Source organism: Pseudorasbora parva, chromosome 19, assembly GCF_024679245.1.
Source record: "Pseudorasbora parva isolate DD20220531a chromosome 19, ASM2467924v1, whole genome shotgun sequence".
Taxonomy (NCBI): domain Eukaryota; kingdom Metazoa; phylum Chordata; class Actinopteri; order Cypriniformes; family Gobionidae; genus Pseudorasbora; species Pseudorasbora parva.
In genome coordinates, this window is record NC_090190.1 from 24,982,262 (window position 1) to 25,270,619 (window position 288,358).

Genomic DNA, 288,358 nt, shown 5'->3' on the forward strand with positions numbered 1-288,358 from the left:
CCATCTTTCAAAGGCTTCTCCAAGGTTTACACGTCTCTTGCTTCTTCTACTGTCCCAAAATCTTCTCGGGTCATTTTTTTCACCCGTACGTTTGCGCTTTGTTGAGCTGGCAAAACGTACAGGCAAAGAGTAGTCATGATCCATTATCATACAGACTTTTTTATACGGGTGTTCCCCTTATACTGTCTGTCAGTGTTCCTCTTTGAGTTTGGCGGTTCCGCCCATAGATATCTATGGTTCCGCCGAGTTCCGCAGGAAGCAAGACGCAAACGTGGATATGACGTGAAAGACTGGCGACATAACGGAAATAAAGACACGGTCCGTGTCTTCGAATTAAAATATTAATTTCTCTGGATTTAGAAGTTAATTGGAACTGTCGGGATAATGTAAACACACAACTTTAAAAAATATATAACATAGATATAGTGATCTTTTATATTTTTAATGCTGAAACATTACATATTGTGCCTTTAAGCAGTGAAACTATCCATCCCATGTGGTTACAAATTCTGATGAGTGGGTTTTGAAATCATTTTGAGAATGCAGTGTGGTCCACTCAAAGGCACATTGATTCAGGGCCAAGTGTCCAGAATCATCAAACTTTACATACGTGTCTTTTTTGGCAGCAACTCGACAGGACATTGCAATTCTTTACAGTACAACTGACAGCCTGTCATGCTGCAGCGAGCATATTGTACATTTATCTCTGTGTGCAGTCATTAGGGAACATTGTTTTGTGTACAGATAAGGTTTTTTTTTTATTTATTTTTTTACAGTCATTATTTCTATTTTTCTTTAATTATTATTATTTTAATTATATTAGCACCCGTTTTTTTTTTTTTTTTCAAGACAAGGTAATATGATCGCCTTTAGCTTTGATCTGTAAGTCAATTTTTTGTCAATCTGTAAGTCAATGAAACTAATCCTGACTTTGTAATATACCTCTCAAATATTGCTGGATTACCCTTTTTACAAGGGAACGTTATCTTTGGCTGATTTATGATCAATTTCTTAAAAAGGCTTCAGGTCTGGCTGATTTATGATCCATTTCTTATAAAGGCTTCAGGTCTGGCTGTGTGATCGATGCAAATCAGTTTGTCTGCATAAAGACATTTTAGTCTTTAAACACTTATTGCATTAACTGCCCCCCTGAGAGGACCAGGAGACAGATGTCATATTTTTCATGAAGTTGTCTTTTTTTTCTCTTACTTTGTATGAGTGGATCATTTTGTGTAATGGTGTGAAGTCTAACATGAAACTTTACTGTAATACTTTATCTAATCATTTATTACCACAGCTGGATAGGGGTCACTAAGTCTTTGTTTACTAAAAGGGATGGTTCATCAAAACAATCTGCCATTTACTTACCCTTGCATAATTTCAAGCCTAAACAACTCCCAGCTTCTTTTGTGTTCCATGGAGGAAAAGGAAAAAGTCATATGGAAAGACATGAGATTTGTTTCTTTCTTAAAGGGATAGTTCACCCAAAAAATAAATTAACCCATTTTTTACTATTATTTACTAAAGTTAGATATTTTACTTTATAACGTGTTAAATATGGATATTTTCTTACAAAAATGAATTGATAACTCCCTGGAGCCATGTGGATTACTTTTATAATGGATGGCTGCACTTTTTGGTCTTCAAATTTTGGGCTGCCAGGACATATTTTAATTTAACTTTGTGTTAGTCTGAAAGAAAAACGTCATGTACACATAATGGCTTGAGGGTGAGTAATTCATGGGCAAGTCAATCTAAAATATCCCTTTAAATTTTAAATAGGAAAATTATGGCATAATTTCATGTTTGGGGCAAACTAGCCATTTATAAACACGTTCTCCTATTGTATCATCTCACTGCACATCTGCTTATATCGTAAGGGAGAAAACAGACTCACTCATTTGAATGTAAATAAGGAATTACAAACTCTAGACTATATGCAGTATTTATCTTTGTTTTAATTTTTGTATCTACAACATTTAAAAAATAGCTTTTGCTCCACATAAAAAACAACAACCTTGCTTTGTTTTTGTTGGAAAAGCATGTCTTTAAAGTTAACAAATTAAACAGCTCACAAATGTCTTTACAGAAAACCCACGCCACCCACAATTGTCCCACACATCTACAATCCTTGCTCATTAAAACTTTGTAAACTATGAAAGCTGGATCCTTTGAATTGCATACCTTTTATGCTTTGTTACACTGAAAAAAAAGAGGAATGTTTTTTTTTCTTCCTAGCTAGTATTTTTTTCTAGTTGACATTGAATTTGACTGAGTAAGCATATATCTAACTATCATAAGTAAATGTTGCATGATATTTTTAGAATCCACGTTCAAAACTTACTAGGAAAAATCTCATTCTGTAACAAGAGTTATCTCGTCTCCTTAATCGTCATGAAAAAAAATTGCCTTGCATGGGCTGGCTCAACTGCTGAGAGTCCAGGCGTCTCATCTGGATTGTTCAATGCTTTACTCTGAATGTGATATCGTACGTTAAGTGTGCTATTTCTTCAATATCAGGAAACATAATTTTGCTATTGTCATACTGTATGCCGACAGTTGCATTGGTTTCCTGGTCTCTGTACAAAAAAAAAACTACTTTATCACTTCCATAGTTTTTTTATCAGATAAGAGCAGATAGAGATAAAAACAGATCACCTAACATTTGTAGAACATGTTGGTTTTGATCTTGTAGAATTCTCATTAAAAGGCAGTCAACTGTCAAACACAAAGTTGGCCCAAATTTAGCCTATGAAGGTAACCTATGGATGAAATTAATAAATAACAGTTTGTTTAAACCTTGTGAAAGAAGATTAGATAATGACAAATCAAGAATATGTTTCATCAGAATTCTGGGTATTTGTATCCAAATGTTAAAGGGTGAATTCCCTTCTCTATTTTTTTTTTTTTTGGACATTTACAGTTCATATTTACCATTGCCTTTACCATGAACCATTAATAATATATTTATTTTAAAATGTTTGGAAGTGCTTGGATGTACGTGTTGTTGTTGTTTTTTCTTCATACAATGCTAAATGTTGTGCTGTAATAGTTGTCAAAATCCTTGTTTTTGCACCCTTGGATTACTTTTCTATGCAGATCAACTTCTGGTTCTGTCACCTTGTCTTTAAAAACTGCAGGATGATTCATTTCTGTGGTAACAAACAGCATGTCAGATAGACAGAGTTAAACAACTCTATTGACCCCTTCAACATCTTGCATTGTCTACAACAATGACAGTATCACTGAAATGCTGCAAAATCTCAGAGACCAACTAATAATTTACATTTCATGTTTATTTCCAAGTCATCTCAAAAAGGTAAGTCATCTCTAACGTTGAATCATTAAAGGTGCTAAAGCACAGCGGTCTAAATCTCTAAAAGCTGCTCAAGACAATACAATTCAATGATAAAAAACAACATTGTCAATGTATCATAACAATAATAATAATAATATAGCAATAACAATAAAAAGAGTAAAACAGCTAGACAGTAGAAATAATTCAACATCACAATTAAAAAACAAAAACAAAATGGAGGGTAAAATGTACAAAATTCTGCTGGGCAGAAGACAGAAAACCTGTTTTACAACACTTCAACAAGCATTTTTCTGGACTGTGTGTGCGTGAATGTTTTTTCTAGTCAAACATGTCATCGTCATCATCATCATCATTATCAGATTCTGCAAAATATTTAACTTCTTTCTTGGTTCGACCGGATCGATCTCTGCCTGAGTCCAGACGGCTGAAGCTGTTCACACCTGCGTCATCATCTTCTTCATCCTCAGATGCTGGCTTCTTTGGTTTCTACATGCCAACACACACAACATTGATAAGACACTGTACTATTCCTCATGGGTAACTGCAAGATCCAGTAAAAAAAATAAAAATAAAAATAAATATATATATATATATATATATATATATATATATATATATATATATATATATATATATATATATATATATATATATATATATATATTGCAAAACTAGACTTATCTGGAAGCATCTGACACCTGAGTTCAGCTTGAGTACAGTGTGCAAAATGATACCACTGTGCATCACAGTTCTGTTATTTAGAAAATATTGCAGTTCTGCCATTATTTTAATGCTTTAACTGGAAGTTTTGAGCTCAAGCCTGGATTTACAATTTCCAGACCATTGGCACCCCCTGCAGGCTAAAACATTCCAGTTGTTACACATATGCTATAACACTAGTTATTGCTTACACACAATTTCTCAAACTATGGCTCCTTTTCTGTTCAATCTACAGAAACTGAAACAGTGTTTGGCATTATGCATTGCATAGCCTACATTTGTTTTATAATTACAAACTGGGCATAATGCAAATAATTTGCTTGCAGTTTTACAGACTTTTACAGACAGTCTGAAGTTTATGTACATGAGTGAAAAAAAGAAACAAAAGAACCCTGTAATCTGCATCTGTAGATGTACATTACAGCTTTATTACAACATAATTGTTCAGATAAACAGTATATAAACTTTTTTGACCCAATCACCATGGCCATATCAACAGTCTTTACAGACTGATCTCATGAAATGGCATATGTATGATACGCCAATTCGTATGCCATTTTGGCGTGCTATCAAGACGCATAGTTTTTTAGCGTGTTTATCAACGCCATTTCATTCTATCCCTCCTACACTGCCCGTACCCAACACTCACACACTCACAGTTGCTAATTTTTAATTATTGGTAAAAAAAAAACACAAACAAAAACTCCACAAGTAATAACCTAGAATACTGTCCTAAAGCCCTATTCGGACGGGATTAACATTAACATGGGGACGTGGGGGTAAAGTAATTTTACCCCAGGACGTCTGTAATATTAATGGCCAATTTGTACGGGATAAGACATCTCAGTAAAACTAGCAGAAGTGGGAGGAGTAACTCGCTTTACGCACCACGGTAACCTCCATGTCGTCATGTGCGTGTGACGTTGCTGTTATCACGTGAGCAAACACACAACATGCACCAATCTGAACTCCGTCTCCTGTGTGTTTTAATAAACAGTTAGATCCAGTCTAACGATTCTGATTGGATTGTGTTGGTAATAGACACTTTCCTAGAGCTAAAATAAGTGTTGTGCCTCTAATTATCTAATAAGTGCTTTGATCTTCTTTTCGCTTTAAATGATATGCGGAAAATACTGGACGTTTGCCACAGAGTTATCCCACCACCTACAACACAACCGAATGGGTCAAGCGCCTCCAAGCTCGCAAAATGCGCTTTTTTTACTTTTAACCTCTTACCTGTCATCTCCCGATCTGGCAAATTAAGCATTTAGACATGCTCATAGTATAAAGACAGCTGCTCGTACGGTATTCTGAATATACACATTACCAATATATATTTAGAAAGCCAACACTTGAGAGTTTACAGCTGAATACTCAGAATTACTCAGACAGTTATTAATATAGACATATATAGGCTGAAACATAAAAATTAAAAAATTAAATATTTTAAATATTTTTCTTCATGTATAAAAATATTATGTGAATGTAGTATAGTGACATATAACTACAACTAAATTGAAGGCACAAGTGTGTTGAATGAGTATGAATGTTATGAAACATTTTCTAAGACCATGTCTTGTCTAATGTCTGGCGAGGTTGAACAGCTCAATTAATTCTACAATGTGCTCACTAAGCGATCGTTTAACACTTTTGAATGTCTGAGACGTAATCCTCATTATTGTTTTGTTATGAATCTTTTGTTTTGTAACAGCCATTATTCAAAACCATTATAACATGTATGCCTTCCTAAATGGCCCATTATCAGCTGAGATCATCCAGTAAGCTACAAATATCTAGAGTCTTTCTAAAAGAACATAAAAACAAAATTGAAAGCACATTCTGTGAATTATTGTAACATAAATAGACACAGCTCTTATTGCAACAGGTGCATTAGAGCTTCAGTTAGCATCAAGCTACATAACACAATTTAAAACATTAAAATTTTAAACATAGCCAGCAGCCATATCACCCTGTAGCCCAAGACTGATTTCCCACTGAAGCTAAGCAGGGTTGAGCCTGGTCAGTACCTCGATGGGAGACCAACTGGGAAAACGTCTCGGTTTATGAATATAACCCATGTTCCCTGAGAGGGAACGAGACACTGCGTCATCGTAGATGACACATCGGGGAACGCCCTCGGCGTGACGCTGCTGAGTTCATATCAAAAAAGTCCTATCTTGATTGGTGTTGCGTGATGACATAACGAGTGACGGCATACCCGGAGGTATAAAGGGATGCCGGCACAAGCAAACGCAGCTTACTGCTATGAAGCGGGACGCTCTGTAGATAGGCGGGGCTACGAGATGCAGTGTCTCGTTCCCTCTCAGGGAACATGGGTTATATTCATAACCCGAGACGTTCCCTTTATTGAGGGAACTCACACTGCGTCATCGTAGATGACACATTGGGGAACGAGTACCCACTAGTCCTTGCCTATCTTGGGCCCCCTGATATGGACCGGAGTGCATACTCAGGGGGCGAGCACCCTAGCGCCTGGCATCGCCGGGAGTTGCAGACTGTAATATTTCACGAAAGTATGCGGTGTGGCCCACCTGGCCGCCTCACAGATATCCTGCAAAGAAGCTCTGGAAAGGAGGGCTACCGAGGAGGCCATGCCCCTGGTAGAATGAGCCCTCACGGCTATAGGTGAAGGCAAGTTGCGCACCTGATAGGCCGTGGCTATTGCCTGGACAACCCAGTTACTAATGGTCTGTTTTGCCGCAGGCAGCCCTTTCCTAGGTGGACCAAAGCACACTAACAACTGGTCTGACTTCCTCCACTGGGCAGACCTCTCCAAATAAATCCTCAATGCCCGCACCGGGCAGAGGAGGTGAAGCCTGCCCTCATCTGCCGTCACATGAGGTGGGGGATGAAAAGCCTGGAGAACCACCAACCGTAGCGCATTAGATGGTACCTTGGGAATGTATCCCGGGATCGGCCGCAAGATAGCCTTTACTCCGCCTGGGGCAAATATGAAAAGTGCGATAATTACTTGATAACTGCTCTGTCAAGCCCTCATCGTCAGTGCATAAACCCGTCTCAGGCATGAAGACTCCGATCCTTGTGTAATCGACGCATCACCCGCTGAATCTGCAGCGCGATCTCTGTATGCGAGTGACGTGTGTGTGTGTATGATGCACACTTCATAATGAAAGCGGCTCATACAGAATGGTATTTTAACTTGGAATTACCTCTGCTATTGTACACCTTCCCAATCAGAATTGAATATTCAGACAGACCATGACATAAATTACTTTAGTTATTGCTAAACTAAATGTTTTATTGGCTAGGCCTATAACAATTTTTTTTTAAAAAAAGATTTCCAGTGAAAACACTAGTAACCTTATGTCAGTAGATTTACACTTTGAAAGAAATATTATCTTATCATTGACATTAGCTCATTGGAAATGGATAAAAAATGCCTTTAATTTTATTTGCAATAATAAATGCCGCTGCCTACCAGCTGCAATAACCAATAAAATTTTGTTCCATATTTTTTTTGCTATATCGTCATAAATATCGTTAACGCAAATATTCCTGAAATATCGTGATATAATTTTGAGGCTATATCGCCCACCCTTAGTTGCCAGAATAATAATTATACACTGTTTGTTAATAGGCCGGGGGATAACTGGCACCCCGACTGAGCCTGGTTTCTACCAAGGTTTATTTTACTCCATCATGCCCTGATGGAGTTTTGGTTTCTTGCCACTATCACCTTTGGCTTGGCTTGCTCAGTTGGGGACACTAAAATTTGGATCTAAGTTATTAAACTAAATTTCCAGAGTTCCAGAGTCTGGGGGCTGCTACTGCAAAGCACTTCCAACAGCAAAAGGTCAGGTCTGTAGTGCTCTGGAGGAGATGTGGTGGTGGAGAAGATCAGATCAGGGGCCACACCATGGAGGGATTTATAGACTGTGAGTAGCAGTTTAAAATCAATGCGGTAGCGGATGGGGAGCCAGTAGAGCAAAGCGAGGGCCGGGGTGATATGTTCTTGCTTTTTTGTACAAGTAAGGAGTCGACCGGCTGAGTTCTGAACCAACTGCAGGCGGCGAAGCTGGGAAAGGTCAATGCCAGTGTATAGAGCGTCAACACCTTGTTAGCCCTGTGTATTTAGTTCTCAGGTTCCCCTCAGTGTTTGTCCGTCGATGTTCATGTATTGTAGTGTTTTGGATGTTCCTGAGTTGTTTCTATTAAAAGTTTCCTGTTCCAAGTTCTCCTTCACCTTTGTGAGTTGAAAATACACACCACTTTTGTAACAGATCAACGGACCAGCCATCCACCACCGACCACGACCGGCATGATGGGAGTGCCTGAGCCCACCGCAGACCGTGGAGACCGGCCTGCAATGATCGACTGGCCCAAACCCAGGCAGAGGTTGAGAGGAGTCATTCCCCCGGAGCCCGGACCACTGCAAGGGTCTGACCAGGTGCGTGAGCCAACAAAATCATCCGTTGTGGAGGGAGTCCTCGTGGAGCTTGAGGGTTGAGCCCCACCCATCAGCCCGCCGCGGTGGATGCGACGAGGATCTCTGGCGGCTATCTATAGGAACTGCGCACCATCTCTGAGGTGAAGTTAATTTAATGGTATTTGGAAGTTTCTCCCACAACCCCTGTCTCTCCAGTAACCCAAGTTTCTCCTGCGCCCTTAGAACTCCCACCCACACTCCCTCTACTTCCACATCTGTCAACCAGCTCTTCATCCTCGGCCACACCGCTGTCCATCATCCTCTCTGCTCCTCCCACATGCAGTGTGGATACGCCTTGAGAACTCAGTCCAGCAGTGCCGTCTCACCCAGAGGATCCCCTATCATCACTGCCGGTCTCTTCACCCTACACTCCACCACGGCCCGTCGACACATCGGCTACGCCCTGGCTCCTCCCGCCCTTGGCTACACCGGACACCTTCTGCCAGACGGCTTCTCCGGGCACCCTCGTCTCTCCGGCTCCGCCTTGGTCAGTCATCGTCCTTCCTGCACCTTCGGCTTTGTCTTGTGGTTGTCCGGCTCCACCTCGGTTGCTCATCACCGCGGCTCCACCTCGGTCTCCTGGGCCTCCAGTCTCGTGTGGGCTCATCGACCCAGCCGCTCCTCCAGGGTCTCCATCAGTGTCTGCTTCCTCGTTGGTCGTCCCCAGGATGTCTCCCACCGAGTCATCGACTCCATGGATTTTCCCTCCTCCGACTCCGCCGTGGGGCCTCATCTTGGCTAGTTTCTGGACCATCTGGCTCCTGCTCCAGGCTCCCCACTGGCTCCTCCCTCCTTCAAGATGGACTCCCCTTTTCTGTTGGACCGGTTTTCTGTGTGTTGGACTCCCCGTTTCCTCCCTGTTGTTCCCTCACCCTCTTCCAGAGCCCCCTCCCACCCTCCTCTGATGTTACTGTTATGGCGCGAGGACGCGCCTTTTTCAGAGGGGGCATAATGTTACATGTATACCCTGTCTGCTGTGTACTTTGTGTTTTGAGTTCAGCCCCCGTGACCTAGTTTCTCCCCAGTCTGTCTAATTAGTTATGCCCATCACCTGTGTCTTGTCAATCACCTTGATAGCCCTGTGTATTTAGTTCTCAGTTTCCCCTCAGTGTTTGTCCGTCGACGTTCAGGTATTGTAGTGTGTTTTGGATGTTCCTGAGTTGTTTCTATTAAAAGTTTCCTGTTCCAAGTTCTCCTTCGCCTTCATGAGTTTGACCTACACACCACTTTTGTAACATATATATATGTGTGTGTTTGGTGAAGTTAATTTAATTAAGTTTTTTTTTATTACAATTAAAAACTTTTTTCCATTTTACTATATATATCCAAAGATCATTACTCAATTAGTTGGCACTTAGTTTCAAAAAGGCTTTTCGTTTTATTATATTTATAAAAGAAAGATAAGCTGTACCGAGAATTTTTTCCGAAAAAAAACCCGAGCGGCTGGAGGCGTATCGTGTGGGCGGAGCTAAAGAATGACGAGCATGCTGCTACTGCACGAGAGCGTTAAGCATGGAAAAGAAAACGTTACCCTAAATAAACCATGGCTATCAATCAGATTCAACTAATACATATATGATCCAGAATCGGATCCGGAGGCTAAAATAAACTGAGCAGGAGAAGCAGCTACATCAGGACGTCCGTCTCAGTGGTATGTAACATTACTGTATTTAGTGGCTTGCCAACATTTGCGTTTGTTTACTTGTGGATTGTGAGGACATAATTTGGTTTATGGACTATTGTATGCGACTAAACCTTAGCAATCGCAAGCAAAATGGTTTTGCACGTTAGACTACTAGTGTTACATAGAAAAACAATGGAGTAGTGCATTTGAATGTGCTTTGTGTGAACAAACTAAGTTTAACGTTATGTTTGGGGTGGTTTTACAATAAACAAACACATATAGTGGTCAGCTAAACAAATGTATTTAAAGACACGCCATACATCGCATGCTTCATTGATAAATTAACTATACAATCGTGTTGTTTACTGATGTTTACTCACATGACGATATCCAACTACACACCGACATTTGAAGTAGGACTGCACGATATTGGAAAAAAATTACATTGCAATATTTTTTCCCCCAACGATATATATTGTGATATTGAGAGCCATCAATCCAGGCTAAAGTCAATAATTACCATTCCATGATATTAATAATTTCAGTAATAAGCAAGCTTCATTACAAGTGACAAAAAGAAATGTTGGAAAGTTTGTGTAAACATGAAACTAAACCTCCAGTAGGTGGCAGCAGGTGACCGTCTCAATGAGTGAGTCACTGAGTCGTTCATTCAAACGATTCATTCAAATGCTGAATCGTTAACGCTTGTTATTATGAGTGAGACGTGCTACGGGTCTGCTGTGAACGATTTTAACTGCTAAAATAGAACAAAAACACTAAATATTGCATCTAAACTGTAAGTGACTTTAAGTGAATATTAAAGGGGTACTTCAGCGCTGGGAGGATGAATCTGTATTTAAACTGGGTCATCAATGCAGTAGAAATGTGAAATTATTTTTGAATTTGGTGCCTTCTAGACTGAGAAAAGACAGAAAATGTATTTTTGTCCCATGGGGATGAAAGACTACAATTCCCAGAATGCTTCGCTGCCCTGTGAGGCCATTCCCAACACCACCAACTTGATTACTGTGACTGAGCTGAAGACACTACAATTAAAAACTGAACGTGTCTGTTCAATATAATGAGTGAGTCACCGCGAGAGTATCACAGCACTGAGCACTAACTGCAGGAGTGATGAGAGCTGAGGTAATCGCGACTACACTCGCGGCATACATTCACAACGCGAGTTCAGTCTGGCGCGTTTCAGTTCATGCCTTTGCAAGCTTAACTTTCATAGAAATTAATTTGAGAAGTTAAAAGACTTACATTGCTCACATAGCTCCGTTTAAATGAGTGCCTGTAGCTGCCAGCTGAACTCTCCCTGCCAGCTGAGTAATCTCCCATCCCCCATGCGCAGGTTCAAAACATGCGGAAATAGCTCCCTCTGCTGGCTGTAGTCTTTAGCCTTTGGGCCAACATTACTCCTATGATGCAAAAATCGTCAATTTGCATCATAGGAGGAATTTTTCCAGAAATAAAATGCATAAATCTCTTGTCTCAGGGGGATATGAGGGGGGAAAGCACAATCATTTGAATATACTCCAGGGTTTCTACTGATACAAAGCCATATGCTAATCGCTGAAGTAACCCTTTAATTAGTTGTTTATGGAACTGTTATATGAAATCAGTGTCATTTACAGTCGTGATGGTATTCAGGAAAACGCTCATGTGTTGTAATTTCTCCTCGAGAGGATGCACGAGCGTCAACAGCGCAACCTTATTATCGTCAGTTCATTATATATTATCCACTATTGATCGCCACTTACACTAAATTAATGCACAAACATTCTTGCATTTTGGTGATTCGCTAGTTATTTTTTGTTTTAATCCGGCTCTTGTCAGTCAGGCAAGTAAAATTCTCTTTCACTTGTCCCTTCAAAACATCCACATGTCCTGGAAAAGCGTTTATGTCGAGCCCTGCTTTGTATTCGTCGTAAAGATCTTTGTGGTGCCGTTTTAAGTGATCAGACAAATTGGTGGTGTTTTCTTGTTTTGTGGCCACAAGACACTCCATGCAAAGTACCTCTTTTTGTTCAACATCCTCCTTTATGTAGTCGAAATAGTCCCAAAAAGATGATTTCCGGTACAAATCTTTTTTTCCTCCTCTTCGGATCCTCTTCGTCACGGATTTTAGCAGTTAATTGGCTCAGCGAACCAATCACTGTGCAGGCACGCGGAACGTGCATGTCACTCCAGCAACAAACTCGTGTTTACTGTGTGCTACCGCTCTCTTAATACACCATGGGCTACTACCGTTCACATTGCATGTTCCGGCGATGTGACTATCGCACAAACGCACATCGCAATGTCAATGTTAAAACAGAATATTGTTCAGCCCTAATTTGAAGCAGTTTTACTCACCGCCTGCTTCCAAAGCACAATTGTGAAATTTTATCGTCACCGCTCCATCAAAAACACACTTCTTTGGTGACGTTGTTGGTTTGATGAAGTCCTGAGACAGTGAGTGCAGTGTTTATGGGCGGCATGTATTTGCTCTCTCGCTGACTCGCTCTAATCCGGTCGGTCTCGCGCACACCCTTCCGGGAGAAGAGCCCGTACGGCCCATACAAGGATATTCCGACCCGTTGACGTCATACTAAAAAAAAAACTCTCCGAAACTTGTGAGAAACCGGAAGGAGTATTTTTGACACAGAAATATTTCATTAAACGTCCAACTTATTTTTTTAAATCTTTGTCCATGTTTAGGATAGTAATCCAAGTCTTTAACAGTGTAAAAAGCTCAGTATGCATGAAACAGCATTTCACCCCCCCCCCCCTTAAGATGTTATAAAAACTAAAAAGATGAAAAGATGTTATATAAAGCATAAAAATGTTCTAACACTACTTTGAAACAATGTGTATTGTGACACAAACAAATTTGACTTTATATAATAACTGCTTTATAATATTTGTTTTATATAATTGATGGAGCTTGCAACGTCCAGCACGTTATGCCCATCAACCCCTCCAAAGAAGAGGACACTGAGTTGAGCACGGCTGGATACATGCAGACCATCAGTCAGACACTCTCTCTCGCTTTGCACAGAAATAAATGTGTTATTTTCCCACTCCTAATTTTTTAATAAACAGATAATATAATGGATTTTTAAAATGCATTATATTATCTGCATTGAAAAACTGTTCAGATCTAGACATAGTTTATGGGATTATTAGTAGAGGATATATCCCTCACCCTGCTTGTGGCAGTCTTTCCAGTCTTCTTCACAGGGTTATAATTATCCTCCTCTGAGCTCGACTGCTTCCTCTTCCTGCCTCTGCCTTTCCCACCCCCTTTTGGTGTTGCTGGTGCTTTTTTAGTGACTGTGTCAGAGTCGGAGTCCCAGATGCATGTATCAGGCTTCTTGGCTTTTACTGGAGCTTTCTTCTGTTTAGGTGCCGTGTCTGTAGGTTTCTTAGCTAGAGTAACAGAACAAAATAATTTTAACAGACTGGAAATTGGCAATTCACATTTACTAGTTAAGATTATTATAACTGCGCTGAACTGGTATGCTACATGAACACTATAAACACATGCTAATAAACACATTTTTATCAGAAATTATTGCATTTTGATGAAATACTGTTAGTACAATTTTGTTTTTGTAATAGCATGCACTCATGAATCATTCACAATAAGAGGAGAAACAAACATGAAGTAAAAAGTAGGTTATGCAATATGCAATTGATATCCGATATACGATACAATAATATTTAATTGCGTAAAATCTATTTAAATTACATTTAAATATATTTACAAATGGAAAATCGCATAACCAATTATTCCTGTGATGGAAAGCTGAATTGAACATTCTTTCTGGGAAAAGAAAGCATTGCTACAATGTAAGAACATTTACATTTTAAATTAAAAGCAGACACTTTTATCCAAAGAAACTTATAAAAAGAGTAAAGAAGCAAATTTCTAATAGGAAAAATACAAATACAACAGTAGTACAACAGCATTCACATAAGAAACAATACAGAAACCTAAATAATCAAATGTAAAAATAAAACTGCATAGTCTAATCACGTGCTGATTTATATTAAAGCTACAAAAGTTATTCAGTCAAGGAGTAGTACGTGATTTTCTCTTTTTCTTTTGTTGCTTGACAGCAGCAGGTTTACTGTATTAGGCTGCAGTCACTTTAAGACTTAATGCACAGATCCTATCGACACACATCCGATTTACTTTACAGCTGTTTAGGTTCACATAACCGACTGTGTTTAAATGAATACTCGACAAGGCAGGCCTTTTGACACTGTATTTGACACAAATGTGTGTTTTTGAATGTTCAAGTGCAATAAGTCACAAAAGGGTGTAGGTGTGAGTCAGTGTGAGTACCGATATCGCAAGCCATTGTGAAATGCATATTGCGTTTTGTAGATTTGCGATATACCGAGCAGCCCTAGTAAAAAGGGTCAGTTTCGAGTTAATTTTGACATTTATACATGATCCTTCATCACAGCAGGGTATCACCAAGTCAAATTTAAGACTTTTTAAGACCTTTTTAAGACCATTATGAATTCATTTTAAGACCTATATCACACAATAAAAAACATGCAAAGGAAATGCAGAATGACTAAATAACTTGCAAAGCAATTTAATTTATTTAAATTGAACAAAGTTTTAGTAAACTTAATTAGTAAAATTATTTATAGCTCAATCCCATTTTATTTTTATTTTTATTTTGAGGTGGTCACTTCCATAAATTAGCAAAAATTGTTATTATTATTTTCATAATTAGGATGCCACATTAGCCATATTATGTTAGATGCACAATAGTCACACATGGCAATAAAACAAACAAAATACATGAATCTTGTTTGGTATTACAAAAAAAAGTCTGGTCCAGTGGTGTGCTATCTATCTGTAATAACACGATTGTTTGGGGTGGGAAATATGACTAAAATCTTACAAGTAAACCACAGCAATAACTAAGCAATTGCTTAATATAAGTAATAAAGTTTTCAAGCAAGTAATCAAGTAAATGGTCAGTAATAAAAAATATACTTAATAATACTTATAAACAAATGATAATAGGACAAATAAATACAACATAAAGATACATATCTACAAACAGTGCTTTAAGTGCTATTTTCCCTGTTTGTGTTGTTGTTAAGCTGTATTAGTTTGCTTTCCCATTGAGAACTTACTAATGCACAGATCCAGTGCTTACTGACACGTCCCAAACTTTTTTACTCACGTCAGGATATAGACATATGCATTTGATTGTTCAAGAGTATTGAGCCTAGAAATAACACATTCAATCCACTCGCGTGAGCGCTGACAGGCAGCAAACACACAAAGTCTGACATCGGAGTTCGGGGTTTACATGACTGTTATAAACTCTTTTTAGTGCAATTGGGTGTATTATACTTTTATTTGGTAATTTTGTGAGATGGTGAGAAAGATTTGCCTTCGCTTTCACGATTGCAGAACTAGAAAAACCGTCAGCTGAAGAATAAAATCAGTTTTCTGTGTCTGTGGGGTACAAACAGAAAGAGGCTCGTGCCTGAAAGCTGATTGGCTGCAATACAAGATGCATGTTGGTCTAATTTGTAGTTGTAATACAGCGAACAATAATTGGACTAGCGAAAGAAAGAACTACAACACCACGGAATAAACGTGCGCTGTTGGAGCCGGGAGCATTTCAATGAGGTAGCGTTACATGGACGTAGGAAAATTAAGACCTTTTTAACATTATTTAAGACCTAGAACGCAATGCTTTCGCGAATTTAAGACTTTTTAAGGCCTTACATTTAGATTTTGAAATGTAAGACTTTTTAAGACGCTGCAGGGACCCTGACAGGTTGGTTGCTGGTCAGGTACCTTTTTTAGCTGGAGGTTTGTCAAAAGCAGAACTGCTGGAATATGATGAGAACACTTGACCCCTGTCATCATCACTGTCTGACTTCACATCTGAAGAATAAATAAACATTATTAACACATACACATTATTAATATGATAAACCACAACTGAACACAAACACACCGTCATCGCTGCTCTTGTCAACATATGCTGTTTTAGATGACAATACAGGCTCTGGGTCCCTTTTTTTCGCTGGTGAAGTAGGCCTGAAAAATATTGAATTAAAATTTAAAAAGAGTTGGCATCCATATTTGATTGTCACTTTGGGAATAATAGTAACTACATAGTTTAATTAAATGAGTGGACCTCACAAAAAACATAAGATGTCATTATTTTGAGTTTTTTTGGGGGTTATTTTGTTCCCTGTTATATTAAAATAATTACTCTAATACAATTAAATTTAAATCACCGTAAGTGCAGAACTAAGGAAAAAGGATGCTCTGTATATTGTTTACAATTCAAATAGTAGTAATAGTAAACAATTTACTTAGTAATGAGCAGTGCAGTCTTTTTGTTTTGCTTTTTTACATTACATTATATATAATTGTGTATAATTGTAATTAAAATAAAACAGCAAAACCTATTAAAAAAATTCTGAAATAAGAACTTAAAACTTAAAATGCTTGTGACAGTTTTTGTGAGATTCACCCAATTTTTTTTATATACAAATACAAATACATACAAAGTAAATGTTGTTTTTGGAGGAAAAATGTCATAATTTTCATCATCATTATGCTGCTCTGTGTTTTTATAGGAGTGAACTGGTGATGCATCATTCCCCTGTTCTTCGTCACCATCATCCTCTTCCTCCTCCTCAGAGAAGTCAAACGTGTACTTGGCCTTCACAGCTGTGAAACAACAACACGATAGAAAATTTCAGGCTATGTCTAAAATGTCAGGTTTTTATATGGCTGTTTTAACACAGTATTAATATGCTACTTTATGTTAGAAATTCAACCAAAAATGTTTCACATATGCATTACCACCCCTGCAGTATTTTTCAATAATTCAAGGTCTACTTGTCAATTATTTCGTCCATAGATATATGGATATATAGTAAAATGTTTGTTCATCACACTTGTGTGGTGTAAATAACAAACAGCAGTCCTGTCTACTCATTGGTGATATAAAATGTACAGCCTGATGTATCACTCAGGCCTGGTTTAAATTATTAAAATAATAACACTTTACAGTAATAACTTTACTTGTACAGTAATATTAATGAAAGCACACACACCTGAGGCTCTCCTGGATGTGGTGTCTCTGGGAATAACAGGTTCATTTTCATCCAGCTCATTGTCAGAACGATCATCATCACCTTCATCATCTGACCATGGATTCCTTTTCTTTACTTTCTTAGCTGGACCTTTAGCACCTGCTGGCTTCCTCTGTTTTGGAGTACCTGAAAATTATATTAAAAACAAAATAAAAAATATAAACAAACAAATAAACAAACCACTTTAAATACAGTGCCAATATTTATTGTTACCAGGTTCTTTCTTCTCTCGCTTGACCCGTGGAGCTTTGGGTTTGGCTCCAGGGTTGGGAAGGCCAGATGGAGAAATGAGGGAATTCTCTCCTCCATTGGAGCCCAGCACGCTGTCCTCATCAAACTCCAACTTTACAGCTGCATCTACCTCACCCTGACACAAACACAGACATCATTAGGCCATGCTTTGTACAGAAACTGTCAAATTAAATTCCAGAACTTGAGGACTTTTCAAGCACTACTTTTTTGGTTTTTAAGGACTACAATCAGATATCTCACTTATCAAACAATATCTTTATTTTCTTTCAAAATCTAAAAAAGGTAAACAGATAAATACAAAATAAACTAATACAAAAAAGGTGCAAATAAAGTGCAGCACAATGACTGGTAACTTTAACCACTTACTATATACTAATACTAATACAAAGATATAAAGACAAAGATATTTATATTTCCTCATGAATTTCCACAGTATATGATACAGCTTTCTATCTTCAGGTCAAGCATATGATTATATATATATATATATATATATGAGCAAAATCACGCTCAAAATCATGCGAAATGGCTGATATCTATATAAGATTGGCTGCAGCATTTAATTGTGCATGAAAATATTGTTTTTCTCACATATATGTGTGAAATTATTGTTTTGTCTTTCAATAATTTAAGCACTTTTCAAGTACCTTTTCATAAATACGGCTGTCTTCAAGGGTTTTTCAGGACTTTGGAAAGTTACATTTCAAAAAGTCAAATTCAAGTACTTCAAGCACTTAAAGCACCTTGTACGAACCCTGTTAGACAAAAGCCACGTTTACCTTTTACTTAGAGGGGTGATGAATTGAGATATCAACTTTCCCTTGAGCTTTTGATATATAAAATAGATATATAAGAATATCCTCTAAGTTTCAGAGTTGAAAATTTCCTTGTTAGTCAAAGAAAAGCTTTTAAAGACACCAGGCCCAGAAAATAATATTGTGCTTCATTCTTATGTAATAGCACTACAAAACACACCTCTACAGAAAGTGTAATTCAGTAGCCCCACCCACCGACTGATGTCAGCTTGCGCTAGCCAACAACAATTAACATGCCAAGGAAGATAGCAAGATATTGCGCTATTCCTGGTTGTGGAAGAACACAGTCACTGCATAAGCTTCCTTCGGATCCTAATATTAAGAATGTGTGGTTGAACTTTATTTTTAATGAAGTTTCAGCTCACGTGGGAAAGACATGTTCACTTCATTTCACTGCGGGATCGTTTGTAAACAAATCTCCGGTCGATGCTGGATTTGGATCCGACAGCAAGGGTGCTTATGTTTACTCACTTATGTGTTATAAAACATGTATTTATATGTAATAGTATTGCTTTGTTATAGATTGTTTTGCTTATGTTTACGTGTCTAACAGAAACATACCTTTAGCATGCTGGACTCAGACATGTATGGGCGAGGGCTCACAAAGCCCGGTAGGCCGATGAATCTCATAATATTCTGTTCTTGATCTATGCTGTTGTCTCTCTCGACTTGACATTTGAAGGGCGGCGTGCACGCACGTGTGCGCACGGTTTGCGGTTATATCGACTGATCGTGAGGGCTATGTGTAATATAATAATATTAGTCCAATCAATCGTGGGTGGATGAGAAATAAATCATTGTGTTTGTTTGATAAAGACGTTTACGAGCCCTGTAATCGAGAAAATCATTCCGGTTGTCGCTTTCAAAACAATCTATCTTCTCCCTCATGTGAACTGACAGGGGAGTTTAAGCTCATTTAATATGCAATTCTTATCTAATCCTAGCCATGGGCGTTTACTTCCAAGTCTCCAGTGCATCATGCCCATCAAAACCCAGCGTTTTGGAGAGAGCCTCAAAACCAGTGTAGAAAATAGCCTATTTCTTATTGGTTATGATGTTTTTTTGAATGTAAAAACCACACAAACATCATTAGTTGACCTCAGACAACAGTATAAAAAAATAAAAGCCTGACCCTCAAAGACCTGTTAGTCTGCCTTTAAAATGTCCACCTCCACTCCATTTATTTTCCTAAATTAGATGCACCTGTTTGAGGTCCTGTTTTTTTATTTTTTAGATTATGTCTCTCCCAGTGGACATGCACCTACGATGACAATTACAGACCCTTCCATGATTTCTAAGTGGGGGAACTTGCAAAATAGCAGGGTGTTCAAATACTTATTTTCCTCACTGTATATTTAAAAAGTCCTGGCTAATCTAAGCTTTTTAATGACAGTAGATGTAGCTCTGTTTTTGAAGTCCATAAAAAATGCATCTGTCCATCAAATAACATGCTCCACGCGGCTCCAGGGATTTAATAAAGGCATTTCGTCCGATTACATTATGTAGTCAACTTATGGGAAAAGTGTTGAACGTGTCCCCGCAGTTCAAAAGGCTGTACATATCTTGAATTGCAAGAAATCACTTTCAACTCTTTTTCCACGGAAGGCAATCAAAGTTAAAGTTTTAAATATCGTCATTTTTCTTACATAATCTCAGCGATTGGCTTCAGAAGTCCCCAGAGCTGTGTGGAGCGCGTTATTTGACAGACAGATGCATTTTTATGGACTCCTAAAACAGAGATACAACTTCTGCCAAAGCTTGGATTAGCCAGGACTTTTTAAATATAACTCCGATTTTAATCATCTGAAAGAAGAATGTACACCTTGACTTGAGGGTGAGTAAATCATGGGCTAATTTTTATTTATGGGGGAACTATGCCTTTCAGCTTTAATTCTAACATATAAGGTAAAAAACAAAACAAATCTTTTCAGCAATAGATAAAGGCTTGAAACAGTTTGGAACTGTTTTTCTTTGCGGAAGCTTTGCGTAAGAGCTAATAAAATATTTAAACTCAAGACAATATTTTTTTCTAGTTTACTTGAGACAAGTAACTGTTAGCTGTGTAATAAGCGGGATAATGTACACCCAGCCGGTTGTTATCACAGAATAAACCCCTTCAGAGTGATGCAAGACCCCTCCACTTCATGTCGTGGTCCTGATCGCTCTGTATGGGTTTATTCTACGATAACAGTCAGCTGAGTGTACATTATCCCTTATTTATTTGGTTCGCCTGACCCGCGGATATAATAGCGATCTGCTCATCACACACACACACACACACACACACACACACACACACACACACACACACACAACACACACACAACACACACACAACACACACACACACACACACACACACACACACACACATCTTCTTTCAGATCGTGAAAGCTCTTTCGCGTCTTGCTCTTGAATGTTTACAAGGAAAGGCTTAAATAAGTATAAATAGCAACATGTGGTGTTCAGGTCTCACCTGTACAGGGTCGAGCATACAGCACTCGCATACAAGAGTGACTGTTTTGTCCAAGCATCTTGATCATCACAGTTGTAATGAATTGGGAAGCCAGAATGTGTATCCATTGACAGAAACATACATTAGGCTAACTTTGTCTGTGTATTTTATGCGTTTTTGTCTGTCTATTTTATGAGTTTTTTATTTCCTGGTGCAAGTGCATGACGAAACAGTGGTGAAGAACCATAACGGTAAAAAAAATTACAGAGAATCGTTACACCCCTTTTATTCACGTAAACACAGTCCACATAAGCACCGTGTTGTTTTTCACTCACTCACTGACTCACACACACGCACACACACACAGAAGAGGATTTATACTCCTCAACCTCACAGTGAAAAGCCCTGCACAATTAATAAAAAAAACCTATTAAAATAATTGTCTTTGGATCTAGTAAAGCTACCATTATTGAAATAAGTCATTAATAGAAACATAATTGTACTTCACTCGTTAAAATCCACCACTGTTCTTCCAAAGTATCATACATTTGTAGATCATGGTAACTACGAGTAAAATCATGCATGGCTCTGCACTGATACCTTTAGCAGAAATAGCTTTATAATAAAAATCCCTGTTAATTGTATTCCCATAAAATATTTAAAACATGATATATTAATGTAATAACATTCAGAGTAAATATAACATATTTTAGCCTCACACACACACTCCTTCTTACCTTCTTCTTTTTGGTGAGTTTCTTGGAGGCATCAGCCTTCATAGCCAGTGTGACCTGTGGCTCTATCCTGCGACCGAAGGGAGAGGGCAGAGTTTCCTCCAGGTGCATCTTCTTCACTTTAGGTTTGCCCACCTTACCTTTCACCAGCTTCGTGGCCTTCCCAGAGTTCACACTCTCCCTCTCCTGCTCCTCTATACGCTGGAAGAAAGACACAGACAATACTCTGACATACTTAATCACATGCAACACGAGTCAGCTTAGGGCTGGGCGATAAAACGATAACGATAATTATCACGATATAATTTTCCTCGATAAGACGATAACAACAGTTCGATAAATTCTCAATATAATTCTTACGCTCTATGTGTAATGCTGTGCATGCGTATTGCAGACCAGGCTTCTGGGTGCTGCACATGGGGTTGTTTACAGTCAGTGGCTGACAGGCTTGGAGGATCGGAGTGAAGTGGAGTGAGAAAAATGAGCAATAGTGAAGAAAATTCAGCACTCACGACCAGCTCGGAGCACATAGATATCGTTGATAAGTAAGTTCGCTCAACTTCAGTGGTTTGGAGATATTTTGGCTATCCCATTCAACATAAAACGGAGCGACGTACGTGGACTGCTTATCATAAGTTCACCACACGTAATTTCATTATTAAATTATTGTGCTTCTTCGAAGTTCTTCCATTTAACATTGAGCCCAACACAGCGGTAAATCTACATAAACTACATTTACGCTCAGGTTTATCACCTTGTTAGTTGTAGTGGGTGACTAAGCTAACATTACCAAACTATTATCACTAAAACATCGGATTATTTGTCTTTGGTGATGTATTAATGACTCAGCGTCACCTGTATCAAAAGATAAATAATTGAATCTGATGTTTAAAATAAATAAAATAGACTGCCCTTCCTGGAGTTCCAAAACTACTGAACTTTTCTCTTTCCCTCCTCTCCCGACCAGCCCACTGTCGGTGAGGTCAGGTGTGTGTGTCGGTGAGATGCGTCCGTGTGTGTGTGTGTGTGTGTGTGTGTGTGTGTGTGTGTGAGATGCACGGTGGACCAATCCACTGTGGAGCAAGAGAGGGGGGATTCAAAATGTTTCTCAACTTAAACACTATATATATATATATATATATATATATATATATATATATATATATATATTAGGCATATGCGGATATCAATTTTTCATGTTGCGATTAATTGCTGAAGTTTTATCACGATATACGATATTATCACGATATTGAACAGCATAACAGCTTTAAGAACTATTTTTGTAATAACAAAAATAACTGAATGTTTAAATACAATAATGCACCAAACATATATACAGCTCTGGAAAAAAAATTAAGAGACCACTTAACATTGAGAAATCAATGAGAAATCAATGTTAATTGGTCTCTTGATTTTTTTTTTCCAGAGCTGTAAAAAAAAATTCAAACAGATTAAAGTGCAAAAGAATTAGGCTATAAAGAACAACAGGTAACAAATGAATATAAGGTCTTATTACTTAATGCATTCATTAAGATTGAGCAATAGCTACATTTGGTACAGAAAGTATAATGTTTTTGTTAATGTTAGTTAAGAAATACTGATCATTGTTAGTTTTATCTTAGGTCCATTAGAAAAGTTATTTTGATTTTGATTTTAATGTTATTAAACAGTAACCAAGAAATTAATATTACTTAGAATGATTAATTCTTTATAAATGTTTTTCATTGTTAGTTTGGTAATAATGAATTAACATGTTAACTAATGTAGTCGTATGTCTCAAAGTTTTACTAAACAATAAATAATTAGAACAGTTCTAATCATTAGGGCATGTTGTAGTCCAGATTAAAACATAAAAATGTTTAATTTTGAAAATAAATAGCATAAAATAAAGAAATAAAATTTAAAAATCTGAATAAATAAAAAACTAAAACTAAACGAAACTAACTACTCTTACTAAAAAACTAACTGAAATAAAATAATAATTAGCAAAAATAAATATTCGTTTTCGTTGTTAATAAGCTCTCTTTAATGTGGTGGAAAATCTGACTGTGGCGGTTGAGGGAGTGTCTATTGCGCAACTGCGCGTGAAGTGAGCTGAGGAGATTAACCGCTGTCCTGTGAAGGACGCGTGCAGACAGGCAACACATCGCCAGTCCTAAACGGGAGTTCACAAAGAATCAATGCGTCCGTGGCAGTGAAATGGGAAATAACACAAGGTAATGAGATGCACGTTGAACTTCTTTTAAGCTCACTGTTTTAGAATGCCGTTTCTTACGTGACGAGAGACGCAGGCGCAAAAGTCAGCAACTATATTAGCAAATAACGTTACTAGCCTACTGTGCGTTTGAGATTTCATGTTTGCATAATATTGACAGGCTCAAAGGTGTTATCATAATCATTTACTACTAATAATATTATTATCTGTGTGGAGACATATCCCCACAAAGTAGGGAATGCCAGGACACACACACACACACACAGGTTTGTTTCACTATATAAGTGAGGACATTGCATGGACTTCCATTGATTTTATATCAGGTCAATTATATTTTATATCTCCTAACTCAATTCCTATCCCTAAACCTACCCATCCCAAGAACGTGCAAAACAATAGATTTAAATAAAAACATGTTTTGGCCGATTTATAAGCCTTTTTAACTAGTGAGGACCAGTCAAATGTCCTTACTAGTCAGTTATCATAATATTTTACTAGTTAAGTGAGGACATTGGTCCCCTTTACAATTATAGCACAACAAACACACACACACACATGCACACACACATGTCTGGTGCGCTATCTTTGTGGGGACTTGCCATATAGACGGTTTTTATACCATACAAACCATATATTCTATCCCCCTACACTGCCCCTGCCCCTAAACCTACCCATCACAGGAAACTTTCTACATTTTTACATTTTCAAAAGAACTCATTATGTATGATTTATAAGCTTTTGTACCCATAGGGACCTCAATTTAGGTCCCCACGGTGACACGAGTCCCCATGAGTCTGTGTGCATTCAGTTTGAAGTCCTCACCAGGCTAGAAAAACATGTACACACACACACACACACACACACACACACACACACACGAACACACACACACACACACACACACACACACACACACACACACACACACACACACACACACACACACACACACACACACACACACACACACACACACACACACACACACACACAGAGAGAGCAAAACTGTGTAGTGTGTAAAAACAGTGTGTAGACACTACACTGCCTACATTGCCTACATTGTACTACTGAAGAAATTAAAATAAGCTTTTAATTGTTTAACAGTATTTCATCTGTTATGAGTGAGTTTGTCTGGAATTTATAATTTTTACTTTTATATTTTACGTTGCATCTATTTTGTTCTTTAAGATAGATCCTGTATAGGTCATAGTTTGACTCAAGCTTTTTTGCTCAAAGGTGAAGACCCAACTTTATGCATGTTTTGTAAGACCGTCCTGGGTTTAAACAATAATGCTCGTTTATCAAGTGATTTCACTTAAGGATGTTTAGTAAGATTAAACTCTAATCTGTTAATTAAACTTTGCTGAAATTAAAAACCTTGATTTGGTCTCTACACTTCATTATGGTAACTCTGCTAAACTATAATTACTAAAACTAAAACTGAAACTAAATAAATAAAAACTAAATAGAAATGTATTTGCAAAATAAAAACTAAACTAAAACTAGCAAAACCATTTGTAAAACTAACTAAAACTAAACTGAAATTTGTAGCAAAATTGAAAACGATAATAAAATAAAAACTAATTTAAAAAAGCAAAACTATAATAACCTTGAGCCGCGCGAGACGAACGCTGTGAGACTCGTTCTCCGCTGCATATTTTACAACATGCTGTTTGTGTTTTGCAGAATAAGATTTTCTTTATGGGGGCATTTTGTTTGTGTTCAGTCTTTCTAAGTTGTTGTCTATAAGTAAATATTAGGCTACAGGAGCAGCATAGAGCGCATTCTCGCGGCTATATGTTTATTCTTGTCAGTCAGTATGAATTAAATTTGATATATAAGTCGCACCTGACTATAAGTCGCAGGACCAGCCAAACTATGAAAAAAAGTGCGACTTATAGTCCGGAAAATACGGTATATATATATATATATATATATATATTAGGGCTGTAACGATACACCAAACCCACGATTCGGTTCGTATCACGATTTTTGACCCACGGTACGATACAAACCTCGATATGGTGGGGACAAAACAGTTTTATTCTGTACAGTATTCTGTAGCCTATTTTGCCGTCAATACCATATATCTGTATGGTCAATAGGCTACTGCCGACGTTTTCTTTGCGGTACCAATAGGCAATATATATTTAACATGAAGTATAGGGCCTCCTGTACATCAATACCAACAGAAGCACCGCGTCAGACACGCTTCTGGTGTGCAAAGAAAGAGAAAACGCCACACAGCCGCCCCGCGGATGACACGCAAAAGAAACGCCACGCTCACACCACTTTGCCAGCCGGTTGGGGAAGCTTCTTGAAACATTTACGGCAAATTGTGTGGGTCTTGTCAACTACACGATAGCCATCCTTGTTCTCCACCGGGTAGCTGAAATGTTGCCATACTGCTGACTTAAAAGTTGGACCTGGACAGGAAGGATAATTCTGGGAGGTGGAAGGGGTGTGTCGCGATTCTGCCTTCTCAGATCGCGATACAGGTTCGTGGACCTGCGTATTGCGATTTCGATTTCATATCGCATATCGTTACAGCCCTAATATATATATATATATATATATATATATATATATATATACTGTAGAGTAAAAAAATGCTGACCACGGTTAAGATTTTAATAAATAAATCTACCTCAGTTTTAATAAATTGTTCAACTCTTTGGGAAGTTTCTGTCATGTTTTGACAATAAAGGATAGTTTAAAACCACAGTTAACTGTCTGTTTTCTACATCTTTCACTCAGGAGCAAAAATATGCTTTTAAACTTTAAAGAAAACAAAGATTTTACATTTATTGTGATATTTATCAATATTGACTGATATGGAAAATTATATTGTGATAATTTTTTTGGGCCATATCGCCCAGCCCTAATTCAACTCAATCCTAAAGCTAACATCTATAAATGAGACTCACGTCAAGCTCCTCAATGAATACGGCCAGATCTTCCCTCCACAGATCTTCTGAATTTTTCCTCTGGAGTTCATTCAGCTCTGCTTTCTATATAACAAATTAAAGAGAACACACACACGGTTAACACAAACAGTTTCAACCTGCTGCTGTTATTAGTCAAATGAATAGTTTACCCTATACCCGATTTTTTGTGAATAACAACATTTAGTCTTTTCCTCACGAAGCTATTATATAAATGTAGATGACCTGGAATAGAGGTAAACGATATACCAGTAAACCGAAATTTGGCAACCGTTATAAATGTTGGGTGTTAACCTCAAATCCTTTAGATTTTTGCAAAAACACAGAAAAATACTTTGCATAAAAATCAAGTCTTCAGGTTTACAACTGAAATGAATCAAGTGATGAACAATGATGATATTTTCAGACTGGTCAAAGATTAGATGAATCAATATGCAGAGCCTGATTCACAGTGATGGGGAGTCGACTCCAAAAGAGTCGATTCCTCGACTCTGAATAGCCCCAGATTCGGGGTCAACTCCAGTACAGGAATCGACTCTTGGTGTCGACTGTTTCTGTGTCCGAAATCGCTCTATTTTACTGAATCTCTCATCTAAAGTGCATGGGAGTTGAGTGCATTATAAGCAAGGAGTGAGTGAAATGAAGAAAGCCGCATGGTAATACACTGACGCAGTGTAACGTTACACCGGAAAATAATGGAAGTCTCCAGACCTAAACCCAATAGAGAATCTTTGGAGGGAGCTCAAACTCTGTGTTTCTCAGCGAAAGGCCAGAAACCTGACTAATCTAGAGAAGATCTGTGGTGGATGGAGTGGGTCAAAATCCCTCCTGCAGTGTGTCTCTCACAGTGGACATGCACATGAGAACTTGCAAAATAGCAGGGTGTTCAAATATTTATTTTCCTCACTGTATTATTAAGTGCTGGGCAACGATTAAAATGTTTAATCGCATGATTTTCTGTGATTAATCGTGATTAATCGCAGTATGCGCAAAATCCAATAATGAATACAAAAGTGCTGCTAAATGAACAAAAGTGCAATAACATATGGTTTGCAAACACTTTAAACAAATAAGGTGTTTTTTACAGCAGTTAAGTTAGTAACAGTTACAATATATCTTGTAAATATCAACTTAAACATTAATTTAATAAAAATAAATTAAATTGGTGGTATACATATATTGATTCTGTGTTCTGTCAGCTTTTACATAGGCCAACTTAAATCTGCATATTTGTGATATTCACCCCAGGGCGTTATTTAAGTAAGTGAGTCCTTGAGTCGTTTATTCAAATGATTCATTCAAAACGCTGAATCATTTAGTCACAAAATACGGCGCCGAGTGTTGCTTTGCTCTGGAACTATTTTCGTCTGTGAAATCATGGGTAAAATGGAACAAAAAAGGTTGTTTGGATCTAAAATGTAAGTAACTTCATATTAATTAGGCTACTGTTTATTGAACTAGGCTTCACCATTCATGCAACACAATTCACGATTGCAAAGTCGACTTGTGTTAATAACAATATCATAAATATCAACAACTACAAAAAACTCAATTTTACCCCAGTATGTATCTTCTGTGAGTTTATTTTGCTGCTCAATTGTTTTGATTTCTCCACGAATGTCTCTCACAAAGAGACAGGCAACGCGAGCCTCAACGCGACTTGTTAACGTACCAGAGGCAGAGATGCACTCATCAATTGCTGTTTACATTGAATATAATAATAATAATAAAAAAATATCTGAATCATTCTCGCGTTTCTGGTTATTTTAAAGAGGGGGGAGACACTCAGTTTCAGTCAATCTTGAGTACCTATAGAGTAGTATTGCATCCTTCATATCTCTGAAAAGTCTTTAGTTTTATTATATTTATAAAAGAAATATAGGCTGTACCGAGTCTTTGGAGGCGTATCGTGTGGGCGGAGCTAAAGAATGACGAGCGCACACAAAGCGGTGACATCCTCAAGCATGGAGAAGAAAACTCTACCCATATTCAACTAATACGGATATGCTCAGTGGTTCATGTAGGTTGTCTACAAACCGAAAGGTAGGTGGTTCAATCCCCGGTTCCACCTGACCAAGTGTCGAAGTGTCCATGAGCAAGACACCTAACCCCAGCTGCTCCCGACGAGCTGGATGGTGCCTTACATGGCTGACATCGCCGTCGGTGTATGAATGGGTGAATGTGAGGCAAAATGTAAAGCGCTTTGGATGCCCATAGGGTCTGTTAAAATAGCGCTATATAAATGCAGTCCAACAACAGCAAGATGTATGTACTGTATTTAGTGGCCTGTCAACATTTGTGTGTGTTTACTCGCAGTTTATGAGGACATGATTTGGTTTATTGACTATTGTATTCGACTAAACATTAGCAGTAGCAAGCAAAATGGTTTTGCACGTCAGACTAGTGTAACGTTATACATAGAACAACAATGGAGTAACCGTTAGTGCAATTGAATGAAGAAGCACGCTTTGTGAGAACCTCCCCTAGGTTTGCTTTTGGGTGGTTTTACAATAAACAAACTGACACCTATAGTGGTCAGCTAAACAAATGTACTTAAACACACACCATAGATCGCATGCTCCATTGATAAATTAACTAACGTTATACACGATCGTGTTGTTAACTGATGTTTACTTATGCGACGATAGCCAACAACACAGACATTTGAAGCAGTTTTACTCACCGCGCACGACAGTGAACCTTTATCGCTGGGACCGCTCCGTCAAAAACACTTCTTTGGTAAATGGTGATTTTGTGAAGTCCTGTGACAGCAGTGACCATGGAGATCCACTTTTGCGATGCGACTGAAGCGTGATGTGACGCTTCTAGTCATTTCTGCGTTCAAAACGGTTCAAATGCAGCACTGCCTTACCGGAATGCTGTGCTGAAGCGTCACTTGATGTCAACCATAGGAATAAAGTGGAGCGCGGCGCCACAGAAGTGTTGCTCAGACGAGTGGATCTGCACCTGAGAGAGTGTTTATGGGTGTGAATTTCCTCGCTCGCTTCTGGTCACGCACGCGCGCACCCTTCCGGGAGAAGAGCCCCTACGGCCCATATAAGGACCTTCCGCTCTGTCGACGTAAAGCGGATCCATACTCGAAAAAAAACTCTCCGAAACTTGTGAGAAACCAGGAGGAGTATTTTTGACACAGAAATACTCCATCAAACACCCAACATTAGTTTTTGAAACTTTGTCTATATTTAGGATGGAAATCCAAGTCTTTAACAGTGTAAAAAGCTCAGTATGCAGGAAACAGCATTGTGGTTCCCTTTCGGGGAACTCGAGCTGCGTCGAAACGCTGTGAGAACGCCTCTGCGTGAATGCGTTGTGAAGCGCGTGTAGAACCAATCCATCGGGAGATCGATCGTCGCCGACGTGATGACGTCATCGACCGGAGACTATAAAGCGTCCGCAAACACAAACAGGAACTAGCTTCTGTGCCTTCAGTAAGCGATCTGTGTGAACCTGTCTGTCTATTTGGTGTTTTTGTCTGTCTATTAGAGATAATTTTCCACCTTTGTTAAATATATCTGATATATATTTTATAACATAAAGAGAAAAAGGAGATTATGGCGAGTGATCAGCATTTCACAGTGTGTTCATCCCTGCCTTCGAAAAAATATATTGCGTGTGGGAAACACTCATTGTGTATGGCTGTTTGGGAGCGCAGCACGCTCAGGCAGCCCTCGAGGGGGCTGCTTGCGAGCATTTTTGAGCGGCTAAAAGAAATCCGTTAAAGGGTCATGAAACCCCCCTGCTGCAGCGGTGTTTTTTCACACCTTCGATTTGAAAAAGCTTGTTAAAAGGGGAGTGATCGACTGTGAAAAGCTGGGATGGTATTGTGTGGAAAGAGGGAATGGTTTGCATAAATAGGGGAGTGTCAGTAGGTGCATTAAGATTAGCGATACCAACAGCAGCAGTTACAGCGGTTCTGAGACATGTTCTTGGTTCCCGTTGGCATTGTTTACCACAGTGAGATTAAATGAGCGACGAGTACAGCGAATGAGAGAGCTATGAGTGGCGTGCAGCAGAGATCGCAAATCATTCAGCTCTTCAAAGTTCAAACCAGCATAATTCAGTGAGAAATGAAAATAAATGTTATTCTGCATGACGAAATATTTTGCAAACGTGATAAAACTATATTTGTCCAAATATGCACGCTGTTTGGCAAGATGAACAACGCGCCGACGTGATAAGAGAACGTGAACCACCCAACATGCGATGCGACAGAGATGTGTAATTCTAGATCAGGGTAAAAGCGAAGGGGTTTGAGGCTTCATAGTCTCGACCGTGCATCTGAAGCACAGAGCGACGCGCGCTGGGTTGCCGTGACGATCCGCGCTGTCTATGATCGGCAGCTAAATCTATATTTGTCCAAATATGCACACTGTTTCACTAAGAGCCCGAACACATGCGGTTTAGTGCATGGCTGTGACCACAAATAAAACGGAGAGGACGTGGCTTTTGTTCATTAGCCTACAGATTACAGATTGGTTATTTTGCACTCCTGACATAGATAGTCAACGCTTGGAGGTTCGGCGTGCGATTCCTCAGGTGAATTTTACTTTACCGAGCCTTTGTAGCAAAGGCTTCCACAGACGGCGCCGGTTACAGCTCGCTCAGCGCCCTTTACGTTATTTCGTATCAGCACAACGCCTAGCTTTCCTCCGTGACTTTTCCGCACGCTGCTTCCAAAACTTCCCCACCATATCTCTACAATAATGATGGAAGACGAGCCTGACAGAAGTGACTGTCTCATGTATATTAACTAAATTATCTTGTATGCATACTACAGCGCAGGGATTGGACTGAATGAGCTTTATGTCATGAATATATATCGAGAATCGCTCGGAGCGGTCGACGTCAGCATGTGCCCAGCAGCCCATACTTGGGCCGAAAAGGCCGCGCTGACGTCAGCATTTGTGACGTTGCTCCGACTAAGCTTTTCAAACCGGAAGACAGAAATCGCTCTGAAAAATGCAAAAATAACTATTTTCACATATGAATACCATTAATGAGTACCCTTAGTGTTTTCAATGATGTGCAGCCTATACATATCTGTTTACATCTCAAAAAAAGTGTTTTGGGGTTTCATGACCCTTTAAGAATGCTGCACTCCCGCCGGGCACTCTTCGAGGAGGGTGCTTCGGCTCGTGTTCCCCGCGGCTCGGTCCCGCTGCTGCCGAGGCAGAGCGGTGGCTTCAGTCGTGGGGTTCACACATGGACCTTACAGAGGGGTTTGAGACGGGCCCAGCCTTATCTCAGCCCTCACCTGTACCGTCCAGTGCCTCGTCTCGGGGTTTGGAAGCCCGCTCTGCGGTCTCTTCCTCCCTGGGCGGGGCACCGGTGCTCCAACTATCCAGCTCTGAGGAGGTGGACGTTGAGAGCATCGCGACTGAAGACTCACTACTTCAGTCACTCGCGAGTGAGCATTGAGGTTATTACGAGAGCTGTGGCCAGGTTAAATATAAAAATAAAAAACGACTGGCTGGCGGAAAGATCGGAATTCCATCGAAATCAGAGAAAAAGAAATTAGATGAGCGATTCCTGCCCTCTCGTGCAGAGCCTCAACGTCCTGCCGTTCTTCCCCGACCTGCACACCGAGGTGTCTAGGTCATGGAGGAAACTGGTATCATATAGAGTGTTCAGCCCACAAATATCTGCATTATAGTAATATATTAGGGCTGAGACACTATGGTCCTGACGCCAGACGGGTCAGGACGACAAGGGGTTCCCCTCCGAAGGAAGTCGGTGCTTACCTCAGGACATGGTACCCGTCTTCCTTCGGTACCCTCAGGGGGCCGCGCTGCCAACCCCGCCGCAATGTCGGGGCGCAGAAGGTCTCCGCGGGCCACCTGAGGGTGGTCCACCCCCTCCTCGGAGGGCAGGAAAAACAAAAGGAAATCCTGACGCCAGAAGTGTCAGGACGCTGAGGGTAGTCCCCTCCGCAGGAAAAGGGTGTTTACCTCTGCCTACGGTACCCGTTGTCCTGCGGCGCCCTCTGGGGGCTGCACTACCAACCCCGCCGCAATGCCGGGGCGCAGACGGTCCCTGCGGGCACCTCGAGGGTGGTCCGCTCCCCCTTCGGGGGGCTCCCGAGCAGTCAAGTTAGTCGTTCCCTGCCGGTCCGCCGCTTCAGGGCACTGTGCTTGCTGTTCAAAGTACACCAGAGGCCAGCCTTGAGAGGCTGGTTCCCTTAGTAGATTTTCTAGACGAATGGAAACGTCTATCGAATATATCTCATTGGGTCCTACAGATAATAGAAGGGGGGTACGCCATTCAATTCAAAAGGCAGCCACCTCTCTTCAACGGTGTCCTACCCACAGAGGTGGGCCCGGAGCAGGCTCTGGTAATGGCACAGGAAGTAGAGACACTCCTGCGAAAGGGGGCTATAGAAAGGGTTCCTTCTCCCGGTAGGGAGTCAGGGTTTTACAGCCGTTACTTCATCGTGCCCAAGAAGGATGGGGGGTTGCGCCCGATATTAGATCTGCGAAGAAAAAAGTATCCCAGATCAAGTCGGAGGATTGGTTTGTCACCATAGACCTCAAAGATGCGTATTTCCATATCTCCATCCTTCCACATTACAGGAAGTAGACTCTGAGGTTTGCCTTCAGGGGAGAGGCATACCAATATCGAGTACTTCCCTTCGGTCTAGCACTGTCACCCCGCACATTCACCAAGTGTGTGGATACAGCTCTGGCAACGTTGCGTCTGCAGGGCATCCGCATACCAAATTTTCTGCCCGACCTCAGGGGCCATCATGTATTAGTCAGGACAGACAACACATTGGTGGTCGCCAATTTAAATCACCAGGGGGGTCTGAGGACCCGTCCCTTATACAAACTGTCACGTCAGATCCTCCTGTGGGCCCAAGGGAAGCTGCTGTCCATCAGAGCAGTTTACATCCCAGGGGTCCTAAATCAGGAAGCGGACATCCTGTCGAGGCAGGGGCCGTGGCCCGGGGAATGGAGACTCCACCCCGAGGTGGTGGAGCTCCTATGGCAAAGATATGGAAAAGCAGAGATAGACCTGTTTGCTTCGGCAGAGAATTCTCACTGTCCTCAGTGGTTCTCTATGTCACATCCTGGAGTTCCTGCAGGCAAGGTTCTCGGCAGGGTTGACCCCCTCCACAATAAAGGTGTACGTGGCGGCCTTAGCTGCCTTCCACGTCCCTTTGGGTGGAGTGTCTTTGGGAAGACACCCTTTAATTACACGTTTCCTCCGTGGTACCTTAAGGTTGAGGCCGGTTGTGTACTCGAGGGTCCCGGCATGGGACTTGGCCATGGTGTTACGGGGCTTATCTGAGCCTCCGTTCGAACCCTTAGAGGAGGTTTCAGAGAAGTTCCTCACCTTAAAAACCATCTCTCTTTTGGCCATTTCATCTCTCAAAAGATTAGGAGATATTCAGTCCTTGTCAGTAGGGCCCTCATGTTTAGAGTTTGTGCCTGGTATGGTAAAGGCTTTCCTGCATCCCAGACCAGGTTACATCCCCAAGGTTCCTACAAGCCCATTACTCTACAAGCCCTCTGTCCTCCTCCATTTTTGACGTCAGACCAGGAAAGATTAAATCTGCTGTGCCCGGTTAGGGCGTTAGACGCATATGTCCACAGAGCTGCCCTGTGGAGAAAGACTGATCAACTTTTTGTCTGTTTCGGGCCCCGAAAAAGGGGGGCTCCAGTGTCTAAGCAGATAATGAACAAGTGGGTGGTCGAGGCCATCTCACTTGCTTATGAGGCGGTCGGGCAGACGTCTCCACTGGCTGTCCGGGCGCACTCTACCAGGGGTATGGCTGCTTCTAAAGCACTTTTGGCGGGGGCTTCCCTCCAAGATATTTGTAATGCGGCAAGCTGGTCTTCGCCGCTGACGTTTCTCAGATTCTACGATTTAGATTTGGCATCTACTGTTGGGGCGCAGGTGCTTTCGTAGTCGTGTGCGCTACGGCTTCACACATACGAGGCACTTGGTCCTATGGCGATGTGGGTATAACCGTTCTCCCAGCGTTTTGACGCAGCTCGAGTTCCCCGAAAGGGAACGTCTCGGTTACATATGTAACCCTAGTTCCCTGAGGGAACGAGACGCTGCGTCGCACGGCCATACTCCCGGCATGCCTGTGATCACTTACTTCAGGCTGTTCCAGAAGCTAGTTCCTGTTTGTGTTCGCGGACGCTTTATAGTCTCCGGTCGATGACGTCATCACGTCGGCGACGTTCGATCTCCCGATGGATTGGTTCTACACGCGCTTCACGACGCATTCACGCAGAGGCGTTCTCACAGCGTTTCGACGCAGCGTCTCGTTCCCTCAGGGAACTAGGGTTACATACGTAACCGAGACATTTTGGCCTATAAGGCTAATTTTGACCTTCATGACAACTGTGAGGGGGGTGAATTTTTTTATATAACTCATTCGTTTATGTTATATAAACCTTAAAGTTCTGCATAATTAAAGGTGTGGTTACAGGTGGATAGCCATTTATCTGCCGTCTATAGTCATTGTGTCACCACATCCCGCCTTTTGCCCATTTTGTGTTATCCGGGAGTGACACGCGATGACTTGCTCGCAAGATGGCAACACCCAGCTCGCCCCTACTTTAAGCTTCAGAACGGTGACGTTGACGTTTGCTAGAAGGATCGAGTGAACAATCTGTAAGCAACGTATCTACGTTTGTATTTTGTAATACAAAATAATATTAACCTTTGTCATTATACACACTATTTAGTTTTGTATGGTACTTGGAGTTTCCTATTGTTTCTGTACTAGCATCTTGTGTCATCTAGACAATGCGGTCTCTCTAACTTTCAATTTAATCAGAAATTGTTTAAAAAGCTAGTCAATAAGTGGATAAATCACTACTTACTGCTTGCAGGAATACAGTTGCCCTTTTCTTAAGTTTAAGATGCTGAGTGAAAATGGGCCGAACAAACAAATGATTTTGAAATAAATTGTTTTGGTATTCCATTATAATAAACCTCAACCATGACTGTTGACATAAAGTCCTCACGTCTCCTGCACAGCCTGAACATGTGCAATGCAGTCCTGATGATTCGGTTGCGTCAGTTCCGCCTGACAATGCACATGTTTGGACAGGTGCAAATGTTGGGGGCGAGCATATAAATGATTCTCAACACTTGCATCACGGTTGGGAAAACAAGAGCATTTATCATTCAGACACAATTTTTCCTTGTTGTTGTTGTTTTTTATTCAGCTGGAAAAATAAATATGAAAGCTACTTATTTGCTGATCTACGTTTAATCTACGTTAAATTTCAAAGCCATATTTCTAAAGCGCTTGTTAAACACTAAATAAATATAATTGCAATTCACAAAACCTTTTTTTGCTCTTTGGGGTTGGTAAGCGAATGATAATGATATTTCAACTGTTCATTCAAATCAAAGCTGCAAATCAAAAACACAAAACAAGCTGCTGTGCAAGTCCGTTGAAAAGAAGAGACAGAGCAACAGCTTATGGAAGTGTGGCAACAATACAACTGCCTGTATCCTGTATAATTGGCTTGCTCAGTTGGGGACTTAATATTAAACTATATAAATGATTTTCCCGCATTTGACACTATATGATAATTGAACTGAGCTGGATGACATACTTTTCTCCAGAGTGGCTGTGCAGTCGAATCTGTTGCATTATTTGCACTGTGAAGCTGCTTTGGAACAATTTACATTGTAAAAAGCGTTATATAAATAAAGCTGACTTGACTAATGTACCTTCAAAAACATACCACAACTGTACAGAGAATGGATAGGGGGGCAATGGCCCAAAAAAGGTTGAGAATCACTGGTTTAAACATACTTTCCAGCATTTCTTATTTGTCTATTCAAAACTACAAATCTCAAAACATTATTTAATGCAGTTGTAATTTTTCAATGTAAATTATTTAATTTGATTGGTAATAGCCCTTATAGAGTCTTATTTTAATTTAATGTATTGATCAAATTTAACAATATAAAATGAAAGCTGAAGAATAGGCTATATTTAATAAGATTACGGGAAAAAGGGCCCTTTATAAAAGGAAAAATAACACTAATATGCAGATTTTAATATGTCAAAGCTGATTGAACACTGGTAAGAGATCACACTCACAGCACAGCTTACAGCTGCAGGCATTAATGTAAACTGATCCTAAGCAATGCAAGTGTTTTAAATTCTCAAATTAATTTCTATGAAAGTTAAGCTTCCAAAGGTATGAACTGAAAACGCGCCAGACTGAACACCCATTGTGAATGTATGCCGCGAATGTGGTCGCGATTTCCTCAGCTCTCATCACGGAGCTCATTAGCTCATTTATGAAGTTAAATGTAATCTGACTCCTAATCAGAGTTAGTGCTGTGAGACTCACGTGGCAACTCGATCGTTATATTGAACAAACACATTCAGTATTTAATTGTAGTGTCTGTTCTCTAACTCAGTCACTGTAATCCAGTAGTTGTGGCTTTGGGAATGGCCTCACAGGGCAGCGAAGCATTTAGGGAATTGTAGTCTTTCATCCCCATGAGACAAAAATACATTTTCGGTCTTTGCTCAGTCTAGAAGGCACCAAATTCAAAAATAATTTCAAATTTCTACTACATTAATGACCCATTTTAAACACAGATTCATCTTTCCAGCGCTTAAGTACCCCTTTAATGTCAAGCCCTGCATCATACATATTATATAGTAAAAAAGTTCAGTCATATCAATAAAGTGAAAAAAATACCCGAATAATTGAATGTAACACTGATGACTGTAAGAGTGATAGATCCCAGTACCTTCAGGTCTTTCTGCTTGAGGAGTTCCTCAACCTTCTCCTTGGTCAGACACCACAGAGGCATGTTCAGAATGTAGTTAAAATTTGGCCCAGAGGAGGAGCCAGAGTCCACTGAGCTGTCACTGTCATTACCATCACCATCCTCATCCTCTAAAGACTACCATCATCGTCATTGACCAAAACACAAGAGAAAAAATGTGATATGAACAGTGAGTAAAGAGTCTACCGAATTGTAAAAAAAATAATAATAAAAAATAGCTGGCACATGAGCAAAAGAGGTGTAAATAAATTACTTTGCACCTGCAAACAGATCTACATTTTGAGGTAGTAACTTATTTTAACACAGCTTGTTTTATTCAGTTAGGGGCTATAAATACTATTAAATTGATAGAATTGAGCTGTGCAAGTTGATGAAAGTATGTAACTCTGACAAATCAAAACCGTGCTGTTTGATATTTTGTATTTTAAATCTGGATGATCATGACTACGAGTACACAAGTACTTTCACAACAGCAATGAGAGACAAGTCAAGAAAACAGATGTGAATGAGAGAAGATTCGAAATGGTAACCACAAAACAAGCTGCTGTGCAAGTCTGTTGAAAAGAAGAGACAGAGCAACAGCTTATGGAAGTGTGGCAACAATACAACTGCCTGTATCCTGTATAATTGGCTTGCTCAGTTGGGGACTTAATATTAAACTATATAAATGATTTTCCCGCATTGACACTATATGATAATTGAACTGAGCTGGATGACATACTTTTCTCCAGAGTGGCTGTACAGTCGAATCAAAATCTGTTGCATTATTTGCACTGTGAAGCTGCTCTGGAACAATTGACATTGTAAAAAGCGTTATATAAATAAAGCTGACTTGACTAATGTACCTTCAAAAACATACCACAACTGTATAGAGCTGGGAAGAATTCACCACAGTTATGAATGTACTGGGTGTATGCAGAAAGCTGCTCGCTAACAAGTTGATGATGTTGCCAATCAACTGTAAAAATGTTAGTCCTTTAGCCTAGAGGCTAATGTTAGCTAGCATAGTACTGTTAACAGAGTTCTCGCTGAAGAACAGACACTATCAATTTCGTTTACATCCGCTTACGAATATGATAATGCAAGGTGCTCCCTCTGGTGTAATGATCTTAATAATCTTTTGTAGTGTGTATGCATGTTTGACATTTGAGAGAAGATAATCAGATTCCTGTTATGTGTGTGATGGAACCAGATTCATAATTGGTTAGGATATTAAAAACTCATGTAATCTAAAGCATAAAGGTAAGGCTCATGACAATTTCCTAGTCTATGGTGTTTGCATTGAGTTCTGATTTGAACAAAATATTTATTTTTAATTTTTACATTTAAAATAATATTACACATACATTACAGATTACAGGTGCATATATTCAAATAGTTGTCTAATATCTATCATCTATGTTTCCTCACATACCTTCTCTTGGGCTTTGTTCCAGGCTGCCACAGGGTCAGATTCATATCCTTTTTGAACCAGCATTCGGATCAAATCTCTTTTTGACTTGTTCTCTGGTAAAATAATGAGCACATAATATTAATTTTTCATTTTTAATGTAAAATGTAAATTTAAAGGGTGCTTCCTTCATTTGTCCTCTGCAGTAAAGCTGTAATTACTATTTACACTGAAGCGGAAATTCAAACTTACAAACTAGAAAGACAGGAAAAATATATATATATTTCAGAAGATGCAGGCCAAAAAGGATCATAAAATATCTCACCGATTGATAGTTTCCCCTCAATCTTCTCCAGAACAAATCGTGCCTGGTTGGAGAGTTTGGCTGACTCAGCGCCCAAACTGCCCACCAGCCAGTCCTTCCTCAGTTTATAATAGTGCAAGCGCAGCTCAAAGAACTCTTTCAGGATCTCCTGCACAGACTCATAGCGCTTCATACAGCCCATGTGATCAAATAACACCTACAGACCAGAGACAAAGAAGCATGAGGCAAATACAAATCATATGGTACACCAGTTTCACAATATCACAAACCACTGTAAAATTCTAGTTGGTTAGAGTTACAGTTTCACATTTTAATGATCATTAAAATAGTATTAGATTACTAGGGTTTAAAAAGCTCACAGACAAAAACTGTCAAAATACAGTTAATTACAAGAAAATGAGAACAGTACACATTACAATAATAGTACAAACTTGTAAATTCTGTGCTTTAGTTGCCCATATTTAAGTGCACTGTTATAAGCTAGAGCTAATATTATACATTCTGGCTAGTGCAGAACAGATGCACACCAAAGCATACAGCCAGGTGCAGACCAGAGCGTACAGCCACAAACATGAAAGCGTACACAGAGAGAACACGTTTCAGATAGCATGCGAACATCTATTTGATTCCTGTGTATTATATTGGATCTGTTCATTAGGTTTTAAAGAGACAGCAGCATATACAGTGGGTACGGAAAGTATTCAGACCCCCTTAAATGTTTCACTCTTTGTTATATTGCAGCCAAAACCAGCTAAAATAATTTAAGTTAATTTTTCACATTAATGTACATACATCACCCCATATTGACATAGAAAAACTGAAATATCACATGGTTCTAAGTATTCAGACCCTTTGCAGTGACACTCATATATTTAACTCAGGTTCTGTCCATTTCTTCTGGTCATCCTTGAGATGGTTCTACACCTTCATTTGAGTCCAGCTGTGTTTGATTATACTGATTGGACTTGATTAGGAAAGTCACACACCTGTCTATATACAAACTTACAGCTCACAGTGCATGTCAGAGTCAATGAGAATCATGAGGTCAAATGAACTGCATGAAGAGCTCAGAGACAGAATTGTGGCAAGGGACATATCTGACCAAGGTTACAAAAACATTTCTGCTGCACTTAAGGTTCCTAAGAGCACAGTGGCCTCAAAATCACATAATCCTTAAATGGAAGACATTTGGGAAAACCAGAACTATTCCTAGAGCTGGCTGTCTGGGCAAACTGAGCTATCGGGGAGAAGAGCCATGGTGAGAAAGGTAAAGAAGAATCCAAAGATCACTGTGGCTGAGCTCCAGAGATGCAGTCGGGTAGTGTTAATTTCATCAGACAACACGAGACTAAATATGTTCATCAACAATCGTTTTTTTTTCCATGACTAAAAAAAAAAGGGGGGGGGGGGGATGGGGGGGGGGGGGGGGGGGGGGTTGGGAGGGGTCATTTTTCAGTGTGACTTAAAGAGAAATTACAAATTTCATATATGCCATATATTTTGCATGACACAAATAAAAAAGACTGACAGACATGAAAAACATTTATTTATTTTTTATCTTAGCTTGGATGAGTGTTTCACAAGCCCTCTTGCACTTGGCTGCATGTCGCCTTCTGGCTTGCACCTCCCTGCTAAGTCTAGCTGTGCTATATATATATATATATATATATATATATATATATATATATATATATATATATATATATATATATATATATATATATATATATATATATATATATATATATATATATATATATATATATATGTATGCTGCATTTATTTAATTAAAAATGGAGTAAAAAACATAATACAGTGAAATATTATTCGGATGTACATCATCTGTTCGCTACGTGAATATACAGTAAAGTGTCATTTATTTCTGTGATCAAAGCTGAATTTATCACCATAACTCCAGTCTTCAGTGTCACTAATCATTCTCATATTAGCATTTGATGCTCAACAAACATTTATGATTATTATCAGTGTTGAAAACAGTTTTGTTGCTTCATTTTTGTGGAAACCACCATACCATTCAAACATTTGTGGTAAAATGAAAAAAGAGAGAAATTAATACTTTTGTTGATCAGACATAGGCTACATTAAATTGATCACAAGTGATATTTTTAATATTACAAAAGATAATAATTTATTTAATAAATGCAAATAAATGCTGTCCATTGAACTTTCTATCATCAAAGAATCCTGAAAAATAAAATGTATCATGGTTTCCACAACATTTTTAAGCAGCACAACTGTTTTCAACACAGATAATAATCATAAATGTCTCTTGAGCATCAAATCCTCATATGAGAATGATTAGTGAAGGATCATGTGACACTGAAGACTGGAGTAATGATGATACATTCAGCTTTGATCACAGGAATAAATTACACTTTACTGTATTCACATAGAAAATTTGTTTTCATTTGTAAACAAGTTGTTTCAGTTTTCATTTGTAATTGTATTTTACAATATTACTGTTTTAACTGTATTTTTGATTAAATAAATGCAGCTTTGGTGAGCAGAAGATAAACATTTAAAAAGCTGTCAGTTAGCACTGCATTATTTATATGATATAGGCCTACTTTGTTGTCAATAAATAGCTTACATTGAGATGGCTTGAAAAACACACATAAAGCATATATTGTCGCAATCGTCTGATTGTCGTCATCACGTTTCAGGGTGATAGTGTAAAATACAAGGTAATGGAGCCTTTTATACATTGTCGTGTTTCTTTAGAAATAAACAATGGAAAAATGGAGTCTTTAAACGCCTCAGATGTAAAGTCATTCGCTGTTAAAGTGTAGGGATGGGACGAAATATCGTTTGACAAAATATCGCGATACAAAACGTGACGAAACGCATCGAGGTCGAAAAAAATTGATCGCGAAATAAAGATAGATGGCACTGCTTGCATGATTTGCGTAGTATATAAATAATTTAGTGTATTATGTGTGTGTGTGTATATGGGGCAGACATAACAAAACGCAGCGCGCATTTTCTGTTTGATCTGAGGCATAGCCCGTAACGTTAGTTGGAAAAAGTGAGAGCAGTCAAAGGATGTAGCAGAAAACATTAATAGGGAAAGAAAATGGTTGACATTAGCATTAATATTCTAAACCAAAAATGCAGTTATTGCCGACATAAACTACCATATTTTCTGTTGAACTTTTATTAGACTCCAGAAAGAAAAGGGCGTTTTTTCACTGAGCACATTCTCTGCAGTCTGAGCGCGATGCACTGCAGCTCACTCTCGCTCATGTCTGAGGTAAATCATTATCACCATCACCGCTTACAGTACACCTGTTTTATTGAACTAAATACATTAATAGCGGCTAAAACGAATGCACAGGTTACTTTCCTGAACAAGCGCGCTCCCGAGTCGTCCGCGTTCTTCACACTGTCCACGTGAATCGCGGACCAGTTCGGCGCGCACACGCAAAATACCGGCAGTTCAATAGGGAATGCGGATCTCTTAAAGGGGCCGCACTATATTCCTACTCGTGTAATATGGACCTCCTCCAGGTATGGTGTGGTTCTGGTTCGCTCACTGGTACACATTAACAATTTTTTATACAAACTTTACCCTGTTCTGAATTAAACTGCCAGTGTAAAAACTCCCTTTATATTGTTAAAATGAGAGAAATCACTACTTACTCATATTATTTTTAATTTTAGGCTTAAAATACATGAACAATTTCTTAGATAAACATATCTATGACCTTTGATATGTCTAGTCTTCATGCTGTATTGATTATTATTGAATAAGTATGGTTTCACTAATAATAAATGTACATTTGCATAAAGCATGCATATTTGTCCATACCTATGTTGGTTAGAGTATTAAAAACTTAATTTAAACTTAATTTAAGATACATTTACAATTGCAATTAAATTGCAATTAATTGCGAGTTAACTCATTAAAATCATGCAGTTAATCGCGATTCAATATTTTAATCGATTGACATCCCTACAGTGCCCTCCACAATTATTGGCACCCCTGTTTAAGATGTGGCTTCTAAAAATTCTCCTTTTTTTTAAAAAACAACATAGAACCAAAATACAAAAAAAGAGAAAAATCCTACCTTTCGTTTAAGGACATTACTTAGGTGGTAAAAAAAAAAAAATCACAGATTTGAAAAGAAAAAAAAATTATTTTGATATCGTATCGTGATGTGTCGTATCGTAACCCTGGCATATCGAGGTGCATCGTATCGTGAGTTTAAGTGTATCGTCCCATCCCTATTAAAGTGACGCCAAAATGATTGGGGTCAATGGGATGCTAACAGCAGGTGATGGCTTGGTTAGCAATGGCCGCCCCTATGGGTGGTAAGCTTTCCGGGGTTTGGATTACCCCCCCTTGATTTATACACTGGTGACCAGCACCAATTAACGCAAAAAAGGGGAAAACATACAAAAATAATTGCCAAATTATTACACAAAATAAACATATATAACAGCATCATATACACACATAAACAAACACCGAAAAATAACACTTTGTCAAATGACTTCACTTTATAAATTAGCTTCTGATGTATAAAAATAAAAGAAATAGTCTTTGGAGCCCCACCCCGGGCTGAACAAGAAATGGTTGCGGCTAGATCCTGGGCCGGAACAGTATAGGTCCAACGTTTCTGCCCGAACCCCTTTTGATGGTGCAACAGCTCACGGGACTCAGCCATAACAAACAGACGAACAAAGGAATGGTAAGAATAAACTCAAAATATTTGTTAAAGAGTGAGCGAAAGTTTTTTTTTAAAAAAGTACACAAAACCCAAAATAATGTTGTTGTGAGTTTTTTTCTTTTCTTACTGCAAACAAAATTTACATTAAATACCTGAATAAACTAACCTGACTGAGGCTCGGCCAACGTCCGTCAAAGCGTGACGTTAAACCTAACCAGTGGTGCCACCACAGACATCATATAGGTGAATATAATGTCTGTGGGTGCCACTATCATTTTGAGCTGAGTTTTCAATGGCTCAGTATGATTGACTCTATGATGCCATAGTTCAGGTCAAGAAAAATATTCATGACACTGTTTTAAAATAATTTGACAGAGTAATGACACTTAATGACATAAAAAAATGACAAATTCAACTTGTACCACTGTAGTTTAGGTCAAGAAAAATATTCATGACAATGTTATAAAATAATTTGACAGAGTATTGACACTTAATTACATGTTAATCACAAATTCAACTTGTACCACTGTAGTTTAGGTCAAGAAAAATATTCATGACAGTGTTATGAAATAATTTGACAGAGTATTGTCACTTAATGACATGTTAATGACAAATTCAACTTGTATCACTGTAGTTTAGGTCAGCATATACATTCAGGACACCGTTATACAATGATTTGATAGAGTATTGACACTTAATGACATGTTAATGACAAATTCAACTTGTCTAACTGTAGTTTAGGTCAATATATACATTCAGGACACCGTTATACAATAATTTGATAGAGTATTAACACTTAATGACATGTTAATGACAAATTAAATTTATTTAAAAAAATCATGACATTATAATGGCCTCATGACAGCCAACGTCAAAACCAACCACATGCCAGTTTAATGTAATGTTAGCCCATAAAGCTAAGTAGTTTAAGTTTGATCATTAATCTGCTATGTCATGTTTATGACAGGTTATGTTGTCTTGGTAATGTCAAGTTGTCATGACAGACACTGACAGGTTATGATGTATTGGTTTATGTCAAGTTGTCATATCAAAGACATCTCAAATAATGTCATCTTTGCATTAAAAATGACATAACTGAGCGAATGACAGTTGTCATAAACAAGCATAAAAACTCCTTCGTATTCATGACATGTCATGTCACGGTTATGAAGGTGTCATGTCAGTCTTATGCACACCCCTTCAAGTAAAGTGTTACCGTAAAAAACTATTTGTGCAATAATTATAGTCCATTAATGAGCACTTGAAATATTTATATTCTAATATTTTTATTATTTATATTACTATTAGTGTGATTAAGGTTAAAATAGAGAATTCCAATGCAAAAAGGCAAATTTAGAGTAATTTTGTGGCTGGAAATATAATTATTTTCATTTGAAATCCCATGGTTTACCCACTAGGTGCCTGTATGGCTCTTTAATAAATAAATAAATATACGTGTATCTATAGTCTAATTGCTCAAAGTATTACAGATCATAACTGCTTACTTATTTTTAGGTTTTGCATTTCAATAAATATTTAGACATTATGAAACACTAGATTTCTTTTAATGTGATGTTTTAAAACGTTAATAACTTGCATCCTAATATTTGTAACAATACTTATATACTTATAGCAGCGTTGACGGGCCCATCACTTTGTCTGATGGCGCGCGTTCGTCTCAGCCATCTCACGTTCAATGTCCGTAATAGGACATTGTACATGTCCTAATAATATTATACATTGTCATTTTAAATCTAGCTTTACAAGCTTTCTGAATATGCCAGTGCTCTTTTCTGTCGTTGTTAATTACCTCTTTAGTAAACCTATACATAACCAGCAAAAGCCGCACAGCTTGAATCTCTTCCATACTCGTTATTAATTTTTTTTACAGTCTATTTTTCACCATGTAAACGACCTGACCGATTACTTTTAAGTGTGCGTCCTTACATGACGTGACAGCGCGCGCCGCATTTATGTTGACAAGAGAGGAAAAATCATTTTTCTGAGGGGTAAACTTTTTATTTCGTAAGTTATGAAGATAATGTTGGAATAATGACACAGCATATATTGCCCCAGGCAGTTTTTACTTGAACTGTGCCTAACAGAAGAATTAATTTTTACACAACATATAACAAACAAATAAATAGCTTATATAATACTGTATTAGTCCTGGTGGCTGTTAAGAGTTGCTATGGCTACTGTTAACACATTCCAGCTGGTGGAGAAAACAGCGTTGACATTTTTGATGCGGCAGACAAACTGCATGTCACAAAATGATTGCGATTGAAAGTCATCATATGTAAACACCAGATCGGTTTAGATAACGTCTCATGTAAACAGTCCACTAAATCTTTCAATCGGAATGACAAAAAAAGTGTGCTTGTAAACGTGGCTAGTGTCGCGCAAAAATGATTACTGTCTGTCACTGACTTGGAGGAGCAGTCGCGCGCAGTCCTACATCACCCGACTAATTTGCCTAATCTTCACGGAACTTTAGATCGCGGTGGAAACACAGACAGTTGCAGGTCTGGGGGGAGAAAAGTTCCTGTAAAAAAAGTTCCTGGTACAAATTGTTCTGGGTAATTTTGGTGGAAACAGGGCTTAAGATACCTTCCGTTGTCTTTTGACTAAAATCAGTCAACAGTTTTGACTAAAATGACGATTATCATATGGCTTTGTATCAGTAGAAACCTTAGAGCAGAGATGCCCAAACTAGGGCCGCGGGCCAAAGTTGGCCCATACCGTCCGAGGAGAGGGAGAGAGAGAGAGAGAGAGAGAGAGAGAGAGAGAGAGAGAGAGAGAGAGAGAGAGAGAGAGAGAGACCCTCAATATTCCCGGAACATTGCCGGGTCGCCTTCTGTGTGAAAGCAACCACGTCCCGGAATTGATTAACGAATTGAACCCGGGTCGGGGACCTAGTAACATTGCGGGATACAACCCTGGACGAGCGCTGTGTGAACAAAAGCTGAAACTAATGCCGCAACGTGTACGTAGTTATACAACCCTGCATTGCCAGAAGCAGTGGCGAGGCCAGAAATTTTTAACTGAGTGGACCTTGGTGGAATAGGGTGGACCTCAATGACTACTCTCAAATTACACAAATTTACCAATATGGGACAAAATCACTTGACAGTAAATATAAGCTATATATGATTTATTTTTTGCCAACAAATTCATATAATTCATATATACAAAATTAATTTATAACAAGCAGCTACAAAGCCTATTGCAAGGAAGACAAATATAGATATTGTGCTGCTATATGACCACTGTAACAAGACATAAGTGTGTAGTAATTGGGTTAATTTTAAAATGGAATAACCAGTTCTTGTCACTTATGCAACTCAGTATAACTGTTGTCAAACATGTATTTGCAGCTTAACCTGTGAGAATTTCGTCTTGTGTTATGCACCGTGGCCAGTGTTAAAAGTTTATTTCACTAGCAGACGTAAACTCATCTTCCCATCCCCTCAACAATACGTGATTGGCTAAACATTACTACTAAGCTTATTGATTGGCTGTTGCAATAAGGCAGTTATATGAAAATGTTTTCGCTCTACCGTAATTATTTTTTAATAGGGCTGTCAATCGATTAAAATATTTAATCGCAATTTAATCGCACATTTTTAGCAATTGTAAATCTAAAATTAAGTTTTTAATACTCTAATCAACATGAGTATGGACAAATATGCATGCTTTATGCAAACGTACATTTATTATTAGTGAAACCATACTTATTCAATAATAATCAATACAGCATGAAGATTAGACGTATCAAAGGTCATAGATGTTTATCTAAGAAATGGTTTGTTGAAATGTCTCTTAAGCCTAAATTAAAAAATTAAGTGTAAGTAGTGATTTCTCTCATTTTAAGAATATAAAGGGAGTTTTTACACTGGAAGTTTAATTCAGAGCAGGGCAAAGTTCGTATGAAAAATTGGTAATGTGTACCAGTGAGCGCACCAGAACCACACCACACCCGGAGGAGGTCCATATTCGACGAGTAGGAATATAGTGCGGCCCCTTTAAGAGACGCGCGCTCCCTATTGAACTGCCGGTATTTTGCATGTGCGCACCGAACTGGGCTGCGATTCACGTGGACAGTGTGAAGAACATGGACTCGGGAGCGCGCTTGTTCAGGAAAGTAACCTGTGCATTCGTTTTAGCCGTTTGTAATGTATTTAGTTCAATAAAACAGGTGTACTGTAATCGGTGATAATGATTTACCTCAGACATGAGCGAGAGTGAGCTGCAGTGCATCGCGCTCAGACTGCAGAGAATGCGCTCTGTGAAAAAAACCGCACTTTTCTTTCTGAAGTCTAATAAAAGTTAAACAAAAAATGTGGTAGCTTATGCGGTAGCTTATGTTGGCAATAACTGCACTTTTGGTTTAGAATATTAATGTCAACCCTTTACTTTCCCTATTAATGTTTGGTGCTGCATCCTTTGCGTCTGACTGCTCTCACTTTTTCCAACTACGGGCTATGCCACAGATCAAACAGAAAATGCGCGCTGCGTTAATAAATTTAGTGCTGTTAAAATGAATTTGCGTTAACGCGTTATTAACATATTTGACAGCCCTATTTTTTAATGAAACTTTTTGTACGTGTTTAAGTGATTTGTGTTGTCACATAGGCATATTCTTTCTGCTATCCCAATTTTTTTTTTTTTTTTTTTTTTTTTTGTCTGTTCTGATTGGGTGGGCCAGCCGTCAATCTGAGTGGGCCAGTGCCACCCTGGCCCTTATGTAGCCTCGCCCCTGGCCAGAAGAGCTAGTCGGTGTTTTAAACGCAGAGTGTTCGTATACAAAAGAAACTAAAATTAAACAAGTAGAAATGTGCACAAACTGGACACAAGTCGAGACCACGGAGCTCCTTACTATCCGCGCTGAAGCTGAGATCGCTCGCCATTATACGTCACATCAGGATGTCACGTATCAACTCGTTCTGAAACCGTTCCGGGTTGTGTGTGAAAGCACACATATTACGGTATTTCTCTGGCAGTGTGAATGGACCAAATCTAGCGGCCCGGGAACAAATGCCGGGTCGCATTATCCGTGTATTTGCCGGAATCGTAGTGTGAAAGGGGCGAGAGAGAGAGAGAGAGAGAGAGAGAGAGAGAGAGAGAGAGAGAGAGACCTTCATTTCTAATTTGACATAATTTTGTTTGTTTTATTGTTAAACTACAACAGAGAATGAAATTTTACAACATCTAACTGAAATTAAATGTAAATTAATTTACAAATATATTGTAAATGCGCAATTCAAGGTGCAGCACCACTGCATGCTTTGCGACACGCGACAATAAACGTCAACAAATTAAATGCAATAATGGAGAAATCAAGGCAGTGGCACACAGACGAGATACATTTTTAAAAAGCTTCGTAAGTTCGAGTTTTTATTCACAGAATTCCAATCCAGGCATATGCGCTTGTCCAAAAGGCAGTATTCACAGAAGTCTTTCATCCCCATGAGACAAAAATACATTTTCTATCTTTTCTCAGTCTAGAAAGCACCAAATAAATTTTTTTTCCCATTTCTACTACATTAATGACCCATTTTAAATACAGATTCGTCTTCCCAGCGCTGAAGTACCCCTTTAATTCTAAGCGGTATGTGTGGGGAAAAATATCACCTGTCCATACAGTCCCAACAGTGAAGCATGGTGGTGACAGCATCATGCTGTCGGGATGTTTTTCAACTTGCAGGGACAGGACGACTGGTTGCAATCGAGGGAAAGTTGAATGCGGCCAAGTACAGAGATATCCTGGCCGAAAACCTTCTCCAGAGTGCTCAAGACCTCAGACTGGGCCAAAGGTTCACGTTCCAACAAGACAATGACCTTAAGCACACAGCTAAAATAACGAAGGAGTGGCTTCACAACAACTCCGTGACTATTCTTTAATGGCCCAGCCCGAGCCCTAACTTACACCCAATTGAGCATCTCTGGAGAGACCTAAAAATGGCTGTCCACCAACATTTACCATCCAACCTGACAGAACTGATCCGACTTTTTCAGTCCTGATACCGATGCCTGGGCTTTGTGTATCTGTCGATACCCGATACCGATCCGATACTATTATTAAATTAATAATAAACTGTATACCTTCCTTGAAGAGACTAAAGGCACCAGACTTTACTAAATAAAGATAATAAGACAAAATAACAGATCTATGCAGTGTTGAATTCTTATTTATTTAAAAAACAATTGTGCATTCAAATCTAAAATATAATTTAGGCCTCAACATTAAGCATGCCCATGTCTCTTCTTTTGGATAAGTAAAACGGTCATTCACTTGTCCGAGTAAAAAATGTGCTTGTCCGGAAAAAAAGTTCGATTTGTGTGTGTGTTGTAAATATAACATTTTCTGAAGCAATATTCTCAGTGTTCAATCAGCTTTGACATATTTTAAATCTGCATATTTGTGATATTTTACCTTTATAAAGGGCATCCCTAATCTTATTAAATATAAGCTATGCTTCAGGTTTCATATTATATTCTTAAATTTGATCTATACATTACATTAAAATAAGACACTATAGGGATGTTACCAATCCAATTAAATTATTTACCCAGAAAAATTACTACTGCATTAAATAATGTTATGATTTATATTTTTGAATAAACAAAATAAATGTTGAAAAATATAGGAAACTAAACCACCAGTAGATGGCAGTAGGTGAGTCTTAATGAGTGAGTCATTGAGTCATTAATTCAAACGATTCATTCAAACGACTGATTCCTTTAAGAATGAGTCAGTCGTTTACGAACAGGTTATTGAATCTTTGATTCAACCACTGAATCATTCAGAACACGTGAGACGCGTTATGGTTCTGCTTTTTGGAACTTTGTTGCTTGGAATCTTTGTTTGGAACTATTTTGCAGCTGAAATGGAACAAAAACACTCCATATTGCATCTAAAATGTAAGTAAATAATGTTAATGATTGTTTATAGAGCTGTCATAGGAAATCACTGACATTTTCAATCGTGATGGTATTCAGGAAAACAGCACATTTTGTTGTGTGATGTTGTTTAACTGTATCATATGTTATAAAGATAAAAACATAACATTTTGAATGTTTACCGCAATTACTGTGTGAGCGGCGCTTTTTTTGATTTCTCCTCAAGATGCGCGAGTGTCAACAGCGTGTTGTTACCATCAGTTCATTACATTAGCCTTTATCCATATCCACTATGGGTCACCACTTACACTAAATTAATCCTTTGCATCCTGCAAAGTTAGTTGCTGGGCTGTATTGTCCACTCCTTTAGTTTTGCTGAGCTGAAGGAATGCAGCGTGTTCCTTAACATGGTGTTTCTGGATTAAATTGGTAGTATTGCCGACAGACGAACTAGTTGGCGTGGCAAGCATAAAAAATCTCTACACATCGACTCTCTGGCTTGCTCCATGTTGCTTCGAGCATGTGACACACGTGCAGCTGACGAATGACATAGGGTTCTGCTGTGATTAAAAAAACAACAACAACACCCGGATCAGCCTGTGGATCTGTTCATTTTTTCTGATCCCTAATCCAGCTTTGTTGTCAGTATCACGGCCGATATCCGATCCTAATATCGGATCGGTGGACCCTTGTTTTTTTGCCACACTTTTTCCTTCCCACAGACTTCCCACTGAGGTGCCTTGATACAGAACTCTGGGAACAGCCTATTTGTTCAGAAATTTCTTTCTGTGCCTTACCATCTCGCTTGAGGGTGTCAATGATGACCTTCTGGACAGGGTTGGGTCGGCAGTCTTACCCATGATTGCGGTTTTGAGTAATGAACCAGGCTGTGAGTTTTTAAAAGCCTCAGGAATCTTTTGCAGGTGTTTAGAGTTAATTAGTTGATTCAGATGATTAGGTCAATAGCTCGTTTAGAGAACCTTTTCATGATATGCTAATTTTTTGAGACAGGAATTTGGGGTTTTCATGAGCTGTATGCCAAAATCATCAGTATTAAAGCAATAAAAGACCTGAAATATTTCAGTTGGTATGCAATGAATCTAAAATATATGAAAGTTTAATTTTTATCATTACATTATAAAAAATAATGAACTTTATCACAATATGCTAATTTTTGAGAAGGACCTATGTATGTGTATATATATAAGCACTCGTGAAATCAGTCCAATAGCGGGAAGATACGTCATAGGCGGGTGACGTCATCGACCAGGAAGCTATAAAGCACACCCGGACCAAACAGTCATTAGCTTCTAAAAAAGCCAAACAAATCGATCACAGGCATGCCGGGAGTATGGCATAACGACGCAGCGTCTCGTTCCCTCTCAGGGAACCATGATTACATACGTAACCTGAGATGTTCCCTATCTCGAGGGAACTTCGAGCTGCGTCGAAACGCTAGGGGAAGTCAATACCCACGTCGTCAGAGTCCCAAATGTCTGTATGTGTGAATTTAACCCAGAAACACCCGGGACCCCGGGGTACAGGCTACATCTAGATTATAGAACCTCACAAATGTATGCGGAGAGGACCACCCAGCCGCAATCACATACCTCTAACAATGAAACTCCCGAAAAATAAGAGCCATAGAGGCAGCCATACTCCTGGTGGAGTGGGCGCGGACCCTCATTGGTGAAGGCTGTCCGGACGACTCGTAAGCGAGCGAAATAGCCTCGACTATCCACTTGCTAAGCGTCTGGTTTGAAGCCGGTTTTGCCTTACTTAGGAACCCAAAACACACGAACAACTGTTCTGACTTTCGCCACAGGGTAGCTCTGTGGACATATGCATCTAGGGCCCTGACCGGACACAGCAGATTTAGCTTCTCTTTGTCTCTTGTTTTGTGAAAGGAGGCGGACAGAAAGCCTGCAGCATTACTGGTCCTGGCACATTAGTCGGGACCTTGGGAACATATCCTTCCCTCGGGATAAGAAATGCTTTTACCATTCCTGGTGCAAACTCAAGGCAAGAGGGTGCCACTGACAGAGCCTGTAGGTCTCCTACTCTTTTCAGCGATGAAATTGCTAGAAGGAATACCGTCTTTAGTGTGAGGAATTTTTCGGACACTTCGTCTAATGGCTCGAAAGGGGCCCACATAAAACTATGGCCAGGTCCCAGGGCGGCACGCAGGTCTGAGCCTCAAAGTACCACGAAGGAAACACGTGACCCAAGGGTTTTTCCCTAATGATGCATTATCTAATGGAATATGATAAGCAGATATCGCCGACACATACACTTTCAATGTCGAAGAAACCCTGCGGAGAATTTTTCTTGTAGGAACTTAGGTACTGAACTGACCGGGCAGTTAACAGGGTCCAAAGCCTGGCCCCTACACCAGGCGACAAAAACTCTCCATTTGAGTGCGTAAAGTCTCCTTGTGGATGGTGCTCTGGAGTGCAACATGGTCTCTATCACCTCGGTAGATAGATGCGTGTTTATGAACTGGGCCCCCTCAGGGGCCAAGCCCACAGTTTCCACAGCTCCGGACAGGGGTGCAGTACTGACCCCCCGGCCTGCGAGAGAAGATCCCTCCTGACTGGTATTTCCCAGGGAGGACCTTCGAGGAGAGACATAATGTCGGCTAGCCATACTCGGCCCGGCCAGAGCGGGGCTATCAATAAGAGCTGAGCCCCATCCCGGCGGACTCTCTCCAGCACTCCTGGGAGCAACCCCAGAGGGGGAAATCGTACAGACACAGCCTCGGCCACGTCTGTACCATTGCGTCCAGCCCCAGCGGGATGTGTGAGGGAGAAAAATGCTGGAGAGTGTGTTGTCTCTCGAGACGCAAACAGATCCACCTGGGCTCGCCCAAAGCGGATCCATAGTTCCTCCACCACCTCGGGGTGGAGTCTCCATTCTCCCGGCACCACTCCCTGCCTCGACAGGGAGTCGTGCCGGGAGAATGGAGACTCCACCCCGAGGTGGTGACGGATGCCTCGACAGGGAGTCTGCAGCTACATTCAGGACCCCCGGGATGTACATCGCCCTGAGCGAGAGCATCTTGCCTTGGGCCCATGTTAGCATATGATGCGTCCGCTTCCACAACCGACGCGATCTCAACCCCCCCCTGGTGATTTATGTACCGAACTAACACATGGCGGCCCCGCAGGTCTGGGAGAAAGTGTTTGAGTGATTGGAACACAGCCATCAGCTCCAGCTGGTTTATGTGCTAGGAGAGCTGACGGCCGCTCCACAGACCTTGGGCCGAGCGGCCACTCATGATCGCTCCCCAGCCAGTTAGGGAGGCATCCGTCATTAGCGTTACACGACGACAAGGAGCCCCCAGAACTGGACCTTGGGACAGGAACCAAGGATCTTTCCACTTCACTAAGGCACGTAGGCAGCGCCGCGTGACCTTGATCAAGCGAAAAGGGTTTCCCCTCGGGGAGAAACTTGGTCCTGAGCCACCACTGTAAGGGTCTCATGTACTGCAGGCCAAAAGGTATCACATTGGACGCTGCTGCCATCAGACCCAACACTTAAATAAATAAATGCTTTATTTTTTATCTTGCACCTCTTAACATCAACAGCGTCATGAATGGGCTAATGAAAGAGGCTCTGCCTTTAAAGACTCGTCAAAAATTTCATACTCCACTCATCAACTTTACTTTTACTCAGGGCCAGCCCTGGCCAATTTGCTGCCCTAGGCAAGATTTTACTTGGTGCCCCTTGTATCAAGGTTTTTATATGTTTGTTGTGTTTTTATAATTTTTAAAATAAAAATGAACACACACACACACACACACACACACACACACACACACACACACACACACACACACACACACACACACACACACACACACACACACACACACACACACGTCTGGATCACTATCTTTGTGGGGACTCTCCATAGACATAATGTTTTTTATACCGTACAAAACGTATTTTCTATTCCCCTACACTGCCCCTAAACCTAAACCTACCCATCACAGGAAACATTCTGCATTTTTACTTTCTCAAAAAAAAAAAAACGTATCCTGTATGATTTATTAGCATTTTGAAAAGTGAGGACCGGCTCACTTTTCAATGAGCCGGTTGAAAAGTGACTACTATCAGCTATTACTATCACTATCACATATTGCTATTACAATTGCACAACTGAGTAAAAACATTAGGCTATTAAATAAATATATATATGTTTATAAACAATTGACATGATTTTTTACAGATTCTGATCACCCAGAACAGTTGCTTACATAAAGTTTAAGATAAAAATAACTGGAATTAATTAGCAAACATTCATATTTAGATAATGCATTTAGATAAACTGTTCATTCATTTCATCACTTTACCTCTGTCTTTATCCATTTATTCCTTTATATTCCTGTATCAGAGGGCTTCTGTCTTTTTGACACATTGGCCATCCATCATAAATAATTAGGCAACTTTCAAACTTTCACTGGCGCGAGCAAACAAGCACATTCCTATCTGTTAGATGCGCGAGAGGCGACGCAACAACAAATTAAATTTTCCCAACGTTAAACTGATTGCGCGTTCAATATTAGACACTAAAGCACCCGCTGGGCAGGAGGAGATTGATGCAGTGGTCTGGGAAGAGTCTGGGGATTTGTTTAAGGTTTTTTTTGTGGTAATATTTAGAATTAAAAAAAAATCACTCATTTTGGCGCCCCTATGGACGAGTGGCACTGCCTAGCATTTGCCTATTCCGCCATTGCCTATTACTCACCTTCTGTAACACATATACATACAAGCTCCCATATATACTGTACCAGCTCATAATTATTTTTTTAAAGGCCTAAAGTAAACGTTATAATTCCAGGTCATTCCAGCATCTTACATTACCCTGTCAGGCTTGCAACTGGGACTGGGGAGCTCAAATCCTTTAAAAAGAACTGTTTTGCACAGCTTCTTGCATTTGCTTCCACTCTGTAACTCCAGGGTAATTAATTTTGCGATGTGGTGCAGCCTTACTTTGTGAAATACAGACACCACAAATGACACAAGCATGAAATGATAATGATGTATAAATTGTAGATTAACCTAAATTATTGTTCAATCTTACTTGTGAAATGTAATCCTATGCGATCTGGTATCAATACTGCGTTATTGCAACCGTAAGCTGCACAAAATACAGGCATAATTGCTCGCTCTCCGTTGACTCCGATTGACTCTGAATGCTAGCATTGAGTGGAGAGACCCAACCAATATGGCGGCGACGCTGGATCACGTTCCAGCACGTCATGAGGCGTCTACGTATATTATGTCTATGGTTCCATCCATAGGAGCGGCCATTGCTAACCAAGCCATCACCTGCTGTTAGCATCCCATTGACTCCCATTCATTTTTGAGTCACTTTGGCAGTGAATAACTTTACATCTGAGTCGTTTAAAGACTCCATTTGTCCATTGTTCATTTCTAAAGAAACAAGACAATGCATAAAAGACTCCATTACCTTGTATCTTACACTATCACCCTGTAGAAGCTGTTTTTGTAAAAATAGGCTAACGATTGCGCCATAACCAACGCGACTCTGTCGCACAGTTGAGAAATTGCCATATAGACAGGAGGAGACGCTCGCAGGCAATCTTTACTGTCTATCAGACAGTCGGGGGGGACGCAGAGACATAAAGTCTGATAAAGTCAAGGGAGAAGAATGGGGAGAAGCCCATAGTGAGCCAAAAGCAACGGAACAAAACATTTAAACAACGTGATTCAGATTTTACTTTCCACACCTACTAGAAGACCTACAACTGTCAGACAGGAGCCTCACGTCACATCTACATCCTCAAGCTCAGTCTGAGTCTGCTCAGTTCGCTCAGCCATCAGGAAATGAGTGCTTCTAATTGAACTCACTTTCTGCCGTTAAAGTCTATGGGAACGCTCTGTCCATTTCTTTTACTGTCTATGTTTTTTAGGTAAAGGTACCGCCTTTTTCGTCTACGATTGACAAGAAGGGCTCTCCTCCGATTGGTTATCTCACGTTCAGGGCAGGCTGTCAGCTAGTCTGTTTTGATCATCTTTACAACAGAAGTAAACAAAGTCAATCCAACATACTAAGAAAAGCGCTATATGTGTCTTCAGATTTATATTTCAAGTTCACAATTTCATAGCAGAGACCAATTTTATAGAAGAGACATTGCATAAAGGTGCTAGTAATAGACAATTTTAGTGCATGGTAAACATACTAGTAATTGTGTTATGCTGGATTGACTTTGTTTACTTCTGATGTAAAGACGATCAGAACAGACAAAACAGACTAGTTTACAGCCTGCCATGGAGATGAGATATAACCAATCGTCAGAGAGTCCTTCATATTTCAATAGCACTCATTTGTGGTACACTAGTCCATATTTGATTAAGTGTACAGCTCTACCCATCATTTAGTCATCCAAAATGATGCCAAATTCCTTGACATTCCACATTATATTTAATTTTTATGACTGGATCCATCGATTATGTTCACATTTATACATTGCGAAAATCCTAGGGCCTTATTCTATGCAAGTACATGAAGACATCAGAAATAGATTTCAATTGCCATTTAAAGCTACAATATATTAGCCTAGAAATCTAGACGCACCCTAGCGGCAGCAAATCTAATCTGCCCGTGAGTGTCATCTAGCAACTCTCAATACCCATCTGAGCTGTAATTGCCATGCTCTTGATGGTCCAATCACATTGTGCATAGAGTCGGTGGGCAGGGCTTAACACAGAAGCTGGCGAACGCCGGTCATTCGAATCAGCTTTGACCGCGACTCTGGAAGACTTGGAGTTAAGCTTTCCTCTTAGAAAACAACAAAGAACACCACTGAAGTCATTATTAAGAAGGAAGGATGTTTTCGGAGATTTACAGACCGGATATACGGCGAATGTTTAATCTATCAACGAGCTCCGTTTCACCTTCGTTGCTCTGGTTGTTTGCAGCGCTATTCTATCGCGTGCAGAGGGAGTTTGAAAGACAACTGTTTATCCCGCCCCTCGGATTGAGCCCTGTCAATGGTGAGTTTCCAGACCAAACATCTTGATGTGGGTCTGGCTTGTCAGGCTAACAATATATAATTTTTGGCTCTCTATCGTTTTAAAAAACTGCAGTAGCGTGACAGTAGTCTTGCTAGTCTGATAACGTTACATATTGAGCTCAAGCTACTATTAGAAAGCTACATGGCTATCTTATCATAACATCTCTGTTCAATAAAATGTCTTACTTTTTGAGTAAGAAAAAAGCCAACACTGGGTTACTTTTAAATCTTAGTTCTTTAGTTATTTCCACCTCTGAAGAGCCACGGCAATGTTGGTTCATGTTTTATTACAGATTCTGTCACTTTCCCTTTTAGCTTGTAGATGCTATGCTTATCTGATGTTTATTTATTTTTTCATTGTGACAATTAACTTTTAACTTCCACAGAACTCAGAGCACAGAAAAATATAAACCAGCACAGAGTATGTTTCTAATCTAAAAATTAATCAAGGTATGAAATCGTGTTTGCTCAATTCAAGAGCTTCAGGGGGGGGAGGTACATACCATGGAGTTGCAGGTGAGGGACGACTGCAATTTGAAGACCTTGTGAAGGCCAGCTGCCTCTGCTTGTGCCAGCTTTTCCTCTGTCATACGCACCACAAACTTCACTGTGGTGTCAGTGTGGTATTCCTTATAGTCGCTGATCAGAGGAGGAGTTTTATCTGTTCCTTGAAGCATAGGCTCCAGAACTGACTCCTTATATGCCTGAGCGAGAGAAAAAAAGATGTAATTTCTGATATCACTTGCACACTGGTATTATAATAAATAGAATAAAACTAGACTGCTACCAGTGAACTTACCTGAGTCCAGGTGCGAACAGGAAGTTCAATAATCTCAATGGTATTTTTATCCAGGACGGACACTTCTCCACTGACCAAATATTGGTTCTGCCCCAACTCATGAATGATACCTTTAAAGTTCTTGTAGCTGGGCAGCTAGGAAAAGTATAAAGAGAGGCACAGGATGAGTAATCTTATCTGAACCTGAATTTGATGATCCCTTCATCTTTCTAAAGAGATACGGTATATGGTGTTGTATGGCTGTATAAGCTAGTGTCATCTGTTTAAAACTCTAGCTAGATAAGGTCTCAAGACACAAACATGCTACAAATGGAAAACGTAACATGAACAAAATGGCACTTTCAGTTCACCTATGCAAATTAGGCCAAATTTGTATATTAAGTAGCATAATAAACTAATCTAAGTTTATAATAAGTTCATAATAAACAGTTTCTGTACAACTAAAATAACTAAAAGCAGCTAGGGGTGTGCACGAATATTCGAATAGTCGAATATTCGATCTGTAATTAACATTCGAAAACTAAAAATGCTATTCAAATTTTATTGCGTTGATTTGCTGGCTGTATTATGCAGTAAATTCATGAGAAATCCCTCTAAATGTCGCAGTTATAACTAAATCCACTAGGTGGAGGAGGTTAATAAGTTAAGTTCATTTGATCACAATGTCATTGTCTGCCTCGCAATGTTTGGAATTACTTCGATGAAAATTGAAAATTATGTTACAAAATGGAGTTACTTTCGATGAAATCAATTACTGAAACTGAGTTATCATAATAACACCACCACAAACAAGAATCGCATGAAATCCAAACACAAGTGGAATGAGCAATCACTGCGTTCAGGAGTGCAGGTAAGCCCATCTGTACCCAGAGTGAGAGCACGATAACTTATGATAGCAAAATAATCTTGAGACAAATGCTTCCTTTAAAGTTCTTTGAGGATTTGTGAACAGAAAACATAAAGTGTTTCGCTCAAACTTCACTTAACCAATATCTTTGTCTCATCAACGCCTATCAGTGGTACATTTTCTCACCCGGGGCAGAGAATAATATCATAATCCAATAATATTATAGTTTCTCTCTACATGAAAATGTGAAACAATACAAAGTAAACACGTCAGCCATATCAAACACACACACACACACACACACACGTCGGTAGGCTATAGCCTACCAACGTTTGTGTGTGAGTGTGTGTGTGTGTGTACATTCTGCATGCTAACTGACGCGCTCTGCTTTATAAGTGTTTCTTTCCGCTCGCGCTCCTTGAGCTTAAATGCTTTTGTTCTTTAGGCATATTTTACACACTGTTTAATGTTTTAAAAACCTTAAGATATAACGTAAGCGTGTTGTATACATTGCCTAATCATAAGCTTGTTCAGAAATGGTGACGACATCTTAAGAAAAAAAAAACAAAGAAACATCTCTCTCATTTTCTCAAAATATTTGATTTTTATGAGCCCAAATATTCTAATACAATATTTTGATTTTGGGAAAATGCCCATCCCTAAAAGCAGCAGATCCCAGCAGCCTTACACATACAAAAGTTGCAAATGGTCACACCTGCTCTTAACTTAAAAATATAGATGATACTGTTATACAATTTTCAGCGATTATCATTATATGAAAATTTGATACTGTCGCATTTATATTAAACATGCAAATAAGTAAAAGAGTGAGGATGGAGGTGTTACCATGGGTAGAGGGTCCTGGTGGTTGAGCATACGGTTGATGTTGTTGACAATCTCTCGTGGATCATAGTTGGGGATCTTGCAGGCCCAGCCAGTCCCGATACCCTCAGCTCCGTTTACCAGTACCATGGGAATTATGGGTATGTACCACTCAGGCTCCACTTTCTGGTTGTCATCATACAAAAACTTGAGCAGGCTGGAGTCCACAGCAGGAAACAGCAGTTTGGCCAATGGACTGTGAGAAAAGAGAAAAATTCATTGTACAAAATTTGTGTGTGTATTTGAAGATTTATATAGTTATTAACCAAAATATGTCAAACTATGTGATAATGAATAAATAAAATGAAATGAAAGAAATGAAATGAAATGAAAGAAATGAAACGAAACATAATACAGGGCTGCCACAACTAATCCATTCTTTGCGTTCTTAGAATTGAGAAACAGCAATTGTGTTTTATTTAATGTTGGTTACTAATCTGTTGTGCACCGCATGGAAACACACGTTTTTTCAATTTTTTTTTTTTTTATTTGCTTCACATTTGGATGGAAACCCAGTTACTGGGTCAGCTTCGAGTGACCGAATAATGGATTTAAAATGTTCCATAGACACTAAGGTTTGTAATTTAAATTTCGATTGGAGTACATTCCAGTCTGATGGAGCTGCATACATAAAAGCTCTTTTCCCAGTTAAGTTCGGACAATATGAACAAAGAGTATAACAATTTGGAGAACAGAGGGAATATTTCCTAACAACAGAGATATGAAGAAAACTATCCCGAAATAATTGTATGAAAAAATAAATATCAATGCATTTTTCTAATAGACAGAGAAGGCGAAGAACTACTACTCTACTATAGAAAGTGCAATGATGAGTAGAAAGATTTATCAGAATTCAAAGCAAGTTTTAGAGTATGCAGCTGTGACTGAAAGCTTTGAAGCTTATGCAGGGCTTGCTGTTTGGACGACACATTACAGTACATGACAGTGTTATCTGCATAAAAGTGAAAATTAGCATCCTGATTTATAATCAATACTATTTATGTAAATAGTAAAATAAAAGGGGCCTGTTGGAAACTCAGAAGTGAAGACCAGGAGAACTTGGATATATCTTCAAGCAGATGTTACTCTTTATTGAGAACAGGTGCTGTCGGTAGCTGCAGTCATCATGTCTAATTCAAAACAGTAAAAACTGTAATTTATCCACATTTCAGGGGGAGGGATTAAGATAGTAGAGAAGGAGACAATCTAAACAAAAAAATGCAAATATTGTATATGTAAAGAGACCTATTCAAGACTCCAATCCTAATCCTAAACCTAATGATAACAGGGGCTCTGAGAGCCATAAAAGACAAAAGGTGAGAATTTCTGTAATCTGGCTCATTTGATTTACAATAAAGGGAACAGGAACTGGCCAGGAAACTTTGCATACCAGAATAATTCATCTGATGTCATCATCTTTACCTTAAATGCTAAACACAATGGCCCCCATTTATCAATCTTGCGTAGAAACATACGATTGATAAATGGATATGTTGGCGTAAGATTATGCTTACACTCCTCTCACCACCTGATTTATGAAGCTGTGCGCACCTCTGCAATCCAGGTGAACGGAATACTTGCCCTTGATACCCGTGGTCAAAATTGTTGGTACCCCTGGTAAATATGATCAAATATGGCTGTAAAAATTAAATCTGCATTGTTTATCCTTTTGATCTTTTTTTTTTTTTTAAATCACAAAAATCTAACCTTTTCATTAAAATAAAATAATTGAAAATGAGGGGTAAATCACATTAAACATGAAATTAATGCTTTTCTCCAAAACACATTGGCCACAATTGTTGGTACCCTTTTATCCTGTTTGCCTGCTGCTGTTTCTCTTATTGCTCCTGTCTGCCTGCTGCTGCTGCCCACCTGCCTGCCTCAGCGTTTGTAGCTCTGTATAGCTGCATTTGTATCTCTATTTTATATATTTTCTTTGTTATCTACACTGCTAAATATAACTTACTCATCAACATATAGTGTTTAATATAGCCTATCAAGTTAAATTTGACATATCCTGTTTTAACTAATGATTTATGAAACATGACTACGTGTTCATTAATGATTAATGAGTGATTTGTTAATTATTTTACATATATTTAGTAGATTCAGTTAAGTAATTTACAATTTATTAGTTAATAATGAACTAGTGATTTACAAAACATGACAATGCATTTCATAATTGTTACTAAATTGTTACTTTTTTGTACATTTTGTAGATTCAGTTATACATTATTTATAAGTTATTATTATTACTATTAAAGTTATAATGATAAACTAACCATTTACAAATCATGACTATACATTCATAAATGATTAAGTATAATATGCTAACAATTTGCAAATCTGTAAGTTATCTTTAAAAAAATAGCATATCATAAAATAACCAAACAGATCCTTAGTAAATGATTAAATTACTAGTTAATATATTATTAATCACTGAAATGTCAGTGTACCATTATCTCAATATACAATTGTTAATCGTGAACAAATGATGATCAAACCATTAGTAAATTAGTAAAAATTGGTTATTGATGCATCATTAAATTTTTAAGCTGGTCTGTTAAAACCCACAAAATGCATTTATGCTAAAGATATATTTTTTAAGAATGGTAAATTACTAGTTGTCAAATTAATAAACATTTTAGGATGACAGAAAGTCAGGGGATTGCAGTGCGGTAAGTTAAATCCTTTCACTCAATGGTGCAGACTTGTGAGAGGTCTAGTGATAATGTGAACTGCTTTTACCCTCCAGTGAAGCATCAGGTGCACATGTCAGAGAAGACGGCTTTGTCTATACCCTCACCAGTCAGCATTTACATTACATCACCTGTTAGAGATAATGTTGTAAACGCATGAATAAATCATTTACAAATCTTTATCACCCGTTACAAATGATCTGTACATGTATACAAAGCATTTACAATGCTTTCTGCAGTCCCTAATCTAAAGTGTAGACTATTCAACACTTGTAAATGTTTTACACATAATTCGTAGATATTTCTTACCCGTTACAAATTATCTGTACACGTATACAAGGCATTTACATCGCTTTTAGCGTCCCCTAATCTAAAGTGTAGACTATTCATCACTTGTAAATGTTTTACACATCTTTTGTAGATATTTCCTACCCGTTACAAATTATCTGTACATGTATACAAAGCATTTACAATGCTTTCTGTGTCCCCTAATCTAAAGTGTAGACTATTCATTACTTGTAAATGTTTTACACGTCATTTGTAGATATTTCTCACTCGTTACAAATGCATTAATTGATTGCTACAGCAAATATAACATTAATGTGAAAATTAAATTCTGCTATTCCTCACCTGTTGCAATAGAAATGTGTAAATAGGTAATTCATCTAAATACTGAAAGTATTTAACTCCTATTCGTCACATAACCAATCCCTTCCCTAAACCTACCCGTTTGTGTTTTATATATAAAAAAACAGGCAGATACGACTGCAGGAACAATTTTTCAAAAAGTACAAAAATTCCAAGTGTCCCGAGGCCAAACGATTGTATCGTATAACTTCAGAAAACTTTGAATACAACATGAGCTAATACTTTTATACTGTTTTTGGTCAGTTTTTGCAATAAAATCATGTCTACCTTTACAAATGCAAAGAATTAAATGCGTCTTGATCTGATGCATTGGGATATGCATCAATACATTATATAGGCTACTCATCATTTACTAATTGTTTGATCATCATTTGTTCATGATCAACAAATTATTGAGATAATGGTATATTGACATTTAGGTGATTAATAATATATTAACTAGTAGTGTTGCAGTCAAGACCACCTTAACCGAGACCAAGACAAGACCAAGACTTTGAAGGGCCGAGACCAAGACAAGACCAAGACTTTGAAGGGCCGAGACCGAGTCAAGACCAAGACCAAGATAGGCCGAGACCGAGTCAAGACCAAGACTTATGATAAAATGTGGAATATGCATATGATTGGCACTTCTCTCGTATGTGTGGGTGTGTAAGTGTACCATGAGAGAAGTTTTGATCAAATAATCAAAAGGCATTGCAGCTTTGTGGGAATTAATCTTTTTCTTCTATAAGCAAATAACACTTAACTTTTCGTCAATGGGAGTCACTGAAGACGACATGTCCATATTGTTTACGGTCTATGGTGGACATAAACACCAAACTGACACTGACAGAGTTTTGAGTTTTGTTTTGTGAAAAGCGCTCAATCCCATTTTAAAACTCAAAGTTCCCTAAGAATGCTAATCTGGATGAGGTATTAATCTCAGACACAGTCCATTATGCCTTAAATTAATGTGAATAACAGGAGGTGGAATATGTATCATACAGATATGCATTAGTATGCTGCTTAAGCAAATTATTGTAAATATTTTTCATTTACAATTTGAAAATGTTATTGTGCAGCTTTATTGTGCAACAACAAGGAAAAGAAACCCTGTACTTGCATTTTTTGATTAACTACAGTTTGATTTAACAAATATCTCACATGTGCAGGGTTTTTCCTGGGTCAAAAATGGTATTTGGTGGTGGCTAACACACACACACGCACACGCACACACACACGCACACGCACACACACACACACACACACACACGCATACGCACACGCACACACACACACACACACACACACACTTTTTTTAAATGCAATAAAACAATCATTTTTTATTATCTTATGTTTATATCTCATATTATGTATGATCTCTTATCTTGATTTTTTTTTTTTTTTTTGTTCCAACAGGTTGAATTGTTTTGGTATATAATTGTGGTGTGGCAAGCAGCGGGGCGAGGGACCGCGAGAGCGGGCCGGTGATTAACGTTCACGAGTGCCAGCTGCGTGGCACTGGCACACCGGTCTCGTCTCGCGGCCATGTGACGGGAGCATATAAGGAGGAGCAAGAGCTGCGGAAGAGGAGAGAGGACCAGGCCTGGAATTTTATGTTATGTTTTATTTTGTGTGTTTGCGGGCAGTCGTCCGTGAGGGGCTGCCCGCGGTTTTACTTTCATTTTGTTTATTTATTTTGAGTTAATAAATGTTTGAAACGTTCGCCGGTTCCCGCCTCCTTCCTTCCCATGAACGAACGTCATTACAATAATCATATCAATATTAGAAATAGCATTAACAGTTAACAAATAGCCAAATTTTCTGCCATTTACAATTTAATAAAATGATCAGCTAGCTAACAAACAACTTTGTTCTGTTTTCACCTCACTCCAGTCTAAACTAAATGATTTTAGAATATTTATTTTACTACACATTCAACATACATAAGCTGAAATACTGTGGATAGTTGGATAATTCTTACTCTCTCCACTCTTGCTAAATTGGGTAAGCACACTTGCGTTCTCATTTCTGAGGTGTTCTGAGTAAATGATTAAACTGATTCGTTCAGTTCATTGTTGAACAGATCAGTTCTTATTACCGTCGTTAAAATGATTCAGTTCAAATGAGTCATTTGGTCGTGAATCGGACATTAGCAGACCCGTTGTGTGTGAATCACGGCTGTTAGAACATCGCGGAAGAAGGTTTGTCACACAGAAAACACTTCATAACTGGATAGAAATTGTTTCCTGTATGTATGATTTATGTCAGCTGTTTAGCTGGTCAAACGTTTTTTTGAGCGCAATTCACACCGAGCGGTACTTCAAAACAGTTGTCCGAACGTGCAGCGTTCAACATGGATTCGGTTTTCTGAACTTTTGATTTAGATTAATATGTGAAGTATGAGAGCGAGCTTATGTGCTTATTTTGAAGACAGAGAGAGTGCGCGCAGGGTGGAGTTCTCTGCTCTTTATATGCCTTCAGCTGTGGTCTTGACCGGTCTTGAGACAAAATCCCGAGTCATCTTCACCCGAGACGAGACCGAGTAAAAATGCGGTCGATACCGAGACGAGACCAAGACCTTTAAAAAGTGGTCTCGAGACCGGTCTCGAGACCAAGACCGATCTCGAGTACTACAACACTATTAACTAGTAACTAAACCATTTACTAAGAATCGTCTCGGTTACGTATGTAACCCTCGTTCCCTGAAGGAGGGAACGGAGATGCCATGTCGGAGTACCGACGAATAGGAATCTCGCTTGCGAGAGCCAATCTACTTCGAGTCTAACTAAACGAGCCAATGCACATTGGCATGCAATGATTGCACCAGGTGCTCATGCCACGCCACGCGGGTATAAATGAGACACAGGTGATTGCATCAAATTATCTTTTTTGCTGAGGAGCCGAGTAGGTAGACTGGCGCCCCGGCAGGGACAGAGGACATGGCGATGGGACGTGGCGTCTCCGTTCCCTCCTTCAGGGAACGAGGGTTACATACGTAACCGAGACGTTCCCATTCAGTCGGTCACTCTCGACGCCACGTCGGAGTACCGTCGAAAAGGAATCCCTACCAAAGCGCCATGGACTCTGCCCCTTCCAGTGCCCTGTGTGAGCCTCCTGAGCTCTCTTACCTGATGAGACGGGGCTCACACAGAGAAGTCCATCACTGCTGTTCCGCATGACCTGCTCAGTGACTATTGGATAACACTGGGAAAGCGTGCCCAATGGGGGGCCGCTGCGGAACCACATCATACCACGGGAGTTATGTGGGGACCGAGCTGAGCGGTAGCCCGCCGCCGTGAGGGGGGCTCCATCCCTAAAACGGAGGGCTCTCCCAAGGGAAAGACACGGGCTTCCGAGAGGAGTAACCGTGGAAGAAGTGTGGGATCCCCGTAGGGTCACTCACATGGCCCCAGCCAATTACCGGTTCTCCAGGATTCAACGGTAAGGGGTCTGATGCCGGACGCTCCGCCACGCCCGGCACTGAGGGCGGTGGAGGACTCACAGAGTTTTCTTCTGGAGAATTAAGCGCCGAGGCGCAGCAAGCCGACAAGAGCCGGGCCTCTCAGTGCTTCTACCCGTTTGAGGTGAGAACACAGGAGGAGACCGGCTCTACACGTACGGTATAAAACCTAGTGAACGTGTTGGGTGTCGCCCAGCCCGCAGCTCTATAGATGTCTGACAGCGAGGCGCCACGTGCCAGCGCCCAGGAGGATGCAACACTTCTAGTAGAGTTGGCTCGCAGCCTGAGCAGGCAGGGCACACCTTGTGCCTGATAAGCCAAGGTGATGGCATCCACTATCCAGTGGGCCATCCTCTGCTTGGAGACAGCCTTTCCCTTCTGCTGGCCTCCATGACAGACAAAGAGCTGATCTTAGGTCCTGAAGCTTTGGGTTCTGTCCACGTAGATCCGCAGAGCGCGGACGGGACAGAGCAAAGCTAGGGCTGGGTCTGCCTCCTCCAGGGGCAGCGTTTGCAGGTTCACCACCTGGTCCCTGAAGGGAGTGGTGGGAACCTTTGGCACGTAGCCAGGCCGGGGTCTCAGTACCACGTGGGTGTCACCCGGCCCGAACTCCAGGCACGATTCGTCGACCGAAAATGCCTGCAGGTCCCCTACCCTCTTGATGGAGACCAATGCAGCCAACAGCAAAGTTTTCATGGACAGAATCTTCAGCTCTGCTGACTGCGAAGGCTCAAATGGGGCATTCTGCAGTGCTCGGAGTACCAGAGCAAGATCCCAAGAGGGTATGGAGGGAGGACGAGGACGATTTAATCGCCCCCCTAAGGAAACTGCCGACCAGGTCGTGCTTCCCCACAGACTTGCCCTCTACATGGTCGTGATGGGCAGAAATAGCAGCAACGTAAACCTTGAGGGTGGAGGGCGACAGCCTACGCTCCAACCCTACTGCAGGAAGGAAAGCACTGACGCGATCAAACATCTTCGGGGTCTTCTCGGCGGGAAGAACACCAATCGACGAACAGGTTCCACTTCAAGGCATAGGCCTGTCTCGTTGACGGTGCTCTAGCTGAAGTGATGGTTTTAACTACCTCTTGGGGTAAGTCACCTAGAACCTCCGCGTCCCGTCCAGGGACCAGACATGAAGTTTCCAGAGGTCTGGACGTGGGTGCCAGAGGTTGCCCCGTCTCTGAGTTAGAAGATCCTTCCTCAGAGGAATCAGCCAAGGAGGGGCTGTCATGAGGAGCATGAGTTCTGGGATTCAAGTCCGGTGGGGCCAATACGGGGCCACCAACAGGACCTGCTCTTCGTCCTCCCTGACCTTGCACAGTGTCTGTGCAAGTAGGCTCACTGGGGGAAACGCATATTTGCGTAGGCCCTGGGGCCAGCTGTGCGCAAGTGCATCCGTGCCGAGTGTGCCCTCGGTCAGCGAATAAAACCACTGGCAGTGGGACGTTTCTGGGGAGGCAAACAGGTCGACCTGTGCCACCCCGAACCGAACCCAGATCAGCTGGACCACCTGGGGGTGGAGCCGCCATTCTCTCGGAAGCGCAGCAGGAACCGGGGTGGGGCGCTGAGAACCAGCATGGGCCACCCCGAGAAACCAATTGTCCAACCTCGACGGCTCGGGACACGGTGGAGGGTTCCACACGAGCCCGACCCTCTCGGCGGCCGGGGAAAGCATGGCCATCATCTCCGGTACGGTATCGGTCACAGCGGGTCTTTCCGAAGGAGCCCCCTGCGCCGACACATCATCTCCAGACAACTCTGACCCTCCCTCCGATGCAGCGATGGTCATTTCTTCATCGCAGGGAGCCCCGCAGGATACAGGTGGTGCGCATCTCGAGGACGGCCCACCTCGTTCCAACGGCAGCTCTACTGGCTGCGGAGCGCGGGAGGAGTGAGGATTCCCCGCGGGTAGGTTCCCTGGAGGAAGCGCGCTCACCGTCACCCTCAAATCGGCCGCGCTACTACCGGAAGTAACCCTCTGTGGAGGGTTAGATCACGGCAGAGGCACGGGGACTCCTCCTTTTGCAAGACGGAGCCGCGACCGCAACTCCGAGATGGTCATGTTCCCGCAGTAAGAACATGAGTCATCCATCAGCGCTGCCTCAGCGTGCTGCACGCCCAAACACGAGATACAGTGCTGATGACCATCCCGCGGTGAAATGAAACCACCGCACCCAGAAACACACAGATAGAATGTCATCTTTAAAAAGACGCAAGCTCTATCTGTGTTGCTCTTTTAGAATGATGCTCTCCTTGGTGCTGAAACACGCAGGGGGTGGGGCCGCGGCGACACAGACAGGAATGTAGTGCAGCCTGTCGTGCGCGCTCTCTCTCACAGGGCGCCTTCAACAGCCGTGAGAACGGCTTTTTAGCGCTCTCCACCTAGCGCACCGAACCAGCTGTGAAAACAGCCCTTGTGGTTGCTCTTATAGACAACGAAGAGAGAAGATCCGAAGAACACACGACCCGCTGCTGTGTTGTCACACCAACATCGACCGAAGAGATTTCTTCCAAAAGGCAGGCTCTTTCTCAGTTGAACTGCGAAGTGAGGAGTGATATCTGGCATAAATCTATACCACTCGGCTCCGAAGCAAATGGATAATTTGATGCAATCACCTGTGTCTCATTTCACCTCATCACCTGGTGCAATCATTGCATGCCAATGTGCATTGGCTCGTTTAGTTAGACTCGAAGTAGATTGGCTCTTGCAAGCGAGATTTCTATTCGTCGGTACTCCGATGTGGCGTCGAGAGTGACCGACTGAATGGGAACTGTTTATTTTATGAAATGGTATTTTTTTTAAAGATAGGCCTAACTTATGACAGATTTGCAAATCGTTAGCATATTAATAATTTATGAATGCATAATTATGATTTGTAAATTTTTAATTTATCATTATCTAATAACTTGTAAATAATTAATAACTGAATCTACAAAACATACAAAAAAGTAACATTTATAAAATGCATTGTCATGTTTTGTAAATCATTAGTTCATTATTAACTAATCAATTGTAAATGACTTAAAACTGAATCTATTAAATATAAGTAAAATAACTAACAAATCACTCATTAATCATTAATGAACACGTAATCATGTTTCATAAATCATTAGGTAATTATTTACTAATCACTTGTAAATGACTTGTAACAGAATTTACAAAACATTCATAAAATGTTTGCATATCACATATAATCATTTATGAATGTTTTGTAAATGATTAGTTCATCATTAACTAACCACTTATAAATGACTTACAACTGAACATTATTATAAAGTGTTACGGGGGGGGGGTTGCTGTAATTTATAATAATATCTTCAGTATTACTCAGAAGTCTAGTTTCAAATATAATTCCTTTGTAGTTTTGGTGCTTTATGTAACGTTGTGTAGTGTAAATGTTAAATCCCGTTTGACATTTGGGTTGTCTACTCTATATAGGCCACCAGGGCACAATACAGACTTTGTCAAAGAATTTGCTGGTTTTCTATCAGAGTTAGTACTGGCTGCAGATAAATTACTAATTGTTGGTGATTTTAATATGCATGTTGACAATGAAAAAGACGCATTAGTATTGGCATTTAGAGACATTCTAAACTCTATTGGAGTTAGACAACACGTATCAGGACCCACTCATCACCTTAATCATACTTTAGATCTAATAATGTCACATGGAATAAATGTTGATACCATTGAAATTCTGCAGCTGAGTAATGACATCTCAGATCATTACCTAATATCATGTATACTTAATTTACCTAAGGCTGCAAAACCATCCCCTCGCTTCAAATTTGGCAGGACTATAACCGCTGCGACTAAAGATTGCTTTGTGCTAGGGCTGCACAATTAATCGAAACCGAACCGCAATGGCGATTTGGCTTGTGTGCGATTATGAGAGCTCAAAGGCTGCGATTTTAATTAAATAAATAAATGCCCAGTGTGTTAGAGAAGAGCAGCTCTGTGATAAACGCTGCTCCGTCTGAAAGACTGCAAGTTTGAGTCCCTTATAACGTGCGTTTAAAAAAGCAACACGAGTCAAACATCTTCACAAACTAGTGAAGCGTTCATAAACCTGTTCAACAAAAGACAACGTTTAATAACATGCTTTACCTCACTTCATATCGTCAGTCGAGTGTTTGTGAGCTGATATCAGCTGTGATGTGGCTTCTCATCAGAGTGAGGCAGACAATGCGTTATTTTATAGCATTCTATGTCAATCAGCACTGCATTATAATACACTTTATTATTATGAAAATACTCTTGAGGGCTTGAAGAACTCAAATACACCATATTTTGCTGCAGTCGTGTTTATTGTCGTCATGTTTAATCAAAGCGTCTCTATCTTCTGTTTAAACCGCGTTAGCTTCACATCATGGATTTCCTGAAAACTAATGTCAATTACTTCTCTGGGGCAAATGTGGCGGTTTCCGCCACATTTGATATAATAATAATAATAATTATTATTATTATTAGTCAAATTATTATAAAAACACAAAATGTTATATACACACACTTTTCTTGTGTAAAAAAAATTATAATAACAATAATCGCATTTTAAATCACAATCGCAATTTTACCCAGAATAATCGCAATTATATATTTTCACCAAATCGTGCAGCCCTACTTTGTGCATAATCTTCCTCATCAGTTCCATCTCCTCAGCATTTCAGATAGCCAAGAGGAACTTGATGTTGCAACAGAAACTATTGACTCTCTCTTTACTAGCACTTTAGACACAGTTGCTCCCCGGCGCTTAAAGAAGATTAAAGCAAATAATCCAACGCCGTGGTACAACGAGCACACTCGGGCCCTTAAAACAGCAGCCAGAAAAATGGAGCACAGCTGGAAGAAAACAAAACTGGAGGTTTTTCACAATTTGTGGAAAGAGAGCATGATTGCATACAGAAAGGCCATAAAAACTGCCAGATCTGCTTATTTCTCAACTCTTTTAGAAGAAAACAAACACAACCCTAGGTATTTATTCGATACAGTGGCTAAATTATCAAAAAATAAAGCTTCAGCTTCTGACGTTTGTAAACAGCACAGCAGTAATGACTTTATGAACTTCTTTACTAGGAAGATTGATAATATTAGGAATAAAATTGTAACCATGCTGCCGTCTACTACATTATCACTTCAGACAGAGCATTGTAGTGTCAATGAGGAAAAATTACACTCATTCACTGCTATAGGAGGAGAAGAATTGGCTAAACTTATTAAATCATCAAAATAAACAACATGTATGCTTGACCCTATACCGACTAAGCTACTAAAAGAGGTGCTTTCAGAGGTCATAGATCCTCTGCTTATTATTATTAATTCATCCTTGACATTAGGATATGTACCAAAAACGTTTAAGTTGGCTATAATTAAACCACTTATTAAAAAAAACGGAACTCAATCCTAAAGAATTAGTCAATTACAGGCCAATCTCGAATCCACCGTTTCTATCAAAAATACTAGAAAAGGCAGTGTCTTCACAATTATGTTCCTTTTTAGAAAGAAATGGTATATGTGAATATTTCTAGTCAGGATTTAGACCGTATCATACTACTGAGACGGCTCTCATTTGAGTTACAAATGATTTACTCCTATCATCTGATCGTGGTTGTATCTCTCTAATAATATTACTCGATCTTAGCGCTGCATTCGATACTATCGATCACAATATTCTTTTGAGTAGACTCGAAAATTATGTTGGCATTAGTGGAATTGCATTGGCATGGTTTAAATCATACTTATCTGACCGTTATCAGTTTGTAGCAGTAAATGAAGAGATGTCACACCGATCACAAGTTCAGTATGGAGTACCACAAGGCTCAGTGTTAGGACTGTTGCTTTTCACCCTGTATATGCTACCACTGTGAGATATCATTAGGAAGCATGGCGTTAGTTTTCATTGTTATGCATATGCTGTTATGCTGTTATACTCAGCTCTATAGTTCTTCACGCCCTGACGAAACTTACCAATTCACAAGATTAACAGAATGCATAGCTGATATAAAAAATTGGATGAATAGTATTTTCCTGCAACTTAATTCAGATAAAACTGAATTTTTAATTATTGGACAGAAAAGCTCCAAAAGTAGTAACCTAGAATATTGTCTAACACTTGCCCTGTCGAGGAACCTGGGTGTGCTCTTTGATACCAATCTCTCATTTGAAAGCCACGTTTCTAGCATCTGTAAAACTGCATTCTACCATCTTAAAAATATCTAAATTACGGCACATGCTTTCAGTGCAAAATGCTGAACAGTTAATACATGCGTTCATGAGCTCAAGGCTAGATTATTGTAATGCTCTACTGGGTGGTTGCCCTGCTCGCTTAATAAACAAACTCCAACTGGTCCAAAACGCAGCAGCTCGAGTTACTTACTAGAACCAGGAAGTACGATCATATTAGTCCAGTTCTGTCAACACTGCACTGGTTGCCTATTAACCATCGCATACATTTTAAAATCTTGCTTATTACTTACAAAGCACTAAATGGTTTAGCTCCCCAGTACTTAAGTGAGCTCTTAACACATTATACTCCATCACGTCTATTGCGGTCTCAAAACTCTGGCCAGTTGATAATACCTAGAATATCTAAATCAACTGCAGGCGGTCAATCCTTTTCCTACTTAGCACCTAAACCCTGGAAAAGTCTTCCTAGTATTGTTCGGAAAGCAGACACACTCTATCAGTTTAAATCTAGACTAAAAACGCATTCTTTACAATACGCATACACAATCCAGACACATTGATTGTTCTAGGGGTACCAACACAAAATTCTAGGGGTACCAACAATGTGTTTTAGAGAAAAGCATTTATTTCATAATGTGATTTACCCCCCCATTGTCAATTATTTTACTTAAATGAAAGGTTGGATTTTTGTGATTTTTTAAAATAAAAGATCATAAGGATAAACAATGCAGATTATTTTTTTACAGCCATATTTGGTCATATTTACCAGGGGTACCAACAATTTTGACCACTACTGTAAATGCAGCGGCTCAAAACGATCATCATTAGAATAACATGCCCCTATATATTGAAGTCTCTGCCTCCCCCACGCCCTCATTTTACGCCATGGACACACGGAAGACGGCAAAAAAGCGAAACTTTTCCAATGAGACCATCACCAGGTGGAAAAAAAAAAATGTTTTATTTGGGAGTTTAAAGAGTGGGATTAAAGGCTCCCACAAAAATAAAATATGGACCAAAATTATGAGTACTGTTAACAGTTTTGGGGGTTGAGAAGCGCACTCAAGCAGTTTAAATATCTGTTTGGATGAAAAATTACCTATCACAATGCATTATTTTACAGCACACATTTTGAAACAATTAGCATTTAATTTCGTATTACGGCATATGTATTGCGTGTACAATAGTGATGATGTTATGTGGAGTAACATTCATTCACATTAATAATTGCATGACCATTTGTAAGATTCTTATTATTATGATTTTTATTATTAATGATGCGTATTGCTATTTAGAAGAAGAATGTTGTTATTATTTATTTATTTTATTATTATTATTATTTAAAAGAAGAAGAATGTCATTTTTATTATTTTGTCAATTATTTTCAGTCCCAGTCCATGCGCAGCTGCCGGGCCTAACCCTGAAATGTCAGGTAAAGCGCACAGGCTCGCAACTGGAGGAATACATATGCCTACAAATCAAATGTTTTGGTAAAGTCACACAAAATAAACATTGAAGTCCATGTTGCACAAAAATAAACACTGACGTTTATAATTACTATGTTGTTGTTGTTTTTTTACAGTGGGTCATAATATAGCATATCTTTGTCAGTGCGTTTTGTGGTGTTAGGAATTTAGTTTTTCTGCGCATTTTCGCACTAAATCAAAACGTACTTACATCACCTGCTGAGCTGGCTTAGGATTTGAACACACTCTATCAGTACACCAACCTCCATATTGATAAATCTCAAAATCACTGTGGTTTTGGGTGTGCGTAAGGTGTACGCTGGAAATTTGGTGTACGCACTTTTGATCATTGGAAAACACCTTCTCCAAGAGAAAATAATCTTCAGTACTCCAGATTGTTTACCTTTAGCCTGTACACTGTTCTTCCGCCTAAATACTTTTTAAACCAGAAAATAACATGATTTGATAAGCCAACACTCTTTAATATATGCAGCAATATTTCATGACCCACGGATATGGTCGTAAGCCTCGATAGTGATAACTGATTTGATTATTGATTAATTGCACAAGCACCCTGTGCAAAATAAATAAATAAATAAAAACATACACCAGTCATATTACTTTACAGAGGTAAATAACATTTCTATAAAGGAAATGCATCTGAAATATAGTGGAGGTCCCAAAAGTGAGCTGCAGCAATACCACAGTTGTTCTAAACATGATAATGCTTTATTTTAAGGACTTCAAACTAAATCCAATAATTTGACGTGGCTTGTCCTTTTTAGTGCATGACATTCAAATAGGGGTGTGTGATATCAAGACATTAGATTGTGAACAATTAAAATTTTGATCTGTTAAAAAACGATCAACGACCTGAATTAAAAAAACGATCTGTCAGTGAGATATCGTAGTATTGTGCTACAGTTCATTTTATCAATTGCAGTTCTGGTGCCCCTATCCCAAAAGACTCAAAGAACTCTGTACTGGAGCAAGAGTCCCCTCTGCCACACCCCGATCTGACGTCTCCGCGAGAGGCGGCCCTTTAGCTGGTGGCCGGGTGACGGAGTGGAATACAGCTCCGACACTCATGCCTCGGCCCACAACCCCCTAGTCCAGCTGATTGGTTTGCAGCGAAATCCCCCTGGCCGACCCCTCTGAGACAGGACCTCCTCTTTCAGAGACGGGGCACCCTTTGGTACCCGCGTCCCAATCTTCGGAACCTCCATGTGGAGCCTCCTGTGGTGGCTACCATCACTTCTGCTAGGGCAGAGTCAACTTAACACACCTATGCGTTGAAGTGGAACCTCTTCATCACCTGGTGTTCTTCTCGCAAAAAAAGACCCCTGAAAATGCCCGATCGGGTCTGTGCTCTCGTTCCCCCAGGAAGGGTTGGATCGAATCTCCTTCCACCCTCAAAGTGTATGTGGCCGCAATATCTGCCTACAACGACTTCTTGGAGAACAAACCGGTAAGTCAGCACGACCTGATCATCAGGTTTGTGAGGGGAGCGAGGAGACTGCATCCTCCTTGCGCTCCCCTCGTGCCCTCTTTTGCACCTCTCAGTAGTTTTAGAGGCTCTGCAGAGGGCTCCCTTTGAGTCTTTCCAGTCAGTAGATCTTAAATTCTTGTCTATGAAGATAGTGCTCCTGACCCCATTGCCCTCCATCAAGAGGGTAGGGGACCTGCAGGCCTTTTCAGTTGACGAAGCGCGCCTGGAATTTCGGGCCGGGCAATTCTCACGTGCACCTACAAGCGCTGCCCTTGGAGGAGGCAGACCCAGCCTTGGCATTGCTCTGTCCAGTACATGCCCTCCGCTCTTACGTAGACAGGACGCAGTGTTTCAGGACCTCAGACCAGCTCTTTGTCTGCACCTTCGGCTGGTTCCCCAGTGTTTTCCATATGCAGTCCATATGTGTATTTTCTAAGTCCTCCCTACGGGTAGGCGTCTTGGTGCATATCTCCACCTAGAATATGCTTCCCAGTGTACCTTGGTATTCCTGTGATATGTGGGAGTCCTTTATCTGTACTGGTCTCACGACAGGGCACTCACCCTTATGCAGGGCACTGGAAGACAGCCGAGTAGCGTGATTAAATTGGAACCCCCATTTGTCAGTCACTGACGTTACTCGGAATGACTGAACGAAAGGGATCATCCCAGCGTACTCCCTTACGTACAGGGTTCCTACTGATTTCTTCAAATTAAAAGTCTTTTTAAGACCATTTATATAAAAAACGTATACCTATTTCACGTCCCTACCAGCAAAGAAAAACAAAAACATTTTGCGCTCCTCCTATGCTTGTTGCAGACCTGCAAACTCTTCAGAGTAGAAAAGGTGACAGTATTGGTGGGTGTGTCAGTGTGTGTGTGTGTGGGGGGGGGGGCAACACGCTCGCCAGATTAACACAGTTGCCAAATTGCTTTATGTTACAGTTACTCTCGCATCAGTAAACAGTAGGGTTGGGTATTATTCACATTTTAATTGGTACCGGTACCTGCAATTTGGTACTGGTACCCAATGGTACATTTTTGTGGATACTTAAAGGGATAGTTCCATAGGACTTCCATAGCAGGAAAAAAAAATAGTATGGAAGTCAATGGCTCCTGTTTGAAACGGTTTGATTACTGACATTCTTCAAAATATCTTCCCTTGTGTTCAGCTGAAAAAATAAATTCATACAGGTTTGAAACAACTTGAGGGTGAGGAAAGCATGACAGAATTTTATTTTTAAAGTGAACAATCCCTTTAAGAGATACATCAATAACTGTACAGAAACTGTAAGTTATTTATAGAAGTGTTACTGACATTATGCCAGAGTTACCTTGATCTGTGATTGTCTGTGATGTTTGTGTACTGTAATATTTACCAGTAAATATAGGCTATAGCTACTAAATTGAATTCATAAAAACAACCATTATTTTTCTTTTCTTTTTAATCCAATTTCTATGAGAAGATTTCCCACAAATTCTGTGTTGTGTATTTTCTGGTAATCAAATGAAGATAATATTAATTTATACTTAATGAAACTTTTTTTTGTCAAAGCTGCACAACTGAGCTTTATAGGCCTACTGTTAAAATTAAAACAAAGAAGTTTTTTTTTTTTTTTTATTTTTTAAGTTTTGATAGTTTATAATTATTACATTAGTGTTTGTATTATTATTACACTGAGACGTCTCTAAACTCTTCTGTACAACAGTGATACATTTCTCAAGTTAAACCAAACTTTAATGTTAAAAGTTTTATGTTCAAGTTAAACTACTGTTTTAGTCTGAAAACCAAACTGCAAAAAATGCACGAACTGGTTGCTTGTGTGATGAGATGTACTAATATCCGTCTGCTCGGGCAGATTCAGCTCAAAGTCGTGCATTTTCGGATCCAGAGGTGCGTATGCACTGTTGCAATGACGTAATTTTTGCTGCGCGCACCTTCGCGAAGGCTGCGCTGTGTTCTCAATTTCTTACTTTTTATAGCCTAGAAATCTAGACGCACCCTAGCGGCAGCAAATTTAATCTGCCCCCGAGTGTCGTCTAGCAACTCTCAATAATCTTCTTCTAAGCTGTATTCGCCTAACTCTTGCCGGGCCAATCACATCGTGTATAGAGTCGGTGGGCGGGGCCTAATGACGACAGCCGAGTTGCGTTTGCGTGCTTCTAGTAAACACAGAAACTGGCGAACGGCGGTCTTTCGAATCTGCTTTGACCGCGACTCTGGAAGACTTGGAGTTAAGCTTTTCTCTGAGAAAAGAACAGCACTGAAGTCATTCTTAAGAAGGAAAGATGTGTTCAGAGTTTTGCTGACCGGATACAGCGAATGTTTAATCTATCAATAAGCTCTGTTTCACCTTCGTTGCTCTGGTTGGTTGTAGCGCTATCCTATCGCGTGCAGAGGGAGTTTGAAAGGCAACCGTTTATCCCGCCCCTCGGATTGAGCCCTGTCAATGGTGAGTTTCCAGACCAAACATCTTGATGTGGGTCTGGCTTGTCAGGCTAGTCTTTTTAAGGTATTATTTCCAAATTAATAAATTCAATGTTTTTAAGCCTTTTTAAGTCCCCTCGGGAACCCTATATGAACCCACGACGGTAGGCAGAGTTACGCATGCAAATTCCGCATGCCCATGGCATTGGCACTGCCATTGGGCGTTTTCTAAGATCTCAAAGATGATAGGCCTCTAAGCGAAACCCCCCATTTGCCAGTCACTGACGTTACGTCTTCGTTCCCTCCTCAGGGAACGAGGGTTACATACGTAACCAAGACGTAGGGCTGCACTATTAATCATATTTTAATCATGATAACAATATCTGCTTTTGTCGATTGCTTTCAAATAATCGTCACGATATTGGCTCGCTCTTTATTTATCCTTAAAATTTGTTTTTTTTTTTTTTTTGGTGTTTGGGTAGATAAGGAGCCTCCACTAGCAGTCCTGTTTATGGTTGCCAGGAGCAAAGAGCTTAAATCCCGCAAATAGAGCTTTTCTCCTTAAAAGGATATACTTCCTTCCCGGGGTTTTACTTAACATGTGCAATCTGGCAACCCTCTGCACGCGCTCCTTCTAAACACGGAAGAAGCGCTGATAAAAAAAAAGGGGAAAAAAAGCGCTGATTATCTGATATCAAACATGCGCTGGAGTTTAACAATCTCCACAGCGAAATCCTGCTTCAGTAAAAGTGTCATACAGCCAGTCTTTGTTTATTCACAAGACACTATTGCTATTAGTGTGACTAAATCTGCCATTATCTAACCTTCAGTGACGAATTTCAACAGATGCATGTCCTAAATGTTTTAGCAGTTTTCATAATGTGAATCAGTTGAAAATGATATCACCACTGGGATGTTCTCAAACGCTTAACATGAAATGTGAAAAAAGCTTAACGTGGCTTAATTAATAAAAACCACACGTAGTGAACACCATATTAATAAAGCATACTATGTAGATGAGCCCTGAATAGGAACGCAATGCGTTTAACTGGCATTTTCCTCCCATAAAGAAAATGCACAACGTGGCTTAATGTAGGCTACAATGACATTAAAAGACCAAACTTAGTAAACCTTAAATATTAATAAAGCATACTATACAGGAAAATTGTTTTGTGCAGAATTTGATCTTTTAATATCACTTGTAGGCTACATTAAGCTTTTTCTTTATAACAGTTTTCTATGGGAGGAAAACACAATGTGTAATTAAACCCGTTGTGTTCATATTCTGGGCTCAACTGTTTTGCTGTACAGTAGCCAATGGTTTATGATTTTTTTCAGAGTTTGGTCTTTTAATATCACCATCAGTGCATTAAGCCACATTAAGCATTTTTCATGTTAAGCGTTTTTCAATGTCCCTAGCCACAAAAAATATTTTTTTTATGTCATTGTTCTTTGCTTTAAAGGGGGGGTGAAACACTCAGTTTCAGTCAATCTCATGTCAATCTTGAGTACCTATAGAGTAGTATTGCATCCTTCATATCTCCGAAAAGTCTTTTGTTTTATTATATTTGTAAAAGAAATATGGGCTGTACCGAGTCTTTCCGGAAAAAACCGAGCGCCTGGAGGCGTATCGTGTGGGCGGAGCTAAAGAATGCGAATGCGCAAAGCGGTGACATCCTCAAGCGTGGAGAAACCCATCGCTATCTCAGCTAACGTTAATAGATATTATCCAGAATCTAATTCGGAGGCTGAAATAGAAACAGCAACAGCAGGACGTCCGTCTCTGTGGTATGTACTGTATTTAGAGGCCTGTCAACATGACTTGATTTGGTTTATGGACTATTGTATGCGACCAAACCTTAGTAGCAAGCAAAACGGTTTTGCACGTCAGACCAGTGTAACGTTATAAGTTACAGAGAACAGCAATGAAGTCCGTTAGCGCCTTTGAATGACGAAGCACGCGATCGTGCCGTTTACTGATGTTTACATATGCGACGATAAGCAACAGCACAGACATTTGAAGCAGTTTTACTTACCGGCTGCTTCCAAAGCAGGACCGAACCTTTATCGCTGGGGCGGCTCCGTCAAAAACACACGTCTTGGAGTGTGGAGATCCACTTTGCGATGCGACTGAAGCATTTCTGCGTTCAAATCGGTTCAAATGCAGCGCTGCCTTCCCGGAATGCTGTGCTGAAGTGTTGAAGTCGCTTAATGTCAAAGTGTAGGAATGAAGTGGAGCGGACTATAACCGACATTAGTGTTCACGGACGGCTGGATCTGCACCTGAGAGAGTGTTTACGGCCGTGCATTTCCTCTCTCTCCCTCTAGTGACGCGCGCGCGCACCCTACCGGGAGAAGAGCCCGTACGGCCCATACAAGGACCTTCCGTTTTATTAACGTCAAGTAGACCCATACTCGAAAAAAACTCTCCGAAACTTGTGAGAAACTGGAAGGAGTATTTTTGACACAGAAATACTCTATCAAACGTCCAACATTAGTTTTTGAAACTTTGACTATGTTTAGGATGGGAATCCAAGTCTATAACAGTGTAAAAAGCTCAGTATGCATGAAACAGCATTTCACCCCCCCTTTAAGAATTTGCTGGGTAATCTGAATCTGTGGTTTGTCTCATTTGCAAATGAATTGTGTTGCTTTAAAAATCTAATGTGAATACAGATTACAAAGCGTTCACCAAAACCATATGTTTTGTATTGATTTACCATCTAACGAAATTATCATAGTTGGTTAAATGAAGTCGGCGTGCCACCTACAAGCCTTTTGGGTGAAGTGTAGGTTGGTAAACAACATGTAAAATGGCCGTAACTACATTACCCTTTTTGACAGAATAATCATGATCAATAATTGTGATTATGCTTTTGAGCAAAATAATTGTGATTATCATTTTAACCATTATCGTGAAGCCCTCCCGAGACTTAAAGATTACATTACAAGCATTACTTACTGTCCCCATGAATTTGTGAGTAAGGTTCAGAGGCAGAAATGCACCATTATATCAAATAAAAATTTACCTAAGCATAGTGAAGATGTAACGAGGGCTGGCAGCATCTTTCCCACCGTTGATACGGGTACCAAACTGGCCAAGAGGCTGAAGGATGTTGACATTGTTGCTGCCCACAAAGTTCTGGGCCAAATTCACGATAGTCATCATCAGGGCTTGCTGCAGAAAAGACAACATTTATTGTAAAAAGTCTTTAAATCCGTTCAATTTCATATTTATTCAAATAAATAATGTACATTTGATCCCTTGTCATTTTCAACATTATAATATCTAGATTTGTTTTAAATAAGCAACTCACAGTTTAAAGGGGACATATCATTAATCTAACTTTTTCCATGTTTAAGTGCTATAATCAGGTCCCTGGGGCATCTACCAACCCAGAAAACGTGAAACAGGACAACCCAAAAACTTTGTTTTAGTCTTTCTCTACAAGCATGTGAAAAAAGGAGCTGCTCAGATTTCTCTCCACTTCTGACGTAGGAAGGTTGGATCTATTATAATATTACCGCCGCTTAATCTGCACGTTTCCACCATAGACTGTAAAAAAAATTCTTGATATTAGGTATGGAATTTTTACTAGTAACAATGTCTTTTTGATATCACTGATTACATGTTCACTTGTACAAAAGTAAATTCTTGATATCAACAATGTCTACGTTTACATGGACAACAATACTCCGATATTAATCTGATTAAGACAATACTCTGATTAAGAGGCTACCATGTAGACAGCAATTTCTAATTACCTTAATCTGATTAAAGTCATAATCTAACTAAACATAAATCGGATTAAGACATGTGGATTATGCCTATTTTAGTCACATTATCGGAGACATGTACACAACTTAATCTAACTATTAATGTCATGTCGGAGATTTCGCCGCATTTTGTGACAGGATCACGTTACGCACAACAGGGAAGTGCAGAGGGGGAGGCTTTGTGGGTTTGAGCCCCTGCCCGTTTTGAAAATTAATCAAAAGTGCCCCTTTCAACAATCATTGATAATATTGTGGCCAATAAAACAGAATTGGATGTATAATTAATATAACAACGTCTACAAACCAGTAACAAATGGCGGAAAAGTCCCGTTTATCTTGTACGTATCTGTCAGTCTGAAATTTCATTGCCATAACGCGTTACTATCTGCGGTGTGTGTTTTACTTGACTTTTCATTCTGAACACTGCGTCCTTTTTTTCCAAATATTTTTATTTTTGTTGTAATTATTATGCTCATTGTAAAAGTAAAATACAATAAGTTTGCATCTGTAATCGCAAACCAGATGGGTCATTCAGTGAACGCCTGTGGCTCGACGGCAGGAAAAACAATCCAAAGAGTCATGATTTTTAAACCTTTTTCATCATTAATCAAAGCTATTATTCTAAATGTAGGCTGTCAATAAGGAGGAAAGAGGGGCAGTCTCTTCAAAAAAACAGAAAGAGGCAATACATAATATTACAAAAATAAATCAACGTAAATGTAGCTATATAAAACATTATAAAAACGCATGTTCCCATTCGGGGAACTCGAGCTGCGCCGAAACGCTGTGAGAACGCCTCTGCGTTAATGCGTCGTGAAGCGCTTGTAGAACCATTCCATCGGAAAAAAGATCGATCGTCGGCGTGATGACGTCATCGACCGGAAGCTATAAAGCATCCGCGAAAACAAACAGGAACTAGCTTCTGAGCCTTCAGCAAGCGATCTGAGTGAACCTGTCTGTCTATTTGGTGTTTTTGTCTGTCTATTGCAAGAGATTTTCCACCCTTTTGTTAAATATCCCATATATTTACAAAAAAAGAGAAAATAAAATAGATAGAATATGGCGAGTGAAAGCAGCAATTTCAGGAAGTGTGTTCATCCCTGCCCACGCTACATCACGGGTGGGGATACACACTCTCTCTGTGTTGCCTGCTTGGGAGCGCAGCATGCCCAGGCAGCCCTCGAGGGGGCTGCTTGTGAGCATTGCGAGAAGTTACCTTTGAGAACGCTGCGCTCCCGCCGGGCACTCTTCGAGGAGGGTGCCTCGGCTCGTGTTCCCCGCGGCTCTGGTCCCGCCGAGGCGGAGCGGAGGCTGCAGTCGTGGGGATCACAATTGGATGTTGCAGAGGGGTTAGAGACGGGCGCTGCCTTATCTCTGCCCTTACCTGCACCATCCAGCGGCTCTTCTCGGGGCATAAAAGCACGCATGGCGGTTTCTTCCCCCCCGAGAGAGTCGCCGGTGCTTCAACTGTCCAGCTCCGAGGAGGTGGACGTTGAAAGCATCGAGACTGAAGACTCGCCACTTCAGTCCCCTGCATGCGAGGAGCTCGTTGAGGTTCTGACGCGAGCTGTGGCCAGGCTTAACATCGACTGGCCAGCCGAGAGATATGAGGCAGGAAGAAAGCGTACAAGTAAATTAGACGAAAGATTCCTGCCTTCTCGCGCCTCAGAACCTCAGCAACGGGGCTTGCCGTTCTTTCATGACTTGCACACTGAGGTGGCAAGGTCATGGAAGAGACCGGCATCTTATCGTGTTTTCAGCCCACAGACTTCGGTCTACAGTAACATCGCTGGGCTGAAACAGTATGGTTATGGGGCGATGCCAAAGGTCGAGGAGACGCTCGCGAGCCATCTCTCGCCTTCCTCGGCATCGTCCCTTAAAGCCCCGACTTTGCCCACCAGACCTTTAAAAACAACGTCGGCGCTGGTGGGCAAAGCGTACTCGGCAGCGGGTCAGGCGGCTGCATGCCTGCACACGATGGCAATCGTGCAGGCATACCAGGCTGACCTGCTGAGGGATCTGGACAGTAGTGATGTCGTGGGGGGAGATATAATTACAGAGTTGCGTTCCTCCGCTGATCTAGCTCTCCGGGCCACCAAGGAGATGGCCAGATGTGTGGGCCGCTCTATGGCAGCCCTGGTGGCCACGGAGAGGCATCTCTGGTTAAACCCCACAGACATCAAGGAGAGGGAGAAAGCCTTTCTGCTTGATGCGCCGCTTTCTCCTGGAGGCCTCTTCGGTGACGCAGTCCATACTGTCACCGAGAGGTTCCAGGAGTCGAAAAAGCAAGCTGCAGCGCTCAAGCAGTTCCTCCCTCTCCGGGTCCAGGTCCCTGGGGCTGCTGCTGACATCAAGCAGCCCAAGCCGAGTACGAGCGCCTCGCACAGGGCAAAGCAAAAGCAGAGCGTCGCCACCCGAACTCCCCCTCAGCGCGGGGACGAGGGGCGGCGCTCTCAGACGAGGCCTTCGAGGGGCAGGGCTGATCTGAGGACAGTCCTGATCGCCAAGAAGGCCTCGTCGAAGCGTTCCTGACGCCAGAAGCATCAGGACACTGAGGGTGGTTCCCCCCGTAGGGAAACGGTGTTTACCCCTGCCAACGGTACCCGTTTCCCTGCGGCACCCTCTGGGGGCTGTGCAGCCAACCCCGCCGCAATGCCGGGGCGCAGTCGGTCTCCGCGGGCCACCCGAGGGTGGTCCGCGCCCCCCTCGGGGGGCCCCCGAGCAGTCAAGTCAGTCGTTCCCTGCCGGTCCGCCGCTTCAGGGCACTGTGCTTGTTGCTCAAAGTACACCAGAGGCCAGCCTCGAGAGGCTGGTTCCCTTAGTAGATTTTCTAGACGAGTGGAAACGTCTATCGAACATATCTTGTTGGGTCCTGCAGATAATCGAAAGGGGGTACGCCATTCAATTCAAAAGGCGGCCACCTCCTTTCAGCGGTGTCCTACCTACAGAGGTGGGCCCGGAGCAGGCTCTGGTAATGGCACAGGAAGTAGAGACACTCCTGCAAAAGGGGGCTATAGAAAGGGTTCCTCCTCCCGGCAGGGAGTCTGGGTTTTACAGCCGTTACTTCATCGTGCCAAAGAAGGATGGGGGCTTACGCCCGATATAAGATCTGCGTCTATTAAATCGCTCAGTGGCCAAGCTCAAGTTCAAGATGCTCACACTCAGACAGATTGTGTCGCAGATCAAACTGGAGGATTGGTTTGTCACCATAGACCTCAAAGATGCGTATTTTCATGTCTCCATCCTTCCACATCACAGGAAGTTCCTCAGGTTTGCCTTCGGGGGAGAGGCATACCAATATCGAGTACTTCCTTTCGGTCTAGCACTTTCACCCCGCACATTCACCAAATTCACCATACTGAATTATATCGACGACTGGCTGATTCTAGCGAATACAGAGCAGATGGCGGTTCAGCATCGAGATGCTGTTCTCGCGCACATGTCGAAGTTGGGGTTGAGGCTGAACGCCAAGAAGAGTGTGCTTTCTCCGGCTCAGAGAACCACTTTTCTAGGTGTGAACTGGGATTCGGTAATTATGCGGGCGCAATTATCGCCAACACGCATAGCATCGATCCTGGCAGCAGTCAAAGAACAGAAGCTAGACCGGGCCGTCACTGTGAAACAGTTCCAGAAACTGTTAGGTCTCATGGCAGCAGCATCCAACGTAATACCTCTTGGCCTACTGTACATGAGGCCACTGCAGTGGTGGCTCAAAACAAAGGGATTCTCCCCGAGGGGAAATCCGCTCCACACGATCAAAGTCACGCGGCGATGCCTACGTGCTCTGGTCATGTGGAAAAACCCGGGGTTTCTATCTCAGGGTCCCGTGTTAGGGGCTCATGTTAGTCGCGTAACGCTAACGAAAGATGCCTCTCTCACGGGCTGGGGGGCGACCATGAGTGGTCGCTCATCCCAGGGTCTATGGCAGGAACATCAGCGGCACTGGCACATAAATCGGCTAGAGATGCTCGCAGTGTTTCTTGCATTGAAACAGTTTCTGCCCGACCTCAGGGGCCACCATGTGTTAGTCAGGTCAGACAACACATCGGTGGTCACCTATATAAATCATCAGGGGGGTCTGAGGTCCCGTCCGCTGGACAAATTGGCGCATCGGATCCTCCTGTGGGCCCAAGGGAAATTGCTGTCAATCAGGGCAGTATATATCCCGGGGGTCCTGAATCAGGAAGCAGACAGCCTGTCGAGGCAGGGGCCGAGGCCCGGGGAATGGAGACTCCACCCAGAGGTGGTGGAGCTCCTATGGAAGGTATATGGGAAGGCAGAGATAGATCTTTTTGCTTCGGCGGAGAATTCCCACTGCCCGCAGTGGTTTTCTCTGTCCCATCCAGCCCCGCTAGGGTTGGATGCCATGGTACAGGAGTGGCCGAGGCTACCCCTGTACGCCTTCCCCCCGATTGTCTTGCTTCCAGGAGTTCTGGAGAGGGTACGCCGGGACGGGGCCCAAGTACTTCTGGTGGCTCCGTACTGGCCGACCAGAGTATGGTTTTCGGACCTGGTATCTCTCCTGGAAGGCTCTCCGATGGAGATTCCGACCAGGAGGGATCTACTCTCTCAGGCGGGCGGGAGATTCCTGCACCCACGCCCGGATATGTGGAAACTATGGGCTTGGCCTCTGAGGGGGCCAGGCTCATAGAGGAGGGTCTCTCGGCCGAGGTCGTTGAGACCATCCTTCACTCCAGAGCTCCGTCCACGAGGAAGCTGTACGCTTTGAAATGGAAACTTTTCTCAGCATTGTGCAGAGAACGCCAGTGGGACCCAGTTAACTGCCCGGTTGGTACAGTGCTGGAGTTTCTGCAGGCTAGGTTCTCGGCAGGGTTGACCCCTTCCACAATAAAGGTGTACGTGGCGGCCTTGGGTGCCTTCCACCCCTTTGGGTGGAGTGTCTTTGGGAAGACACCCTCTGATTACACGTTTCCTCCGAGGTACTTTAAGGTTGAGGCCGGCTATGCACTCGAGGGTCCCAGCATGGGACTTGGCCATTGTTTTGAGGGGCTTGTCCGGGCCGCCGTTCGAACCCTTAGAAGAGGTTTCGGACAAGTTCCTCACCCTAAAAACTATCTTTCTTTTGGCCATCTCGTCTCTAAAAAGAATAGGAGATATTCAGTCCCTGTCAGTAGGGCCCTCATGTCTAGAGTTTGCCGGGGATGGTGAAGGCCTTTCTACATCCCAGGTCGGGTTACGTCCCCAAGGTTCCTACGAGCCCACGGGGCCCCATTACTCTCCAAGCCTTCTGTCCTCCTCCGTTCACGACGTCAGACCAGGAAAGATTAAATCTGCTGTGCCCTGTTAGGGCGTTAGATACATATGTCCACAGAGCTGCCCTGTGGAGAAAGACCGATCAGTTATTCATCTGTTTCGGAGCCCCTAAGAAAGCAGAGCAGAGAATGAGCAAGTGGGGGGTCGAGGCCATCTCACTTGCTTATGAGGCGGCCGGGCAGCCGTCTCCACTAGCTGTCCGGGCGCATTCTACCAAGGGTATGGCTGCTTCTAAAGCACTTTTGTCGGAGGCTTCCCTCCATGATATCTGCAATGCGGCCGGCTGGTCGTCTCCGCTAACCTTCGTCAGGTTCTACGAGTTAGATCTGGCATCTACTGTTGGGGCGCAGGTACTCTCGTAACCGTGTGTGCTTCGGCTTCACACATACGAGACACTTGGTCCTATGGCGATGTGGGTATAAGTGTTCTCACAGCGTTTCGACGCAGCTCGAGTTCACATCCACATCCAGCCTCAGCCAGTACTAGCACAGACCCAGATGATCCACATCCAGCCTCAGCCACTACTAGCACAGACCCAGATGATCCACATCCAGCCTCAGCCACTACTAGCACAGACCCAGTACAGCCAGATTTTACCAACAGTAAGGCCGTCTTCAGCAAGTACTATCTTAAGATTCTATAGAAAATACTCTTCAATAAATATTGTTTGTTTGAACCTCATTCTTTGACAGTTTTGTTCAAAGGAGGGAGGGTTGTATTGGGAGCACTAAGGTGTCAGGTGTAACTGCATGGCAATGACAAATGGTTTAAATAGCTTACGGGTCAGGTAGGAGGGCCCCTTAGCAGATTTTTGCTTAGGGCCCCAGGGAGTTCAGGATCGGCTCTGGTTACATGCCAATCAAATACTAAAGATGTGACACAAATAACATGTTTTAAGGCGAGACACGGCAGGTGAAAACATCGTTTTTTCATGCAGTGGTCAATTTTGAGATTTTGGGCCAGTTTGCTCTCTTAACATGTAAGCTTTCATGTCAAAATAAAAAATATGTCGACATTACACATTAATGTGGTTAATTCACTATATTTTGTGAACTTGCGCCTTTAGAGTTCTACCCGAAATCATCAAAAGTTATTCTAACGCGAGCTCCCATGCCGTCTCCATTCACAGAAACATGTCATGCCTGGTATCATTCTAAATCTCTTAGTGCTGTGTATGAGACTATCTAATCCAAATATGGGCATTTCCTTTGTAGAACTAACCAACCGCGAAAGTTTGCAGCCGAAAATCACATCTGATTTGCCGATGTGAATTTCACACTACGTCATACGTGCCACCGCTTCCTTGTGTATTCTCCGCCTGAGAGAAAATGCAGACAACGCTGAAATAATAATAATAATAATAATAATAATAATAATAATAATAATAATATATTTTATTTGTAAAGCCCTCATTATAAATAAATAAATTATAAATAATAATTTAATAATAATAATAGTTTATAAATAAGCTCATAAACGTTCACAGAAAGGATAAAGTAGCAAGAGATGATAAAAAGAAAGTAAACAACAACAGATTAGATGACGAAACCCTGTCAGAATTAGATTCAAATAGTTATAGATGGACATACAGCAAACAGCGACAGTTTTTTTTTTGTGTTTTTGTGACTGTTATGATGTGTGTTTGTTAAGGTATTTCTCTTCAGCTTAAGGCTTTTGGTATTAATAATTTATTAATTTATTAATTAACATATGTTTTAAATGTTATACTCTGCTGATATAAATTAAGTGAATGTATATTTTGTTTTTAGGTTGGGGGAAATGTATGCAATTATACCATACAAAACTTTAAAGGCCGTTTTCTCAAAATGAGTTTTTTTCTCACTCAGAGTTAGATATTTCCACTTCAGTAGCATCTACAAGCACCAGCTTTTCCAGCCTTATACTCAACTATATTGTGAAGGCTTTTACAAAGGGATTTGTTGATATATAATTCCTATCTTGCGTTATAGATCTTTTAACTCCAAAAAATATCAAGTACACCTGGCTGCAGCCTGCAGATCGAGGCAGGGCTGCATGTGGGGGCGGGGCTGCACGTGTCGCCCCGCCCACAACTCTTCTCATTGGTTAGTGCCAAAGTATGACGTCGATTGAGGCGGGGTTGCACCTGGAGCGGGACTGCACGACTCGTCCCGCCCGCAACTCTTCTCATTGGTTAGTGGTGTCAAGTCTGAGGACGACGTTACGGCAAACAGGAAATACAGTTAATAACGACGTCTTGAGGCATTATATGTTCAAGACAGCATGTTTTTAGGAGACATTGATATTCTGAAACACAGTTGCACTAATTAACATATTAGGGATATTATAACAGGTGAAACAGCTACTCATAAAAGTTTATCGTGGAACAGTGTATTTAGAAATATAAACTGGAATAAAGCTTGGTGTATTTGTGAAGCATACTGCTTAAGTAATAAAGTAAAAGAAGTTACATTTAAATTTTTACATAGTATATATCCAGCTAAAAGTGTGATAGAGAGGTTTAATTTAGATATTGATTATTCATGTGATTTTTGTTCAATTGAAAGATTATATATTATTCATCTATTTTGTTATTGTATATACACAAAGATTTGGACGTGGAAAATTTCATTAGAAGGAAAACAAATGTTATATTTAAATTAAATAATATTGATATATGTATATTATTCCAATGAATGTAATAATAATAATAATAATAATAATAATAATAATAATAATAATAATAATTTTACCTTTATTGTACAACTTTTTATTATTTTGGGAACAAAAAAAGAAATGGTCAAGATCCAAGCCCCATTTTATTAATTTTCTTCAGGAGACTAAGGACTATTGCACCAGTTTGAATAATATTGTGAATAAAAAAGAAAGAAAGACTTGTTATATTCTTAAAGGGTTACTTCAGCGATTAGCATATGGCTTTGTATCAGTAGAAACCCTGGAGAATATTCAAATTATTGTGCTTTCCCCCCTCATATCCCCCTGAGACAAGAGATTTATGCATTTTATTTCTGGAAAAATTCCTCCTATGATGCAAAATGACGATTTTTGCATCATAGGAGGAATGTTTGCCCAGAGGCTAAAGACTACAGCCAGCAGAGGGAGCCATTTCCACATGTTTTGAATCTGCGCATGGGGGATGGGAGATTACACTCAGCTGGCAGGGAGAGCTCAGCTTGCAGACAGGATCATTTAAACGGAGCTATGGTGAGCAATGTAAGTCTTTTAACTTCTCAAATTCATTTCTATGAAAGTTAAGCTTGCAAAGGCATTAACTGAAACGCGTGCCAGACTGAACTCCTGTGTGAATGTATGCTGCGAATGTAGTCGCGATTACCTCAGCTCTCATCACTCCTGCAGTTAGTGCTCAGTGCTGTGATACTCGCGCGGTGACTCACTCATTATATTGAACACACACGTTCAGTTTTTAATTGTAGTGTCTTCTCTAACTCAGTCACAGTAATGACGGCGTTGGGAATGGCCTCACAGGGCAGCGAAGCATTCTGGGAATTGTAGTCTTTCATCCCCATGGGACAAAAATACATTTTCTGTCTTTTCTCAGTCTAGAAGACACCAAATTCAAAAATAATTTCACATTTCTACTGCATTGATGACCCAGTTTAAATACAGATTCATCTTCCCAGCGCTGAAGTGCCCCTTTAATGAATATACTTTTTTTTAAATTAATTTATCAATGTTTGTACACTCTGGCATTTTTTTGTTTCATTGTTCTTTTTTTATTTTATTTTGTTGTATATATGTATTAATATGATTTCTTTGTTGTATATTACATGTTTTTTCTCGCAATAAAAAAACACAAAAAAAACATATGTTAATAACAATGTTTATAGTTTCTTATACTTATGAAGTACTATCATGTATAAAACAAAAATGTGCATCCGTTAATTACTTATAACTGGTGATAATATAGTATCAAACACAACACATTTTAAATTGGTTAATTTTTGGAAAACGTTTTATGTATGTAGACTACTTTCCTAAGAAGGTTAGTTTACTGCCTTTGACTTTTCACATCGCAATGTTACAATGCAATAGTTTTAAATTATTTTTGTTAATGTATATTGTTTATAACAACATACATTAACTTATTAACTTATTTGTAAGTTATTTCTATTGTTATTTCCATCTTATTTGGTTATTTATATTGTTATTTTATATAAATCTTTTATCGTACACGCATCATTAGCATTTAAATAAAAGTTTAATATTCTCAGCAAGTCTTAGGATGTTATTAAAATAAATAGATTATGGATTTACTTAATAATGAAAAGGGTTCAAAACCAGCATGGTTTGTATAGACCCTTTTACAGCCCACGTGGTCAAAGAGTTGCGCGCGCATTTTGGCAACGGAAGTGGTGTTGTTCCCTATTGGTTCTAACGTGTTAGCAACTCCGAAAGTTTATCAAAACGGTTTCCCAGCATCAAAATGTCTGGCTGTTGCGATTTCGGTTGCACTAATCGCTATTCCACCAATGGCCTTAAGTTTTATAGGATTCCGACAGGATCACGGCCGTTTCAGAAGAACCGGCGGTACCGGTGGCTGCAGGCGATTAAATGCATTGATTGGAACGAGGACATAAAAATGCTTGCATAAAAAAATTACATTTGTAAAACATTTACTGCACTTGAAACGTAATGCTTTATAATAAACCTCCCAACACTGGCTGCCACTGGTGTGTATAATGTACCCCCCACCCCCAGATTATCATATCAATAATCACAGTACTTATCAATTTCATTTGTAATGATTTTATTAATAGTTTAATTGCAAAATAACCATCTGAGAAATGTATGCAAGCAACATAGTTGCTATTAAAGTACTATAGCATTACAAAATTAAACTTTAAACAAAAGTTTGTCGACACATACGAATCAATAACAACATAAAATGTAAGGAAAAGGATAAATGTATGTCTGTGTAAAGAATAAGAATAAATGTAGAAAATTTTATTGGACATTCTGTACATGCCCACAGACAACGTATTCATAAGCATCCGGTGATTTATATGCTTGTCTCGGGTGTACACGCTCGGTTTCTCAACTAAATACATATTTATCCGACCGACCACTGTATATCTGGCCATCTGCTAACGTCTTCTATCCACTCCACTATAGTACACGGATCTGGTAGCCGAATACCATTTGATAAAGTCAACTTTTTAAAAAAACTTTCTCGGTTTGTGTTGCTTAATCCGCTCACGTAGCTTGACATGCTGCTGATTCTCGCCACAGTTTGTTGCCAAAATGCGCGCGCATACGTTGCTACGTCATCATTGTATACAAACAGTAAAAGGGTCTATAACAACATGCCAAGACAAATATTTCATTGCACACACACACACACACACACACACACACACACACACACACACACACACACACACACACACACACACACACACACACACACAGCTTCTCTATAATTCAATTCAAGAAGCTTTTGGTATGACAAAAAAATACATCTTGTATTGCCAAGGCATTGAAACGTGTGTAATGTATGTATTGCGTCTGAACTCAGTGTGTTTCTCTACTGTCCACCACAGTAACCTCAGCTCAGTGTGTGTGTGTGTGTGTGTTTGTGTATGTATATTATGATTAATGTTCATATATGTATTATTATTTATGTTCATAAATTCCTAGCTTTGGCAATATTATATGATTTAATTACATTCATGCCAATAAAACAAATCTGAAACTGATCTATATCTGAAAGATATAGAGAAATAGAGAGATATTATATATCATGCATATAATGTGTTCAGTAGTTACATGATTTCTGTATTACATGTTTTATTTATTGTTATAATTATTTATTTATTTTATCATTAATATTTTATTAAAATGTATTATTTTGCTATGTCTAGCCATCTGCACATAGCCTACTATGTATGTCTTTTTATTTTAGTTCTATTATTATTACTAATATCTCTAAATATATTCAGATGTTACAAATAATTTTCTATTGTTTGAATGCCTTGGCAATACAAAATGTATTTTTTTGTCATGCCAATAAAGCTTCTTGAATTGAATTATAGAGAAGGTGTGTGTGTGTGTGTGTGTGTGTGTGTGTGTGTGTGTGTGTGTGTGGTGTGTGTGTGTGTGTGTGTGTGTGTGTGTGTGTGTGTGTGTAGTTGTATATACAAATTCCACCTTCGTTATTAGAATTAATTAAACGGTTTCATATCTCAATAACATTTAACTATTTGTCTTGGCATGTTATTCATATACAAACCATGCTGGTATTTTTACCCTAACCCTTTCCATTATCAAGTAAACCCATAATCTATTCATTTTAATAACATCATAAGACTTGACATTCTTGCTGAGAATATTAAACATTTATGTTAATGCATGCGTGTAACCATAAAGAATATACTAAAATAAGAATATAAACAACCAAATAAGACATATAACTTACAAATAAGTTATAAATAAATAATATACAGTTTACAAATAATTTAAAACTAATGCATTGTAACATTGCAATTGCGATGTGAAAAGTCAAAAGCAGTAACCTAACCTTGTTAGGAAAGTAGTCTACATACATAAAACGTTTTCCAAAAATTAACCAATTTACAATGTGTTTGATACTATATAGATTATCACCAGGTATAAGTAATTAACGGCTTCACCGTTTTGTTTTTTATGCATGCTAGTACATCATAAGTATAAGAAACAATATTATTAACCGCATTTCCTGTTTGCCGTAACGTCGTCGTTAGACTTGACGCCACTAACCAATGAGAAGAGTTGCGGGTGGGACGAGTCGTGCAGTCCCGCTCTAGGTGCAACCCCGCCTCAATCGACGTCATACTTTAGCACTAACCAATGAGAAGCGTTGTGGGCGGGGCGACACGTGCAGCCCCGCCCCCACATGCAGCCCCGCCTCGATCTGCAGGCTGCAGCCAGGTGCTTCTCAATAATATGGCGAAAATTGATTTTTCAAGGCTATTGTCAGTATTCTATAATTTACTAAAAAACTAAATAAGATATCCAGAATCCCCTCTGTAAAAGCCCTCTCATCTAATATGTTAACAAATAGAATCAAGAATTTTGAACCTGGTCCTTTCCTATTTCCAGATTTAGTTTTTTTTTTTAAATATATGCAAATGAGCGTATATTTAAGTATACAAGGCCTCGTTTGCATATTAAAACATTATTTTATACAAAACTTGCAATACAAGTACAAATTTTCTTATGTTTATGCCAATAATAAACTGGAAAAGTTGCATAGTGATATCTTGTAATTAAAAAAAAATCCCTATTCACCTGTAGTGTCTCGCCTTAAAAAAATATTACTGACTTTAATGCATTTTATTGATATCTAAAATACAACAAAATTAGGCTATTTATTTAGGATTTTGTATCACGTCAGTATAGGTGCTTGAGTCTGTCAGTTTAGGTGTCACGACCATCATAGAATGAAAAAACCTACGGCACACGGCGACATGTTCCGCAACTCGGTGTCACGGAAAAAGGACCACGGAAGAAATTCCGTCATTTCCTGTTTAAAAAAGCGCATTTTACGAGCTTGGAGGCTCTTGAAGCATTCGGTTGCGTTGTAGGTGGTGGGACAAATCTGTGGCAAACGTCCAGTATTTTCAGCATTTCATTTAAAGCAAAAAGAAGATCAAAAGCACTTATTAGAGGCACAACACTTATTTTAGCTCTAGGAAGGTGTCTATTACCAACACAATCCAATCAGAATCGTTAGACTGGACCTAACTGTTTATTAAAACACATATTATATAGGAGACAGAGTTCAGACTGGTGCTTATGTTGTGTTTGTTCACGTGATAACAGCAACGTCATACGCACATGAGGACACGGAGGTTACCGTGGTGCGTAAAGCGAGTTACTCCTCCCACTTCTGATAGTTTTACTGACATGTCTTATCCCGTGCGAATTGGTCATTAATATTACAGACGTCCTGAGGTAAAATTACTTTACCCCCACGTCCCCATGTTAATCTAATCCCGTGTGAATAGGGCTTTATACTGTGAAACTGATACAATTTAGAAAAATACAGTGATATACATTTTTGGTCATACCGCCTCTTTTGCTCCCCTTTAAAATACGTATTTCAATCATTCTGCATTTTAATCAATGTATCAAGAAAACCAGGGGGCGTATTACAGAAAGATCTTAACTTTAGGATCCTGTCTTATCTTTCTGGTAACCATGGCAATTTCAGTTAGGACCACATTTAGGACAAAGGCTATTACAGAATTACATTTCTTAAATGCACTTTTATCTTAACTATGGTTAGGAGATTGGTATTACAGAAACATCCTAACTCGACAGAAAAGCTGTCTTAACTTTAAGACAACCTCACTGGTGTCCTAACTTCAAACCTTTTTGAAATCCAGAGGTAAAAGTCACAGTAACAAAGTCATTTTTCGAGACAGCACTACATTTATTATTTATATAACATGAAGAGCAATGACGTTTTGATGGTGAAGACTTTGAGGAATCGGAGGATGTGCTGTACTTTGATAGTAAAATGCTTGTAAATAATTACAGACTCCTAGGACGCCAACGAGCCGTCACGGAGCATTAGCAGTTGTTCTTCACTGGCATAAATTTGCTTTGACGCTGGGCGTTTGATATCCGCAAATTTTAGTGCCGTCTCTAAAGTTACATACAACATTGGTATACCTACACATTCTAACTTCAATAGCATTTGAATGGAATACGTCTCGGTTACGTATGTAACCCTCGTTCCCTGAAGAAGGGAACGGAGACGTACGTCGGAACTGAACCGACGAATTGGGATCTGAACTCAGAGACATATCCACTTCGAGTTTAAAAAAATGAGCCAATCGGAGATAGGCATGTGATCCGCACATTCCACGGTCCGCCCCGCAGCGCGGGTATAAATAGGAAGTGGAATGGCAGATCAATGCTTTTTTTCAACTGAGGAGCCGAATACGTGACTGGGCTCCTAGCTGAAGCACAGCACCTGGCGACGGGAAATACGTCTCCGTTCCCTTCTTATGGGAACGAGGGTTACATACGTAACCAAGACGTTCCCCTTCAGTCGGTCACGTTCGACGTACGTCGGAACTGAACCGACGAATTGGGATCCCTTTGGAAAACACCAGGATGCTGACCCTTCCAGTGTCCTGCTTAAGCACACTGGACCGTCTAGTATGGTACGGAAGTCAGGGCTCCAAGCAGGGAGGTCAGTCACTGCTGTTTCTGCAAGACCCACTTAGAGTGACCATAGACCGCTGGGAAGCGTGCTCTCTCGGAAGAGGTACGCTGCGGGGCCACGTCCTTCAGGGAAGGAATGGTGACGGAAACACATAAGGACTAACCTGGCAGGGTAGTGCAACATATGGCAGTCTCTGGGGTGGTTCCAGCCTAATTGTAGGGGGGAAGAACACGCCCAGAGACGACAGAGCGGGCTCTGTCAAGGGAAAGACACAGGGCTAGCCCGAAGGGTAGCTGGTACCGTGGAGGAATACACATATGGGGTTACCGTGAGGGAACCGCTACATATGGAACCCAGCCTACAACCACGTTCCACAAGCATACGGGTGCAGGCCTAGCGTCAGACGGTCCGCAACGTCTGACACCGCATGGAGGAGCTCGACAGGGTTAGCCGGTTTCCCTGGGAACACAACTGGAGACAATAAACGCACGTATCCGGCCCAGAGGGCGGGAGTGGCGTTGCAAGCCGACACTTAGAACGGGCACTTAGTGCTCCTGGCCACCAGGGGCGAGGATGCGGGAAGATACCGGCTCTACACGTAGACTATAAAATCTAGCGAACGTGTTAGGTGTCGCCCAGCCCGCAGCTCTACAAATGTCTGTCAGCGAGGCGCCTTGAGCCAGCGCCCAGGAGGATGCTACACTCCTAGTGGAGTGAGCTCGCAACCCGAACGGGCAAGGCACGTCTTGGGACTGGTAAGCCAAGACTATAGCATCCACTATCCAGTGGGCTAACCTCTGCTTGGAGACAGCCTTTCCCTTCTGCTGGCCTCCGTAACAGACGAAGAGTTGCTCTAAGGTCCGAAAGCTTTAGGTCCGGTCAATGTAAGCGCGAAGAGCATGGACCGGACACAGCAAAGCCAGGGCTGGGTCTGCCTCCTCCGAAGGCAGCCCTTGCAGGTTCACCACCTGGTCCCGAAAGGGAGTGGTAGGAACCTTGGGCACGTATCCGGGCCTGGGTCTCAGGATAACGTGAGAGTTACCAGGCCCGAACTCTAGGCACGATTTGCTGACCGAAAGTGCGTGCAGGTCCCCTACCCTCTTGATAGAGGCCAATGCAGTCAGGAGCACTGTCTTCATTGACAAGATCTTAAGCTCAATTGACTCCAAAGGCTCGAAGGGAGGGCTCTGAAGTGCTCTGAGCACTAGAGCTAAGTCCCAAGAGGGTATCGAGGATGGACGAGGAGGATTTAGTCTCCTCGCACCTCTGAGGAACCTGACGATTAGGTCGTGCTTTCCTACGGACTTACCTTCAACTGCGTCGTGGTACGCCGCTATTGCGGCGACGTACACTTTGAGGGTGGAGGGAGACAGCCTTCGCTCCAACCCGTCTTGCAGGAAGGAAAGCACTACACCAATCGAACACCTTCGGGGGTCTTCCTGGCGGGAAGAGCACCACTCAACGAACAGGTTCCACTTCAGTACATAGAGGCGCCTCGTAGAGGCGGCTCCGAACTGGTCCCATATCAGCTGGACCGCCTGGGGGTGGAGTCGCCACTCTCCCGAAGATGCTGGCTACCGAGAGAGCTCGTCGGCTGTCTGGTTGAACGCACCAGGGACATGAATGGCCCGAAGCGACCTCAGCTGCTTCTGACTCCACAGGAGCAGGTGGCGGGCGAGTTTTAACATGCGACGGGAGTGTAGACCACCCTGACGGTTGATGTACGCAACGAACGCCATGCTGTCCGTACGGACCACTACATGCTTGCCACGTAGCAGCCCCTTGAGGCGGCATAGTGCCAAGTGTACTGCTAGCAACTCGAGGCAATTGATATGCCAATGCAATTGCGGTTCTGTCCACAGAGCAGCAACTGCATGCCCGTTGTACGTGGCCCCCCAGCCCGTAGATGAGGCATCCGTGAACAGCACAGCATGCCTGGACACTTGTTCTAAGGGCAGAAACGTCGTGTCTGACCAAGGACTGAAAGTTTGGCGGCAGTACGGAGTCACTGAGACCGCCATGAAGCCAGTGTTGGAGCGGTCTCATATGAAGCAATCCGAGCGGCGTGACCGCGGCTGCAGATGCCATATGCCCCAGGAGCCTCTGAAAAAATTTCAGTGGAACCGCTGTTCTGCCTTTGAACATATTCAAGCAGTTCAACACCGACCTGACTCGCTCCTCCGTGAGGCGCGCAGTCTGGTTGACCGAATCCAGCTCCATACCGAGGTAAGAAATTCTCTGAGTAGGACAGAGCTTGCTCTTCTCTCGGTTGACCCGAAGGCCCAACAGGCTGAGGTGACTGAGCACCATGTCCCTGTGTTCGCACAACTGCTCCCGAGACTGGGCGAGAATGAGCCAGTCGTCGAGATAGTTGAGAATGCGAACGCCGCGTTCTCGGAGTGGAACAATGGCTGCCTCCGCGATCTTCATAAAGACGCGGGTGACAGGGACAGCCCGAAGGGCAGGACCTTGTACTGGTATGCCCTTCCCTCGAACGCAAAGCGTAGGAACGGTCTGTGTCGAGGGAGAATAGAGACATGGAAGTACGCGTCCTTCAGGTCGATCGCTGCGAACCAATCCTGGGGACGGATGCATTGAAAAATGCGTTTCTGCGTTAACATCCGGAACGGGAGCTTGTGCAGGGCCCGATTCAGGACGCGCAGGTCCAGGATTGGCCGTAGCCCACCCCCTTTCTTGGGCACGATGAAGTAGGGACTGTAGAACCCTGTCTTCATCTTGGCTGGAGGAACCGGCTCGATCGCGTCCTTCGCCAGTACGACCTCGATCTCTGACCGCAAGACTTGGGCATCGCTGCTTCGCACTGAAGTGAAGAGGATGCCTTTGTACTTAGGTGGCCGGCGCGCGAACTGAATCGCGTTGCCGAGTCTGATGGTACGGATGAGCCAACGGGACGGTCGAGGGAGCTGTAGCCACGCTCCCAGGGACCGTACCAGCGGGATCAACGGCACCACAGACATGCCCGGGGTAGGGCAGCGCAACGGAGTACTCTGGCTCGACTCGGGAGGCCCGGAGGCGGCCCGGAGTGTCGCGCGAGCACTCCTAGTGCGGGCAGGGAGCGGGTGAGAAGGCCCGGAGGCGTCCTCAGAGCCCGCTCGGCTGCTCGCTGCCCGGAGGCAGAGAGGTGAGATGCTCAGACTCGACTCGGGAGGCCCGTGGGCGGCCCGGAGTGTTGTCTGAGTATTCCCGGGAGGGGCAGAGAGTGGGTGAGAAGGCCCGGAGGCATCCTGGAAGCCCACTCTGCTGCCCCCTGGCGAGGGGAGGCGAAGGAGGGAGAGACAAAGCCCGGAGGCGTCGTGAACTGCCACTCTGACCCTCTTGGGGCCCAGGGGGATAGGAAACTGCTCTTTCTGTGAAAATGTGGGTACCGCCGAGCTCCGGAGAGCTGGTGGCAGATGAAATGTACCAGTCGGGGCTCCCCGGTCCTCCTCCGGGGGGTGGGGGAGGGATGCGGACATCATCTCCCGAAGAGCAGCTCCTGTCCTCCCTGGGCTGCCTGTCTCAGGGCCGCTTCCCCTTGCGCTTGCGGGCAGGCTTAGCGGTCTGGACAGGTTGGGCGCCACCCTTGCGCCCGGCACACTGATTGGCCGGTGGAGGCTGTTGCTTTGGCTTGGCAGGGGCGGAGGTGGACGCCGGGGGACGCCCTCGGCGACGAGCAGGCGGGGGAGCTGCGGCCGGCGACTGGGTGGAGGCAGCAGCGGGTCGCCGGGGCAGGATGTTTCTGATAGCCTCCGTCTGCTTCTGGGCCACCGAGAACTGCTGGGCAAAGTCCTCGATGGCGTCGCCGAAGAGGCCGGCCTGGCAGATAGGGGCGTTCAGGAATCGCACCTTGTCCGCATCATGCATATCTGCCAGGTTCAGCCCCAGGTGGCGTTCCTGGACCACCAGCGTGGCCATCGCCCGACCCAGGGAGCGTGCAGTGACTTTTGTCGCTCAGAGAGCGAGGTCCGTCGCCGCACGCAGTCCCTGCAAAACGCCCTGGTCGGAACTTCCCTTGTGCAATTCCATGAGCGCTTTGGCCTGGTAGACCTGCAGGAGCGCCATGGCATGCAATGCAGATGCGGCTTCTCCACAGGCTGTGTAAGCCTTGCCGGTTAGCCCGGACGAGAACTTACACGCCTGGAAGGGGAGGCGCGGGGCACCACGCCAGTCCGCAGCGGTCTTGGGACACAGGTGCATCGCCACCGACCGCTCGACTGGAGGGATTCCCACATAACCCTTCACCGCACCGCCATCGAGGGAAGTGAGGACGGAGGAGTCCGTCGATCGCACACGAACGCTATACGCCGCTGCCCACGACTTCGAGATCTCCTGATGCACTTCCGGGAAGAAAGGCACCGGGGCGCTGAGAACCAGCACGGGCCGTCCCGAGAAGCCATTCGTCCAACCGCGAAGGTTCGGGACACGGTGGAGGGTTCCACTTGAGCCCTACGCTTGCGGCGGCCCGGGAAAGCATAGCCATAAGCTCTGGGTCAGACTCGGGCAACGCTGTCACACCCGAAGGGGGCAGCGCAGCCGAATCCTCATCCTCAGAGCCCATTAGCTCGTCCCCCGATGCTGCGACCGACATCCTGTCTTCCGCCGGACCCCCCGAAGGAAACGGCTGGCACTCCGCGCGAGAGGCCAGCACGCTCTTCCGGGAACTCCACCGGCACAGCGGAGGGGGGAGGGGCCCGAGGAGCCATTTGACCCGTCGGGTTTACCCTGACCGTCACCCTCAGGTCCCCACCCAAGTCATCAGCCAGAGTAGCAGCCCTCTGCTGAGGCGCAGAAGGACCGCTAGACCGGGGGATGCGCGAGGGTGCTCCACCTGCTTTGAGGTATTGGAGTCTGGACCTAAGCACTGCGATGGTCATGTTCCCGCAGTGGGAACATGACTCATTCACGAACGCAGCCTCAGTGTGCTGAAAGCTCAAACACGTGAGACAACAAACGTGACCGTCAAGCGGGGACAGAAAGCGACCGCACCCAGAAACACGCGGTTTGAATGACATCTTGAAAAAGACGCAGGGTCAAACCGTGTTGCTCTTTTAGGATGGAAACTGCTCTTTTAGTTTGTGCTGAAGCACTCAGGGAGATGACCGCGGTCAGCACGCAGTCCACAGTGCAAGCCTGCGTGTGACACTCAAAGGAAACGCCCACCGAACCAACAACAAAAGCTCTTTTTGTGAATGGTGCTTGAATGCAAACGATTGCAAAAAAGGATCGGTCTCTCGCTGAAGTGCCGTTACACCCGCACTGGCAGTTCCTTCCTCTCACAAAAGACTCAATCTTTAGACACTCTTCGTGGCAACAGCAATAGTACTGTTCGGCTCCGAAGTTGAAAGCATTGATCTGCCATTCCACTTCCTATTTATACCCGCGCTGCGGGGCGGAGCGTGGAATGTGCGGATCACATGCGAATCGGAGATTGGCTTGTTTTTGAGTTCAGATCCCAATTTGTCGGTTCAGTTCCGACGTACGTCGAACGTGACCGACTGAAGGGGAATGTCTGTTTTTTTGTTGTTGTTTTTTGTTTTTGTTTTACAGTTAGTTTGGATACTGTCATTCCGTTGTCTTTTTTCTTTTCTTTTTTGTAAAAGGCAATTTTTTTAAACAGACTTTTCAACAGAGCTTATCAAAATATCAATTTCTGCCGCACTACAATTAAAAGCATGCTATACGGCATTTCAGAATGTTTGTAAACAATCGGCACCAAGATACTTCCGGGTGGCAGAACGCAAGGGGCTTCTACTGACAAACTGAAGAGATCAGCCGGCTACTGTAAACAGCTACATAGTTAAGAACATTTTTGTTGATTAAAGTTGAAACTATGACAAAAACGTGTTGTGTTTGGGGCTGCGCCGTCAGATATACAGCAAAAGGTGTAGGACTGTATCGATTTCCTTCAGAAAAAAGTATATCCAGCTAAACCTGTGGGTGAGGAGGCTAAAGAGAGTGGACGTCGTCAAAAGTGGCGCAACAGAGAAGTATTCTCAAAATGGTTAATCTACAAAATCATAGCAGAGCATAATTATCTTTAGCTGGGGAAATTCAAGACTAATATTAGTAAACTTTAGATCTCTTTTAAAGATCGAACTCATTGCCAGTCACTGCCTGAAGTAAAAGTAGGAAGAGACCAAACTTGTTGTTGGTTGAAGAGACCAAACTGAAGTAAAAGTAGGAAGAGACCAAACTTGTTGTTGTTTGAAGAGACCAAACTTGTTGTTGTTGACCAAGCAAGTTGTTGGTTGCTTGGTAACAGATCTGACAGTTGATTACTGAACTCGATTGAGCGGTTTAAAATTTCTTAACTACAGATAAGATGAGATTTTGTAAGATAGGATAAGAATCCTAAATCAAGTTAAGATTTGCTTCACGAAATTGTGAAAAATCCTTAATTAATCGATCTTACGATAAGACCTAAGATAGAAGGCTTCTGTAATAGGCCCCCAGTAAATCATTAATAATGCACTAATAATGACCAAGAACATTTGATACCAACCTCGCCGTGATGGTATGCAGACATCTCAGCCACAGATCCAGCCAGCTGGGCCACCTTAACTTCCCTTTTATCATTTCTCTTCAAGCAAGTGAACAACACCTTCCTCTGACCTGGCTTCAGACCTGCATACAACAGATAAAAGTAGACTTGAAGTTTAGATGCCCACTAAAATTACAGGGAAGCAGCATTTGATAATTTCACAACTACATAATTTATCACTTCGGTCAAACATAATCAAAACAGCAATTATTCCACACACAAAAAACATTTACTCAGCTAAGAAAAGATTTCATAAAGAGTTTAACATGTAAAAACATAAATAAAGATACACACCATCAACAAGCGATGGAATCGAACGCTCATTGTCAGAATTGGAGAAGAGGATGAGTTCTTTATTAATGAAGTCATTGTAGGACAGGTGCCGTGTTGTTGTGCCGTACAGGTATTGCTGTGATGAGAAAACAAAGATGTGCACAAAGAAATGATCAGAAAATGTTTTCATTTTCCAACAGTAGTAACAGCAAGAAGTCTTGACACTTTAAAGGGGTACTTCAGCGCTGGGAAGATTAATCTGTATTTAAACTTGGTCATTAATGTAGTAGAAATGTGAAATTATTTTTGAATTTGGTGCTTTCTAGACTGAGAAAAGACAGAAAATGTATTTTTGTCTCATGGTGATGAAAGACTACAATTCCCAGAATGCTTCACTGCCCTGTGAGGCCACTCCCAAAGCCACTGAATCACTATTACTTTCCCACCACCGAGCCTGACCTACGTATATAACCGCAATCCACTCATCACAAACACACTCAAACACATATACACACACACACATACATGGGCTAAACTTCACAGTGGAAATCAGCATGATCAAAAACATTCGTGATCATGTTTTTTCCAGAGAAGAGTGCCAACAATGCAAAGCAAAAAAGGAATTTTGTTCACGATTTAAAATAGTCCATCAGGGAGGGCTGTGGTATGTTTTGGTTGCCCGGCTGGAAGATACAATTAGTTGGTGCCCACACAGCTCTCATGTTTATCTGTTGTAAAATAGAGACTGCCATCCTGCACTTTTACAGTAATAGGATGTTCACTAACACATCTCCGTCGTTTTCTATCTCTCTCATGCTGGCACAGTCGTCAGTGTTGTTGCTCGATAGAGATGAGGGCTTTGAAAAAGTCTGATATTTTCTGTTTTGACATCCGTTTCTGACGCATATTTTGTTTTCTCCACTGTAATTTTGCTGCGCATCATTTCATTTTATTACATTTTGTTACAACACAACAAAAGATGTGATGAGCTACTCATCACAGAAACGTGCTGGTAAAAAGCCACACAATTGTGATCTCAAAAAAATATCACTCACAAATTAATATTTTTGGTCGCAAATGTTAGTCGAGTCTGGAGCCCTGAAATGTTTACTTTTAAGAGTAGAAGAGTTTACTTTTAAATATGGAAACTTTAACTTTAACTCGAGTACATTTCAAATTTAAAAAAACAATAATTCCCTACCAGTCAGTCACGTTCAACATTAATGTCAGTGACTGACATATTTTCACCTTCCTAAAACAATTGGCCAAGTAATTTTTTCAGGTTTCTCAAAAAACACAAAAAATAAAATCAAAATATGCCATAGGCAATTATTTTAGGATGGTGACGATATTCATGAACCACCCCCCGCACTGCAGGTATCTAAGGAAGTGTGCGGCACTCACTCATTAAGCTTTTGCTTCAGAGCCAATCGTTTCAAAACTGATTCTGTCACCTTCCTAAGAGAGTGTTGTGCACAATGTGCAGCCTTTCTAAAAGAGCATTTTGCACCTTGTGTGCTTCAGTAATGAAAGAGCTTTTCCCTTAAAAGAACAAACAAACAGCGAGCATCTTTTTAAAGGCGCTTCTTTGTCTTCGATTTTCTGAATGTGGTAATTTCCTGTCCTCATCTGACAGCTATGATCGCTGTCTCAAATGCCTAGGCATTAGCATGCTGATACGGCATTCGTGGGTGGCTCATGTACTCGCATAAGAATATGACCATGTCAGTGTGCTAGTCAAGATCCATCTTTCTCACAAAAACTCCACACAAAAGCTTCTTTGTTGCTGCCCAACTGCTGCTTGTTGTTAAAGCACAGCCTGCTCAACACTTTGGGAGACCAAGTGTTACATCGAGAGCTTTTCCACCAGAACTACCCCCCGCACTCTGCATGTTGTGTGCTGTCAAGCTACTGGCTGACATTGCGGTTTGTCACGGCAACCCAGCAAGTGAACAGGTGTGAATGGGTCGTAATACTTTGTTTCACTACTTCTATATAAAGAGTTTTATGTTTTTTGAGTTTTATGTTCATGATAGATATTTTTCTCCATCATGCCCTGATGGAGTTTTGGTTCCTTGCCACTGTCGCCTTTGGCTTGGCTTGCTCAGTTGGGGACACTAAAATTAAGATCTGAGTTATTCAACTAAATATACAAATTAAATGTATTAATTAGGTCATATTTAATTCTATAAACTAACCAAATCAAATTTTGTTGCAATATTGTCCTGTTTAACACTGTGAGCTGCTTTGAAACAATCGTCATTGTAAAAGCGCTATATAAATAAAGTTGATTGATTGATTGATTTTAGTGTGTAAATGACAGCTGTACCTCAGGCAGCCCATGCATCCTCCTCTGCCGTCTGTCCTCCATGAAATTAGTCAGCCACTCTTTCCTGTCATCGGTTTTCTTTTTACTGAAGGCCTGAGCAGAGTTCACAGACAATGTTAACCATTATGTTAAAGTAATATGCAATTAATATCTGAATAACTATAATGTTGCACCAAACACAGAACAAACTAGATCTAGCATTATGAACAGTAGTGAATAAACTAACCAGTGTAATGGCTGCATCATCTTCGGTGCCATTGTACTTGAACATAATTCGATGTCTTTCCATGTCAGCAAAATATTCCTTTGCTTCTTTGCTTGTGCTGGTACCCAAACCTAACAAATTTCCAGTTAACTTTTTTTTTCTTTATGCCAACTTTTTCAAATAAGTATGAAACAGAAAACAAACCTTTATAGTACTTTATGTGCCAAGTTTTAAAATTGTCTGTGTGCTTCTTCCATTCTTCAAATTCTGGGATGCTGTAGAATGATACTGCCTGTTTGTTCTTATTGGCCTAAAGAGAATGTTTTAGAAACAAGTATAAAAAAACTGTTAAACAAAACTTTTTTTGTTGTTTCTGTTGTTGGATGGTTATCATACCTTCACAATGGGTGTGATGAACTCCTCCAGAAAGGTGTGCTTCAGCAGAGAAGGCCAGTTGTGATGGAAGAAGTTTATGAGAAGACCCTTGATGTGAGAGCCATCTTGATCCTGAATGTAAATGTAACAGAAATTAGACAACTCATGCATCTCTGCTTGCATTCTGAATAGAAAAGACATGTTCTCTTAATATTTAATCAGGTTAAGACTAAAGCACATAATCACACCTGATCAGTCATGATCATAATCTTTCCATAGCGTAAGCTCTTCAGGGACTCTGGGTCATCATAGCTCTTTTTGTACTGAAGACCCACAATTTTAATGATGTTGTTGATTTCTGCATTCTCCATTATCTACAATCAAAGAAAACTTTCAGTTAAAAAAAATAAATTTAAAAAATCACAGCCAAAACAAAAGCAGATATGTAAAGAGGAATTTTGGACCAATGAGATTCAACTAGGCTGGAGATATCCAACCAAAACAATTTAGTAGAAAAACAACTTCTGACTAATGAAATATTTTAGAGCAGAGCATAACTAGAGAATCTATGAGTATAGCACACATAAAATTGATGTTTTGTTTTGGTACATCAGGGTGAAAAAACAAAACTTTTTTTTTTTTTTTTTTTACATGAAAAAACTATGACACCATGAAAAATATGTGTCAATACTGCTGCAATGGCTGCAAAACACTCTTCATACTGCTGTGTATGGTGCTGTTGTAAATGAGGATAAGTTTGGATATAAACACGGACATTAGCGAGCAAATCACCTTTTAAATCTAACTTGGCGCTTCAAATGGTTGTTTGTCAACACACATCATATGTATCTGCGTCCACTAATCTTCCACACTGACTAGTGCTGGCTATTTGACAATTCATAATTATTTTGAGCAATAGGATTAAAGAAAATATATAATGTAAAATTTAATAATATAAGTAGCCTATATAAAATTACAAAATAAACATTCATTAATCAGAACTTTGTACTTAAGTACATTCAAAACCAAGTACTTTTGTACTTTTAATCAAATAAACTGAAATGGAGTATGGCAGGGGCTCAGTGGTTAATGTAGGTTGTCTATAAACCAGAAGGTTGGTGGTTCGATCCCCAGTTCCACCTGACCAAGTGTCGAGGTGTCCTTGAGCAAGACACCTAAAGCCTAGTTCAGACTGCACGATTTTCAAACTCATCAGGTCACTGCTCTTTTCACACTGCATGACTATCTGGGGTATCATTCAGTCACTGATGTGTTCACACTGCACGATGGTTTGAGGACAGAGGATTTCACACTGCATGACTGAACAAGAGGAAGAACAGCCGACAACTCTCTCTCTGGTGCACAAACTATGTTTCCCATACACACGTGCGATGTGACAAGTAAACAACGCGAGATCACACGTGCGTCAGACCGGAGTTCTCGCGTGAGACTTAGAATTGTTATTAAAATTGAGAAACTGCATAAAGTTTGCTTCAAATTGTATGTGCGCGGGTTTCTGGAGAAAAAGAAAAAAGATTATGGCGGAAGAAATTGTTGTAGAGACAGAGGGAGCCAGGATTGTGTTCTGCAAAGACAGTTTGAGGTAAATAAACAATTTTCTAATGTGCTGCTGCGGCTGTATGTGCAAATGTTTGGCCTTTGTTTCTGTTTGATAGAATTGTAAATATATCTATTAAAATACTGAAATTCTACTTTATAACTCCTCCCTGAACCTCCTGCTGCCCTGTATCTCACTCTCTCATTGGCTGTCGGTGTAATTTTCAGTCAGAACGCAGTTCACACAGCAGGAGTTTCAATCGCCGACAGGTTCAGATATTTAGCATGCCAAATATCTCACCGGCGTCAGCGACTCGTCGGCGATTCTCTCTGATCGCGTCTTTGATTATTCACACAGCGTGATTGTCACTCGCGTGCACGAGCAATGATTTGCCTGTGATCTCGGGCATTTGACGGCGATTTCACAAAACCTGTCGGCGACTCAAAATCGGGGCAAAAATCGGGCAGTGTGAACTAGGCTTAACCCCAGCTGCTCGACGAGCTGGATGGTGCCTTACATGGCTGACATCATCGTAGGTGTATGAATAGGTGAATGTGAGGCAAAAATGTAAAGCGCTTTGGATGGCCATACGGTCTGTTAAAAGCACTATATAAATGCAGGGCAGTCCATTAACTCAATACTTTTACTGGAGTAATATTTTATTATATGTATCTCTACTTTTACTCAAGTAGTTGATTTGTGTGCTTCATCCTAAAACAACTGTGGATCATACATGTAATGACACAGTATTTAGAATCAAGGGTTCATAATCTTTTGAATTTTTATAAATTCACCAATTTTTTCGTCTTGTGGTCTATTTTCCCACAGTAGCTGTGTCTGCTATTGAGTTTCACTTGGTTAGCCCAAACATTATGTTTATAGTAACACATTCTTTAACAAGGACACTTATTTAAAATCTTGTCAATATTGTACTTCATCTTAACATTCTCTGCTGTTATTTTCTAGTATGGTTTGTCTGTATGTGTCAAGATTCCTGCAGCTTACCTGTTTGTGTGTGGCCTCCCTCACGTTGAGGATCTTTCCCCTGAGCGGAAACACTCCATATCGATCTCGCCCGATCACTCCTAAACCGGACACAGCCAGAGATTTGGCTGAATCTCCCTCAGTAAGGATCAGAGTGCACTCAGAAGAGTGTTTCCCCCCTACATGATGGTGCAAGACACAGAAGAATCAACTATTTTAAACACCACTTTCATATTTACAGTACTTTAAGAAGTAATTTGCCGAACAAAGAAGCTGCTACATTATACAATGTACTGAGCAAAACTGCAATTACCAAATGAAATATCAGTCAAAAAGTACTTTTTCTCTTTTTTTTTATTATAACATTATTTTTGACTATTAAACACATTTTCTGCACTACTTCAATCAAATACTACAATACAAATTACAAAAAACATTACTTTTTAACAGGAAGTGAGTGTTTCCACAAATAAGGCCTGGAGACATCAACACAGATGTTTTGTTGAAATCTGCAAGCGAGTTGTGTGTTTAGACCAAAGCCATATCAATGGCAGATATTTTTATGTATTTAATTAGCCACATCTGTTATTTTCTATAACTGATATCTGCAGCAACTTTCCATTTCTGACACTCACAAAGAAGAAAGGAAGTTGAACAGTATTTACATGTTTTCATTGTATTGTAATAGAAAAAATCTTAGAACACCTCTCCAGTCATCACAATAAAAGCTGATGGCATGTGAATGTTCATGTCCTCCTGCATTTTTGGAACTGTTTCCACCTGGTCACTTCCTGCGTTTTTACTGATTAGATAGCTATCTGATTTGTTTACACTGTTCCATTGTACACATGCCCAAATAAATGTGTCTCTGTAAAGGGAATATACACCCAATCCGCTTTATGCTAATTTGACAAATTTGAAATTTCACATCAACAAATGTAACAGATATTATCTGCATTTTATTTATCATCAGCTAATGTCAGGATCAAAGACAGCAATAGGAGAAGGAGCAGCATCGTCACTGGTAAGTTAATTTAGTCTCACTACTTTTATTGAAGATGATTATGTTTTGAGCTTCAGTATTCAACAGCAAACTTTTAGTTTTACCATTTTTGGAACCACCTCCTGAAGCAGTTTAAGTTATCAGATTTGAGTCTTGAAAGTGGTTAAGAGAGCATTTGCAGTTTAACTTATCAGAGAAAATATGACTGGGTGTAAACTAACCCTTTAACATTCTTTTCAAATTCGGATTAAAAAGAGTGTAGAACATAAGTATTGCTCCCAACATTCGTCTTTGTGAAAACATGCCTATAGGCTTAATTTCCTTCATGCTAAATATTATTTAGTTTCTTTTGATTTTGGAGTAAACATTTTAGTTTAGAATGAACTTTCCACAAAATTCTCACAAAAATATTTAAATAATACTGACATACATTAAGAATATTTAAGTAAAAGCATTCAATTAATGGATTTATCAAAGAAATAATCAACGGATTATTTAGTTATCAAAATAAACATTTGTTGCAGCCATAGTTCAATAACTGAATTATGATTATTCAGATTTAATGATGCAGATGAGCACCAAAACCATTTGATCTGTAGGGAATACAATAAACAGGAAGTGGAAGTACTTCAAAATATCTTCCAAAATTTACAACAGCACCATAAACTACAGTACAGAGAACGTTTTAAACTAGCTGATGTAATGTAAAGCCTTTAAAGCGCAAATAGCCTTTTGCCCTGAAACAAAGTGCTTTGCAAGGTTCATTTACCCATTGAGTGCCTTATAAACTAAAAACTGAACTTTTAGCTAAATTCATAGACAATACTAAGATTATATATATATATATATATATATTTATATATTTATATATATATAAATTATTGATTTTTGGTCCAAACTGCCATGTCCTAATGAGCATGATCTTTAAAAACTGCTGATATGGCTGTGGACAGCAGAAGAGAGTAAAGGGGTTTATCCATCATGAACTCACCAGCATCATTGGCGTCGTCTAGTTTGGGAATTCCTTTAATCTTGCTGTGTTTGACAGAGGAGCATTTCTTGTTCAGCTGTGTCTGAGCCTTAAACTTCACCCAGTTCAGAATGCTTTCCACAATACCACAGTTTGTGGCCTATGATGAAACAAATAACTAAGATATTACCACAACTCCATGGTTATTGAAGTTGGCATTAAATCAAAATATTTTTCTTAATACATGTTGCGCGCTGTCTTGTGCACAACTCATTGGTCAAAACTTCAGTTTCAAGCTGACTTTAATACATACAATAATTTTTGTTATGTCCAGAAGTTTTTGATAATGAAAGATAGTCTAAAATAAAAATGTAAACATTAAGTGTAACGTTTTACAGTTACAGTAAGTGCAAAATTTCGTATAAACTGTGAAACTGAAGCGATAGAGATAATCACACACTTACAGCTCTGATGAACTTCTCAGAGAGAGCACATTTGGAGCCAAAGCTTTTGGTCTGTAGAGTCATGTTCTCCTTGGTTTGGGAATCAAAGGTTGGGTTCTCAATAAGGGCATTAACAAATACCCACACATGGTTTTTAACCTGAAATATAAAAATATTTTCTTAGAACAGTTTAAACAGGTAAATCTTAGGAGATTCAGCATTTTAAAGGTGCACTATGCATTTTTTCCATCTGCAAGAGGGTGCCTATTCAAAACAAAGGCATAGTTTGATGACGACAAGTTTGAGTGCAGCATCTTAGGACGTGGTCTTCACCTCACTGCCGGTGGAAAAGAATCGGGATGTAACTCTGGCAAAAATCATGTTGATGGATGCGGTTATTAATGTTACTGTAGTATGAAGCAGAGCAGGACAGAGTGAGCAAGGCTGCATGAGCAATTGTTTAAAGAGATGGACAAAACACAACTCGCAAGCAGCAGGACTTTTATTATGACGGGACATTTCTACTTTTCTGGCCATGAGTTTGAGTTAACGTAGCTCTGTTTATAATATTAGATACATTTGAGTGTGTTGAAAATGATGTTATGACGTTACGCTGTGCATTATCATCTGCAGCTGCTATGACACTTGTTGGACACTGCTAAATGCTTCTGCCAAAAAAAACAAGGAAAACAGAGGGTAACGCAGATATTATGCAACTGACAGGCGACTCCCTCAGATACTATGCTCAGACGTCCCGACTCCTTTGTTAAAATAGCAATTTTCTCACAATTTACAAATAGTTGGAAACATTTTGGATATTGTAAGTACTCAACTGAACAAAATATATAACAATGGCCAAGTGGTTTTTGAATATTTTGCTGCAAAAATACTACATAGTGCACCTTTAAGAGACTGAAGCACATTTCCAAGTGTCTAAATAGATATTATATCATGTGAGTGTGTTGAGCATATATACCTGGAATGGTTTCACGGAGACTCCAGCTTTGTTCTTCTTCTTCACCACTTCAATCAGTTTCGCCACTATTTGGTCCACAACATAGTCAACATGTCTTCCTCCCTAAGATGTGACATAGCTCATGAGTTTTGCATAAGAACCATCTAAACAATAAAGGAATACTAGAAAACGCTTCGGTTACTTATGTAACCTCGGTTCCCTGAGAAGAGGGAACGAGTATTGCATTTATTCTAAACGCTATGGAGGATTTCCTTTCCTCGAGATTTTGAAGCACATTTTTATCTTAAAAATACCATGTAAAACGCAGTGCAGCTGCACAGCTCTCAGCAGGAGGCAGCTGCATGCTGATTGGCTGGTGTACTGCAACTGCAAGGAACCTATGGCAAAACAAGTACCAATCAGGTCCATCTAATAATCCCACCACAGGGGGCAGCAGAATTAGCATAGCCAGAGTTATAAAAAGGCCCTGTCTCACCAGGTTCGTCAGGTTAATCGACAGAAGCGACTCCCTGAGCAATAAAAGCACGGCAAGCAAACGCAATACTCGTCCCCTCTTTTCAGGGAACCGAGGTCACGTAAGTAAACAGAGCGTTCCCTTTCGAGAGTTCTCTCGTATTGCGTTTATGCTAAACGCTATGGGGGACCAATGCAAAACGCCGTGCTCACTTAACGGCTCGCTTGATAGCCTGGAGACACCATACCCAGGCCGTCCTGATTGGAGATATATATATATATTCTTCTCAGGTCCTATACAGGTCCTTCTCAAAAAAAATAGCATATTATGATAAAGTTCATTATTTTCCATAATCTAATGATAAAAATGAAACTTTCATATATTTTAGATTCATTGCACACCAACTGAAATATTTCAGGTCTTTTATTGTTTCAATACTAATGATTTTGGCATACAGCTCATGAAAACCCAAAATTCCTATCTCAAAAAATTAGCATATTTCATCCGACTAACAAAAGAAAAGTGTTTTTAATATAAAAAAAGTCAACCTTCAAATAATTATGTACAGTTATACACTCAATGGAAGCATGAAGTGCTCCAAAATCTCCTGATAGCTAGCTGCATTGAGCCTGCCCTTGATAAAACATGCTGACATGGCACCCTAGACCATCACTGACTGTGTGTACTTGAGACTGGACTTCAGGCATTTTGGCATTTCCTTCTCCCCAGTCTTCCTCCAGACTCTGGCACCTTGATTTCCGAATGACATGCAAAATTTGCTTTCATCTGAAAAAAGTACTTTGGACCACTGAGCAACAGTCCAGTGCTGCTTCTCTGTAGCCCAAAAGTGGCTTTACCTGGGGAATGCAGCATCTGTAGCCCATTTCCTGCACACGCCTGTGCACGGTGGCTCTGGATGTTTCTACTCCAGACTCAGTCCACTGCTTCTGCAGGTCCCCCAATGTCTGGAATCGGTCCTTCTCCGCAATCTTCCTCAGGTTCCGGTCACCTCTTCTCATTGTGCAGCGTTTTTTGCCACACTTTTTCCTTCACACAGACTTCCCACTGAGGTGCCTTGATACAGCACTCTGGGAACAGCCTATTCGTTCAGAAATATCTTTCTGTGTCTTACCCTCTCGCTTGAGGATGTCAATGATGGCCTTCTGGACAGCAGTCAGGTCGGCAGTCTTACCCATGATCGCGGTTTTGAGTAATGAACCAGGCTGGGAGTTTTTAAAAGCCTCAGGAATCTTTTGCAGGTCTTTAGAGTTAATTAAGCCCCTTTCACACTGCACGTCGGACCCGCAATATTCCCGGAACATTGCCGGGTCGCCTTCTGTGTGAAAGTAACCACGTCCCGGAATTGATTACCGAAATGAACCTGGGTCAGGGACCTAGTAACATTGCGGGATTCGACCCAGGACGAGCGCTGTGTGAACAAAATTCAAAACTAATGCCGCAACGTGTACGTAGTTATCGTGCGACTCCTAGAGCTTGTTTTTTCAATAATACAACCCTGCAGTGCCAGAAGAACTAGTCTGTAGAACTTTTAAACGCAGAGAGTGTTCGTATACAAAAGAAACTAAAATTAAACAAGCAGAAATGTTCACAAACTGGACACAAGTCGAGACCACGGAGCTCCTTACTATCCACGCTGAAGCTGAGATCGCTTGCCATTATATGTCACATCCGGATGTCACGTGTCAACTCGATCCGGGACCGTTACGGGTTGTGTGTGAAAGCGCACATATTACGATATTTCGCTGGCAGTGTGAATGGACCAAATCTAGCGGCCCGGTAACAAATGCCGGGTCGCATTAACTGTGTATTTGCCGGAATCGCAGTGTGAAAGGGGCTTTAGTTGATTCAGGTGATTAGGTTTATTGCTCGTTTAAAGAACCTTTTCATAATATGCTAATTTTTTGAGATAGGAATTTTAGGTTTTCATGAGCTGTATGCCAAAATCATCAGTATTAAAACAATAAAAGACTTGAAATATTTCAGTTGGAGTGCAATGAATCTAAAATATATCAAAGTTACATTTTTATCATTACATTATGGAAAATAATGAACCTTATCACAATATGCTACTTTTTTGAGAAGGACCTGTATTTAGGCCAGACAAAGTCGGGCCAAAGAATATTGAAAGACCAGATAGTTGAGTCATTTAAGGGATGTGTTTATGACTTATGTAATTATTTAACCCAGACCGGGTTATCGGGCCATAAGGGGTTAATATGTATTACAAAGCGAGAAGTCCAGCCTGTAAAACCTACAGGATAAAACCTGATAAAAGTGGACAGAGAGGGCCAGCCTGCCGCTGCACAGATATCATCCAGTGAAATGCCAGTAGACCAAGCTCACGACAAGGCCATGCCTCTAGTAGAATGGGCTTTGATGCCTATAGGGCAGCTGAGATCTTTAGACTCATAAGCCAGTGAGATAGCATCCACTATCCATCGTGATAAAGTCTGCTTTGTAACCGTGCACCTGCGGGTGCGGCCGCCAAAGCGCACAAAGAGCTGTTCAGTTAGCCTGAAAGCAGCGGAACTATGTATATTCAGCGCTCTATGTATATTCTCAGTGCTCTGGCAGAACAAAGCAAGTTAGCATCTTCCTCATCCAACGATGATGATAGTGTTGAAAGTGAAATTACCTGTACTCTGAACGGAGATGAGAGCACCTTAGGTACATATCCATGTCTTGGTTTGAGGATGACTTTAGAGTTGTTTGGCCCAAATTCCAGACAAGAGGCGTTCACTGAGAGTCATGCAGGTCGCCCGCCCACTTGATTAACTGATATAATCGCTAGCAGAAAAGCTGTCGAGTGATAGTAGCTTTAAGCTCACCGATTCAGAATGCCTGGCACATGAGTCGCTCTCAGCAAACTCAACCTGAGTATGTGCTCCGCCCATATTAGGACTTTTTCACCATCGCATGCAGACCAACGGATCTTAAGCTGCCCTGGCGATTTATATAGGCTACCACTGACCTGCTGTCTGTTCGGATCAGGACATGGTGGTGCTTTATAACTTCATAACAGTGCCCAAACTCACGCCCGTCTGATACCAGGTGGGATTTTTCCAAGGCGTCAGAGCCAAAACACAGCTGTGGTCTACCATGATTTGTAATCGGCACGAGAGCCATGCGTGAGCTGCCTGGAACACGGCAATACAGCCAGCGTTGGAGAGGGCGCATGTGTAACAGACCTAGTCTGAGGACTGGCACCGCCGAGGCCATGAGTCTCAACAGCCTCTGAAAGTGTTTGAGAAGAGTGTATACACCGGACCTGAGGAAAACCGCTCGGTTCCGAACAGAGAGCGTGCGCTGTGACGTCAGCCACATGTTCATCTGTAGTGAGTCTAACACTGTTCCCAGAAATGGAACATTCTGTGTGGTAGACAATGGGCTCTTTTCCACATTGATTCTGAGGCCCATTTCAAATGGTTGAGAAGCCAAGATTTGTGGTTCAATAACTGTATCTCTGATTGAGTTAATACATGCCAGTTATCTAGATAGTTTAGAATTCTCATTCTCTGAATTCTCAGTGGGGTTAACGCCACTTCCATGCACTTCGTAAACGTGCGGGGAGCCAGAGATAGATCAAAGGGTATATCTCAGATATTGGTAATTTTTGTAATTGGTAATGTATTGGTAATTGGTAACTTTCGAATTGGTAATTGGCGAACCTCAAGAATGGCCTGTGGTGGGGGGCTATTTGTATGTGGAAATAGGCATTCTCTAGATCTACAGTGAAGAACCAATCTCCCGGGCGAATGTGCGTGAGGATTTGTTTCATTTTCAACATTTTGAATGGGTGCTTCATAAGGGCCTTGTTCAGTTGTCTGAGATCTAGAATGGGCCTGAGACCACCGTCTTTTTTCGGGAAGTAGCGAATGTAAAAGCCTGACTCGCTTTGTGAGGGGTTTACAGCTTCCACCACCCCTTTCGATATTTCGGTTCGAACCACACTTGTGCCGCTTCTCACCGTTGTCTCTACCACAGGACAAAAGCACGGTGGTCTGCGAGCAAACTGTAGCGAGTAACCTTGTTCTATTATGTTCAACACCCATTTTGAAATGCCGGGAATGGCCTGCCAGGCCTCGACCTTCAAAGCCAGGGGCTGAATTAATTTGTGGGGCGAGTCGCTGGGTAACACTGGCCCGACAGTGTTGTGTTAAAGTGGCGCTTATCGGAGCGTGTTTGTTCATGGGCTCTGTGACTGCGAGAGAAGTGTTTACGGGAAATAGAATATTGGTGCTTGTGTACAGGCAAGCGCGTTTGTGTATGTGCTCATTGACTGTGACGATAATGTTTCCAGGCACCTGAGTGCAGGGGGCTGGGAAACATAGGGGTGTGATTGAGTGTGGCGGTACATGCTTTAATGCTGGCACACTGCCTACAGAGAAAAGACCCTTCTTGTGATTCATATGGGTCGCTGTGTAAACGTTTGTATACAGGTGAGCACGTTTGTTCACGGGCTCGTTGGCTATGTATGTATGCCCAGCCACCTGGTTGAAGAGAACTGGGGAACGTGTCAGAAGAGAGCATGGTGGTAAACCGGCCGAAGCAGGTATTATCCACCTTCTCTTTGTGCATCTGGCTAGGATGGCTTCGGCGGCTCGGGATTCGACACATTGCTGGGTCGAGGACCTTGACGCTGCGACGGTCCGAAGAACTCTTCACGAGGCGCGGGAACTAGACATTTGCAACAATGTCTCGGCTCTTTTGTGAGTGTGTAGCAACGGCAAAAACACGGATTGGAATAAATACATTATGCCGGATGGCTCAGCTGGAATACAGGCTGAAGGCAGAGAGTCCGCCGTCCTCAAGCTGCGGAGTTCCGCTGGGTGAGTGTCGATGTTAAAAGGGAGGTGAGTCTCTAAAGAAGAAATAATCTTACGAACCTGGTGAGACTGGTGGGTCTTTTATACCCCTGGCTATGCTAATTCTGCTGCCCCCTGTGGCGGGATTATTAGATGGACCTGATTGGTCCTTCCTGCCCAGCGGTCTCGCCATAGGTTCCCTGCAGTTGCAGCAACACAGCCAATCAGCACGCAGCTGCTTCCTGCTGAGAGCCGTGCAGCTGCACTGCATTTTACATGGTATAGGATATTAAAGGATATTCCCCATAGTGTTTAGCATAAATGCAAAACGAGAGAACTCTCGAAAGGGAACCCCCATTATAGCAAAGGTACTGAGCAGAGTATATAAACACAGAGTAGTGTTAATTGTGTCACATATTTTTAATTTAGTCTTAGTCTTGTGCTAAATGTTCTTGTTAGATTTAGTCATATTTAGTCATTCACATATTTTTTAGTTAGTCAATAGGGGTGTAACGGTACACAAATTCGTACAGAACCATTTCGGTACAGGGCTTTTGGTTCTGTGGACGTGTGTCCTCTAAAAGTTGCAACAAATTTCTTCCCCACTGCTATACTAAAACTGTGCGATTGGGGTCTGACATACCTGACATTAGATATAATTATACAAAGGTTTCAGTTAACTATTCATTTAGACAGCCAAATGGCAATTCTGAAAAATATGTGATCTCTAGTTTCAGGAATAAGTGTGTTTCAGAAACCTTGGTGGTGGCAATGCTGTTGACGAAGCTGATTTGCTGGAAGCCCTTTTCACTCATGGTAAGACAAACTTCCCAGCGCTCATTCACTGTCTCATTCACCACCTTTAGAGCGACTCCCGTCTCATCCAGTTTATCCTTCACATACAGATCCACATAACTGCGGAAACCATTCACCTGCAGCACGAAACACAAATACATGTCCATGAGAGACGATTAAAAATGTCTAGAAGCGTTTGTAAAAAGAAATGACAGGCCACTTACGGGTAGCTTCTTTCCATTGAGCATGACTTTAATACCCCTACAAGAGCCGGCCACATCATACGCCCTGCGTGTTAGCAGAGCCACAATGTCCTTGTCCAATTTCTCCATCTTGAATTTGGCCAGATCAGGCTGGAAGGTGACACATGTAAAGTCTTCCCCTTCAAAGTGTTTTATTTTCGCCTCACTGGTCTTTCCCATGTTCTCCTGCCATGTCTTTGGGAGAGATGGGAGGAGAAAAACTTTATGTAAATGTGTAAAACTTCAAGATAGCTGCTGTTTTATCACAACTGCAACATATTTCTCATATTCCAAATCACACTTCAGTAAAAAGGCTGTACCTGTTTGAAGCTGCGTTTGTACTCTTTGCAGGCTGTCTCCACTGTAAACTTTAGGCTGAATATGTTACACAGTTTAGCACCATATCCATTTCTGCCACCTGAAGAACATAAGATTGATGAGATACAATCAGCTGAAGACTCATCCTTAACCTGAACAAACAGCATTACTGCATCTAATTTGCATAAGACTACATGGTAATGACAAAAATCAAGTGTTGATTATTTCTCATGATAATATAATAGGGGTTATTCATAGCAACTAATGGAATTTATCGCATCAAAACAACAGAGCTATACTCACCACAAGCTTAGGGGGATTTATGACAATGATCTTTCGCCACTTTATGTGGTAATAATTGTATCTAGCACCAACTTTCACTAAAACGCTGAAGAAAATGAGAATGCAGCAACGTTGACAACCTGTTGCCCAAACCAAGAAAAATGTTTATTCAGCTACAGTGGGGCAAAAAAATGTATTTAGTCAGCCACTAATTGTGCATATGAGAGGCCTGTTATTTTCATCATATGTACACTTACTATGAGAGACAGAATGAGAAAAAAAATCCAGAAAATCACATTGTCTGAATTTTTTTTTATTCCACCCCATGCTTCACAGTAGGTGAACACTCCTCCAAACACAAGTTTATTTTGGTTTCATCTGACCATATGACATTCTCCCAATCCACTTCTGGATCATCTAAATGCTCTCTAGCAAACTTCAGATGGGCCCGGATATGTACTGGGTTAAGCACGGGGGCACGTCTGGTACTGCAGGATTTGAGTCCCTGGTGGCGTAGTGTAGGGTGGCTAACTGATGGTAGCATTTGTTACTTTGGTCCCAGCTCTCTGCAGGTCATTCACTAGGTCCCCCCCGTTTGCTTCTGGGATTTCTGCTCACAGTTCTTGTGATCATTTTGACACCATGGGGTGAGATCTTGCGTGGAGATCAAGAAAGATTATCAGTGGTCTTGTATGTCTTCCATTTTCTAATAATTGCTCCCACAGTAAATTTCTTCATACTAAGCTGCTTAAATATTGCAGATTCAGTCTTCCCAGCCTGGTGCAGGTCTACAATTTTGTATCTGGTGTCCTTTGAGTTGGAGTCTGACTGTTTGAGGTTGTGGTCAAGTGTCTTTTATACTGATAACAAGTTCAAACAGGTGCCATTAATATAGGTAACAAGTGGAGGACAGAGAAGCCTCTTAAAGTAGAAGTTACAGGTCTGTGAGAGCCAGAAATCTAGCTTTTTTTGTAGGTGGCCAAATACTTATTTTCCACCATAACTTGCAAATAAATTCTTTAAAAATCAGACAATGTGACTTTCTCATTCTGTCTCATGTTGAAGTGTGTTCATACCTATGATGAAAATTACACGCCTCTCTCATCTTTTTAAGTGGGAAAACTTCCACAATTGGAGGCTGACTAAATACTTTTTTGCCCCACTGTACCTAATTAGGGACATTCCATAGATTTCTATTCCTTTTATATACAGCTAGTTATAAATACTATAACTAAACTCGAACCCTGGCAGTTTTTTGTTTTTATATATATATAGTAGGTTTTTATTTTATTTTATTTTTTATGAATGGGAACTTGTCACGGTTCACGGGTTCATTGACTCGCCCTCGTGTGTTTGTTGTGAGGCGTGGTTAGGTTGAGCGCTTAGCATTATCTGCGTCAGCTGTGTGTCATTAGCGCTCTATTTAACGTGTGTGTTTGCGTGTCCTGTTTGTCAGTTCGTTGCAGCCGCTGGCCCGTTCTGGTCTCCGACTCTCTGCTCTCCAGCTTCCTAGCCAGTGTCCCCGAGGTTTCCGTATCTGCTCTAGGAGGATTGTTCTCTGCCTTCCCCTGCCCACTGTGGTCCCTGCTTTGCCAGCCTGCCTGTGCCTGTTTCAGTCTTCGCCGGCAGGCGAACCGACCTGCCCGAGTCTATCATATTCATCGGTGCGCTTGTCACCTGTTGTCACCAGTTATTCGCCGGTGCGCGAATCGAGACGGACTGTGATTGTATCTATTGAGATTGAGTTCGACTTTGCCGCATAGTGCTGGAGGTTCCTGAGTATCTACCTAATAAACTTCTTTGCACTTGCACTTGGGTCTTCTGCCTTTCTTCCAGGTTACCGAGCCTACTACCCAGATTCAACATCTCTCTGCACCCACTGCGCCACCCACACCGCCTGTCCCTCACCAACAACCATCCACGGGCGATCGACATGAGCCACGGATACCCACACCTGAAAGATACTCTGGTGAGCCTAATCTCTGTCGTGCATTTCTCACTAAGTGTGGCATATTTTTCTCGTTGCAACCTGTGACTTTTGGTTCAGAGGCGTCTGAAGTGGCCTTGGTCATGACGCTGCTATCCGGACGAGCGGCGTTGTGGGGGACAGCGGTGTGGGAGAACCGCCATCCCTGTTGTTCCACGTTCGCCAACCTATCCACCGAAATGAAGCAAGTATTCGACCGGGCAGTGGCGGGACGTGAAGCGGCCCGCCACCTCGCTGACCTACGCCAGGGGAAGAAACCTGTTTCTGATTACGTCATCGAATTCCACACCTTAGCGGCTGAGTGCAGCTGGAACGAGGAGGCGCAGTGGGACATGTTCCTGCATGGGCTGGCTGACCGCGTTCAGAAGAAGATATATACGCTGGAATTACCTAACAAGCTTGACAGGCTGATCGAGTTAGCACTACGAGTTGACGCTCGTTTACTACGACGGAGAGACCTGACACACCCTGTCCCAAGTTTTGAGTTCCGGGGATTTCCCAGCGGAGGAGAAGAGAATGCGGTCAGCCACACCTTCGATCACGAGCCCATGCAGGTGGGTAGGGCTCGGCTTTCCCGAGAGGAGAGACAACATCGGCGGGAGAGAGGATTGTGCATGTACTGTGGAGGATCGGAGCATTACCTAAAATCATGCCCAGTAAAAGACAGAGCCCGACAGTAGGAAGGAGGTTACTGTCGGGCGGGATGTCTTTGGACAAATCCTCATCAGCCACTCTCCTCTCGGTAAGACTGCAGTGGGCAGCGGGCGATCACAGCTGTCAGGCACTTGTCGACTCTGGGGCTGAGGGAAACATTTTGGACTATTCTGTGGCCAAGAAATTTAAGATTCCCATGTTTCCCCTGGAACGGACCATTGCTGTGCACTCTCTCGGCGGACAAAGCCTACCCGACATCACCCACAAGACGGGTATGCTCACCCTCATCACTTCCGGTAACCACGCCGAACAGACTTTTTTTTTTATTTCCAGATCCCCACTGGTTCCAGTTGTGTTGGGTCATCCCTGGCTAACCAAACACAGACCTAGGATTGAATGGGGACGAGGAACGGTTACGGAGTGGAGCAGAGAGTGTCATGCTGATTGTTTAGTGTCTGCTTGTCCGTCTGTTTCTTGTTCTGTGTTACAGGAGGAGACGGTGAACCTGTCTAACGTGCCAGAGGAATATCTCGACCTGAGGAGAGTGTTCAGTAAGTCCCGGGCTGCTTCTCTTCCTCCGCATCGTCCCTATGACTGTGCGATAGAGTTATTGCCAGGAACTTCTCCGCCCAAAGGCAGGTTATACTCTCTTTCCAACCCGGAGAGGGAGGTCATGGAGAAATATATTTCGGATTCTTTGGCGGCCGGGCTCATTCGCGCTTCCTCGTCCCCTGCCGGCGCCGGATTTTTTTCCGTGGGTAAGAAGGATGGCTCTCTGCGACCGTGTATTGACTACCGAGGGTTGAACAACATCACGGTAAAGAATACTTATCCTTTACCGCTGATGTCTTCAGCCTTCGAGCGGTTGCAGGGAGCATCCATATTCACGAAACTAGATCTGCGCAACGCTTATCATTTGGTCCGCATACGAGAGGGGGATGAGTGGAAAAAGGCTTTTAACACCCCCAGGGGACACTTTGAATATTTGGTCATGCCGTTCGGCCTGTCCAACTCCCCAGCCGTTTTTCAAGCACTCGTCAATGACGTGTTGAGAGACATGGTCGATCAGTTCATATATGTCTACCTGGACGATATATTGATATTTTCTTCTTCTCTCCAGGAACATGTTCAACACGTCAGACGAGTGCTCCAGAGGTTGCTTCAGAATGGACTTTTTGTCAAGGCGGAGAAGTGCTCGTTTCACGCACAGTCAGTTCCTTTTCTGGGTTACATCGTGTCGTCTGAGGGGCTGCGCATGGATCCTGACAAGATTAAGGCTGTGGTGGATTGGCCAATCCCAGATTCTCGTAAGGCCCTGCAGAGATTTCTGGGATTTGCTAATTTTTACCGGCGTTTTATTCGCAATTACAGCCAACTGGCCGCGCCTCTGATTGCCTTAACCTCCACCAAGACTGCGTTCAGGTGGTCTAATGCAGCCGAAACTGCATTTTCTAACCTGAAGAGCCGCTTTGTTTCGGCTCCCATCCTTGTAGCCCCTGATCCTTCACGTCAGTTTGTGGTGGAGGTTGACGCATCAGAGGTGGGGGTAGGTGCAGTGCTCTCCCAGCGCACCGCCGCGGACGATAAGATGCACCCATGCGCGTTTTTTTCTCATCGATTATCGACGGCCGAACGCAATTATGATATTGGTAACAGAGAGTTGTTGGCTGTAAAACTAGCATTGGAAGAATGGCGTCATTGGTTAGAGGGGTCGGGGGTACCTTTTATCATCTGGACCGATCATAAGAATCTGGAATACATCAGATCCGCCAAACGTTTGAACTCCAGGCAGGCTCGGTGGGCTCTTTTTTTCGGTCGTTTCGATTTTTCCCTTTCCTACCGTCCGGGTTCTAAGAACATCAAACCCGACGCGTTATCTCGTATCTTTGATTTTTCCGAAAGCCCGTCTACTCCCGAGTGCATTTTACCAGAGAGACTTGTTCTCTCTTCACTCACATGGGAGATCGAGTCGAAGGTCCGCACGGCCTTAGATGGGGTAACGCCTCCGCCCGGAGGTCCACCGAGCCGATTATTTGTACCGGAGGGATTACGGTCAGACGTTATTCGGTAGGGGAAACGATTCTGGTGGCCCCGTATGGCTCGTGACGTCCGAGATTTTGTCTTGGCTTGCTCGGTTTGCACTAGTGGTAAGACTTCCAATCGCCCCCCTGAAGGTCTTCTTCAACCGCTGCCTGTCCCTTCGAGACCCTGGTCCCACATTTCGCTAGATTTCGTCACTGGTCTCCCGCCATCTCAGGGCAATACGGTGGTTTTAACCGTAGTGGACCAATTCTCGAAGGCGGCACACTTTATTCCCTTGCCCAAATTACCGTCAGCCAAGGAGACAGCGGTTGCTGTCGTAGATCACGTCTTTCGTATCCATGGCCTCCCGATTGACGTGGTTTCCGACAGGGGATCTCAGTTTACTTCTAAATTTTGGAAGGAGTTTTGTAAATTATTGGGAGCGACTGTAAGCCTGTCATCTGTTTCATCCCCAGACTAACGGTCAGAGCGAGAGAGCCAATCAGGACCTTGAGAGAATGTTACGATGTAGAGTTACTCAGAATCCTTCCTCCTAGAGCCAACAACTTTCATGGGTTGAGTACGCGCATAACTCGTTACCAGTATCTTCCACAGGTCTTTCGCCTTTTGAGTGTAGTATAGGTTACCAACCACCATTATTTCCCAGTCTGGAATCCGAAGTCGCGGTTCCCTCCGCTCACGCCTTCATCCAGAGGTGTCGTCACACATGGAGAAGAGCCCGTGAGACTCTTCTTCAGGTGGGAGCGCGCACCAAGGCTCAGGCCGACCACCACCGGCTGAAACCTCCTGTATACGTTGTCGGTCAAAAAGTGTGGCTTTCTTCTAAGAACATTCCGCTCCGATCCGTCTGTAATAAGTTGGCACCCAAATTTATTGGCCCGTTTCCTGTCACTAAGATCCTTAGTCCAGTGACAGTTCGCCTCAAATTCCCTCCGGCGTACAGGAGAATTCATCCCGTTTCATGTGTCCAAAATCAAACACGTTATTCATTCTCAGACAAATTCCCCCCCCCCCCCCCCCCCCCCCCCCCCCCCCACGCGTCTTATAAATGGGGAACCAGCTTATTCGGTTCATCGTATTTTGGATGCTAGGCGGAGGGGACGAGGATTCCAGTACTTGGTGGATTGGGAGGGTTACGGTCCGGAGGAGAGAAGTTGCGTTCCTGCCAGGGACATCCTAGATCACTCCCTGATAGATGATTACAATCTACAGGTAGGTTCCTCTGGGGACGCCAGGAGGTGTCCGTAGGGGAGGGGGTACTGTCATGGTTCACGGGTTCATTGACTCGCCCTCGTGTGTTTGTTGTGAGGCGTGGTTAGGTTGAGCGCTGAGCATTATCAGCGTCAGCTGTGTGTCATTAGCGCTCTATTTAACGTGTGTGTTTGCGTGTCCTGTTTGTCAGTTCGTTGCAGGCGCTGGCCCGTTCTGGTCTCCGACTCTCTGCTCTCCGGCTTCCTAGCCAGTGTCCCCGAGGTTTCCGTATCTGCTCTAGGAGGATTGTTCTCTGCCTTCCCCTGCCCACTGTGGTCCCTGCTTTGCCAGCCTGCCTGTGCCTGTTTCAGTCTTCGCCGGCGCGCGAACTGACCTGCCCGAATCAATCATATTCACCGGTGCCCTTGTCACCTGTTGTCACCAGTTATTCGTCGGTGCGCGAATCGAGACGGACTGTGATTGTATCTATTGAGATTTAGTTCGACTTTGCCGCATAGTGCTGGAGGTTCCTGAGTATCTACCTAATAAACTTCTTTGCACTTGCACTTGGGTCTTCTGCCTTTCTTCCAGGTTTCCCTGACAGAACTTCCCAAAAGGGAGGTTTAGTCACTTCCACATTCAGATGTGTCTCCAAAATATGGTTAAGTAGGTACACATAGCATAGATACAAATAAATTCTATAAAATTCTAGTTAAATGCTACTTGAGGGTGTCAAAGTAACTGGATGATGATCCTGTAACTTTTTCTGTCACAAATATAATATTAATAAAAGCAGACTGCAGAACCTTTTACGGTCTTCACTTTATTCGGAATAGCTGTTGTTATATTAACATGACACACCATTTAAAGATTATTCCATTTAATTAATAATTTGTCACATAAGTCAAGTCAACTTTATTTATATAGCTGTGGCAAGGGGGGCGTGGTTCAGCGAGGTCTGCAGCGGGAGAGAGAGTCGCGGGACGAGCGGTAAGTGAGTGGGTTGGACGCAGATTAATAACACCTGTCTCTCGTTCCAGTAATGAGCGCGGAGAGGGTATAAGACATCGGTGGAACCGGAGACCGAGGAGAGAGAGAGGGACTGCTGACGCGACACACACACACACACACACACGGACATTGAGTTGTGAGACACGATGACCCGGAAGCGGAACGTTTCAACCGGAACCCAGAAGTGACTGAGAGAAATACACACTGGAAAAGAAGTGTGCAGAGTTTTTGTTATCAAATAAAGAGTGTCAGCAGTCAAGCCGACCCCCCTTGTCCTCTTCCTTCCTCACAAAACGAACTTTATCACAATAGCGCTTTCACAATGGCAATTGTTTCGTTTTTTTACGAAACATTACTAAAATCAAAATAACTTATTTAATGGACATAAGATAAAACTAACAATGATATGTTGTATTTCTTAAATAACATTAACAAAAACATAATACTTTCTGTAACAAATATAGCTAGCTAGCTAAATCTTAGTTAATGCACTATATAATGAGACCTTATTGTAATGTGTTACCTGTTGTTTTGTTATAGCCTAATTATTTTGCATTGTAATCTGTTTGAAAATGTTACTTTTATATGTTTGGTGTGTGTGTGTGTGTGTGTGTGTGTGTGTGTGTGTGTGTGTGTGTGTGTGTGTGTGTGTGTGTGTGTGTGTGTGTGTGTGTGTGTGTGTGTGTGTGTGTGTGTGTGTGTGTGTGTGTGTGTGTGTGTGTGTGTGTGTGTGTGTGTGTGAGAGAGAGAGAGAGAGAGAGAGAGAGAGAGAGAGATTTCTTTTGGAATAAACCTTTTGCTGCATCTGGATTCTCACTTATCATCCTTCCTGCATGTATGTAGCACTTAGAATATAACGTAATCTTCCAGAGTGAGTCAGCTTCTTTTCAGTATTTTGTACTGCTTCCTATCTGTAGTGCAAAAGATCATGTTGATAAATAGGTTTATAATGCATTTTTGTCTCACACTGTGTTCAGCATCTGTTCAGCTTGAGCCACACTGCAAAAATCACCCTTGCCTGAGTGAGGAAATGTCAAGAATTAACAAGGTCTAATTAAAGCCAGATTAAGGTATAAACACCAATCTATTTTGTCTATCTATCCACCAATCTATTCTGATAAAAAAAAATGTTGCGTGTAAACCAATACAGCTAGCCTGACGTGGTCATACTCAATTCTAGTCAGAATATGAGTCTGAAACTGCTCCATTGGGCTGTGATTAGGGCTGGGACAACACGTCGACGCAAAAAATACATTGACGCAAAATATGCGCGTCAATTTGTCAGACTCAAAATAAAGATGGCGGTGCCGGAGAGTAGTAGCAACCATAGATATACATAATAAAGTATATTATCTAATTAATATAAGTATATTATTTATTATGTATATCTATGGTAGCAACACGAGTGGCTCCTCAGACTTCAAGAAGTGCAAGGCTTGCGGGTTGGCACGCGGCGTGCACGGAGCAAGCGCTCTTAACACGGGCGCGCATGCAAGCGTTTTGTTGTCACGACTACATAAACAAATTTCTTTACACAGGAAGACAGATGTTTTGGTAATACTTGATGTATTTTAATCACAAAAACGTTTGCATCAAGTGAAAGCATAGGGCACATTGGCTACCTACATAATAAGCTGTTTTAAAATCTAAAATGTTCAATGTCTTATCGCGCTGATGTGACCGAGGGTATCCATCCTCTAAGTGAGCACTAGGGATGTCAACGATTAATCGATGATCGATTAAATGTCGATAAGACATTTGATCGATAAGACTTATCGATCATCGATTAAGCAGGGTCATGCGCGCGCGTGCGTGCGGCTCAACCGCAAAACGGGAGGAAAAATGATGCGAGCGTGCCCGAGTTCTATTTGAGACCATTTTACAGCTGGAGTTACACCTTCATCAGGACTGCAAGTTTGCATGTGCAATCGCAGCCTTTTGTTTTGTGCAAATGTAAGTTGTAATATTGTGTTCATTTTGTGCAGGCCTATCTATAGCTGATTTATCTCATAAGGATGCATTTGGTTAACAATTAACGTTAGAGGCGAGCGGTAGTCAAAGCGTGGCGGTGATCAGCTTCAGCTTTAGCTCCAACAGCAATGCACAGCTAATAATGACTATGATTGGGACTGTCATATTACACAACATTAATGAAACACTATTGTAATAAAACATTGTGATTGTTAAGTATTTGGGTTTATTTGTTAAGTATTTGGGTTTATTTGCCGTATGTTTCATTGCGTTGATCCAGGAAGAGCGCGTGCACAACACGAGTCATGCATTCTGACTCACGCATGTAACTTAGTTCAAGTTCACTTCTGCATTCGCATCAGATTGTGCAGAAGTAATTTAATATTACATTTATTTTGTAACGTTATATATGTGATCAATCATAAAGGATGCATTTATTTTAGTGAAATAAAACGCACTAACAAATGGCTTCAGTCAGTGATGGCTACCGGTTTTCATTCAGTGCTTTGGCTTTAGCGCATACAGAGCAATGCATAATAACGATGATTGGGACGATCATATTATATACCAGAAATGAGAACAGTATTTTAATAAATGGTTGTAAAGTCATTGGGTTTAGGTGCCTTGTTCAGAGCGTTGTTCCAGGACAAGCGCGTGTACGCGTCTCCCATTCTGAATTTGAATATCAGCAACTCAATTGAAGTTCACTTGTGCATTCGCATCATTTTGTGAAGATATATAATTTGTAATATTTAGTTAACTTTATAAAAATCGGATTAATCTCATATATAGGAAGCTTTTTGTTGAGTTAAATAATGCGCTAGCAAAGAGCTTCAGTGTAACTTACCGGTGTTTATTCAGCGCTTCAGCTTCAGCTCGCGCAGTTCAAACAGCAACGCGCAACTAATAATAACTATGATTGGGACTGTCACAGTACATAACATTAATGAAAACAATATTTTAATTAATCCTTTTGAATTAATTGGGTTTAGGTGACGTTTCAGCACGTTGTTCTTGGAAGTGCGTCCACAAATTCTGAATAACAGATCTGAGGCGGCGTTCGTGTTGTATTACATGTTATATTTGGTTATTAAATAAGTAATTTAATTACATTTTAAATAACATCGACTAATTTTACAATCCCATAGCCCCTTGTTTAGATAAAAAAAATCCTTCTCATTCATTTGGTGAAGAACATGGCGTTTTGAGCAGCATTGCACATAGGCCTACTGTCATGCTGTCGCCTATAAGCCACTGCTAGACGCATATTTTAGTATTATTTATGGTTAACGATTAATCGATTAATTGATCGTTAATTTAAACGACGATCGATCATGGGAATTTGTGAAAATTGACATCCCTAGTGAGCACAGTTTCATCCCAGGACTATTCTGGTTTTAAACGGAATATTGACGCCCGTAATGCACTCCACATGCAACTGTTTTCACCTTCATGCCTCGGATGCGCATGGCGTTTCTGTTATGTGTCATCCACGGGACGACTGCGTGGCGTTTTCTCTGCCTCTGCACACTAGAAGCGTGTCTGACGCAGCGCTACTGCTGCTATGGATGTGGAGGGAAGCCCTATACTTAATGTTAAACATAAATAGCCTACTGATACAGCAAAGACAACGTCGGCAGTAGCCTATTGACCACATATCTATGGTACTGATGGCAAAATAGGCTACAGAATATTTCGTTCTGTATTGACAGTTGCAATATTTCAAAATCGATAATTGTCGTTTTTTTATTATTACAATTAGGCCTATATCTGCATTTATGTTAACCTAGAGACTTTCAAACATGAAAATGTCATTTATTAATATGTATTCGTGTCAAAATTATATATAAACATCTTTTCCTATTTTGCCTGGAGACGCTTCCAACACGCTCGCGTGTGGCGTGAAAAATAGGCGCTCTTCTATTTCTAACATGCACGTTTTCCGCGCGTCACGCAGGCAGTGTGCAAACTCCAACCTGTTAACATGGGAGCCGAAACAAAAACGGACACGCCACGCAGCCGAGACGCTCACAGCATGCTTCAGTGTGTCCCCGGATTTGATTAGCCAACTTGTTGATATTTAATCAATGGGCATAGCCTGTAGGCTGAGTTGCATACATAGAAAAATAGTATATTGTCTTACTTTGTTGTTGGTTTATACTTATTTATTTGTGTGTGTGTGTGTGTGTGTGTGTGTGTGCGTGCGTGCGTGCGTGCGTGCGTGCGTGCGTGCGTGCGTGAGTGCGTGCGTGCGTGTGTGTGTGTGTACTTATGTTTTCAAGGTTTTATTGAATATTTTGCTCTTGTATAGTCTTTTACTTTGGAATTTTAAGAGCAATAAACATATATTGCAATGTTGAGGAATTTGTTTTTTCATTCAGATAATTTAATCAACATGTATAAATGGCTATTAGGCAATTAATGGGGAGATAATCGAATCGGAAAGGGAAAATGAATCGTTAGATTAATCGATGCATGGGGAAAAAATAATCGCTAGATTAATCGTTTAAAAAATAATCGTTTATCCCAGCCCTAGCTGTGATTATGGGGCGTGTTTCAACCGAACCAGAAAAGACCTCAATTGGATAGACCTACAACCAATCAGAGCAACGAAGCGACGTCAACAGAGCTCAACTGCACTGTGTTGCCAAGTCCGCGTTTTTTTCCGTGGGTTGTTTTATATGTCCGTGGGTTGAAGCGACTATTATGTGATATATAGACCCATAAGTGTGAATTTTAGCAGGCAACCTTGCCAAAATAACACATATTTTACCCCCCAAACACCCTTTTTTCCCCGGAGAACCCCCCGAGAAGCTATTGTTTAGGGCTAGTAGTTGGTGGGTTTTGTTGTAAAAACTTGGCAACCCTGTCTGCACGCACGCTGGAATAAACGATCTTTGCATGTGTTGTAAAAAAATAAAAGAATTGAATGATACACAGAGTACTTACCCAACATGATCATCATTTTTGAGAGAAAATTTTGTGAAGGTGAATGCATATCCAAACAAGCTCTCCGTTTAAGATTTGAACAAATATAATCCAAGCCCCTTTGATAGCGTGCATGATTACGTTACTGTTTATCATCTGTCCATCATCGCCTAAAGCCCGCCCTGATGATTTCATTCGTCCGAACAGTTTCTGTTCGGAGATAATTACTCCTCTATGGAGCGGGGCCAGACCGGGGCCCGACCTAAAACAATTGTGGGCTGGGCTAAGTTCGGCTGGCGTCCAGGCTACAATACAGCACTATTTTTTTTATAAAATTTAGAATTTACAATTCATTGTGTTAAATATGATTAATTGCGCAACACTGGTCAATCCGCTAGATTGCTTGACCAATTTGTGAACAAACAACAAGTTCAATAACCAAAAGAACATGACAAAAACACTACCAACAAAAACAAAACTCCCCCACAGAGGAGTTTTGGAAGATGCACCATTGCATAATTGCAGTAAATAGTGTGTGCTTGTATTACCTGTGACTTTTTTCTCATTGTCATCATAGTTGCTAGAAGTGAGGAGGTGTCCAAAGATAAGTGCAGGCACATACATCTTCTCATCTTTGTGTTCAACAACAGGAATTCCCTTTCCATTATTCCACACAGCAATGGTGTTGGACTCTCTTTTAGAAACAGAAGGACAAGATATTACAACGCAAAGAAACAGAATACAATTATGTTTTTCAAGCAGTTCCTAAAATATTATTCAAATATATTCAAATTAAAATTCTCTTAAAATGAGAAGTGTAATATTTATCTCTGTATTTAAAAAAAAGGAAAGTATTAGGGATACACTGATACCATTTTTCCAGAACCGATCCGATCCGATATTAAAAATGTTGAGTATCGGTCGATACCGATACTAAACCGATCCGATACCAATGCAGTTTTGTCTATGTAGAATTTCTAAGCCGTAGTGTGTAGAATTGAATAAATTAGATTAGTGAATAATACAGCAGCAAACGTTATAAAATCACGAGTGCACAATAATTGCATAAAATCTAAACATTTAGTTGGGAAAAAATAAAGGAAACCACAAAAGTGAATAACTGTAGCTGTAAATCTGGTAAAATATGTTACACAAAATATATTCATGAAAAATAAGTAAATATATTTATAGAAATAGGGCCTATATACTAAGAAATTGCATTTATTTTAAATGTATAGTGCATATTTTTAATGAGGCAGCAACATATATAGAGCAGAACAAGAAAGGCTATTAATAAGGCTTTCATAGCGCAACAGTAGCATAATACAGAGCGGCACAAAGCGCTTATGCGCATCCCGTGCGCAGGATGATGCGCTTGAAGCAACACGGAGTCACATGCTCACAGCCACAGTCATAGACGCTCACAGCGCACCGCGCCCCGTCCGCATCGAGAAGTTTAAAACAAGATATAGACGCGTAGTATATCTATGCAGTATTCTTATAAGCCGTTTATTTTAACAGTTTAACATTTCAGTTACTGTTTGTGAAAAACAATATAATAACTAGTCCAGTGTTGTGATCTCACTGACACCCGGTAGAAAGTAACACGGTTTACAGCAATAAACGCCAGCAGATAGCCATTTTTTTGAGAAACCATAACGTTAGAGCGTTATCTACAGATCAAGCATAATAACAGAAACAATAAATAATCTAGGAAAGTTCCATCGTGTTGAGTGTCGTAACCGAACGCGACAGTTTAAAGCTGAATGGAGAGTGACTGACAGCCGCAGTGGAGGGAAGCATTGACGTGAACTAATCTGTACTCACATTAAACGATGGAATGGCTTCAGAACACTTATAATATAGTGCACGAATCGTTGATGCTTTATACGGTTTTTGTGCCTTTTGTGGGGCGCTGGGGCTTAACAATAACAGAGAATATTATGCGCACAGTATCGAATTTGGATCGGTCCTGTCTGTCCGATACCCGATCCGGCAAATAATGGCAGATTGGAGCCGATACCGATCCCGAGTATTGGATCGGTGCATCCCTAGAAAGTATATACATCTCTAGCCTAAGACATAAAGCAGTAGCATTATACAAATATTTATCCACAGAAAGTGAATAAATCTGCAAGGGTATCTATCTAAGACCCCCTGTGGTGAAAATCAAGTTTTTAATGTTATTCTATGTAGTGTTTTTAATATGCTTTAAGACAAACAATGTGCATATTCATGAGTCAACACCATTCCTGAGTATTTTCTCTTTAAAACTGCATTGAAAAAAGACACTGTTTGAAATCTACGGTCTATTTAATGTCACAAACTACCTTGTAACCAATCACATCAATGTGCGCATGTGGGCAGACTTTATCATCATTATTATGCTGCAAATGAAGCAGGGATGTCTCAAGAGAAGCCAGGTTCCCCCTGAATATTTTTTCTATGAAAAATCAGTACATTTAGCAAGTGACTTATGTATATAATTTATATTACAATGTTATGGTTAACTATATTCCTTAGTTTCTTCACTGACGTTCTAAGTTGTTGACGTTCAAAGCATTTCTAATGATTTTTAGAAGGTAGCTGTCTAACTCTGAGATGGTGAACGGGAACATGGTTTGTGTAGCATTAGCAACACATTCTCCAGTAGCAGTATTAACATTAAGTGACATGGCATCTGACGCACAGAAGCTAATGGCACATGTCACTATGCCTTTTGGCACATCCGGTGGCACATTCGGTCTTCATTGGCATGTGCCAGTGGATAGTGGCATGTGTCACTGACATTATCGTGACACACTGTGACACTAACATGACAACTGACTGACGGCGAGTCGGTCACGGAACATGTCGCCGTGTGTGGTGACACCTCCAGTAGTTACTGACAGATTACTCGAGCACCTGTACTGAAGTAATTTTGACACAAAATCCTAAATAAAAAGCCTAATTGTGTAATATTTTAAATATCAATAAAACGCATTAAAATCATCAATATTTTTTCAAACGTGTTATTTGTGTCACGTCTGTGTTTGATTGGCATGTGCCACTGAATGTTTTGTAATACGTCACAAACTGTCCATTCTAGGAAAGACACAAAATAAATATATCATGGTTCACTACGAATAACGCATTAACAGTTGCATCCGTTACTGTAAACCTTTATTTTTGCGTGATGCTGCACGGACACTGCTGCACGGACTGCACGGAATGAACTGTTACATAATCCACACTATACTCAGGCAGACAGCTACAGGTGTCACTCCTGGAGGTGCCACAACATAAAGAGATGTTGGCCAACTGGCATGTGCCAGTGGATAGCATCATGTGCAAACCAATTGCATAACATTTACATTTACATTTAATCATTTAGCAGACGCTTTTATCCAAAGCGACTTACAAAAAGAGGAGAGCAATAGAAGCAACAAGAGCAATAGAGCAATAGAAGCATAACAATTTGCTTTATGATGTAAAACATATGAAAGAAAGTTCCTTTTTAGAAAGAAATGGTATATGTGAGGATTTCCAGTCAGGATTTAGGCCGTATCATAGCACTGAGACTGCTCTAATTAGAGTTACAAATGATTTACTCTTATCATCTGATCGTGGTTGTATCTCTCTATTAGTGTTACTCGATCTTAGCGCTGCATTCGATACTATCGATCACAATATTCTTCTGAATAGAATCGAAAATTATGTTGGCGTTAGTGGAACTGCTTTGGCATGGTTTAAATTAGGGCTGGGCGATCAAACGATAACGATAATTATCACGATATAATTTTCCTCGATAAAACGATAACAACAGGTCGATAAATTCTCGATATAATGCTTACGCGCTATGCGTAATGCTGCGCATGCGTATTGCAGACCGGGCGTCTGCGTGCTGCACGCGGTAATGTTTACAGTCTGTGGCTGACCATATGGCTGACAGGCTTGGAGGATCGGAGATAAGTGGAGCGATAAAAATGAGCAATAGTGAAGAAAATTCAGCGCTCACGGCCAGCTCGGGGGACACAGATATCGTTGACAAGTTAGTTCGCTCAACTTGAGTGGTTTGGAGATATTTTAGCGATCCCATCCGACATATAACAGAGCGACGTGCGTGGACTGCTTATCATAGGTTCACGTTCACCACAGGAATTTAATTATTAAATGATCGTGTTTCTTCAAAGTCCTTCCATATAACATGCAGCCCAACACAGAATCTACATTAACTACATTCACACACCGGCTTATTACCTTGTTAGCTGTAGTGGGTGACTTATTTACAACAGGCTAACGTTTCCAAACTATAATCACTAAAACATCGGACTTGTACATCGCTATCATAATTGTTTGTCTTTGGTGATGTATTAATGACTCCGCATCGCCTGTATCAAAAGAGAAATAATGTCATCTGGTGTTTAAAATTAATAAAATAGACTAGACAGCCCTTACTGGAGATCCACAAATACTGAACTTTTCTCTCTCCCGACCAGCCCACTGTCGGTGAGGTGTGTTTGTGTGTGTGTGTCGGTGAGATGCACGGTGGACCAATCCACTGTGAGGCAAGAGAAGGGGCCTCAAAATGTTTCTTAAAACGCTTTTTTTTTTTTGACCGTTTGCGTTTTTAGTGTTTACTTACACAATTAAATATATATGATGCAATATTGAGCGTTTTTGTTCTATTTAAGCTGCGAAAATCGTTCACAGCAGAACCGCAACGCGTCTCACAACAACCTGTGTAAATGAACGATTCATTGTTTGAATGAATCGTTTGAATGAACGACTCAATGACTCGCTCATTAAGACGGCCACCTGCTGCCACCTACTGGTGGTTTAATTTGATCTTTAAACATACTTTCCAACATGTCTTATTTGTCTATTCAAAACTACAAATCTCAAAACATTATTTAATGCTGTTGTAATTTTTCAGTGTAAATTATTTAATTTGAATGGTAACAGCCCTTATAGTGTTTTATTTTAATTAAATGTATTGATCAAAATTACAAATATAAAATGAAACATGAAGCTTAGCCTATATTTAATAAGATTAAGGGAAAATGCCCTTTATAAAAGGTGAAAATATCACATATTTCAAATGATGCAGATTTAAATATGTCAAAGCTGATTAAACACTGGTGAGAATATTGCTTCAGAATAAATTATATTTACAACACACAAACACACACACACACTTTTCCGGACAAGCTAATCTTTTACTTGGACAAGCTTGAACGATGTACTTGTTCGAAGGACAAGCACATGAACATGCTTAATGTCAAGCCCTGTATAATGATATATTATTGATATATAGTGTTGAGTAAAAAAATGCTGACCACAGTTAAGATTTTAATAAATAAATCTACCTCAGTTTAAATAAATTGTTCATTTGTTTGGGAAGTGTTTATCATGTTTTGACAATAAAGGATAGTTTAAAACCACAGCTAACTGTTTGTTTTCTACATATTTCACTCAGGAGCAAAAATATGCCTTTAAACTTTAAAGAAATAAACATTTTACATTTATCGTGATATTTATCGATATCGACTGATATGCTAAATTATATCGTGATAATTTTTTTGGGCCATATCGCCCAGCCCTAGTTTAAATCATACTTATCTGACCGTTATCAGTTTGTAGCAGTAAATGAAGAGATGTCACACCAATCACAAGTTCAGTATGGGGTACCGCAAGGCTCAGTGTTAGGACCGTTGCTTTTCACCCTGTATCTGCTACCACTGGGAGATATCATTAGGAAACATGGCGTTAGTTTTCATTGTTATGCTGACGATACTCAGCTCTATATTTCCTCACGCCCCGACGAAACCTACCAATTCACAAGATTAACGTAATGCATAGCTGATATAAAAAATTGGATGAATAGTAATTTCCTGCAACTTAATTCAGATAAAACTGAATTTTTAATTATTGGACAGAAAAGTTCCACAAGTAGTAACCGAGAATACTGTCTAACACTTGATGACTGCTCTGTCAAGCCCTCGTCGTCAGTGAGGAACCTGGGTGTGCTCTTTGATACCAATCTTTCATTTGAAAGCCACGTTTCTAGCATCTGTAAAACCGCATTCTATCATCTTAAAAATATATCTAAATTACGGCACATGCTTTCAATGCAAAATGCTGAAAAGTTAGTACATGCGTTCATGAGCTCAAGGCTAGATTATTGTAATGCTCTACTGGGTGGTTGCCCTGCTCGCTTAATAAACAAACTCCAGCTAGTCCAAAATGCAGCAGCTAGAGTTCTTACTAGAACCAGGAAGTATGATCATATTAGTCCAGTTCTGTCAACATTGCACTGGCTCCCTATTAAACATTGCATACATTTTAAAATCTTGCTTATTACTTACAAAGCACTAAATAGTTTAGCTCCCCGGTACTTAAGCGAGCTCTTAACGCATTATACTCCATCACGTCTATTGCGGTCTCAAAACTCTGGCCAGTTGATAATACCTAGAATATCTAAATCAACTGCAGGCGGTCAATCATTTTCCTATTTAGCTCCTAAACTGTGGAATAGTCTTCCTAGCATTGTTCGGGAAGCAGACACAATCTGTCAGTTTAAATCTAGACTAAAAACACATCTCTTTACTATGGCATACACATAGAACATTTTTAACTTTCATTATTCAATTCAATTGACTGATTGTTAGGCTGCATTAACTAGGTCAGCCGGAACCGGGAACACTTCCCATAACACCTGATGTACTCGTTACATCATAAAAAGAGTGGCATCTACGCTAATGTTGTCTCTCTGTTTATCCCGAGGTTTATCCCGGATCTGGGCCCTGTCCGGATCGGATGGTGGACCTGCCTGGACATGACCAGCTCATCCTGGAGTGTCTGCTGAGCCGTGTCAAATGGTGTCTCCTCCGAATTTGCCTCACTGGCACGACATGCTCAAAACCCGTCTTCTGCGCAATAATTCCGATCTTTCATGTATTCATACTCTTGTGTAATCGACGCGCCATCCCATAATTTATTTCCAAATAAATCCGTCTCTTCCGTGATACCCTGAAATTTTAAATATTCCAATCTAATATGATTTCTGACCTGTAAGGTTGCCAGAATAATAATCTTACACGGTGTGTTAATAGGCCAGAGGAGAACTGGCACCCCGACTGAGTCTGGTTTCTCCCAAGGTTTATTTTTCTCCATCATGCCCTGATGGAGTTTTGGTTCCTTGCCACTGTCGCCTTTGGCTTGGCTTGCTCAGTTGGGGACGCTAAAAATATGATTAAAGTTATTCAACTTATTATACAAATAAAATGTATGAATTAGGTCTTATTTAATTCTATAAACTTAAATACTGATCTGCCAACATTGTTGCTTTATGATAAATTAAAATAAGCTGATAACATCACTGTTTTCTCCAGTACGACTGTACAGCCAAATCTAATTTTGTCGCAATATTATCCTGTTTGACACTGTGAAGCTGCTTTGACACAATCGTGATTGTAAAAGCGCTATATAAATAAAGTTGATTGATTGATTGATTGATATAGCTAAATAATAATAATAATAATAATTCATTACATTTATATATCGCTTTTCTAGGCACTCAAAGTGCTTTACATAGAAGGGTGAATCTCCTCAACCACCACCAATGTGCAGCATCCACCTGGATGATGCGACGGCAGCCATATTGCGCCAGAACGCTCACCACACACCAGCTGATTGGTGGAGAGGAGACTCGAATGGTCCAGAGGAGAGTGATTAAGCCAATCATTATATGGGGATTATTAGGAGGCCATGGTGGACAGGGGCCAATGGGCAAATTTGGGATTTTTAACGACCACAGAGAGTCGGGACCTCGGTTTAACGTCTCATCCGAAAGATGGTGCTCTTTTTACAGTACAGTGTCCCCATCACTATACTGGGGTGTTAGGACCCACACAGACCACAGGGTGAGCACCCCCTGCTGGCCTCACTAACACCTACCAGCAGCTACCTGGTTTTCCCAGTTGGTCTCCCATCCAGGTACTGACCAGGCTCAGCCCTGCTTATCTTCAGGGTGATATGGCTGCTGATTACATAATTCAATAAAATTATTTTTTAAATATTAAAGCCACTGTTGAGAATATTGCACTGGCCAGTGTTACACTCACTTAAACTGACACCTACTGGTGTGTGTCCGTACAGCATCACACAAAAATAAAGGTTTACAGTAACGGATTCGACTGTTATTGCGTTATTCGTAGTGACCCATGATAGATTTATTTTGTGTCTTTCCATGGACAGTTTGTGACGTATTACAAAACATTGTCAATCAAACACAGACGTGCGTGACACAAATAACACGTTTAAAAAAAATGCTGACTTTAATGCGTTTTATTGATATTAAATATTACACAATTAGGCTATTTATTTAGGATTTTGTGTCACAATTACATCAGTACAGGTGCTCGAGTAATTTGTCAGTCACACACGAGGTGTCATGGTGTTATACATGTTCCGCGACAGACTCGACGTAATTTCAGTGTGTCACGATAATGTCAGTGACACATGCCACCATCCACTGACACATGTCAATGAAGACCGGATGTGCCAATAGGCATAGTCACATGTGCCACTGGCTTCTGTGCGTCAGATGCCATGTCACAATGTTAATACTGTCTCTCACATTATTAGCTTTTTGATAGCGTAGTAAAGCAAAAAGCTAATCATATTAATTACCGTTATGCGTCCAATGTTGTACAAAGCAACATAAAAAGGCATGGATTAGAATTCTGATACATCGACTTGTATACACAGAGTGTGTGTGTGTGCTTGTGTACATGGTTTATGAGGAAAAAATTGTATACAGTGACAATGGTATTACAATGTTAACACTTCCTGTGTCCCGATAAACAGACATAAAAAAACATCATTAATCAAATTATCATTATGTCTAAATCCAATTTGCAAGTGAAGATTCAACCCTCTGCAAAATGGTGTTTATTTATATTCAAAAACACCACAAGGTTTCTGTAAGGGTTATGTTTAGGGGTCAGTTTAGGGTTAGGGATTGAAAATATGATAAGTTCAGTATAAAACCCATTATGTCTATGGAGTGTCCCCATAAACCACATATGCAGGTGTGTGTGTGTGTGTGCGTGCGTGCGTGCGTGCGTGCGTGCGTGCGTGCGTGCGTGCGTGTGTGTGTCTGTCAACTGCCAGCACCAACATTACATAATACAAGATAATTTAGTGTCAGAGCCTTTAATCAGAGCAAATGTAAATGAAACTGTTAAAGCTGCACTCACGGGTCAATGGTGATTTTGATGGTGGTCATGTTCTTGTCTCTCTGTTTGTTATCAGCTGCATTAACTGATAATAAAGAAAATCATTGGTTACAGCATGAAAGATCACAGACTTATCATCTAGATATATTTGGTTGGAAAATAACATATTACCTATAAATAATCATAATAGTGATAATATCTATATTTTTACTACTAGTGATAGAATTAATAAGAAAAATAATGCATTTCAAAATCAAAAGAAAAAACATTTTATACTGCAAAATGTTAACATAAACTACAGATACATTCAGCATGATCTTAAATGTTGTCAACTAAATACATCAAATACAGAAAATAGTATAGTACTTAAACTTATTTAGTACAGCAATATTTACTTTACTGCATATAATATAACTAAAAGATTTTAATATATGTATTAAAGTTGCAAGCAGCGATGAAAGGGCCCTCGCACCTGGGACCACTGCCACCCGGTGGCCTTAGGAAAACAATGAATAGTGGACAACTTGCATTTAAGTGGGTAAATATAGGATAAATATGGCAAAGTTACTACAATGTGCCACATTTCCTGCTGTCAGAAGGTGGTTCTTTGACTATAACTGAATATATTGCCATGTAGATGTCTTCAGGCCAGGACTATTATCAAAAGTGAAGTTTAGGCCAGATCGGCCATTGTATGCATGAGTTACAACAACTTCCTGTTTTGTGGCTGTAATCGTATACGTTACCACTTACTTAGCCACGTTTTGCATGATTTAATATGTTTCTAGTATGTTTGGTACTTCATGGCTGTGGCAAGCAGCGGGGAGTGAGGATCAGGCCTGGATTTAGGTTGTTTTGTTTACGTTTTATTATTTGTGTGTGGGCAGTCTTCCGGGAGGGGCTGCCGGCGGTTTACTTTCGTTTTGTTTATTTAATAAAAGTTGTTAAACGTTCGCCGGTTCCTGCCTCCTTCCTTCCAATCTACGAACTTTTTTACAATGGCATATTTAAATTAGTTTCTGGAAGTGAATTACAGTGTAACACATGCCATTTCCTGCTGCCAGCCGGTGGCGCTATGACTAACTGAATATTGGCATGTAGATGTCTTCAGGCTAGGACTATTATCAAACATATGAAGTTTGGGCCAGATCTGACATTGTATGCCTGAGTTACAACAGCTTCCTCTTTCATGGCAAAACATCAGATTTTGTCACACCGCCACGGACACGCCCTCCAGGGAAAACTATAGATCTTCACAATTTAACATCATCAAGGCCTTAAAGAGTTAGTTCACCCAAAAATGAAATTTATGTCATTAATGACTCACCCTAATGTCGTTCCACACCCGTAAGACCTCCGTTCATCTTCGAGACACAGTTAAAGATATTTTATACTTAGTCCAACAGCGTATCCTAGTGTATGCACACTATACTGTCTATATCCAGAAAGGGAATAAAAACATCATCAAAGTAGCCCATATGTGACATCAGTCATTTAATTAGAATCTCTTGAAGCATCGAAAATACATTTTGGTCCAAATATAGCAAAAACTAAGACTTTATTTAGCATTGTCTTCTCTTCTGCGTTTTTTTCTCTCACCTCAAATAAAGATTCAAACGATCATGAATCAGCGTATTGATTCATGATTTGGATCGCCAATGTCACATGATTTCAGCAGTTTGGCAGTTTCACACGCAATCCGAATCATGCATCAATCCGCTGATTCATGACTGTTTGAATCTTTATTTAAGGTTTGAAAACATAGTGGAAGAGAAGGCAATGCCGAATAAAGTCGTAGTTTTTGTTATTTTTCGACCAAAATGTATTTTCGATGCTTCAAGAGATTCTAATTTGCCACATATGGACTACTTGGATGGTGTTTTTATTCCCTTTCTGGACATGGAAAGTATAGTGTGCATACACTTGGATATACACTCTCGGACTAAATATAAAATATCTTAAACTGTGTTCTGAAGATGAATGGAGGTCTTACGTGTGTGGAACAACATTAGGGTGAGTCGTTAATTATATAAATTTTATTTTGGGGTGAACTAACCCTTTAAGATTAGACTGACCAAATATGATGATGATCTGGTTAAATCTCAATGAAGATTTAAAGGGGTAGTACTTAAGCGCTGGGAAGATGAATCTGTATTTAAACTGGGTCATTAATGTAGTAGAAATGTGAAATTATTTTTTTTTAATTTGGTGCTTTCTAGACTGAGAAAAGACAGAAAATGTATTTTTGTCTCATGGGGAAGCCAAAAATTCTCAGAATGCTTCGCTGCCCTATGAGACCACACCCAAAGCCACCTAACACGAACGCAGATAGAATTTCTATCAGAATAGGACACCTGATAGTGTGAAAAAAATAATACCTAATTTGGAAAAAAATAATACCTCTGAGACCACATTTAACACTTTTAATGGCCTTAAATTTGACAATTTGGATTTATCACTTTTTAATACTTTTTAAAACTCCGCGGACACCCTGTAATGTTTTAGCACTTTGAGATTTTGTTTAATATAAAGTGCATTACAAATAAAATGTACTATTATTATTATTATTATTATTATTATTATTAATGTCAGTCTCTGTTTATCCAGAGGTTTGCTGCTGGCTAGAGGAGAACTGGCACCTGACTGAGCCTGGATTCTCCCAAGGTTTTTTTTCTCCATTGTGGCCCTAAAGGAGTTTTGGTTCCTTGCCACCTGTGCCTTTTGGCTTGCTCAGTTGGGGAAACCTAAATTTCAACTATATTACCGATCTACCCACATTGACACTAGAGCTGTCACTTTTTATTCGATATTCGAATATGCATTCGAACATGATGTGAAATATCCGTAACCGGACTATAAATATAATATCCGGTTTTTAAAGCGCCATGTATAGCGCATTTTTTTACAGTCTATAGGTGATTTTATGGAGCACTGTAATTTTCCAAATGAAAATACTTCTTATAAACACCTCAATCGAAATAAAATGCCCAAACTGAATGAAATTGTAATCGGTTTGAGAGGAGTGGGATAAACCTTTTCATGAACCGATCAAATGAAAAATTTCACCATGTTAACGACCTGACCAGATTACTCGCGTCCTTATATGACGTGATATAGCATGTGCCTCTACCGCTGTTCACCGTGTACACCCTCGCATCTTGACAGAGTTTGTTCAAGTCACTTTTTACTTCAACTGCGCCTGACAGAAGAATTTGTTATTCTGAGATGATTATTACACTTTACAACAAATAAATAGCTTTTATAAAACCGTATAAGTCCTGGTGGGCGTTGAGAGTTGCTATGGCATCCGTGAACACATTCCAGCTGACTTCTGATGCGGTTGTTAAACTGTGTGCGCATGTCACAAAATCATTCGGATTGAAAGTCAGCACATGTAAACCCCAGATCGGTTTAGATAACGTCTCATGTAAACAGTCCACTGAATCTTTAAATCGCAATCATTTTAATCGGAATGACAAAAGAGTGTGCATGTAAACATGACTTATGATTAGACAGTTTTTTATTTTATTGTTTGCCATCTCATCCAATAAAGGGCGTTCTAAACGTTGTAGCTGGATAACATTACCGTTTTTCACCAGAGCGGCTGTGCAGCCAAATCAAATTTTGTTGCATTATCTTCCTGTTAAAGGAACACTCCACTTTTTTTGAAAATAGGCTCATTTTCCAAGTCCCTTAGAGATAAACAGTTGAGTTTTACCGTTTTTGAATCCATTCAGCCTATCTCTGTATCTGGTGGTAGCATTTTTAGCATACATCATTGAATCGTATTAGTCCATTAGCATCGCTCTCAAAAATGACCAAAGACTTTATTTTTTCAACGGTAATATTTTCCTATTTAAAACTTTACATTGTGTACTAAGACCAACGGAAAATAAAAAGTTTCGATTTTTATACCGATATAGAGAGGAACTATTTTCTGATTTCTGCATAGTAATCATGGAACTTTGCGGTCGAACCATGGGCTCAGCGGTGCAATGATATTCAAAGACTTCCAATGCGACCGGCAAAAAGTTTGTCGTTGCAGATAATGATGAGTTGCAGCCAGCAAATTATGTAGTGGATTTACTGAGCGATTAGCCATGGTTCTGTGTGTTGTAAAGAGCTGTGATCGTGAGTCCAAGGTGTATTCTACCATCATGTTTCACAGAATTCCCATGAAAATTAAGTGGTTGACTGCTCTGAACCATAGATATCAAAACACCAGTAGATTCAAACAAGAAACTGCGTGTTTGCTCAAAGCATTTGGGACCAGATGACTATTTGGAAAACATGGGCACTGTTACTACGGTATGGTGTCTAAAGGATATGGCCAGACAGGGCGAAGTGTATTATCCAGGGATGGAAATTAACTTTTTTGTTCACCAGCCACTGTGGCTGGTGGATTTCAAAATCTACCAGCCACTCAATGTTTTTACCAGCCACTTTCTTGTTTTTAACCGACAATGTGTAACTGCACGTGAAAATTAATACTACAAGTTCTACAATACTTAAGGAGTTTATTTAATCTCAAGTCTCAATGAAATGCTGACATTTTCTCTTATACACACACAAACCATGAACTGATATACATTTCATTAAATGAGTAGGGGTCTGTGCACACTTTGTTTTTTTACCTGGATGTGGCATTTGGATGTTTTGTGGTCTTTTATGGCTTCCAGTTTTTTAGTCCCAACAATGAAACTATTCGTTTTGACGGCATCTGAAGCGTGTTGATGACATATCGAGCAGAACATTGTCAGTAGGGATGCACCGAAATCAAAATTCTTGGCCAAAACCGAAAGAGAGGATACCAAGGCCAAAAACCGAAACGCCAAAAGAAATTATGCCAATTATTAGTACCATTGCATTTATGGCTAATGCTATGACTGTGTAACTTTAGTAAAAATCAAGGCATTGCAATTGCATAAATTAATATAAAAGTTTCAAATAATAAATAAATTACAAGTTATGCAAATATTTATTTAGCACATTGCAACAATACACAGTATAAAATAAAATTCAAAATAAAATGTTTAACTTGACCTCACTCGTGTACATTTAATAATAATGTACAGGCCTACTGGCCTGCAGAAAGGTACAGAAATTGAATAAAGTAATCAAATGTAAAATAACTGTTTCAATTAAAGAGTAATCCATATTAAACTTACAAAAGCTATTCAATCAAGAGCAGTGAGTGATGTCCTTATCTTTTGTTTGACATTAAACAGAGCAGTAAAGGCTACTGCCTCTTTAAGACCTAATGAACGATATGCATCATCTTTCGAGACTTTCTCGACTGGATACAGTTCACTTAAGGCATATACAGACTATGTCTGCTTGGATACTCATCAAGATGGACATGTTGACATACTTTTTGTGGGAGTTTGTCCGTTCAAGCGCAAGACTTGAAAGAGAACTCAATATTTGCGTGCTGAGACGAGAGCGCGCTTTCGGATGATGCACAGAGATACCCTGCGTCTCAATCAGCTCCCTAGTTCACTAGTCAGAGCACTGATCAGGACATAAGTCAATGGGCTTAGCACTGATCAGTGCCCTGACAACTAAACTAGGGAGCTGATTGAGACGCACCCACAGAATCTTCTCTCAGCACACGCGAGTCCTCCTCATTTGCGTCTTCTGGCTATAACGTTACACACACCTGGGTGATGATGACGGCGAAAACGACACTGTCGCACTGTGCAATTTTCGTCCGATTTCGAGCCGAATTCTGACTTGTGCGACTCTTTTTTGGGTCGGGCCGATTTTCAGGTTTATCATGCGTCATTTGTCCGTCTAGGTGCGTCGAGATGTTCGTGCAGTGTACAGGGGAAACGAGAGGCGACAAACCTCTCACAATCGGGAATCGGATGGTCGGATGAATTTCTGACGTGTCAGAAATTCTGCTCGCCCCTCGTGAGGTTATCGCACAGTTGAAGCAAAGCCACGAACTGATTACCCTATTTCCCCTCACTGCGCCTGCGTGAAAGTTCAACCATTTAATTTTTAAAAGCATTAAGGAAGAAAACGAAAAGAGGGAGATCTTTAATTATGTAGGCAGCTATCAAATAGCAGAAATTAAGTAAACTGTTCTGCCTCCATTTTGTGTTGTATATATCCAGTGCATATTATTCATTTAGCTAGTTGATCATTAATTTACTTGTTTTACTTTCACATTTTATTTTTATTTTTATTTTTTTTATATTAATTAATATTTAACCTTGTCCATCTTGACACAATGTCATGTTGCAATGTGTTCAATTTCCTTATGAACGCGAGTCAGTGGATATCACGCAATGCACAGTTTAAACGCAGTCTAAAACCCACCCAGATAGCCTGGTGACATTGATTCAATGTTGAAATTCCATCAGAATCATCATTTTGGTTGAGGTTGAAACTTCAATGCTAAGTAATATTGGATCAATGTTGAAAATTCAATACTAACACCATACTGGACAAATGTTGAAAATTCACTGCTAAATAATATTGGATCAATGTTGATAATTCCATGCTTTTCAGTGTTGAAAAGACAAACATTGAATCAATGCTGATGTTTGGTCATCTTAATTCTCCACCGGTGAGGCTTACGGTCAATCTATCTGTCCCATTATTCAACATGTTAAGGCAAGTCCAAATCAATTGGCTACATTTGTGTGAATGTTAGCACATTTATTATCCTCAAAGGATACGATGAGTACACCAACGAGTATGTGGATTCACAAAGAATACATAAATGTAAATTTTGTAATTGTAAGCCTTTCTTTACATTTTTCTGGAAGAGTTAAAATTGTATGCGTGTTTGATTTCTGACTCTTCCAATAAGAAAGCTGTAAAAACTATCAATCTTTTTAAGAGGTATATTATTTTCCTGCTTACTGGCATGTAATGTTGTCATTCTGTGTTTCATGTTATTATAATAAAAAAACAAAGAACTTAGAATTCTACCATAAATTTAGTCTATCAGTTTTAAATAAATAAAAATGTAGCCTATTATTATTATTTAAATCATGTAGAATGTACATGTATTTCATTATTTATCTAAAGAATACAGAGTTAATAAAGAATTTAGAACATGTGTCCCTATCGAATGCGCCACAATTCAATCCAGCAGGTGGCGGTAATGCACCTTCAAGACATCCACCAATCAACCAAAGCAAGCGCAGCTGAACAGACTTCAATCGCGAAAAAGGGACAGAGGACAACGGCCATGTTTTTTTAGAGGTAAGTGGCCTACAAAAATATAATTATAAAAATCATCTCAATTTTAATTTAGTGTTTTTATTCATCTTTATGTTTTACAACTTGTGTGCTTCTCCTCAGCGAGTTAGAGTGAACTGCAATGTTAATAATAGTCACATGAGCGCCCTCGTAAGTTACACAACCAACGGCCAGGATAATCTTAATACATTGAGTTTCAGTTTGTTTTTCACCAAACCATATCATATTTGTATTCATTTTTTTTTCTTAAGATTGGCATATATACTGTGAATTGCGTCCGAATTCTGACTCGTGCAACTCATGCAGTCATTGACTTGTGAGTAGATCCTATTTGATTCATTTGGATTTTGAGGCCATATAGGATCGACTCACAAGTCAATGAATGCGCGGCGCGGATCCACAAACGTATCTTACTCGTTGCACACACAGATGAATCATTTTGAATCATCCTATATTCGTCCAGTGTATAAACGAGAGGCGATCGGAAGGTTAGATGAATTTCTGGCTTAATTGTCAGTTATTGTGTTCGCCACTCGTGAGAGTATCTCACAGCTGAAGCAAAACTAGAACTGATTGACCTGTTAGCGCGGTGAGGGGAAATACAATTAGTTCAGCTCTGCTTCACCTGTACGATATCATCACGAGAGCAGATCACAATTACATCATTACAGTTTAATCTTTAATGCAGCAAGAAAAGAGTGAGATCTTTAAGTTCTTTAGGCAGCTATATCAAACTACAGAAATTTAGTAAACTGTTGTGCCTCCAGTTCGTGTTGTAAATGGAAAAAAAATCTCTTCCAAACCACCATGTAGCCTATACAGCTCCTCTTTTATTTTCTTATTTTAGCTATTTGGTCATTCATTTACTTGTTTCATTTTCACACTTTATTTATTTACTAATAAATACAATAATATTATTAGATAAAACACCGGATATAGTCACTTTGCTTTTTCATTCATTGTGTGACTGCTGGTCCTTTAAAGTCTATTTTAAAATGCATTAAATAGTCCTGAATTTAATGTTACCGTTTTAACTGGGATATCAAGATTTTGATAAAATTTCAAGTTTCACTTCATTTTGTAGTACGCTATATTTGTAATGTATAATTAATCACATTTCCAAATATTTACTAACTTCTTGTTGTTTTAGATGCTGTGAATGCTGATAATAAGAGGCATCAGAGTTTATCTTTGCTAGGACGGTGCAAAACTGTCTCCATTACAACCTGAAAGGCTTCGGGGCATTGCTCATGGTGGAAACCCCTGAGTTTGGAGTATTATTCTTTCTTCTACCTTCTTTCTTTCAGTAGTACTGTGTCATTTCTGTATTTACTGGCAAGTTTACATTTGTATTTACTTCCATTCTGCAGATGCACGTTGTCATGTTTTTCCAGGCTCTTCTCATTTGTGTTATAAATTCAGATGTAATTGTTTCAAGTCAATGTGAGATTTCCTGTTGTAACTGTGGGGGCATAAATAAATACATTTGCATGTAAACTGAAGGATGTTGTTTACTTTGAGTGACTTTTTGATGCAAAATCATATCGACTGCAGCCACACATGGTCTCTGATTAAAATGAATAAAATAAAGAGACAAATTAACTGGCATAGAATCCTGCTGTACATAAAGCAAGATTTATCTATTTTTCATTGTTGAAATAACATTATTTCAGGGTGCAAACCTGATGAAAAATCAATGTTATATTTCAATATTGATTCAATGATATTTTGATTGATGCATTAACATTGATTCAACATTGATTCACTTAAATAAGTGGTTTAATTTTAGTTGGAAAACTATTGATTTTAAGCCCACCTTGATCTATTTTTCATCGTTGAAATAACATTATTTCAGGGTGCAAACCTGATGAAATATCAACATTCTCAACATTGACATCTCAACATTGATTCAATGATATTTTACTTGATGCATTAACATTGATTCAACGCTGATTCACTGTTTGTCTGCTATCTGGGCAGTCAATTATTCACTACAGAAAGTGAAAGTAAAATCTGACAAGCTTTCGACGCATATTCTCAGACAACGAGAGATAAATGTAATTCAACATACTGATAACGTAGCCTATTGCCTTATTTTCTTTCTTATTTATTTTCTTAATATTTCTATTTTGGTCCATATTGTGAGAAAAAAAATAGAATAGAAGTAGGCCCATTTTGTGTTAAACAAGTTGTTTTTAGATAAATCTGCTCTTACTTTTCATTGAGACGGACATTATTATTGCAGTGTTCTGACATTATAATCATATAATTAGACCTATAATTCCTTGTTTAATCGGGCTAAATAATTTTAAATAGTGAGGCGTAATCTATCTATTATTTTATTATGCAGTGTGTCGATTATGCATTATTGTTGGGGGGATGGGGCAAATTAATGTAATATCAATTTATTTAAAGCGCAGTGCAGCTGCATGGCAATAGCACGAGGAGCGTTCTGATTGGCTGGGCCGCGGCAACTGCAGGAACCTATGGAGAGGTAGCTGAGGAGAGCGAGCCAATGGGGGCACTCTAGAGAGACTGACAAAAAAGGGACTTAAATTAGCATACTGGAGGCTATATAAGACCCTGTTTTGCCATAGGTATCAGGTTTTAAAAATCGACTGAAGCGACACCTGAGAAGCACAAGCACAGCGCGGAACGCAATACTCGTTCCCTCTCTCAGGGAACCGATGTTACGAAAGTAACCAAATACGTTCCCTGTCGAGAGGTCTCTCATATTGCGTATGGGAAACACAATGTAAAATGCTGTCTGTGCTGACTGACCCAAAATCCCCAACTGAAATGAGGGAAAGTCAAAAAACCTCTAGAGAGACTGACAAAAGCGGGCTTCATAAGGGGAATGAAAAGAACCGGAAGAGTCGGTTCATTTGAACACTTGACCGGATATAGTCGGATCTATGGTAGAGTGTAATGGTGCTTATGAACGATTGTGTTTAAGCAGAACGCAATATAAGCAATCGTGATGCCAGGGCTGCAGATAGAGCCCTTAGATGGAGAAAAGCACTGCTTGTAAAGCTGGGATCTCCAAATTGTAGAATCTGACAAAAGTGGACGGAGAGGCCTAGCCTGCCACCGCACAGATATCTTCCATGGAAGTGCAACATGACCAAGCCCAAGACGAGGCCATTCCTCTAGTGGAGTGGGCTTTAATGCCTATAGGAGAGGTTAGGTTCTTAGACCTTCAGGTCCTTCTCAAAAAATGTGCATATTGTTTAGATGTCTGAAGTATGGGCCTGAGACCACCATCCATTTTCGGAACGAGGAATAGTGTTACGTCCCAGTGTGTGTTTCCTTAGAAGGACAATGCTTGTGTGCCCAGTCCTGTTGTTTTTCTCTCTCTCTCTCTCTCTCTCTCTCTCGCTTTGTCTGTGGCTCTCTCTAGCTCTCGCAGGTTAATTACCATCAGCTGCAACTCGTTGTGAGCATGCCTAAGATTGAGCAGAGGTGTATATAAGGATCATTCAGAGCCTGCAACGGGGAGGAATACTTCTCCAGCCTCAGACTGCAAATGATCCTTCTGTGTGTGTGTAGCAGAGATATCATGTTTATACTCGAGTTAGAAGTGGAGCCTATACTCGATAATTGTCATCTACTATTGTCTAGTCTGTCCTCTAGTGTGTGAAGAGGTATCATTTTAGCTGACTTTTGTGGGTAACTAAAAGGTATTGTCATTTTCTGTCACCTCTAGTTATTTTGTTATTTGGGAACAGTAGGGAGAGTGCCTTTTTTATTTTGTGTAATATTTTCTCCTGTTTTTTGGTTAGAGAGGAAGCTCAGGGAAGTTTATGTTGTTGATTTTCATCTTTGTTTTTGGGCAGGGTAGGTAGTTCCTTTTAAACCTTAGTTAGCCTCTGTTTTGTTTATTGTTTTAGGCTCTACTCTCTCCTGACGATTTATTCCCATGTTTTTGTTAAGTCTTTGGTTATACGTAGAAAATAAATACAATTACTCTTTAAAGTGTTTTGTTTTCACTCTGAGACTGAGGTTGAGGTGTATTCTCCACATTTCTTTTGTTTATTTACATCTCTGTGTTATTTTCAGGTAAAATCTTTGCTTTTTCACTTGTTATCTTCCCTTCTGGCCCCTAAACTCAGAGGGGAACGTAACAATAGCGACAGTAAAAACCTGACTTGCTAGCGTCGGGTGCACTGTTTCCACCACTCAGTTTCAACAGTTTCAACACCTCAGCGAGAAGCACATGACTGACACTGCTTCTCACTGAGGGCTCGACCACGGCGTGAATCGCGGGGGTCTACGAGCGAACTATAGCAAGTAACCTCGTTTTATATGTTCAACACCCAATTTGATATACCAGGAATGACCTGCCAGGCCTGGGCTTGTGAAGCCAGGGGTTGAATTAGATTCAGGGGCGGGCCGCTTAGTAATAGGGACCTGGTAACCCGGTTGCTTTGTGCTGTAACACTGTGAGCTTGTAACACTGTGGGGATTGTGTTTATGTTTTGGCGGCGCAGGCTTTGCAGTGGGCACGCGCCTTACATTTATAGTGCTCATGGCGTGATTGTGCTTTGTGAAAAATGCTTGGGTGCAGGAGTGCAGACTGTAAAGTGGGCACATTTCCTACATAGAAAAAGCTCTTTTGTGTTTCGTTGTAAATAATGTGCATTGGCGCAACTTATGTATAGTACCCACGGCGCAAGCCATTAAGCGAGTCCACAGGGGTAAACGCAAACAGTGTTAGTGTGCAGACGAGCGTGTTTGACACAGGCTAGTTGACTGCAATATTTAATCTCCAGTCACTTAACTAAGGGAACTGGGATAATATAAGGAAGTCCATGATGTAATCCGGCCACGGCGGATTAATGAGTGATTTTGTGGGGCTGCATTAACAGTGCTTATGCAGGGGTGCACACTATGTAGTTGACACATTGCCTACAGTGTTAAAAACTCTCCAGTCGCCTGAAAAGAGTTGACTGGGAGAAGTGATAGTGAAAAAAGGGGCAGCCATATTATGACGCCGTTATGCTCTGACAGTGAGCGTGTGCTATAAAATAAGTTGCGCTGTAGTAAGCGAATGCACGCTGTGAAGAGGGCGCGTGCAATCATGACAAGGCAGCCATTACAACTTCCTTGGCAGTAAGTGCGCGCTGCGGTGAGAATGGATGTGATGTAAGCCGCGTTCTCGACATATCCAGCAGCCCGAGTTCGCTCGTCTTACTTACTCTAGTATTCTCTGTCCGTGGCGGTTCTTAGCGTGGCGGAACGATAGAAGAGGAAGAGTGAGGAAAGCTCGTTTTTTTCCGTGGCGCTTCTTTAGCGCGGCGCTTGCGGCAGAGTGAATAGAGCTTCGGCTTGAGTTTGTCCATGTACTCTAACATTCTCTCTCTGCTGCACTTCTTCAGCACAGTGGAACAAGAGAAGAGGGAGAGTGAGGAGAGCTCCGTCTTCCTGCAGCGCTTCTTTAGCGCAGCGGAATGAGAGAATGGGGAGAGTGAGGAGAGCTCCATCTTTCCGCAGCGTTTCTTAAAGGACAACTCTGGGGATTTTTTTTTTTTTTTTTTTTTAAGTTTATCTTGATCGTTATATCTTTGTGAGTACAGTCTATAGAAAAAAAATGAACCGGATTGGTGCTTGCAACACGGAGTTATTACAGTTAATCCCCAGAGCCCCCCCCCCCCCCCCCCCCCAGCTAAAATGGCTGCTTTGGGGCATGCACGTAAAGGGACCTCTTAACAGACACAAAATGCAATTAAAATGTCTGTCCAACATGAACAGGTCCCTCACACGACAACGAGATGCGTTTAGCCACTTAGCCATTGTTTAAATTCACCTGTTTTAGCCAGCTAGCTCTGTCTCGCGCTGAAGTCCCGTGGGGACTCAGCGGTAGCCGGAAAGTCGAGAAGAGCATCGTATTTATGAAGAGGCTCTGCTCATCGACTCGTCTGTCCTCAGTATTGAATGTGTACGAGAGAAATAAGTTTTCGATTCTATACTGCTGATCTGATGAGGACCGCTGCTCGTTCAGTTACTCGTGCTCAGTATCAGCTGCTCGTGAGTTCTTCAGATCTCTCAGCAAAACATGAGTTCAGTAAACGGTTGGAGTTACAACATATAATTCAAGACATTATTTATATTCGGAGGGACTGTCACTCATGTCAGAAAGTGAATAACTAAAATAACGTGTGTGGTCAGCGCTGATTTAAGACGCGAACCGTTTAGAACGATTCAGTCCGATTTGGTGAACTGGTTCGCCCGTTTCACTAAAAAGAACCGGTTCAAAAGAACGATTCGTTCGTGACCGGACATCACTAGAGTGATGATCCGATCGGGCTCATCCGTTTATCCCGCCCTTCGCATTGAGCCCTGTCAATGATGAGTTTCCAGACCAAACATCTTGATGTGGGTCTGGCTTGTCAGGCTAATGATTATGTCACATCTAACATATTGTCTAGGGACAAATGATCACTAAAACCATTGGCAATTCTTTATAAAAAAAAACTCTTAAAGTCTTGGACCAGAAGCCTCACAGTACACATCATTGTATTATCCTTAAAGGTGCACTATGCAACTTTCTGTCCACTGGAGGGCGCCTATTCAAAACAAATGATTAGTTTGATGACACAAAGTTTGAGAGCAGCATCTTGGGACTTATGGTCTTCACCTCACAGCCTCGGGCACAAATCACGTTCATGCATGCGGTTATTAACATTAATGAACACCGGGACTTTTATTATGACGGTACGGGACACATTCGCCGGGCGCCTGCACTGATTCGCTCTTCCGGTTATGATTGTGAGGTAATGCAGCTCTGTTTATTATATTAGATACATTAAGTGTGTTGAAAATAGAGATGCTCCGATCAGCATTTTTGGGGCCGATCACCGATTACCGATCACTAGGGCAGCACGTTTTCAAGTTTTTCATTAACCGTTAAACGAGGCCCTTAGCGGTTAATACTCGGTTAACCATAGTGCGCGTCAGGGTTATTTTTTTTAGTTTATTAAGTTGACGACCGCCATCTCCGTAGTGAATGCGCCTATAGAGAGAAATGCACATCATGTTGAGATGGTACAACACCGAAGTTGTACTTGAAGTATATCTACCGTATTTTCCGGACTATAAATCACACTTTTTTCATAGTTTGGCTGGTCCTGCGACTTATAGTCAGGTGCGACATATATATTAAATTTAATTAATACAAGAATAAACATATAGCCACTAGAGGGCGCTCTATGCTGCTCCTGTAGCCTACCCCTGAAAAAAAATAACTGAAAACAGAAAAAAAGCTTGTGACCGAGCGTTCGTGCAGGGTTTGCCTAAAATACTTTGTCATAAGAAAAACAATAAACGACAGCCGTCTGAACATTCCTTCCTTTATTCTCCGTCACACATGTAAATCACCAACCTGAAAAACCCCCGACACTCCAGTACCAAAAAGTGTGCATGCACCAACCTATCTACAGCAAGCCCCGAAGGGAAAAATACATTGCACACACACATATACATAACGAGTGCCAATGCGTACCAAATTAATGCATTATGCGAGATCAGATAAAGTCTGTTACACTCTTAACTGAAATATTAACTTAAAGACAACAACTTAGAAAGACTGAACACAAACAAAATGCCCCCATAAAGAAAATCCTATTCTGCAAATTACAAACTACATGTAGTAAAATATGCAGCCGAGACTGAATCACACAGCGTTTGACTCGGACTCGACACTGAGCCTCTCCCGGCAGAGTTCAAGCATCTGTGGACTCGTTCCTTCAGCTCTGGCGATCTTGCTTTCAGTCCGCGATTAGCTTTTTTTGTATTCTTCATTACAGTTAAAATAAACTCTGCTTTTCGCTAGTCCTTCACAAGTTTCTCACTTCAAACTTTCTTTCTTCTGCTACGTTATGCACAGCGAGCGCACGAGCGGATGCGCGCCTGCGATCGACTCCCGCTCTGCTTCTGCCCTAATGCCCTAATGTTTTTTTCCTCTTCATGACGCATTTTTTGACTGAGGCGACTTATACTCCGGAGCGACTTATAGTCAGAAAAATAAGCACTGCATTGCAATACTTGCATTTTGCCCCGTCACTCTCAATTTCAAAGTGCTCCCACGCTGTACTTTTCTTTGCCCTCTTCATGTTAGAAAACTGGTCATGACTTCTTCTTGTGGATATTACAAATGTCTGGGAGATATGGGGGTAATATTGTTGCATTATTCCAAAAAAATATATTGTTATCCACAAATAAATGTAAAGCGATTAACAAAAAATAAAACCGTGCTGACCAATCGTAGCACGTTCTCGCTCCAACCAATCACGTTTTGGCCAGTTTTGCTCTCAATAGTTCCAAACAACTCCGTCCTGTCAATCTGTTTAAATAGGATATAGCAGGATACTATAGCCTTTTCACTATAGGCTATTTGCAGCAATGTCTGGCAGATATTAACACAATATGTGCATTGCCTTCGCCAAGGCTTCACAGTAGCATTTTATTCTGAGGAGAGATAAAGAAGAGAATCTTCATTTGGGTCACAAGAGTACAGCATATGATTTTACAGTGTTGAGTGTTGTAGCCAATCACGTGCATTTCTATTGAAAATAATAACCAATTAATTTACCGTGAATGAGAATCCTCTCAGTATCGATCAAACAAGTTTCATACAGTCTCAAAACGCTGAATTAATTTTAGTGCAAGTTTTTACAGGAATCGTCCCACTATCTTCAAATCCTCTCATCATAACAGACAGCATGATTTAAATAAAGATTTATCGTAAAGTAGTCAGATATTTTTGTTTTTCATTAGACTTTGTAATGTTCCCTAATTAGCCTATGTATTTAACATTCCAGTACAAAAAAGTAACAAAACATATTACTTTAGTGGTATAAATCAGACTAACTATAAAAATTAATTAAAATAGAAAAAAAGGCTAATGAGCCAATAAGTGTTCCTCTTCCGCCATCTATTGGCTGTTTTATTTTTAATTTTAATGTTAACGTCCTAAATTGTGTTATTTTGATACTCGAAGCCTACACCACGTGAATATAAAGGAATGATGCTAGAATAGAGGCTGTATATAATTTACCCAAGAAAGGAGTTTTAAATGGTGGTTAAAAAAACAGGGAAACCAATTTATTCAACTCTTTACAATTAGGCGCTATACGTTATTCCTTAATGAATATAAACGCATTTGACAGAAAGATTTCAGAGATTTCAATCTAAAAACTGTTGAAATGACAGATAGCATCTGGATATAATAGTTTTAGCAGTGATCTCACGTTAGAAACTGCAGTTAGAGTCTGACGATCTAGCTTATATAACAATACATCAACATGCTTCATAAAAAAAACATCTTCTGTTAATATCCCTGAGAGGCCAATAATGCCATAAAATCTCAAAATATGCATTAATTTCAGCAATTTTCCAGCGAGTGCTCTTGAGATAGCCTTAAACTGAAATGATTGGTGTTTATTGCTGTAATTATTGGTCGCTCCGTGACACACGCTCTGCATTTCTCAGTTCCTATGGAAGTGTCCTAATCACTGATCTAGATGAGTTATATAGATATATAGAGTCGGATATATAGAGAGAGTTATAGATATATATAGATATATAGTTATATATATAGAGAGAGAGAGAGAGTTATAGATATATAGAGTTATATAGCTATATAGATTTATATATTAGCCTGACGTGGTCTTACTCAATTCTAGTCAGAATATGAGTCTGAAACCGCTCCATTGGGCTGCGATTATGAGGCGTGTTTCAACCGAAGCATGAAAGACATCAATTGGATAGACCTTTGTAGGTCTATCCAATTGATGTCTTTCCTGGTTCGGTTGAAACACGCCTCATAATCGCAGCCCAATGGAGCAAACCAATCAGAGCAACGAAGCGACGCATTGTCAAATTTCAACAGACAGAGCTCAACTAACACTGTGTTGCCAAGTCCGCGTTTTTTCCCGCGGTTGTTTTCTATGTCCAAGGGTTGAAGCGACTATTATGTGATACATAAACCCATAAGTGTGAATTTGAGCAGGCAACCTTGCCAAAATAACACACATTTTACCCCCTAAACACCATTTTTTCCCCCGGAGAACCCCCCGAGAAGCTATTGTTTGGGGCTAGTAGTTGGCGGATTTTGTTGTAAAAACTTGGCAACCCTGTCTGCACACACGCTGGAATAAACGATCTTTGCCAGTGTTGTAAAATGTTGCTCCTTTGATGACGTGCCTAATTACGTTACTGTTGATCATCTGTCCGTCATCGGCTAAAGCCCCCCCTGATGATTTCATTGGTCCGAACAGTTTCTGATAATTACTCCTCTATGGAGCAATGCCAGACCGAATAGCTCGACCTAAAAATGTTGTGGGCGGGGCTAAATTCGGCTGGCATCCAGGCTAGATTTATATAGATCAGTGGTCGTAACTGTTTTTCAGCGGCACTGGCCAAAACGTGATTGGTTGGAGCGAGAACGTGCTACGATTGGTCAGCACGATATGGCCGTGATCTGATTGGCTTAAGTAGACTGGGTGGAGTCTACGTATTTGTGGATTGTTTTGAGTGTAGACGCTAGAAATGTTTCAAAATCCACGTGCTGTTCTGCGATCCACAAATGTGCAAGAGGAGATCCACAAATGCGCAAGACCAGATCCACAAATGGACAGGAAGCGATTCACAAATGCATGCAACTTATGCAAGGCAGAGTTGTGTGTTTTTGACATGTGTGGATTTTTTTGTTACTCATAAATAAAATTTTATTTATTTGTGAATCTAATTCATTTTTGTGAAACTCGTATATTGATTTGTGAAATTATTTATTTTTTGTGAATCGCTTTACATTTATTTGTGGATAACAATATATTTGTTTGGAATAATGCAACAATATTACCCCCATAGGGAGAGCTCTTGCGGTCTCTAGTGGTGCAAAAATATATTACAACTAAATTGAAAGCACGCCATTGACGCCACTTAAACAAGCAAAATGTTTCACTCGGTTACTTAATTTTTAACAGTTAATCGGTTAACCATGGACACCCCTACCGATCACCAAGATCATTATCTGCCGATTGCCGATCACAGATTGGCAGGGGAATGGGAATCTTTTATCTATGATCTTGCAGAGTTTGCACCATTTGTAGAAATGAAATTAACTCTAAATTAACTGGATTGAGAAAACAGCTGTAGAAATAGGCTAGGGTCAAGATCTTGAAGTGTGAACGATTTTCGCTGCTGAAATCGAACAAAAGCACTCAATATTGCATCTAAAATGTAAGTGACTAAGTGAATGTAAATGTAAGTGAATGTCAATTTATTGTTTATGAAACTTTCATATGAAAGCAGTGTCATTTTCAGTCGTGGTATTCAGGAAACAGCTTAACCGCTCTAATGTTGTAATTTCTCCTCAACAGGCTGCACGACCATCAACAGCGCGACCTTGTTATCGTCAGTTCATCATATATTATTATCCACCACTATCGATCGCCACTTACACTAAATTAATGCACAATCATTCTTGCATTTTGGTTATTTGCTAGTTATTTTTTGTTTTAATCAGGCTCTTGTTTGCCAGGCAAGTAAAATTATTTTTCACTTGTCCCTACGAAAAACTTTTTTTTTCTGTTAATATTATGAACATCTGAGTTAAGGAACCAACTACATCAGATCCAAAAAATAAAATAATGCAAGCTACTTTATGCCAATGCCATCCTTCCTAAATAATAAGGGTGCTCTGATCAGGATTTTTAGAGCCAATCGCTGATCACATGAAGCAGTATCTGCCGATCTGATCACAGATACCCACCTATTTGAAGCCTTCTTTTTATCATATAGAATTATTTATAGGGAATTTTACAGACATTCATTCATACAGAATTGATTATTTCTGAAAATGGGGGAATTCGCGAGTCACGACGGGTTTATGTGTATACTCGTCTGTAATTTAGTATACCGGTAATTTAGTATATACATTTTGTGTGTATTTGACCATTGCAGCGCAATTTCTCGTGAGCTTTTTGTGAGATGGGCTGTGTCGTGTGTGTGTCAGGTGTGTGTGTTAGAATACGGTCTCTTGGAGAGCGCGTGCGCTGAGTGAACACTGGCAAGACTTCAAAATAAATGCAAATGATAAACTTTAGTGACGATGCAACACTGCCTCGATTGTGCAAGTGGCAAATCCTGTGTCAACTGTGCAGCTCGGTTTTAGTTGCAGATGCAATGCGCTGATGTGAAGCCATTTGAGCACTTTGGGAGTCAAAGAGAGAGAGAGCGCGCGCACGCAGTGATTAACTCACTCTGTTTTGTGAACTTAAGTCTCACAGAAAGTTTTCAAATGACTTCGTAAGTTATTTAATACAGAATATGAATTGTACCTCACCTTCAGCATTTTAATTATCTTACCCGCACCTGAAAGAAAATGAGACTGTGCCGCTGCAAGTCATGCCCTATAGCTCTCACGACAGGCGCAAGTCTGTGTGTCCTCAGCATGTGATCGGTTTATGCGATCGGCCTTCTTAGAGACCGCCAATCAATCATCCCAAAGCGATTATCAATCAATCGGCGCACCCCTAGTTGAAAATTATGTTATGCCGTTACTCCGTGCGTTAACTTGTTCACACTGCTAAGAGTAAAGCGCTCCTGCCAAATAAGACCCGAACCCAAGGGTAGCGCAGATATGACACAATTGACAGGCGACTTCCTCAGACACTATGCTGAAACCTTAGTCCTTAGTTAAATACAAGGATTTGTTTTAAATACAAGTTTGTTTCAAACAAATAGTTGGAAACATTTGGGATATTGTAGGTACTCAACTGAATAAAATATATAACACCGGCCTAGTGGGTTTTGGATATTTTACTGCAAAAATACTACATAGTGCACCTTTAATAACTACAAACTTTTAAGCTGGGAAGATGTAATCAAATATAAAAACATCTGTCTGGTCTATAAAGTCTTGCATAATACTGCTCCTGCTCCTTTAAATTCATTCATAATTCAACGTAATAATAGTAGTAAGAGCACCAGAAGCACTACACGAGGTGACCTTCTTATCCCATTCAGGAAAAGCACATTTGGTCAATAAGCATTTTCTGTTATAGCAATACGAAATTGGAACTCATTGCCCATTAAAATAAAAGGCATACATACGTTTTTCTCCTTTACTACACACCTTAAAAACTGGCTGTCCGACAATTATAATTGCACACATTAATCTGACAGATGGGATGTGTTTGTGATGTGACATGGTCATGTTGCTGCCTTTCGATTTTTGTTGCCTGCCTCAATGTTAGGTCTTGTCTTAATGTGGCCTTTGTATGATTATTTTGTATGCAAAATTTGTACTGTTTTAATGCATGAACTGCTTTTATGTCTTTGCAATTGATTGCGATTGTTTGTTTGTGCTTGCTTCAAGTGTGTGTGTGTCATACATTTGTACGATTTACACTCTCTTGTTTAGCCCTGTTGTAAATATAATTGTAATTTATTTTACGTGACGTATGCCTATTAAAGGGGGGGTGAAACACTCAGTTTCAGTCAATCTCATGTCATCTTGAGTACCTATAGAGTAGTATTGCATCTCCGAAAAGTCTTTAGTTTTATTATATTTATAAATGAAATATAGGCTGTACCGAGTCTTTCCGGAAAAAAAACGAGGGCCTGGAGGTGTATCGAGTGGGCAGAGCTAAAGAATGACGAGCACGCAGCTACAGCACGAGAGCTTCTGAAAGCTGACATCATCAAGCGTGGAGATGAAAACGTTAATAAATAAATAAAATAAATAAATAAATCATGGCTATCAGATTCAACTAATACATATATGATCCAGAATCAGATCCGGAGGCTGAAATAAATTGAACAGGAGAAACAGCAACAGCAGGACGTCTGTCTCTGTGGTATGTACTGTATTTAGTGCCCTGTCAACATTTGCGTTTGTTTACTCACAGTTTATGAGGACATGATTTGGTTTATGGACTATTGTATGCGACTAAACCTTATCAGTAGCAAGCAAAACGGTTTTGCACGTCAGGCTAGTGTAACGTTATACATAGAACAACCATGGAGTAACCGTTAGCACATTTGAATGACAAAGCACGCTTTGTGAGAACGCTAGGTTTATGTTTGGGTGGTTTTACAATAAACAAACTGATACCTATATTGGTCAGCTAAACAAATGTATTTAAACACACACCATAGATCGCATGCTCCATTGATAAATTAACTAACGTTATACACGATCATGTTGTTTACTGATGTTTACTTACGTGACGATAGCCAACAACAGACATTTGAAGGAGTTTTACTCACCGGCTGTTTCCAAAGCAGGACCGTGAACCTTTATCGTTGGGACCACTCCGTCAAAAACACACTTGGTAATAAACTGTTGATTTCGTGAAGTCCCTGACAGCAGAGACCGTGGAGATACACTTTTGCGACCGAAGCGTATGTTGTGACGCTTCCCATCATTTCTGCGTTCAAATCGGTTCAAATGCCGCGCTGCCTTCCCGGAAAGCTATGCTAAAACGTTGAAGATGCTTGATGTCACCCATAGTAATAAAGTGGAGCGCGGCGCGACAGACGTGTTCCACGGACTAGTGGATCTGCTGCACCCGAGAGCAGTGTTTATGGGCGGCGTGCATCTAGTCACGCGCGCGCGCACCTTTCCCGGAGAAGAGCCCGTACGGCCCAAACAAGGACCTTCCGCTCTATCGACGTCAAGCCGACCCATATTCGAAAAAAACTCACCGAAACTTGAGAGAAACCGTAAGTATTTTTGATACAGAAATACTCCATCAAACGTCCAACTTAGTTTTTGAAACTTTGTCTATGTGTAGGATGGGAATCCAAGTCAGTGTAAAAAGCTCAGTATGCATGAAACAGCATTTCACCCCCCCTTTAACAACTGTCCAGGGACTACAGCTGGAAATTAGCCGTAGAGCTAGGAGCTTTTTCCATACGCAATATGAGACCTCTCGATAGGGAACGTTAGATGACGGCACATGTTAACTAAGTGACAGAGAGAAAGAGCGGAGCGCACGCACTCTGTCTTCATAATAAGCATTACTGTCTCAGCATATTTCATTCACATATTACGTTAAAATCAAAAGGTCGGAAGACCATGTCGGACAATTTTTTCCTTGAATTTCGAATATTCTCTGACTCACCAGTTGGAATCTTCTCTCCTCGTCCTTTCTGCCCCAGTCTGTACAGCCACACTTTCTCTTTCACATTTCAAAAGCTCATCTTCAGTGTATCCCAGTTCAAAAAGATACGGTTCATGACCACATGCACCACAAGTAAATATCTTCTGAATCGTCTCTCACAAACGTCTCTATATTTGCAAGGCACGCTCTCTGTGCAAGCAGACTGTCACGTTGGTTATGTTAATGGAAGTTTGCCTATTTTCAGGCGCTGTGTATTTCTTACGCAGGAATGAGAAAATTGTTCCTAGTATATCGGTCTAAAAAATCGCAACTTTTTATTTTTCGTTGGTCTTAGTACACGATGTAACTACAAAAAAGTCACGTTTTAAATAGGAAAAGTATAAAAAGTCTTTGGCCATTTTTTTGAGTGTGATGCTTATAGTCTAATGTGATTCAATAATGTATGCTAAGTACGCTAAAAGTGCTACAGCCAGATACAAAGTTCGGCTGAATGGATTCAAAAACGGTAAAACTCAACTGTTTAACTCTAAGGGACTTGGTGACAAAAAGTGGAGTGTTCCTTTTAATGCTGTGAAGCTGCTTTGAAACAACTGGACTTGTAAAAAGCTCTGTATGATTTTATTTGTTTTGAAGAAAGGACTGCAAAACTGAGTGGCACAACATAATGGCTGTATAACATGAAAAACAATACTTCTGAGCACAACTGTAACTGGTAAAATACTATAAATATAGTTTAATCAAAACTACTGAACAATTAAGTGAAATAAATTATCAATAAGCAACCCTGATTTGTTTTCACTGAAAGGAACATAACAGAAATCTTACCAAGGATCTCATCAAATATTTTATATAATCCAGGGACGAACGTGATCTCCCTCAAGTTCATTCCAGTTTCTTCATCAAAAACCCACATTTGCTGTAGAACACACAATCACTTGAGTATTATATAAAGAAATTAAAATCCATTTGATGACACTTATGCTTTAAAGAAGTTCACCTTTACTACAATTAACAAAACATGCTACATTTCAAAAATGTATTTCTGTCTTACAATAACTTTCATTATAAAAGGTTGGGTTCACATGTTCTTGAATGTCAGCATAAATTTTAGACTAAATCTCTAATTTTCTAATTCTCTTACCTGAGTGACGGGTTCCACAGAGCCGATATAGGTGTCTGGACGGAGGAGGATGTGTTCGAGCTGAGTCTTCTTCTGGTAGATCCTCTCCACTGACATCTTCTTGGAGCTCTCTTTCTTGACCGCCTCGCTCTTCCCTGCATCTCCCCGGCCGTTCACTTCCTCTTTCTTCGCACCATTGTTCTTGTCAAAGAGGGTCTGTTGTTAGATACATCCATGCAACTTTGTTAAACTTGTCCACGGCTATCAAGTGGTTCTCTCAAAAAGTTTGCGAACCTTTTAGTTGCTTTTGATGTTGGAATTATTTTACAGAAACAAAAGGTATCTGAAATATATGGAGAATTCTCAAGATATCTGAATTAGCCTGAATTAGGGCTGAATTAGCAGTTGCTTCCCAAAATATAGATAATCTCTGGAAAATCTGGAAATGTATGTACTAGTCGTGTGTATATTATATATCTGTAGTTTGTTGAACTCACTCCATAATCTTTAAGCACTTCTATGATTGGAAAGAAATGGTACTCTTTTCAAAACGGTGTAATGCCAGTGCTTTATAATACTCACTAAGCTGTTGTTTCATAGATTACACTGAATAACATGATATCAGAATTTCCAGTGGCTTAACAATGGAATGGTATCAAATGGCATCACACACTAATATATAAAGTTGGCATTATAGCAGAATAATTTTTGGGGCTGAATTAAGTTATGATAACAAGGGCGTTAATCCAACTATATATTTAATCTCTACAAATGTGCAAATATTATCTACAAAAAGAAGTAAATAACAGAGGCAAATTTTGTAACTAATGTGTAACATAACATGTTTGGGTCAACATTACTTTAACACCACTTGCAAAAATCTACACACCATATATCTGTTAAGATCAGTAATTTTTAACTAATAACATAGTTCATTAGTACTGGTCTATGATCAGTTCTTATAATTATTAACATCTATCTCTCCATGGACTGCCCTATTGTTGTGGCTTTGAGTGATCAAAACCAAATAAACCCTTCCATCCTGTCCCGTTTTAAGATCAGCACATAATATTGGACTTTTGGTTGTAAAAGCAGTATAACAGTCAGATATGTAAACATTACATTTTTAAGTTTGACTAACACAGATGAGAAAGTTAAAATCAGTGGAAAGAGTTGTTCACAACTGAGAATCAACACAAAAGAACTTTTTTCTACATAACAATGAAGAGCTTCACATATCAATGATTAAATGTGAGGTATTTAAAACAGATGCTATATAAATTTATATAACGTACCCTGCATGAATAATAAAGAGATGCAGATGAGTATGTTGGGATAGTTTATGTTGAACTGGATAAATATTGCAGCTAGAAGCTAAAGCATATGCGTGCGTACACACAGCGGTTACAATCTGTAACGTAATACGCGAAGTCTGTGCATAATAACACATTAATTACAACGTTAGTAATCATATATGACTTACCACCCAGGTTAAGCCCCCGCTTCCCGCTGCACCGTTAGACATTTTCTATTGTGTGTGCCCAGAAAAACAATCAGGAACTGTCCATATGTGATCTCCAAACGCCTCAAACGCCGGGCACCATCCGGGCTGGGCTACTGTAGTTTCTCTTTCCTTTGTTTATTTACTGCTGTGATGGAGGTGAGGTTCTGCTGGCTGGTTTCATGGAGGAAGTGTACTCGCTTCTAGGTGACTGTTCCTCGGCTATTGTTAAAATCGACCAACGGCGTCTGCTCAAGGCCTAGGGCTCTAACTAAGACTTTTAAATAGCTCCTTAATATTAAAAGATGTTAAAATACTTAATAATTACATGCTAATAAAGACAGAAAAAGTTAGAAAAGATACAAACAAATGGGTTTAATTTTTTTGTGCGCTAAATAGCAATATTGCCTCATAAAAAGGATTTCCATTCAATAACAAACAGCCGCGGCGTCCGTCCGGCTACACCATCCGCATGACGACATGCCCCCATAGCTCCACCCGACCAATAGGATGCCAAAGAATCTGAGGCGCCGGCGTTTCAACCAATAGGAGTACGGTCGGCGTCGTGCAGCGTCACGCACTTTAAATTTCAGGAATAACTGACTTGTACAATATATATGTGTGTGTGTGCGTATTTGTGTGTGTGTGTGTGTGTGTGTGTGTGTGTGTGTGTGTGTGTGTGTGTGTGTGTGTGTGTGTGTGTGTGTACACAGTGGAGATCAATTAGAGAACAGTTTAGAAACATTCGATTTTTTTTTCAGAAATATTGTTGATATTCATTGGTTGAAATTTGAAGGAAGATTAGCTGTGGTAATACCATTGTTCTGCTAGCATGTTTTACAAAATACCAAGGTACTTCAACAAAAACCTTTATATTGTCGGAAACACTGTGATCAAAATTAGAGAACAATGATGCAGCGAAAAAAAACAAAAAAAACATTACAACTAAAATTTGATGCATACAGCAGTCAAAATTAGTAGGAGGTGTCGGTACACGATCCGTTCCACCTGCACGATCCGTTCTACGCATGCGCATAATTACGTAGTAGAAAACGTCACGGTTTTCCTACACTATCGGTACAAATGAAACACTTGACGGCAAGGCGGCACAATTTGCGTCATATTTGTGTTACATTTAACAGCATGTCTATTTTGATGCTTTTAAATGTAACACAAAATAAATAGCAAAGGACGTGAGTCGTTACATGAACGTATGATCAACCCTCAAAGAGGGTTTGTGCCGTTTTTTAAAATTAATATCTGCTAATAGTTAACCTTTAAATTGAGTAATTTTGTATTAGTATGGATCTATATACACTCTAAAAAATAATTCAGTGGCTTAGTAAATATCACTGTAATAATTAACTTTATTAACTTAATAAAATCTCTCAATATCATTTACTTGATGGTTTTAGTTAAACATACCAAAATAATTGACTAAAAATCCAACAGTTAATTTTGTCTAAAATGTATAGTTATATTTAAGTTTTTTTCACTAAAATAATTTAGTATTCAAATAACCAATTATATATATTAAATATACTTAATACATTTGTGAAATTTATTTCAAAATATTTGAGAATGGAGAATTAAACCAATCTGTTTCAAGAACCACAAATATTACTTAATTAAAATCAAGATTATTAATATTTAACACACACTGAAGAAATTGAGTAAGTTTACTCGATTAAAACAATGCACCCCTCCCCCACCCTCTGACGTGACGACAGCTGACAGCTCGATGGTTGAGTGAGTGCGGATATTTGAATTCTCCTCAGTCACCAGAGCAGTTTCTTCTTCTCAGCGTCGCAGAATTGGGGCATTTCCTCTGTGAAATTCAGGTTTGTATGTTTTTTTTAAAATCTATATAATCATTACTGTGCTAAAAGGCATTTTATTTAATTCAAAACAACATACAGGGACAATGTGAGTCACTTTAAGTTAACGTGTGGCATTGGTCTTTGAAACGGCTGCTGTGTTGCTCAAAACACACAACTTTATTCGTAAAGATAATGAATATAATGAATTTGGATGATAAAATCTTATTAAAACTGGGCACTGTTTGTTTATTGTCAGGTTATGGAGTCTGGCGCGTCACAGCATCTTTCAGCTACGAATGAAACGCAGGACAGCGGTCTCAAGTTCAAAGTCCACCCGCAGACCGCTAACGTTAGTCCATCTCAGGCCCGAGGAACAGCGCTGATACGGTGGAAATGGGATACCAGACCGGTTGATTACACTTGAATTACTTTTAAATGTTTAATTTTTACTTCTAAAATGTTTGTTACATGCGTTAAGTGTTGTAAAATAACTGTTATTCTTTACATGTCGAAACAGTAGCCTAATATATGCTGTAACGTTATTGCTGTACTCATCGACAATAAAGGCCATGTCATGTATACGTGTGTTTGTGTGGACTGTGGAGTATTTTACAAAGGTTTAGAGGAAATTAAAGTTATACTATACAAGTTAGTAATACTCATAAATAAAAAAAGTTCATATTAGTCATAAATATTGGTATTTAAAATGCTTTTTATCCAATTTTTTCTACTCAATTGAATTTGTTAATGTAACAAATGCAGTTACTCAGATCTACTTAATTTTTTTACTTACATTTACTCAGTTCTTATGGTGTCTATAATTGATTTCACTGCTCTAAAATGTACTCAATTTTTTTAGTGTAAAAATGTTTCACCAAAAAAATTGAGTAAATCATAGTATTAGTTTTTAGAGTGTAGGCTATCTATATAATCTAAATGAGGAAAATAATCCCTTCAATGTTGTTTACAGAAGACAAGGGACATAATACCCTACCGCATCTGGTGATATAGACTAGTTTATCGCCGGTAACGAACTTCCGGTTTACATTAGTCTGTACTGTTATCAGCTAAACGCTTGGTTGTATTATGAGGATTCAGGAGTAGACTTTTATAACAACGCTTCAGGCAAAATGATCACATGTCCCAGATGGTCTCATGGATCTGACTATCTTACAAGAACTTACTAATATCTGTAGCACTAAGCGATTCACCCGAGTTATGCTTGCACACATTTTGCCACTGTGTGGTAGGCTTGGCTGTTCCTATGATCCACACAAGAGTTACCTTCTGTCCATGCGCCTGTAAATCGATTTTATTTTATTATAAATAAAGGTTTAGTTGTTTCTTATTTATTTTGTTAGATATTTCCACTTTGCGGGAGTCCTGCAAAATAATTTTATTTTCCCGCGACACGCACACAATAATATCTTGCCGCCCGCATCCGCATTCACCCATGAAATATTATCCCGCGCCGCACTTGGTTGTGCTGGGTCCCGCGGGAGTGCGTGTCGCTACACATTAAATCTGTAAATTATTGAAAACAATAAACATACCCCTTGCAAAAAATTATACAGTTGTACTGCAGTATTTTGAATAGGATAAACTAGTATAAACTCAATAATTACATTTACAGCAATGAAATGTTAATTTTTATTACAATGCACTTAAATTAATTGAAGTTCATGCATCTATTTTCATGTTGATTAAAAAAAAGTCTACTGACAATGTCTGACATGATTTCAACAATTACAAATATTAAAATATAAATATTACTTCTACATCACAATTCTTGAGTTTATTTGAAGCTCGTTGGGCATTGAATGGAGTGCGTAGGATGCTAGGCAACATGTCAAACGGGTCCGTTTATGTTGCACGGTTTATGGAAGCAAGTAGGTTTCGGAGGTGTGAGACCCAGAGCTCAGCGGCGCTCAGCGCTCAGCGCTCATTAACCCCGACGAGAGCAGCTTTAACTCGGCTCGTCCTTCTGACGACTGCCGCTGCCTCGCAGAAGCCCCTCCCATGACGCAAATTCGCGTCTGTAGTGTAGTGAATGAAGCGAATGGATTCAAAATGTTCACGCGTCCAAGTTCGCGCGAATAGCGCTATTTATTCTTGTCACTCGTGTCTGGTGTGAGCAACATAACTGTTGTATGTGCTAAACCGGAACTGAGATACCGTCAATCGGAAGTATCGAGTGTCATGGCGACGCCCACTAACACTTGCAGGAAAGTTGTGGATAGAGAGGCCTTGCTTTGAATGAGCTCAGCACATCTGCAGCCACATGATACTCACACTACTCCGGTGTGATCTTGACCACTCTTACTGTAACTGTAGTGGGTTTCTTAGCCATAACTTTGTCGCCAATTATTTTACATAGATTTTCAATGGGGTTTAGATCAGACTCTGGGCTGGCCATTTCATTATTTCAATGTTCTCACTTTCAAGGAACTGCTTTACCCGTGTGATAGGGGTGGCGGAGCTAGGGGGTCCGATAGCAATGGCGGAGCTAGGGGGTGGCCAGGGGTGGCTGTGGCCACCTTAGACATCATATACGTAGACGCCCCATGATGTGCTGGAGCGTGATCCAGCGTCGCCGCCATATTGGTTGGGTCTCTCCACTCAACGTTAGCATTCAGAGTCAATGGAGAGCGAGCAATTAGGCCCGTATTTTATGCAGCTTACGGTTGCAATAACGCAATATTGATACCAGATCGCATGGGATTACATTTCACAAGTAAGATTGAACAATAATTTAGGTTATTTTACAATGTATACATTATCATTTCATGCTTGTGTCATTTGTGGTGTCTGTAGGCCTATTTCACAAAGTAAGGCTGCAACACATCGCAAAATTAACTTCCCTGGAGTTACAGAGTGCAAGCGTACGCAAGAAGCTGTGCAAAACAGTTCTTTTTAAAGGATTTTAGCTCCCCAGTCCCAGTTGCAAGCCTGACAGGGTAATGTAAGGTGCTGGAATGACCTGGAATCATAACGTTTACTTTAGGTCTTTAAAAAAATAATAATTCTGAGCTGGTACAGTATATATGGGAGCTTGTATGTGTTACAGAAGGTGTGTGTGTGTGTGTGTGTGTGTGTGTGTGTGTGTGTGTGTGTGTGTGTGTGTGTGTGTGTGTGTGTGAGAGAGAGAGAGAGAGAGAGAGAGAGAGAGAGAGAGAGAGAGAGAGAGAGAGAGAGAGAGAGAGAAAGAAATCTCGAAAGTGAAATCTCGAAAGTAAAACAATAAAGTGAAAAATCAAACTTGTTTCTTTATTAAAATATAAAATTCATAATTCATAATTTTTTACATTTATCAATATGCCTGTGTGAGTGTGTGAGATAAATAAATTCAAATGAACAATCAAACTGGTTTCTATATAAAAATATATATAAAATTCATTCATTTATACATTTATCAATATGTCATAGTCTACCATATGTCTTAGTTAAAGCTCGTAATACAAATTCTTTCTACATGAAAGCAGAATTGTTCAATGTGTGACAGCCTCCTGTATCATAACTAAGTCTCTGCAGTTTGTACCAAACCAAACCGTGTGAAAATCTGGTAAAAACTCGGGGAGTTATGATCATTGTAGTTGAGAATACATCTTCCTCAGTAGAAATAAATGCGGGGGCGGCGCATTGGGGACCCATCCAAGATGGCGCTGCACTGATACGTCCGCTCCAATAGGCAGCGTAAGTCTATGGGGTGTCTACGTATATTATGTCTATGGTGGCCACCCTTGGCCTAGCTCGGCCACCCCGCTCACAACTGCTGTGCATATATGTTTTTTGTTTGTTTGTTTGTTGTTGTTTTTTTTTTTTTTTTTACAAGATTTTTTGTTTATTTAAACTCAGAACCGCCCCTTAATACCACAAAAAACGTGAGACTTGTTAGACACGCACTCCAACATCGTCTCAGCGTCAGGCGCAAGTCAAACGAGTGCGGAAAAGTTGCCGATTGATCTTCAGCAGGACAACAGTGAATAGACTACGTCAATGTTTCGTCAATGATTTGCAAGACTGTTTTTAGTGAGTCACATACATTGTGTGTGGTCAAAGAAACAATAACAAACGTAATTCTCAGTTTTTACGATGCCATCGTTATTTTGAAAGACGTGTGAGAAAACGTTTCGGTTACGTATGTAACCCTCGTTCCCTGAAGGAGGGAACGGAGACGTACGTCAGAACTGAACCGACGAATTAGGATCTGATATCAGAGACCTATCCACTTCGAGTGTATAAAAATGAGCCAATCAGAGATTGGCATGTGATCCACACATTCTACGCTCCGCCCCGCAGTGCGGGTATAAATAAGGAAGTGGAATGGCAGATCAATGCTTTCTTCAGCTGAGGAGCCGAATACGTGACTGGGCTCCTAGCGGAAGCACAGCACCTGGCGACGGGACGTACGTCTCCGTTCCCTCCTTCAGGACGGTAAATGCAACGAAGAGTTGCTCTGAGGTCCGAAAGCTTTGGGTACGGTCAATGTAAGTGCGACGAGCGCGGACCGGACACAGCAAAGCCAGGGCTGGGTCTGCCTCCTCCGAAGGCAGCGCTTGCAGGTTCACCACCTGGTCCCGAAAGGGAGTGGTAGGAACCTTGGGCACATATCCGGGCCTGGGTCTCAGGATAACGTGAGAGTTACCAGGCCCGAACTCTAGGCACGATTCGCTGACCGAAAGTGCGTACAGGTCCCCTACCCTCTTGATAGAGGCCAATGCAGTCAGGAGCACTGTCTTCATTGACAAGATCTTAGGCTCACTTGACTCCAAAGGCTCGAACGGAGGGCTCTGAAGTGCTCTGAGCACTAGAGCCAAGTCTGAAAGAGGGTATCAAGGATAGACGAAGAGGATTACGTCTCCTCGCACCTCTGAGGAACCTGACGATTAGGTCGTGCTTCCCCACGGACTTACCTTCAACTGCGTCGTGGTTCACCGCTATTGCGGCGACGTACACTTTGAGGGTGGAGGGAGACAGCCTTCGCTCCAACCCGTCTTGCAGGAAGGAAAGCACGACACCAATCGAACACCTTCGGGGGTCTTCCCGGTGGGAAGAACACAACTCAACGAACAGGTTCCACTTCAGTACATAGAGGCGCCTCGTAGAGGGGGCTCTAGCTGAAGAGATGGTATCTACGACTGCTTGTGGTAGTCCATCTAGAACCTCCGCATCCCGTCCAGGGACCAGACATGAAGATTCCAGAAGTCTGGACGCGGGTGCCATGGAGTGCCCCGTCCCTGAGAAAGAAGGTCCTTCCTCAGGGGAATGGGCCAAGGAGGGGCTGTCGCGAGGAGAGTAAGTTCTGGGAACCAGGTCCGGTTGGGCCAATACGGCGCAACTAGCAAGACCTGCTCCTTGTCCTCCCTGACTTTGCACAGAGTCTGTGCAAGAAGTCTCACTGGGGGAAACGCATACTTGCGTAGGTCCCGGGGCCAGCTGTGCGCCAGTGCATCTGTGCCGAGGGTACCCCCGGTCAGGGAATAGTACCACTGGCAATGGGTCGAGTCCGGAGAGGCAAACATGTCTACCTGTGGGGCTCCGAACTGGTCCCATATCAGCTGGACTGCCTAGGGGTGGAGTCGCCACTCTCCCGGAGGTGTTGGCTGTCGAGAGAGTTCGTCGGCTGTCTGGTTGAGCGCACCAGGGACATGAATGGCCCGAAGTGACCTCAGCTGCTTCTGACTCCACAGGAGCAGGTGGCGGGCGAGTTGGAACATGCGACGGGAGCGTAGACCACCCTGACGGTTGATGTACGCAACGGCCGCCATGTTGTCCATACGGACCTGTACATGCTTTCCACGTAGCAGCCCCTTAAGGCGGCGCAGTGCCAAGTGTACTGCTAGCAACTTGAGGCAATTGATATGCCAATGCAATTGCGGTTCCGTCCACAGACCCCCAACTGCATGCCCGTGGTACGTGGCCCCCCAGCCCGTGGATGAGGCATCCGTGAACAGCACAGCATGCCTGGACACTTGTTCTAAGGGCACTCCGGCCCGGAGAAATGTCATGTCTGACCAAGGACTGAAGGTTTGGCGGCAGTATGGAGTCACTGGGACCCGGTACTGGCCGCTCCGCCATGCCCACCTCGGGACTCGGCCATAAAGCCAGTGTTGGAGCGGTCTCATATGAAGCAATCCGAGCGGCGTCACCGCGGCTGCAGATGCCATATGCCCCAGGAGCCTCTGAAAAAATTTCAGTGGGACTGCTGTTCTGCCTTTGAACATATTCAAGTAGTTCAACACCGACCTGACTCGCTCCTCCATGAGGCGTGCAGTCTGGTTGACCGAATCCAGCTCCATACCGAGGTAAGAGATTCTCTGAGTAGGACAGAGCTTGCTCTTCTCTTGGTTGACCCGAAGGCCCAACAGGCTGAGGTGACTGAGCACCATGTCCCTGTGTTCGCACAACTGCTCCCGAGACTGGGCGAGCCAGTCGTCGAGATAGTTGAGAATGTGAACGCCGCGTTCTCGGAGTGGAACAATGGCTGCCTCCGCGATCTTCATAAAGACGCGAGGCGACAGGGACAGCCAGAAGGGCAGGACCTTGTACTGGTATGCCCGTCCCTCGAACACAAAGCGTAGGAAGGATCTGTGTCGAGGGAGAATAGAGACATGGAAGTACACGTCCTTCTGGTCGATCGTTGCGAACCAATCCTGGGGACGGATGCATTGAAAAATGCGTTTCTGCGTTAACATCCGGAACGGGAGCTTGTGCAGGGCCCAATTCATGACGCGCAGGTCCAGGATTGGCCGTAGCCCACCCCCTTTCTTGGGCATGTTGAAGTAGGGACTGTAGAACCCTTTCTTCATCTCGGCTGGAGGAACCGGCTCTATCGCGTCCTTTGCCAGTAGGACCTCGATCCCTGACCGCAAGACTCGAGCGTCGCTAGCCTGTCCGTCTCAGGCCCGCGTCCCCTTAAGCTTGCCTGCAAGTTAGCGGGACCCTGGACGGGTTGGGCGCCTCCTTCGTGCCCAGCACCCTGCTCCTCCAGTGGAGGCTGCTGCTCGGCTCTAGCAGGGTGGAGGCGGACGCAGGAGGGGATGCCCTCGGCGACAAGCCGGCAGAGGCGCCGCGACCGACGACCGAGCAGCTGGTCGTCGGCACCCAGGTGCAAAGCCTCCGTCTGCTTCTGGGCCACCAAGAACTGCTGGGCAAAGTTCTCGATGGCGTCGCCGAGGAGGCCAGCCCGACAGACAGGCTTTTCTTACGCATATCTGCCAGGTTAGCCCCCTGTTCCTGGACCACTAGTGTGGACATCGCCTGACCCAGGGAGCGTGCAGTGATTTTTTTTGCCCCTAGGGCGAGGTCCAACACAGCACGCAGTTCCTACACAACCCCTGGGCTGGGACTACCCTCGTGCATGCAGGGCAGAGGGCAGTGAGTGCGGGAAAACTATTTTTTTTTTTTTTTTTGGCCCTTATTGCACTCCATATTTCCCTCTCTCCGATGCAGCAATTGACATTTGTCCTCTGCCAGAGCAAAAAATGAAACGCTAAGACCCTCTCTCTTCTAGGATCAGCGATTCCATCTCTCACTACAAGCAGGCATGTGAGACAGTGAACGTGGCCGTCAGAATGGCACACAGCGCACTGAACGCTCAAGCCACTATGAAAAAAGGCAAGGCGAACAATGCCCTGACGTGGTCATGTTCTCATGAGAGAATCCGTACCACCCACGAACAGAGTCTCAGCATGCTTTTGAAGCGATAGAGGAGTGGGGGCCCGAAGGGATTTACCCAGCGGGGAATTTCCACTGTAATCCTCAGGCCACCAGCGCTTATCAGCCAAGTAGCCCTTTTCCAGTAACACCAGAAAATGAACTAGATCAGGGAATAGGCGAAGGGACTCGACCTCATCTGAGGTTTCAAAGCCTCGACCGGGCATCTAGGGTGCCGACTGACGCGCGCTGGTTGTTGTGACAACCACCGCTGTCAGCCGGCCGCTCGACGGTACACGGCGCGCTGAACACTCAAGCCTTTTATGAGAAGGGTGAGAGGAACAACGTGCCGACGTGACCATGTTCTTCTGCGAGAACATGAATCACCCACGATCGCAATATCACATGCGATCGTGGCTGACAACGAAGTCAGGAAACAGTTGCATTCCAGGAATGCACGGTTTGAATGACATCTTGAAAAAGACGCAGGGTCAAACCGTGTTGCTCTTTTACAATGGAAAAACTGCTTTTTTAGATGTGCTGAAGCACTCAGGGAGATGACCGCGGCCAGCACACAGTCCACAGTATAAGCCTGTGTGTGGCACTCAAGTTTGGAAAAAACGCCCAGCGAACCAACAAAAAGCTGTTTTTTGAATGCAAGCAATTGCAACTGTCGATCACTCGCTGAATTGCCGTTTCACCCGCACTGGCAGTTCTCCTTCTCTCACGAGACTCAATTTTAACACTCTTCGTGGGAACAGCAAACACTACTGTTCGGCTCCGAAGTTGAAAGCATTGATCTGCCATTCCACTTCCTTATTTATTCCCGCACTGTGGGGCGGAGCGTGGAATGTGTGGATCACATGCCAATCTCCGATTGGCTCGTTTTTATACACTCGAAGTGGATAGGTCTCTGATATCAGATCCCAATTTGTCGGTTCAGTTCTGACGTACGTCGAATGTGACCGACTGAAAGGGAAATGGTGACACGTCTGTTAGATTTCTAAAGATAGGCCTACGCGTTGCCCTGATTCAGTATCTGCGGTCAGATGAGATGTCATCAGTCTATATGTCAGTAAAACTTAGAAAAACTAAATTTCCTGTCCACCGTGCTCAAGGCGCGCACTCTTGAATATCACGCGAAAATGTGGTGTGCTGCTCACCTGTGATGTATATCACTTCAAATAAAGCGCAAAAGAAACTTCCGACGAACATGCAAAATGCTTTTTCTATAATCTATTTAGGCATGGAATAATAAAACAAAATGTGTTTAAAGTTGCATCAAAACTGCTGTGCAAAAATATTCTGTTATGTAATATTGCTATAAATATAAGGCACAGTTGTATGATGTGTTAGGCCTATATGATTTTTTTAATGCACAAATAAATGTGAGCACTGTGCATTTATACTGAAAGATAGACGCTAATTTTGCTTGAACTTGTAATGTATACAAACATATGGAGCTAGAAATATGACTAAATGATCTGAATTTGAATTGTATAAATCTGAATTATTGACAAGTGTAATCTAACAAAATTGAATATTATGTTGCATTTTACATAGTTCTGAATTTGAATTTTTTAAAATGTTGAATATAGAACCTTTGAAATTGAACACATTTGAAATGTTTTTGTGTCGAAATTGTTTAGACATTTATTTTCAAACAGCAGATATTTTGTTCTGAATTAATCGACTGGAAATATTCAGTTTTTGAAAATACAGATTCAAGATTTCAGATGAAAAAGAAATTCAGATCATCAAATTCAATGTTCTAAAATTCAGATCATCAAATTCAATATTCTAAAATTCAGATCATCAAATTCAATATTCTAAAATTCAGATCATCAAATTCAATATTCTAAAATTCAGATCATCAAATTCAATATTCTAAAATTCAGATCATCAAATTCAATGTTCTAAAATTCAGATCATCAAATTCAATGTTCTAAAATTCAGATCGCAGAAATTCAGATCTTACAGAAAGTAGGCCAGAGGTCATCAGGGAAGAGTAAAGGATGTCAGAAAAATCCAACGGAGCACCATATCTGATCATTTCATTTCCTATTTGTAATGGAATAAAGAGAAAAGATCAAACAACCCCTTTATACTTTTTTGTTTATTTTAGATTAATGCACAGAAAAAGAGATTTCGGCTAGATTTCTCATTTTTCGTGTGGTTTACCGCACAATTAAATAAGGTTGGGTACTGATTAATATTTTATATATCAGATAAAAAAAAAATTCTGTGAAACGGGTTAAGTTGCACAGAAAAGTTGCCTGATCTAGGACCTGCCCAGTACAGTTTAAGAAGCGGTAGTCTTCTACTGCTATAAGACTACTATTTTGTTGAACAGACCTGGGCTGAATCTGAAATCGCCCCCTATACCCTCAATACCTGCAAACAAGTTTCAAAATCCGGCCTATCAGGTAGAGTACAGAGTAAATTGTATGTACTGTACAGTGTATTGGGGGGATTTTTGGTGGTATAAATATATTGATTTTGTAGTAATATTATGGAGCTTGAAATATGACAAAATGATCTGAATTTGAATTGTATAAATCTGAATTATTGACAAGTGTAATCTAACAAAACTGAATATTATGTTGCATTTTACATAGTTCTGAATTTGAATTTTTTAAAATGTTGAATATAGAACCTTTGAAATTGAACACATCTGAAATGTTTTTATGTCGAAATTGTTTAGACATGTATTTTCAAACAGCAGATATTTTGTTCTGAATTAATCAACTGGAAATATTCAGTTTTTGAAAATACAGATTCAAGATTTCAGATGAAGAAGAAATTCAGATCATCAAATTCAATATTCTAAAATACAGATCATCAAATTCAATATTCTAAAATACAGATCATCAAATTCAATATTCTAAAATTCAGATCATCAAATTCAATATTCTAAAATTCAGATCATCAAATTCAATATTCTAAAATTCAGATCATCAAATTCAATGTTCTAAAATTCAGATCGCAGAAATTCAGATCTTACAGAAAGTAGGCCAGAGGTCATCAGGGAAGAGTAAAGGATGTCAGAAAAATCCAATGGAGCACCATATCTGATCATTTCATTTACTATTTGTAATGGAAGAAAGAGAAAAGATCAAACAACCCCTTTATACTTTTTTGTTTATTTTAGATTAATGCACAGAAAAAGAGATTTCGGCTAGATTTCTCATTTTTCGTGCGTGATTTACAAATCGCTGATTAGTGAAGAAAATCTAAGCGTTTGACGTCATCTGTCGTTCTCCAGGGTTGAATCCAAAATCGCCCCCATAAACCCTCACTATTCCCTACTTTAGTCCACTAATACAGTTAACTCGAAAAAGTGAATGAATGTAGATGAAGGAGTTTTCTTTTGGGGGTGGGGGGTGAAGTTGTTAACAATAATAATGGGAAATGCTCTAATGATGCGTGACCTATTTTTTAACAGTCTATGGCGTGACAATCACAGATCACTGTAGCCCTCGGTTCAAACAAACGGCAGCGCTCATGACATGAACCAATCACCTCCGCTTTACAGCACGAGAGAAATCATGAATGAACACACAGGGCTGACTGTAAGGGCTCCACATTATCTTTGTCTGGGACAAATCAAAGAGGGTTTTACTTTCCCGACAGGACAAATAAAACATTAAAATAACCAGATAATTTATTTATTATTATATTCAATGTAAACAGCGACTGATAATGGAGTGGATCTCTGGTAACAAAGTCGCGTTGAGGCTGGCGCTGCCTATCTCTTTGTGAGACATTCGTGGAGAAATCAAAACAAGTGAGCAGCAATCTAAACGATTTCAAATAGCTTCATTGCAATCGTGAATTGTGTAGCATAATTCATTATTAGGTACTTACATTTTAGACTCAAAAACCTTTTTTTTTTCTATTTCAACTATGATTTCACCGACGAATATAGTTCCAAAGGAACAACACTCAGCGCGGTGTTTTGAACTGAATGAATCAGCGTTTTGAATGAATCATTTGAATGAACGACTCAATGACTCACTCATTAAGACGATCACTTGCTGCCACCTATTGGCGGTTTAGTTTCATGTTTAAAAGTATCATTGCATTTTTTTATTTGTATATTCAAACATTTAGAACATCAATCTCATAACATTATTCATTGCTGTTTTATTTTTGCAGTTTAAATTAATTAATTTGATTGGTAAAAGCCCTAGTGTCTTACTAATATAACTGCATTTATTAATCAAATGTAAGAATTGAACATGAAATGCATACATTTAATAAGATTTAAAAAAATGGCCTTTATAAAATGACATAACGCCCTGGGGTAAATATCACAAATATGCAGATTTAATTAGGCCTATGTAAAAGCTGATAGAACACTGATGAGAATATTACTACAAAATCAATATATTTATACCACCAAAAATCCCCCCAATACACTGTACAGTACATACAATTTACTCTGTACTCTACCTGATAGGCCGGATTTTGAAACTTGTTTGCAGGTATTGAGGGTATAGGGGGCGATTTCAGATTCAGCCCAGGTCTGTTCAACAAAATAGTAGTCTTATAGCAGTAGAAGACTACCGCTTCTTAAACTGTACTGGGCAGGTCCTAGATCAGGCAACTTTTCTGTGCAACTTAACCCGTTTCACAGAATTTTTTTTTTATCTGATATATAAAATATTAATCAGTACCCAACCTTATTTAATTGTGCGGTAAACCACACGAAAAATGAGAAATCTAGCCGAAATCTCTTTTTCTGTGCATTAATCTAAAATAAACAAAAAAGTATAAAGGGGTTGTTTGATCTTTTCTCTTTATTCCATTACAAATAGGAAATGAAATGATCAGATATGGTGCTCCGTTGGATTTTTCTGACATCCTTTACTCTTCCCTGATGACCTCTGGCCTACTTTCTGTAAGATCTGAATTTCTGCGATCTGAATTTTAGAACATTGAATTTGATGATCTGAATTTTAGAACATTGAATTTGATGATCTGAATTTTAGAATATTGAATTTGATGATCTGAATTTTAGAATATTGAATTTGATGATCTGAATTTTAGAATATTGAATTTGATGATCTGAATTTTAGAATATTGAATTTGATGATCTGAATTTTAGAACATTGAATTTGATGATCTGAATTTCTTTTTCATCTGAAATCTTGAATCTGTATTTTCAAAAACTGAATATTTCCAGTCGATTAATTCAGAACAAAATATCTGCTGTTTGAAAATAAATGTCTAAACAATTTCGACACAAAAACATTTCAAATGTGTTCAATTTCAAAGGTTCTATATTCAACATTTTAAAAAATTCAAATTCAGAACTATGTAAAATGCAACATAATATTCAATTTTGTTAGATTACACTTGTCAATAATTCAGATTTATACAATTCAAATTCAGATCATTTAGTCATATTTCTAGCTCCATATAATATTCTCATCAGTGTTCTATCAGCTTTTACATAGGCCTAATTAAATCTGCATATTTGTGATATTTACCCCAGGGCGTTATGTCATTTTATAAAGGCCATTTTTTTAAATCTTATTAAATGTATGCATTTCATGTTCAATTCTTACATTTGATTAATAAATGCAGTTATATTAGTAAGACACTAGGGCTTTTACCAATCAAATTAATTAATTTAAACTGCAAAAATAAAACAGCAATGAATAATGTTATGAGATTGATGTTCTAAATGTTTGAATATACAAATAAAAAAATGCAATGATACTTTTAAACATGAAACTAAACCGCCAATAGGTGGCAGCAAGTGATCGTCTTAATGAGTGAGTCATTGAGTCGTTCATTCAAATGATTCATTCAAAACGCTGATTCATTCAGTTCAAAACACCGCGCTGAGTGTTGTTCCTTTGGAACTATATTCGTCGGTGAAATCATAGTTGAAATAGAAAAAAAAAAGGTTTTTGAGTCTAAAATGTAAGTACCTAATAATGAATTATGCTACACAATTCACGATTGCAATGAAGCTATTTGAAATCGTTTAGATTGCTGCTCACTTGTTTTGATTTCTCCACGAATGTCTCACAAAGAGATAGGCAGCGCCAGCCTCAACGCGACTTTGTTACCAGAGATCCACTCCATTATCAGTCGCTGTTTACATTGAATATAATAATAAATAAATTATCTGGTTATTTTAATGTTTTATTTGTCCTGTCGGGAAAGTAAAACCCTCTTTGATTTGTCCCAGACAAAGATAATGTGGAGCCCTTACAGTCAGCCCTGTGTGTTCATTCATGATTTCTCTCGTGCTGTAAAGCGGAGGTGATTGGTTCATGTCATGAGCGCTGCCGTTTGTTTGAACCGAGGGCTACAGTGATCTGTGATTGTCACGCCATAGACTGTTAAAAAATAGGTCACGCATCATTAGAGCATTTCCCATTATTATTGTTAACAACTTCACCCCCCACCCCCAAAAGAAAACTCCTTCATCTACATTCATTCACTTTTTCGAGTTAACTGTATTAGTGGACTAAAGTAGGGAATAGTGAGGGTTTATGGGGGCGATTTTGGATTCAACCCTGGAGAACGACAGATGACGTCAAACGCTTAGATTTTCTTCACTAATCAGCGATTTGTAAATCACGCACGAAAAATGAGAAATCTAGCCGAAATCTCTTTTTCTGTGCATTAATCTAAAATAAACAAAAAAGTATAAAGGGGTTGTTTGATCTTTTCTCTTTCTTCCATTACAAATAGTAAATGAAATGATCAGATATGGTGCTCCATTGGATTTTTCTGACATCCTTTACTCTTCCCTGATGACCTCTGGCCTACTTTCTGTAAGATCTGAATTTCTGCGATCTGAATTTTAGAACATTGAATTTGATGATCTGAATTTTAGAATATTGAATTTGATGATCTGAATTTTAGAATATTGAATTTGATGATCTGAATTTTAGAATATTGAATTTGATGATCTGTATTTTAGAATATTGAATTTGATGATCTGTATTTTAGAATATTGAATTTGATGATCTGAATTTCTTCTTCATCTGAAATCTTGAATCTGTATTTTCAAAAACTGAATATTTCCAGTTGATTAATTCAGAACAAAATATCTGCTGTTTGAAAATACATGTCTAAACAATTTCGACATAAAAACATTTCAGATGTGTTCAATTTCAAAGGTTCTATATTCAACATTTTAAAAAATTCAAATTCAGAACTATGTAAAATGCAACATAATATTCAGTTTTGTTAGATTACACTTGTCAATAATTCAGATTTATACAATTCAAATTCAGATCATTTTGTCATATTTCAAGCTCCATACAAACAACAATGGATAATATGTTGTTTGTATGCATAAAATAAAATGTTGACTTCTGTCGTTATTAGCCTATATAATTTAAATAAATTAATATTCTTGCATATAGGGATTCAAAAGAGAATACATTTTCCTTCACTGAGTTACATTTTTGACAGAACTGTTGCAATTATTTATTTTGACAACTAATATAGAACAGTAAAAAAAAAAATGTCTTTACTTTTTTGGTTGCACGGTTTACAAATAGGCTAGTCCTTACAGACTAACTCTGTTGAGTTAATTGATTATATAAAATTCAATGAAGATTGAATAATTTTTTTAATTTTATTTTTTTATTAACTTTAAAATAGCATACAACAACTCGTAGAGGTAACAGCATAGTATATACTCAAAAACAATAAAAGACAGGGGAGCCACAATAAAATATAAATAAAGAAAAAATTAATAAATAAAATATAAAATAAATAAATAATTTAAAGCACAAATGTTAACTAAAGGACATGTCCAAAGATATTTTCAGAGCAGGACAGTTCTTCAGTAATTTCAGTGAGGAGTAAAATAGCCTAATATTATAATAAAATAATTCATTCATAAAATGTTCAAAGCATGGGTGACAATTTCACCACTTACAACAATGAATATGGTATTTAGCAAGTAGGAAAACAATATTCACAGTGTTTGACTGGCTTAAGGTTAGCCAGTCTCTGACATCAGAACCGGCTTGAAATGGAACAGGTAAAAAATAAATGTTCTAGAGAGTCATCAGAAAAATCACAAAAAGCACAACCCGCCTTGTCAAATTTGAATCGCTTATGAAGAAAATTGGAAACTGGATAAATCTTGTGACAAATTTTAAAATGTGTTTCTATGACCTTAGGTGTGGAATTGGCTATTTAACATACTTAGAAAATGCTTTTCCCAACAGTTCAGAGAGGTCTATAGACACTGCTTTAATTATAATCATGAAACAATTTGGATTTAAAAGCATCCACAGCAGCCTTATTATTAAAAATTGTATCCAGTAGTTTATAACGTCCAATTGATAAATTCAGCAACACAGGAGAGACATTTGAGTAAGTCACGGTATTTTGAATTAAATGAATCAAGGCAAAAGGAATAGCTTTACAAATTCTTTGATACTCTCTATGAGTACAGCTTATATTAAATTGTTCCACAACACTGTTATGAGTCAGACAAACCCCCTTACAATCCATCAAATCTGTCACAAAGACAATTCCTTTGTCAAACCAATCAATTTTGAATATTGACTTTCTGTTTACAAGTATTGCTCTATTATTCCATAGAACCAAACTGTGTGGAGTAAAGTTGTGTGAATATCATTTTTCAAAACAATAGTATTTGACTATGAAATTTAGACAATGCTAGTGGAATCTTATTAATATCAAAATCACATCTTAATAAAAAATGTAAAACACCAAGCTTTCCAAAAATAGCTCTAGGTATGTGAATCCACAGAGTTGGAGGAAGCAAAAATAGTTCTTAGCCAGTTAATTCTGAATGATCATATCAAGGCTTCAAAATCCAAGGCTTTTAAACCGCCATTTTTATAATCTTTAACTAGCTGGGCTCTTTTTAAAAAGTGTGCATTTTCTTTCTCCATAAAAAATTATATAAGACTGAGTTTGCCTTCCTAATATTACAATTTGAAATAAACAATGAGTGACATGGATAAATTAACTTTGCCACAACTTCAGCTTTAGATATACTGTGAGATATCTGATCAGCCAGTGACTTAGCAATTTTTTCATGTCAGCGACACGTTTTTCAAAGTTGACCTCCTCAATTTTACGAACATCCTTACAGTTAAACCCAAATATTTGACCTCAGTCTGAACATTTATTGGGGCAACAGAGTTTTCAAGACAAGAGTGAATAGGTAGCAGAACATTTTTTTTTTAATATTGAGAGACAAACCAGAGGCCTCAGAAAAGGTTTTAATTAATTTTAGGGCAATATCAACCATACCTTTATCTTTTAAAATTATTGCAGTATCGGCTGCAAATTGGCTAATCTTAAATTCATCTCCAAAGACATTAATGCCTTGCAAATTAAATAGATTGACAATAGCCAAAGTGAGCATCTGAATAGTTAGAATAAATAATTTTGGAGAGATGGGACATCCTTGACGAATTCCTCTTGACATTTTTAAAGCTAGGAGTAATTTCAGAACCCAAAACACCAATCTAGATATGTCTGAATATAACATTTAGATTATATTGCAACATTTCTCACCAAATCCCAAACTTTTAATTGTATCAATAATAAAACTATATGCTCCAACGAGTCGAAAGTCTTATAAAAATCAAGGAATAATATTAAACTCTCATTTTCTATTACATGACTGTAGTCCAACATATCAAGATCAGTCTTGTATGAAAATGTGTATTCCTTTTATAAAAGCAGATTGACATTCACAAATCATCAAGGCGATTGGCATAAACAGGAGCTAGTAATTTGTAATCTTTACCTAAAAGGGTTATCAGTCTCCAATTATTGATAGAAAGTGGATCTTTGTCTGTCTTTGGGATCATTGTAATGAGACAACATTTCATAGTGGGAGAGAGATTTTGATTTAAAATATATTCACTAAGGGCTTCAAATAAAAGCTGACGAATATCCTTCCAGGAAAAAAAAAAAAAAAAACATAAAAATCAACTGTTAGGCCATCTAAGCCCGGTGATTTGCCCTTGGCCATTTGATTGATAGCTTTATCTAACTCCTCAATTATTAAATCATCCTCCATAGTATTCTTAAAATCATCCTTAATTGTATCAATCCAACCTTGAATTGCTTGAAAAAAGGATTTGCAGCTTAGCTCAGAGTATTTGGAACAATATAAGTTATTATTAGTCTCTAATTTCCTTTTTAATCACACTTAAATCTTCCGTAACCATACCATTGATGCTTAATTTAGTAATTTTCTTTTTTGTTTGTCTTTGTTTCTCAAGATTAAAAAAGTAGGACGAATTTTGTTCACCCTCTTCTATCCATCGATGATCGAATAAAAGTACCGCAAACTTTATCTAGGAATAAAGTATCTAACTGAAGTTTTAAATTTTATAATTTCTCCACCCTAGACAACATGGCTTTAGAGGATAGCCTATTAATATTAGTAACAATTTAATTTTGTTTGACCCGCTTTTAAAGAGAAGAGAGTTTCCCCCTTTTAACTGTTACTTCATTCACTTTAAATTTAAACCACTCCCATTTATTCAATGGAGAAGAATCTAAAGATAACTCTTCATCATGAGATTTAACGTCATCACAGAACTCTTTACTAACTAAAAGATTACTATTAAATTTCCAAACTGTGTTTGAGGTTGTTTGTTTTTAATTATGGCAAGGATTAAAGTCACTGAGCAATGATCAGTCTGGGGAGCTGACGAGATTTCACATTTAGAGATATTATCAATCCAGTTAAATGGAATAAGCCAGTAGTCCAGCCTGGTGCACTGCCCATTATTAGATGCGTTGAACCATGCATATTTTCTATCTCCAGGATTCTTACATCTCCAACAATCAATCAAATTTATATTTGAAACCAAAGGTGTGATGGAGCCCTCTGGAGGAAAGACGGTCAACTGCGTTATCAGGGACCAAATTAGAATCACTCCTGAAAATAACTTTATCTGTTAAACATGTCAGCTTGCATTGGTTAATCTTCACACATAGCATAAAATAATTTGTTAAGGGCTTTACAATTATAACCATACACACAGATTAAAATGAATTTAACCCCATCAATCTCCAGTCACCATTAACCAATGACCATTCGTGTCACTCTTATGGTTGATAATTAAGCCTTGGAACCTAAAAAACAAAATCATAACACCCCTGAATGAGATGAACCATGACTGGAAAAGGCAGAGTCCCCCCACTGAAGTTTCCAAAAACGTGTGTCCTCAGGTTCAGAATGAGTTTCTTGCACACAAAAAAAAAAAACAATTCACCTTCTGCTACTTACAATAAAGAAAAATTGATTTATGTTTGACATTATTTTTCAATCCCCTTACATTTAACGATAACAAGAATAACATTAAAAAAGAGTCTAGCTATATATGCACCAATAGATAGAAAATTAACAAGAAGTATGTGCAGGAATGAGAAATCTTACTAGCCACACCCGCACACAAAAAAGAACCATGGTAATTGGTAATAGCCCTATAACAGGAAAAACAATGGTACACAGGTACCATTAATGCCGAAAAACAAAAACAAAAACAAAAAAACAGTCAGTCTGGGCCCACCCTCTTGTTATCAATCAGAGCATAGCCTTCCTTCATGTAAGCATGTTTCCCCCTCCGGCGGGCCTCCTGGACCAAGGGCCACAGATTAGAATGGGCTAGTCTGTTCTCCTTGGAGAAGTCTTCCTTAAGGCTGATGTGATGCTCTTTACAGACTCTGGCATCCTTAGATTTTCTCCAAACTTCCTCCCGCAACGTGCACATTCCAAATTGAATGATGACAACTCTGGAGATGTTGTTTGAAGTGGCTAATCTTTTCACTCTCTCTCTTGCCAAGCCTGCACACGGTATCCACGGTGTCAAGCAGCCTCTCTCCACCGATATAGGGACAATTCGGGTCAAATTCCCGATGACTGTCTCCCGAACATTCGCATCATCTTTTTCAGGCAAGCCAATCAGCCATAAATTCCATTTTCTCTTATAATGAGAATGTTCTTCACAGGTGGTCTTCAGAATTGCATTATCTTTTTTCAGATGCACTACTTTGGACTGAAGGTCTGAAATGCTCTAAAACAGTCCAGTATGTAATAGTCAAACAAATTTTTATGTTAAAATAACAAAGATTTCTGTGCCACCCCAGAATGGTTGCTGGCCCCTGCCCAGCCACCCATAGAAAAAATCCTGACTCCCCCACTGGATAGGAGGGCATTGTCTTGCATAAAAATTGCGGACTGATTGGGAGATACTCGCAGTAAAGGAACCACATGTTGCCGAAGGAGGTTAGGATAAACAGGTTCTGAGGTCCTGCCATGTAGCTGTATAATAGGCCCACCTCCTGCTGCAGAAACATCCCCCAAACCATGCTACTTCCTCCTCCACCTTTCTGTTCTTAATTTTCACTGACTTTTTTGGGCACTTTGGGCGTCAGTGAAAATTGGAAAGTTCAATTAAATAGGGTTTGCCAGATTATTACAGAAATTAGCACCAAGTGCCAGCAGTGACCTTGTGTGTGTGTGTGCATATATATATACTCACCTAAAGAATTATTAGGAACACCTGTTCAATTTCTCATTAATGCAATTATCTAATCAACCAATCACATGGCAGTTGCTTCAATGCATTTAGGGGTGTGATCCTGATCAAGACAATCTCCTGAACTCCAAACTGAATGTCAGAATGGCAAAGAAAGGTGATTTTAACAATTTTGAGCGTTGCATGGTTGTTGGTGCCAGACGGGCTGGTCTGAGTATTTTACAATCTGCTCAGTTCCTAGGATTTTCACGCACAACCATTTCTAGGGTTTACAAAGAATGGTGTGAAAAGGGAAAAAGATCCAGTATGCGGCAGTCCTGTGGGCGAAAATGCCTCGTTAATGTCAGAGGAGAATGGGCCGACTGATTCAAGCTGATAGAAGAGCAACTTCTATCACTTGTTACAACCGAGGTATGCAAGCAAAGCATTTAAGAAGCCACAACATGCACTACCTTGAGGCAGATGGGCTACAACAACAGAAGACCCCACCGGGTACCACTTATCTCCAATAAAAATAGGAAAAGAGGCTACAATTTGCACAACCTCACCAAAATTGGACAGTTGAAGACCAGATTTTTTTTTTGCCTGGTCTAATGAGTCTCAATTTCTGTTGAGACATTCAGATAGAGTATAGAGAATTTGGCGTAAACAGAATGAGAACATGGATCGATCATGCCTTGTTACCACTGTGCAGGCTTGTGGTGGTGGTGTAATGGTGTGGGGGATGTTTTCTTGGCACACTTTAGGCCCCTTTGTGCCAGTTGGGCATCGTTTAAATGCCACAGCCTACCTGAGCATTGTTTCTGACCATGTCCATCCCTTTATGACCACCATGTACCCATCCTCTAATGGCTACTTCCAGCAGGATAATGCACCATGTCACAAAGCACGAATAATTTCAAATATGTTTCTTGAACATGACAATGAGTTCACTGTACTAAAATGGCCCCCACAGTCACCAGATCTCAACCCAATAGACGATCTTTGGGATGTGGTGGAACGGGAGCTTCGTGCCCTGAATGTGCATCCCACAAATCTCCATCAACTACAAGATGCTATCCTATCAATATGGGCCAACATTTCTAAAAAATCCTTTCAGCACCTTGTTGAATCAATGCCACATAGAATTAAGGCAGCTCTTAAGGTGAAAGGGGCTCAAACACAGTATTAGTAGGGTGTTCCTAATATTCCTTTCAGTGAGTTCTTTGCGAAATTATTTGGCCCCCTTGAACTTTGCAAACTTTTGCCACATTTCAGGCTTCAAACATAATGATATGAAACAATTTTTTTGTGAAGAATCAACAACAAGTGGGACACAATCATGAAGTGGAACGAAATTTAATGGATATTTCAAACTTTTTTAACAAATCAAAAACGGAAAAATTGGGCGTGCAAAATGATTCGGCCCCCTTAAGTTAATACTTTGTAGCGCCATCTTTTGCTGCGATTACAGCTGTAAGTCGCTTGGGGTATGTCTCTATCAGTTTTGCAATCGAGAGAACAGCTCGAGCTCAGTGAGGTTGGATGGAGAGCGTTTGTGAACAGCAGTTTTCAGTTCTTTCCACATATTTTCGATTGGATTCAGGTCTGAACTTTGACTTGGCCATTCTAACACCTGGATATGTTTATTTTTGAACCATTCCATTGTAGATTTTGCTTTATGTTTTGGATCATTGTCTTGTTGGAAGACAAATCTCCGTCCCAGTCTTAGGTCTTTTGCAGACTCCATCAGGTTTTCTTCCAGAATGGTCCTGCATATGGCTCCATCCATCTTCCCATCAATTTTAACCATCTATCCTGTCCCTGCTGAAGAAAAGCAGGCCCAAGTTCAAGGTGATGAGCTGTGTTGCTTTTACGCCAAACATAACGTTTTGCATTTGTAGGAATATGTATATTCCGGCAGTGAGTCGACACAACGAAGCATTCCAGAGACCCCCTCTCCGAAACCTGAACCGATCGTAAAACTAATCAAGGATGCCCCAACTGGCCCAGAAACAATAGCTCTCCCCCTTTACCTGTGCTATCTCAAAACCAGCACAAGGACAAGATGAGTCACATGACGTTTCCTCTTTGTTCTACAAGCATAACAGCGGGTAGAACCTCAGGAAGAAGGAACTCATTTATTACCGACAGGCATAAATTCAAAACGTTAACGGGACACAGAGTCGCTAAGAGCTTTTTTTCTCGACCCGCGCATTCCAAAGGCTCTTTGAACATTATACAAAGACCTCACACCATTGCAGACATAAGGAGTAAACTTAAACCATAGGTTCAATAACATGAATTAATCCACCCAACGACGACTTAAACATATACCAAGGTATTATGTAAATATTCAACTTGTAAAGTTTCTCTGTACACGAGACGTGTTACATATGAATCTTTATTATCTTCTACTCCCATCATGGGAAAAGTAAACTGTTTGATGTCTATGTGATGGATAAATGATTCTCATCATTTTGATGCAAGGTAAATTTGTGTAAAATGTACTGTGATCACAATAGGAAAGTTGGGTCCTTAAAAGTGTTTAATCAGACATTACACTAATGATATGCATGAACAGGAGAAATGGGCAGGACACCCACCCACAACAATATCTCATTGGCTGGAGACGCCCCCAAGGAGGGACCTTGGGGTCCGTTTAAAACTCCCGGGCAACAAGATATCTTTGCTTTTTGTTTTGCTTCGTGCTTTACTGACTGCCATGGTTTTCGCGGTGACTTCTGCTTTGATCGTGCAGGCCTTTCCTGCCTGCACGCAGTGTCCTCTGAGCTACCCAGAGCTCTTCATCATCACCACACTCAAAAACTCTGTTTAAACTTGCCGTAGAAAACTTCTTGGAGTCTGCGCAGTGGCGCCACAGAGATGCCCGTCGCGTAGCAACCAGCTAACACCATCCAGGACCCGGCTTTTCACCCCGCAAAACCAACTATATGTCCCTCTGACCACAACAACTGACCACCAGCCGAGCAACGCCGTGTTTAGAGGAACCCATGCTCGTAGGAGCATTCAAACGCAAGTACATGACTCTTCATTCTGGCTAAACTGGTAAAAATCATATCTAAGCGAACAAACTAAGGTTGACCTGCTAATATATTGATTCTCAGGTTGTGGCTAAGAAATCATTGGGACTTCACTCCTTTCCATTAACATTCCCTTTCCCAGTAACTGTATGAATGTGTTTTTTGTTAATTTGTGTGTGTTTAGAATAGTTCAAAAAACTTTTGTTTACCTTTTTCATTTGTACAAGTGTCTTTGGCTATGTGTTTATAAGTTACTGCCTCAAACTGATCGATTGTGTTACCTAAGCTCACAAACAGTGAACATAAAATTTATATTATTGCCGTTGTAACGGGTAATATCCCGATTTAAGATTGATAGTGTACTCTAATTTCAACGTATTGCTGGACGAATAGTTGATAAAGTGTTAAATATTAGTTTTGAATCATTTATGTATTACGGTTCCTTTCACTGTAATTCAATACCTCTTTGAGTTATTTGATCCGAATCAATCCCTTACACATTGTTGCCAAAAAGTTCAATTTTGGTTGCATCTGACCAGAGCACCTTCTTCCACACGTTTGGTGTGTCTCCCAGGTGGCTTGTGGCAAACTTTAAGTTACACTTTTTATGGATATCTTTAAGAAATGGCTTTCATCTTGCCACTCTTCCATAAAGGCCAGATTTCTGCAGTATACGACTGATTGCTGTCCTATGGACAGAGTCTCCCACCTCAGCTGTAGATCTCTGCAGTTCATCCAGAGTGATCATAGGCCTCTTGGCTGCATCTCTGATCAGTCTTCTCCTTGTATGAGATTAAAGTTTAGAGGGACGGGTATGGAGCCAGAATGGTGACTTTAAAATTTGGCATCACAAATAAAAATTGTCATTGAAAACAAAAGCAGAACTGAAAAAGGAAACATTGGCATTGAAACAAGTATTGGCAATGAAAAAATAAAATAATTAAAATCTTACAATCTTATTATTTTATTGTATTGGGATTTATTTGTATTTTTCAATGACAATCTTCAGAATTTTTCTTCATGTCACTCTTTTTCAGTGATAGATTTTTTTTACAATGTCAGTTTTTTTTTCAATGTCACTGATTTTCAGTTTCAACTTTCTGTCACTGTTTTGGCGTGGAGAGGGGCGGGGTCTGAGGGGAGGGGTAAGTAGAGCGTAGTTTGCATATCATTTGCATATGTATACTGAAGCAGTAGGCCGAGCGTCACTTTACTGGAACTCGTCGTCAGCTCTGAAGCCTCTGGCATGACAAATGTCCAGTTTACCGGGAACTTCCAAGCCGCAAGTAAGTCTGTTTTTTGTTTTTTTTATCTGCCATTTACATGTTTATTCACGTGCAACCTGGCCGGTTTGCTTAACTTTTAACGGCCGTTATGCTGTTTTTTTTCTCCCGACGTCGACTGGAACATGTAAATTACTAATATTAGCCGTGTTGGCTAACTTAACTGTGGTTAATGCAGGGTCAAATATTAACACTGGTCACCATGCATATGCACCGAATAAGGCTAAAAGTCCGGTTTGGCAAAAAATGAATTAACGTTAGGTGTCTGTCGGTAGGCTATATACTTGTTGCTGTAGTATGAGTAGCCTACATCACAACAGTGGCTAAACAGTAACATAGCCTGTGACATTAACACATACATGATTATCAGCAGGGTGTCGGCTGTGTAAGTTACACTACTGACATCCCCAACCACAAACACACACACACACACACACACACACACACACACACACACACACACACACACACACACACAGACATCCCCAACCAACCACACACACACACACACACACACACACACACACACACACACACACACACACACACACACACACACACACACACACTGACATCCCCAACCACACACATACACAGGAGAGCCGCTAGTTCGGCTTAAACGCAGCGTTACACAGTAACTCCTAGGGCCGCGAATGTGCTTCTATCTGTATTTAATGGTGCTCATGTGACGGCACTAGATTCTGCTGTGCTGGTGTGATAACAGTTACTGCTGAACGTTTTGCGTTAGCACGTTTATGAGGTCTTGTGCAGCAGCAATAAGACTGGCCTCTAACTCCTAAAGAAAAATGAAAGGAGACATCACAGGGCTGGAGACTTAACGCTAACTACCATTAAATACAGATAAAAGCACATTCGCGGCCCTAGGTGGGGATGTCAGTAGTGTAACTTAGGCTACACAGCCGACGCCCTGCTGTTAATCATGTCAGTGTTAATGTCACAGGCTATGTTACTGTTAGCCACTGTTGTGATGTACTCATATGGCAGCAAATATAGCCTACCGACATACACCTAACGTTAATTAATGTATTTGCCAAACCGGACTTTTAGCCTTATTCGGTGCATATCCATGGTGACCAGTGTTTATATTTGACCCTGCATTAACCACAGTTAAGTTAGCCAACACGGCTAATATTAGTAATTTACATGTTCCAGTCGACGTCGGGAGAGAAAAAAACAGCATAACGGCCGTTAAAAGTTAAGCAAACCGGCCAGGTTGCACGTGAATAAACATGTAAATGGCAGATAAAAAAACAAAAAACAGACTTACTTGCGGCTTGGAAGTTCCCGGTAAACTGGACATTTGTCATGCCAGAGGCTTCGCTGACGACGGGTTCCAGTAAAGTGACGCTCGGCCTACTGCTTCAGTATACCTATATGCAAATGATATGCAAACGACGCTCTACTTACCCCTCCCCTCAGACCCCGCCCCTCTCCACGCCAAAACAGTGACAGAAAGTTGAAACTGAAAATCAGTGACATTGAAAAAAAACTGACATTGTAAAAAAAATCTGTCACTGAAAAAGAGTGACATGAAGAAAAATTCTGAAGATTGTCATTGAAAAATACAAATAAATCCCAATACAATTAAAGAATAAGATTGTAAGATTTTAATTATTTTATTTTTTCATTGCCAATACTTGTTTCAATGCCAATACAACTGTTTTAAATGCAAATGTTTCAATGCCAATGTTTCCTTTTTCAGTTCTGCTTTTGTTTTCAATGACAATTTTTATTTGTGATGCCAAATTTTAAAGTCACCATTCTGGCTCCATAGACGGCCAGGTCTTCAGGTGGTCTGATACTCCTTCCATTTCAATATTATCGCTTGCACAGTGCTCCTTGGGATGTTTAAAGCTTGGGAAATCTTTTTGTATCCAAATCCGACTTTAAACTTCTCCACAACAGCATCTCGGACCTGCCTGGTGTGTTCCTTGTTCTTCATGATGCTCTCTGCGCTTTAAAACGGACCTCTGAGACCATCACAGTGGAGGTGCATTTATACAGAGACTTGATCCACAGGTGGATTCTATTTATCATCATTAGTCATTTAGGTCAACATTGGTTCATTCAGAGAACCTCACTGAACTTCTGGAGAGAGTTTGCTGCACTGAAACTAAAGGGGGCGAATAATTTTGCACGCCCAATTTTTCAGTTTTTGATTTGTTAAAAAAAGTTTGAACTATCGAATAAATTTCATTCCACTTCCTGATTGTGTCCCACTCGTTGTTGATTCTTCACAAAAAAATACAGTTTTATATCTTTATGTTTGAAGCCTGAAATGTGGCAAAAGGTCAGAAAGTTCAAGGGGGCCGAATACTTTTTTTTTTTACAAGCACGACAGGCTCCACCCAGACACACCGCTCACAGTCACCAGAGTACTGATCACACGCACCTGCACATCATCAGCACTCCAATCACCATCTGCACTTAAAGGCGGGCGTACACGGTGCGATTTTTGTTGTCGTACAAACTCGCAGACGATTTTTTTTTCTCGGGAGAAATCGCGTGGACATCATGGATGCTCGTTTGGTCGCGGCTCGCACCGTGTGAGAGGAAATACGAGACGAGCCGAGCACGTTAAGAGCACCTCCCGACCTTACGATAATTTTTAAACATGTTTAAAAAGTTCGGGGAGTCTGCCCGATTTTTACCAGCTGTCCCCTATTGCCAAATCATGCACAAGCACGTCACATACGCTCAATCTATATGACTAGCTCAGTGGCTGCCACATACTGCGTTCACACACACACACACACACACACACACACTTTCTCTCTCTCACGTGCACTCTTCTCTCTCCCTCTGGTTGTTTCGGTTAAAAGGAATGGCTGTTCTCTGCTTTTCAACAAATCATTTTCACACCTTTTTTCTTTATTTTTTGTATCTAAAGCCATAGCAGCAACATTGAAAGCTCCGGTGTCTATGTTACATGAAAACTCGTGTGATCGCGGCCGGCTCGCGGTGCAAACAGTCGTGCCGTGTACCAGCTGATTTGATGCGATGATCAAATTAAATGACTCGTAGCGTCTGCAATATCTCACGACCTTCCGCCTTAAGCCCCGTTCACACATTCAGTCAAGGTCCGGCTCGTTTGCACATGCTTCAGCTAATACTCACTACAGCAGAGTCACCTGTATACTTACCTGTGTCTCCTTGTCTCCCGAGTGTTTCCACGTCTTGTCTCCTGGCTCCTCGTCTCCATTGCTCCAGTGTCTCTGTCTGCCATTGTAACGCTTTGACCCAGATAACTCGTTGAATCATGAAAAATAAAGTGTGAATGCGAAAAAGAGTCTATTTCACACGTTTATTGGCAGGTACAGACACGCGCCGCCTCATACATGAGGTACTCGCTCTTGTATAGCGTCACAAATAAAAGTCAACAAATCAAACATTACAAGACTTCAGAGCAAGATGTAACATCTACCGTGGCTCTTGTCACTCTGAAGATACCGCTCTTCTACGTCACCAGCGTTCAAGTGATCAGTCTCCTAAAGGGGCCACTGCACAATAATGTGATTCATGCAAAAACATAGGTTTTGGTCGTTACAGATTCCCCACCGGAAAGAAAAAGGACAACATTTGAATCTAGTCCCATACATGGAAACTCAAAAAGTCATTGACCTATATAATGTTTCACATACACAAGGCCATAACTGCATACATGTCAGTACAAGCTATACATTACACAGTAGACCTCAAAGACACATCACATAGAAAATAAATGCTTGTGTAACCAACCATACGTGCAACATTTTCCTCTTTTTTTTTCAACATAATTATGAAAACACAGGAACCAAAAACACACTTTCAAGGTTCCCATTCTTATGCAAGAAAAGAACAGTTTTAACGCATAAGAAATTCAAAAACATTAAACACCTTTTACTTTAGGTCCAATCTGTCAGTATGATATTCGTTTGTCCATTTCTTGTCTGACCACCCTGAGGTGATTCTAGGGGCCAATCTAGGTCTGAGATTGTAGTGATTACCCTGTAGGTCAGTGTCAAAGTCAGGAAGTTGTGTATGTGTAGTTTCGTTAGCGTCAAAGTCAGTGAGGTGAGTGGAAGAACTTGTGTCACCCCTAGTCTTGTCATGATTATTATCAGAGAGATTGTCCCATGAAACAGCAGCCTCATTAGGGGGAGAACAGCATGGGTCTCGAAGTTGATCCCCACTCATCGGTTGCCCCAACTGACTGTACTCCAAAGCTTCATGGGGTGTTTCAGTCCCTTTCTCAAGCACATTTTCCATATGGCCGCCGCACGAGTTCCAAGTGTCGAAAGGCTGCATATTCACCACATGAAAGACTCCAGCATCCTCTCCCGTGTCCAGCTTCACAAGTCCATAGTTAACATCAGACAAAACTCGAGCGACACGGTATGGGCCAGAGTACAGGGGTGCTAGTTTAGCAGTAAAATTGGCCAGAGCATCTGATTTTGGGTGGGATTTCACCCTCACAAGGTCACCAATAGCATAAGAAACAGAGCGCCGTTTCTTGTCATAATGCAGCTTCCGTCTGTCATGACTAGTTTCCAGGGCTGTTCTTGCGTGATCATGTGCTCCTTGCACTGACTGTCTTAAGCGCTCAGAGTAGGGAACTTCCAGTTCCTCCATTCCATCCCAGACAGGCTGAGTGATCAGGTCCAAAGGAGTGTCTAACTCCCTACCATACAACATCATGGACGGAGTTTGGCCCGTGCTCTCATGTGGTGCTGTTCTCAGTGCAAAGCAGATTTGTGGGATATATCGGTCCCAGGTGCTGTGTTTACTATTCACGTATGCCCTAATTGCTGTCTTCAGAGTCCGGTTCACCCTCTCTGTGGCATTCGTCTGCGGGTGATATGCAGTTGTGAGCCGATGTTCTGTTCCCAGGGCAACAAGAACCTGTTTGAAGAGGTCACTCACAAAAGGGGAACCCCTGTCTGAAATGAGGTAAGTGGGGGCCCCGTGACGTGAAAACACTTCACTCAGTAGTTTGTTTGCTGCCACTTGAGCTGTAGCTTCTCTCACTACCATGATCTCAACCCACTTTGAAAAATAATCGACAAATACCAAGATGTAGACATTATCACAGGCAGTACGTGGCAAAGGGCCAACAAAATCAACACCCACATACTCCCAAGGTTTCTGGGGCCGAATTGGGATCATTAGACCAGCAGGTTTCCTCTGACTTGGTTTGGTCATTTGGCAAACAGTGCAAGAGGGTACATACTTCTTCACCTCAGATGACATTTTAGGCCAGAAAAACCTATTTTTCAGACGGGCTAATGTCTTAGTTATCCCCAGGTGACCCGCATTTGGGTGATCGTGGTAATAACTCAGCAAGGCGCCTCTGAGGGACGTAGGAGCATACAGCTTTAAACATTTCAAGGGATGGATGCCGCAGGCAGATTTGGGATCACTGAAGTACAAGAGGCCATCTTGGATGGAATATTGAGAGTAATCATCAATGCCACTGTCCTGTTGGAGCACATCCTCCATTTCCCGAAGGAGTTCACCTGTGACTGGATCATCAAGCTGTAATTGTCTTACATTAGCTCGATCTGTAAGAGTCACGGAAGATAGTGTACGGAGGTCAAGACCACAGATCACTGCATAGTCAGGAAGGAGGTCCATTGGAGGCTTGTCATCTGGCAGGGGATTTCGTGATAGTGCATCAGGCACTTTATTTCGAGACCCAGGCTTGTGGACAATGTCAAAATCGAAGTCCTGAAGGCGAAGGGACCACCGAGCAAGTCCGCCAGTGGGATTGGGACGTGACATTAACCACTTAAGCCCACTGTGGTCAGTGAAGACTGTGACATGTAGACCTTCGACATAAGGCCTATAATGCTCAAGGGCCCAGATGACGGCCAGACACTCTTTCTCGGGTGTGGAATAGGGCTTTTCCGATTTATGCAGGGTCCGACTAGCATACGCCACAGCTACATCTCTGCCATGCTGATCTCTCTGCATCAGTGCAGCTCAAGCCCCAAGTCACAGGCATCAGCATGAATAAAGAAGAGGAGAGTAAAGTCAGGGAAATTTAGCACAGCTCCTCCAGCTCCTTTTCCACACCTGCTCTCACTCAAGCAGTGATCAGTGTGTATTTAATAAGCGTGTCAGCGCTGTCGCGGTAGCGTCAGCGGGAGCGTTCAGCCCTCGTGTTCAGCCGCCTCGTGTGAAGACCGACAAGTGTAAAGACATCCTTTTCGACTCGACCTACGATCGACTCCACCGTAGAACGAACACCGAAAACGCACTTAAGTATTTATTTATTTCTCTATCCTCTTTCTCCTTCTCTCTTTTCTCACAATGTGCTTTCAATACATACCCACTATTTCTACCCCTCGCTCCACTATCAGACGCAGACGGCAGCGCAACACTGCTAATCTGCGTCCTATTCCTTCCTCTACTAATATCCCTCCCTCCTTTTCTCTGGGTCTATGGAATTGTCAGTCAGCTGTAAACAAAGCTGACTTCATTCCAGCCTTCGCCACTCATTCCAATCTGAATATCTTGGCCTTGACTGAGACCTGGATCCGTCCAGAAGACTCAGCAACTCCTGCTGCTCTCTCTAACAATTTCTCCTTCTCACACACCCCTCGCCACACTGGCAGAGGTGGAGGCACAGGTTTCCTTATCACAAACAATTGGAAATACTCAACCCACATCTCTCTCTGTAATAACTCATTTGAATACCATGCTATTACAGTTACAGCTCCTGCTAAAATCCATCTTGTAGTCATTTACCGCCCTCCAGGTCAATTGGGCACCTTTGTTGAGGAACTAGATGTGCTGCTATCCTCATTCCCTGAGGATGGCAGCCCACTTGTAATCCTTGGTGATTTCAACATCCACCTGGACAAACCGTATGCTACAGATTTTCACTCCCTCCTATCCTCATTCGATCTCAAACCTCTTACTACCTCACACACACACAAATCTGGCAACCAACTTGACCTCATCTACATACGCAACTGCACTACAGAAAACACTTTGGTCAAACCCTTACACTTCTCTGATCATTACTTCATCACATTTAATCTACATCTCACTACTCATATGCTTCCACCTCCTCTACCAGTTAGTTTCAGACGAAACCTGTGTTCTCTTTCTCCCTCTCACCTCTCCTCCGTTGTGTCATCCTCTCTTCCGTCACCCACACAATTCTCCTCTATGGATGTCAACACTGCAACAGACACTTTATGTTCCACTTTAACCGCTTGTCTAGATACTATCTACCCTCTGTCTTCTAGGCCTGCTTGCGCTACTCCCTCTAACCCTTTGTTATCTGATGTTCTTCGTGAACACTGGACCAAACTTAGGGCAGCAGAGAGAAAATGGCGCAAATCAAATGAAACATCTGACCTGAGTAAGTACCAATCTCTGCTCATTTCCTACTCACAGGACGTCCATACAGCTAAATCCTCATATTTTCACAACAAAATCAACAGCACCTCAGACTCACGCACACTTTTCAGAACTTTCACCTCTCTCCTCTGTCCCCCTCCACCACCTCCCACTACCTCTCTTTCTGCAAATGATCTTGCCAATTTTTTCACAAACAAAACACACTCATCAGCAGTCAGTTCACACCTCCACACACACACACACTTTTGAATCAGCCACATCCACAGCCAAACATCATCTCTCCTCCTTCTCTACACTCACTGAGGACGAAGTATCTAAGCTTCTCCTCTCCAGCCATCCCACTACCTGCCCTCTAGATCCCATCCCCTCACATCTCCTACAAGCCATCTCCCCTACACTCTTACCAGCACTCACACACATCATCAACACATCTATCTCCACCGGCATCTTCCCCACCACATTCAAGCAGGCTCGGGTAACCCCACGGCTTAAAAAACCCACATTAGACACATCACTTGTAGAGAACTACAGACCTGTTTCTCTCCTACCATTCATTGCGAAAACACTTGAAAGAGTTGTTTTCAACCAGGTCTCATCTTTCCTCTCACAGACTAATCAACTGGACGTAAACCAGTCAGGCTTCAAAAAGGGCCACTCAACTGAGACGGCATTATTGTCAGTTACTGAAGCCCTGCGGCTTGCTAAAGCTGCATCCAAATCATCAGTCCTCATCCTCCTTGATCTGTCTGCTGCCTTTGACACTGTGAATCATCAGATTCTTCTGTCTACCCTCTCATCATTGGGCATCACAGGGACTCCACTCCACTGGTTTGAGTCCTATCTCACAGGTAGGTCTTTTAAAGTTGCCTGGAGAGGAGAGGTATCCAAAACACATCAACTGACCACGGGGGTTCATCAGGGCTCAGTGCTTGGACCTCTCCTCTTCTCCATTTACACTGCATCATTGGGAGCCATCATTCAGGCACATGGTCTCTCATATCATTGCTATGCTGATGACACACAGCTCTACCTCTCATTTCAACCAGATGATCCCACAGTAGCTGCACGAATCTCAAGCTGTCTGGCGGACATCTCGGCATGGATGAAAAAACATCACCTGCAGCTCAATCTAGCAAAGACTGAGCTGCTTGTTTTCCCTGCTAACCCCACCATACAACATGATTTTACCATCCAGCTAGGTTCATCTTTGATTACTCCTTCAGGGTCGGTCAGAAATCTTGGAGTAATCTTTGATGACCAGCTGTCCTTCAAAGACCACATCTCGAAGACGGCTCGGTCATGCAGATTTGCATTGCACAACATCAGGAAAATCAGACCGTTCCTTACGGAGCATGCAACACAGCTTCTTGTCCAAGCCCTGGTCATTTCTAGACTTGACTATTGCAATGCGCTTCTGGCTGGACTTCCATCTTGTGCAATCAAACCGCTGCAAATGATCCAGAACGCTGCAGCACTTCTTGTATTCAATGAGCCCAAAAGGGCTCATGTCACACCTCTATTCATCTCTCTGCATTGGCTACCACTCGCTGCCCGAATCAAATTCAAAGCCCTGACTCTTGCTTATGGATCTTCCACAAGCGCAGCACCCGCATACTTTGACTCACTCCTACGAGTCTACACACCCACCAGAAGCCTTCGCTCAGCTAATGAGCGAAGGCTTGTGGTACCATCACAGAGAGGCATGAGATCCCTCTCTAGAACTTTTTCTTTCATTGTTCCTGGTTGGTGGAACGATCTTCCGTCCTCCATACGCACAACAGAATCACTCGCTTCATTCAAAAGACAGGTAAAAACTCATCTCTTCCATGAGCACTTAATCTTACATAAAAAAATAAAAAAAAACTCTTTCCCCCTCTATTTCTCCTTTCTTCTTTCCTTTTCTGGTCTTTGCTACTCTGAGTAGTGTACAAATCTTGGTATTTAGAGACAGGTCTAACTGCAGAACCGCAGAACCCATATACGTCACTCACAACAGTCTGAGGGCGACAACAGCGCCACGCCACAGTCTCATGCCGGAAGTGGGCGGAGCTGATTTATCTTCGCAAACATTGCTCTAATTTGGAGCGTTTCAAGCCCAAAGTTTAAACGATGTTAATAATGTCAAGTATTTAATTAATAAGTTCTAATTGAAGATAGATAGAGAGATGATAGATAGGCTAGATAGATATACTCACTCATAGTTAAATCATATAAATATGTTTTAAAATAAACAATACTGGATATTAATACAAAATAAAATAATTTACGTTAAATAATGTATTTATAAAAAAAACATTGTAACGTTTTTAAAGTAAAAAGTTGCTATTTTTTTATTTATTTATATTATGTCTTAAATATTATATTAGATAAACTGAACATAAATCTTAACACACAAAAAATGAAAACAAAGATTGAGCATTTGAACATTTATTTTTATGACACAATATATTTGTTTTTTACTCAAGCATCTCAGAATAAACCTTTTATTCATAGTAGATAATATATATTACACAATTCTACACTGTTATGCATGATTCAGATTAATCAAACCCCAAAACACACAGAAATTGTTTAATTTTATAAAATGTTCTTTAAAAATCCCCTTAAGTAGCAAAGGCATCATATACTAGCTTGGGTTTGCTTTAAAAAAAATACACAATCAGACCAAGGGGAATAAATTGAACTTGAATTGAAGTTGAAAGTTATTGCACAGCAGGTACATGACAAATTAAATCTAAAATAAATGTAACCTCTATAAACATTGACAACTGTCTCTTTGGCCAGTCGTCGGTCAACCATTCAGCCTGTGAAAGTTGAAGGGCTTTTTCCTAGTCTTCCACTTTCACATTTCAGAAATCAGGGCTCTTCCACTAAACTGTTGAAAACTTTTGGTTGTTCCACAGTCTTTACACTGCAGTGCAGATGTCTTCTGTGATCCGTGGCTCCTTCATGAGACAAGGGTACAAAAAAATAGGATGAAATGTTGGAAGTGTTTTAACAATATCGTGTGTTGAAGTCAGGATGTAGCATGTATAATAAAGTTGTGAAATTCAGTTTCTCATGTCTAAATTTCTGACATAAATGATACCCTGTCACAATCAAATTAATTAACCATTTTCAGTTCAAAGTGTATACAGAAATTAAAGGCAAGCACTTCATTTTCACACTGAGCCTATCGTTATTCTAAACACACTTTTAACCTCGGGTAAAGTAACATTTCACACTTTTATATTTACGTGCTTTGGACAGTCACTGAAACACTGTGCACTCTATATAAATAATAAAGTCAGCATTGAAGAGGAAAAACATCAAATGCAAACAGAAAACGCAATTGCAGCGAAGAAGAGACCATTTAAATGATTGTATAGTCTGAAATGTCCATTCAGGAAAAACTTGTAATACAAGGACATGCAAAGCTTGAGCATTTATGAAAACATATTGTGTGCAGTGCAGTGTCTGTCAGTGACCCTGATAGTGCACATATGTTATCCCATGGTTTATTAAAGTACAGTGTGGAACGGCAGTGTATGAATACCCAGGATTAATTGTTCATCTCAGGTAAATGATGATCAGTGTGAAACATGAAGCAAGATAACCCAAGATTCTGTATACCCGGAGTTTACTATTTCAAGTGTGAAAAGCCCTCATGTTTTTTATCCTAATGAAGGGAAGCTTGTATTTAAAAAGAAAAAAAACCTTTTCCTTCTTTTTCTTACCATTAACATGAAGATCCTACTGTCAATAGAGCCATCCAACTGTTGTGGAACAGTCTAAAACAATTGAACATTATAGAATAGAAGAACATTCCTGGAAAATGTGACATATAACAACACACTATCTGTATAAGTAGTTTATGTCTTTATTAGAGCCTTTAAAACTAACCTTGTTTTTGATCAGCTTCCATTATCCTGGGTGACATTCTGATTGTCAATTTACTGCAACAAAATCAAACAGATATATATAATGCTTGGTTGTGTACTTAATTTAATTTTAATGGGACACATTCAAACACATGAAATAGTGTTTGCATTTTGTTAGCTTAAGCACTATATATATATATATATATATATATATATATATATATATATATATATATATATATATATATACACTTTAAACTTTATAACCAACTAATTCAAAAGGGACAACAAATAAATACTATTTCTTGCTACTGTGTATAAACAAATAACTCAAAACCTTCATACCTCCATGGACAGCTGCTTTTTGAAGTGAATTTGAAGGTGTACTGTGCCATCTGGTCAGTTTAAAACACTGGGCAGTAGAAACTGTTGCAGAATGTCTTGCATTGATGTACATGAAGTAAAGCTGATCCTCTCCAAATCATAATGCCTCAATAAATGAGTGGGGAAAAAATAAATAAAACGCTGGTCAGTATCAGATAAAAGCAAATAAAAAATACGGCGCCAACAACAAAATAAAATCACAAACAATTATGTTACTTAAACCAAGACCATATCAACAGACGCGATAGACATCGTAAAGCAGAGCACATCAGAAAAAAATAGAGCCACGTTCTGTATAAAGTGTTAATACAACAACGATGGATCAAATACACAACACAAATAAACTTAATAGATTAAAACCACAACACAAAACAGCTGTTTACCGTGTTCTCTTCTTCCGCCGTGCCGATTGTTTAGTTTTCGTGAACTCCGCCCACTTCCGGCATGAGACTGTGGCATGGCGCTGTTGTCCTCAGAGCGTTGTGAGTGACGTATATCGGTTCTGCGGTTCTGCAGTTGGTTATTATTGGGTATTTAGGGCACTTTTTGTGTTTCGTTGCCTCTTCTTGATGGATCGCTTCCTGTTCTCCCGAGTTGTAAGTCGCTTTGGATAAAAGCGTCTGCTAAATGCATAAATGTAAATGTAAATGTAGCACAGGCACTGAAGTTAGTTTTTCTTTTAGAAGGTCCATGGCCTCCTGGCAGGCACTGTCCCAGACAAAAGGAACATCATTTTTGGTGAGCACAAAGAGTGGTTCGGCATGGCGGGCATAGTCCTGTATAAATCGGCGGTAGTAGCCTGTTAGGCCCAGAAACTGCCTCACTTGCTTCACATTGGCAGGGGTTTTAAAGTCCGTAACAGCCTTCAGTTTGTCTTGTTCCGGTAGGATGCCACTTGGACAGACACGGTACCCCAAAAAGGTAAGCTCCCTGCGACAAAACTGGCATTTGGCCAACTTAATAGTCAACCCAGCGGACTTAAGCCTTAAAAGGACTTCCTTAAGGTCTTCGAGATGTTGCTTGAAAGTGGGCTAAGCCACAACAATATCGTCCAGGTAGACCGCACAGGACCTATAGATCAGACCAGCCAAGACACTGTTCATAAGTCTTTGAAAGGTCGCTGGGGCATTGCACAGGCCAAATAGAAGTACATGGAACTGAAACAGCCCACAATGCGAAACAAAAGCAGTTTTCAGTCTAGAGTCCTCTGCCATAGAGACTTGCCAATATCCCCGAGCAAGGTCGATTGTAGTCAAGAATTTTCCCCGGGAAAGGAAGTCAAGGGACTCATCGACTCTCGGTAATGGATAAGAGTCCTTTACAGTGAGTTGGTTTAGCCCACGATAGTCCACACAAAATCGTGGTTCACCACAGGGTTTCTGAACAATCATGACAGGGGCAGCCCAGGGACCAGTAGCAGGTTCAATGATACCTTCATTTAACATTTTTCCTATTTGGTCTTCAATCAATTGCTTTTTAGCTGGGGAGGTTCGGTAAGGGGGAAGGTGGACTGGTTTGGCATTCCCTGTTTCAATGGAGTGCTCCGCCAGAGTAGTATGGCCCAGGTGCCCGTCAAAAAGGTCAGGAAAGCTTTCAAGTAACTCTGTTAACTTCTCCTTCTCATCATTACTCAGACATGCTTCCTCGACTTTCCCTCGAAGTGCTGCTGATGGAACTTCCATGAACAACAAACTGTCTTCTGACTCTTGCACTTCAGTGCCCTCCATCTCCTCCATTAACAAAGGATTGTCACCTATGACAACGGTTCTGGATGGTATGTGGATGGTAATGAAAGCGCGCAACATGAAGTCCATCCCCAAGACCAAGGTTGAAGGTAGGCGTGGGACAATGGCAAAACGGTGATAGAAACGCTGTCCCATAAAGCCAAAAGCCAACCATGTGAGCCCTACGGGTTGGCATGCCCCGCCATCCGTTAGTTGAATAGGGGGAGCAGTCCATGGTTTAACGTTAGCCTTCAACTTGGCTTGATTTTGAACAACGTCTGCTTGCACTGCAGAAAGTGATGTGCCCGTGTCAAGTGTAGCATCCAACACCTGGCCATGAAGGTTAATCTTGACTCTAAATGGTGTGTTCCAGAACGAGGGTGATGTGGGGTCTTCCACATGACAAAGTACAGGTTGTTCTGGAACAGCTGCATTAGTCAGTTGAGGCAAATTCATCGTCTGGAGGGAGGATTGCCTCTGTGAATCATCCTCCCTCCCTTGAAGTTTCCCTTCTGCCTGGCAAATGGACTTCCTTCCCCTGCATTACTGCTTTCTTGTACATTTGTACCTTTTGCTTCAAGTGGAGGAGTTAAATGTGTCACAAGGGACTCACTTTGTTGTTAGCTTATTCTAGAAAGTGAGTTGCAATCTGGACATGTACGAGAAGTGAAACCAGGCCGCGTGCATTTGTAACAGTAGGTCTCTTTGACAAGTTTGGCTTTACTCTGAACTGAGGGTGGGAAACAGTTATCTGGCCCCAGAACCACATGGAGCTCATGAGCTCTTAGAAGAAGGTCCATGACTGAGCAAACAGAGGTTCCATAGAGTGCAACTCTGTACTTTTCAAGAGCATGTTTACAAATAAGGTCAATTTGTTCTTGCTCTGGAGGAGGGGTTTTTAGCTTCTTGAACTCACTAAGCATGTGGGCGTTACAGAAAACCTATTCAAACAGGCATGTGGTTTCTCAAAAGTATCAAAAATACAGTTCAAAAGCCCACATACACAAAAAAATTAAATCACAAATAGGCCTTGATGTCCACTTGAGCGAATAAAAAAAGTCTAGGGCGCAGGCGCACACACAGAGGGAGAAATTCTCAGTTGAAATGCCTTAGTTAATGAACAAAATGTCGCACTGGGCTTAGAAAAAAAAAGTCAGGAAAAATTAGCAAATGGGTCACTCCTTTGAAAAATAAACAGAGAAATAAGCAAAAATAGTAATCCTCCTTTCAGAATCACACTATTGCTTTAAAAAACGCTGCCATCATGTTAATCAATATGGGGAAGAGAAAAAAAAAATCTCAGATGAAGCACGAAGTCAAAAAGGTTTCACATGAATCCACTAATCTCGTCATATCAAGAAAAAAAATATCAAGTTACATTATCCGCTCTCGCAGCAAAACATGTGGTCCTCACTCACGTGTCACCCAGCATTAGCAAGCTAGTCTTGCTAGTCCTGACGTGTCAACGCAGATTTTATACTCTTACGATTCTCCTTCAGCTCCTGGAGTTTCATACAGGGAAGATTCCACGTAGATGACGGATCCAGCTTCAGTTGTTCGGGCGCCAATTGTAACGCTTCGACCCAGATAACTCGTTGAATCATGAAAAATAAAGTGTGAATGCGAAAAAGAGTCTATTTCACACGTTTATTGGCAGGTACAGACACGCGCCGCCTCATACATGAGGTACTCGCTCTTATATAGCGTCACAAATAAAAGTCAACAAATCAAACATTACAAGAATTCAGAGCAAGATGTATCATCTACCGTGGCTCTTGTCACTCTGAAGATACCGCTCTTCTATGTCACCAGCATTGTGCGCGTTATAAGTCAAGTGATCAGTCTCTTAAAGGGGCCACTGCACAATAATGTGATGCATGCAAAAACATAGGTTTCGGTCGTTACACCATCCCGCCATTCATCTGCAACAAAGAAGTATCGTATTACCCTATTGTCATTCTGCCTGGATTCATCTTGCCTGCACTCACCTCTGACAAACTCATCCTGCTTCAGCTCAATAAGCTCTGTGTTTCACTGTCCTCCGTTCTCCATGTCCTCTCTGTGTGTAACAGAAGACCAGACCAACACCGCACACCAGGATGAACACCCAGGATCCGTTTCAAGAGCTCCTCGACGCTCAATGGCAAGCTCTGCCCACTAGCGCACCTGCACCTGCACCTTCACCAGCGAGCACTTCTGGAAACTGCCTCTTCGTCTTCGATGGAGTGCGCCAGTCCCATGGCCCGACCGGTGCCCTATTCTGGTTCGGCGGAGGATTGCAACAGGTTTCTGCTTCAGTGCACGCTGGTCCTTGAGATACAGCCGTACTAGTATCCACACGATCGCACCAAAGTGGCATTCATCACATCTCAGTTATCGGGTCCCAGATTTGTTGGCCCTTTACATTCCTGCAGCAGATCAATCCGGTTACTTACAAACTTCAACTAACTCCACAATACCAGATTTTGGTACACACCTTCCATGTGTCACTGTTAAAGCCTCACCATCCATCTTTTTCTGTTTCCACCGAGCTTGGCGTTACCCTTGAGCCCCCTGCTCCTCTTCTGCTCAATCTTGGACTCCCCCGTCGTGGTGGTGAACTTTAATATCTTGTGGACTGGGAGGGTTATGGCCCAGAAGAGCGTTCATGTGTTCATCGGAGCCAGAGCCTAGTTTCAAATCGGTTCTTTCACAGACCCAAGCGAGCACCCATTTTCAAATTCTGTCTGTAAAAATACATTTTTTGGGTGGCAAACTACTTGTTTACACCCCGCTCCTTTAGCCATGAAGACTTGTGCAAGCACTGTTATCATTAATTTTGAAAACGGTAGTCACATACTAACAGCTTTTGTTAAATTAAAGTATGCTGTGTATAAAGCAGGGCATGAAAATGTCTTAACAATACTGCATGGGTGAAAGTATAAGGACAAATGATCAAATACACCAATTAAGGACTACACTTGCAAAATTCTGCAGAAAGCATGTTCTCTGCTTAAAATGAGACTAAAATGCAAAATAAACCCATTAGACCCTTTTCACATTTCCAGGTTTCTAGAATAGGAAATTGTCATTGGGTCATTCTATACATGTATGTCTTTGATGTATATTTTTAATATATTTCTATAAATATAAACCCCAAGTGCCTATATTCATTGTACAAAAATTATGGTAACACTTTAGAATACTGTTTCTTACTTAATGCATAACTAATAAAGAGTTACTGCAGTACTAATGAATAATTCTTCATTAACACTCAAGTCACTAATATTAACTACTAAGGAATGAGTGTTAACTAATCAATATGTAATAGCATTTTTTAATTGTGTTAAGTATCAATTAGTTAATCAGTAACTATTCAATTCAGTTATGCCTCCTTAAGAACTACTATTAAGTAACTACTAATTCAGGTTCACAAGGAATAACTATTAAGTAACTACTAATGAACAGTGATGCACAGTATCAGATAGAGGCCCTTTCTTCTTCTTTAGTACTAATGTTGTTAGTTAAATGTACTACTGTTATGTGTACTTTTTTTTATGTAAGTATTGTCTGCAACCTGAAGTTCAGGACGGAACCCCATCCCCAATCTAAGTGCCTTGCCAACATGGCTCAGGCATTTTATGTTTATGTGATACCAAATGATTTCTGTATTTAAGGCAATGACTGAGGGGAAAATGAGAATACAGGGAACCTATGAGTCATTAAAAAAGAATTACCAAATAGTTCTCAAGTAGTTACATAGAACCTGGAACAGTATTCTAAAGTGAAAACAAACCCATTCATAATTATTGAAGAATTACCAAATAGTTCTCAAGGAGTTACTTAGAACCTGGAACAGTATTCTAAAGTGAAAACAAACCCATTCATAATTATTGAAGAATTACCAAATAGTTAATAGTTAAATAATTAAGCCTAACTACCATTAATACAGTACTAAATTTGACCCTCTATTCTAAAGTGAAAGTTTTATCCTCAATTATGGTAGTAATTTATATAAGTTAATAAGCAGCTTCTACAGACACAAAACATATTTTTTGTCTATTTGGATAAATAGTGAAAGGTACAACATGAACGTATTGGCAACATTTAAACAAAGGTGTTTTTACCTCAAAATACATAAAATATATTTTATATCATATACACATTTACAATTTTTCTTTTACCATTTTATAGATACATGTTATTTCCCTAAACACAAACATAGCAATTTAACAGAGACTAAAAATGACAATACAACTTAATGGGTTAATGGTCAATCTAGCATTACAATTATATTTTGAGCCCCTAATCTCACTCAAACCACTAAACATACACATAATGATTTTTTTTAAGTGAAAATATATAAAGAAAAACATAACTAACAAAAGTGTAATCACAATCATTTCTTTATTGTGAAAATGTCAAAAGCGGTACCAATAGTAGTCCGAGTGACGATGTGTTGCAGTCGAAGTCATCTCTGGTGATATAGTTTTGAATGAGGTAACATTACAGAGAATTTAAGTTATTTAATTTAAACTTAATCCCACTATTTGAAGGCGCGCGTGTTTCTCATTCACCACAGACTAAAAACTAAAACACGGCTTGTTGCAATCTGTGACGAAGCAGGCGAGAGCCAATGAGCGTTTGATATCACTGCTGTAAAACGCAATGTTTGAATTCCCAACCAGCGCGGGTTTTGTTTACGGTCGCTGTTGAAGAGAAAGATGGAGCGCGGGATTTGTTTACGGTCGCTATTGAAGAGAAAGATGGAGAACGGTGGATAAAGAAGTTCCTCGTATGGATTCTAAAGATGTGGATTACACCGAACGAATTAAATTAGTGTCTTTTGTGAATTTATGTTGCGTTTTGGTGTACTTTCTAGTCATTGTGGCCCATGGCAAGCAACATAAGTATTACTTGATAAATAATGGTTAAATGATTACAGAAATCTTATTCATTTTAGGGTTTTAAGGTGTAGTTTGTTTAATGTAAATCCTTTGAACTGAGTGTGCAGCAGAATGTTTATTGCTTTTAATGTTTTACGTATTAGATTCACGTAGAACCACACTTTACATAAAAATACACACAACTGCTAAACAATAAGAACTTATCTTTAGAATAGAGGGTCAAATTTCCTTTATTAGTACTGTATTAATGGTAGTTAGGCTTAATTAGTGGCTTATTCTGGTTAGTAAACTTAAATATCATTCAATAAGTGTCATAATGTGGATAAAACTTTCACTTTAGAATAGAGGGTCAAATTTCCTTTATTAGTACTGTATTAATGGTAGTTAGGCTTAATTATTTAACTATTAACTATTTGGTAATTCTTCATTAATTATGAATGGGTTTGTTTTCACTTTAGAATACTGTTCCAGGTTCTAAGTAACTCCTTGAGAACTATTTGGTAATTCTTCAATAATTATGAATGGGTTTGTTTTCACTTTAGAATACTGTTCCAGGTTCTAAGTAACTACTTGAGAACTATTTGGTAATTCTTTTTTAATGACTCATAGGTTCCCTGTATTCTCATTTCCCCTACAGTCATTGCCTTAAATACAGAAATCATTTGGTATCACATAAACATAAAATGCCTGAGCCATGTTGGCAAGGCACTTTAATTAATATTGTACCGCGAGAGCACATCAAGTTTACAAGCAATGAATCTCTGCTTACAAGCGGAATCTCAATCCATTCTCTCGCACAAAACTGGACTCACAGAAATTGCGTGTGTGCTCACATTTTGTGCACTCTGCATGTGCACTCATGAATCTGTGTACTCTTTCACTAGAATTGTTTTCTCTGATTTAATGCTGCAAGAACTGCAACATTATAGCGTGGACACACACACAGACATAAACATTAATCGGCACATTTGCGAATGAATCTAAATTAATATTTACATATAGTACACATAACAGTAGTACATTTATCTAACAACATTAGTACTAAAGATACTGTGCATCACTGTTAATTAGTAGTTACTTAATAGTTATTCCTTGTGAAGCTAAATTAGTAGTTACTTAATAGTAGTTCTTAAGGAGGCATAACTGAATTGAATAGTTACTGATTAACTAATTGATACTTAACACAATTAAAAAATGCTATTACATATTTATTAGTTAACACTCATTCCTTAGTAGTTAATATTAGTGACTTGAGTGTTAATGAAGAATTATTCATTAGTACTGCAGTAACTCTTTATTAGTTATGCATTAAGTAAGAAACAGTATTCTAAAGTGTTACCAAAATTATATTTTCCCCAGTCACAATACTACATGTGGAAAAACCCATATTTAAAAAAATAATAATAGGTTCATATCACATAAAACCCTGGTTTTCAGCTGTCCTTATGTAAAGTTGCTCATTCTACTTTCAACTCATGAAGGCGAAAGAGAACTTGGAACAGGAACTTTAGTATACAAATCTTTCAGAAAACACTCAAGCAGCAGCATACATAGACGATGACCAACCAACACTGAGGGAAACTGAGGGCTTAAATACACAGGGTAAATAAGGTTTGCAGTCACAAGACATAGCTGGGACAAATTAACTCATAATGATGGTGACCATGCGAACACAGGAGTGGCGGTAAAACTAGAACAAAGGAATGAAATAAATGACATGCAAAACAGACATGTACGCATAAAGTTTTTCGAATGAGACATTAAACTGAGGTCCCGACTTTCTGTGGTCATTAAAAATCCCAGGATGTCCTTCGATAAAGAGTAGGGGTATAACCCTGGCATCCTGGCAAAATTTGCCCATTGGCCCCTGTCCATCATGGCCTCCTAATCTTCCAACTATCCTGACTGACTTCATCACTCTGTCTCCTCTCCACCATAAGCTGGTGTGTGGTGAGTGTTCTGGCGCAATATGGCTGCCGTCGCATAGGTGGTGGTTGAGGAGATTACCCCTTCTATGTAAAGCGCTTTGAGTGCCTAGAAAAGCTGTTTGTGTTTTTTGGGAAAAAAAAAAACTTGATTTCTTCACACTGTCAACTTCCAAATGCACCCCTGATTGTAGAATGACCTCATGGGTAAATTTCTATTGCAAATACATAAAATACACAGTTTTGCAAGAAAAAGTATGTGAACAGCTTGCAGAATATGAAATGTGAATAATTTTAACTAAATAAGAGGGATCATAAAACATGCTTGTTATTAGGAGCCAAGGAATGGAGGTGCTTAGGGACCTATTGTATCTGTTCCCATTCTTATTATTATTCGTCCTTCTTCGGCTCTTGAGTCTATGGCAACCCATAGAACCGCTTGCGGGAAAGTTGTGAAAGTTGGTACACAGATAGAGGATAGTCCCAACTGTCACTATAACATATTTTGAGTCTCTAAGGGTGCTTTTCCACCTGCCTCATTTAGTTCGGTTGAATCATACTAGACTTTGTTTCCCTCTTTGGTGCAGTTCGTTTGGTCAGGTGTGAAAGCAGCAATCACACTCGGGTGAGCACCAAAAGCAAACCAAACAAGAGTACCGAGACATCCTTGAAGAGGTGGTCTCAGTATGCTTTTAAACGAACTCTGGAGCGGTTCGTTTGTGGTGAGAACGTGATCCTACCTCGAACAGAACTTTCGAACAGTCTTTAAAGTCCTCATGAAATCAAAATCAAGATTTTTTACTTTGTTAGCATATGGTTTTACACAGGAAAAAAATAGTTTGCCGTAGTAATCTTTAATCAAAATCTGAAAAGTTACTTTTGGTCTGGAAACTGCCTTCCTTCTCAGATCAATCAATCAATCAATCAACTTTATTTATATAGCGCTTTTACAATGACGATTGTTTCAAAGCAGCTTCACAGTGTTAAACAGGACAATATTGCAACAAAATTTGATTTGGATAGCTTGATTTGGCTAGTTTATAGAATTAAATATGACTGAATTAATCAATTTAATTTGTATATTTAGTTGAATAACTCAGATCTTAATTTTAGTATCCCCAACTGAGCAAGCCAAGCCAAAGGCGACAGTGGCAAGTGACCAAAACTCCACCAGGGCATGATGGAGAAAAATAAACCTTGGGAGAAACCAGACTCAATCGGGGTGCCAGTTCTCCTCTGGCCTAATATTAAACCGTGTATAATTATTATTCTGCCAACCCAGCAAGTCTTAAATCACATTAGATAGGAATATTCAAAATTTTGGGTATCACGCAAGAGACGTGTTCTTTTTGGATTGCGAGTCGATTACACAAGAATATGAATACTTGAAAAATCGGAGTTATTGCGCCGGAAACGGGTTTATTGAGGATGATGTGCCGGTGAGGCAAATTCAGAAGAGACACTAATTGACATGGACTCAGCAGACACTCCAGGATGAGCTGGTCCATCCGATCCGGACACGGCCTGGATCCAGCCGACTGCAGTAAACCTCAAGGCAAACAGAGAAACCAATTAGTGTGGATGCCACTCTCTTTATGATGTTATGGGAAGTGTTCCCGGTTCCGGCTTACCTAGTTAATGCAGCCTAACAATCAGTCAATTGATTTGAATAATGAAAGTAAAAAAATGTTCTATGTGTATGCCATAGTAAAGAGATGCGATTTTAGTCTTGATTTAAACTGACAGAGTGTGTCTGCTTTCCGAACATTGCTAGGAAGACTGTTCCAGAGTTTAGGAGCTAAATAGGAAAAGGATTGACCGCCTGCAGTTGATTTAGAAATTCTAGGTATTATCAACTGGCCACACTGTAAAAAATAATTTAGAAAAAAAGTTACCTGGTTACCTTAACATTTTGAGTTCATTGAAATTAAAATTTTGAGTTAATAAAATGAACATTTTTTGAGATTCGACAACCTTTATTAACATATTATTAAAAGATTGTGTAAGCATATTGGGTAATTATGTGTTTTATTTGTGATGATGCAGTAAAACATGCCAAATTGTGCTATTTTCATGTTTTATCAAATTTTTTATGTGGTTCAGGTTTCTATTTATTAAACAAAGTTCCTTCATTGTATCAACTCAAGTTTTTCATTTCAATAAACTCAAAATTTTCATGCAACCAGGTTACTTACTTTTTTAAGTTAAACCAACAAAAAACAAACTTTTATTTTACAGTGCAGAGTTTTGAGACCGCAATATACGTGATGGAGTATAATGTGTTAAGAGTTCGCTTAAGTACTGGGGAGCTAAACCATTTAGTGCTTTGTAAGTAATAAGCAAAATTTGAAAATGGATGCAATGTTTATTAGGGAGCCAGTGCCGTGTTGACAGAACTGGACTAGTATGATCGTACTTCCTGGTTCTAGTAAGAACTCGCTGCTGCGTTTTGGACTAGTTGGAGTTTTTTTATTAAGTGAGCAGGGCAACCACCCAGTAGAGCATTACAATAATCTAGCCTTGAGCTCATGAACGCATGTACTATTTGTTCAGCATTTTGCACTGAAAGCATGTGCCGTAATTTAGATATATTTTTAAGATGTTAGAATGCAGTTTTACAGATGCCAGAAACGTGGCTTTCAAATGAAAGATTGGTATCAAAGAGCACACCCAGGTTCCTGACTGACGACGAGGGCTTGACAGAGCAGTCATCAAGTATTAGACAGTATTCTAGGTTACTACTTGTGGAGCTTTTCTGTCCAATAATTTAAAATTCAGTTTTATCTGAATTAAGTTGCAGGAAATTACTATTCATCCAATTTTTTATATCAGCTATGCATTCTGTTAATCTTGTGAATTGGTAAGTTTCACATGAACATTTACATTTAATCATTTAGCAGACGCTTTTCTCCAAAGCGACTTACAAAAAAGGGGAGAGCAATAGAAGCAACGAAACAAACAAGGCCAACAACCTGTAAGAGCTGTAAGAAGTCTCAGTTAATAAGCACAGTACACTTTTTTTTTTTTTTTTGAGACAAACAAACAAAAATTAATGGATAGTTAAGTGCTATTCTTTATTGGTCAGGTGCAATTGAAAGAGATGTGTCTTAAGATGCTTTTTAAAAATGGCCACAGGTGGGAACGGTCCAGGAAAATGTCTGTGAAAGTGATTTCATGCCTCTTTGGGATGGAACCACGAGGCATCGCTCACTCGCTGAATGCAAGCTTCTGGAGGGTGTGTAAGTCTGAGCAAGCGAGTTTAGGTATATTGGTGCAGAGCCAGTGGTTGTTTTTTAGGCGAGAACTCGTGCCTTGAATTTGATGCGAGCAGCCACTGCAACCAGTGCAGTCTGATGAAGAGAGGTGTAACATGAGCTCTCTTCGGCTCATTAAAGACCACTCTCACCGCTGCATTCTGGATCAGCTGCAAGGGTTTGATAGTGCATGCTGGAAGCCCAGCCAGAAGAGCATTACAATAGTCCAGTCTGGAGAGAACAAGAGCTTGAACCAGGAGTTGTGCAGCCTGTTCTGATAGAAAGGGTCTAATCTTTCTAATGTTGTATAAAGCAAATCTGCAGGACCGGGTCAGTAATCTGATGTGGTCAGTGAAGTTTAACTGGTCATCAATCACAACTCCAAGGTTCCTGGCTGTCCTGGATGGAGTTATGGTTGATGAACCAAGCTGAATTGAGAAATTTTGATGAAGTGCTGGGTTGGTTGAGAAAACAAGTAATTCTGTCTTTGCAAGATTGAGTTGAAGGTGATGCTCCTTCATCCAGTCAAAAATGTCTGTCAGACAGGCAGCGATACGAACACCGACTGTAGGATCATCTGGTTGAAATGAGAAGTAGAGTTGAGTGTCATCAGCATAGCAGGGATAGGAGAAGCCGTGTTTCTGAATGACAGAGCCTAATGATGACATGTAGATGGAGAAGAGAAGTGGTCCAAGCACTGAGCCCTGGGGAACCCCAGTAGCTAGATGATGTGACTTAGACACTTCACCTCTCCATGACACCCTGTAGGACCTACCAGAGAGTTAAGACCTGAACCACTGGAGAGCAGTTTCTGAGATCCCCCGTCTTCTTAAGTGTTGATAGGAGGATCTGGTGGTTAACTGTGTCAAAAGCAGCAGACAGATCCAGCAGGCTGAGTACTGAGGATTTGGAAGCTGCTTTTGCCAGTCTCAGTGCCTCAGTTACAGAGAGCAAGGCAGTCTTAGTCGAATGGCCGCTTTTGAAGCCGGATTGGTTGTTGTCCAGGAGGTTGTTCTGTTAAAAAAAAAAAAAAAAACAGAGAGTTGATTGAACACAACTTGCTCGAGTGTCTTTGCAATGATAGGCAGAAGGGATACCGGTCTGTAGTTTTCTAAAAGTGCTGGATTCAAAGAGGGTTTCTTAAGCAGTGGGGTTACCCGCGCCTGCTTAAATGCTGTGGGAAAGGTTCCTGTGTGAAAAGAAGTGTTGACAATGTGAGTGAGTGCAGGAGTGATTGAAGAAGAAATGGCCTGAAGGAGGTGAGAGGGTATAGGATCAAGTGGACAGGTAGTAGGGTGATTAGAAAGGATGAGTTTAGAAATATCTGCCTCGGAGAGCAGAGAGAAGGATGGAAGCGTGTTTGTGTTAGTTGTTGAGATGTGCGTGTCAGTTTGTGGTGAGGAGAACTGGTTGCTGATGAGAGATGTTTTGTTTGTGAAAAATGATCCAAAGTCATCAGCTGTAAGAGTTGATGAAGGAGGGGGAGGAGGAGGACAAAGGAGAGAGGAGAATGTTTTAAAGAGTGTGCGAGAGTCAGAGCAATTGTTGCTTATAAACAGATTGTTGTTTTAGCAGTGGTGACATTTGTAGAGAAAGAAGAGACTGATACAAGGTAAGGTCAGTATAGTTTTTAGATTTCCGCCATTTCCTCTCTGCCGCCCTGAGTCCAGAGCGATGTTCACAGAGAACATCAGACAGCCAGGGGGCAGATGGGGTGGGGCGGGCTCGTCTGGATGAAAGGGGGCAAAAACTGTCTAAAGAGGATGTTAGAGTGGAGCAAAGAGTGTCAGTAGCACTGTTAGTGTCCAGTGCTGAGAACTGAGCAGGTGGAGGGAGTGAAGAGGAAACCATAGTGGATAGGCGAGAGGGAGAGAGTGAGCGTAGATTACGCCGAAAGCTAATCTGTGTAGGAGTGCGTGTTGTATCAGGAGTCATTATGAGGTTAAGAGTGATGAGAAAGTGGTCTGAGGTGTGTAATGGAGTAACTAAAGTGTTGTCCGTGGAGCAGTTGCGCGTGTAGACAAGGTCTAATTGGTTACCTGATTTGTGAGTAGCCATAGTAGATCATAATTTAAGGTCAAATTAAGTCAGTAGAGTGCTGAAGTCTGTGGCTAGGTTCTTATCCAGATGGATGTTGAAGTCACCAAGCAGAATCAGAGGAGTGCCATTCTCAGGGAAGCTAGAAAGTAACACATCCAACTCCTCCACAAAGTTACCGAGGTGACCTGGAGGACGATCGACCACTACCACATGGATTTTAACAGGGTGAGCAATAGTGATTGAGTGTGATTCAAATGAACTGGCCGATAGAGATGGTAATGGATCAAATTTCCAATCATTTGAGATAACCAAACCAGTACGCCCACCCCTCCCAATAGGCAGAGGGGTGTGTGAAAAAGTTAAATTGGTTGAGAGGGCTGCAGGAGTGGCAGTGTCCTCTGGTTTGTTCCAGGTCTCAGTTAGGGCCATGAGGCTGAGCTGAGAATGAGTCCCAATAGATGAAATAAAGTCTGCTTTGTTTACAGCAGACTGTGTCAAGGATGAATTAATAATTTTAAGCAGAGGATCTATGACCTCTGGAAGTATCTCTTTTAATAGCCTAGTTGGTATAGGGTCAAGCATACATGTTGTTGATTTTAATGATTTAACAAGTTTAGCCAATTCTTCTCCTCCTATAGCATTGAATGAGTGTAATTTTTCCTCCGTGACACTACAATGCTCTGCCTGAAGTGATACTGTAGTAGACCGCTGCATAGTTATAATTTTATTCCTAATATTATCAATCTTACTTGTAAAGAAGTTCATAAAGTCATCACTGCTGTGTTGTTTACAAACATCAGCAGTTGGAGCTTTATCTTCTTTAAGCGCCGGGGAGCAACTATGTCTCAAGGGGGGCGTGGTTCAGCGAGGTCTGCAGCGCGAGAGAGAGCAGCGGGACGAGCGGTAAGTGAGTGGGTTGGACTCAGATTGATAACACCTGTATCTTGTTCTAGTAATGGGTATGGGGAGAGGATAAAACGCCTGTGGAATCGGAAGCAGGGGAGAGAGAGAGTGACTCCGGTCCAGTGGACGGAGCTGTGCCAGCAGGCCTTCACCCGAGTCCACGTGCCAATGCACAAAATGGGGCCACAGGATGGTCCCGAGGCCTTCCTCGAACTTTTTCAGAGTACTGCGGAGGCCTGCGGGTGGCCCCGTGCGCAGTGGCCGGTGCGCCTGATTCCACTGCTGACGGGAGAAGCCCAGGCGGCTGCCCAACAACTTCCTCCTGGTCTATGAAGACCTCAAGAGGGCCATCATCCAGCGGGTCGGCCGGTTGCCGGAGCAACACCGCCAGCGTTTCCGCTCTCTGGACTGGGGCGAGGCCGGCTGGCCCTTCGTGATGGCCCAGCAGCTCCGGGACTCCTGCCGCAAGTGGCTACTGGCCGGCGGAAGCGACGTGGACCATATCGTCGATCTGGTGGTACTGGAGCAGTTCATCACTCGGCTCCCCAAGAGAACAGCCGAGTGGGTCCAGTGCCACCGGCCCACGTCGCTGGAGACGGCCATCAACCTGGCGGAGGACCACATGGTGGCGTGCCCTGGGGTCGGCGAACCCCCACTAACCTCTACCTCTCTCTCTCCCCCCTCTGTCTCTCCCTCTCGCCCTGTCCCTCTCCCTAGGTCCCGCCCACCAGGCACTCCTCGCATTCCCCCCAGAGGCCGGGGCGGAATGGGCCCGGGGCAGTTCGGGAATTCGAGAGCCCCACCCAGGGGGGCGGGAGGGGATAATGCTTCCGGTTCCTCCCTCTCTCCACGTCCATTTTCCAACCCACTCCCCACTCCCCACTCCACTGGGGCGGCGGGTAGGCCTGGGCTGGCCTTTTGACGTTGCGGGGACCCGGAACATTTTGTGGACCGATGTCCGATGATGGACATCGGAACAATGATCCGGGTTCTGGACGCCCCGCAGGCCACCCCCGATCAAGCTGGAGAGTACCAAATTCCCGTGAGTATCAAGGGGGGTACATATCAGGCCTGGGTGGATTCAGGATGTAACCAAACCTCCATTCATCAAAGCCTGATGGAGCCGGGGGCATTGGATACAAGCCGCGTGGTTAAGGTGCGGTGTGTGCACGGGGATGTGGTGGAGTATCCGGTTGTCCTAATCACGATTCAGTTCAGGGGAGAAAAACAGTGTAGAGGTGGCGGTTAGTCCTCACCTCCGGCATCCGCTTATTCTAGGGACGAATTGGCCCGCCTTTGCGGTTTGATTGGGATCATTATGTGCGGATGTCGCTTGGGGAAAGAAGGCTTGGATAGGGACGGCGCGAGTGCAGCTTGTGGGGAGACTGAGACGGGACCACTGGAGGCGGCTTCAGAGGAACCGAGCGGGATCAAGAGACTGATTCTCTCGGACCGCGATGACTTTCCTCTGGAGCAGTCACAGGATGAGGCCCTCAAAAATGCCTTCCAACAGGTCCGCTCTATCGACGGCCAGTCTTTCCAACCCGCCTTGCCCGTCACCTATCCCTATTTCGCCATACTAAAAGATCGGTTGTATCGAGTGACCCAAGACACTCAGACAAAGGAAGATACAACCCAGTTATTAGTTCCTAAGAGCCGCCGGGAAATGCTTTTCCGGGCGGCTCACTCCAATCCGATGGCAGGCCACTTGGGACAGGCGGCCACACTGAATCGCCTCATGACCCGATTTTTTTGGCCAGGCATTCATGACAACGTGCGCAGGTGGTGCGCGTCTTGTCCGGAATGTCAGTTGGTAAACCCACTGGCCGCTCCAAAAGCGCCATTGCGCCCCCTCCCATTAATGCAGGTCCCCTTCGAGAGAATTGGGATGGACCTCATCGGGCCATTAGAGCAATCCGCACGCGGACATCGTTTTGCGTTAGTCATCGTGGATTACGCAACACGATATCCAGAAGCAGTGGCCCTCCGCAACATTTCGGCGAAAAGTGTTGCGGACGCACTGTTTCGACTTATCTCCCGGGTGGGGGTTCCAAAAGAAATCCTCACTGACCAAGGCACGGCATTTATGTCACGTACATTACGCGAACTGTACGGGTTACTGGGCATTAAATCCGTTCGAACAAGCGTCTATCACCCACAAACAGATGGCTTGGTCGAACGGTTTAATCGCACGCTTAAAACCATGATCCGTAAGTTCGTACAGGAAGACGCCAAAAATTGGGACAAGTGGTTAGAACCCCTGTTATTCGCCGTGCGGGAGGTCCCGCAAGCCTCCACGGGGTTTTCCCCCTTCGAGCTTCTCTACGGACGCCAGCCTCGGGGAGTGCTGGATGTCCTGCGAGAAACTTGGGAGGAGGGACCTTCTTTGGCGAAAAATGAAATTCAATATGTGCTGGACTTGCGAACAAAACTCCACACACTGGGGCGGCTATCCAGGGAGAATTTGTTGCAAGCCCAGGACCGCCAGAGCCGGTTGTATAACGGGAGCTAAACTACGCAAATTCACACCGGGAGAGAAAGTGCTTGTATTACTCCCCACGTCGAGCTCAAAATTAATGTCTAAGTGGCAGGGGCCGTTTGAGGTCGCACGACAAGTCGGGGATCTCGATTATGAAGTTATACGGTCCGATAGGAACGGGGCTCATCAAATTTATCACCTCAATCTCCTTAAAAAATGGAATGAGGTCGAATCAGTGTTGTTGGCAACGGTGATCGGGGGGGAGGATGATCTCGGGCCAGAGGCGAGCATCAAGGCACAATCAGTCGCGCTGGCCCCTGGTGGAGATCACCTCTCACTGTCCCAACTCGCTGATTTATCTAAGATACAGGCTGAGTTTGCCGACGTGTTCTCGCCCCCACCGGGTCGTACTAACTTGATTCAGCACCATATTGAGACCGAGCCGGGCGTGGTAGTTCGCAGCCGGCCATATCGATTACCTGAACCCAAGAAAAAGGTGGTTCAGGAAGAATTAGGTGCGATGCTCGACATGGGGGTAATAGAAGAGTCCAACAGTGACTGGGCGAGCCCGATAGTTTTGGTTCCTAAAACCGGCGGCTCGGTCCGGTTCTGCGTGGACTATCGCAAGGGGAATGCTGTGTCGAAATTCGACGCGTATCCGATGCCGCGGGTTGACGAGTTGCTTTATCGGCTGGGCACGGCTCGTTTTTATTCGGCATTGGACTTAACAAAGGGCTATTGGCAGATCCCCTTGTCTCCATTGTCCAAAGAAAAGACAGCTTTCACCACGCCGTTTGGATTGCACCAATTATTCACACTTCCATTCGGGTTGTTCGGGGCTCCCGCTACCTTTCAGCGTCTCATGGACAGGATTTTGCGTCCCCATGCCGCATATGCTGCTGCCTACCTGGATGATATCGTGATATACAGTAACGTTTGGCAGTGGCATATGCAGCATGTCAGGACGGTCCTGAGGTCGCTGAGGGGAGCGAGGCTCACGGCCAATCCGAAGAAGTGTGCAATTGGGCGGGTGAAAGTAAGGTATCTGGGCTTCCACTTGGGCCATGGGCAGGTGTGTCCCCAAATTGATAAGACTGCCGCGATTGCGACCTGTCCGCGACCCAAGACCAAAAAGGAGGTAAGGCAGTTCTTGGGGCTGGCGGGATATTATAGGCGGTTTATACCCAATTATTCGGACCTCAGCAGCCCTCTGACTGACCTTACTAGAAAGAGGCTACCAGATACGGTCCAGTGGACGGAGCTGCTCTGTGTGTTAAGGCTGCTCTGTGTGGCAGGCCGCTTTTACATTCCCCTGACTTTTCTCTCCCTTTTTTGTTGCAGACTGACGCGCTCCCCGGCCTGAGTCGGGCGGTGGGGGTATGTGGCAAGGGGGGCGTGGTTCAGCGAGGTCTGCAGCGGGAGAGAGAGCCGCGGGACGAGCGGTAAGTGAGTGGGTTGGACGCAGATTGATAACACCTGTATCTTGTTCTAGTAATGGGCATGGGGAGAGGATAAAACGCCTGTGGAATCGGAAGCAGGGGAGAGAGAGAGGGACTGCTGACGCTCCACCCTGAACCCCAGAGACACTGAGAATTGGAAGCCGGAAGTGCCGCGAACCCGGAAGTGAACTGAGATAGTGAATGGAAGCCACACGCTGAAGCGTGCACGTTGTGTTTGAGTTATTGAAAATAAATGAAAGAGTCAACAGTCACGCCGACCCCTTGTCCTCTTCCTTCCACAATACGAACTTTGTTACAATGATATTAGGTAATGATCTGAGATGTCATCGCTCTGCTGCAGAATTTTAACGGTATCAACATTTATTCCATGTGACATTATTAGATCTAAAGTATGATTACGACGATGAGTGGGTCCCGATACGTGTTGTCTAACTCCAATAGTGTTTAGAATGTCTCTAAATGCCAATCCCAATGCATCTTTTTCATTGTCTTCATGGATATTAAAATCACCAACAATTAGTACTTTATCTGCAGCCAGTACTAACTCTGATAGAAAGCCAGCAAATTCTTTGATAATCAAATTCTTTGATTATCATTTATACTACACAACGTTACATAAAGCACCACAACTTCAAAGGAATTATATTTGAAACTAGACTTCTGAGTTATACTGAAGATATTATTATAAATTACAGCAACACCTCCCCCTTTACCTTTCAGATGTGGCTGTGTTTATAACAATAATCTTGGAGGGTGCACTCATTTAAAGTAATGTAGTCGTTAGGTTTTAGCCAGGTTACTGTCAAACACAGCACATCTAGAATATTCAGCAACCCAAGCTTTATCAATTGTTCATCCGTATTATATCTGTTGTTTATTTGTTGGACATCAATTAATTTTTTACTGTTGAATGATTTTGATGTCTTTTTGTAATTACTAATTTGGGGAACAGACACAGTCTCTATGTGATAATATCTAGGCGAAAGAGTGATATCTCTATGTGCTGGGATTTAGCTGACTCTGGTGACGTGAGACAGCTAGCAGACAGTTGGTTTAGACAGTTTGTCTGCTTCCTGACCTGGGCCCCAGTGAGTCAAGGTTTAGCTCTAAGACTATGTGCCAGATTCAGATTATTTTATCAAAATTCAAAGTTCAAAGTGTGTTTATTGTCATATGTACAGACAGAAAGCATGTTTCCCTGTGCAATGAAATTCTTACTTTGCCGTCCATGGAAAATGTCACAAAAATAAAATAAAAAAAAAGAAAAATAAGATAAATATATAAATATAAAAGAGAAAATAAATAAAACATTTAAAAGTACTTAAGAGTAAAGTAGTAAAGAGAGGTAGTGCAGTCCTGATAATGTAAAGTGGGGTAATGCAGTCCTGATAGTGTAAAGTGCGGTAGTGCAGTATGTAAACAATTGTTCATGTGATGTTGTGATAGTAGACTCCTATTTGCTGTTTAGTAGTCTTATGGCAGAGGGAAAGAAAGAGTTCTTCATTCTTGAAGTCCTGCATTTCACACTTCTGTACCTCCGTCCTGAGGGTAGAAGTGTGAACAGTCCATGTTGGGGATGGGAGGGGTCTTTGATGATGGAAGCAGCACTTCTGTGGACTCTGCGGCGGTAAATGCTCTGCAGAGAGGGTAGTGGAGCCCTGGTAATCTTCTGCGCCGTCTTCACCACTCTCTGCAGGCGTTTGCGGTCCTTGACAGAGGTGCTGCCATACCACACAGTGATGCAGCTGGTCAGGACACACTCAATGGTGCAGCTGTAGAAGTTGCTGAGGATCCTGGGCGACATGCCAAACCTTTTCAGCCTCCTCAGAAAATACAGCCGCTGTTGAGCCTTCCTGACCAGCTGTGTGATGTGAGGTGTCCAATTGAGGTCCTCCCTGATGTGGACACCTAAGTATTTAAAGTTGCACACCCTCTCCACTTCAAGCTCCCGGATGAACAGTGGCAGAGGCGTACTCCTCTCCTTCCTCATGTCCACTATCATCTCCTTCGTCTTGTCTGTGTTGAGGGTGAGGTTGTTTTCTTCACACCATGACACCAGACTGGCCACCTCTCTCCTGTAAGCTGCCTCGTTACCGGCAGCGATGCGTCCTATCACTGCAGTGACGTCCGCGAACTTCAGGATGATGTTGTCCTTGTGGGAGGCGACACAGTCGTAGGTGTACAGGGTGTAGAGGATGGGGCTGAGTTCACAGCCTTGTGGAGTGCCAATGTTGGTTATGGTGCTGGCTGAAGTCCTATTACCAATCCTAACAGACTGAGGCCTGGCAGTCAGGAAATCTAGGAGCCAGTCACAGAGGGTGGGGTGCAAACCAAGTATGGACAGTTTGTGGGTGAGTTTGTGTGGGATAACCGTGTTGAAGGCGGAGCTGTAATCTATGAATAATATCCGTAGGTATGAGTCCTTGTTTTCCAGGTGAGAGAGGGAATAGTGAACTGCAGCAGCGATGGCATCCGAGGTGGACCTGTTTGGCCGGTAGGCATACTGCAGGGGGTCGATGGTGTCCGGTATGCTGCTCTGAATGTGGGCCAGCACCACTCTCTCGAAACACTTCATTATGATTGGAGTGAGTGCCACTGGCCTATAATCATTCAGGCAGGTGGGTGGATTCTTCTTAGGCAAGGGATGATGGTCATTTTCTTGAAACACAAGGGTACAATGCGCTGGCTGAGGGAGAGGTTAAAGATGGAAGTGACAACTTCAACCAGCTCTTTGGCACATGCTCTGAGGGCCCGCCCAGGAATTTTGTCTGGTCCTGCTGCTTTGCGGGGGTTGATCTTCCTCAGAGCTTTGTGTACCTGAGTTATTGAGATGGTTGGTGGAGGGGAGGGGGGTTGGGTGATCCAGGTGTGTGCGAGCCCCCTCTCTGCAGTGTTGCTGGGGGCCTCAAAGCGGGCGTAGAAAGTGTTGAGGTCATCCGGTAGGCTGTCTGTTGAGGTGATGTTGTTGGTGATGGTCCTGTATTCTGTGATGTGCTGCAGGCCTTGCCACATCCGCCCTGAATCAGCATTAGAGTAGAAGATGTCCAGCTTCTCTCTGTACTGCCTCTTGGCCGCTGTGATGGCTTTTCTCAGTCCATACTTGGCAGCTTTGTACTCGTTCACATTGCCTGATCTAAATGCAAGAGAGCAGGCACGCAGCATGTGACGTACCTGACTGTTTATCCAGGGCTTCTGGTTGGGAAACTTCCTGATTCGTATGGTGGGCACAATGTTATCAACACAGGTGCTGATGTACCCAGTCACATACTCAGCATAGTCATGTACGCTGACGGAGGAGTCCTCCACAGTGGCTCCAGCTTTAAACACATCCCAGTCTGTCAGAGCAAAACAGTCCTGCAGGGTGGTCTCGCTTTCCGGGGTCCAGAGTTTGATCTGTTTTGTGACAGGGTGTGCTTGTTTCAGTCTTTGTCTGTAAGCAGGGTACAGAAACAAAGAAATGTGGTCCGAGTGTCCGAAGTGGGGGCGGGGTGCAGCCCTGTATGCACCACGTATGTTGCTATAGACATGGTCAAGAGTGTTTTTATCACAGGTGGGAATGTCCACATGCTGGTGGTATTTGGGGAATACAGTCCTTAAACTACACTGGTTGAAGTCACCAGCAACAATAAAAACAGCGTCAGGATGAGCCGTTTCTAACGCGCTGATGACGTCATGGAGTTTGCCGAGTGCTGCTGAGGAGTTGGCATGCGGGGGGATGTAAACAGCGGCCAAAAACACAGCAGTAAATTCCCTCGGCAGATAATAAGGACGGCACCGCAGCAGTAAAAACTCCACATCTGGTGAACAGTGTTTGTCAACAGTCCGTATATCTTCACACCACGAGTTGTTTACAAACACACACACGCCTCCCCCTTTCGTCTTACCGGACGCGGCCGTTCGATCGCCTCGGTGAACCGAGTGAGTCTGTAGCTGAATGCCGTTCTCTGGGACTTTGTCTGAGAGCCAGGTCTCGGTGAAAATCAGGGCTCAGCAGTCTCTGATTTCCCGATGGGTTGTAATCCTGCCTTGTAGCTCGTCCAGTTTGTTTTCTAGAGACCGCACATTCGCTAGCAGGAGGCTAGGTAGCGGTGGTCGGCTAGCGCAAGCTTTTAGTCTAGCATGAAGCCCTCCCCTCTTGCCTCGCACCGAAGTTTCGGTGGTGACTCTGTGGGCGAACAATGAGTTGCAGCTCCAGCGGAATAGAACTACTAAAATCAAAGTTTTGTGAGTTGGCGATGTCCAATAATGCCTGTCTGTTGTATGTTAGCAGTGCATGGCATTTGTGCACTGCAGAAAAAACGAAAAGCACACAAAAAACATTTAAGTGTGGAGCGAGCAAACACGTCTGCCGCGGAGGGCGCCATTAGAAAAAAATTATTTAATGCCATATGAGCATTCATAGCTATTTTCATGGCAAAAATTCAACTACAACAATACAAATATCATATAAATACAATAAAAAGCAAAACAGCAAGTCATATTATACAAGATGTTTTGAATTAACATATGATAAAAAATCCAAAACCTTTTCAGGCATAATCTCATTAAATACGTCCTTAAGTGAAGATAAGGGAATTTTACAAAACATGCATAAAATTGGGTCTTCACCCTTAAAGGGGGGGGGGGGGGGGGGGTGAAATGCTGTTTCATGCATACTGATCTTTTTACACTGTTAAAGACTTGGAATCCCATACTAAACATAGACAAAGTTTCAAAAGTTAAGGTAGACGTTTGATGGGAGTATTTCTTTGTCAAAAATACTACTTCCGGTTAGTCATAAGTTTCGGCAAGTTTTTTTCGATCATGGGTCCACTTGACGTTAAAAGGTCGGAATTTCCTTGTATGGGCCGTACGGACAATTCTACCGGAAGAGCGTGAGAGAGAGAGCGAAAGCAACAGGCTACGCCCATCAAAGCAGGGCTCGTAGGCGGCGCTGCACAGGTGATGTGACTTCAAGAAATTAACAATGTCACCAAAAAAGTGTGTTTTTGGTTGCCAGACCAAGACAGTCCTGTACAGATTGCCAAAAAACCCCGCGTTAAGGCAACAGTGGATGTAATTTGCTTTTCCGGATCAGCAACTGAGTTGCGCAAAGGTTTATGTCTGTTCACTGCATTTCGGTGCCGACTGTTTCATAAACAAGGCCCAGTTCGACGCCGGATTTTCCGATCAGCTAATGCTGAAGGATGGAGCAGTCCCAACGATAAAGGTCCCAACGTTAGAACCGCAGGCGGTGAGTAAGACTGCTTCAAATGTCTGTGTTTTTGCCTATGCCCATCAAGTAGCCCAAACATGATCACTTATAGTTAATTGATCAATGGAGCATGCGATGTGTAGTGCGTGTACATTTGTTTAGCTGGCCACTATATGTGTAACTTTATGTTTGTGTATTGTAAAAGCACTCCAAACAACAATACTCAAAGAGTGGGGAAATATGTTGAACTAAATAAGCGCGCTTCTTCATTGAAATGCGCTACTATTCCATGTCTTTCTATGTAAACACTAGCCTGCCGTGCAAAACCAGTCCGCTTACTACAATTGTCTACACAAACCACGCGTAAACACACACACACACACACGTGCACAACTGCACTTCCCACATGTACACCTTCAAAGACAAAAATACGACGATATAATTCAAGTATAAATATGTAAATAACACAAGTCGCTAAGCATATTATATAGTTAGTGTATAACTTGTACCACATAGAGACGTCCTGCTCTAGTCGTTTTTTGCTGCTGCTGATGTTCAACTGCAGCCTCTGGGTCTGATTCCGGATCATAGATGTATGGCTGTATCTGATTAAAAGCCATATTTTTATTTTGAATAAAGTTTTTCCCGCTGTTAGGGATGACACCGCTTTACGACGCACTCAACACAATAACAGTGGCACGCACACGTCATTATTTAGCTCCGCTCACACGATACGCCCCCACCCGCTCTGCTTTTTTCGGAAAAACTCGGAACAGCGCATCTTTCTTATATAATTATAAAAAAAATAAAGACTTTTCGGAGATATGCAGGATGCAATGCTACTCTATAGGTACTCAAGATTGACATGACACTGACTGAAACTGAGTGTTTCACCCCCACCTTTAAGCAAAAAAGCATGGGTCAAACTTGTGTGACCCATACGACATCTGGTATAAACCACTTGATCAAGTCTAGTTTTAAAATTTGGAAAAAATCTGTTTGTAATTTCTGGATGAATTCCATACAATTTATTAGTCTTGTACATATTCCACTCTTCTTGCCACTTATTTAAAATATATCGATTAATAATCAGTCTGATGTCTGAAGGAGGAATTTGACGTTCATTAACCTCCTGATTAAGAGCGTCCTTAGCAGCTGCATCAGCTCGTTCATTTCCTGAAAGTCCCACATGTCCTGGAACCCAGCAAAAGATGATACTGAAGAACTGATTTAATAGATAATCCACTTTTGTTAAGATGCAGTCCACTAAAGGATGATCAGTTTTTAAAGTGTCCAATGCTTGAAGACAAGATTTCGAGTCTGTAAAAATTATAGATTTTTTTTGTTGTGTATTTTCAATATGTTCCAAAGCTAAAAGTAAAGCACGTGCTTCAGCAGAAAAAATGTAGCATTGTTTTGGAATACGTATTCCATAGCGTTGATGTCCAGTCACCACTGTTACACTATTTTCCACCTTCGAACCATCTGTGAATATAGGTATATGAAAAGGAAATTGGTTTCTTATGTCCAAATATTGCTGTCTATAAACATTTGGATGAGTCACTCCTTTCCTCTGATGAGCCAAATCCAAATTGATATTAGGCTTCTTTAATATCCAGGGAGATATAGTATTAAATTGTATTTGATTTAGAATGTTCAAATTTGTATTTAAGTTCTCCAAGTGTGGTTTAATACGTATACTAAAGGATCTGATGCTTTTAGGTTTGCTCTCATACAAAGTAGAAAATTGTGGGTTGAAGACTGTAGGATAGGCAGGATTGGTTTTATTTGCCTTTATTTTGACAGCATATTGGAGTGAGAGCTTCAATGTACAAACTTTGCACTGGCGAAGTTCTAAATGCTCCCAAGGCAAGTCGTAAGCTCTGATGATGTACTGAGTCAAGCATCTGCTTATATGATTTTCTGGCAGAGTCATATATTATGCTTCCATAGTCCAGACGGGAACGAATTAGCGTTCTATAGAGTCTCAAAAGAACAATGTAATCTGCTCCCCATTTTGTTTTTGCCAATACTTTCATTATATTCATAGCTTTAAGACACTTGTTTTTTAGTAATTTCAAATGAGGGATGAAAGTCATCAAATGAGGGATGAAGACCCAAGTACTTGATTTCCTTAACAACATTAATCGGTTGACTATGTGCCAAGTTACTAGAGAGAAGAGCAGCACCAGCCCAGGAGGGATGAATGCCGTCTATCTTCAACAGGTCAGGTCTGCCCCAAAAACTTTCCAATTGTCTATGAACCCTATTTTATTTTGCGGACACCACTTAGACAACCAGCCATTGAGTGATGATAATCTGTTAACTATTTCATCACTCCTTTTAACACGGAGGGGACCAGAGGGGAAACATGTCAGTTTGCAAGATGCAAACAAGATGATGTCAGTTTGACGGCTTGCAGTTTAAAATGCGTACCCACTCCCCTCCAACCGTTCATCTGCTATGAGCACGAGATGGAGCAGAGGAGTACTGAGGTAAAAACTCTGCCCTCTGTTCAATATTTCGTTTCACTTGGAAATACGTCACAGCACTGAATAAAACTCACTTGCTACTTCCGGTTCAGTGGGACTTTAATGGCTCATTGTTGCAGCTGGTCACTCCCAACCATGTTGGCATGACTTATTTTCTTCTTTGTGCTTGGCCCCGGAATTGCTGCTCGCAGCCATATTTTTTATTTAGTACTGTCCTAAATAATATTTTTTAGACCCAAGGTGCTGGAATGCAGTGTGGCACGGTCAGTGGTTCTTCATGCATTCCAGCTCATTGTGATGAGCATGTGATGAGCATTGTGCTCATCACAATGATTGTGACGAGCACAATCATTTGAATATAGGGTTCCCTTTCGAGAGAGGTTCCTCGAATTGCATACGGGAAAAACTCCTTTTCTCGAGAATGTGAAGCAAAACTTTATTAATAAAGGTATCTATGTAAAGCGCAGTGCAGCTGCACGGCCATAGGAATGGAACAACTGCAGGAACCTATGGTGAGGCGGCTGAGAAGAGCGAACCAATGGGGGGCAATAAATAGGCTACATTGAGATGGCTTGAAAAACACACATAAACCATTTATTGTCGCACTCGTCTGATTGTCTTCGTCACGTTTCATCACTCACAACGAAAGTTTTCCTTCAACTGCAGCTCCAGCGTGACAGGGTATTACTTCTACGAATCCGCTTTTGGAATTTGGACTTTCTGTGAGAGCGCCCTCCTCATATTTAGATGCTAATAAAATGACAGCAGGTCATGGTTAGATTAATTTTTGTCTCTGATTTTAAATCTTAATGTATTCACATTGGTTTCTATGTAAATACACTTGCCTGTGACCTTAAAAAGCTCTCTATCAACTGAGATTAGAGAAGGCTGTCTTTAGCGTCCCTGTTAATTTGGCCGTCACCGCGCAGGGTAACGCTGGTTCGAATCCCGTTCGGAGCGGGACGACTAGAATCGGTGAGACCCAATAAAAGTGCAGGGGACGAAAATACATTTTATTAAAAGTAAGGGGGACACATCCCCCCCGTAATCTACGCCCATGCCACTGCCAAAATGCGTAATTCATTGATAGGCCTACTGTACAATAAGCCGCCGACAAAAAAAAATAACAACAGTGCGCTTAGCTTTGCTCTGACAAAACTACCGTACCCTTTTGAAGTTCATAAAACATGCACTTATCCCAGTCAAAACTGATTCATCATTGATTCAAACCTCTTTCAGCAGCTGTTGGGGTAGTTGCAGATGTCCTGAGTGTGTATATTATGATGGACAGGAATCATGATTATATTAAGAGTCTTCGAGTCACAGGTGTAATCCACGTTTGAGAGTTGGTTCACTCTCCCACTCCTTACTGTAGAAACGGCTTGTGTATACTGTATGTATGCCACTTAAGCATAGCAATCACTTGAATATACAGGCTTGTTTGAGATGAGAAAAATCTGCGCAGAACCGATCACCGGTGATCAGCGCGAGATGCATGCCGGTTAGAAATGTGTCCGAGGGCGGTCCGCCTTGCTCTGATGTCATGCTGACGTATGTCAAAAATCTCTCGCGATGGCGAGGCGGACGTGGCGGATTCTGCAGTCGAGCGCAGTTGCTCTCCACCGACTGCGCAGAGCAAAAGCATGATGGGAAACGACTTGCTGACGACGCAGCTTAATGCTTATTGGTTTAAACAACTGTGATGTATGGTTCTTTTTTTTAAATATTTGATTTGAGAACTCTAATATCATGTTTTTATGTGTATAAATTATGTGTGAATATTCCCAAACTCTCGGACAGTGCGATCTCTCTGTTGGTTATGTGATTGTTGTCATATTAATAAAAATATATATAAAACGTGTGTAATTAAAGTAAAAATGCTTGATAAACAGGCCTTTCGAATGGAAATAAATAACAAAAATTTTGGGTGTCTTGTTCATAATATTTATTTTCATATAAAAGCAACAGAACTTAAATTACATCCAGATTATCAGCAACAGAGCGCACGAGTGTGAATCCCGCGATATCCGAAACTGATCTTGCAGGTGTCTGATCCACTACGAGAAGAGAGAACTGTCCGGCTTGCCTGCACTTTTTTCACTCCTCCCCTCACTGCAGCCGCCTAGTCTCGCCTTTTTTTCAGTCGAGGCAAGGCGCATCTCAAACAAGCCTTACATCTACGACGAGTTATCGCGCTAAAAACCTCTCTGTCATGAATGAGCGCGTCTGCTACTGATCGCTGATTGGCTGAAAGTGCGTGCTCGTCCGCTGGAACCCGCCCAATCTGGCAACATCGTAGGCGTTTCTCAATGTCAAGGAAGGATCCTCGTAAGTCAGAATTCTAAGGATGCTACGTCATCGGACTGTTCCAATGTCGAGGATCCTCGGAATTCAACCAAGGACTGAGTCCTTTGTTCGAAAAATATGTCATATACAGGAAAGGATGCATATGAGTAGCCTTCGCACACTTCGCGTTCTCAAATCACCCACAATCCTATGCGCGCAGCTTTGCTATCAGACGTTCCCGGAGTCGGACTCGGAGCGTGAACGGGGCAAATATGCTTGTATCGGGGTTTGTAGATGGGAAGGAAGGAGGCGGGAACCGGCAAACGTTCAACAACTTTATAATAGCCCCCTCACGGGCGACTGCCCACACACACATAATAAAACATAAACAAACCATAACATAAAGTCCAGGCCTAGTCCTTCCACGCTCCTCCAATTATACTCCCGTCACTGCCATGAGCCGAGACCAGTGTGGCGATCAGCTGCAGCTCATTATCTGCTCATTAGCACTCCACCGGCCCGCTCTCACGGTCCCTCACCTCGCTGCTTGCCACAATGTTTTTATTTACGTTACCAAACATTTGTTATAACCGTAGTAAATATAAGTAAAGTTTAACGTTTAAATACCGGTAAAAAATACTACTGTACTGATATTAAAAAAATACAAATAACGTTATTGATGCCCAACGGACCTTTTCATTGACGTAATGACGCAATGACGTGCACTTGCTAGCCTGTTCCATTTACGTGTTCTCCGAATTGAGAAACACCTCGTGTGTGATTTGTGCTTTGAGTCTTGTGCAGGCGCGATGGATCACGTAGTAACCAATAGGGTGTTGGAATGGTATATGTTTACACTTCTCATCCAACCACAATCAAATTCACACTATCCGGATGACGCGATTTATCTGCATTTTTTTTTTTAAACAAGATGAAATGAAAGAGGAGTAACAAGGCTATTTTTAAAAAGTAAGGAGTAGAAAGTACAGATAATTGCGTGAAAATGTAAGGAGTAGAAGTAAAAAGTAGGCAGAAAAATAATTACTCCAGTAAAATATAGATACCCAAAATTTCTACTTAAGTAAGGTAACGAAGTATTTGTACTTCGTTACTAGACACCTCTGGGTATGATGAGTGAGTATGGGTTTAACAAGAAGGTTCCTGTGTAAAAATCAGGGAATAGTGACGCCCTGGCCCATGTTTGGCCCAGACTCCCTCTATATGCTCCCTCCGATCGCGATGCTGCTACAAACCATCGAAAAAGATCAGGGAGACAGTATCCACAGTGCTTTTAATAGCCCCACTTTGGAAGATCCGAACTGATTCAGCTGTCAGACACAGCCCCATGGCCCATTCCGCTGAGGAAATACCTCCTTACGCCGGCGAAAGGGAAGATCTGGCATCCCAGTCCCGAGCTGTGGGCCCTCCACATATGGCCCATCAACGGGTATCCGGGAACCTCTCTGACAAGTTATGAACACTATTTTGGAAGCTAGAGCCCCCGCTATCTGGCAGCTCTGCTTTGAAGTGGTCAGTGGTTTTATAATCAGTGTGCTGCGCGAAACATCGACGCACACTCATGCGAACTGGCAGAACTGCTCGCTTTCTCCAAGAGCTAATGGACGCAGGTCGTTCCCCCTCCACACTTAAAATATATGTCTCCGCCATAGCAGCTAACCACGCTCCGATCGCGGCACATTCTCTAGGGAAAAGTGATCTTATTGTATGATTTCTTAAAGGGGCCAGGAGATTTAACCCGCCTTGCCCCTTCTTCAGTCCCTATTTGGGACCTCGCCATGGTTTTAGAAGCCGTGAAGGGTCCCCCCTCCTAACCACTTCAGACCACGAGCTTGAAGCATGTATCACTCAAAACTGCTTTTCTGCTGGCTTTGGCCTCGGTTAAGCGAGTGGGTGGCTTACACACACTCTCCATGAGCCCTTCCTGTCTTGAGTTTGGGTCCAGCAACTTCAAGGTTGTGCTCAAACCGAGGCATGGTTTTATACTCAAAGTGCTATCAACCCCTTCAGTATGCAGGTCTTTACACTGCTTCCTTTACCCGCGGCTCAGAGACTATAAGACGCGAACCTATTCTGCCCAGTCAGAGCATTGAGATTGTATCTAGAGCGCTCCGCCCCCTTCAGGCAGTTGGATTAGCTCTTCATTGCTTTGGTGGCCGCACTAAAGTTTGTGCTGTCATGAAACAGACTCTCACACTGGATAGTGGATGCAATCCCACTAGCAAATAGGTCTAGAACCTAACCTGTCCTACAGGCATTTAAGCCCACTCCACTAGAGGCATGGCCTCATCTTGGGCTTGGTCATGTGGCACTTCCATGGAAGATATTTGTGTGGCGGCAGGCTGGGCCTCTCCGCCCACTTTTATCAGATTCTACAATTTGAAGGTCTCAGCTTTACAAGTAGTGATTTTCTCCGTCTAGGGCTCTATCTGCAGCCCTGGCAACACGATTGCTTATTGTGTTCCGCTTTTACTTAATCGTTCATAGCACCTTTACACTCTACCATAGATCCGACTATGTCTGGTCAGGTGTTCAAACGATCTGACTCTTCCGGTTATTTCACTCTCCTTATGAAGCCCGCCTGTGTAGGTCTCTCTAAAGGTTTTTTTTACTTTCCCTCATTCAGTTGGGGATTTTGGGTCAGTCAGCACAGACGTCGTTTTACATTGTGTTCCCATACGCAATACGAGGAACCTCTCTCAAAAGGGAACGTACTCGGTTACTTTCGTAACCTCAGTTCCCTGAGAGAGATGGAACAAGTATTGCGTTCCATGCCGTGTTCGTGCTTCTCAGGTGTCGCTTCAGTCGATTTTAAAACCTGACACCTATGGTGAATCAGGGTCTTATATAGCCTCCTGTATGCTAATATAAGCCCCCTTTTTCGGCGGTCTCTCTGGAGCGCCTCCATTGGTTCGCTCCTCTCAGCCGCCTCACCGTAGGTTCCTGCAGTTGCCACGGCCCGGCCAATCAGAGCGCTTCTCGCGCCTGGCTATGGCCGTGCAGCTGCACTGCGCTTTACATAGATACCTTTATTAATAAAGTTTTGCTTCACATTCTCAAGAAAAGGAGTTTTTCCCATGCGCAATACTCGTTCCCTCTCTCTCATCTCCTGTGAGAAATCTCCCGGTCAAGCATTCTTTCCTCTTTTTCAGCCTTTCAAGGTTTACTGGGAGAAAACCTTGGTTGAGCTTATTTTAATTTATTGCACGGCTCTGTGAAATACTTAATTCTGATTGGTCAATCGCGCATTCCAGCGGTACGTTATTTCCAGATAACACCCGCTCATACGGGTACTACAAGCTATCTTGACCGGTACTACTTCTATGCTTAACGCTGGCGCCATCTTGTGGCTTAAACAGCCGTGGGTTACAATGGAAGACTTCAAGGCAGGTTTCCTTTATAACGTTTTTAATATAGATCTTTTTCTTACACAAACGCATCGATTCGAATCAGAAGGCTCTATTAACCCATCGGAGTCATGTGGAGCACGTTATTTGACGGACAGCTGCATTTTTTATGGACTTCAAACACAACTACAACATCTGCTTGGATTAACGTTAGCCTGGACTTTTTAAATATAACTCCGATTGTATTTGTCTGAAAGAAGAATGTCCTATGCACCAACGATAACTTGAGGGTGAGTAAATCATAGGCTTGGTTTCATTTTTGGGTGAACTAACCCTTTCAGCATTAATTTTCAACATTTAGCAAGGGCATATGGCAAATCTTCAGCAATAGATAAAGGCTTAAAGCAGGTTGGAACTGTTTTCCTTCGCGGAAGCTTTGCGTAAGAGCTAATCAAATATTTAATCTCGAGACAATATTTTGTGTCTAATAATTATTTATTTGAGACTAGTAGCCGTGTAACGGCTTCCGCTTCGCGTCGGGGTCCTGATCACTCTGTCGGGGTTTATTCTGCGATAAAAACTGGCTGGGTGTACATTATCCCTTACTTATCATATAGCAAACTGGGTTTCTCCCAAGGTTTATTTTTCTCCATCATGCCCTGGTGGAGTTTTGGTTCCTTGCCACTGTCGCCTTTGGCTTGGCTTGCTCATTTGGGGACACTAAAATGATGATCTAAGTTGTTCAACTAAATATACAAATTAGGGCCGGGACTTTAACGCGTTAATTAAGATTAATTAACTACGGGACTTTAACGCGTTAATTAATTACGCAAAAAAAAAAAAAAAAAATTAATCGCACTTATTTTTGCCCCGCGGAACGTTTTTCAATGAATGAGTTTTGACGGACCGATTATACTGGAACACCAACTAGCGCTCATGAGTCACGACCTGTCTATGGTCACGACAACAACCATGACAACAACAAACCATAGTGAACATGAACGAAGAAGCTGATGAGACCGCTTTGCTTGGCCCCGCGGAGGGGACATTTTGTTTTAAAAACGAAATGATGGAAGCGTCGACAAGAGCATGGTTGTGTGCAAGCTATACAACAGGGGTATCCAAAGTCGGTCCTGGAGGGCCACTGACATCCTGCAGAGTTTAGCTCCAGCTTGCCTCAATACACTGCTAAAGTTTCTAGTATGCCTAATAAGACCTTAATGAGCTGGTACAGGTGTGTTTAATTGGGGTTAGAGCTAAACTCAGCAGAACAGTGGCCATCCAGGAGCAGGATTGGACACCCCTGCTATACAACAAGGAATTAGCGTATCACCGCAGCACATCGAGCCTCAAATATCACAAATATGCTTTTGCTACACTTAAAGGCAAACATTGCTCTGGTCTGCTGGACTGAAATAAATAAACAATATTTTGTTGATTAAGCTTATGTATTCAGTCATTATTCAATGGTATGCTAAAAATACATGTGAAAAATTGGGCTACTTCTCATTGTTCCAGGTCAAATATTTATATGCAATTAAAATGCGATTAATTTCGATTAATTAATTACAAAGCCTCTAATTAATTAGATTAATTTTTTTAATCGAGTCCCGGCCCTAATACAAATAAAATTAATTAATTAGGTCTTATTTAATTCTATAAACTATAATACTGATCGGCCAACATTGTCGCTATATGATAAATTAAAATAAGCTGGTAACATTACCGTTTTCTCCAGAACAACTGTACAGCCAAATCAAATTTTGTTACAATATTGTCCTGTTTAACACTGTGAAGCTGCTTTGAAACAATCGTCATTGTAATTGATTGATTAATTGAAACAAAGCCATATGCTAATCGCTGAAGTAAACCTTTAAGAATCAATGGTTCATAAACTTTTGAATGGGTAATTTTTTTAAATTCTAAAATCTTTTTTTCTACTATATGTTAAAAAAACGTTTTATGTAAAATATCTTATTCAAGACAGTACTAAATAAAAAATAACACATTTTGTCACATCTTTTTAATTTTGTTAAAGCTACACTGTGTTACTATTTTTAGTTTATTCTTAGGTAAAAACACTTCAAAAATATATGTGCTCATTAATGTATATTTACTTCTTTCAAGTAATAAAGTATTCTCGTAAGTTTATAATATGCCATTGAAAATACATACGGGTGAGGGCTTCGAATGCTAATCGCCATGTTCCTCCTCCATCTTGAAAGTACATTAGCCAAAGAAGGACATACCCATAAATTCAAGCTTCGCCTTTCGCGTTTTAACACTCAATGGCACTGTGTCGAATGTGAAGAGGGGGATTGCCATGTTAATCTTGGACTAAATCGGTCACCGTAGGAGTTAAAATGAAATCAGAATTGAGAGGAACAGAAACTTTTTCACTGCTAGATAGGGGAAAATATCACACAGTGTAGCTTTAAATTATTCACATTTTCACAGATTCTGCAAGCAGTTCACATAATTAATTGTGTACATTCGGTAACACTTTACAATACTGGTGCACTAATATGCATTAATTCATAATTTATTAATGCAAAGATAATCATGAGTTACTAATGGTGAACTAACCCATTTATAAACCAACAAAACACCAGTCATTTATTCCATATTATTAAAAAACTGCTCAAAGTCACCATACTTTGAATATGCTTGCTTCAGATCACCTTTGTAACAGATTTAACTGTGAACAATCTATTTGAACCCCTCCAATCTGGTTTCTGCAAATTCCATAGCACTGAAACCGCGATAGTTAAGGTTACTAATGACTTACTGATTGCTGCGGACTCTGGCTATCTTTCAATATGGATCCTTCTCGATCTTAGTGCAGCGTTCGACACTGTGGATAACTCTCTTTTACTCATTCGCCTGAAAACCATGTTTGGGGTTACGAACACTGTATTAAACTGGTTTAAATCTTATTCACAAAAGTCAATGTATCAAATGTATAAAAATGTATAATTTGGCCCACATGTGCAAAATACAGTCAAAAATTATTTATTTCACCTCAGAAACATTGCAAAACTACGCCCCATGTTATCTGTTTCTGTTGCAGAAAAGTTGATTATGTAAGTGATTGATTCGGATCAAATAACTCAAAGGGGTATTGAATTACAGTGAAAGGAACCGTGATACATATTAAATGATTCAAAATTAATATTTAACACTTTATCAACTATTCGTTCAGCGATACATTGAAATTAGAGTACATTATCAATCTTGAATCGGGACAACGGCAATAATATCAATTTTATGTTCACTGTTTGTGAGCTTAGGTAACACAACCGATCAGTTTGAGGCAGTAACTTATAAGCACATAGCCAAAGACACTTGTATCTGAAAAAGGTAAACAAAAGTTTATTGAACTATTCTAAACACACAAACTAACGAAAACACACATTCATACAGTTACTGGGAAAGGGATGTTTGTTAATGGAAAGGAGGGAGGTCCCAATGATTTCTTTGCCACAACCTGAGAATCAATATACAAGCAGGTCAACCTTAGTTTGTTCGCTTAGATAAGATTTTTTAGTCTGACGTGGTCATACTCAATTCTAGTCAGAATATGAGTCTGAAACTGTTCCATAAGGCTGTGATTATGGGGCATGTTTCAACCGAACCAGGAAAGACCTCAATTGGATAGACCTACAACCAATCAGAGCAACGAAGCGACGCATTACATTAGTTGTCAAATGTAAAGAGAGCTCAACTGCACTGTGTTGCCAAGTCCACGTTTTTTTCTGCGGATTGTTTTCTATGTCCGCAGTTTGAAGTGACTTTTATGTGATGTATAGACCCATGAGTGCAAATTTTAGCAGGCAACCTCGCCAAAATAACACACATTTTACCCCCCAAACACCATTTTTTTCTGGAGAAGCTATTGTTTTGGGCTAGTAGTTGGCAGGTTTTGTTGTAAAAACTTGGCAACCCTGTCTGCATGCTCCTTCCTTCCTTCCTTCCTTCCTTCGTTTCTCTTTGGCGATTAGCCGGCGCATGTTCTCCCTCACCTGCACTGTAAACCCTAATGTTGTCTTTACTTAAAAAAATTAAGTAATCTTAACTAAATATTACTAGTTTAAAAAACTCAAAAATATAAGTTAGTATAACTTATTTACCTACAAAATGCATAAACTTAAGATTTCAAGTTGAATTAACTAAAAATCCTAATTAATTAAAATTGCTCACTCTGGTCTTGCTTTGATGTGATTGGTCTTGCTTTGATGTGATTGGCCATGCAAGGAGTTCTGTCTGGCAACAATAACTAATTCACTGATTGGAGGACATTTACAAAAGGTGGGCCTTTTCTGTTGCTGATTCATATTAAGATGGAGACTTTTTCATTTTGTGCAATCTTAAAATCGGTAAGTAAAAATTTGTAAGTTACTAAACATAATAATAATATGTGAACTAACTTATAACTAACCAGACTGACTTTATTTCTGTTTTAATGAAAATAATAGTTTTGTTGGAAGTCACCATGAAGAAGATAAGTGTTTGCTTTAGTTGGGCTCTTGACCCTATAATATTAAAATATAATATTATAATATAATGTTTCTCTGGCTGTTATGTGTTTGTGAGACACATTTGGGAAGGGACACAAAGTCAAGAGAAAATATCATCAAGTGATGTTGTTAATACATTGATGATAATAACATCATCATGTATTGGCAGAATCCCTGATCTCATGCCGAGTCTATGCTCTGGTTGTCAAAACAGTTATTAATAGTTTTGAAATATTAATACAAATTTCAATGAGATTCTTTACTCTTGTGGTAATTGAACAATTTATTGGTTATTTTTTTGTGCACAAAATGTTTAAATCTAAGGCATTAGTTAGACATGCACAGACACAGACACGAGTCCGTGTATAAATCTCTACAATGGTGACAATTGTTTTTGTTTTTTTTAATCTGATAAACAGATCAACTCTGAACATAAAACAAGCTACAAAAACATCAGAAGAAAAGAGCAAAAGTAAAAGCAAATAGTAAGAATCAAAGAAAATGTGTCACAATTCAGATGTATAATTTATTCATGCTGCAATGCATGTTGAAGTTTTGATTGGTTGTACCCAGCATGATGTACTGAACTTCTGGTGTACCCAGTTTTGTGAACGTAACAATTTAAGTACAGTGAACGTGAGCACCAAGTTAAGTGAACTTAAATATACAAGTTTTAGGAGACTCCATTACTCAATTGAATTGAGGGAACGAGTTTACTCAAATCAATTGAGATCAATCAACTTATTAGGGTTTTCAGTGTGATGCTTTTTTCCCTCTCATTAATGTCTCTATTTCTTCCCCCGCTTTCTATTCGTCTTTGCCTTAGTATTGCATTTTCCTGCATGTAAGAATGTTCGTTCACATTGTGTCTCTGTCTTAGTCCTGGCGTGTTAGAGACTGATTTATATTAGGGGAACTCCTCTGAGCGCCACTAACTCCCTAGGAAGGGCCTGTCCACTCTTATTCCCTGTCTCACAGAGGCTGCATTTACACTGCAGGTCTTGATGCACAGTTTCGATTTTGGTGACTATATCTGATTTTTTTGACGACCGCGCTTACATCATCTTTTCAAAAGCGACCCATATGCGATATTTACATTTACACTGTATATTACGTCTTGTCTAATGTTAATTCCTCTCCGCTAGATGGTGCTGTTTTACAAAGGTTTATTTAAACTACCTCCCTTTGAAAAACTTTATTTGTTATGCTGCATAGAGACAATCACGGAAAACTCTGCAGCCATATCAGCCGTTCTGCACATCAGAGAGATTGCGTGCGTCTTTCAGCCGTTTTCTGTTGTTGTTAAACGCCTTGGAGAAGCTTTGCTTGTAAGTTTCATTTATTATTCTTAATTTATGTATTTTGGGTCTATATCTTGTTATGATGTATATATTAGAAGCATGTTATCGGTTCCACGTGCGTTATTCAGACATTTCAAAAGATCGCCACGCGATCACGTAATGACTACTGTAATTTACCGATAGTAATGTAAACATTGTATTAATGAGTCATTGTATTTGTTTATTTATATTTAAGTAAGCATATTTGTATTTCTTTTTCAGTTTCACAAAAAAATAATGTAACAGAGATGAGAGAAACAACATGATTGCACTCAACAAAGTCAAGTAAAGATACAAATTTACTTCTTCATCTGTGTGGTCATTGAGGCATCTTCATCACTTCAAAATGTTTAGCTATCTGTATATGCATGCCCAACATACACGCATGCAGAGGACAGAATAGTGAAAAAGCACCATCACGACAGGCAGAACACAACACTTCTGAAAAGAACAGCTATTCAGTTATTCCACCCATCACAACTCAAGATGGATGTCAAAGAGAAAGCTGAAGAGCAACAGCTGGCCACATCTCATGTCTCACTCAGTCAACTGGAAACCAGATCGATGATATCTGCATCTTCCAAAAGCTCAAGATCATCCACAGCGAGTATGGCGGCAACCAGAGCACGAGCTAAAGTAGAAGCGGTGAGAGCGCGTACAACCTTTGTAGAAAGAGAGGCTGAGGTACTACTAGAAAAGGCTAAACTGGAATCTGAACTGTTATCACTACAGCATAAAAAGGAGTTTGCAGCAGCAGCAGCAGAGGCTGAGATTTTTGAAGCAGCTGCAGCTGAGATTGATTCAAGAGAAATTAATATGGCAACTGACGTCACAGCATTTCCACAGGAGACTATTGAAAAGCGTACAAAGGACTATGTGGACAGTCTTTCTGGAGCAAGTTTTCACCGTCTCCCTCATGTTAAAGCAGAGCCTGACTCCCTTGATCATGAACAGTTCATGATACAGCCTACACTGCCTACCATGGCTGCCACAAGCCATGTCACACAAGACGTTGACAGACTGAACATCTCAACTCCTAGACCATTACCAGTAAGTCAACCTAAAAGGCACAGTGCACAGCTATCATTTTCCCAGCACACTCCTGTTAACATGCTAGACACATCGCACTCTCATAAATCCTACGGGCAAATTCCAGTTTCAGAGAAAGTGAGCCAACCTCAGATGACTTATCTCAGTTCAATGCAACAACCACCTTCCACAGACCATGCAGGTATGAGTGAAATAGCCAGATACCTGGTGCGTCGTGAGCCTGTGAACGCAGGGCTAAGTAAATTTGACGATCGCCCGGAAAATTACTTAGCCTGGAAGTCATCATTTATTAATGCACTAGAAGGGCTATCGCTCACCCCCAGCGAGGAGCTTGATCTTCTGACAAGGTGGCTAGGACCGCAGTCTTCAGAACAAGTTAAAAGAGTGAGAGCTGTTCATGTCAATGATCCAGCAGCCGGCTGTAGAATGGCATGGTCTCGTCTTGAAGAAAGCTTTGGTAGTGTTGAAATAATTGAGAAAACGCTCTTTGATAAACTGGACAGTTTACCTAAAATCAGCAATAAAGAACCCCTAAAGTTAAGAGAACTTGCAGATCTCCTCAAAGAAGTGGAGTCAGCAAAGCTAGGAGGCTACTTACCTGGGCTCTCTTTCCTAGACACAGCACGGGGCGTGGCACCTATTGTTAACAAACTTCCTCATAACCTCCAAGAGAAGTGGATGTCCCAAGGGTCCCAATACAAGCTTCAGTTCCAGGTACCATTTCCTCCATTCACATTTTTCACAGACTTTGTATGCAAGGAAGCATACATGTGCAATGACCCAAGTTTTGCATTCCACTTTTATCCAACTCCCCATGTAAAGTCTGAAACCTCAATGAGAAGCAGTGGGCTGAAAAGCTTCATCTCTACACACAAAACTGAGATTGAACAAACTACCAGCTCTACTGATTCGGCAAGCAGTAAGCCTGATATCAACAGAGAGTGTCCCATTCACAAAAAACCTCATCCCTTTAAACAGTGCAGAGCCTTTAGAGCTAAGGGCATTGAGGAACGGAAAACGTTTTTGAAGGAAAATAATATCTGCTTCAGATGTTGTTCTTCGAACGACCATGTGGCCAAAGACTGTGAAGTTGTCATACAGTGCACAGAGTGTGGCAGCAACAAACATGTCACAGCCCTTCATCCTGGACCACCTCCATGGACATTAAAATCTCCCAACACAGAGCATGGCGGGGAGAAAGGAAGTGTGAACCCTTCCATTAACTCTAAATGCACTGAGGTATGTGGGGATACTAATAGTTAGCGGTCCTGTGCAAAAATCTGTCTCATCAAAGTTCATCCTAAGGGAGAGCCAGAAAAATCACTGAACGTCTATGCTATTCTTGACGATCAGAGTAATCGTTCACTTGCCAGATCGGAGTTCTTTGATTACTTCAATCTCAAGAGCACAGAATTTCCCTACACTCTGCGCACATGTGCTGGAGTCACAGAAATGTCTGGGAGGAGAGCTATGGACTTTATCTCACAACCTCTAGATGGCAGTCTTTCAGTCCCACTCCCTACGCTCATTGAGTGCAACTACATGCCTGAAGACAGGTCAGAGATACCCACTCCTGAAGCAGCAAAGCACTACTTGCATCTCAAATCTGTTGCTCATCTCATCCCTCCTCTGAATCCAAACGCTCAAATACTTCTCCTTCTTGGTCGTGATATCCTCCAAGTCCACAAGCTGAGGGAGCAACGCAATGGGCCAGAAAATGCTCCTTATGCTCAAAGATTGGACCTAGGCTGGGTTGTGGTTGGTAAGGTGTGTCTTGGTGCTGCACACAAGCCTTCAACTGTAAGTGTTTACCGCACAAACATTCTAGAAGACGGGCGTCCATCTTATTTAAGTCCATGTCCCAATAAACTCTACTTAAAGGAGAAATTAACCGCACAACCAAGGGTTAAAGCCACTCACCTTCGCCAGTCAGCTCCCAGCCCATTAACCACCTCAGTCTTCAAACTAACGGAAGATGATGAAAAAATAGCTCCTTCAATTGAGGATAGACAATTCATTCAGTTAATGGACAAAGAAATGTTCATGGATGACACTAATAGCTGGGTAGCGCCCCTTCCCTTCCGTGCACCTAGACAACGACTTCCAAACAACCGAGAGCAAGCCCTCCGCCGTTTTAACTCTCTCTGTCGCACACTACGTCAGAAACCTAAGATGAAAGAGCATTTTGTAGAGTTTATGCAGAAGATCTTTGATAACAATCATGCCGAGCCAGCTCCTCCTGTGAAACCAGGGGAAGAGTGTTGGTACTTGCCCTCCTTTGGCGTGTATCATCCACGCAAGCCTGGTCAAATTCGTGTAGTGTTCGACTCCAGTGCCCAGTTCCACGGCGTGTCTCTGAACGATGTTTTGCTAACGGGTCCAGATCTAAACAATACTCTGTTGGGAGTTCTACTACGATTTAGACAAGAGCCACTAGCCATCACTGTGGACATAGAGCAAATGTTTCACAGTTTCATCGTCAGAGAGGATCATAGGAACTTCCTCTGTTTCCTGTGGTTCAAGAACAATGACATCCGTGAAAGCATGGTAGAATACCGCATGAAAGTACACGTCTTTGGCAACAGTCCCTCCCCAGCCATTGCCATTCATGGCCTCAGACGTGCTGCCTTGTATGTTGAAGGGGAGTTCGGTGCAGAAGCAAGACATTTTGTCGAAAGAGACTTCTATGTTGATGATGGACTCAAGTCACTTCCCTCCATCAATGAAGCTATCAGTTTGCTTAAGGCTACCAAAGATATGCTTGCTATCTCTAACCTGAGACTCCACAAAATAGCATCCAACAGCCCAGCTGTGATGCACGCATTTTCTCCTGCTGACTACGCCAAAGACTTGAAACATTTGAATCTAGACACTGATTCACCTCCCTTGCAGCGCAGTCTTGGCTTGAGTTGGGATCTTCAGAATGATACCTTCACTTTCCACGTCAACCTCAGTGACAAGCCATTCACACGCAGAGGAGTTCTGGCGACTGTAAACAGCTTGTTTGACCCTCTCGGCATTGTGGCACCAATCACCATACAAGGGAAACTGTTACTCCGTGAACTTTCAATTGGGAATTCAGACTGGGATGCCCCGCTCACAGCCGAAAAGGAAGTGGAATGGAACATCTGGAAAAACTCATTGCAAGACTTAGAGCAGCTCAAAATTCCCAGAACCTACAATCCAACATCGATTTCCAACGCAGTAAGAAAAGAGATTCACGTCTTCTCAGACGCATCCCTCCAGACTATATCTGCTGTTGCATACTTGAAGGTAACAGATCATGATGGAATGGGTCATGTTGGATTCATTATGGGAAAAGCCAAGCTAGCCCCACAGACTGGTCATACAGTTCCCAGGCTTGAATTGTGTGCAGCCGTCCTTGCAGTTGAAATAGCAGAACAAATCGTCCAAGAACTAGACATCAAACCCGACACCTTACAGTTTTACACAGACAGCAAAGTCGTACTGGGGTATATCTGTAACGAGACACGACGCTTCTATGTGTATGTCAGCAACAGAGTCCTAAGGATTAGGAAATTCACTTACCCAGAGCAGTGGCTGTACATTCCAACCTCACAAAACCCTGCAGATGTTGCTACTAGACCCGTTCCTGCTTCCCGTCTAAATTAAACCAACTGGCTTACTGGTCCTTCGTTTTTGCAGCACTCTGCATCAATTCCTGTAAAGGAAGCGCCCCATAACCTTATCGATCCAGATACAGACGTGGAAGTGCGAACACATGCTACCACCTGCTTAAACCCCGATTCTAGCCTTGGTTCTCACCGCTTTGAAAGATTTTCATCATGGAGATCTTTAAGAAGTGCCATATCTTCTCTTATTCACATCACTCAGTCTTTCAGAAACAAAGAAACTTCATGTTGCGGCTGGCACCACTGCAAGCTTTCATACAAATCAGAGTTACTGACTCGAGCTGAAAGGATCATCATCAGGTGTGCACAAAGGGAGGCTTATAAAACAGAAGTCAGTTGTTTGGAGTATGAAAAAGACATTCCTAAGCGGAGTTCCCTCAAGAAGCTGAACCCTGTCTTGGAGGATGGACTCTTAAGAATTGGAGGCAGACTAGAACAGTCCACACTCCACAGCGGAGAGAAACACCCTTTCATCATTCCCGGCCATAGTTACATAGCAACCCTCCTAATAAATCATTACCACGAGAAAGTAAGTCATCAAGGTCGAATCTTCACAGAAGGAGCTATCCGCTCTGGAGGATTCTGGATAGTTGGTGCAAAAAGACACATCAATGGCATCCTCCACAAGTGCATCACTTGCCGCAAACAGAGAGGTAAAACGGCTAAGCAAAAAATGGCAGACCTCCCTCCTGACCGCATCAGCACAGAGCCACCCTTTACTAACGTCGGCTTAGACGTGTTTGGCCCTTGGAATGTATCAGCACGTCGTACCCGTGGGGGTCAGGCCAACAGTAAAAGATGGGCAGTAATATTCACATGTCTATCCGTGCGAGCCATCCATATCGAATTGATAGAGTCGTCGCCGTTTCTTCTCCATACGAGGTCCGGCAAAGATCATACGATCCGACTGTGGCACCAATTTCACAGGAGCATGCAAAGAGCTGAATATGCTTGCTGTCTCAGCCAAAGATTCAGGCGTGGCAAAATACCTCAGTGAAGAAGGTTGCAAATGGATCTTTAACCCGCCACATTCGTCTCACATGGGAGGAGCATGGGAGAGGATGATTGGACTTTCAAGACGGATCCTGGACTCCATGCTTCCTCAAATCAGCTCTTCACATCTGACTCATGAAATGCTGTCAACTCTAATGGCTGAAGTGTGTGCCATTATCAATTCAAGACCTCTTGTATCCATTTCAACTGACCCTGAGTTGCCTCTTCTCCTCACTCCAGCAATGATCCTCACCCAAAAGGTGTGTACTCCATACGCACCCCCAGGACCCTTTGAGGGTGCCGACCTATATCGGAAACAGTGGAAAAGACTGCAATATCTCGCCAGCATATTCTGGGGCAGGTGGAGGAAAGAATACCTTGCTTCCCTTCAGGCTCGCAAGAAATGGCAAGACAACAAGCCTAATATCAAAGAAGGAGACCTGGTCCTCATGAAAGATGATCAGGTAAAAAGGAACGAATGGCCAATGGCTCTGGTCACCAAGGCTATTTCTGGCTCAGACGGGAAAGTCAGAAAACTGGAACTGAAAGTCACTAAGAGTGGTATTGCTAAGAAATTCTTAAGGCCTATTACAGAGGTTATTTTGCTAATGTGTTAAGTTACCCCTGTGACCACATATCCACTTGTCGGAAATTCAAGAGTGGTATTATGCCTAATACCAGACGGGGAGTATTACGTCTTGTCTAATGTTAATTCCTCTCCGCTAGATGGCGCTGTTTTACAAAGGTTTATTTAAACTACCTCCCTTTGAAAAACTTTATTTGTTATGCTGCATAGAGACAATCACGGAAAACTCTGCAGCCATATCAGCCGTTCTGCACATCAGAGAGATCGCGTGCGTCTTTCAGCCGTTTTCTGTTGTTGTTGTTAAACGCCTTGGAGAAGCTTTGCTTGTAAGTTTCATTTATTATTCTTAATTTATGTATTTTGGGTCTATATCTTGTTATGATGTATATATTAGAAGCATGTTATCGGTTCCACGTGTGTTATTCAGACATTTCAAAAGATCGCCACGCGATCACGTAATGACTACTGTAATTTACCGATGGTAATGTAAACATTGTATTAATGAGTCATTGTATTTGTTTATTTATATTTAAGTAAGCATATTTGTATTTTTCAGTTTCACAAAAAATAATGTAACAGAGATGAGAGAAACAACATGATTGCACTCAACAAAATCAAGTAAAGATACAAATTTACTTCTTCATCTGTGTGGTCATTGAGGCATCTTCATCACTTCAAAATGTTTAGCTATCTGTATATGCATGCCCAACATACACGCATGCAGAGGACAGAATACTGTACACTGGCAAAACAGCCCAAGACGTTCTTAACTGGTGAAAGGAAGTAAAACAGAGCGATATGCAATGGACGCAGACAAAATGATTGCATTGATTGCAAAATGATTCATGTTTTGCTGTCTGCACTGTTCCACACATCTTTAAAGGCCAGCAAAACATTTCTCTCGTAAAGCGGAGAAAAAGAAGAGAGCCCTTGACGGGGTTGCCAGGTTTTCACAACAAAACCTGCCCAATTTGTGTCCACCTGAGTTGACGTCATTCGCCTCCGTCCTTTTTTCAATGACGTACGACTCACATTTAAAGGGGAATATCCGATTTGACCGCTTACATTGCAGACGGTAATGCACGCATCCGAATCATATCGGATTTATTACCACATATGAGTGAGGCCTGAATCCGATCGGAGGATATCGGAATTCATGCGTTTTTTTACTGTTTACACGTTCAAATGTCATATCCGATCTGTGCCACATGAGAGGAAAAAATCGGTATTGGGTCACTTAAACCATACAGTGTAAATGGGGCAAGAGTCTACTCTCACCTCCCTCGTTACCCCCGGGCTTGCGCTGTCTACTAGCCGAGACCTGAGTTTGAACCTTGTTCTACGAATACTACTCTGAGTTGCTTTAAAGACTTTATTTGTATTGTATTGAACTCTCTGGCAAGCCCGGTTTTGAATTAAAATTTACATTATTTCTCCACATCTGCTCTTACCTTCATGACAGCATGCAGGAATAAACAATCTTTGCCTGTGTTGTAAAAAAAAAATAATTTAATGATACACAGAGTACTTACCCAACATGATCATCTTTTTTGAGAGAAATAGTGAAGGTAAATGTAGATACAAACAAGCTCTCCATTTAGGATTCAAACAAATACATGATTACGTTACTGTTTATCATCTGTCCGTCATCGTCTAAAGCCCAGGGCGGGCCAATGATGATTTCATTGGTCCAAACAGTTTCTGTTCGGGGATAATTACTCCTCTATGGATCGAGTCCAGACCGAACCGCCAACCTAAAAATGTTGTGGGTGGGGCTAAGTTCGGCTGGCATCCAGGCTAACGATTTTTACCAGTTCAGCCAGAATGAAGAGTCATGTACTTGGGTTTGAATGATCCTACGAGCATGGGCTTCTCTTATGAAGCACAAAGCAAAACAAAAAAGCAAAGATATCTTGTTTGCCCGGGAGTTTTAAACAAAAGTTTATTGACCCTCAAGGGGACCTTGGGGGCGTCTCCGGCCAATGAGATGTTGTGGGTGGGTGTCCTGCACACTTCTCCTGTTCATGCATATCATTAGTGTAATGTCCGATTAAACACTTTTAAGAAACCTATTTCCTATTGTGATCACATTACATTTTACACAAATTTATCATTTATCTATCACATAGACATCAAACAGCTTGCTATTCCCATGATGGGAGTAGAAGATAGTAAAGATTCATGTGATACATGTCTCACTTACAGAGAAACTTTAGAAGTTAGATGAAAATATGCATAATACCTTAGTATATGATTAAGTCGCCATTGGGTGGATTAATTCATGTTATTGAATCTCAGGTTTTATATTAGTCTTTGTGCCTGATTGGTAAGAGGTCTTTGTGTGAGGTTCAAAATGTCCCTGGAATGTGCCGGTAGAGAAAGGAGGGGAGGGGAGAGGAGAGGTGGTGTCTGCACTGTAACAAATTATTTGTTGACTTAACTTAATATATTTTGTTATCTTTTTGCATTGTTTTTTTTTTAAAGTTTTTCTTACTTATTTGGATAAGTTATCTAAACTAATCCCATTTAGTCATGAAAACTTCCCCTTTAGTTTTCTGAACTTAACATTTATAGTCATGAAAACTTCACTTTAGTTTGCTGAACTTAAATTTGATAGTCATCATAAATTCAGTTTAGTTTTCTGAACTTAAATGTTCTAGTCATCATAACTTCACTTTAGTTGGTTGCATTACTATATTGATTTGTAAATTAAAATCACAGCAACACATATCAGTACACATTTATATTTATTGCAAAAAACAAACACCAAAAACAACCACACAAAAGGTCTTATGCCTGCCTCAATAGCTGTTTGCATCCAAAGTTGCAATTTTAACTTGTGCTTAAGTCAGTAAAAGAGAAGAAAATTCACTTCCTGATAAACTGGGACCAATTATCACTAGGAAAAGTAAAAGAAGCCACTGTATTTAATTTCCCAAAATGCACATAAAAATAAGTGGATGGAAAGAAATATAGCTAATGTATGTCTGTATGCATCAGTTCTCAAATAAAGCAATTTGTTTTTAAAAATTAAATAAAACAAGCTCACCCAATAACATACATTACAGAAATGTCCTTTCTTCAGAAAATTTCAAAAAGAAACGGCAAAGACTATTAAACACCTCTGAATTGGCTATATGCCATTTTAATTTAAACTTAATTTAAGTTCATTTTAATTAACGTCTCGGTTACGTATGGCGTTTTCCATAGGGATCCCATTCGTCGGTTCAGTTCTGACGTACGTCGAACGTGACCGACTGAAAGGGAACGTCTCGGTTACGTATGTAACCCTCGTTCCCTGAAGAAGGTACATCAGTGTAACCCCTACTGTTCGGACCGGGACTCGAACCCGGGTCCGCCGGCATGAGAGTCGGACGCTCTAACAAGGAGGCTAAAGGCTGCAACCTCTAGCGTCGGTCGCTAGAGCGTCTCTTGAGGTCAGAGGAGTGAGGTTTTACTTGCACAGCAACTACTACCAGCTGGCCTCCGTTACACTCACCCCCCTAAACCTCACTCCCATCCGGGTCACGGCACCAATGTAACCCCTACTGTTCGGACCGGGACTCGAACCCGGGTCCGCCGGCATGAGAGTCGGACGCTCTAACAAGGAGGCTAAAGGCTGCAACCTCTAGCGTCGGTCGCTAGAGCGTCTCTTGAGGTCAGAGGAGTGAGGTTTTACTTGCACAGCAACTACTACCAGCTGGCCTCCGTTACATCAGAACTGAACCGACGAATGGGATCTTACTTTAGAGACCAATCCTACTTCGAGTGTTTAAAAACGAGCCAATGAAATTTGGCATGCGATCCACGCATTCCACGCTCCGCCCCGCAGCGCGGGTATAAAACGGGAAGTGGAATGGTAGATCAGCGCTTTTCCTGCTGAGGAGCCGAGAGGTGACCGGACTCCTAGCGGAAGCACAGCATCTGGCAATTCGCCAGATGAAAAAAAAATCCGCGGTACCAGCTAGCCCGAAGGGTAGCTGGTACCGCGGAAGAATACACATATATTTGGTTGCCGTGAGGGAACCGCTACATATGGAACCCAGCCTACAGCCACGTTACACAAGCATACGGGTGCAGGCCTGGCGTCAGACGGTCCGCAACGTCTGACACCGGAGGGGTGACGGAGGAGCTCGACAGGGTTAGCCGGTTTCCCGGGGAACACAACTGGAGACGAATAGACGCACGTATCCGGCCCAGAGGGTGGGAGTGGCGTTTCGCAAGCCGACACTTAGAACGGGCACTTAACGCTCCTGGCCACTGGGGGCGAGGATGCGGGAAGATACCGGCTCTACACGTGAGCTATAGAATCTAGCAAACGTGTTAGGTGTCGCCCAGCCCGCAGCTCTACAAATGTCTGTCAGCGAGGCGCCATGAGCCAGCGCCCAGGAAGAAGCAACACTCCTAGTGGAGTGTGCTCTTACACTGAACGGGCAAGGCACGTCTTGGGACTGGTAAGCCAACACTATAGCATCCACTATCCAGTGGGCTAACCTCTGCTTGGAGACAGCCTTTCCCTTCTGCTGGCCTCCGTAACAGACGAAGAGTTGCTCTGAGGTCCGAAGGCTCTGGGTCCGGTCAACGTAAGCGCAAAGAGCGCGGACCGGACACAACAGAGCCAGGGCTGGGTCTGCCTCCTCCGAAGGCAGCGCTTGCAGGTTCACCACCTGGTCCCGGAAGGGAGTGGTAGGAACCTTGGGCACATATCCGGGCCGGGGTCTCAGGACAACGTGAGAGTTACCGGGCCCGAACTCTAGGCACGATTTGTTGACCGAAAGTGCGTGCAGGTCCCGTACCCTCTTGATCGAGGCCAATGCCGTCAGGAGCACTGTCTTCATCGACAAGATCTGAAGCTCACAAGACGCCAAAGGCTCGAAGGGAGGGCTCTGAAGTGCTCTGAGCACTAGAGCTAAGTCCCAAGAGGGTATCGAGGATGGACGAGGAGGATTTAGTCTCCTCATACCTCTGAGGAACCTGACGATTAGGTCGTGCTTCCCACAGACTTACCTTCTACTACATCATGGTACGCTGCTATCGCAGCAGCATATACCTTGAGGGTGGAGGGAGACAGCCTTCTCTCCAACCCATCTTGCAGGAAGGAAAGCACGATACTAATCGAACACCTTCGGGGGTCTTCCCGGCGGGAAACGCACCACTCAACGAACAGGTTCCACTTCAGAGCATAGAGGCGCCTCGTGGAGGGGGCTCTAGCAGAAGCGATGGTATCTACGACAGCTTGTGGTAGTCCATCTAGAACCTCTGCGTCCCGTCCAGGGACCAGACATGAAGATTCCAGAGGTCTGGATGCGGGTGCCATAGCGTGCCCCGTCCCTGAGAAAGAAGGTCCTTCCTCAGGGGAATCGGCCAAGGAGGGGCTGTCGCGAGGAGTGTGAGTTCTGGGAACCAGGTCCGGTTGGGCCAATACGGCGCAACAAACAAGACCTGCTCCTCATCCTCCCTGACCTTGCTCATCCTCCCTGAGTCTGTGCAAGAAGGCTCACTGGGGGAAACGCATACTTGCGTAGGTCCCGGGGCCAGCTGTGCGCCAGTGCATCTGTGCCGAGGGTACCCCCGGTCAGGGAAGAGTACCACTGGCAATGGGTCGAGTCCGGAGAGGCAAACAGGTCTACCTGTGCGGCTCCGAACTGGTCCCATATCAGCTGGACCGCCTGGGGGTGGAGTCGCCACTCTCCCGAGGGTGTCGGCTGACGAGAGAGCTCGTCGGCTGTCTGGTTCAGCGCACCAGGGACATGAATGGCCCGAAGCGACCTCAGCTGCTTCTGACTCCACAGGAGGAGGTGGCGGGCGAGTTGGAGCAGACGACGGGAGCGTAGACCACCCTGACGGTTGATGTACGCGACGACCGTGGTGCTGTCCGTACGGACCAGTACATGCTTGCCACGCAGCGGCCCCTTAATGCGGCGGAGTGCCAAGTGTACTGCCAGTAACTCGAGGCAATTGATGTGTCAATGCAATTGCGGCCCCGTCCACAGACCAGCACTGCATGCCCGTTCTACGTGGCCCCCCAGCCGGTGGCAGAGGCATCCGTGAATAGCACAGCATGCCTGGACACTTGTTCTAGGGGCACCCCGGCCCGGAGAAACGAAGTGTTGGACCACGGGCTGAAGGTTTGGCGGCAGTAAGGAGACACTGGGACCCGGTACTGACCGCTCTGCCACGCCCACCTCGGGACTCGGCCATTGAGCCAGCGTTGAAGCGGTCTCATATGAAGCAATCCGAGCGGCGTGACCGCGGCTGCAGATGCCATATGCCCCAGGAGCCTCTGAAAGAATTTCAGTGGGACCGCTGTCCTGCTCTTGAACATATTCAAGCAGTTCAACACCGACTGGACTCGCTCCTCGGTGAGGCGTGCAGTCCGGTTGACCGAGTCCAACTCCATGCCGAGATAAGAGATCCTCTGTGTAGGAAAGAGTTTGCTCTTCTCTCGGTTGACCCGAAGGCCCAACTGGCTGAGGTAACTGAGCACCAGGTCCCTGTGTTCGCACAACTGGTCCTTCGACTGGGCTAGAATCAGCCAATCGTCGAAGTAGTTGAGAACCCGAACGCCGCGTTCTCTGAGCGGAACAATGGCTGCCTCCGCGACCTTCGTAAAGACGTGGGGCGACAGGGACAGCCCGAAGGGCAGGACCTTGTACTGATATGCTTTCCCCTCGAACGCCAAACGTAGGAACGGTCTGTGTCGAAGGAGAAAGACACACGGAAGTACGCGTCGTTCAGGTCGATCGCTGCAAACCAATCCTGGGGACGGATGCATTGAAAAATGCGTTTCTGCGTCAACATTCTGAACGGGAGCTTGAGCAGGGCCCGATTCAGAACTCGCAGGTCTAGGATTGGTCGTCATCCGCCCCCTTTCTTGGGCACAATGAAGTAGGGGCTGTAGAACCCCGTCTTCATATCGGCTGGGGGAACCGGCTCGATCGCGTCCTTCGCCAGTAGGACCTCGATCTCTGACCTCAAGACATGAGCATCGCTGCTTCGCACGGAGGTGAAGAGGATGCCCCTGTACTTGGGCGGCCGGCGCGTGAACTGAATCGCGTAGCCGAGTCTGATGGTACGGATGAGCCAGCGAGACGGCCTGGGGAGACCTAGCCAGGCCCCCAGAGACCGTGCAAGCGGGACCAACGGCACCACAGACGTGCCTGGGGTGGGGCAGCGAAGCGGAGTACTCTGGCCCGACTCGGGAGGCACGGAGGCGGCCCGAAGTGTTGCCTGAGCACTCGTGGTTTGGACAGAGAGTGGGTGAGAAGGCCCGGAGGCGTCCTCGGAGCCCACTCTGCTGCCCACTGCCCGGAGGCAGGGAAGTGAAGCACTTCCTGAGTGCTCACAAGAGAGGCAGTGTGTGGGTGAGAAGGCCCGGGGCGTCCTCGAGGCCCACACAACTGCCCCCTGGCGACGGGAGGGTAGGAAAGGAGTGACAAGGCCCGTGGGCGTCGCACACTGCCAACCTGACCCTCTTGGGGCCCAGAGAAAGAGGAAACTGCTATTAAAATGTGAGTACCGCTGGACTCCGGAGAGCCAGTGGCAGAACCGTAACCAGTCAGGGCCCCCCGGTCCTCCTCCGGGGGGGTGGGGGAGGGATGCGAAAATCGTCTCCCCCGAGCAGCTCCTGTTCTCCCTAGCCGGCCTGTCTCAGGGCCGCGTCCCCTTGCGCTTGCCTGCCGGTTAGCGGGCCCTGGACGGGTTGGGCGTCCCTCGTGTCCGGCACCCTGCTCCTCCAGTGGAGGCTGCTGCTCGGCTCTAGCAGGGTGGAGGCAGACGCAGGAGGGGATGCCCTCGGCGACGAGCCGGCAGAGGCGCTGCACCCTGGTGCAACGCCTCCGTCTGCTTCTGGGCCACCAAGAACTGCTGGGCAAAGTTCTCGATGGCGTCGCCGAGGAGGCCAGCCCGACAGACAGGCTTTTCTTGCGCATATCTGCCAGGTTAGCCCCCTATTCCTGGACCACTAGTGTGGACATCGCCTGACCCAGGGAGCGTGCAGTAATTTTCGTCGCCCATAGGGCGAGGTCCAACACCGCACGCATTTCCTGCACAACCCCTGGGCTGGGACTACCCCCGTGCGTGCAGGACAGAGGGCAGTGAGAGAGGGAAAACAAAATTCATTTTTTTTTTTTTTGGCCCTTATGGCGCTCCATATTCCCCTCTCTCCGATGCAGCAATTGACATCTGTCCTCTGCCAGAGCCAAAAATGAAATGCTAAGCCCTTTTCTCTTTAGGATCAGCGATTCCATCTTCAACTACCAGCAGGCATGCAAGACAGTGAACGTGGCACAGCGCACAGCGCACTGAGCGCTCAAACCTCTATGACGAAGGCAAGGCGAACAATGCCCTGACGTGGTCGTGTTCTCATGAGAGAATCCGTACCACCCACGAACAGAGTCTCAGCATGCTTTCGATGCGATAGAGGAGTGGGGGCCCGAGGGGATTTACCCGGCGGGGAATCCCCACTGTAATCCTCAGGCCACCAGCGCTTATCAGCCAAAGTAGCCCTTTTGCAGTAACACTAGAAATGAACTAGATCGGGGGATAGGCGAAGGGACTCGACCCCATCTGAGGTTTCATAGTTTCGACCGCGTGTCTAGAGCGCTGACTGACGCACGCCAGTTGTTGTGACAACCACCGCTGTCAGCCGGCCGCTCGACGGCACACGGTGCACTGAACACTCGAGCCCTTTATGAGAAGGGGGAGATGAACAACGCGCCGACGTGACCATGTTCCTTTACGAGAACATGAATCACCCACGATCGCAATCTCACATGCGCTCGTGGCCGTCAAAGAGGACAGAAAAACAGTTGCATACCAGGAATACACGAATGTGAATGGAAACTGCTCTTTTAACGTGCTGAAACACTCAGGGAGATGACCGCGGCTCCACACAGTACAATCTGCAAGCCTGCGTGAGCTCTCAGTGTGTGTGTGTGTAAACGCCCAGCGAACCAACAGGTTTTTGAATGGGAAACCGCCCACCGAACCAACATGCTCTTTTAGTTTCACTTTTGCACGGTCTCTCACTGAAGTGCCGTATCACCCGCACTGGCAGTTCTCAGATCACTATTAGAAGACTCGTAGTCAACACTCTTCGTAGAAACAGCAATAACTGTTCGGCTCCGAAGTAGAAAGCGCTGATCTACCATTCCACTTCCAGTTTTATACCCGCGCTGCGGGGCGGGGCGGAGCGTGGAATGCGTGGATCGCATGCCAAATTTCATTGGCTCGTTTTTAAACACTCGAAGTAGGATTGGTCTCTAAAGTAAGATCCCATTCGTCGGTTCAGTTCTGACGTACGCCGAACGTGACCGACTGAAAGGGAACAAAGTGTAAGCTCTCAAGCTTTAGTACATTTATCAATGAGCATAAACAGCACATATGCACCAGTGTTAGCTCGCTGCATTTTTTTTCAGTCCATCAATCTTAGCTGTGCAGCTCTCCCCAACCATTAAACCTAGATTAAAAATACAAATAAAATAAAAAGTTGGATAACCTCATAGCTCTTTGGGGCGGTCATTGTTCAAAGCATAAAGGAGCCCAAACAGTGTGGCAAAGGAAATTTAGGGCATCTTCCAGATCCATGACCACAATCTCTCCGTCCAGTATGACATCCACATCCACAACATCATCTGGGAAGGCACTATCATGTCTGATGTCCTCACTCATGGTCAAGATGCCCTACATTAACCCCATGAACAATGTCTCTCTCATCATCAGCTGGCTGAAAATAAATGAGACAGAGAGACAAATTTTAAGTGGTGCTGTCATAAAATATTTTTTTTCAAAGAAACATTAAATACTAAAGAACAGTAATACAATAACTATGCAATATAGTAAATATGCTGAGCAAAATGTTCTAATATAGAGTTAATTTTTCTAGCTGACAGAATATCTTTTCTAAGGTAAATGTGACATGACATTGTTTAAAAGCTATTTATTGACGTTCATTAACGTTTGCACAGTTGAAACACTGTGATTAAATGAGACAATACACATTTCATACATTGTACTGTATCTTTAAACATATTCTCTGATGTTCATACATGTTTATTTCATGCTGTAACTACTAGTAAAGTGCAATATTCAAATGCGAAAAAGCAACAAAAACAACATTTAAAGCCACTGTCATATTCAAGGGTTAGTTCACCCAAAAGTGAAAATTAGCCCATGATTTACTCACCCTCAAGCCATCCTAGGTGTATTACATTCTTGTTTCAGACGAATACAGTCACAGGGGTTGACATTAAGCATGTTCATGTGCTTGTCCTTCGGACAAGTAAATCGTTCATTCACTTGTCCGAATAAAAAATGTGCTTGTCCGGAAAAAAGTTCAATATTTTTTATTTTTTTGTGTGTGTGTGCATTGTAAATATAATTTATTCTGAAGCAATATTCTCCCCAGTGTTCAATCAGCTTTGACATATTTAAATCTGCATATTTGTGATTTAAAAAAAAAATTATTGAATCATTTGAAATTTATGATATTTTTACCTTTTACAAAGGGAATTTTCCCCTTAATCTTATTAAATAAAGGCTCTGCTTCAGGTTTCATTTTATATTGTTACATTTGATCAATACATTAAATTAAAATAAGACAATATAAGGGCTGTTACCAATCAAATAAAATAATTTACACTGAAAAATTACAACTGCATTAAATAATGTTTTAAGATTTGTAGCTTTGAATAGACAAATAACAAATGTTGGAAAGTATGTTTAAACATGAAACTAAACCTCCAGTAGGTGACAGTAGGTGACCATCTTAATGAGTGAGCCATTGAGTCGTTCATTCAAACGATTCATTCAAACACTGAATCGTTCAGTTGCTGTGAGAAAAGTTATGGTTCTGCTGTGAACGATTTTCGCTGCTGAAATAGAACAAACACACTCAATATTGCATCTAACATGTAAGTGACTTTAAGTGAATGTTAATGTAATGTTTATGGAACCGTCATATGAAATCAGAGTAACTTTCTGTCGTGATTGTATTCAGGAAACAGCTTAAATGCTTGTGTTGTAATTTCTCCTCGAGAGGCTGCACGAGTGTCAACAGCGCGAACTTATCATCATTTCATTATTTATTATTATCCACTGTCGATCGGCACTTGCACTAAATTAATGCACAATCATTCTTGCATTTTGGTGATTCGCTAACGTTAGTTTATTTTTTGTTTTAATTAGGCTCTTGTCTGTCGGGCAAGTAAAATTATCTTTCCCTTGTCCCTTCAAAAAATCCACTTCTCCCAGATAAGCGTTAATGTCGAGCCCTGAATCAGTTTTATTAAAAAAAGTTCTGGCTAATCCAAACATTATAAATGGCAATGAATGACTGCCCAAATTTTGAAACCCAGACAAAAAGTGCATCTATCCCAGGGCTCAACATTAACGCTTGTCCAGGACAAGTGGATTTTTTGAAGGGACAAGTGAAAGAGAATTTTACTAGCCCGATGGACCTGATTAAAACAAAAAAAATAGCTAGCGAATCACCAAAATGCAAGAATGATTGCATTAATTTAGTGTAAGTGGCGATCGTGTATAGTATAATAGTGGATGATAATATATAATGAACTGACGATAACAAGGAAGGTCGCACTGTTGACACTTGTGCAGCCTCTAGAGAAGACATTACAACACTTCAGCTGTTTTCCTGAATACCATCATGACTGAAAATTACACTAATTTCATATGACAGTTCATAGCAAAAACAATTAACTAACATTCACTTACATTAACATTCCCTTAAAGTCACTTACATTTTAGAAGCAATATTTAATGTTTTGTTCGATTTCAGCAGCGAAAATCATTCACAGCCAAACCGCAACACGTCACAGTAACGTGTGTTACTGAACGATTCAGCATTTGAATGAATCGTTTGAATGAACGACTCACCGACTCACTCATTAAAACGGCCACCTGCTGCCACCTACTGGAGGTTTAGTTTGATGTTTAAACATTATTGGTCTATCCAAAAATACAAATTTCAAAACATTATTTAATGCAGTTTTAATTTTTCAGTGCAAATTATTTAATTTGATTGGTAACAGCCCTTATAGTGTCTTATTTTAATTTAAAGTATAGATCAAATTTTACAATATAAAATGAAACCTGAAGCATAGCATATATTTAATAAGATTAGGGGGGAAATGCCCTTATAATAATTAAAATATAATAATTAAAAAATAATAATTAAAAAATTCACAAATATGCAGATTTAAATATGTCAAAGCTGATTGAATACTGGTCAACATATTGCTTCAGAATAAATTATATTTTAAACACACACACACACACACACACACACACACACACACACACACACACACACACACACACACACACACAAAATATGTCCGGACAAGCAATTTTTTTACTCGGACAAGTGAATGAGCGATTTACTTGTCCGAAGGACAAGCACATGAACATGCTTAATGTCAAGCCCTGTATCCATTAGAAAAATAATCCAGAAGACTCCGGGGGGTTAATAAAGGTTTTCTGAAGTGAATCGCATTTGTGTAAGAAAAAATATCCATATTTAACAAGTTATAATGCAAAACATGTAGGCGGACCGCCTTCCGCATTCAACTTACGAAATAAGTGTAATGCCTCTCGAAGTTTAAAAAGGTTTACGCCACGTCCGACGTCATCTTCGCGTCAATTAATTTTTTTTACACTATGTCCGATGCCGTCGCTGCGGCAGTTACGTTTTTTTCCCCCTCTACATCCGACGTCATCGCCGTGCCAGTTACACTTTTTCCGTAACTTTAATACGGAAGGCCGTCCCGCCAGAAGCTACATATTTTACATTATAACTTGTTAAATATGGATTTTTTATTTTTTATTTTTTTTTACACAAACCCATCGATTCACATTAGAATGTCTTTTATTAACCCCCCGGAGCCATGTGGATTAATTTTATAATGGATAGATGCACTTTTTTTCTGGGCTTAAAAATTTGGACTGCCATCACTGCCATTTATAATGCTTTAGAAGTTTTTTTAAATATAACTCCGATTGTATTCGTCTGGAAGACACCTAGGATGGCTTGAGGGTGAGCAAATCATGTGGTAACCTTTTTGGGTGAACTTACTCTTTAATAATTATTTATTTTACCTGTATTGATTCAAACTCACATTTAATAATTTTCAAGGATTTTCATGAAACTTGTCTGTATCTGATGGCGATCTGAGAGAGAGACCATGCAGTGAAGCGAGATGTAGTTTCATCCGATCCGTAAACCAGTTCAGTTTCTTGTCAAGGAGCAATAGATAAAAACATTTAAAAAAAAAACATTTTATAGGTTTATTGACAACATGTTACAATGTTTACACTGTACAATGACTCATAATGTGATTGAATTAGGGCTGAATACTTCAAATTTCACAATTTGATATTATTTTAAATTCATAAAGTTAATATTTACCAGAAATTGCAGCAAATATAGTGAAACCGCTGTCTATCCTCCTCCAACCATTCGAACAAATAGACGGCGCGAGTTGTTGAACCCCTCTATGAACCCCGCAAGGTAAAAGCGTGTAGGAACTCTGTATTTCAACGGCTCTGGGAGCGCACAACACACACACACACACACACACACACACACACACACACACACACACACACACACACACACACACACACACACACACACACACACAAATATCATTATAAAACAATATACCGTCATAAATACACTTTGTACATGAGGTTAAACACGTAACTTACTTTGTGTTATCTTGGTTAAAAGTAAACTCCGTGTCTGCACTGCGAGTCATGTCCCCTGAGAGAAAAGTTTTGGCTCGTTTAAACGCGCACAGCATATACATATTGCTTTAAATCAATAAACTATGAAAAACAGACGGTAAATGAGATAAAACAATTACTTTATATTATTTCCCTGTAAAAAAGTTCTCTCGCCTCAGTCGCCTGTTTCTATCCTCTGCTCCGCACCGTGAGTCAAAGAAGATATCTCTAAGTTTAGGTGCACGGACACGGACACGGACACGGACACGGACACGGACACGGACACAGACACACACACACACACACACACACATACCATCCTACCACAATATAATGTTATAAACTTCATACTGTTAATGAGATAAAACACTATGCCGGTGTAAACACTACTCATTTGCTCAGCATTGCAATTGAATGGAAATGGCGTCTGGTCTGTCGGTCGGTGGGGGAGGGGATATGGTGGCGCGCGCATACAGCACTTGCATTTCTTGGATGTACGTAATAGACCTTTTACACACTTCCGCATTTTTTGAACGGAAATACGTCACTGATGTGCATTAGAACTTCCTGTTGTCAAAGCGGCAGATACGAAAGATGTCAGAATCAAAGAGCCGCAGTTTCTGTTGTGTTCCAGGCTGTTCGTGTTCCACCCAAAAACAGCCTTACCTTTCATTTCATTCGTTTCCTGTGGATCCAACCCTAAAACCTAAGTGGATACAGGCGATCCGAAGAGAGGAAGGGAAGAGTTTAAATGTAAAAAGAGATAGCACCTATGTCTGCAGCCGGCATTTCGCTCTGGATGACTATGTTGGTGGCTGCGTCATTCGTCGCCTGAAAAGTGGTGTTGTCCCGAGCCTATTCCCTTGGAACAATTATACTGCTCCTTTGAGAAGGGAGTCAGTGTATGAAAGGACCGTCAAACGTCAGTCTATCCAGCAACCCTGTGAAGAGAGAGACATGGTGGCTAAGGCAGTAAGGATGGATCACGACTACGTGACACACCCACCTGCAGGTAAGATTGTTCATAATGCGTAATTATCGCTTGTCAATATGTGTGTGTGTGTGTGTGTGTGTGTGTGTGTGTGTGTGTGTGTGTGTGTGCAGGTTAGTGCGTGCGCGCGCCTGCCTGCGAGTGAGTGAGTGACTGAGTTAATGTGTGCGTGTGTGTGCGTGTGTGTGTGTGTGTGTGTGTGTGTGTGTGTGCGCGCGTCTGTGAATGTGACTGTGCGTGTGTGTATGAGTGAGTGTGCGTGCGTGGTTGTGTATGTGTAGCATTTATAATATATTAAAGATATATGATATAATATAATTTTAATTTATTTTTAGCTTTACAGGTGCTCTGGATGAGGCTTTAGATTACATACATGATTTAGAAGCCATGTTCAAAAACACTGACCTACCACCCCCTACTCTCTTCAGTCGATATTGTACTTCGGTCGACCAAATGCGGTTCTACACCAAATTCCCATCTGAGAGTGTTTTTACAATTTTTTGGGAGTCAATTGCACCATCTGCCCTCAGACTGGTGTACTGGACCAAAGCAAATAGGGCAGGTGAGGAAGGCTGCCAAGATCCCAGCCCACCACGCATCATGCCATTAATAGACGAGTTCTTGATGTACTCCATGCGGGTTGCTGTTGGCATGAAGGAGCAGCTCATTGCTGACATGTTTAATGTGAGCATTGCCAGGGTCAGCAGGGTTACCATTACCTGGGCCAATTATCTGTTTATGATGCTGGGCTCACTTCCCATCTGGATAAGCAGGGAAAAGGTTAAATCCACTATGCCCCTTAAATTCCAGAGGTACTGTCCCAATGTCAGAGTGATACTGGACTGCACAGAAATTGCCCTGGAGACAGCCTCATCCCTGACCTTGCAGTCAGAAATCTTTTCAAACTATAAAAACAGGACGACATTGAAAGGGCTGATTGGAGTTGCTCCTAATGGTTTGGTGACATTCGTCTCACCCCTGTACACTGGGTGCATCTCTGATAAGGAGATCACCAGGATCAGTGGACTCCTTCCCTTGCTGGAGCCAGGAGACGACATCATGGCAGATAAAGGGTTCCACATTCAAGACCTCCTTGCTGACGTTGGAGCTAATCTCATCATTCCACCTTTTAAGCGTTCAGCTCAATTTAGCAAGGAGGAAACAGAACAAACCCAAGCCATTGCCCGCCTCAGAATTATAGTGGAGAGAGTGATCGGTAGGGTAAAGTCTTTTCACATCTGGGACTCTCCTGTGCCGCTCACACTGATTGGCAGTGTGAATCAGATGTGGCTTAACTGCTGTGTTTTAGCCAATTATCAAGGACCTTTTTATTTTGAAGAGTGAATGAATTGATATTTTGTATAATGTGTTAATGGTATGTAAATAATTTAGTTAAACATCAAATTAAATATAATTGGTATATTCTTAATATTTGTCTGTTGAAACGTGACTTTGATTTCACTAAAACATCAAATGAACAAATTAAAACAATTTTGGTCAAAATGATACATCCTTTAATTTTTTGGTATGTGTAACATCAACTGATAAATAACAACTTATTCAATAAATAATATGAAACATTTACAATAGAAAATAGCATTAAAGTTTATCAACAGTAAAACAGAAGGAAAAACTGATTGGTAAAGACATTACTGGAATTTTAGGTATGCATTCATGTATGTGCTATAATAATATAGATCTAATTTCTCTTTCATTTCCGCTATGAATGAATAATCACGCCAAATTCTTTCCACAGTTAAATTTGATAGGGTGTCTGTAGCAAAATCACACCACGTCTGTGGGCTGTACCTGGCTTAATTTGCTTCCAGATGCCATCATATATGGATCTGGAAGTGGTCCTAGACAAAAGACCAAAGAGGTGCACAAGATTATTGGTCACACAAAAGAAAAGTTAGACATGAGTGCCTTACTAGATTTATATTTTATTCAAAAAAAAAAATAAACCAAAAAAATAACAACTCACGAAGCAACAATCAAACAGTAAACAAATGAATCACCTGTGTAAGCCTGGTACAGTGTGGACCTCAGAGCGTTCTTGCCCACTGTTTTGGGCTCTCACCACCAGCTCACAAGCAGGTTCAGGATGGATTCCCTTAAAAGTAAAAGACAAAGAGCAGTTTCAGTCAGTAGTCACTACTAGGGGTGATTTTAAAATAATGTACAGTTGTTATAGATACGCATCAGTTCTTAAATCATAATGACATGTTTATCACAAACCTACCTGTGTTCTTGGTCTGTGCCATTTTTGCAAGTCTCTTGTGCAGGCCAAGGGGAGGGGGACAGCTTGCAGACCCAGCTGCGAATAGTGTGCGGTCTGGTACAGGATGGCAACAATGTGGTTGCAGAATCCTTTACCAGCCGCATAACTGCAGGAAAAGGTTTTCAGGTCGGAACTTTCTGCCTCCAGTGATATCTAGACACAATAACAAATAGGTTACACTGAAGTCATACTTATGCTGTCATATCAATGTTAGCAATAACATGAATTATAACTTTCAGTAGGGTGACCAGATATGAGTTGGTAAAAAAATAGCAGTAAAGAGAGTTGGTGAGTTATTTCATCGAGAGTAATGGGTGTGCAGAATGCAAATGCAAATATGATTACATTTTATATATATTTTACATTATATATATATATATATATATATATATATATATATATATATTAGGGGTGTAACGATACGCGTATTCGTATTGAACCGTTCAGTACGAGGCTTTCGGTTCGGTACGCGGTACGCATTATGTACCGAACGGTTCTTGGACTAATTAATTAGATTTGGAAAATAAAAAAATGTGTGAAATATAATAATATGCGTTCAACAATGTAGCCCAATAACCAAAACGACATAACAGGCAATGCCCCTGACACCGCCGAAGTGAAAGAAAAAAAAAAACACCAAATATGTTTTAGGCTGCTCAGTCAGGTGCTCGCTTACTCAGTAGGCTACGCGCTGAATGGCAATTGCGTTTAACAAACCAGAAATAGAAGATCCTCCAATAACCAACAGGTCTGGTGTCTTGGGTGAACTTTGGATTCTTGGTAAGCTATGATGGTGTTGGCAAGAGTGATGGATTAAAAAACAACGTTTTTTACGGTCTTTACGCCGACAACAAGACGATAAAAAGGAGAAACAGCCACAAACTTTCCCACAAACTATCCCCGCAGCATTTAGACAGACATTTCCAACTTATTCAAATGGCAAAAGACATCACCGCGGCGAGTGGTCCATTTATAGCCGCGGATATGAGACCTAACGCCCGTTTCACACATACTCCGTCTGCAGTGCGTGTGCGGTGCGTATTTTTTTCCGTACCCATGTTAACGGATGACAGCTTTCAAACTGCACGCGGGTGCTGTCCGTCAGTCTGTTCCAGGAGTGTTGCGTCTGCAGCAGTGCACGGATCGTTTTCGTACCGAGTCTATTTTTTGCTGCGCTGCGTTGCTGCATTAAAGCGACAGAAGATCGTTCGCATTAAAATAAACATGTACTGACGCGAAAATCTAGTAATTTCACCACAGATGCATCTCATTTAAAATATACTCTTGTTTCAAAGTCAACACATGGCTTTTTTTTCTCAAGTAAAGCAACAAAACGACACCTTACCTGGCATTTAGGTTAAAAAAAAGTGCCATAATGGAGAGCACTCCTACTTTCTTGGAGGTGAAAAGCAAAGTTCTTTTTGACCTGCAGGATTTCTTTTAAAAGGGTGTAACGCAGGAGGAGCTAGGCCCGGAGTCAAACCACAGCGCCCAGAACCTCCGTGTGACACAGGCCCCAAAACCATGCAGAACATCAGAACATCGGCGGGTAAAATGGCCCCAAGCGAACAAGGAGAAGGAGTGGCTCCAGTTTGATGAAGACGTTGATACCATCTTGGAAGCAGGAGTCAAGGGTGATGCTGACCGACGCCTCCTGACAATGACTACCATCATCATCAGCCTAGCAGCTGAGAGATTTGGGCTGGAGGAGAAGAAAGTAGTGAACCTCCCTTACACTATGAACAACAGGGCGCACAAGATCCACCACCTTAGGCAAGAGCTGAAGAGTCTGAGGAGGAAGTTTAAGGAGGCGAGGGAGGAAGAGAGGGGTCCTCTAGCAGAGTTGCGTGTCATCCTTCGTAAGAAGTTAATGACTCTGAGGAGAGCGGAGTGGCACAGGAGGAGGAGGAAAGAGAGGGCCAGGAAGCGGGCTGCCTTTATAGCGAATCCCTTTGGCTTCACAAAGCAGCTACTTGGCAAGAAGCGGAGTGGCCGGCTTACCTGCTCCAAAGTTGAGATCGATCGTCACCTCAGAGACACCTTCTGTGACAGATCCAGGGAACAAGATCTGGGGCACTGCCAGCACCTGATTGATCCACCTGCACCAACTCTGGACTTTGACGGAAAGGAGCCCAGCTGGAAGGAGATCCAGGAGGTGATCAAAACGGCCAGAGCAAGTTCAGCTCCAGGACCTAGTGGGGTACCTTACAAGGTTTATAAGAACTGCCCGAAGCTACTCCACAGACTCTGGAAGATACTGAAGGTCATATGGAGGAGGGGAAAGGTTGCTCAGCAGTGGCGGTTTGCAGAAGGGGTGTGGATTCCAAAGGAGGAAGAGTCAAAGACCATCGACCAGTTCAGAAACATCTCACTGCTCAGTGTTGAGGGCAAGATATTCTTCAGCATTGTTGCTAGGCGGCTGACCGACTTCCTCCTGAGGAACTCGTACATCGATACGTCGGTCCAGAAAGGAGGGATCCCAAAGGTGCCGGGATGTCTGGAGCACACAGGCGTGGTCACACAGCTGATCAGGGAAGCCCGGGAGAATAAGGGAGACCTGGTGGTGCTGTGGTTGGACCTTACAAACGCCTATGGGTCCATACCCCACAAACTGGTTGAGGAGGCCTTGCGCCGGCACCACATCCCAGACAAGTTTAGAGACCTTGTTCTGGACTACTATGGCAGTTTCAGTCTCAGAGTCTCTGCAGGGTCTACAACATCAGACTGGCACAGGCTTGAGAAGGGAATTATCACTGGATGTACAATTTCAGTGATATTATTTGCACTTGCCATGAATATGCTGGTAAAGTCTGCAGAGGCCCAGTGCAGAGGTCCCCTCACCAAGTCGGGTATTCGCCAGCCGCCCATTAGGGCTTTTATGGATGACCTGACGGTGACGACACCACACGTACCAGGGGGCAGGTGGATCTTGAAGGGCTTGGAAGAGATGACATCCTGGGCGCGCATGTGCTTCAAGCCAGCAAAGTCTAGAGCTCTAGTGTTGAAGAAAGGAAAGGTTTCCAACAAGTTCAGCTTTACACTCGGCAAGACCCAGATACCATCAATCACTGATAAACCAGTGAAGAGCCTGGGAAAGGTGTTCGACTGCAGCCTGAAGGACACGGCAGCCATCCATGCAACCAACATTGAACTGGAGGGCTGGCTGGCTGCAGTAGACAAGTCAGGCCTACCTGGCAAGTTCAAGGCCTGGATTTACCAACATGGCATCCTCCCACGGATTCTCTGGCCCCTCCTGATTTATGAGGTTCCAATCTCCACCATCGAGGGCTTTGAGAGGAGAGTCAGCAGGTTTCTACGGAAGTGGCTGGGCCTACCTCGAAGCCTGAGCAGCATTGCTTTGTATGGCCAGAACAATAAGTTGAAGCTCCCCATCAGCGGCCTGAGTGAGGAGTTTAAGGTGGGCCGGGCCAGGGAGGTGCTGCAATACAGAGAGTCACTAGACCCGATGGTCTCCCAGGCTGGGATCGAGGTGAGGACAGGGCGGAAGTGGAGGGCAGTAGCGGCGGTGGATGAGGCTGAGTCACGGCTACGGCACAGGTCATTGATAGGAGCAGTGACTCATGGAAGAGCTGGGCTGGGTAGCGGCACAACACCTCGCTACAATAAGGCACAGGGGAAGGACAGGAGAGCACTGGTGCAGCAAGAGGTGCGAGTAGCAGTAGAGGAGGAGCGGGCCAGCAGGATGGTTGGAATGCGGCAGCAGGGAGCCTGGACAAGATGGGAGAATGCAGTGGACCGTAAAGTCACATGGGCGGAGCTGTGGAAAGCAGAACCCCATCGCCTACGGTTCCTGATCCAGGCTGTCTACGATGTACTACCAAGCCCATCCAACCTGTTCAACTGGGGATTGGTGGAGTCGCCAGCCTGCACACTCTGCCTGAGGAGGGGGACTCTGGAGCACATCCTAAGCTGCTGTCCAAAAGCACTGGGCGAAGGGCGCTACCGTTGGCGTCATGACCAAGTCTTGAAAGTCATAGCAAATACCATCAGCTGTGGAATTGACCACTGTAAGCGCCTCCGCCCAGTGAAGAACACTATTGCTTTTGTCCGGGCTGGGGACAAGCCACCACTAGCGGCCAGGGCCACCTCATCAGGGCTGCTAGCAACAGCACGAGACTGGGAGTTGAAAGCTGACCTGGGGAAGCAACTGAAATTCCCAGAAGCTGTCGCCACCTCAACATTGCGGCCTGACATGCTACTCATCTCAGAGACCTCTAAGCAGATCGTTCTCCTTGAACTTACCGTACCCTGGGAGGACCGTATTGAGGAGGCCAATGAGAGAAAGAGGGCAAAATACGCTGAGCTAGTGGAGGAGTGCCGGAATAATGGTTGGCGAGCACGGTGTGAGCCCATTGAGGTTGGATGTAGAGGGTTTGCTGGCCAGTCTCTCTGCAGGGCCTATAACATCCTGGGCATCAAAGGGGCCAGTAAGCGAAGGGCCATTAAGGAGGTCACAGAGTCAGCAGAAGTTGCCTCAAGGTGGCTGTGGATAAAGAGAGGAGAACCATGGGTGGGGTAGGGCTACCTGGACACAAGCTAGGGCCTGATCAACCCCGGCTGGGTCGCCTGGGTGAGAGTGTATGATGCTTGAAAGACCCGAAACACTCCGTGACCCCAGGTAACATCACTGAGGATGTGTCCAGGGTGCATCAAGGTGATGTATGTGATAAGTAAGTAAGGTAAAAACGAAAGTAAAGACTAGAGTCGGCTGTTTTTGAATAGACTATTGTAAGTTTCTAATTTAAAATGTTTGTGTTTTAAGGCTATAAACTATGTTTAAATGTTTTGCCACTTGTGTGAGCTAAATCTAAAGTATATAAATATGAATAAATGAATTTAATAAAATGTTGTTTAAATGTAGTAGGCTACGTAACCTGACTTCTATTAAAGAGTAAACAAAGAAAATTGGAATTCTGACGAGGCATGTTCAGTTCAGTGATATGCAACAGCGGATCAGTTGCAAACTCAGCATATGTAAAGCACTACAGGGTGTGGGGCTCCTGCAACGCACACGCAACGCAACACGCACCGCACTAATGTCTTATTCCTGTAACTACATAGAAGATGGGTAAAATCATAGAACAACAAAAAATCATACTTTGTTAGTTTTAATAAAATAATAATAAAAAAAGGCAATTTCTGCCAATTTTTTCTTTTTGCTGTATCTAAAACATACCGAACCGTACCGAACCGAACCGTGACACCAGTGTATCGTATCGAACCGAACCGTGAATTTTGTGAACCGTTACACCCCTAATATATATATATATATATATATATATATATATATATATATATATATATATATATATATATATATATATATATATATATATATATATAAAATGTAGGCTGGGTAATATTGAAGAAAAATGTGATATGCAATACTTTGTTAAATTATGTGATATGATATTGCTATTAGTGTGTAAAATCTATTTAAATTAGATTTTTTTATTTTTAAATTGCAGTTCAGTCTGACCCTTGCTAAGGTAGAACAAACTCCTGGATGATTTTGAAATTCCAGCAGACCCATTAATTATGTATCAAAAAGAGGATGTCTGGTCACCCTATTTTCAGTAAAGCAATAGTAAGTGAAGAAAGTGCCGAACCGCAGCAAAAAGAGTGAACACGCCAGAACAGGTAACTTTTTTAACTTTTGCCAACCGACATTCTGTCTAGTCAAACCTCCAGTTTGTGAGGCTCCTCGCTCTTCCTCATTGACCTGAAGCATCTACCTCTGACTACAACCTGTCCCTGGACTATATTTGACACTATAACCCCATGCAACAAGAAAACATTACGTTTTATCTCACATAGAAATACACAACTTTGTAACGTTCGTAATCGTAAGTCACAACACAATGTTAGTAACATTTCACATTTAGTTAGTAACGTTACAGCTTCACTAAATTACTGGTTGTTATGTTATCTCATGCCATCTCACTTAAACATACACACGACATACGTTAAAGAGAGTTATGATATGGCTCAACGCTAACGTTAGTTATAGAAATGTCTTCATTAACTTACATTGGTAATTGTGGATAAACTCTTCGTGGAAGAATTTGTATCCCTTGTCCAGTTTATTTCCTTTAGTGGACGAATGTATCTCCACACTCTTCACCACATCGGCGCTGGTGAACTTCGGAAGAAAAGTAATGCTTGTCGAAAATAATCTAGCTGCCATTCCGCCGTCAACAAAGCTTACACCGGAACTAGGTTTACGCTTCTCTGACGTGTTTCCGTTTTTTGCGAAAAAGGTCTATTATCCTCCCCGCCAGATGGCGCTGCTTTCACTAGCCGTGTTAATAAAAAAACTTTAAGTCTTTACTCATTGACTCCTTGAATTAAGATTTTAGGTTTATATGGTGTGGAATGGTACGTATTTAATGCGGTAAGTTAAATAAATGTGCTCATATCTATATAATTAGAGTGTTGTATATAAATCAGCTGCACATAGTTATTAAGTTTAGTTTAATTAAATAAATAGTTTAGTTAAATAAATAGACTAAAGTATAATTGGAGTAAAATCCAGAGCAGTTGTTTCAACTTATGTTTTTAAGTTAAAACAACAATTACACTTGTTCATTCAACAGAAAATCTAGTGTAGTTATTTCAACATATGTTTTTGAGTTAATACAACAATTATACTTGTTCACTTAACTTTCAGTCTAGTTGAGGACAAGAAAACTTAAACTACTGAAAAAAATTTGTTGTAATAACAAAATCGCAAAAATATTTTTTACAGTGTGTCTAATGTCGGGTTTGAATTCGAGCCTTTGAAAAGCTCTTAGTGACTCTGTGTCCTGATAACGATTTAAATTTATGTCTGTCAGTAATAAATGAGTCCCTTCTTCGTGAGGTTGTGCCCGCTGTTACGCTTGTAGAACAAAGGGGAAACACGTTATGTGACTCATCTTGTCCTTGTGCTGGTTTTGAGATAACGCAGGTAAAGGGGGAGAAATGTTGTCTCTGGGCCGTTTGGGCGACCTTGTTCAGTTTAACGATCGGTTCAGGGTTCGGAGAAGGGGTCTCTGGAATGCTTTGTTGTGTTGATGCCCTGCTGGAATATACATATTCTTACAATTAATACTTTTGTATTTTCCCGCATTGATTATTGCTATGCTCTACTGGCTGGGCTGGGGACTCTAAAACTACCTTAAACAAATTACAGTCAGTACAAAATTTGGCTGCAAGAATTCTCACAAGGACAAGGTGTCACATACCTGTCCTGTCTTGTGTGCACATGTGGGTTTTGTTATGTTGAGCATGTGCTCGTGTCATTGTCAGATCCCTCCCTCTTGTTCTCTCATTAGTGTTATTGGCCCCACCTGTGTTCCCTGATTCCCCTCTTGATTTCTTCCTTTATAGCTCCTTGTGTTTGTCAGTCTGTGCATGGTTGGATCCTTGCATGTTCTGTCTATGTCTCCTGGTTTCCCCTGTGATTCTGTTTGGTATGTTGTTGAGTTTTATGTTACAGTCAGATTATGTTTTCCCCCCCTCGTGGGTTTTTGGTTATGAGTTTGTTTTCTTTTTGTTCTCTGTGGACATGGACCTTGACAGACATTTACAGGTGATGTGGCAGGTAAACAAGTACATCCGTCAACAGGGGGCGGCTGTAAAGGAGTTTGCCTGCCTATTCCTCAAGGAGGTGCATCACCTGTACCTTAACGTTTAACCTCTGCCTGGACATGCCTCTCAGTCCCACGGAGGTGGAGAAAATGGGGACTCCATACTTTTGGGAGTTTGTGGACCGGCTGGACTCCAGTCCCTCTAGGACCAGGGTCCGGATAGCTCTGGCTGTCCCTGTTCCGGTGGTCCCTGTTCCGGTGGTCTCCAGATGGAAGAGGAGAAGGAAGGCTCCCTCCGTGCCTGCTCCGGTGGTCCCGATACCGGTGGTCCCAGTGCCGGTGGTTTGTATTCCGGTGGTCCCAGTACCGGCGGATCGTATTCCGGTGGTCCCAATGCAAGTGGATCGTATTTCAGTGGTCCCAGTGCCGGTGGATTGTGTTCCGGTGGTCCCGATGCCGGCGGATTGTGTATTCCGGTGGTCCCGATGCTGGCAGATTGTATTCCGGTGGTCCCAGTGCCGGCGGATCGTGTTCCAGTGGTCCCAGTGCCGGCAGATCGTGTTCCGGTGGTCCCAATGCCGGTGGATCGTATTCCAGTGGTCCCAGTGCCGATGGATCGTGTGCTGCTGGATCGTATTCCGGAGGTCCCAGTGCCGGTGGATCGTGTTCCGGTGGTCCCAGTGCTGGTGGACACTGCTGGGCCGGAGAAGATTCCCCGGCGCCCTGATCTCCCTGCGCCGCTGAGGCGTCCTTCTCTCCCTGCGCCGCTGAGGCGTCCTGCTCTCCCTGCGCCGCTGAGGCGTCCTGCTCTCCCTGCGCCGCTGAGGCGTCCTGCTCTGCCTGCGCCCCTGAAGCGCCCTGCTCTGCATAGAATAGAATAGAATAGAATAGAATAGAATAGAATAGAATAGAATAGAATAGAATATACTTTATTGTCCCATTGCTGGGAAATTTGTCTTAGACACCATGACACGGCCAGTGTACAATATAACAATCCATACATACATACATACAAACATACATAAAAAGCCTAAATTTTAATATAAAATAACAGCATTATGTATCAGACATTCATTCAGATTCTCTATTTAAGATTTTGACCGCAGTTGGCACAACATTTTTTTGTAACGATTTGACTTACACTTCAAAACCCTATATCATCTCCCTGATGGTAACAAATTAAAATACATATGCAAAATATTTGTGTCATCAGCAACAATTTTTTTAGCTTGTTTAAAAATAGATGCCTCGTACAGCTCTTGTATAATTTGTGTATCCTTCAACCCTATAATTTTTTGAGCAGTGTGTACTAGTCGTGCTAATTTTGTTTTTAGTTGAACAGTAAGTTTCCCATACCAAGCAGTGATTCCATACCTAATTAAACTCTCAAATACAGCGTGATAAAACAAAACCAAGATCTTCTGATTTACTCCAAACACTTTTAACCTTCACAGGAAGTATAATGTCACGGAGTGACCTAAAATGGCGGAACCTAAAATGGCGGAACCTAAAATGGCGGAAATTATCCGCCCGGACCGTTGTCCATGAAACACGCGACTAGTTCCGGTAACTCCGGGCAACTAAAAGGGAGTGTTATTGGGAACAGGTGTGCGAACGGACGTGGCGATCGATGGTTGGACAAATTAGAGAAAAGGAGGCATATAAATAAGGTAACGGGAGAACAGGAAGGGGTGAAGTTGATTCCGGCCAACGCTGCAGGGTGAGTGAAGTTGATTTGGGCGATCGCTGTGGGTGAGACGGAGCGATCGATGAATCGGAGGGACGTCTTGAGGCGGATGATACAGACTGGGCGAAGTGAGAACAAAGTACTGGGCTGAAGAAAACATGAGCTAAGTGTTTGAAGCATTCGTTGTTGAAACAACTGTGTTGATATGTATTGTTACTGCCTTGGAGAGATTGTTTACATTGAGAAGTCATTGGGAACGTATTGAAAAGAGGAAGGAGCGTGCTGAAAGATCGTGGTCTTGACATTTTCATATGGTCATCCTCTGCACTGACCCTTTCTACTATCCAGGACTTATTTCCCGGCCCAACGTGGTGATCCTGACCCTAATTCACCGAGAGTGTGTGTGGAGTACAGTGGGTGAGTCTTTTTTTGATGTGTGTCCACCTGAAGAATTATAGTGTTGTGCTGTGCAAACGTTGTCAGCGATCCCTCCCTAGGTCGAAGAGAAAGCCCTGCATCAGAGGAAGCGCTAAAGCCGACATCTGTCTAACTACGGAGCTGTGAGTTGTATCTACCCAGTGTACCGCCTGTATACTCACATGTATGCCCAAAGCTAAGAGCCCAGTGTACCGCCTGTATACTCACCTGTATGCCCAAAGCTAAGAGCCCAGTGTACCGCCTGTATACTCACCTGCACGCCCAAAGCTAAGAGCCCAGTGTACCGCCTGTATACTCACCTGTATGCCCAAAGCTAAGAGCCCAGTGTACCGCCTGTATACTCACCTGTATGCCCAAAGCTAAGAGCCCAGTGTACCGCCTGTATACTCACCTGTACGCCCAAAGCTAAGAGCCCAGTGTACCGCCTGTATACTCACCTTTACGCCCAAAGCTAAGAGCCCAGTGTACCGCCTGTATACTCACCTGTACGCCCAAAGCTAAGAGCCCAGTGTACCGCCTGTATACTCACCTGTACGCCCACAGCTAAGAGCCCAGTGTACCGCCTGTATACTCACCTGTATGCCCAAAGCTAAGAGCCCAGTGTACCGCCTGTATACTCACCTGTATGCCCAAAGCTAAGAGCCCAGTGTACCGCCTGTATACTCACCTGTATGCCCAAAGCTAAGAGCCCAGTGTACCGCCTGTATACTCACCTGTATGCCCAAAGCTAAGAGCCCAGTGTACCGCCTGTATACTCACCTGTATGCCCAAAGCTAAGAGCCCAGTGTACCGCCTGTATACTCACCTGTATGCCCAAAGCTAAGAGCCCAGTGTACCGCCTGTATACTCACCTGTATGCCCAAAGCTAAGAGCCCAGTGTACCGCCTGTAGACTCACCTGTATGCCCAAAGCTAAGAGCCCAGTGTACCGCCTGTATACTCACCTGCACGCCCAAAGCTAAGAGCCCAATGTACCGCCTGTATACTCACCTGTATGCCCAAAGCTAAGAGCCCAGTGTACCGCCTGTATACTCACCTGTGTGCCCAAAGCTAAGAGCCCAGTGTACCGCCTGTATACTCACCTGTACGCCCAAAGCTAAGAGCCCAGTGTACCGCCTGTATACTCACCTGTATGCCCAAAGCTAAGAGCCCAGTGTACCGCCTGTATACTCACCTGTATGCCCACAGCTAAGAGCCCAGTGTACCGCCTGTATACTCACCTGTATGCCCAAAGCTAAGAGCCCAGTGTACCGCCTGTATACTCACCTGTATGCCCAAAGCTAAGAGCCCAGTGTACTGCCTGTATACTCACCTGTATGCCCAAAGCTAAGAGCCCAGTCTACCGCCTGTATACTCACCTGTATGCCCAAAGCTAAGAGCCTAGTGTACCGCCTGTATACTCACCTGCGCGCCCAAAGCTAAGAGCCCAGTGTACCGCCTGTATACTCACCTGTATGCCCAAAGCTAATAGCCCAGTGTACCGCCTGTATACTCACCTGTATGCCCAAAGCTAAGAGCCCAGTGTACCGCCTGTATACTCACCTGTACGCCCAAAGCTAAGAGCCCAGTGTACCGCCTGTATACCCACCTGTACGCCCAAAGCTAAGAGCCCAGTGTACCGCCTGTATACTCACCTGTATGCCCAAAGCTAAGAGCCCAGTGTACCGCCTGTATACTCACCTGTATGCCCAAAGCCAAGAGCCTAGTGAACCGCCTGCATAGTCACCTGCAAACCTCGGCTTGTACGAAGAAGAGAGAGAGAGCTGGGAAGATCTGTTGAAAATCAGGAGCGACTCAGATCCCAAGGCCCCAGTCCTAGAGGGCTGGTTTCCCCCTTTTAGTATCCCTCCTTCCCCTTTCCTATAAATCTCTTTTAAATTAATAAATATTGGTTTTAACTTACCCGTCCTCGTCTGTCTGGTCATTGGCGGGTTTCTGGGACCTCCTCGGGGTGGAAACTAGGGGAGGAGCGGGACTCGCGCTAAGTGGCGGTCCGCTAAGTGGCGGTCCGCAGTCGGCAGGGTTCCACCTCGAGTTGAGCGACCGAAATTCCCCAATGGCCGACGACGAGGTACCTGAGGCCCCACTCCGAGTCATGCCCGTGTTCATGGGCACCCCCTGGATCCAGAAGTATGGTGGAGCAGAGTCAGAGGTGAGATTTTCTGAGTGGAAAGCCCAGATAGAGTATCTGGCCGGAATCCAAGGGTTAAGTGCGTCCCAATATCAACAGTTTGTGTTGAACTCCCTAGAGGGGGAAGCCCGACGAGAAGTCCAGGCCGCCCCAGAAGCCGTCCGAGCCACCGCACAGTCTGTGTTTAACTTTCTGACCGAACGATATGGAGACACCACGCCGGTATCCGTCCTCCGAGCACAGTTCTTTAATTGCAAACAGGGCCCTTGGCAGCCCATCCGAGCCTATGCGCTCCGACTGCGAGAGCAGTTCACCCGGTTGCAAGGAAGACGCGACCACGGGTTGGGAGAGGGAGAAACTCTGATGCGGGATCAATTCTTGCTAGGGCTAAGAGAAGGCCCGGTGCGACAGAGCCTGCGAGTGCAGTTTCGATGAGATCCAGAGATGACCTTTGAGGAGTTAAAGAAGGAAGCGGTGGCTCTGGAATCGGACCAGGCGGAAGTCGTTGATCCCCCAGTGTGTGCGGCCGTAAGTGGAGCAGCAGCAGCCGCAGTAGCCCCTGAGGGAGTAGATTGGAAACAGACCTTACGGATGGAGCTCCTACAAGACGTCCGTGAGCAAATGACAGCGCTGTCCAAGACGCTCCTGGAGGAGTTGCGGCTAGGCGCATTAAGACAGGAGGTAAAGCCTGCCCCTCGGGAGCGAGCCTATTCAGGTGGAGGCCGAGACCTAGGGAGGCAACTAAGCCGGCCTGCCCACCCTCGATTTGAGTGGGACGAACAAGGACGACCCATTTGCAACCGTTGTGGTGAGCCCGGACACTACAGCCGGCAGTGTGGCTCCCGGCGAAGCTCAGAAGGGGGTTTTTAGGTCAACCGGCCACTGTGGGGGACCCTTTTAGATGACCCATCTCCAGTAACTGGCTCGAAGGATAGATTGATTGGGCAAAGCCCTGTGGTGGAGGTCCAGGTATGTGGTACTAAGGTACAGTGTCTAGTAGATACCGGATCTCAAGTCACCCTGTTTTCGGAGAGCCTGTCGAAGGAGTTGTTTGGAAGACGAAGTATGCAGGAAACCGAGGCCCCTTGGCTGACATTGAAGGGAGCGAATGGGTTGGACATCCCCTACATTGGGTACCTATTGACTGATATGAAGATCCATGGGATCACCGTGCCCCAGAAGGGGGTAGTCATCGTCCAGGATCATTGTTTGGGGACCCATCGAGCCCTTCTGGGCATGAACGTAATCTCGGAGTGCTGGGAAGAATTATTCCGGGCGAGGCCCGTAAAGTCGATACCACCTGCAGAGCAGCGAGAGTGGGAACGCATTGTGGCTGACTGTCGCCGGATACATGCAGCTAGGGTCCGAAGAGACCGGGAAGATACCGGCCGAGTGGCCTGTCGCTATGCCTTGTCCGTGCCAGCTAGGAGTGAGGCCATTGTGTGGGTAAGAGTCCCCCAACAGAAATATGGGCCAGAAGGCTGGGTATTAGTGGAGCCCCATCTGGATTGTCAACATGTGGAAGTGGCCCGAGGATTTGGAAGTAGTCCGTCGAGGACGAGTTCCTGTGAAAGTACGCAACGAGAACCCCTATTCCATACACCTACATAGACATCAACGACTGGCCCGAGTGACGATGGTCGATCCTCATCAAGTAAGGGAAGAAAGAGATGTGAGCTTCCGGCAAGTGTGTCCTACCGTGGTTGAGGTGGCCTTAATTCAAACAGACTCGCCCCTGAAGAAGGCTAGGGAAAGAGACGCCCGGCCATTTGGTAGGTGAGTCCCTGCGGGGAGAAGAGTTGGAAGAGGCTCAGACACGTAAACTGCGAGAACTCCTGGTGAAGTGGCAACATATATTCTCTGCACATGATGAAGACTATGGATGTACCAATGTGGTGAAGCATCGAATTCCCACTGGGGAAGCCGGGCCCAGTCGCGAGAGATACCGTCCCATACCGCCCACCTTGTATTCTGAGGTACGAACCCTGTTGCAAGGACTGCTTGATCAAGGCAGCCCCCATAGTCTTGGTGCAGAAGAAGACGGGAGCCTGGAGGTTCTGCGTGGACTACCGGAAGTTAAATCAGGTGACTAAGAAGGACGCCTTTCCCTTACCTAGGATCGAGGATTCACTTACCAGTTTAACTCAGTCGGCCTGGTATTCCACGTTAGATCTGGCAAGCGGCTATTGGCAAGTGCAGGTGGAAGAGGCGGACAGAGAGAAGACCGCCTTCACGACTCCCTTCGGACTATTCGAGTGGGATTGGATGCCCTTCGGCCTTTGCAACGCTCCCGCTACGTTCCAGCAATTGATGCAGCGATGTTTGGGTGGTCAATTGATGGAGTCCACACTGGTATATCTGGATGATGTTATTGTTTATTCCCCAGACTTCGAGTCCCATTTGCACCATCTTGAGAAGGTCTTTCAAGCTATTGAGAAGTATGGGCTGAAGCTCCAACCAGACAAATGTCACCTGTTGCGGAGAGAAGTAAGGTTCCTGGGCCACTGTGTAAGCGCTGCTGGGGTCTCTGTGGACCCGGAGAAGGTTTCAGCGGTACGAGAGTGGAATGTCCCGAAGACCGTGAGGCAAGTCAGATCCTTCTTGGGCTTTGTGGGGTATTATCGACGGTTCATTAAAGACTTCTCTAAGATCGCGAAGCCCCTGAACCAACTTCTGTCCGGGACGGGACGCCCTCGAGGCCGTGGATCTTCATCGATTGCTTGGGACTCTGAGTGTGGGAAAGCCTTTCAGCGGCTGAAACAAGAGCTGTTGCAAGCCCCGATCTTGGCCTATGCAGATTTTACCCAACCCTTCGTCCTGTACACAGATGCCAGTAACCTCGGCCTGGGGGCAGTGTTGGCCCAACGACAGGAGGGGGTGGAACGTGTGATCGCCTACGCTAGTCGGAGCCTCCATCCAGCCGAAAGAAACGATGCCAACTATAGTTCCTTTAAGCTGGAGTTGTTGGCCTTGAAATGGGCGCTGAGCGAAAAATTTAAGGACTATCTGTGGAGCGCTAAGGTACAGGTAATCACTGACAACAACCCTCTTGTACACTTGCAGACAGCCAAGTTGGGAGCTGTGGAGCAGCGGTGGGTGGCACAGTTGGCCAACTATGAGTACGAGCTCCAGTACCGGCCTGGGAGAGAACATACAAATGCCGATGCTCTGTCCCGACTTCCGGAAGTAGAGAGCCTGAGGCGCCCACCTGAACAGCTACTAGACCAAGAGGAGAGGTATATGGTGGGCATTGTGGAGGCGCCGGGAGGCCAACGGGAGGCGGTGCCGATAAGCTGGGGTTGGGACCCTCGCCGCTGGAGAGAGCGGCAGCAAGAAGACAGCGGGTTGAGAACGCTGAGCCGATGGCTGGAACAGGGCCGAGGACCAACACAGGCGGAAAGGCAGGTTCAAGGGGGGATGGGGCGAAAATTACTGGGACAGTGGACGAAGCTCCGATTGAGAGATGGGGTGATGTGTAGGACCATCAGAGACTCGGGACTGGGAGAGGAGATCTGCCAGATTGTGGTACCGGAGGGCCAGGTACAAGCTTTACTGATGGCATATCATGCCCAGTTGGGACATCAAGGGCAAGAGAAGACGGTATCCCTATTACGCAGGCACTTCTATTGGCCAGGGCTGGAAGCATCCGTAAGTGCCTTCATCCAGGCATGTCCTCGCTGTACCTTGTTTAAATCTAGGAAGGAGCTCAGAGCCCCAATGGTCCCGATAAAGGCAAAAGCCCCCCTTCATATTGTGGCCATGGACTTTCTGACGTTGGGTAGACCAACGGATCGTTATCAGAACATCCTCGTAATTACTGATCTATTCACCAAGTACGCCTGGGCCGTTCCAACTCTGGACCAGACTGCCAACACCACTGCCACTGCCTTATGGAGAGCCGTCTTTCAGCCGTTTGGGTGCCCTGAGTTTCTGCATTCCGATCAAGGGCCAAATTTCGAGTCCCGAGTGATCAAAGAACTGTGCCAATTATATGGATGCACGAAAACTCACACCACGTCCTATCACCCCCAGGGGAACGGTGGGTGTGAACGACTTAATCAGACCTTGCTGGGCTTAATGGGCACGCTGGACCAAGAGCATCAGAGTGACTGGGTGAGTGCCTTACCAACCTTAGTCCAGGCGTACAATAATAGTGTACACAGCACCACGGGGTATGCCCCGACTTACCTGATGTTTGGCAGGCATGTACGGTTACCAACGGACTTGATGTTGGGGACGCCCGCGGCTGAGGAGGATGTGAGTCTGACGGAGTGGGTGGGGCGCCACTACAACGCCTCCACTTCGCCTTTGAACAGGTAACCAAGCGGATACAGGGTGCTGCAGAGAAAAATAAGAGGCTGTATGATCGAACGGACCGAGAGGCCCCCCTGCTTCCGGGAGAACGAGTGTTGGCCCGGGACAACCGGCGGCAAGGAAAAGGAAAGTTGAGCGACCGGTGGGAAGCCATCCCGTATGTGATCCAGGGCCAGCAGCGGCCGGGACAACCGGTATACACGATCCGGCCAGAAGGAAAGGCTGGGCCGGACCGAGTGGTCCATCGAAACATGATTCGTCCCTGTCCGAATTATCCCAGACCCGTGGAAGAGGCCCCAAGGGAGCCCGTGCCTGCAGCCCCGTGGATCGGGGGATGGGCCGTGATGCCAAGAGACCCTGAGACTGTGGCCGCGAGGGTTGACCCGGTCTCGCCACCTCGACGGTCTCAACGGGAGAACCGAGGGCGGCCCCCTGTACGATACGGCGACTAGGCAGGTGATTCCCGTTCTAGGGACTAGAACGGTTTGGCGGGGGAGGATGTCACGGAGTGACCTAAAATGGCGGAACCTAAAATGGCGGAAATTGTCCGCCCGGACCGTTGTCCATGAAACACGCGACTAGTTCCGGTAACTCCGGGCAACTAAAAGGGAGTGTTATTGGGAACAGGTGTGCGAACGGACGTGGCGATCGATGGTTGGACAAATTAGAGAAAAGGAGGCATATAAATAAGGTAACGGGAGAACAGGAAGGGGTGAAGTTGATTCCGGCCAACGCTGCAGGGTGAGTGAAGTTGATTTGGGCGATCGCTGTGGGTGAGACGGAGCGATCGATGAATCGGAGGGACGTCTTGAGGCGGATGATACAGACTGGGCGAAGTGAGAACAAAGTACTGGGCTGAAGAAAACATGAGCTAAGTGTTTGAAGCATTCGTTGTTGAAACAACTGTGTTGATATGTATTGTTACTGCCTTGGAGAGATTGTTTACATTGAGAAGTCATTGGGAACGTATTGAAAAGAGGAAGGAGCGTGCTGAAAGATTGTGGTCTTGACGTTTTCATATGGTCATCCTCTGCACTGACCCTTTCTACTATCCAGGACTTATTTCCCGGCCCAACGTGGTGATCCTGACCCTAATTCACCGAGAGTGTGTGTGGAGTACAGTGGGTGAGTCTTTTTTTGATGTGTGTCCACCTGAAGAATTATAGTGTTGTGCTGTGCAAACGTTGTCAGCGATCCCTCCCTAGGTCGAAGAGAAAGCCCTGCATCACAGGAAGCGCTAAAGCCGACATCTGTCTAACTACGGAGCTGTGAGTTGTATCTACCCAGTGTACCGCCTGTATACTCACCTGTATGCCCAAAGCTAAGAGCCCAGTGTACCGCCTGTATACTCACCTGTATGCCCAAAGCTAAGAGCCCAGTGTACCGCCTGTATACTCACCTGCACGCCCAAAGCTAAGAGCCCAGTGTACCGCCTGTATACTCACCTGTATGCCCAAAGCTAAGAGCCCAGTGTACCGCCTGTATACTCACCTGTATGCCCAAAGCTAAGAGCCCAGTGTACCGCCTGTATACTCACCTGTATGCCCAAAGCTAAGAGTCCAGTGTACCGCCTGTATACTCACCTGTATGCCCACAGCTAAGAGCCCAGTGTACCGCCTGTATACTCACCTGTATGCCCAAAGCTAAGAGCCCAGTGTACCGCCTGTATACTCACCTGTATGCCCAAAGCTAAGAGCCCAGTGTACCGCCTGTATACTCACCTGTATGCCCAAAGCTAAGAGCCCAGTGTACCGCCTGTATACTCACCTGTATGCCCAAAGCTAAGAGCCCAGTGTACCACCTGTATACTCACCTGTATGCCCAAAGCTAAGAGCCCAGTGTACCGCCTGTAGACTCACCTGTATGCCCAAAGCTAAGAGCCCAGTGTACCGCCTGTATACTCACCTGCACGCCCAAAGCTAAGAGCCCAGTGTACCGCCTGTATACTCACCTGTATGCCCAAAGCTAAGAGCCCAGTGTACCGCCTGTATACTCACCTGTATGCCCAAAGCTAAGAGCCCAGTGTACCGCCTGTATACTCACCTGTACGCCCAAAGCTAAGAGCCCAGTGTACCGCCTGTATACTCACCTGTATGCCCAAAGCTAAGAGCCCAGTGTACCGCCTGTATACTCACCTGTATGCCCAAAGCTAAGAGCCCAGTGTACCGCCTGTATACTCACCTGTATGCCCACAGCTAAGAGCCCAGTGTACCGCCTGTATACTCACCTGTATGCCCACAGCTAAGAGCCCAGTGTACCGCCTGTATACTCACCTGTATGCCCAAAGCTAAGAGCCCAGTGTACCGCCTGTATACTCACCTGTATGCCCAAAGCTAAGAGCCCAGTGTACTGCCTGTATACTCACCTGTATGCCCAAAGCTAAGAGCCCAGTGTACCGCCTGTATACTCACCTGTATGCCCAAAGCTAAGAGCCTAGTGTACCGCCTGTATACTCACCTGCGCGCCCAAAGCTAAGAGCCCAGTGTACCGCCTGTATACTCACCTGTATGCCCAAAGCTAAGAGCCCAGTGTACCGCCTGTATACTCACCTGTATGCCCAAAGCTAAGAGCCCAGTGTACCGCCTGTATACTCACCTGTACGCCCAAAGCTAAGAGCCCAGTGTACCGCCTGTATACCCACCTGTATGCCCAAAGCTAAGAGCCCAGTGTACCGCCTGTATACTCACCTGTATGCCCAAAGCTAAGAGCCCAGTGTACCGCCTGTATACTCACCTGTATGCCCAAAGCCAAGAGCCTAGTGAACCGCCTGCATAGTCACCTGCAAACCTCGGCTTGTACGAAGAAGAGAGAGAGAGCTGGGAAGATCTGTTGAAAATCAGGAGCGACTCATATCCCAAGGCCCCAGTCCTAGAGGGCTGGTTTCCCCCTTTTAGTATCCCTCCTTCCCCTTTCCTATAAATCTCTTTTAAATTAATAAATATTGGTTTTAACTTACCCGTCCTCGTCTGTCTGGTCATTGGCGGGTTTCTGGGACCTCCTCGGGGTGGAAACTAGGGGAGGAGCGGGACTCGCGCTAAGTGGCGGTCCGCTCCGGCCTGTCACAATAACCTTTGCTGTAATCTAGAGCATAGACTGTTAATGTGAGGAGACCAGCATAATAAGTTGTCTACATAAACACCTAAATATTTGATTGAAGAAACCTGTTCAATAATATTGCCATGTATTATAACAGGACTGTGATCCCCCACAGATCTAGGATCAAAAATCATTTCAACAGTCTTTTTTTCATTTAAAAGCAAATTATTAGAGTCACACCAGGCAACAAACCTGTCAACATCAGCAAAGTACTGCAAAGGTTTTGTTTTTCTATTCAATAAACTCAGTATTGCAGTATCATCAGAGAATTTTATAAAAAATGTATTCTCCTGACTAGCAACACAATCATTAGTATAAAGTGTAAATAAAATGGGTGAACTGACACAACCTTGCGGGGCTATATTACTATTTTTTCACACATTTTTCAATAAGAGTTATTACCTCTGACCTGTTGTGTACGATTAGTTAAAAACGAGTAGAACCAGTTAATGCAGAATGGATTTACATTTAACTCTAACAACTTTAGGGGGGTGCCATTTTGGTTACAACCTTCATAGCATCCCACAGTTTTCTAGAGTCCCCTGAATTAAAATTGTGTTCTATAGTATCTCTATATTTTTTCCTTGCCCCTTTCAATAACAAATTTAATTCCTTTTGGACTAATTTTAATTCAATTTTGTCTTGGTTAATAAAAGCCCACTTCTTCCTGTTTAAGCACTTTTTTAACTTCTTTTGTTATGTAACTTTTTTTATTAGGAAATACAGTTACATTCTTCTTCTCTACAACTGAGTCTACACTAAAATTAATATAATCTGTCATGGTTTCTGTGGCAACCTCAATGTCCATTTCATGAAAGAGTTCCCAGTCCGTCGAAGCAAAACAGCCTTTTAAAGTTTCAATGCTGTCATCAGACCAAACAGAAACTCTTTGTCTGAGGTTTAATCCTTTTTAAAAGGGTCTTATAAGTTGGCATCAAGTGAATCGTGTTATGATCACAGTTCGATAAAGGGGGTTTAGCTTTGGCAACATATGCGTCCTTCACATTCCCGTAGCATTTGTCTAAAGTTTTGTTACCTCGAGTAACACACTTGATATACTGTTCATAGCCCGGAAGGGAAAGTTCCAGTCTGCATTGATTAAAATCTCCAAGAATAAATATCGGCGCTCCCGGAGTATGTTTTAATTGCTTATTGACACAGTCAGATATGCAGCTGGCCGCCTTAACGGCGTTCCCACTCAGTGGAACATACACTGCGCAGATAACAATGTTTCCAAATTCTCACGGAAGATAAAAAGGCCTCAGTGATAAGCACAATAATTCCACATCAGAACTGCACATTGTTTCTCTCACCGTATATTGGCTGCACCATCTGTCCTTTATGTAGGCACAAACGCCACCGCCTCTCGTCTTTCCCGAGTTTTCATCCCTGTCTGCTCGAACAAGGGAAAACCCTTCAAGTTCAACCATTGAGCTAGGGACATCACGATGGAGCCAAGTCTCTGTAAAGACCATCAAACAAGAGTCCCGATACTCATGGCAAATCCTTGAGTTTATACGTAGCTCCTCTATTTTGTTCCTTAAAGACCGCACATTGCTCAAAATCATGGACGGCAGCGGTGGTTTGTCGCCCCGGTTTCGGAGACGGAGACGGGTTCCTCCTCTTGTTCCTCTTTTTCGGGGCCTCGGCGGATGAACACGCTTCCTCCTGGCATCTTCAGGTATGTCTGCGGATAGCGCCACCCTAGCAGGCCTCAAGGAAAGCAGCTCCTCTCTAGTATAGCAGAACGATAGTACGCCAGCAGAGTATGCAGGTGTCACTCGATTTAAAGCGAAAATTTCCTCTCCAATCAGCACCAAAAGTAAAAACTGTGCCAAAATCATCTTCATTATAATAAAATAGTACTTAACTGAACTAAAACCAAAAAGATAAATAAACGTACTTAAAACATGAACACATAAAACAACAAGCTGGCCAACGTACACGTGTCCGAGTCGCCAGCAGAGCAGCGCCACCGGAAGATAACATGCGCCCCTGAAGCGCCCTGCTCTGCCTGCGCCACTGAAGCGCCCTTCTCTGCCTACGCCGCTGAGGCGCCCTGCTCTGCCTGCGCCGCCCTGGCTGCCTGAACTCTGCTTGCCGCCCCGGCCACCCGAACTCATTGGGCCTCTTGAACTTGGCGGGCCGCCCTGGCCATTTGAACTTTGTGGGCCACCATGGCCTCCTGAACTTTTTGTTTTCCTTGTCCCTCCCTTATCTGTTCCTTCCTTGTCTGTTTCCCCTGTTCCCCTCTTGATTTCTTCCCTTTATAGCTCCTTGTGTTTGTCAGTGTGTGGTTGGATCCTTGCATGTTCTGTCTACGTCTCCTGGTTTCCCCTGTGATTCTGTTTGGTATGTTTTTGAGTTTTATGTTACAGTCTGATTATGTGTTTTCCCCCTCGTGGGTTTTTGGTTTTGAGTTTGTTTTCTTTTTGTTAATAAATTATCATCTTCTCCTGCACTTGTCCTTGCACCATTTTCCCTTGTGTGTAACGTGACACAAGGATGAGTGAACAGATCACTCCAGTTTTAGAATCTCTGCACTGGCTTCCTGTCAGGTTTCGAATTGATTTTAAAATTCTCATGCTGACTTACAATGCCCTTCATGTCTTGGCACCTCATTACTTATCGGAACTTAACGCCTAGAAGAGATCTCCGCTCCTCCGATTTGGGTCTTTTAGTTATTCCTTCTACCCATCTACACTCTATGGGTGACTGGGCCTTCTCAACCTGTGCATCTAAACTTTGGAATTATCTTCCGAGGACGCTCAGTCAGGCGAATTCTCTTAAAGGTCCCGTTCTATGCGATTCCATCTTTCAAACTTTAGTTCACGAGTTCACACTTACAAATAATTCAGATAGAATAAATGGTATGCGTATTTGGCGTGCTGTCCGAGGAGAGGGCTCCGAGCTCGGTATTTGGCCCGAACCCAGAGTACTCCCCCCGTATTTCTGGTTAGGAAAGTTAACCAGGTGCGTGTGAGGTAGAAGGGGTGGTGGAGGGATGCTGCAAACTTTGTCAAGGAACGTTGGTGAGTTGACTGGGTATTTATGTGATCCTCCACTTGAGCTGATTGGTAGACATGTTGATTACTGATTGTTGACAGCTGGTTGGAATGACATCATGATTAGGTAGATCATTTGAACGTGCTTCTCCCGAACTTAGTTTTTTTAAGAAACATCATTTCACGAGTTCACACTTACAAATAATTCAGATAGAATAAATGGTATGCGTATTTGGCGTGCTGTCCGAGGAGAGGGCTCCGAGCTCGGTATTTGGCCCGAACCCAGAGTACTCCCCCAAAAAATTGCTACTAGCATAGGACAGCAGCCAGTAAATGATGTTGATGCCCCCCAAAAGTTGCAGAGCATGAACTGGTGCTGTGCCAATCGAAGGGGGGGATAGTCACTGGATCGGGAGATCTTGTTCATTATTGTCTGAGGTTTGTATGGTCGTGATATCAGAAAGGTGAACCTCGTTGGTAGTCAGCTGGGGTGGTTGCGTGTAGGCAAGAGGAGATAGCAGTGCTGTGGCAGTGGAGACGAGCTGTTTCAGCATACTTTCAAACGTATCCAATGATCTGGCTGTACAAAGAATTAGGCTCCTGTAGGAGTTGAGAAGATGACACTGCTGTGGGGGTGGGACAAGTTTGGATGGAGGAACAGAACTCCTGCGGGAGTGAGGTTGGTGATACTGCTGTGGCAGTGGAGATGAGCCCTTTTAAATCTGCTTTCCAAACTATCCAAACGAACAATTTGCACGGATGATTGGGCTCCTGTGGGAATGGAGATGACGACATTGCTGTGGTATTGAAACGAGTTTCAATGGAGTATCGGGCTTTGCGAGAGCCGAGTTGTCGATACTGCTGCAGCCGTGGAGACGAGCCATTTTAACTTGTTTTTCGAAACCAGTGAGCTGGGTTGGACGTAGAACTGACACTCCTGCGGAAATATGGAGAAATCACTGCTGCGGCAGTACAAGCAAGTTGAATGGAAAAAACGGAACTCTTGCGGGAGCTGAGGCGGATCACTGCTGTGGCAGTGGAGGCCTTTGGGTGGAGGAACTGGCTTCTGTTGGAGCGGAGGAGATGACACTGTTTTGCAGTAAAGTCGGTTGGAGAAACTGGGCTTCTGCTGGAGCGAATGAGATAACACTGCTGCGGCAGTGAGAACTAGCTGGATGGAAAAGCTTAGCTTCTGTTAGAACGGAGGAGATACTGCTGCGGCAGTGAGAGCCAGCTGGATGGGGAATGCTGAGCTTCTATTGGAGTGGAGGAGATAACACTGCTGCGGCAGTGAAAACCAGCTGGATGGAAAAGCTTAGCTTCTGTAAGAACGGAGGAGATACTGCTGCGGCAGTGAGAGCCAGCTGGATGGGGAATGCTGAGCTTCTATTGGAGCGAAGGAGATACTGCTGCGGCAGTGAGAGCCAGCTGGATGGGGAATAATGTTAGGCGGATAGAAACCAGGGGCCGAAAACCGCTTGCGGAGGCAACCTCTCGTTTCGGTCGGTCCCCGA

General features: G+C 41.9%; 3 protein-coding genes and 2 long non-coding RNA genes across 6 annotated transcripts; 2 read left to right on the top strand and 3 right to left on the bottom strand.

The window, feature by feature from the left end:
• Window positions 1-3,278: 3,278 nt before the first annotated feature.
• On the bottom strand, window positions 3,279-165,981 carry top2b (DNA topoisomerase II beta). 2 transcript variants are annotated; one of them, XM_067426450.1, is made up of 35 exons: window positions 165,482-165,981; window positions 164,020-164,199; window positions 163,704-163,794; window positions 140,554-140,617; window positions 131,860-132,005; window positions 119,247-119,344; window positions 118,909-119,121; window positions 118,648-118,821; window positions 112,610-112,711; window positions 111,655-111,792; window positions 111,212-111,350; window positions 109,239-109,396; window positions 106,924-107,049; window positions 106,697-106,807; window positions 106,505-106,610; window positions 106,322-106,431; window positions 106,096-106,188; window positions 103,788-103,902; window positions 103,455-103,576; window positions 81,756-81,904; window positions 60,335-60,566; window positions 58,642-58,776; window positions 58,346-58,546; window positions 39,206-39,401; window positions 38,905-38,996; window positions 37,452-37,607; window positions 26,673-26,756; window positions 21,534-21,731; window positions 17,488-17,641; window positions 17,236-17,400; window positions 16,681-16,846; window positions 16,122-16,204; window positions 15,959-16,048; window positions 13,325-13,548; window positions 3,279-3,805 (listed from the first exon to the last, which is right to left on the bottom strand). In XM_067426450.1, exons 1-35 carry the CDS (start codon window positions 165,521-165,523, stop codon window positions 3,638-3,640), a joined length of 4,821 nt encoding a protein of 1,606 aa, XP_067282551.1. In that variant the 5' UTR covers window positions 165,524-165,981; the 3' UTR covers window positions 3,279-3,637. The 2 variants fall into 2 exon arrangements, with proteins under 2 accessions (XP_067282551.1, XP_067282550.1); XM_067426449.1 differs by having other exon boundaries at window positions 164,020-164,214.
• A 31,829-nt stretch (window positions 165,982-197,810) lies between these two features.
• LOC137047384 (uncharacterized) lies at window positions 197,811-201,174 on the top strand. Its single transcript, XM_067425018.1, has 5 exons — window positions 197,811-197,829; window positions 197,940-198,038; window positions 199,899-200,042; window positions 200,238-201,005; window positions 201,119-201,174. Exons 1-5 carry the CDS (start codon window positions 197,811-197,813, stop codon window positions 201,172-201,174), a joined length of 1,086 nt encoding a protein of 361 aa, XP_067281119.1.
• Window positions 201,175-201,899: 725 nt separating this feature from the next.
• Window positions 201,900-203,847, bottom strand: LOC137047995 (uncharacterized). The gene is made up of 5 exons (XR_010899302.1): window positions 203,801-203,847; window positions 203,379-203,523; window positions 203,056-203,108; window positions 202,890-202,943; window positions 201,900-202,118 (listed from the first exon to the last, which is right to left on the bottom strand). It is a non-coding gene; the product is annotated as an uncharacterized lncRNA (long non-coding RNA).
• Window positions 203,848-260,990: 57,143 nt separating this feature from the next.
• Window positions 260,991-261,517, bottom strand: LOC137048387 (uncharacterized). Its single transcript, XR_010899395.1, has 3 exons — window positions 261,451-261,517; window positions 261,293-261,347; window positions 260,991-261,127 (listed from the first exon to the last, which is right to left on the bottom strand). It is a non-coding gene; the product is annotated as an uncharacterized lncRNA (long non-coding RNA).
• Window positions 261,518-262,754: 1,237 nt separating this feature from the next.
• LOC137047385 (uncharacterized) lies at window positions 262,755-269,273 on the top strand. The gene is made up of 3 exons (XM_067425019.1): window positions 262,755-263,517; window positions 264,587-264,708; window positions 266,030-269,273. The coding sequence occupies exons 1-3, from the start codon at window positions 262,755-262,757 to the stop codon at window positions 269,120-269,122; spliced, it is 3,978 nt and encodes a 1,325-aa protein (XP_067281120.1). The 3' UTR covers window positions 269,123-269,273.
• The last annotated feature ends 19,085 nt before the right edge of the window (window positions 269,274-288,358 follow it).

What these genes read in the sequence shown, in the direction of transcription:
- top2b (XM_067426449.1), bottom strand. Translation starts at nt 165,523, where the DNA reads ATGTCTAACGGTGCAGCGGGAAGCGGGGGCTTAACCTGGGTG. An exon ending in CTGTGGAACCCGTCACTCAG is followed by an intron (nt 163,795 to 164,019) that starts GTAAGAGAATTA and finishes TGTGTTCTACAG; the next exon opens with CAAATGTGGGTTTTTGATGA. An exon ending in ATCAAAATCACCATTGACCC is followed by an intron (nt 132,006 to 140,553) that starts GTGAGTGCAGCT and finishes TGTTTCTAAAAG; the next exon opens with AGAGTCCAACACCATTGCTG.
- LOC137047385 (XM_067425019.1), top strand. Translation starts at nt 262,755, where the DNA reads ATGCGGTTCTACACCAAATTCCCATCTGAGAGTGTTTTTACAATTTTT. An exon ending in TATAGTGGAGAGAGTGATCG is followed by an intron (nt 263,518 to 264,586) that starts GTAGGGTAAAGT and finishes TCTCTTGTGCAG; the next exon opens with GCCAAGGGGAGGGGGACAGC. An exon ending in CTGCAGGAAAAGGTTTTCAG is followed by an intron (nt 264,709 to 266,029) that starts GTCGGAACTTTC and finishes TTCTTTTAAAAG; the next exon opens with GGTGTAACGCAGGAGGAGCT.
- LOC137047384 (XM_067425018.1), top strand. An exon ending in GACCTACGATCGACTCCACC is followed by an intron (nt 198,039 to 199,898) that starts GTAGAACGAACA and finishes CCAAATCATCAG; the next exon opens with TCCTCATCCTCCTTGATCTG. An exon ending in TAGGTCTTTTAAAGTTGCCT is followed by an intron (nt 200,043 to 200,237) that starts GGAGAGGAGAGG and finishes CCACAGTAGCTG; the next exon opens with CACGAATCTCAAGCTGTCTG.